The sequence below is a fragment of the Monodon monoceros genome, unplaced genomic scaffold, assembly GCF_005190385.1.
Source record: "Monodon monoceros isolate NGI ecotype Baffin Bay Population unplaced genomic scaffold, NGI_Narwhal_1 Super_Scaffold_11, whole genome shotgun sequence".
NCBI classification, from domain to species: Eukaryota; Metazoa; Chordata; class Mammalia; order Artiodactyla; family Monodontidae; genus Monodon; species Monodon monoceros.
In genome coordinates, this window is record NW_021703767.1 from 66,255,408 (window position 1) to 66,543,765 (window position 288,358).

A 288,358-nucleotide genomic window follows, 5' to 3' on the forward strand; every position below is an offset into this window, starting at 1 on the left:
CTTGACTGACAGACTATACTGACCACTGGAAATTCAGACCTCCACCAACAGCTCTCTGAAGTCCTTCATTCTAATTCAAGTGGAGTCGCCAGGGCTGTCTCCCAGCCTTTCTTTGCTCTGTAACTCATTTCTCTGCTCCCTTTGGCACCATCTGGGTGTGTCTCTGTTAGAGACCCCACTTTCCCAAACAAGTTTTGGCCAAGTTTCTGGCAGCTAACCACACCCCTGCCTCTCAGGGGAAAGTGCTTTTCCACACACTACTTTGTTTAGAAATCCTTGTCCCTGGAAGCTAACAAGCTGTGAGTTGCTTAAAATGTAATGGTTACCTATGAGCAGCACAGCTAAATATAGTCACAAAAAATGCAGTATTTTGAAAAAGAAGAGCATTGTTTAAACAGGATTTTTGAATAGTTTCTTCCATGTAGGGATACAGTTAGAGGGCTTAGTGAAGCCTGAATTATATACTTTGAAAGCAAATGGAATTTTTTTTTTTTTTTTTTTTTGCGGTACGCGGGCCTCTCACTGCTGTGGCCTCTCCCGTTGCGGAGCACAGGCTCCAGACGTGCAGGCCCAGCGGCCACGGCTCACGGGCCTAGCCGCTCTGCGGCACGTGGGATCTTCCTGGACCGGGGCATGAACCCGTGTCCCCTGCATCGGCAGGTGGACTCCCAACCACTGCACCACCAGGGAAGCCCTGGAATTTTTAAAGTGGTATGAAAGTTAATTCTGTCTATCAACTTGACTGGGCCATGGGTGCCCAAACATTTGGTCAAGCATTATTCTGGGTGTTTCTGTGAGGGTGTTTTTGGATGCGATTAGCATTTGAATCTGTAGATAGAGTAAAGAAGAGCACTCTCCCTAACGTGGGCTGGCCTCATCCAAATCAGTTGAAGGCTTGAATAGACCAAAAATGCTGACTTCCTCCTGAGTGAGAGAATTCCTCCTGCCTGACAGGCTTTGAACTGGGACATCAGCTTTTTCCTGCTTTTGGACTAGAACTAAAACATCGGTTCTTCCTGGGTCTTGGGCCTGCTAGCCTTCAGACTGGAACTACACCATCGGCTCTGCAGGTCTCCAGCTTGTGGACTCACCCCACAGATCTTGGGACTTGTCAGCCTCCATAATCATGTGAACCAATTCCTTATAATAAATCTCTTTCTATATATACATTGTACTTCCTATTGGTTCTGTTTTTCTGGAGAACATTGACAAATTCAGGCTGGAAGGAATTTTAGCAGTGCATCTTAAACTTTAATATGAATACGAATCACCTCGGATCTTGTTTAAATGCAGATTCTGATTCGAGAGGTCTGGGATGGGGCCTAAGATTCTGCAGTTCTGAGAAGTTCATCCGTGATGCTAATACTGTTTGTCTACCAGCCACACTTTGAATAACAAAGCTTTAGTGATCATAAAACAGAGGTTCTCAATCGTGGTTGCACATTACGATTATTTGGAGTGCTTTTAACAAACACTAGTTCCTGGTTCACCACCGCCCCCGCCCCACCCCCACCCAGAGTTTCTGATTTAACTGGTATGTGTTTGGACTCAGGCATCAGTGTCTTTTTTCAAAACATCCCAGGTGATGCTAATGTGCAGCTAGGGTTGAGAATCACTGCTCTAGTCAGGGCTGCTCAAAATAGGTACAGGAATCACCTGGGAATCTTGTTAAAATGCATTTTCTCAGCCTGGTGCCTGAGATTCTGCATTTCTAAAGAGCTTCTAGGTCACATCAAGGTTGCTGGTCCACTGAATACACTCTGAGTAGGAATGGCCTAGTTCAGTGTTCCTCAACTTTGGCACTACTGACATTTTGGGCAAAGATAATTCTTTGTTTTAGGAGACTATCCTGGGCATTGTAAGATGTTTAGCAGCATTCTTGGCCTCTGCCTACTAGATGCCAGTAGCACTCCCATACATACTTGTGACAACTAAAAATGTCTTCAGACATTGTCAAGTATCCCCTGGGGGGCAAAACCACCACTGCTACCACCACCGCCCACCGTGTTAGCGTAATCCAACCTTCTCATTTTATTGCAAACTGAAGTCCTGTTACAATGTCCACATCTTCTAGGCTCTCAGAGCCTCTAGATAATTGAAAGCTGACAGATTACAAAAAGATGACTGCCTCAAACATAGAATGGTAGGTAAATAATGGCCTTGCGAAGATGTTCAAGTTCTCATTCTTGAAACCTGTGAATATGTTACTTTACATGGTAGGAGAGGCTTTGCAGTTATAATTAAGGACCTTGAGATAAAGGATTATTCTGGGTTATCCAAGTTGGCTCAATGTAATCACTAGGGAATAGGAGATGTGATGATGAAAGCAAGGTCAGATAGAGAGAGAGATTAGAAGATGCTATGCTGTTGGCTTTGAAGATGAAGGAAGAGGCCACAAGCTAAGGAATGTGGGTAGCTTCTTGAAGCTGGAAAAGGCCAGGGAATGAATTCTCCCCTAGAGCCTCCAGAAGGCATGCACCCTTGCCTACACCTTGATGATAGCCCAGTGAAACCCATTTCAGATTCTGAACTTCAGAACTGTAAGAGAATAAATGTGTGTTGTTTTAGGCCAGTAAGTTTGTGGTAAATTGCTACAGCAGTCATAAACTAATACACAGGGGAACACGATAAGCAGATAAACAGTCCTTTGCTGTGGGGGAAGCAGAAGTAAGTTTGCACTTGGGTAGAATGGAGTGGATGGGAAGGCTGCTGAGGAAACTGAAGAGACCCTGTTTTGGGGGGGAATCAATAACACTGTTGCAAGTCGAGCATTATGAATGGACAATTCTGTGTTAGCCCAGGCAGGACTACTGGAAACAGATGGAAAAGGCACACACCTGGCAGATTTGGGCAGAGTGCAGGTGTGGGGTCATAGAAATCAGGTCACTGCTTCTGTGCTGTGGGCCCAGCAGGCGTGGATTGGCTTTGTGGTCCTCAGAATTTGCTGCATATTAGAATCACCCGGAAAGATTTAAAAAATCCTGCTGCTCAGGCTGTATCCTATACTAATTAAGTAAGAATCTCTGGGGACATTAGTAGTTAAAACTTCATGTTATTCAAATATGAAGGCACACTTGAGAACTACTTTAGAAGGGGAAACAGGTGAGAGACAGACCAATAAATGCAATGAACTCTAATCAACTTGTTTCTGGAACAACAGACCTTTGGTAATTTGAGGTGCTACATTCTTGAGGGGAATGATGCAGGTGAGAAACCTGGTACCACCTGATGTCCCACAGCTGGTAAGTTGGGGAGTAAAGATGTGGTCTCAGGACTTCCCTTGCGGCTCAGTGGCTAAGAATCCACCTGCCAATGCAGAGGAGCTGGGTTTCAGCCCTGGTCTGGGAAGATCCCACATGCCGCGGAGCAACTAAGCCCGTGCGCCACAACTACTGAGCCTGTGCTCTAGAGCTCGTGAGCCACAATTACTGAGCCTGCGTGCCACAACTACTGAAGCCTGCGTGCCTAGAGCCCATGCTCTGCAACAAGAGAAGCCACTGCATTGAGAAGCCTGTGTACTGCAATAAAAGATAGGCCCTGCTCACTGCAACTAGAGAAAGCCTGCACGCAGCAACAGACTCAATGCAGCCAAAAAAAAAGAAAAAAGAATATAGAGCCCAGAAATAAACCCACACACTTAAAAAAAAAAAAATGTGGTTTCAACCAGGTTGTATGTAGGCAGGTCCAACTGTAAGGCAGTGGGGACCTCAGCAGCAGGGCAGGGCGTTGGGGAAGAGAAGAAAGCTGGGACTACAGAGGGCCAGGGCCGAGAGTGAGGGTAGGTATCTAAATCATGGCATCCACAGAAATCGGGGGAATCCACACACTCACCTACACTGAGAAAAGTGAAAGTCTCCAGGAACACACAAACCACCATAACCTTCATCTGTATAACTTTTCCTGGTATTTCAGGTCATATCTTAGAGATACTTCTTCCAGGAGTCCTTCCCTAACCTCCAAGCATGAGTTAGATTCTCCCTTTTAAAGCACCATTTAATAGTCTGCCACATTGAATCCTTCTAAGCCTATGTTATAGTAGTTAAATGATCCTCCATGTCCTCAAGCTAAATGTGATTTATGTAAAAACAGTGCCATGTCCCATGTGTAGAGTCTATTTATTATTATATAGCCTCTGGATAAGGCAAAAACATGGCACTTGTGGCAGAGTAAGAAATTATATCTTGAACCTTGACGTGCAGAGGAAAAAATAAAACAGAAATTATAACCAATGCGGGTTATTAAGCACATTCAGGGTAACGTGCCCTGAGTTCATAGCTTTCTATTCCCTGACAGGACTCCATCTCCCAACACCCATCCCACATTGGCCACTGTTGGTCACCAACAGAAAGTGTGTGTCAGGAGGGTCCAGAGGAGATCCAAGAATTTGTACTTATCAAGCATCTCTAGTTGATATCTCTTATCCTTTTGCTGACAGCTGTATCCTTTAAACCTACAACAGTAGAGTGGAATTTGCATACCATCTATATATTTGAGTGTTAGTTCCCACCAATTCTAAAGCCTAGTCTTCTGTTGAATTAATGATCACTTTTCACTCAGTATTATAATTGCCTATTTGACTGCTTAGACATTCCACCAAACCAGATTTTTTAAGGTGGCAGAGAGCCTGTCTTCTTTACTGCTATATTTCCACCATGAGTATAGTGCCTATCATGTAGCAAGTGCTTCTTTATGTTTGTTGAACGAGAATAAAGATGAGTTTTCGGCCTGTTGCGTTTGAGGAGCCTTTGAGACCTCCAGGTAAAGATACCCGCCAAGCAGTCAGTTGTGTAAGGCAGAAGCTCGGGAGGCTGTTCTGGGCTGGAGTTCGGAAAAATGGTTGCTGCCGTGGACAGGAATAAGGTCACTAAGTCAAAGTGCCTAGAGCAGGGCATTATCGACATTTGGGGCTGGATAATTCTTTGTTGTAGGGGCTGTCCTGTGCACTATGGGATGTTTAGCAGCATCCCTAAACTCTACTCACTAGACTCCAGTAACACCTCCCAAGTTGTGACAAACAAAAATGTCCACTGACTTTGTCAGATGTTGCCTGGAGAGCAAAGTTGCTCCCAGCTGAGAACCACTGGTCTAGAGTGACAAGAAGCATTGGAAGGGCAGCATGTCAACGTGTGCACATCGGCAAAGGCCTGGCTCTGTAGAGTCAAGCGAGGGGTTCTTCCTCATTGCCTCACGACCTCGCCTACGCTTCCATCCTCTTCCTCCAACCCAGACACTCATTTTGGTATTGGAAGCAGCAGTGCAGCCTTGACAGAAGCAGTAGTTATGTCTATGCTGCTTAGTATTTAAAAAAAAAGGAAGTCATACTCCCAGTTGTGTAAAACGGAGTCTCTTTACTTCGCCTAATTTCATGGGAAAAGAATGCCTTCTTCCTGAGTGGGAGCCCCTCCCTGGGGTGCTTCATGGCTCCTTTAAACTCCTGAGGCTCTGGATAGGAACTGAGACCTCTGAGAGAAGGTAGGTTGCCTGGGGGTGGAGTGGTCCTGAGGAAGTAGTTGGAGCAGGTGCCAAGTAAAATATTTCTTCTGAGGCTCCACACATCAACCCTTTCCTTTCATGCTCAGAAAATATGTGCTAACCACACAACGATAACCTCAGTCAGGCAATGAGTGATGTTTCTCTAGATGGATTTAATCATTAGAATGTTGCACATTAAGCTGAAGTCTCAAAATGAATTCATTCTGCTTTCCAATCTATAGGAACGCGAGAAATAAAGCCACAAGGGGAACTCGGAGTGGGTCAGTGCATGTCATCCTGTAACAGTACTGGGAGGATGCTTAGAAGGCTTCCCTTCAGGGTCTAAGTTGAGAGCAGGAAGGGCTGGTTTTCCTCCCTATATCCCTTCCTATGTTTCCCTGAACATTTGCCATGTTAAAAAAAAAAACAACTTCATTTAGATATTTGTGGACAAAAAATCAGGCTAATCTAAGAAAACATCGACTTCTCCCTGTTTAGGGTAGTAAGCATCTCATTTTTCACTATATCTCATGATTAAATGTTCATTATAATATAAAAGGGGTCACAATTTGAAAGCAGGAAACATGGAAGGGGCCAGTGGTTTCTGTCAGAAGACCAACATAATTAAGGTGGGTAAATGGACACCTGACCTTCTCATCATTCAACATTTGTGGGGTCTCTACCATGTTCCATGCTCTGTGCTAGGCACAGGAGATGTACGTGGAAAAGGCACAGTTTGGAACCACAGGGTGGTGAAGTAAATAGCTGACTGCCAGCCAGGGTGATAAGCTTAATAACAAGTAAGGGGGGCTCTGGGTACATATAAGGGGTGCTCCTAATAAGACAGAGTCAGTGAAAGGGTCCCAGAGGAGGTGTCATGTGAGCAGGTGTGATTATCTAGGTGAAGGGCATGGGCAAAGATGTGTCTAGTTGTCACACTGTGGTTCCAAGGCCAGACTGAACTTTCCACCAAAGCCATAGGAAGTGCCCTGAGGGAACACACATATAGACTGGGGCAGTATGACCCATTTCTATTAAAAAATGAAAGTGTCCTCCTATAAAATGAGGGGAAGGAATTCATAAATAATCGATGCTAATTAGAGGTAAGCAACGACCTAGCTAGAGTTTCTGTCATCCATTATAGTGCCTGCTTAAAACTATGGTGTCAGAGTGAACACCCTCCTCAAGCCGCCTGTCAGAATCTCTCCTCCAGTTGCCCAAGCCCGTGAGCTCACTGGGCCCTAAGAGATTCCAACTCCGTACTCTAAGCCTCACCCTGTAGCTACCTTCTCTGTGGCACTTCTGCTCCCTCACACCCACCGTCGTTGACTTTCCATTCCTTCCATCACTTACCACACAGGACTCAATAGAATTCCATCAAATTTTAGAGCCAGAGGGAGCTTGCAGAGCATATTATCCGACTTTTTCATTTAACAGCTGAGAAAACAAAATTTACGGCTGAGAGCTTTTGGAGGAAGAAGCCATTACCTGCTATGCAGGCTGAGCAACAGAGAAAGCCTGACTGGTGCAAGAGAGACAGCGAAGCAGAGAGATGCTCAGAAAGGAGCAGAGATGAGAGGCTGTGAAAGAGAATTCCCAGGTTGCCTAGTTCTATCTGTTCTTGAGGTCCAGCTGCACTCCTGCCTCCAGGCTTCATGAGACTCCCCCAGACCCTTATTACAAATTGCCTTTTCTGCTTATGGTCACTAAGGTCAGTTTCTTTTACTTCACACACATAATGAATCAGAATTCAGTCATGTAAAGTCATCTGTAAGAGAAAGGGTGCCTCTCAAGCTGAAACCATTAATTATTGGTGTATTAGATTCTTGTGGCTACTGTAAAAAATTACCACAAACTTGGTGGCTTAAAAAAATAAGAAATTTATTTTCTTACAGTCCTAGAGACCAGAAGTCCAAAATCAGTATCACTGGGATAAAATCAAGGTGTCAGCAGGGCCATGCTGGGCCGTGCTCCTTCCAGAAACTCTAGGAGAGAATCTGCTTCTTACCTCTTCCAGCTCCTAGTGGCTGTCACAGTTTCTTGACTTGTGCCCACATCAGTCACTTCAATCTCTGCCTCTGGGGTCATGTTGCCGTCCCACCTTCTGTCTGTGCACCAAATCTCCCTACTCTTAAAAGGACACTGTGATTGCATTTAGGCCCACCTAGATAATCCAGATATTTAATGTAATCACATCTGCAAAGACCTCTTTTGCCATATAAGGTAATATTCACAGATTCGAGGGATTAGGATGTGGATATCTTTTCGGGAACTATTATATTATATAGCCTCCCACATTTGGCATATTTAAAAAACAAAATGCCAATTTAAAATGGTGTTAGCTGGCAATGGTATGACAAAGTATTTTCAGCATGGGGTGGAATAAAAGGCCCCCAGATACAAAGAACACAGGATGTGACCCCCCCCCCGCCGCAGGGTTGCATATCCCCCTGGAGGAGATGGGATGGATGCATCATGTTATTGTGGTCCAGACACCAGCCACTATGCTCACTGAGTTAGCATCCCTTGTTCTGATTTCAAAGAACTTTCCAATAACTTGGCTGCTTTTGTAGATTAAGCAGTGACAGGATATGCTGATCTGTATGCCAAAGTATCTAGTTTGTTGGATCATTATATTTCTCATTATAAATGTAAAAATCAGAGTTCTGGTTTTTTTCACTCATTAGTTTTCACGAGTTTGGGTAACACATATCATCAGGCTCTGAGATGAGGGCTGTCCATTTCACAAGTTCAGAAATACAATTTGCCAGCACACTAATGGTTAATCCATTCCTGCAGGATAGTTAAACTGAGTTGTAATCTGTTGGTCCTAATTCCAAATTCCTAAGGAAGGAGTATAATTAGCCAAACTCCAGTCAATTTCCTGCCCTGGAACAATCAACTGTGGCTAAGGACTGAGGTCCCTTTGAATGTACTGCTTTTATTTTATATGCATTTGGGGGGGACAGGGCAGTTTCCTCAAAAGTCAGAGAATATGGCAAACAAAGGACATAATCGTACCCTGCAGCCCGTGTTATACCTTAACTCTCAGAAGGCATTCTATACCCAAATGTTCCCTGTGCTATCTATTGTCTTCTTCATGATTGTGTATTTGTATTTTGGGGACTTATGGGATTTATGGGAAAAATCCCATTTTCTCCTTCCTCCAATGTATTCTTCTCACTTCTACTGAATTAATCTCTATAAAATACCTTAGATTTATAATCTATGATGACTATTACTGATATACTGTCTCTGTGTTTTAGCCTTATCTATGTTACCTCCTGTATTTTATCACTTAATAGTTAAAAATATCAACTCACGCTATAAATACATTAATTTAAAAAATAAACTCTATCATAAATGAAAACTGGTATCACTTTCCTTAAATAGAAAGTAATCATACAAATAAATATAGCAGGATGTTAGAATGTGGTTTCCAACCATGGTTTTTGACTGAGGCTCCAATGTAATATGCAGCATATATTGCCAAAGTTAGTGTAAGATGGACTCCTCATATGCAAGTTTACATAGGAAATTGTGGAGAACTGGTTCCATGATTTTTGTACCCCTTAGCCAGATCAATGATATTTAAAATGAGTCAAAGTGTGGAGGGAGAGAAGGATTTGCGGAGGATCTTTCAGGGCGGGTCTGGTGCTATAGCAGAGACCCAAGAAAGGGGGTACTGCCTCTTCTTCAGACTTAGAGTGACAAGTTTCCTTGGGACCACACAGAGAGCTACGGAATATGTTCCCCGCTGTTAGGGGAGATGGAGTAATTGCAACCAACTCCTGCCTAAGGAAGGGTAGAAGTGGCTGTGTTAGGAGTGGGCTGCATTCCCAGTGTTTTGGGGACAAGGAAGGTGTTACTGTTTCCCATGGACCAGAGGTGGGCCACTTGGGATAAAGAGAAGTTGCGTCAGATCATCTAGGGTCCTGGAGGAGCTCCAGCAAAAAGAAGCTAGAGGGGAATGCTGTCATTTTAGGGGCTGTGAAAGGACTAGCAATACTTAAGTGCCCCGCCACGGGGAGAGATAGAAATCTACATGAAAGTGCCCAGGCAAGAAGAACTCAGGTGTGACCTACTTGGCCAAGAGAGCCCTCAGCCACCAGCCAGAAAATACTGTCCTAGAGCCTTTACCTCTCTTCTCTCTGACCTCCCCTTTTCTAACCTGGGAAGAAGTAGAATAGCAGCTAACAAATGTAGGAGGAAGCGAGTGGAAAGAGCAGAAGCCAACCACACTGCCTTCCTGGAAGGCAGGCAACTGTCGAGTAGAGGCCTTGCCCAGGGGATGGGGAGGAGGTTGAAGAGTTGGCTAATATCTAGGACTTGACATGCAAGTCAGCAGATTAAAACTGAGTTAGAACAGAAAAGACTGTAAGACTGCCTTTTACCTAAGAGCGAGCTAGTAGAAAAAAAGACAGTGGGCCTGCTGGGATATTATCCAGTGGTAGTTAAAAAAAAAAAAGCTTTCCCACTGGATCAAGTTTAAAGGAGACCTGGGAAACAAAACGTTAAGTTGAATTTTGATTGTGTCTCAGTCATACTTGTTCAATATACTGCTGAGACACACACTGCAAAAACAAAAGTTATATTTTAAAAAATTAAAATAAAAAAATGACAATCAAGTAGTAAATATAATTTTGTTTTCAAATGCATACAAGAAAAGAGTTTATTTTAAACATGTGAAAAACTCCTTGGTCTAGGTTCAAGTTTGGCCAGTTGGTGACTGATGTTACCACTAAGCTTAGATGCTTCCTTGGTTAAGAGTGGGTGGTGCCCCTGCTTGGTGGTATGACACAGTTGGGACACCTTGACAGCCCATGCCAATTTGGATGCAATCTCAATGTGGGAATGATAACCTACCAAGACCACTATGGGAAAGACGATAGGAGCAGTTATTCTTACTATCCCTACTTCCAAAAAGTCATGGTGAAATGTTTAGTACATGAAGGTCTGAAAAATTCATGGCAAAGTGTTAATCTAGGTGGCCTGTGTAAACATGTTTCTACCTTCTGTGCCCAAGTATTTTTTTCCCTAATAACATTAAAATACTTAGGTATAAAGTAAAAAAAAACCTTCAGTGATATGCCTCCTGAAATCATCATGCATACCACACTCTACCAGAATCCTCAGGTGCCATCATATGTAGCTGACTCTGTCTCTCACGGGGCCCAGCCTGGCCCATCTGTACAAAGTCCATCTTTACTGATATCTTGTCCTGTCATGTTTTCTAGTTTCTAAATCTCTAGTGATTCAAATCTGCTCTTCCTTCAGAATTCCTCTATTTCTCCTTTCAGTTCTATTGGTTTTTGCAGCACTGTTGCTTGGTGCAAACATATTTAAAATTACTCTCTCTTCCTGATGGATTGATTCATTATACAGTGTCCCATTCTGTCTCTAGTAAGTTTCTTTGCTTGATGTCTACTTTATTTGTTACTAATATTTCTTCTTTCCTTTAATTAATGTTTGCATAGTATATCTTTTTCCATACTTTTACTTTCAACCTGCCAATATCATCATAATTGAAGTGAGTCTTTTACAGACAGCATATAAGCTGGGTCATGTTTTTAAATCTGGTCTGCCAATCTCTGTCTTCTAATTGGTGTATTTAGACCATTTGTGTTTAGTAATTATTAATATGTTAGGGGCCTTAATCTTCCATTTAATTTTATTTATTTTAATTTTTTGTTAATGAAAATAAGTTTTTTATGTCAAATAATAAATACACACGAAGATGAAAGCAGTTTTAGTCTTTTTTTCCAGATGTTTTGATCAGCTTACAGTAAAGACAGTACCGAAATCTACAGACAGTCTTGGTACAAAAATTGCTGTTGGGTTGATTGCTCTTTTTTCTGTATTTATAAATTGTGACTTTTTAAACTGACTTCAAAGCATTGATAGCCATGCAAGTGCTTAAGCAAAAAAGAAGTTCTATTATGTAGAATCTATACTGTACAGCTGTCAGTAAAATAAAAATTAAAAAAAATAAAGTGAGCTGTCAGTATTCATTAAAAACAAAATCCTTAGAGTGGTATTGGCTTATGAAAAGGAACAAGGAAGAATTTGGGCTACATAAATGAATTCAACAGAGAAGATTAAAGTGACATACTGGCATCTTGGAGGCAAGCTACAGTTTGCCAGAAGAGTAGATAACAACTTCTATGTGGATCTTTTTAATCGATGCTTTAAAAAAACCCGAATAGTTCCAAACTACTTAAAATGCAAATTCTAATTAACTGCAAAATCTCTTCTATGGGTTCAGAGCCTAATGAACCATGAGAGGGAAAAGGGGAGAAAAATTCAAACTGTTACTATTTTGAAAACATGTTTCTTCTGGACAGAAGAGACAACTGTAACCTCCCATCTTGTAAAAAAAAAAAAAAAAAAAAAAAAGGAAAACCTTTCAAAACTAACACGGTGACTAGGGTCTGGCATTGTATTCTGTTTCAACCAAGCACTCCCTAACCAGTCCTCGAGGGTGGATGATGCCTCAGTGTAGGTGGGTCTGATCACTTTGCCCAACCCTTTATGATGGTCAGCCGCTCTGCATATTTGCTCTGAGGTACTTGGCTGTTCCCAGTTCCCTGGGTGTAGCCTAGGGGTGGTGGCCTGTAGTCACTCAGCAGCTGATAGTACTGTAAGGCTATTACCACGAAGGTAAAAGGTGAGTGGGCGTTTCCAACCTTGTTGAGTGAGCCCATGGGCCTGTGCAGTCAAGTTTAGTTTGGAAAACATGCCTCCCCTCCCCACATCAGTGGTGGATGGCACTTGGTTGCAGCCAGGCGCAGGCCTGTGAGTGTGGTAGTGGTGAAGCTGGGCCTACTGGCAGGTAGTAGTGGTGGCTTAGCAAGCCCAGCATTTTGTGTGCTGGTTTGTACACTTGTGCGCCCACTGAGCTCCTGAACACTTTTTATTATTTCCATTTTATTTTTGTTTTCTCTCTGTTTTTGTTTCTCTGGTTTGTTTGTTTCTTGCCTTCCTGTAGGTTACTTAAACATTTCTTAGAATTCCATTTTGATTTATCTGTGGTGTTTTTGAGTGTATCTCTTTGCATAGCTTTTTAAATAGTTGCTCTAAGTATTGTATCTACCTAACTTACTGGTCTTTTGGTGTCATTGTTTTACCAGTTTGAGTAATGTTAGAGAAGTGTTACTTCCCTCTGTGTACTTTACCCTCCCCCATTTATAATTGTCTTAAATATCTTACATTTAGAACCAAATCAGACAGTGTTATAATTTTTTTGCTTTGATTGTCAAAGATAATTTTGAAAACTCAAGAGGAGAAGAAAATTCCATTGTATTTACCATAATTTCGCTTATTATGTTCTTCTTTGCTGATATTTCAAGTTTCCTTCTTTGTTTCCTTTCTGTTTAGGGAACCCCAGTTAGCCACTCTTTTAACATGGGTCTGGTGACAAATTCTCTTATTTTTCCTTCACTTGAGATGTCTTGACTTCCCCTTCACTCCTGAAGGATATTTTCACTGGGTGCAGGATTCTGGGTTGAAGGTTCTTTTCTTTCAGCACCTGAAAAACATTATGCCACTTCCCCTTGGCCTTCATAATTTCTAACGAGAAATCTGCTGTTATACAAGTCATTTTTCTACAATAGATAAGATGTCATTTTTCTCTGGCTTCTTTCAAGTTTTCCTTGTCTTTAGTTTTCAGAAGGTTAATTATAATGTGTTTTTGGCATGGGTTTCCTAGGTTTATCCTGTTTGGAGTTTGCTCAGCTTCTTGAACCTGGAAATATATGTCTCTTGTCAAATTTGGGAAGTTTTCAGTTATTATTTCTCTCAATAATTGTTCAGCCCCATCCTCTTTCTCCTCTTCTGTGACGTTGATGACACAAATGTTAGATCTTTTGTTATGATCCCACAGTCTGAGATGCTGTTCACTATTTTTTCAAGGGAAAGAAATAGTGAAATAAAAGAACCATAAAAATTACCCTATCTGAACAATAGAGAAAAAAATAGACTTAAAAAAAAAAAAGAACAGAACCTCAGACCGTGGGATCATAACAGTCTGTGCGAGGCAAAGAGAAAACCCAGGGAATTTGCCACCATGCCATTCCTCGGGTCCAGAAGTCTTGTCCTCTCTCCACCTTTTTGAGGTTTCTTATATTTGTTTTATATCTTATGTCCAGGGTTTTCAGTTGTGCTTAGTGGGAGCAATAGGGAAAATTACATTTCCTCCATCTTCTTGGAAGCAGAAGTCACTGGGTCTCTTTGAAGTCTTAATAAACACTTGGTGATTTGACTCAGGCACATCATTTCCCCCCTTCTCACTCCTACCCTTTACACAAATACAAAAGAGTAAAAGCACCAAGTTGGTAAAATATTTTAGATTAATTAATAATATAAATATAATTAATTAATCAAGAGGTGAGTTTATTTAAATAAAAAGTTAAGTAAATAAAATAAAGATATTATTTGATACATATGTTTATCTACCCATGTAGATATTTTTATAGACATAGGATCATGAAAGTTAACATATTCAAAAATATATATGTTTAGACTGATGCTGTGAATTGGAGAATGTTGGGTATCTTCCAGAGGCCCTGAATTTCAGACCTTGGGGACAGAAGATGATAGTTACCCTGGACACAGAACCCTGTGCAAAGTCGAGGGTGATATGTTCCCAGTTCTGCACACAAGCAGTGGATCAGGACCCTTTGGCTTGTGGCTTCCTAATACACATATTCTCATCTAGCTGTCCCCAGGACAGATAGAGCAGGATAGTCAACAGACAGACAGACAGACAGATACACATACACACTGTGAGACACTGAACTAGGCTGATAGAAAAGTGACTGAAATGACTTGAATATAGGAAAGAGAGTTTATGAATAATTAATTAGAAGACCTGTTGCTCATCCTCTATGTATCGGATACTCTATAAACATTACTCATTTAATTTCTAAAAGTTGGTATTACTACTCAATTTTAACCAATAAGTAAATAACTGAGGCCAGGAGAGGTTAAATAACTTGCCTAACATCACATCTATTAATTGCAGAGCCAAAATTCAAACCCCAGTTTGTCATATTTGGACATCGTCTGCTTTGCTGCCTATTTCTCATAGAGGAAGGTGGGGTCTGGGGAAAGCAGCATCAGGAGATAAGGTATTAGAGACCTCAGTAAACTCCGTGAGGTGGTCACAGAGGATTGATAGATGTGGTTGGACTTCACTGCCTTCCTCAGTCCCTTCTATTCTCACAGTCGTGATGTGCATTGTCCCAGAGTCTGCAGACTTCTTTTCCCAAGATGAACTTTCATTTCAAGGGAAAGTCTGTGCTGGGTTCTACTCTCCTCCCAGTACTGAAGGGAGTTGGCCAGGTCTCCTCTTCTGAGTGTACATGACTAAGAGAGATGGGAGGGGGCCCACAGCACAGAGACCCATTGCCAAGAACATCTCAGGGTGGAGAGACCTCTGGAACATTTTTTCCATTCTGCATCAGACAGGGTAAAATTGATTAGCATTTAATTGGTTTCAGCTGTTCTTAACATGTTGCGTAGAAAACTTCGATGTATTTTGCTAAATTCAATATTCCTTATGGTTAACAGATTGAAAGCCAAAAACACCCTTGAAGAAACACCAGAAATCAGTGCTTTGGATCACACTGAGTTCTTTGCTATGGTTCACCCATTTGGAATGCTCTGGGAATGCTAAATACTTGGGATTGGGTATAAAAAAAGAAACAAATCTGTGTCTGGTAAGACTCTTGGGTAGATAGCTTCCTAGAAATCAAGATATCTAAATTGCAGTTCCAGCTTTCCGTGTGCAGCCAGGTGATTCTGGTGAACCTCTTCACCTCTCTGGACTGCACTCAGGCTCCTAATCTAGAAAGTGAGGAGACTGAGCACAATGATCTCAAGAGTTGCTTCTGTCTCTCAGATTCTGTCATTTATTTTCATTATTCTGATGCTTTGGTACAATTCTGGAAAAACAATGCTACAATGCTCTCTAATTAAGAAGTGCACAGAACAGCTATGGCAGGTTATGTCTTGGAACCCACTGAAGGGAGAGGTTTCACAGGACATAAAGTGGTTAAGGGTAATCAATAGGCATTTTAGTCTCCAGAGGCCAGCGGACAAACGAGGAGCTGGGACAATCTCTTGACACTGTGTGTTCTTGAGGAAGGACACTCCAGTCCTCACCCTTCATGTCTCCATCTATGAAACACAAATAAGGACACCTACCTGTTAATGCAAAAATCTTTGTTAAGAGGTTTGGTCAAAATGTGGGATGTAGGGGCTTCCCTGGTGGTGCGGTGGTTGAGAGTCCGCCTGCCGATGCAGGGGACATGGGTTCGTGCCCCGGTCCGGGACGATCCCACATGCCGCGGAGCGGCTGGGCCCATGAGCCATGGCTGCTGGGCTTGCGCGTCCGGAGCCTGTGCTCCGCAACGGGAGAGGCCACAACAGTGAGAGGCCCACGTACCGCAAAATAAATAAATAAATAAAAAATGTGGGATGTAAATAGTATCAGATGCTGAGGGCCACAGAGGGGGTACAGCTACAGTAACTGCTCTTTCTCAGTCCTCCCTCCATTCTTTCCTGCATTCCCTTAAACTGCTCATTCTCCAACTTTCTCTTTGCCTTTTTTTCCTCTCTGTCATTGCTTCTCTCTTGCTGAAGCACCCTCACTGGGTCTTCTTTTTGCGAATGCTCACGGAAGACTGAGGTGGCAGCTAGAACAGTGAAAGGCCCAGAGAAATTCCATCCTGTAACCCAGCTGCTCAGGAGGACCTCAGAGGGAGCCTTCTGAGCGCTGCTTGCCACCCATTTGGCTTCATAGGGTCCCCAAGGGTTGTTGCTCCCTTACCACCAAACCTCAGGTTAACATTCTGCTGACTCACTGGCCTAACCCCAAGGCCTGGAGAACTCCAGAGCCACCTCCAGCAGTCCCAGGGGCTTCACCACTTACCTCCAGGGCTTCAGGGCTGAATGAGCTTGAGCAGGGAGAGATACAAGATACCTCCACTGAATGCTTCCCTCATTCTCTAAAACTAAGAACTCCTCTCCATGAATGAGTTAATGCTTGAAAGAGCTCAGACTGCTGGACCCACACTTGGTGCTGCTGCATGCCTGGTCCAGGGCCCTTTAGGGTCATAGGCTTTCACAATGGGGCAAGGCCAAACCTGGCTGTAAAATTCTAGAGCCTTGTCATGAATATAACATTGAAGAGCTGTTGGCTTCGGCTCAGATGGTTCTCCAGGATTTAATGCCCCCTATAGATGGTGTGGATTTGTGTTAGTAAAACACAGAGCTATGATATTGAAGGCAAAACTAGATATTGCTTGTAACCCTACTTCATGAGGGTTATTGTATCAATGCAGGACCCTCTTTCCCAGGGCTAAACCATGCACTGGGAATCTGAAGTATGGGAGAGAGTTCAGTCTTGGTCACTGACTTACCCACTTGACTGGAAAGTGGATGAATAGTGGAAATAGTGTCAGATGGAAATATCTGATATATTTCCTCTGGAAATATCATGTGGTCACCTAGGAGGAGAGTGAAGGCTTGTAGGCAGCAAGGTCTTCCCAGCCCTGCCTGGTATCTCTTTACCACAGTCTGGGTAGGACTGGCCCGTACAGGTTCTTCTTCACAAATAGTGGAACATTCTATCTCTCTGAATACCCTGGGAGAGCAGAATAAAACTGAGCCTGTTAAGTGAGCTCAAGAGTGCAGCAAGTCCAGAGTGCTACACTCTGTTGTGTGCTAACTACTCCCTCAGAACCTGGCTCTCTCATGAGTTTATTTGGAACCCTTTACTGAATCTTTCCCTGGTAACGTGGGAATTACACACTATTTCCGGTATCATTTCTCTTAAGAGTTTACCATTGTTGGAAATGTGAGGAGTCCATGGAGTAGATATGAGAAAAAGAAGTTGAAAGTGCTCTGTAAACTCTAGAGTGCTGGTGTTGTTTATTCTTATGGGTATGTAACACCCCTTGAAACCTTCCCCAGTGGTTCCTATTTTCTGCGTACTGAGTCAGGGAATGGGGCCCTGTCATCTGGTGACTTGTATGCTCATATTCCTCAGGGAGAAGTCCAATCCCATCCTTGTAGCCTGGCCAGCTTGGCAATAAGCCCAGACTCATCTTATTACATCCTGATTCTGCTCTTTCTCCCCAGAGTCGTAGCACATTGACCCTAGGCATTTTTGTTAATTTCCCAACTCTAATTCACCTTGAGTTACAAATGGATGATGGAAGATCACATGGTTTCCTTCATTTCGATTATAAAAAGAGAACATGAAGGAGCTTTTATTCTTGCACTCATTCTGTGCTCCCCACATGTTCCTCTGGCCCAGTTGTGTGGGTGGAGGGTATGGTTGAAATCATGCCCCACATGCCCCCAGGCTCTCAGCATAGGCTCTGTTTCTTCTCTGGGTTCCTCTCCCAACCCTTCTGAAGGCTTGTCTTTCTTTCTCTGGCATCCTTTTAGTCTGAACTCATATAAATTATTAATAAGCCAGGCAGCGTTATCTGATTTTTACAACTTGAAGGATAGAGGTTTATAAGAAAACAAGCCCTGATTATGGAAGGTGCCATGAACATCACGTTCTACACTGATGCTATTGAACTGGCCTTTATTAAAAACCAATTATAATTCTTCTGGGGTCAGGACTGCTAAAAATATTAGGAATTAACTTGGAAATTCTATGCTTTCATTATCCCCACTTTCCCTAGTTATTTGTTTTCAGTGAGAAAATCTGACATATCTTAAGATATGTTGCTTTTGCCATAGGCCATAAACTTAATTTTCAGCTGTTGCACCTTGGAAACCCAAGATATTCAGAATATTATTTATATTCAGAAAAAAAGATTTTATTTTAATCTATCAAGGTTACTTTATAGTAATTAGGTCAGCTTGAATAAACCTACATTTTCTTCCTCTTTTTTTTTATTGATGATGAAATTATGAGAACTATAGTATTCCATGATTATGTATTTAGATATTGTACTATCAAAAAGCACCAATAAAGGAGAAATAATCAAATGAAACAGATAAATAGGAGAAAATTCTATCCCCCTTCCTCCCTCCCCTACTTTTTTGGCTATTTGTAATAGTCCCCCTAACTAGAAGTAGAATTTAAACTCCCTGGACATTAGTGAAACTGTTTATGTTCAAACTCCTCCCTAGATGAAGATTTTGTGTTCTGAGTCATTGTGTTCTTAGGCTTTGGTCCAAAGTGACTTAGGCTTTGGTCCAAAGTGACTTCATTTTCTGCCTGCTGGGATTTGAGTGACTGCTAATGTAAGGGCGGCAGATTCGTGAGCCAAAGATGCCTTTTTTCTGACTCATGTTAAATAGGACTGAACTATGTGTTAAGATGCCCATCAAGCATCTCCAAAATTTCAATCACGTTTTGCAGATTTCTATTTGGCTCAACCACGGAGTTAATTAAAATGTACATTACAGATCTGATACACTTAACAATGAATTGGCATTGGGAAGGCATAGGAACAGCTACAAAAACCCTAAAAACAACAATTCTCAGAGAACAGTTCCCAACCTCATATTAAACACATCAAAATTAATTTCAGCTGCTTCAAAAATTTGGCCTGTGAGTTAGTTCAGGACTTGTTTTTGATTTTTTAAATTGGTTTGAATAGAATGGCAAAAACAAATCTAGGGTTTCAAGATGGAAATGAAGAGTTTACTAACCATGAGCCTGTCCATTAAGAATGATGCACCATCTTACTACTAACATCAAGCCTTCCGGTAATTGATACCACTGTGAACCAGAAGGTCAACATTCCTGGGAGAGCCTGAGCTTGAAGAAAATTGGCACTTGAAAGTTATCTCTCAAGTCATTTACTCCAGCCTTCAGGAAGGAAAAAAGATAATCCAAGATGTGCAAAATAAAAAAAAACTTTGTAGAAGGTTATTTGTTGCAACAGTATTTATCATTGTGAGAAATTGGAAACAGTCAAATAGCCAAAAAGAGAATCCTCCTTTAAACAAATTATGATATGGTCACACAGTGGAATATTATACAATTATAAAATAATGTTATGTTGTAGTAATATTGAATTTCATAAGAAAATTTTATGATATATTAAACTAATTATTATATGTATTGAGAAAAAAAGCAGGTTAAATAATAAGACTCCAAAAGTTAATCATGGCCATCTCTAAGGCAATGCCAGAAAAACCTGAATTTTTTTCCCTCTGCCTCTTTCTATAATCAAAGAAAAGAGAAATAAATGCCTCAAAAAGACATTTCATTTGCAAAATCTGCTGCGAAATGGTGCATATGTTAATCTCTTATTTTTAAATTAGAACTCTCAAATTACTTGGCTTTTTAGAGTGAATCTACTTCTTATATTTCTCATCAATAAAAAATGATACCTGTCAGTTCCTGTCATATTTGGAAGTTTTCTGCTCTTTACTTATGCAATGCTTTGGGGAAATTAAATTTCAGTGTGCCGAAGTCAACAGAAATGGTCTTAATTTTATTTCTGTGAAGCCTCTTTAAAAGCTGTTAGGTGGCTTTAATAGGCCATTAAATTGGTCAAGAGGCCTGAAATAAAACAGTCCTTTATTACTGCAAAAACCTCCATAGACAAACACCACCCTCAAAACAATATGCAAACCCTAGAAACTGAAAAGAAGGCATACATGCTAAGCCAGGGTGCTCCTGAATGCAGAGCACGGATCAAGCTGCCTGACTGTAGATGGAGAATTGAGGCCTTGACCAGTAAGACTGTGCACTGGGGAAAGATCAGGCCTTAGGTCAATGCACTCTTTTGTGGAAGGATCCCTGTCCGTGGCAATTTCACAGCACAAATGAGAATGACTCATGTTTAGATGGGAAATTCCATTAAACCCTATTATCCAAGATGGTCAGGAAACTAAAGTGTTATTGTACTAGCTACTCCCGAATTGAGACACATGTATTTAAAAACTGCAAAATCTCAATCTCATTTCTCTTTCTGTCTATCTGTCTCTCTCTCTCACACACACATATACATCCCCCAGTGGAAAGACAGACAGATTTTAGGAGCGTGACTTATAGCAATAGTTGGAATTCTCAGTGTTCCTTCCTGTTATATCTTTCTTCTTATGACCTGGCCCTCTTCCTTTTCTCCCTGGCACTCTTATTTCTACATATTTCATCTACCTCCTGCACTAACCCAATTGCATAAAGGATAATGGGGAAGCCTTTCTTATGCTTCCAGGCTTAGGTTGCCTGGGTTGCATGCTCTAGGGAAGAAGATAGCAGAAAATCCAGCAACAGATATGTGGCTGGTTGGCTTAGAGGGTGAGATGTAGGAGACGGCAGTTGCTTGGTACCATGGGGATAATGAGAACCAGGTCAAAGGAGGGGGACAGTAAAGTGAGGAAGAGTAGAGAGAGACCAGAGGGAAAGGGTTAATGGTGTGTACACTATCAGGGCACCAAGCATGGCAAAAGCAGGGAGGAAAGTGAGGTAGGAGTGGTCTGGGGTGGAGAACTGCTGAAGAAGAGATGGGCAGGAAGCCTGGTTGGCAAAGCAAAAGTTTTTTCAATGGAGGTCTGTGGATTATAAATAGTTTTAGTTTTGTGTGTCTGAAAATATCTTTTTCTTCATCACTCAAATTGTGGTTTGGCTGAATATAATAGTCCAAGTTGAAAATTTTGTTCATTCAGCATTTTGAAGACTGCTTTCTCTATTGTTTTGTAGTATTTAATGTTGCTGAGAAGTCTGATAATCTGTGGGTGTTTTTATTTATAATAATCTGTGGCATTTTAGGGGCACATTTAAGATTTCCTTTTATTCTTTATGTTCTAAGTCTCGTGACAACATTCTTAGGTGGGGATTTATTTTTATTTACCCTTTCGTTACTAAGAGTGAACTTTCAATCTGAGGATTTATGTCTTTCTTTTGCTCTGGAGAATTCTCAGCCATTACTTTTATGTGAAGCAACTTATGCTGTCGTTCTTTTCATTCTCTTTTTCTGAGACTCATGTTATATGCCTGTAACCACTCTTTTGTATATTTAAACTCTTTGTCTCTCCGTGTTAAATTTGGGGTGAATTCCTCAATGTGAGCTTTCCAGTAACCAGTACTTTCTTCACTGAGTCTAGAGCTCATTCTGTCTATTAAGTAATTTTAAAATTTCGAGGGGCTACTTGAAGAGTAGTTCTATTTGGTCATTTTGCATATCCAACTGTTTTTGATTCATTTATGCCTGTTTTTGTTCCATAATAGCTGCTTCTTTTTATAACTGTTATTCTCTTATTTATCTCTTTGAGCTTCCTTGTTTTAACCATTCTGTTATACTCATTATATATTCATTACAATTAATTTCCTTCTGGAGTGAATTCATGTTCTGATTTCGTATTTTATTGACTTTATTTTTTTAGGATTAGATTTCATGGCTATTGGAATTTTGATGTGCAAGCTAATTTTGGGTTGAAATGTTTTTATTATTGTTTGTTTTCAGTCTCTTCTTTTTTCTCTCCTCCTTTCCTGTGTCTACTTCTCCAAATTCATTGGTTTTGTGATTGTCTCTTCACTTGGCCCCCTGGAATTCTGTTTCAGAACCAGATTCTATAAAGGCCGTTCAGGGCTCTTGGCCATGGTGATGTCAGAGGTACCTCAGGTCCAGTCACCAGGCCAACATGTGGCTTGGTTGTTTTCCTGCTTTCAAGGTTGGATCTGTGTCCTCTCACCTTCCTAGCTACCTAGACTCTCCTAACTCATAGCTCAGGCAGTTTCTGGCTAAGGCGATGATCCTAATTGAGGTCCCTTGTCCCAAGTGGAGTAGACTTCCAGTCACACAGCCTTCACCACCTAATTCCGGACTTGGAGACTGGCAGGTCCATGGCTTTAGCCTTACTCACTCTTTGGTATTGTTGTTTTTTTTTCTCATCCTTGGAGACAGCAATCTTTTTTTTTCCCCCTTGAACTCTGCAATGTTATTTTTATTTTCTTTTTCATAGTTTATCTTTACCATGTATTTGAGGGAAGAATAGCAATGCCAAAGTGTGAACTCCCTGTCCCATCTTATTAGAAGTCCAGCAATTGTTTTTAAAAATCTCCCTTGCCAAGCTTTCAATTTTCTGTGAAAAAGTGACCATTAATTAAAACATAGGCCATGGGTTGTAATGTTTAAGGTATGAATGGGAATTTTTGTAATTAGCAAAGTTAGAATGACTTGCTGATTCTAAAAATAGAGTAAGATTTTCTTTGTCAAGGGTTAAACTATTCTTACAGAATCTAGAGCTCAGTACCTGAATTGATTTGAAAATTCTGTGGTCCCTCAGGACCTAAAATCCAGAAAAAGCTAAGCATATTCTCTTAAGATCTTGAGGAAGATATATAATCATGGGATTTTAGAGTTCAAAGGAACATCAAAGATCACATATGGTGGACCTCTCATTTCTGGACCTGGAAAAGGAGACGCATAGAGAAAGCTTTTGCTCGAGGTTACATGGTATTCTGGTAGCAAAGCTAGAGCCTGAGTAATTGGGTTCTCCTAGGTTTGTATTTCTCCAACAAAGTTGTCTGTAGCATATATCAGAAGTGATAGAACTAGGATACTTGATAAATGAGTTCTACTGCGATGCTTAATTATTTACAAAGTAGAGGCATTTCACAGAACAAATCACATCCAGGTTATAAGGTCTCAATTTCAATCTACTGTGCTTTTTTCAAATACAAATATGTGCATACCAGCATTTCTTGCTTCAGACAGAAAGCAGTTAGCCAGGATGCTCCTTATTCTATCGCTCACATGGTCATATTGTATCCAATTTAGATAAATACAGGAGAATAAAAACTAAGAATAGAAATGAAAATAGAAGTATTGTGGGGACTTCCCTGGTGGCGCAGTGGTTAAGAATCTGCCTGCCAATGCAGGGGACACGGGTTCGAGCCCTGGTCCAGGAAGATCCCACATGCCACGGAGCGACTAAGCCTGTGCGCCACAACTACTGAGCCTATGCTCTACAGCCTGCGAGCCACAACTACTGAGACCGTGTGCCACAACTACTGAAGCCTGTGCGCCAAGAGCCCGTGCTCCACAACAACTGAAGCCACCGCAGTGAGAAGCCCGCGTACTGCAAGGAAGAGTAGCCCCCGCTCACCGCAACTAGAGAAAGCCCGCGCACAGCAACAAAGACCCAACACAAAAATAAATAATAAATTTATATAAAAAAAAGAAGTATCGTGTATTTCAAGGTCCACAGTTACAAGCATCAGAACGTGACTCTAGCTGATTAAACAGAAAAATAACTTATTACTAGGGTTTTGTGTAGCTCACAAAATCGTTGGGAAGGCTAGAATCAGGCCTGAGAATAAGCTTCCAGAAACAGGGCCCCAAACTTTAGAAGTAGCCTGCTGAGAAAACCACTACTGTTTCAAGCACTGAGCAATGGATGCTATAGTGAACTAGTTGCTTAGAGGAACTTGGCTTTACTGAAACTACAACTGCCACTAGCATCAGTGCTATTTCTGTGTAGAATACACCATGCTTTAAATGACACCTGCTGGAATTGTGCAGTGTGCTGGTACTCCTCCAGTCATGGGAGATCAGTTGTAATCCTACCAATTCTGAAAGCCAGTCACCTCTCTTGCCATCCTGAGTAGCAAAATATGCAAAGCTTCTTTCTTCAAGCAGGAATCTGCTGTGCTTTGTTATGTCTACTTGATGTACTACAGCTCACACCTCAAGCTAGCTGCAAATGAGGGGCTGGGGAAGCTAGTTTTCTGTTTTCTATCTTGTAGAGCCAGGGCTCTGAACATGGAAGCTTCCCCAAATATCTCAACAATGATCAGGTACCAAGCAACTAGAAAGTTTGCCAATGTTTTCTACATTTAATAAATTAAAATTGGTAAACAAACAAAGAAGCGGAAGTGTTCATGGGGGTGCATGGGGACAATCCGTTGTGCTAGATATTCTCCATTTACTCCTCTAAATCCATTTTCCATCCTTCTCTACCCTGCACTGTGCCACAAGAGGCTGACTTATGTGTACTTCATCAACCAGCTTCCTTGCCTTCTGCCTCCAGTTAGGTTTGGCCAGTGGGAGGGGCTGGCGGAAGATGGGAAGGTAGCAGAAGGGCAAGGTTTGGGCGTTTATTACCCCAGTTCCCTTCTGGCTGAGTTGCAGGTTGTTTCTATCCTGAAGGCCCCTGTTGGGTGACCCTCTCCTACAGCTGGAGTTCTGGCCATCACTCCTTTCTCCTGCCCCTCCAGGTTCAGTGGTTCCCACCATTGCTAGCTGGGGCACTTACCCACCCCTTGTGACTTCCCTATCCTCTCCACACCTTGTAAAGAGCTTCTTTAAACTCTCCCCAATTATCCTATTTGCATGTTTTATCAGTTCCCTGCCATGATCCCAAATAACAAATACATCCATCCCCACTGTGGCACATGCCTGACCTTATTTTCTCATCTCACCAGTAAAATTCCAGAGTATATTTCCTTTTGTTTTCTTCTCAAACCCAAATCACTGATTAATTGAATTAGATGAAGACAATATTTAAAACAGGACAGTAGGAGAAACATATCATTAAGGTTTCAAAAATTTACTTTCTATAGCGATAGCCAAGTTCTTTTCATTCCTGGCCATGCATCATAAAAACACTTAAAAATTCATGAACTTGGGGCTCCATTTCAGACCAGAAGGAGGGAGACCAAGTCATATATATCTTTTTAAGAAGTATATCAGCTGATTCTGAGACAAATCACAGATAGATGCTAGGAAAGAAGGATTCACTGAAACAACACAAAGTGATAAAAACTGCTCCCACCTTTCCACATATCCCAATGGACATATTTCCTCCTTTGAGAGTATCACAACTCTGAGAAAGCTAAAATTAGTACCCTGAGTGGATTTTTTTAACAGAGAGAAAAATTGTACCTGTCTGAATTCTCATAAAACTCTATAAAGGGCTTCCTTGCTTAAATAGCTGTTTCCCCAGTTGTTTCTGATTGATGGATAACTTAGTCTCACATTCTTACAGGTGGCTTAGCTATTTCTGTCACCTGTAACATAAAATCCTCTGCACATAAAACCTTTAGTAATATGACACAGTAATGAATCCACTGAAATTTCCACTGTACTCTGCTTAAAAAAAAAGAACACCCAAGAAAACAAGGTCATATAAAAGTAACAAGAGAGTCAACTGGCAGTAGAGGTACAACCACTGCCTTACATCTACTCTCAGAATCATGTATGGGATCCCTGATCTCGGAATGACGGATGCGGGGCCTGCATTCTCTTCAGTCTTTAAAATCTGTTTTATTATGTTCAATATTTACTAAATGTCTTTTATATGCTCAGTTCTCCTCCAGGTTTTACAGGGAATGAAAAAGTATGATCTGTGGTGTGTGCCCTTAAGGAGCTTAGAATATAATGGGAACAACAGTGAAAATTATTGAAATATTAAATGCTAAATCGTATGGCATTCAATGAAGAGAAGTTCAGAGAAACCTGTTATGTTCCTGTATGATACATACTTCAGTGTTTCAAACTGGTCAACAAGCTTAGACCAGTCAATCTCAGTGGATGACCCAAGTGGCAACTGTGGCCACATCTCTCTTCCCAAGGCTTCTCCTAATATGGCTTGAAATTATGTTATATTTTTAGCATCTACACCGTAGAACTGCTTCTACAATGATGATTCTAACACTAGGTTTCTTATACCCTGCACTTATGCAATTCATGTTCTGAACCTTTAAATAAAAGTTTATATTCTTCCCTAGTCCATTATTCTGGTTGTGTGAGGCCAATTGTTCCAATTCATTAAGATAATTTCAACCCTATTTCGATCAATTTATTAGGTTACCCTCCTAACCCTGGTCCACTGAAACTTCAACTTGGATATACCTTAATTATAAGAAACTTCATTGCACTGTGAAGTTTGTGAAACCTTGTTGTTTTTATCTCGTTTTATCATCAATGTCTCAGGGAAGTGCTCATTCTCTTTCTCACAGGGGCCCTGAAGCTCAGAGCAGCAAGGTGACTTACTAGCAAGCGCAGAGGATACATGTCTTCAGAGTAGTGCCTTGGTGCCTTTTTTCTTTAAAATATTATATATTTTTAAAATTATCTAATTTTTTAATTTAAACTTTTAAATGTATTTTTAATTTTACGGTACCACGCTAAATAACATTAATGTTGCACAAAACCAAACACCATAGATTAAGTGAACATCCCCTTTGGCCCTTCTTCCTCTAACCCCATGTTCCTCTCCAGAGGCATTCACCCAATGTGGCTTGGAATGTATTCTTCAAGACTTTTCCCATGCACTTCTTTACTCCTAGAAATAGTTCATTTTGTGGGATATCATACTGTACTTGTTTTTCTGAAATTTGCCGTTTCACTTCATATTTTAGAGTCCTCTCCATCTCAGCATTTACATATACTAGTCATTTTTTTATCTGATGCACAGTGTTCCATTGTCGGGACGTGTATTACTTATTTAACTTTCCTCTTGTTGATAGACATTAAACTTGCCTTTCCGTTTTGCTGTTAAAAAAATACTGTAACAAATACCTTGTACCTGATTCTTTGGGTACACTTGTGGGAATTTCTCTAGGCTATGTACCTGGAAATGGAATTGAAAAGGTATATGCTTTTCAAATGTTGATAACAAATGCGAAAATTGTCCTGCAAAAAGGCCTTCCAATGTATCTTCCTGCCAATGTGTACAAGGGGAGCATTCTCCCACACTTTCAGTAACATTGATGAGTACAAATTCCTTTAATTTTTACTAACCTGAATTGCTCCAATTCCTAATGCAGCTGAGGAGCTATTTCCTTTTCTACGAATTTCTTATTCTTTTCACAATATTCTCTTTACTCCGTTTTATAGTGTCTTCATATGCACCTTCCCAAAAAAGTGTTGAATAGGAAAAGAACATGTACAGAGCTACACATTACAGCCTTAGAGGCCTTCCTCTATGATGGACATGGATCAATTAACAGACATTTGAATGCAATTGTCTGGTCAGCAGTGGATCCCTCTAACCAGTGTACAAACTGGGCAACATCCCTCCATCTTGTTCAAATGAATTATTATGAGCATCTTTGCAAAATATCGTGCTGAAAAAAGATTAATTATGCCTGGTATTCTTACATTCTATCTTTTAGCTCTATCAGAAAATAACATGAAGTTAATTCAGTGTCTTAACGCTTAGTTCACAAATGTTTATGTAATATGCATTCTAGAATACTGCAGAAAGTAATGCTAAGCTCACTCTATAGATTCCATAATCCATTTTTTCTTTTAGAAAATCTGTATTTTTGCCTGGCTTAGATTTCTGGCACCTGTCCTATTTTCTATTTCCCTGAGACCTGCAAAGCCTGCATACCAGTTCTCTCTGACTCTCTCCTCATTGAGATTGGGCTTCAATTTATTCTGTGATATCTATTATACCCTTCTCAGTTTGAAGATCATGTTCCGTATTGGAGAAGAAAGAAGCAATTGAGTAGCTTTGCCTTTTCTCCGTTATCGTTTAACAGAATCTTCTCTAAGCAGTCAGCTTATCCGTTCCTTCATCTTGCTTCAAACTGTGTGTGTGTTTTTAAAGCCTTTTCTGTGGTCCTTACCATTTAGCACTCCTCACCTCATTCTGGATTTTTGCCTTCTGTCACTTTCTTACAATGTTTTTATAATTTTTTTATTCATCTTGGTTTGTGACCTTTCTTTCATCTTTTGTATGTGTCATTTCAAAACATAGACTCATTGGAGAACTCCATGTTGGATCATATTGGCTTCTGCAGGTAATCAGTATAGTACAACGTTTAATTTTTCTCAGTTTCACAATTAAGAAAAACCAACGTCCTTTTTACTGCCTCTGGCCTTGGGGTTATATTTATATTTCTATGAACTTGTTGAAGTTTGTTTTCCTAAAGCCTCAGTTACATGTCTATTATGATGAAAGGTTCTTTTTTTTTTTTTTTTTCTATTACAGATTCTAGAATGACATGATTCCTTTCTTTCTTCTTCAGGAAGGCAAGGACTGCATTTTATTTCATGTTTGTTAAAAGATTTCTATCATATAAACATCACCAACAAATACTTCCTTGCTGGTCAGATTGAGTCTAGCATAGCAGTTCCCTTCATTCCTTCTTGTACTTTTTGAAAGATGAAATTATTAGGAAGGCAAGTCAAGGATGTATTAAATTCTAAGATTGTTGTAGAGATTTTGAACAGCCATCCAAGTAGTTGAAGTAAATAACAATATTACTTCCTGCCTCTGTGACATTTTTATCATTTGATTTAGGGAAGCATCCTTCTGTTGAGCCTGGCATTCTTAGCATGTCCCCACAAATGGCAGTACTCTATCACTCTCATTAAATCCTCTCCATATGCTGTATACTGTACTTGCGGATTCCATACATTTGCAGTTTTGACACTATATATATATGGTGGTACTATATATCCATTTTTATCAGATATGTTTACATTGAAAAACATACCATTTCATTGCTTAAACCAGTTTCATTTCCCCAAGTCTCAGTAAGATCTACGAAATTGTACTTATCTGTGAGGTGGATGCTATGATGTGCCACCCATTCCCCTTTAGGAATAAAGGAATTATTACTCAAGCTACTGGGAATGACACTGAAGCTGGTCTTCACCTGTTAGTCTCTTCGGGGACTGTCTCAGCTAGGGAGAGCTGCCTCATCTCCCAAGGCCATGCCCCTTCCAGGGTGGCCTGCATCCAATGACTGACTGATGTGGGGATAAAGGCCAGGCCTTCTTGCCTCAGTTCAGGATAGCTCTGAGGGTCATCCTCAACAAGGCTGGCTGAGACATTCCATTGAGACGGCACAGAAACTCCACTTCTCCCTCTGATCAGTTCTGCTTCTTTCCTTCCAGTTCACAGGTATTAATCCCAAAAGCACTCCTTAATAAACTTCCTGCAAGCTAATCTCTGTCTCAGTGCTTGCTTCCTGAGAAATCCAACCTGGGACAATTTGCTTATCTTAAACTGTCAGTTATATTGTATTACCTTATACATTGAAACATGAATAATTGAGCCTTAAATATTATTCCCAGTCTGGTTCTCTGTTATTTTCTTAGAATTACTGGGCTTCTCTTTCTCCCACTGTGAATCTTTTTTCTATGTCATTCATAATAACTTCCATTCATGTGATTTAGGAGTTTCTTCTGAGCCTTTTTCTCCCTTCCCTTCAAACTTCATGTAGAGCCCTTTGGCTAGTAAGCTTTGTCCCTAAAACATTTTTTTTTTTAATCTTCCTAATCTGCGTCCCTTGCTTTGCCAGGAATCTGTCATTTTGGTATTATAAATCAGAGTTGAGAAGAAAAATATTGACACCATCTTCTGAGATACCTATTCACTTCCAGTAATCTTCTTAATCCTCCAAAGGCACAACTTCCAAGTGGAAGAGCTAAGATAGTGCTGGTACATTCAGTCCTCTGCCTGTAACCCTCCCCATCCAGCAGCTCAGTGTCCACTATCTGAGGGTTCATTGCTGAGGATTCAGTGTGAGATACTGCCTCTCACGAGAGGGCCCAGGGGGCTCTGTCCTCGGAGGTGTTCTTGGGGGCCAATGAGCCCAGTGTGTCAGTTTGGGTCCTCCGGGAAGCATAATGGGACAGAGTCAAGAGTTCAAGAGTCAAGATAAAGGGGGTGGAAGCAGTCTGGGGCAGGGAAAGGTTTCAGACTGGGAGGTAGGTCTGACACCTGTGAAAGGAGAGTAGGGAAGAAGCATAACTGGGCAGGGAAAGCTGCAGCTATGCTGCAGACCTAACCACCTTGTTTATATACAACAAATATATGGTAGCAGTTCAGGCAAAAAGAGGAACAGCACCCATACTCCAAGTCCTACAACATCTGCCTCAGAATGTATGCTTTCTTGGTCTTAAATCCTTCCTCATAAATAAAGAATTTTATTATTAGTAGTGGCTAACATGTAAGTACTGATTACTATCCACGGACTATTCTGCATATCTTATAATTATACATGAACCCATTTGCTAATTACAATAAAAAACTCTATGAGGTAGGTACTATTGTTTCATCCATTGTGCAGATAGTAAAACTGAGGGAAAGAGAAGTGCAACGACTTTTCCAAGGTCATATAACCAACAAAAGGTGAAGCCAGGGTGTAGATGTAGGCATCCTGGTCCAAGCCCACGTAGGAACCCCTAGACTACACTGCCTGGTGAAAGATTCATCAAGCCTCCCTATGGTGCCTCAAGAAGACTTAAAGGAAGAGTCAAGAATAGGTGGTTACTTGATAAAATTAAGACCAAGAAGTGTCCTGTGCTGGGTGGTGGGATCTCCTATTTGCTTCTCCCAATGGGAACCAATATTGCCATATGCCAGACCTTTTCACAAGGGCTGCTGATTCTGGGGCTTCTGAGAAGGCTCTTTTAAGACTGAAGGTTGGTCTTCCTCTAAATTGTTACTTTCCCCTCCCCCTTTCTAAGCAGCTTTGGCCTATTAGCAAAGCAATTAATACCTGGAAAGGAGTTCACTTCCCCAGTGGCATTCTACAATAATGTATTTCTTCCCACCTTTGCCAGGACTATTCAGTGAGTCTCTCGGTCTAGGGACCTGTGAGAAGCCTCTTAAATTCACTTTGGTTTTTGTAAATTGTTATTTCCTACCCTTAGGAAATAAGCAAAGCAGTGAATGCTTAGTAATAAATTAACATGGAAAGTACACTAATTCATTTTAGAAAGATTTTTCTACTGGAAGGTTTTTTCAGTTAACCTTCCATCTCCCATTACCCAGAAAATTGAATTAACAAGGATGTCCAATTCCCTGAGCAAGTTGGTCTATTCGTATTTCAATGTACAACAAAGGTAATATTTACGGTCGTTAATCTAATTTTTCTCTAGAGAATCTATTCATTTGATTAATGCTTCTCCTTGCAACTCCCTCACTTACCTTGTGAATCCCTCCAATCCAGTTTTTCCTTGTCTGAGAATGGTTTAAGAATTCTGCCCTGAGTATAAGAAAATGTTCATGGAAGTGGTCCATGGAATACCTACCACAGAGGAGCTACTCACAGGATAAGGAAATCCACATCATTTTTCTCATCATCTAAAGCAGGGTAGTTAGACATCTGTGAGGTTCTGGCTTGTTTTCCAGCACTGGCTGGACAATACTCACTGGCCACAATATTGTATAACATATAGTAACAGCTGTTAGGTTTACCTGTGAACCCAATGCTGTGTCCTTTAACCAAGTTTGTGGATTATTTATAAGATTCCTCAAAGCTTGTGGAGCATTTCCTAGGTTCCAGGGAAGCTAGGACATAATCATAGTCCATGACCACCTACATTAGCTCACCTTAGGGACAGTGTTAAAAAAGGCAGAACTACTGAATGAGAATATTCAGAGTTGGGCCCAGGCATGTGCGTTTTATAATTATTAAGCACACTGGAGTTTGAGAACCATAGGCTAGCCACTGTAAATGGTATAAGTTAAGAATCAACTGAGGGTAGAATTTTTTGCGTATATTCACAACCTGATTCTAAAATTTATATGGAAAGGCAAAGAAATTAAAATAGTAAAAAGGTCACCAGCAAAGCCTGTTAACAATTCCTGGGAAATAAAAATAAAATCTGGGTAATAAAATAAAGTCTAACCTTTTCCTTTTCCTTTGTGGTTAGTCTAGTTTCACTTGCTCAGAGGGTGCCGCGTGCAGAGGCCTCGCACCTGGCACTCCAGACCAGAGTTCCTAGTGTGAAATGGTTGCGCCAACACCTCAGTTGGGGGTGTGCGTGTGCAAAGATGCTGAATCCGCACTGCAATCTGGAGCATGGGCAACACAGCTGTGCCTGGACCCTCGAGAACTCCACCCCATCCCTGCTGATGAGATCCCTATAAAGCAGCCCCTCCCACGGCCTTTCAGGGAGAGCAAGTGCTCTAGAGCATAAGCTCGTTACCTCTCCACTCTCTGATGAAAGAATAAAGCTTCCCTTTGCTCCTGGCCCGAACTCAGTCTCCTTCTATTGGCTCAAATGACACCATCCAGGAGGACCCTTGCTGGGATCCGACTCAAAAGGATCGGGAACAAATTTTGACACCACAGGTGGGATGGACTGTGGCCTTTTTGCCTGCACCTATCCACTAGGCTCCAGGCTTACCCTGGCTCCAGCGGGAGGATGGTGAAGGCTTTGGGAGGTTCGCAAAGGTGAGACTGGGAAGAGGCCCAGGTAATAAGGACCACCTGACAAAACGGAATGAGTTGTTCAGGGAAAGCCACGAGGGATGCCTGAGTGAGAAAGGGTCCCAGTGTAGGTGTGCGACTGGTGACTTGACCAATTCCAGCACTAGTTTCTCTGAAATGGGCTGGGGAGCCTGGGCTGGGGAGCCCTGTGAGCCACTCATAAGACCAGGAACTCCTTTATTGGGAAGCCCTGTGAGCTGCTGACAAGAACAGGAAACACCCACCACCTGACCTCTGCCCTCTTCTGCCTATGAGGCGAACCTTGGGTGATTCTTTATTGACCGAGGTTCCAGGGGCTCCCCTCCCCAGTGATCCAGTGAGTACCCTGTGGGAACCCCTCATGTTTTTAGCTCTCACCTGATGAGAAGTCAGAAAACTTTTTGGCCAAAAGGAGGAAAGAGAAGACCGCTGCCTCAGATAGCTGTGTCACTCCCTAATGGACCAGGTGGGTCAGGAACTAATGTGGCTAAGCTGCTCTGGCCCAGAGGTGGTCCTGTCTAACTTCCTCTGGGATGTTCTGACTGAGGGGGGACTAACTATCTCAAGCACAGGCCGTTACAAATTCAAGGGGGACCCCCAGTTATATCGAGGCCATGCCATTTGGACATCTCGTATTTTGGTCTTTCGAGGAATCCATTAACAGTTTGGTGCTGGTTCCAAATTTCCTGAACTGGAAATCTTATTTGGGTCAAATCATGTGCCAAATGTGTGCCAGTAAATCACTCCAACCGCCCCCTCAGTAGTGGGAGACAAATCCAAAACAGAGCATCTAAGGTATGGGGAACCAAACGTCCACTATACTGAAGGATAGCCTGTTAGGGTGCATCCTGCAGAAACATTCAGTCTTCTATGTAATACAGCCCGGCCCCAATACCAGCTGGGAGATGGGGAAAGTTGGCCCATCAATAGGTCACAAACTAGTGTGACCTACCTAGGTTTCATTCTCACAGAAGGTCAGAGAAGCCCACCCCAGGAAAGAAAATAAGCCATTTTCAGTTCTGCCTCTCCTAAAACTAGAAGACAGCTTAGAGGTTTCCTGGGGATGGTCAGTTTTTGCCCTATCTGGACCCCTAACTATGGTCTAATGGCTAGGCCTCTATATGAAATGTTCAAAGGAAAAGATGATGATCCTTTTGAATGTAATTCAGAGTGCCAAGGGGCCTTTCAAGAATTAAAAAAGCAATTATTTCAGGCCTCTGCCCTGGTCCTCCCAGATTTAGCTAAACCCTTTGACCTTTTCATTCCCGAGAGAAGAGGAATCACCCTTGGGATATTAGCTCAAAAACTGGGACCCCTTACTGGGGTGGTTGCTTATTTCTCTAAACAATTGGATCAGATTGCTAAGGGATGGCCTCCTTGCCTCTGGGCAGTAGCAGCTACTACGACCCTGCTAAAGGAGGCTGAAAGTTAACGTTTGGTCAGCCAGTCATTATATGGACTCCACACCAGGTTCACACTTTAGTAACTTCTAAGGGAACAGAACGGTTATTCCCCAGAAGGTCGATTCAAGTCCAGGCTATGCTTTTAGACAACCCACTTGTTACCACGAAAACCTGACACATGCTAAATCCTGCCACCTGCTACCCTGGAGGATGACTGTACAGAAGTGGGGCCCCTGGAGCATGACTGTGTAGAAACCATACACATTATCTATTTGCCCTGACCTAGGAAGTGATCCTTTCCCAAATAGCGAAGAGGAATGGTTCACAGAGCAGTTTTATGGGAGAGGGTAAAAGGCTAGCAGGATACGCATTAACCTCCCAGACCAAAGTCATAGAGGCACTACCCCCAGGGACTTCAGCCCAAAAGGCTGAGCTGACAGCCCTCACTTGAGCCTTGGAGCTCAGGTCAGGGAAGATCTTAAATGTTTACACAGATTCTCAGTATGCATAGGCCATCCTACAAACACACACACACAGGGCTATTTGGAAGGAAAGAGGTATGCTTACTGTGGAGAATAAACAGGTGAAACATGGCATAAGCATACTGACACTCTTGGAAGCAGTACAGCTTCCAAAAAGTGGCAGTGATTCATTGCAGGGGGTCACCAAAAGGGGAATGCAGAGGTTATAAAGGGAAACAAGGAAGACGCAACTGCCAAAAGGGTGGCCCTAGAAACAGTAACTTGGTAACTACCCCTCATATCTTGAAGGCCAGATCCATCCAATTATTCCCCAATCTACACAAAGGAAGAATTAGAGCCTGAACATGGAGCTTCAGTAGAGATCCAGGAGGCCATGTGTGCCTACCTGATGAACATGGGCAATACTTCTTTCCCTAAACTGCAGCTTGTCAAGCCGTCAGGGAGGCTCATCAAGGAACTCACTATGGGAGAGAAGCCCTATATAATTGGTCATTTGAGGTCATGGTAACTCCTGGCGTGAAAAGTATAATCAGTCGGATAGTTGAGACCTGCCCCATCTGCACAGTGAACAACCCCACCACCAGACCCCCCAGAGGTCCCCACATAAGGTCCATCAGACCAGAGAAACATATCCTGGGGAAGATGCAGGTTAATTTCACTGTCATGCTGAGAGCATCAGGCAACTTCAGGTACCTCTTGGTGCTAGCGCATAGTTTTCAGGGTGGGTAGAAGTGCTCTCTGCTGGCAGCCAAAGTGGCTAAATTATTATTAAAAGAGATAATCCCCAGGTTTGGGCTCCCAGGATCCCTACAAAGTGATAATGGTCCAGCATTTGTCTCTCAAGTGACAAAGGGGATAACGAATGCCCTGGGCATAAAATGGACCTTGCACTCAGCCTGGAGACCCCAATCACCAGGGGTAGTAGAGAGATCCAATCAGACCTTGAAACAGGCCTTAGCCAAGCTATGTCAGGAAACTCAAGAAAATTGGATTAAGTTGTTTCTAATTGCCCTGCTCGGTATTCGGTTAACTCCAAGAGATAGGTTAAAGTTTAGTGTATTTGAACTCATGTATGGTAGACCCATTCCCAAGCCTGAGACAAGGGACACTTTAACCCCCTTGAAATGGGACAACTCAAGTATACCCTCCAGATAGGAGAAACCATGAAAGCCCTCATGAAATATGGTAAAACCAGGTGCTGCCTGCACCCACTGACCTTGCCCTGCACCCCTTCTGGCCAGGAGCCTGGGTGAACCTAAAAACCTAGAAAGCTGGCAGTCTGCAAGACCAACTCACTCCTAAGGAGAACGGACTCCACTTGGTAATCTTAACCACCCTTTCCAACCTGAAGTTGCAGGGATCACTCCATGGGTACATCACACTCTAGCAAAGAGGCCCCTGAGCCCCAACCTCTGGAGAAACAACCTGGGGCAATGAATCCCCTTGACTACTCACGTGAACCTCTCTCTGACCCAAAGCTTCTCTTCCAAAAAACAACAAAAGTGTGACCAGGGATATTCAGGCCATGGCAGTGACCCTCAGCATCAGGGCACACTTTTGCCTACAGGCAAAAGACCTAGATACCTGCATTTTTAGGAAAGAAAATTGACATGTGACCATTATTCTCTTGCTAGTATTTGGGCCATGTATTATTTATTTATTTATTTTTATTGAAGTATAGTTGATATCCAGTATTATATGTCACAAGTGTACAATATAGTGATTCACAATTTTTAAAGGTTATACTCCATTTACAGTTATTATAAAATATTGGCTATATTCCCCGTATTGTACAATATATCCTTGTACCTTATTTTATACCTAATAGTTCGTACCTCTTACTCCTGTACCCCTATATTGCCCCTCCCCCTTCCCTCTCCCCACTGGTAACCACTACTTTTTCAAACTGTTTGGTGCCCTTTGTCTCCAAAAGGTTAGACAAAAGGTGGTCACTCAGGGATACCAACAGCCAGGGCTGACGTCTGGTGACCATCAAATGTATCTAAAAGCAGCTGAGAAGTTCCGCTCCTTGCCCTCAGCAGAAAGCAGTTACAGAAGATGGACCTGCACCCCTCAGTGCCCCTCAAGAATGAGGAACAGGACAAAAGACAGAGGAGAGATTTGCCACTGGCAAAGCCCATTAACAATTCCCAGGCAATAAAAATAGAATCTGGGTAGTAAGATAAAGTCTTACCTTTTTCTTTTCCTTTGCGCTTTGTCTAGTGTCACTTGCTCATGGTGGGTGGGGGGGGCAGCGTGCAGAGGCTTTGCACCCAGCACTTCAGACCAGAGTTCCTAGTGTGAAATGGCTGCGCCAATACCTCAGCTCAGCAGGCCGAGTGCAGGGACGCTGCACCTGACTCAATTCAAGATGGCGGCGGCGGCGGCAGCGGCGGCGGCAGCGCCGGTGGACCGTGTGCAGAGACGCTGTTCCCGCACTGTGGTCTGGGGTGATCTGGCGCGTAAGCAGCACAGCTGCATCTGCCAAGTAAGAGCCCCGCCCCTTTCCCCCACGGAGGCGATCCATATAAAGCAGCCCTGCCCACTGCTGGCCTTCTTTGGGGAGAGCATGTGCTCTAGAGCGTGAGCTCACATCTCCTATCTTTGATCGAAGAATAAAGATTTCCTTTGCTTCTGAACCGAACTGGGTCTCATTCTATTGGCATGAGTGACACCAGGCAGAAAGACCCTTGTTGGGGACCGACTAGGGAGGGTTGGTAATAAAAACAATTTTGGAAAAAATCAAGGTTGAAGCATTCTTAGTACCTGGTTACAAGACTTCCTAAAAAGTCTTTTTATGGTTTTTTTTTTTTTTTTTTTTTTTTTTTTGCGGTACACGGGCCTCTCACTGTTGTGGCCTCTCCCGCTGCGGAGCACAGGCTCCGGACGCGCAGGCTCAGCGGTCATGGCTCACGGGCCCAGCCGATCTGCGGCATGTGGGATCTTCCCCGACCGGGGCATGAACCCGTGTCCCCTGCATCGGCAGGCAGACTCTCAACCACTGCGCCACCAGGGAAGCCCTAAAAAGTCTTTTTAAATAAAAACTGTGTGGTATTGGTAAAAAGATACGTATACAGATCAGTAAAACAGAATAGAGAATCCAGAAATAGACCCACACAAATATGGTCTATTGGGTTTTGACAAAAGGGCAAATGCAATTCAATGGAAGGACAGTTGTTTCAACAAAAGGTGCAGGAACAATTGGATGCCCAAATGCATAAAGGTGAATCTCAAACCATGCTCCAAACTTATACAAAAATTAACTCAAAATGGATCATGGGCCTAAATAAGAAGGTACAACTATAAAACTTTGAGAAGAAAACATAGGAGAAAATCTTTGTTTTTAAGTTTAAGTTAGCCACAGAGTTCTTAGAGTAGCAAAAGCATGATTCCCAAAAGAAAAAAATTAATAAATGGAACTTGATCAAAATTTAACGCTTTGTAAAGTTATAGACTGGGGAAAATATTTCCATATCACATATCTGACAAAGGATTTTTATCCAAAATATATAAGGAACTCTCAAAACTCAACAGTAAGAAAGCAAACAACTCAATTAAAAAATAGGCAGAAGATTTGAACGGATATTTCATTAAAGAAGATAATTCATGGATGGCAAATAAGCACATGAAAAGGTGCTCAGTATCATTACTTGTCAGGGAAATGCAGATTAGTACCACAATGACAAAATACCGCACATCTATTAGAACGTCTAAAGCAAAACAAACGGACAAAGTTACAGGAACTCATATATTGCTGATAAGTGGTACAGCTACCTTATAAGAAACTCCGGCAGTTTCTTAAAAAGTTAAACATAGATTTATCATATTACCCCACAATCCCACTCTTAGTTATTTATCCAAGAGAAATGAAAACTTATGTTCACCCAAAACCTGTATGCAAATATTTACAACTGGAAACAACCCAAAGGTCCTTCAGCTAGTGAATGGATGAACAAACTGTGGAGCATCCATACAGTGGAACACTACTCAGCAACAAAGAATTAACTACTGATACAGTCACTGAAATGGATGACTCTCAAAAGCACTTTTCTAAGTGAACTAAGCCATATCCAAAGACTACACACTGCACCATTCCCTTTATATAACAATCAGGAAGGGCAAAACTACAGGGACAAAGAACGGACCAGTGGGCTCCAGGGACTAAGGGAAAGCGGGGTTTTTGACTACAAAGAGGCAGCATGTATGATGGAGTTTTTTAGGGTTATGGAACTGTTCTGTATTTTAATTGTGGTGGTGGTTACAGGGCTTTTTATGTTTGTCATGATGCAGAACTGTATGCCAAAAAGTGTGAATTTTACTTATATGAATTAAAAAAGAAGAATCAGCTAAGGCATATGTCATTAAGACCTGCCAACAAATTGAAACCAGTATTTATTAAGCACCTATTATGAGTAGGGCCTGGACTAGTGGTATGAGGAAAACAAAGCCTTCTAATAAGCTCCTTCTCTCCGTAGACACCAGTCCACTGGAAGACACAAACAGGTACACAAATAACTACTATTAGGATATGTGCCTAACAAAGGAACGGTGAAGGTGTAAATGGAGAACACTGGATTCTTACAAGGAGAATTGTAAGCTTGGAGAAGTGTAAGGCTGAATCACAGCAGAAATAAATCAGATTGTACACTCGTCAAAAATCAGATGGGAAAAGGTTATGAGGATGGAAAAATGTGATTACTGATCAGGGAGGGTAAGGTAATAAAAGCAAACTAAATGTAATGAGATTGAATCAATGCATGTAATGCTATTTTTTTAAAAGGCAAGTCAAATAATTCACTACTGATTCCCCACCAGGAAGGGAAATGAATAGATAAAGTTTGTGGTATGAAGGTGTGTTGAATTTAGATTTTATGAGCAATTTCTTTATCCCCTCCTCCCCCATAAAAATAGTTCCTCTGAAAACTATGGATGGAAGAAAAGGCAGGTCTTCTGTAAGTTGAACATGAAGGTTATTATCAGAAGAGACCTCCATCCCTCCTGGGTGCAAAGGAGTCATCTGGTAGTTAGATCCCAAAGAGGACGTTGATATCAAAGAGGTATAAAATGAAAACTCCCCCTTTATAGCATCATGTGTCTGGGATAGTAGTTCTCAAATCATGGACCCTGGACAGCCACAAAACTTCATTTGGGAACCTGTTAGAAATACAGGCTTTATGCCAAACCTACTGAATCAGAAACTCTGGGGTTAGGCCCAGCAATCTGTTTCAGCAAGCCCTCTGAGTAATTCCGATAAATATTTGAGAATTTTGAGAGTTTGAGAAGATGTCAAAACTGAATGCCGTCTTTAACTATTGTAACCAGCTGAAGCTGAAAAAGGAACATCAACTTCTAGTGAGCCCTCAACCAGACCCTCACTGGGCCTAACTAAAGACTCTCCATATCAATGGACAGTGGGGCTTGTTTTAATGGATCATGTTAAGACCTAGGGTCTGGCTCCATTCTATCCAAAGAATTAGTTTTCAACGCTTACTTAGCATAACCACCTTGAATCCCCTCTACCTTTCTAAAGCACTTACAAATTCTGACTTTTTCCCCTCAGCAAACTAGTCGCTGAATTTTTTTTTTTTTTAACTGATGAGTGTTTTCTTGTCAGGCAAAGAAATAAACTTTACTCTGCTTTCTTTTTTTACTGTTAAAGCTCTGGTGGCCTTTGTTTCATTCTTTTACAGAGACCAGGCAGTTAGCAAGTGACTCTGGGATGTAAGTTTGCTTTTTCATCCCTAGACAAGTTCTTTAGACCTATATTCTAATCCTTGTGTCAACCCAGATTGTTGGAAGGCCTTGGGCAAGCTACTTAACATCGCTGAAAGTCAGTTTTCTCATCTGAAAAGAGCAAGCAGGTAATTATCCTACCCACCTCAACTGGCATAATGGCTGTGAAATTGCTAAGTGGGAAGTGGATACACATGTAAGCATTATTATCATTTTGTGGGTCTTTCTCAACACTGCACTCAGTACCCTCAGTTTCCCGACCCACCTCATCAGAGCACCCCACAGGGAAAGCCTGTAGTCTGGGCATGCTCCAGACTCCTCTGGAGGCCCAGTCAGCAGGGCAACCATCATTGTTTTAGAATTACTCTGGGTGAATGGAATAGCAGAAAACATTCCAGCCTGAGGGATTATGGATAAAGACATTAGATGACTATAAGAATACATTATAGACTTTCCATCAGAACTTGGAAATGACCTGGCAAATCTGTGTGTAGTTTACAATAAGAAATGTTCTTCTAATCCTTGGAATGAGCAATTGGCTTATAGAAAATCTTCTGAGCTTCCCCCAAAGGCTATCCAATGAAGTGTTCTGCATGCAGAGTATCGCATTACCTGACACAAACAGATAGGGTACAGCTGATGTCAGTGTCTAGTGGTCTTAGGAAATAAACTGCTGCTTCTGGTAAATAGGTGGTAATTTATGTTGAATTATTTGCTAAGGGCCAAATTAGTCCCTTGTAGTGTGCACAGCATTTCTGAAGAATTAAAAATAAATGTTTTTCTGCTTAAATAATACCATGATCCAAAGCAATTATAACTGTAATGTATCTGACATAGGAATGATCCTAACTCTTCCCCAGGGCCTTTACGAATAAGAGGATCTTTCTAAAGCATGCTAATGTTAAAAAGAAAGTAGATCTCTAGGCTTGGCTTAAAAGAGGCAAGCAGAGTATAAGTTCAACGAAGAAGGGAAAGTAACTTATTTATCTAGCACTTACTGTGTGCCAGGCACTGCACTAAATGACACGCGTTAACCTTATCCTCACAATAATCTGTGAGGTAAGGATATTCCTCTCATTTTAACAGAATAGGACACTGCGGCTCAGAGCAGTTAAGCATCTTCCACAAATTCAAACAGCACAGTTTATGGCAGAGCTGAGGTTCAAATTCAGTAAGTGGTCTCATCTAGACAGTTGCGACAGCCCCCATGCCAGATAGTTTCCCTGTGCTCCTCCAGATCCTCTCTATACACTTCTCCATCTTACTCTGTTCCCACAAAGCCTGCACCAACTTGCTTGCTGGTTTCCCATTGTGTTTGGCCAGTAGAGATTATTGGCAGGAGGTGTGAAAAAGCAAGGAGAGTAAGGCAAAGGTTTTTCTGCTCCCCTCCCCAGCTCTCTCCTGCTCCACCAACCAAAAGTCTTAGCTCCTCTCTGCACAGGATGCTTCCTCTGCGTTTTGATAACCACTCCCTCCTCTGAGGGCCCTACACCGTGGCCACACCTTCTCAGATCTCCCGGTTTCAGTGTGCCTACAGTTACAGTAAATTTTAGCTCCACCAGCTTCTAAGACATCAAAGCTTGGAAATGACGGCCCCTCCATTTTGTTGTTGTTTTGTTACTGGTTCTGATTCAAATGAAGTTGTTGAACGATGGACACATTCTGTGTGTCCTCTACAGTGTTCTACCTGAACAGCTCCTGGTTCAATGTTTAGAGAGTGTCTCTTCCTCTGGCTACAACTCCCTGAGAGAAACTAAATGGTTTTTATGAGCAAAAGCACCTCACTGAATCATATGTGGTTTCTGAATGATGGCGTTCTGAGTTTGGTGAAAAATAATCACAGAACCTGACATTTATACAAAGTTCTATAGCTTTACATTTATTACCTTCTGTTTAAGGGTATATTAGAAGCTAGACACATGTCCAGAAAAAAATAGCTGAACGCGAAGCTACAGTAGTTATTTTTTTAAAGACAGGTAATGTCCGAACTCTCATCAAGACACATAATAGCTGATGAGTGCTAACCCACTCCTGTTTTCTGAGTGAATTCATTACCCGTGACTTCAGAAGAATAAAGAGGAAAGGGAAGCAGACTATTAAACAGGACAGATGCAATAAGTAGTTTTGCACATTAATGCTATATAGGAACAAATAAAATCTTTGGTGATCAGCAAATGTAATAGTCCTAACATTTTCAAAGGTGTCACTCTTAAAAGTCTAATGGCATGCATAGATGGGCAATAATTTTTAAAAAATTAGTTTCATCATATTTTTGTGCTTGAAATGACACAGCATTTTGGAGTCATCATCTTACCTGAATATAGTTATTCTATTATTAGAAAATTATAGCACTTAACAAAAGAAAGGAAGATAGAAACGGGTAATATTTTAAAATATGTTTAATTATGAAATGTCCCCTTTAACCTCTAGCAATACTGCCTACCTCAACATCTACTTTGTCTGATATTAATTTCACGACATCAGATTTACTTTGATTAGTATTTGGGTAGGACATCTTTTCTCATCCTTTTATTTTTCAATCTTCCTCATCTTTCTCTCTAATGTGTGGCTCTGGTTAATAGCATTCAGCTGGTTTCTGTGTTTTTATTTGCTCTGACAAACTCTGTCTTTTAATTGGATCATAGACCATTGACATTTAAAATAATTAATAGTTAATGATACAGTTTAAGTCTAACACTTGCTATTTCTCTCCTATCCTCTTGTGCTTTGTTCTTTTATTTCTCATTTCTTGCCTTTTTTTTTTAACATCTTTATTGGAGTATAATTGCTTTACAGTGTTGTGTTAGTTTCTGCTGTATAACAAAGTGAATCAGCTATATGCATATGTATACCCCATATCCCCTCCCTCTTGCATCTCCCTCCCACCCTCCTTATCCCACCCTTCTAGGTGGTTGCAAAGCACCGAGCTGATCTCCCTGTGCCATGCATCTGCTTCCCACTAGCTATCTATTTTACTTGGTAGTGTATATATGTCAGTGCTACTCTCTCACTTCGTCCCAGCTTACCCTTCTCCCTTCCCGTGTCCTCAAGCCTATTCTCTACATCTGTGTCTTTATTCCTGTCCTGCCCATAGGTTCTTCAGAACCAGTTTTTTTTAGGTTCCATATATATGTATTAGCATATGGTATTTGTTTTTCTCTTTCTGACTTACTTCACTCTGTACGAGAGACTCTAGGTCCATCCACCTCACTGCAAATAACTCAATTTCATTTCCTTTTATGGCCGAGTAATATTCCATTTTATATATTTGCCACATCTTCTTTATCCATTCATCTGTTGATGGACACTTAGGTTGCTTCCATGTCTGGCTATTGTAAATAGTGCTGCAATGAATATTATGGTGCATGTCTTTTTTTTAAAGTAAATTTATTATTTATTTATTTATTTATTTAATTTATTTTTGGCTGCGTTGGGTCTTCATTGCTGCCCGCGGGCTTTCTCTAGTTGCTGCAAGCGGGGGTTACTCTTCATTGTGGATGGGCTTCTCATTGTGGTGGCTTCTCTTGTTGTGGAACACGGGCTCTAGGCGCACGGGCTTCAGTAGTTGTGGCTCATGGACTCAGTAGTTGTGGCTCACGGGCTCTAGAGTGCAGGCTCAGTAGTTGTGGCGCACGGGCTTAGTTGCTCCGCGGCATGTGGGATCTTCCTGGGCCAGGGCTGGAACCCATGTCCCTTTGTATCTGTCTTTAAGGTGGAAGCCGATAGCACTCTGTGTAAACAGATGGGGCAAAGGTCGAGGGGACGCTGGTCAGCTTCTTCCAAGTGGTTGGAGCCTTGCGTCAGGCATGCGAGCCACTGGCAGTGCCGAAGTCCATAGATATGTCCAATCTCATGGGTTAAAGTCTTACAGGACCAAAGCAGCAAAACACTAGTCACTTCAGGAACGTAATAATTATCAAAAACTGAGTAGTCACTTGAAGATTTCTTCTGCAGCTTCTTCAGTTTGCCTTTGTAGTGTGAGCTGTAAAAATCACTGCCGCACCTGGCAAAGCTGAATATCTCCACACCATCTGTCAAAGAGGCCTGTCCAAAGACAAAATTCCAGGAGTCTCTTGGGTAAAGATCGATCATTGTTATTCCCACAACACAAAAAGCATCTTCAGGTTTCTTCTTTTTTAAGAACTTCAGGATCTGCCCTGCATGAATCTGTAGGTTCTGCGTGTTATCATTGATTCTAAAGGAACATCTCGTTGCAGAGACAGGAACTGGTTCTAGGAGTTTTACCGTCAAGCCATAGAAAAATGCTTCACAGTAGCCCTTGAGCCATTTCACATATTCTTCACTGATACTTCTGGTGTTTCCTAGCAATCCAATGCACTGTATATAAATACTGTGCTTCTGTGGAGAAGGTGTCTTTCTGTAAGGATCATTGAAAAACTCTTCAAAGTCTTGGGGAGCCTCAGGATGGGAGGTTATCCAGTCTGACTGCGAATGCAAAGTAATGGGTCCAAAGAGATCACTGTTTGGCCGGAAGGCTTCGTCCATGAGACACTTTTCCCCAGCATCTAACTTCTCATACTGTGACACAAGCGCTGGGTTCTTTGAGATGAGAGCTGTCTTTAGTCTGTGTTCAGAGTGCCGTACTGTTCTCATAGTGACAGGCCTCTTCCATTCACATCGTGTGCCTGTGAAGACATTTCATCCTTCCCTTTGAACGGGTCAGACAGCTGTTCCACCACGAGGCTTCAGGGAGAGGACGGCTCCTCTCAAGTTTCTGCCTCACCAGAACCGGCAGGTCTGGGTCCGGGCAGGAGCGCGTGGTGCGCGTGCCTTCACCCCCGTCACCCTCACGCCATCACCGTCTTCCCGCCGGGCGTCGACGTCACCCGCCCTGCGCCTTGCCCTGCGCTGTGCCCTGTGCCCGACGCCGTGTCCCGCTCCTTCGCGCTGCATGTCTCTTTGTGAATTACGGTTTTTTCAGGGTATATGCCCAGTAGTGGGATTGCTGGGTCGTATGGTAGTTCTATTTTTAGTTAAGGAGCCTCCATACTGTTCTCCATAGTGGCTGTATCAATTTAATTTAAATTAAAATTTAAATTAAAATTTAAATTCCCACCAACAGTGCAGGAGGGTTCCCTTTTCACTAAACCCTCTCCAGCATTTAATGTTTGTAGATTTTTTGATGATGGCCTTTCTGACCAGTGTGCGGGTGATACCTCATTGTGGTTTTGATTTGCATTTCTCTAATGATTAATGATGTTGAGCATCCTTTCATGTATTTGTTGGCAATGTGTATATCTTCTTTGGAGAAATGTCTGTTTAGGTCTTCCGCCCATATTTAGATTGGATTGTTTGTTTTTTTGATATTGAGCTTCAGAAGCTGCTTGTATATTTTGGAGATTAATCCTTTGTCAGTTGCTTCATTTGCAAATATTCTCTCTCATTCTGAAGGCTGTCTTTTCGTCTTCTTTATGGTTTCCTTTGCTGTGCAAAAGCTTTGAAGTTTCATTAGGTCCCATTTGTTTATTTTTGTTTTTATTTCCATTTCTCTAGGAGGTGGGTCAAAAAGGATCTTGCTGTGATTTATGTCATAGAGTGTTCTGCCTATGTTTCTCTCTAAGAGTTTTATAGTGTCTGGCCTTATATTTAGGTCTTTAATCCATTTTGAGTTTATTTTTGTGTATGGTGTTAGGAAGTGTTCTAATTTCATTCTTTTACATGTAGCTGTCCAGTTTTCCCAGCACCACTTATTGAAAAGGCTGTCTTTTCTTCACTGTATACTCTTGCCTCCCTTATCAAAGATAAGGTGACCATACGTGTGTGGGTTTATCGCTGGGCTTTCTATCCTGTTCCATTGAGCTATATTTCTGTTTTTGTGCCAGTACCATACTGTCTTGATTACTGTAGCTTTGTAGTATAGTCTGAAGTCCAGGAGTCTGATTCCTCCAGCTCCGTTTTTCTTTCTCAAGATTGTTTTGGCTATTTGGGGTCTTTTGTGTTTCCATACAAATTGTGAAATTTTTTGTTCTAGTTCTGTGAAAAATGCCATTGGTAGTTTGATAGGGATTGCGTTGAACCTGTAGATTGCTTAGGGTAGTATAGTCACTTTCACAATGTTGATTCTTCCAATCCAAGAGCATAGTATATCTCTCCATCTGTTTGTGTCATCTTTAATTTCTTTCATCAGTGTCTTATAGTTTTCTGCATACAGGTCTTTTGTCTCCTTAGGTAGGTTTATTCCTAGGTATTTTATTCTTTTTGTTGCAGTGGTAAATGGGAGTGTTTCCTTAATTTCTCTTTCAGATTTTTCATCATTAGTGTATAGGAATGCCAGAGATTTCTGTGCATTAATTTTGTATCCTACAACTTTACCAAATTCATTGATTAGCTCTAGTAGTTTTCTGGTAGCGTCTTTAGGATTCTCTATGTATAGCATCATGTCATCTGCAAACAGTGACAGCTTTACTTCTTCTTTCTGATTTGGATTCCTTTTATTTCTTTTTCTTCTCTGATTGCTGTGGCTAAAACTTGCAAAACTATGTTGAATAATAGTGGTGAGAGTGGGCAACCTTGTCTTGTTCCTGATCTTAGAGGAAATGGTTTCGGTTTTTCACCACTGAGAATTATGTTGGCTGTGGGTCTGTCATATATGGTGTTTATTATGTTGAGGTAGGTTCCCTCTATGACTACTTTCTGGAGAGTTTTTATATAAATTGGTGTTGAATTTTTTCAAAAGCTTTTTCTGCATCTATGGAGATTATCATATGGTTTTTATCCTTCAGTTTGTTAATATAGTGTATCACATTGATTGATTTGCATATATTGAAGAATCCTTGCATTCCTGGGATAAACCCCGCTTGATCATGGTGTATGATCCTTTTAATGTGATGTTGGATTCTGTTTGCTAGTATTTTGTTGAGGATTTTTGCATCTATGTTCATCAGAGATATTGGCCTGTAGGCTTATTTTTTGTGACATCTTTGTCTTGTTTTGGAATCAGGATGATGGTGGCCTTGTAGAATAAGTTTGGGAGTGTTCCTCCCTCTGCTATATTTTGGGAGAGTTTGAGAAGGATAGGTGTTAGCTCTTCTCTATATGTTTCATAGAATTTGCCTGTGAATCCATCTGGTCCTGGGCTTTTGTTTGCTGAAGATTTTAAATCACAGTTTCAATTTCAGTGCTTGTGATTGGTCTGTTTATATTTTCTATTTCTTCCTGGTTCAGTCTTGGAAGGTTGTGCTTTTCTAAGAATTTGTCCATTTCTTCCAGGTTGTCCATTTTATTGGCATATAGGTGCTTGTAGCAATCTCTCATGAAACTTTGTATTTCTGCAGGGTCAGTTGTTACTTCTTTTTCATTTCTAATTCTGTTGATCTGAGTCTTCTCCCCTTTTTTCTTGATGAGTCTGGCTAATGGTTTATCAATTTTGTTTATCTTCTCAAAGAACCAGCTTTTAGTTTTACTGATATTTGCCATTGTTTCCTTCATTTCTTTTTCATTTATTTCTGATCTGATACTTATGATTTCTTTCCTTCTGATAACTTTGGGGTTTTTATTTGTTTGTTTTTCTTTCTCTAATTGCTTTAGGTGTAGGGTTAGGCTGGTTGAGATTTTTCTTGTTTCTTGAGGTAGGACTGTATTGCTATTAACTTCCATCTTAAAACTGCTTTGCTGCATCCCATAGGTTTTGGGTCATCGTGTTTTCCTTGTCATTTGTTTCTAGGTATTTTTTGATTTCTTCAGTGATGTCTTGGTTATTTAGTAGTGTATTGTTTAGCCTCCATGTGTTTGTATTTTTTACAGATTTTTTTCCTGTAATTTATATCTAGTCTCATAGTGTTGTGGTCGGAAAAGATAATTGATATGATTTCAATTTTCTTAAATTTATCAAGGCTTGATTTGTGACCCAATATATGATCTATCCTGGAGAATGTTCCATGAGCACTTGAGAAGAAAGTGTATTCTGTTGTTTTTAGAGGGAATGTCCTATAAATATCAATTAAGTCCATCTTGTTTAATGTGTCATTTAAAGCTTGTGTTCCCTTATTTATTTTCATTTTGGATGATCTGTCCATTGGTGAAAGTGGGGTGTTAAAGTCCCCTATATTATTGTGTTACTGTCGATTTCCCCTTTTATGGTTGTTAGCATTTGCCTTACGTATTAAGGTGCTCCTATGTTGGGTGCATAAATATTTACAACTGTTATATCTTCTTAGATTGATCTCTTGATCATTATGTAATGTCCTTCCTTGTCTCTTGTAATAGGCTTTATTTTAAAGTCTGTTTTGTCTGATATGAGAATTGCTACACCAACTTTCTTTTGATTTCCATTTGTATGGACTATATTTTCCATCCCTTCACTTTCAGTCTGTATGTGTCCCTAGGTCTGAAGTGGGTCTCTTGTAGATAACATATGTACGGGTCTTGTTTTTGTATCCATTCAGCCAGTCTATGTCTTTTGGTGGGAGCATTTATTCCATTTACATTTAAGGTAATTATTGATATGTATGTTCCTATTACCATTTTCTTAATTGTTTTGGGTTTGTTTTTGTAGGTTTTTTCCTTCTCTTGTGTTTCCTGCCTAGAGAAGTTCCTGTAGCTTTTCTTGTAAAGCTGGTTTGGTGGTGCTGAATTCTCTTAACTTTTGCTTATCTGTAAAGGTTTTAATTTCTCCATCGAATCTGAATGAGATCCTTGCTGGGTAGAGTAATCTTGGTTGTAGGTTTTTCCCTTTCATCACTTTAAATATGTCCTGCACTCCCTTCTGGCTTGCAGAGTTTCTGCTGAAAAATCAGCTGTCAACCTTATGGGGATTCCCTTGCATGTTATTTATTGCTTTTTCCTTGCTGTTTTTAATATTTTTTCTTTGTATTTAATATTTGATAGTTTGATTAATATGTGTCTCGGCGTGTTTCTCTTTGGGTTTATCCTGTATGGTACTCTCTGTGCTCCCTGGACTTGATTGACTATTACCTTTCCCATGTTAGGGAAGTTTTCGACTATAATCTCTTCAAATATTTTGTCAGACCCTTTCTTTTGTCTTCTTCTTCTGGGACCACTATAATTCGAATGGTGGTGTGTTTAATGTTGTCCCAGAGGTCTCTGAGACTGTCCTCAATTCTTTTCATTCTTTTTTCTTTATTCTGCTCCCTGGCACCAGTTTATCTTCCAGCTCACTTATCTGTGCTTCTGCCTCAGTTATTCTGTTATTGAATCCTTCTAGAGTATTTTTAATTTCAGTAATTGTGTTGTTCATCACTGTTTGTTTGCTCTTTAGTTCTTCTAGATCCTTGTTAAATGTTTCTTGAATTTTCTCCATTCTGTTTCCGAGATTTTGGATCATCTTTACTATCATTACTCTGAATTCTTTTTCAGGTAGTTTGCCTATTTTGTCTTCATTTACTTGGTCTTGTAGGTTTTTACCTTGCTCCTTCATCTGTAACATATTTTTTTGTCATTTCATTTTTTTTTTTTTTTTTTTTTGATGGGTGATGCTGTATTCCTATCTTACTGGTTGTTTGGCCTGAGGTGTCCAGCACTGGAGTTTGCAGGCAGTTAGATAGAGCTGGGTCCTGGTGCTGATATGAGGACCTCAGGGAGGCCTCACTCCAACTGATATTCCGTGGGGTCTGAAGTTCTCTGTTAGTACAGCGGTTTGGACTTGGAGCTCCCACCACAGGAGCATGGGCCTGACCTCCGGCCTGGGAACCAAGATCCTGCAAGCTTCATGGCATGGTTAAAAAAAAAGGACAAAAGAAAGAAAAAAAGGAGCAGTACAATATCAAAGAATAAAAAATACAATAAAATTAGAAAGATAAAGAATATATTAGGAAAAATAAAACTATAATTGAAACAACTGCAACCAGGTAAAATAAAACCACAGCAGAAAAAAGGAAAAAAAAAAAGTGTGTGGGGGGCAACACACCAAAAGGAGAGATCACTAACAAAGTATAAAGAATAAAATAAAATTAGAAAAGTAAAAGAGTTATTAGGAAAAATAAAAATATAAAAGAATCAACAAGGTAAAACAGAACCCCAATCTAAAAGAGGAAAAAAAAAGCCTTGGGTGTGGAGGTGGAGTTTAGGTGGGGGGTGGAACTTAGGCAGAGGCGGGGTTTAGGGTGCGGTGGGACCTAGGCAGGTGGCGGGTTAAGTTTGAGCATGGCACGGGGCCTCTGCTTCGGACCTGCATGGAAGGGGAGAGGCAGCACATGGAAAGAAGGGCCTCTGGAGTGTGGGGTTCCAGAGTTTGGATGTAGGGCCCTGAGTGAGGGTGTGTGGGTAGGGTTTAAGCCCAGCTTGTGGGAGGGGGTCTCTGAGTGTAGAGGTGGGGCCCTGGGTGGGGGTGTAGGGGCGGGGCTTGTGCTCTGCGCAGCAGGAAGGAGGCTCCAAGGGCAGAGGATTAGGCCTGGGATCCCAACAGCCTTCCCGGTGCCTAAGTGGACAGGTGAAGCACTCACCTCGTTCCCTTCTGTTCCTTCACGCTCCCCCCCACCGTCTCCTCCAGGTGTACCCCCATCCCCGCTGGACCCCGAACCGTGGGTGGGTCCCACTGGGTGTAGGAACTCCTTCCCTTCCCCAGCCACCACTCAGGGGTGCCGTCCCGGAGGTCCGGCCTTTACTTTTGCTCCCCTTTCCCTCCCTCCCACTCCTCCAGGACCCGTGCAGCTGGCAGGGGCCTAGGTGGGCAGAGGATCAGGCCCGGGATCTCAACAGGTTCCTGGGGGTCCAACTGTCTTGCCTTCTTTTGGATTATGAAAACATTTTTAATTATTCCATTTTTCTTCTTTATTCACGTTTTAGTTACATTCTTACAATAGTTCTTTTAGTGGTTACCCTAGAGATTACAATATGCCTTCTTGATGTATTACAGTCTACCTTAAGTAAGTACTTTTGATTTTACCACTTCCTAAATAAGGCAAGAAACTTTGCAACAGTTAAACTGCATTTATCACCCTCCCACAGTTTGAGCTATTGTTACCATTGTATTGTATTTTAGTTCTACAAATGGGGTTATTATTGTTTTGATGTAAACAGTCAACATTCTTGTACATTTAACCACACATTTACCCTTTCCAGTGCTCTTCCACGCTAACATCTGATATCATTTTCCTTTAGCCTGAAGAACTTCATGGTGTTTCTTTTGGTTTACAGCTGCTGGCATTGAATTCTCTCATGTTTTGTTTGTCTGGAAACATCTTTACTTAACCTTCATTTTAATTTTTACATCTGTATTGTGGCATAATTTACATGTAATAAAATTCACCTACATTTTAGATGTATAGTTTGATGCATTTTGGTAAATTGCATGCATACATGTACAGTCATGCAGCCAGCCCCCCACAATCCAGTTTCAGTACACTTCTTTCACTCACCGAAAGCTCCTTTCTGCCCTTTTGCAGTACATCCTTTCCCCCAGGGAACCACTGATGTGCTTCAGGTTATTATAGTTTTGCCTTTTCTAGAATTTCATACAAATGGAATCATATAGTATGTTATGACTTTTGTGACTAGGTTCTTTCATTTAGCATGATGCTTTTGAGATTCATCCATGCTGTTATGTGTATCAGTAGTTCATTCCTCTTAGTTGCTGAGTAATATTCTATTGCATAGATATACTATAGTTTGATTACCCGTTCACTAGATGATGAACATTTGTATTATTACCATTTGTGGTTATTATGAATGCTTATGCTATATTCAAATACAAGTCTTGTGAGGACATATTTTTATTTTTCTTAGGTAAATATCTAGGAATGAAATCGCTGGACCACATGGTACGTATATGTTTAACTTTAAAAAAAACTGCCAAACTGATTTTCCAAGTGGCTGTACCACTTTGCATTCCTGCTTATAACGTATGAGGATTCCAGTTCCTCCATATTCACCAAGGCTTCACATTGTCAGTCTTTTTAATTTCAGCTATCCTACTGGGTAAACTGTAGTTTTAATCTGCATTTTTCTAATGACTACAATTTGGGGCATCTTTTCATGGGCTTGTGGGCCAACAATATAGCTTCTTTGGTAAAATGTTTGCTCAAATCTTTTGTCCAATTTGTTTTTGTTGAGTCTTCAGAGTTATTTATATATTCTGAATACAAGTCCTTTATCAGATATTTTGTTTTGCAAATATTTTCTTTCTACCTGTGGTTCACCTATTCATTTTCTTAATGCTGTGTTTTGATATTAGTATGGTGGATTATACTGAATAATTTTGAAATATTGAACTAACATTGCATTGCCAGGATAAACTTCCTTGATTGTGGTGTATTATTCTTTTTATATATTACTGGATTCAATTTGCTAATATCTTGTTGGAATATTTGTGTTTCTGTTTATATGGTATATTAGTCTCCAGTTTTCTTTCCTAGTACTATCTTTGTCTGGTTTTGGTATCGGGGTAAAGCTGCCTTTATAGAGTAAGTTGGGAACTGTTCCCTCATCTTATATTTTCTGGAAGAAACTGTAGAAATAATGTTAGTTATTCTTTAAACATTTGGCAAATTCACCAGTGGAACCATCTGGGTTTAGAGCTTTCTTTTTTGAAAGATTTTAAACCATGAATTCAATCTCTTTAATATCTATTTAATCTTTAGTACATCTCATAGTTTGTAATTTTCAAGAAATCAGTCAATTTAATTGAAGTTGTTGAATTTTTGCGTGTAGAGTTGTTCTTCATAGTATTCCCTTAATATTCTTTTGATGTCTATAGGGTCTGTAGTCATATTCCTCTTTCATTCCTGATATTGGCAATCCCTGCCTACTGCCACCCTCCCACATTCCCCTCATGCTCTCTCTCTCTCTTTCTCTCTGTCTGGCTAAAGATTTATCAAGTTTTATTGAGTTTTTTGTTTCACTGATATTTATCTATTGGTTTTCTGTTTTCAATTTCATTGATTTTTGCCCTTATCTTTATTTTTTCCATTCTTCTGCTGTTTGGGGTTGATTTAGCTCATCTTTTTAAAAGCTTCTCAAGGTGGAAGTTTAGATTGTTGATTTGAGAACTTTCTTCTTTGCCAATATAAGGATTTAATGCTATAAATCTCTCTCTAAGCAATGCTTTAATTGCATCCACAAATTTTGATGTGTTGTATTTTCATTTTCGTTCAGTTCTAGATATTTTCTAATTTTTGCTTTAGAAAAGTATTTTAAATAATTCAAGAGGAGAAGAATACTCTCATATTTACCTGTGTATTTGTTATTTTTGTTGCTCTCTCTTCATTTCTGATATCCCAAGTTTCCTTCCTCTGGTATAATTTTTCTTCAGTCTGAAGGACTTCCTTTAGCAATTATTTTTGGGCAGGTCTGCTGGCTCTTAGTTTTCCTTCATTGAGAATGTCTTTATTTCACCTTCCTTCCGGAAAGTATTTTTGCTGGATATAGAATTCTGGCTTGACAGTGTTTTTTTTCTTCACTTTAGGAATGTTGTTTCACTTCTTTCTGTCCTCCATAGTATCTAATAAGAATTCCAAGTTCTTATTAGAACAAGTTTAAGTTCAGTTCTTAAACTTGTATGCTGTTTGGAGTCAGCATGGGCATGGGCATATGCACTTGGAAGTGGGCCCAAGAATTCATAAGCAACTTTATGGGGTTGCTTTCCCAATCTCCTCCCTGTGGCAATCTCTTCAGTACTTTCTGGTTACCTGGAATTCTCCAACCAGAAAGTTGGAGCTTTTTATTGACTCTGTTGCACAGTTTTTGCAATTACACTGATGTCCAGGATCAACCAGCAGGAGGGCAGAGAGAAAACAAAAAGCAACAGGGGTCTGTCCCACACAGATGATCACAGCTCCTCTGATCAGAGACAAAGGTTCCCCTCCCTCAGCATTTTAGAATCCTGCAGGTCCATCACTACAGATGCTGCCACTGCCACTGCCACCATGGGATTTCTTAGGGGTGGCGTGTGAAAGAATGGAGAAAAGAAAAAAGGCGGGTTTCCCCCACTCTCTCAGAGCATTAGGAGACTCTTCTCTGTTCTTTGAGCCAGAGCTAGAGGGATTCTGCTGGAGCTCCCTCTGTGCAGATGCCCACATTCAGGTTTTATGCTGCTTATTGGAGCAAAAAGATGACAAACTCACTACCAGTTTGATGGTACTTCAAATTCTAGTCCTCTTCCCCAATCACCAACTACTATTTAATTTTCAGAGTCCTCAAAAATCTGCTCTATATATTATGTCCAGGTTTTTGTTTTGTTTTATTTTTAGCTGCATCCACTGTGGAATACTCCATTGTACCTGGAATTGGAAAATTCTATCTTGTTTGAACCACTGAATTACTGTTGGGTCCCTGGTTACAGCAGCTAGGCCTATCCTAACTTACTGAGCCAATTCCACCATTCCTTTGTCCTTGCAATGCATCTACTCTGCAATCCTTTAACCTTGGATCAATCCTAAAATCCATCTATCTGCCCCCTACACCCAGAATGATGAGCTGGGCTGGAGAAAATTCATCCAACCATGTGGGCTGGTGGCCTTTCACTTGTTAAATATCTCTGCCCAGCTCTCTCCTGTTCTTCACAGAAATTACTATTAACGTTTGTCTTGGACCTTTATGGCTATCCTTTCACTCTCTCAGCAGATGTCTTTACCTCCTCTGTCTCAGAGAAAACTAGGTGGCTTCTTACTGCTCACCTATAGATGTGTCTTCCCTTCTGTTTTAAATAGGCATCCCTCTTTCCTGCCTCCTGTTGAAGGAGCTAATGCTTCTTATGCTCTGGATCCTATCTCCTCCTGCCTTCTCAATATTATCCATAAATTATTATCCCTCTTTCTTCCATCTTCCACTTGTCTTCTCCAAGGGCTCCTATACTTCAGCATATAATATGGATAGTCTTTATCTTATCTCAAATATTGCAAACATCTCCTAATACTCCTTTTGCATTAGTCAGATTAGTTAGATTGAGGTAATCTAACAGTGTTAACAATATTTGGATCTCTGACGCTTAACACACACACAAATTACTTTTTTACTCATGCAAAGTTCAGTGTAGGTGTTCTTGGTTGGGTGGCTCTCCTGGGCACCTCTTCTCTGACTCAGGGATCCAGGTTCCTCCCATCTTGTGACACAACCATCTTCACAATGAGGCCTCCAGGGCTGCTGTGGAAGGGAAGACAGTATGAGGTAGATTCACTTAACCACCTTGGCTCAGAATGGCCTATACACTTTTACTCACATTCCTTTAGCCAGAGCTAGCCACAGGGTCCCACCTGGAAAGATCTAGGAAATGTTGACACTGGTGGAGCAAATGCTTCCCTGCATCATGAATATTCAGTAGTCAGCCAACTATTTCAGCTACACTCTTTACCTCTGATCTTACCATATATCCATCCACACAGAATCGTGGTCTTCTTACCACAGATCTGATCATGTCACTTCCACATTTAGCACCCAATTACTGCCGACTGCCAACTGAATGAAATCCAAACCTTTTATCAAGGTATTCAATACCATTTAGGATCTAGTCCTTCCAGCCCTGTCTCCTATAAGGTCTTGTCTTAGGCATTAGTGCCATCAAACTGCTTCTAATTCCCAGTTATTGGGAACAAAGTACAATTACTGTTACTTGCCTCTTTACATTAGCACACACTCTTCCATCTTTCTGAAATGTCCTTCTTTGTTGTATCTAGCAGGAAAATTTCTACCTCTCCTTCAAAACTTGTTATAAGCATCTTCCTCTGTGAACCTTTTGTAGCCTTCTTTTTTTTTTTTTTTAATCTTAGTTTGGCTTCACCGCGGGGCATGTGAGGTCTTAGCTCCCCCCACCCCCATCCCTGACCAGGGATCAGGCCTGCGCCCCTGCAGTGGAAGCGCAGAGTCTTAACCACTGGACCACCAGGGAAGTCCCTGTAGCCCTCTGTTTTAAGTAGAGTTGATCATTTAGTTTCTTTGTGCCACAACTGAGCATCAGCAAACCTCCATGTAGTACCCATTTCACTGAGTTGAACTCGTATTTTTATTTACCTGTCTCGCTTCTTTTAAACTATGAGCTCCTTGAGAACTGGGACCATGACTTACTATCTTAGTATCTCCAGCGCCTAATACAGTGTCTGCCACATGATGGATGTTTAACAAATGTTTCATGTAATGCATAATTAAATGAATGAATAAATGATGTACAATTTAAAATATTTCTTACACTTAAATTTCAGTTTAGTGTTCATTCAATATTTAAAAGTTCTTGGAGAAAGCTATGAACTTGTGCTATATTTACTGTATCTTCTTTTAATGAAGAAGAATGGCTGGCATTAAATTAAAGCCTTACAGATATACACTAACATAAATTCTTGATTTGGTGAGGGAAGCTTCTTCACACTCAATCAAAAAAGTTAATGAAAGTAATGTAAAAATGAGCTGAAGCTACAAGGAGGTTACAGTGACTGATTCTTACTGATGCAGAAATAATACTGAACGTTTCAATTCTGGGAAGTCAAAGAGCACGGAGAACACTGATAAGACTGAGAGGATTTGGGTGATTGAGATGAAAAGTGTGAGGAAACAATTACTTCAGTCTGTAATATAATCATGAGAGGTGGGTGGGGCGCAAGCATACTTTCCTGAACTTTTCCCTTCTGAACCATGAAAAAGCAACTCAATTATAGTTAATATACATTTTGAATTAACTGTATTTCATTAATAATTCTTCAAAAACCATTGTTCAGGGGCTTCCCTGGTGGCGCAGTGGTTGAGAGTCCGCCTGCCGATGCAGGGGACACGGGTTCGTGCCCCGGCCCGGGAAGATCCCACATGCTGCAGAGCGGCTAGGCCTGTGAGCCATGGCCGCTGAGCCTGCGCGTCCGGAGCCTGCGCGTCCGGGGCCTGTGCTCCACAACGGGAGAGGCCACAACAGTGAGAGGCCCGCATACCGCAAAAAAAACCAAAAAACAAACAAAAAAAAACATTGTTCATCTATGTTATATATACTATCTCTTAATTACCTAGACTGTTCAGTTAATTAGCTCATCATTCCATCTCTGACCAGTCTATGTGAGTGGAGTCACTGTACCTTCGAAAACAATAAATAACAAACAAAACCCCCCAAAACCAAATATCCTGATGCCCATGTTATCTATTCTGAACCATAATCAGTTATCGCCATAATTCAGGTGGTCTCCAGTTTGATCTGTGCTGCAACTTTGCCACCCGGGGGGGTGGAGGGGAGTCAGTGGGGAGCTGGAGTGAGGCAGGAATATTCTCTATCAAATTGAGTTGAGAATCAGGAGAACTGTCCTAGCTATAGGACTGGTGCAGGGCAGGAAAGGAGGCTGAGACAGTCTCCGTCCTCATTTCTGACATCAGTTTTGGCAGAATATGGAAGCAACAGTGGGAGGTCTCCCTCTCCATGAATTTGGAGATCAGGGACATAAGGTCACCTTCTGAGTTGAACTAGTAAAATTCACAATGGATGTGGTTAGTCACCTGTGGGAGTAAAGCAAGAGACTGTCTGAAATGTGTGGCTCTCAGGAAACTCCAATCAAGGGAGGCAATCCAGATGTAATCAGAGGAAGGCAGGTCCAGAATGTGAATGTCATTTCGTAGAAGATATTTAATCAATTGAATTGTACCATGCCTGGGGGAAGACTGTGTGAAGGTGGGTGAGGGTGTGGGCAGAGGGGAAGTGGTCACCTTGGACTACAGGAAATAAAAACCCAAGGCATCCTAACTCGGCAGTGCGCACCCAAGCCCTATGCCAAGGAGAGACCCTGCCTTTTGTGGTTGCTATGGGACAGGAGCGCCTCTTCTTATCTCTCTTCAGTATCCTGTGTTCATTCTGATCCTGGGACTGGCTGCCCTGGGCAGTGGACATAAGCTTTTCAGTCCCTGGGAAGAAATGTCTCCCACTGTAAACTTGTACTAGGGCTATGAGTAACCTCATGGATTTGAGTGATTCATGTGACCCTGGATTCTGAAAACTTCTGAAAACCTGATAAGAATAAACACTGGAATTTGGAAGGTGGTTAGTTCCTCAAGGGGATGCTACCCATGAGACCTCCTGGTAGGCAGCTACAGCCTTCTTCCAGGAATGCACCGACCTCCTCTTCAGTCCTTTTCTGCCTTCCATGGACAGTACCACAGTATACACTTAGGTCAAGGATTCTCAACCCCATCAGATCCAATGACCTATTTTTAAGTGAATGTTTTGTTAGGTCCCATTTATCATTCTGAAAGGAAATTACAAGTTGTAAGCCTTCTATACACATTTCTAAAAGTCAATACAATGTCCTAACTATAAAGGAAAATTACTGGTAGAAGAGGAATAAGTTATAATTAAATAATATGTACTGGAGTATATTAATATTTAGGGATGACTAACTAGCAGGTAGAATGAAGCAGTTGCTTTGAGATCTGAGTGAACGTGACAGAGACAAATGAAGACAGAGACACGTGTGCGGACAACTCAAATTACAAGAGCAAATTGCTGGCAGGGAAGTGCTTTTCTGAAATCGTGACTACTGTTGGTAAAGTCCTGAACAAATACAGTGCAATCTTCTCTTCCTTTAAAAATGCCTAGGAGGTGTTTGCAGAAAAGTCAGTGTATATTAAAACATGCAGAAGTAACTTGTATTTCCAAGTAAAATGGGATTGAGTTTCACAACCAGATAATTATAAACAGGTTTTTCCACACAAATGTCCAGTGTGACTTTTGAAGGTTGCACAGGACACACCACACTTGTTGGTGTAGTGCCCGTGCTGCACATGATCAAATAGCCAGCATCCTTCGTTCTTCTCCATAAACGTCACTAGTGCCTCTCCTAATAATTGTGACAATCAAAAATGCCCCCTGGAGTTTCCAATATATCTCCTAGGGGGTCGTAACACTCCTATTGAGAGACACTGACTTAAGTGAACAGGAATCAATATGAGGGTCCAATAAGGCAAATGTGTCTTCCTATGGCACAGTCATTCCATGAGCTGGCATCACAGATCACCCCATGGTGGAAAGAAGGGACAAGGGTGGATGAAAGTTGGGTAGAGTACCTGGTGCTAAAGGAAGAAGCAGAAATCCAGGCAGAACAATAAGTCAGAATTTACGAGGGGAAACCGGGATAACAGTTCACCTCTGGGACTTGGGCCAACATACAGAGAAAGGCCAACACAGAGAGAACTGTGGCTCTGGGGCCACAGGGGCACCCAGGCTTATTCTTGGTGCCAGATATCGCAGATCTGGCTGAAAGGGAAGAATTTAGGTCAACGTAGGAGCCCAAAAGTAGTGACTTGGTTCCTAAAATGTGGGTCTGGGAATGTGACATTTCCAAACTCCCTATGCATAGCCTCAGCCAGAAATGACTCAACGTCAGGCATGGGCTTAAGTCTTCTCAGATAGTAGCAGCTGAGAAGAAAGCAAAGGCAGGAGAGACCAACAGCCACAGTTTCTCAATGCCACGTGATTGAAGAGGTTATGTCTACACAACTTTTGATTTTCTTACATTAGAGTATTTTTTTGTCCTCTCTTAACACATATGAATCAACCCATTCTTCAAACAAAAATATATGTTCAAGAGAACAAGATTTGGGCATTCACAAACCATTTCTCATGCCGCCCCTACGTCATCTATCTGTTGCTTTGCTGTGGGTGGACATGAAACAGCTGCCTGGAACTCAGATTTGGAGTCATTTCCAAAAGTGGGGTCATAAAGGCATGGACATAAATCGCAGCAACGCTTATACCGAATACCACAGTTTACAAGGGTAAGTACATAACTTTGCCTGGAGCCCAGACCAAGGCCAGCCCTACAACCCATGCTTTGTGACTCAGGAGCAAAACAACACTCACACAAACCAGATATTCCCCAAAGACCATCTCAACAGGATGATGCCTCATCTCCCATGACTGTTCCCAAGGTCCCATCCAAGACCATTATCTAATCTCTGCTCAGGACTCAAATTACCTAATGTTTTTACTTCATTGGATTGAGCAGGCTCCTTTGTGCATATAGTTCCTGAAAAAAAAAAAAAAGATGTTCTCATTTCAGTTACCTCCCTTTCAGAGGTCTTATTACTTCATCTGTCCCACGTTCATTATAGTGGATGGTCATGAGAACAAGTTCAGCTGTATTGGAATGTATTAGCAAAATTGAGTCTTAAAAAGAAAGAGAGAGAGAAATAAAAGCATTCTGTGCATGAAAGGAATTTTCCATTTCGGCCTGTAAATCGAGGGAAGAGACTAAATAAATTATCTACTATTACAAAATATTCAATTATCTGCTATTATAAAATATTCAGCAATATATTATTTTCTTCCAGAAGCTTCAATCCAATCATGGTTAAGGTATTGCTGAATTACATTGCTGTAATTTGCTGAATTGAGGTCCCAATTCATTGTGCTGACCTCTCACTTGTTCTCTGATACCTTCCATCCCTCCACTCTTTTCCACTCTCTCCTGATGCCTCCTATTTCCGTATGTACACCACCCTCCAAGCCTATCTCTGTCCCTAGCTTTTGAGCACGTGCCTGGGTAGATTTGAGGGCCGATTACCTTTTGGTTGTTCCCTCGGTGCCACTGACCAAGGATTTGATTATCTGGTAGTTTAAGATCTGAGATGCCACCAGAAGTAACTCTGGACAAGGCACTCTATGAAAAGGAAGAACATCTGCATGTATGTGCTAATATATTTCTCTGTGCTTTTTCCTATATGAATGTGTCCTTAGGATTTTCTTCCTGTATGTATTTCAATTTAAAAACCTAAATCCAGCATGTATATGTATTGCGGATTCACTTTGCTGTACAGTAGAAACTAACACAATATTGTAAAGCAACTATATTCCAATAAAAATTTAAAAAAAAAACACCTAAATCCAGATCCACTTCCCTATTCAGAAAGCTTTAATGGTTCCCTGCTGCCCACAAAAATCAAGATCCTCTGTGATTTTCCCCCAACACACCTTTTCAACAAATCAATTCCTTTAGCCACAAAGAAAGAAGCTGTATAAAGCAGTGGCTGGATGTATAGCCTTTGGGCTCAAATCCCAGCTCAGTCACTTACAGTTTGTATCCTCAGGTGAGTTACTTAAACCTCTCTACACTTCAGTTTCCTCAACTGTAAAAGTGGCTTAATAATAGAAATAGTTTGAATTGCATGAGAATCAGGAGAATTAATAAATGTTAGTTGCTGAGAACAATGTCTGATACATGATAAGCATCATCTACTATTATGATTATTATTACTCACTACCCTCAATACATTTGTATTTTTCTATTTTTGTACCTTTTCTTACAGTTGCTAATTTCGGAAATGCTCATCCCTTCTCTCCACTTCCCATCCTTTAAAGTCCTGATCAGATTTTTCCTTTTCCACAGACTTCCCTGGCCTGTGCAGTTCATGGTGTTCTTTTGTGCACCAATACACAAATTATCTATTCCAATAGTGTTGCAAATGGTCATTTGTTGCTTCATGGCACTTCTTGTATTGCTGCCTTATAATATAATCCAAATATAATTTCACCTGGTCTCCCCGAGTTGGCCTGTGAGTCCTTTGAAGGCAAGGACTCAGACCAGTTTTTGTATAGAGCTCAGCACCTGGTAGATTGCCTTCCCAATTATAGCTGAATAAATATCTGTTTGTTTGACTTGATTGATCCGCAGATTGAATCCAAGTTTGCTGGATGCTTTCAGAAGTGGTGGGCTAAAGGGAGTGCAGAAGAGTTGGAACCTTAGTTATTCACTTGCAGAACATTTATGAAGTGTCTGTGCAAGGCTCTCCACTTCCACCTTGCACCTGACAGGGTTTCACACCTACCGCTAGGAGGCACCAGGACTGATTAGTGGATGAGATCAGGTGCTGTGTTTGGCCAGAGGGTGCAGGCTTGGTAACCAGAAAGGCTTTTAGAATAGCAATTTTGGGGGATGCAGGGAGACAGAGACAGAGTTCAGAGTCCTGGCTGTAACATCAAGTCTCCTGAAGAGCAGCTGCTTCCGCAAAGAAGTTTTGCACATTCAGATCTTCCTTGCTTGGTTGTTCAGAGTTGCCCCTGGCTGGAGACTTCTGGCATCTAAAAGGGCCAGGGTCAGGTAAGCTAGGAGAAGAACTAGCAAGGCATGGTACTCGGTCAAGACTTCCGGGTTCTATTCCAGGTTGTTTCACTAACTTCCTGGGTGGCCTTGGACACTTATATCATCACCATACTCTTAAGTTCCCTCATCCGTCAACGAGGGTGTCGGATGAACATGTTATCTCTAATATTCTATCACCTTAGGAGTCTTCTCATAGTGGAGTCATTGGTAGCTACCAGGGGAGAGACAGAGACCTCCTTCAGCTGGAATTAAGATTCTTCTGGCCAGTGGAGCTCAACTCTGTGAACCCCTAGGGTATGGGATGGTCTTATTTATTGGGAGTGGCCCTGCTTGCAACAGTCTTGGAATCCTTCTCCTTCTCCACCAAATCTGGGAAAGTAAGGACTTGGGATATAGGATAATGAAGAGATGTCAGGGTAATAATGGGGCAAAGGTCTTAAGTTGGGGCCATCCCTGTTTATCACGTCGATTGTCTTCACCTCTAGATTATCACTGAGTGTTCCCTCCTTGTGGTCCTGACAAAAGGACTGAAGTCACAGTCACTGATGAGGGTAGGGGTCTAGGGACATGAAGCAAGACTGCACTGAGGTTAGGTGCCAAGTGTGCACAGGTGGTCAGAGAACCCACACAGGCCCTGGGCTCAGCCCTATTGGTTCATTCCCCAGACCCGCCCATCCCTCCTGCTGGCAGAAGGCACTCTCTCCTTCCAGTCACCCAGATGCCAGTGGCACCTTTCCTCAGATGCTCTGGCTGCTCCTGCCTCAGCACTCCTTTTCCTCTCAGCTTTAGCTCAGAGCAGACCCTCCCAAAGTAATTCACCTCTACTCCTCAGCTAAGGGGGCCAGTAGGCCTTCTTTACTTACATCAGGCTCCTGAGGCATGAGATCACTGAGGCCATGTCTCTTTGTACCTACGAGCCCATCTTGTGCCTGGAAAATCATGCTGAGGGGAAGGATATTGCTGTTGCCATCAGGGGAAATTGTGCTGTATTCTAGGACTTGGGGAATAGTCTGGCAATCAGATTACTGTCTAGGGCAGAACTAGTACAAGGATAATAGTTCTTTTGGGACAAGTGGTCAAATGTGGAAACATACATCTGTCCCATTTATGTATTTCACATTCTTACTTTGTTTTTCCTCTCCTGGCAATGCAACAGCCCCTGCTAGGTGTTTGGCTCTGTGACACTTGCTGGAGGGGTATAGGAGGGAAGAGAAAACACATGGCCTGAACCTCCAAGGAGTTTGCAATCTAGTCAGAGAAACAAGGCGTTCACACATTTGCAAGAGTTCATAGGGTGGTTGAGAGTAAGGGGATTTTACCTGGGGTCCATGTTGAGCTTAAGCATCTAAGAATCCCAAGTTCATTTTTCTAGATAGATGATCCATAATTATCCAATTTCAAAAGCACACTAGACCCTCCCCCACAAAAGATGAAGAACTGAGCTCAGGTTAGCAGACCAGGGCTGGAGTCCTGGCTTTCCACTTTTTGTCTGTGTAATAACACATTATCTAACCTCCTTGATCCTCAGTTTCTTAATCTCTAAAATAGGGAGAATAATTTCTGTCCTACCTATCTCGTAGCATGGTTGTGAGGATCAAATGAGGCAAGCATGTGAAAGTGCTTTATAAATCATAAAGCACCATACAGGTAAAAGGTATCGTTAATATTTAAAACCAAAACACAAGGCCATACAGAATGAGAGAACATAGAGTTTATGGGAACCTAAGAGATGTTTGCACAAATATTTTCCTCTTGCAGATAATGAAATCAGACCCAGAGTGGATACGTAGCCCAGGGACAAAGAGCTAATCTGGGACACAGCCAAGACCAGAGGACAGCCTCCTCAGGGCTCTGCCCTGGAACCGCAGGGGGAGCCAGGCAGCCAGCGTTCAGCAGCGCTCTCTGCGTCTGTGTTCCTGGGGGCCCCGTTTGCTGCAGCCTGGGCTTCTGGCTCCCTCAGCCACGTGGACAACACTATGGGGCTAATCGTGGATTTATTCACCTCCTCACTCTACTCTGCTCTAACCCCTGTTTCCATCCCTTACCATGCAGCCAACCCCTATAAAAATGGTTTCCAAGAGGAATCTGTGTTTCCTCTTACATCACCACCAAATAACTTCTGCCTCTCCGGAAGAGACCCAGAGATAAGGTGAGGTCAGCTTATGTGCAAAAGTGAGAGGCCTGGTAGCCAATCCAAATATTGCAGACAGAAGTTTTGTGAGCAAGGACTCTCTGAACAACCATTTGCCAAGATGGCTCACATCTTTGCAGGCAAAGATTTAGGCACAAGTTTTGAAACAAATAACACAGGGGTGGCTTGATAGAAGGGGCCCTGGCATGTTGGTGAAAGGTGGGCCAGTGGGAACCGTGGGCCTCGTGTCTGTCTCTTTCCAGATGCTGCTAAAACCCTCTAATGTTACATGAGTTCTTTTCTCTCCCAATCTAGAAGAGAATCTGGGGAGCCAAGTTCTCCAGGTCATGTCCGTGTCTATGCCGGGTGTCACCTGCAGCCCTGCAGAACACAAGGCTGCTTCTTTCAACAAAGGCCTCTGGAGGAGGGTGCCCAGCCAAATTCTGTGACCCATTCTAGTGTTTAACTATTGTCACATCTTCAAAAGTGGGCCTTACAATGACCTTAAGGTACCACCTTGGCAGTTTATTTCCTCTGGTTCATACTGATTAGAGGTGGAGAACAGCCACTCACCAAGTTTTCCACTTAAAAGCATGCTTTTATGTCATAGAGTGTTCTGCCTATGTTTTCCTCTAAGAGTTTGATCGTTTCTGGCCTTACATTTAGGTCTTTAATGCATTTTGAGTTTATTTTTGTGTATGGTGTTAGGGAGTGCTCAGAATGGGAGAAAATATTTGCAAATGAAGCAACTGACAAAGGATTCATCTCCAAAATTTATAAGCAGCTCATGCAGCTCAATAACAAAAAAACAAACAACCCAATCCAAAAATGGGCAGAAGACCTAAATAGACATTTCTCCAAAGAAGATATACAGACTGCCAACAAACACATGAACGAATGCTCAACATCATTAATCATTAGAGAAATGCAAATCAAAACTACAATGAGATATCATCTCACACCAGTCAGAATGGCCATCATCAAAAAATCTAGAAACAATAAATGCTGGAGAGGGTGTGGAGAAAAGGGAACCCTCTTGCACTGTTGGCGGGAATGTATATTGATACAGCCACTGTGGAGAACAGTATGGAGGTTCCTTAAAAAAGTACAAATAGAACTACCATATGACCCAGCAATCCCACTACTGGGCATATACCCTGAGAAAACCATAATTCAAAAAGAGTCACGTACCACAATGTTCATTGCAGCTCTATTTACAATAGCCCGGAGATGGAAACAACCTAAGTGTCCATCATCAGATGAACGGATAAAGAAGATGTGGCACATATGTACAATGGAATATTACTCAACCATAAAAAGAAATGAAATTGAGCTATTTGTAATGAGGTGGGTAGACCTAGAGTCTGTCATACAGAGTGAAGTAAGTCAGAAAGAGAAAGACAAATACCGCATGCTAATACATATATATGGAATTTAAGAAAAAAAAATGTCATGAAGAACCTAGGGGTAAGACAGGAATAAAGACACAGACCTACTAGAGAATGGACTTGAGGATATGGGGAGGGGGAAGGGTAAACTGTGACAAAGCGAGAGAGAGGCATGGACATATATACACGACCAAACGTAAGGTAGATAGCTAGTGGGAAGCAGCCGCATAGCACAGGGAGATCAGCTCAGTGCTTTGTGACCGCCTGGAGGGGTGGGATAGGGAGGGTGGGAGGGAGGGAAGAGATATGGGAACATATGTATATGTATAACTGATTCACTTTGTTATACAGCAGAAACTAACACACCATTGTAAAGCAATTATACTCCAATAAAGATGTAAAAAAAAAAGAAAAAGCATGCTTTTAAATATTTGATCATAATGTGCCCCCCTTAACCTACAATTATCTAGACCTAATAATTTAAAAAACATTTTATGCGCTGACTAACTTGATTATAATCTTCTTCGACTGTTCTATAATCCCTGATATCTGACCCCCAGCTCTTCAATTCCACCCCCTGCAAAAACAAACAAAAAAAACTCCCCCGCAGGGCTCTCCTCTCCTTTCTAGGCACCCACCTCTCTTCCCTTCCTAAGAACCTTTCCATCTTCAATTCACTAACATTTGAACAGCTGCACAAGCACAAAGTGTTTAATTTGGGAACAGTGTCTGTGGGAAGGAATGCTTTGTAAGTTTCCAAAGTAATGCAAAAGCTTAATTTAGAAAGTCATATAACAACTCTTTTGGCTCTGGAAGTCACAGAGATTATGGATTGCACTGCAGAGGCAACCTGCCTGATGATGTTAGCACTTTGCAGCACTGGGTTTTTCTGCAGCAGTTTCATTTTTATTCCTATTCAGAGACATAGTGCGTCAGTCCAATTGAAGCATTCAGTTTCTAAGGACAGGGCCTATGTCTTGTTCAGCCTCTCTGTGGTCAGGGCCCAGCAAGGGCAAGCAAGTCGTCAGTGCCTTTAAATGTTGGATTGTATTGCCTGTCTGCCCCCCTACTCCCTACTTTGGTCTTCAACTTGGTCCAAACAGGTTCTGGAACTAGGAAATGATAATGGTTACCAAGTATTGAGCAGGGCAGGAAGAGGGGTGATCAGATCATACCACCACTACCTTCCTTGGCTACAGGAGGCTGAAAGAAAGTTAAAGTGCTAAGATTAAAGAGTCTCATGTCCTACCTGATCTCATGTTAGAATCTGCCTCTCAGGGATACACATAATTAGGGTCTGAAAAATAATGAGAACCTGGATAGGACAGGATAAATCTGGACATAGGATGGGTCCTGGGAGATGAGGGTGTAAGCACGAAATGTAGAAATGAGGAGGATACTTCACCACCACCACCACAGTAGTCACAGTACCTGGGGCTGGAACTGAGACAGTGCCTTCTGAGTGGCATTGCCCAGAGCCATCTGTATACAGTCCATGCTCAGGACCCTCATTTGGCCTCTGTGGGGTCCAGGCAAAGCATCCTTTTGTAAGATGCTAGGGGTGCTTCTTGACTGTCATGGGATATTCTGGAAACTTAAAACACACTCAGTTGCATTTCTTGAGTCCTCAGTGCCCAAAACGCCAGAAAAAGAATTTAAACTTTGTCCCCCAAAGCGGTCAGATATATACAGACTGTGTGATAAGCTAGAGGTCCCCTGGTGTCAGTCTGGAGAAAAAGACAATGAGTAAGATCCCCGAGAGAAAGTCACCATGAGCGAAGATACTCTGGCAGAGTAGACCAGGTCCAGCTGGAGCACCTGATATTGGAGGACAAGAGGTTTCAGGTAGAGTGCAAGGCTGAGCTCCTCACCAGTTTCTCACCTGGAGCCCCTCGACCCCAAATCCCAAGAGTTCCAGTGTGTTCTGGGCTGGGTCTTACTTAAGAAGCAAAAAACTGTGTCACTAGAGGTACAACTATTCTGGACCTGAAACACCTTGTTGGACTGGTCAGGGAGGGAGATGACCCCTGGAGGTCAATGGTTTGGGGGAGGTGGGCAGCAGCTTGGCAACAGCAAATGGACAACAGAGAATTATAGGATGGCAAGGGCAGCAGGCCTAGAGACAGACACAGGAGAATATACACAGAAGACATGACTGAACTGTAAGTGCTGGCAGGATTAGCCACTTTTGCTGTATAGCATATTTTAAATTTTATTCAAAGTGTTAGTTTTTGCCAGGTCTTAAAATCTTTCAGAGCTCAGTCTGCAGTAGTTTCATCTCCATTTATTTTTCATTAACATTTACTAGTGGGCCTAGAATGATAGAGAAAAAACAAGAAAGAAGCATAGGCAGAAACACATATTCAGAGGAAATGGGAATTACAGAAGGAGATACACACAAAGAGATACTGAGAGAGTTTGAGACAAGGGATTAGAAATAGAGGAGGACAGAGAGAAAGCAATTTGGGAGGGAGAAAAAAGAGGGAGAGATCTATTAAGATTCCAGGACCCAGCTAGTGTTCTGTGAGAAGCTAGCTGGGTCCCCTAGGATGAAAATCAGGCCGTCTTGGATTGAGCGTCCCAGGATTAAGAACCCAAGAGAAACCACAAAGGTTCACTGTTTTGTTTATCGGGAGGTTTTGGCTCCTGGCAACCTGGGCGCTGGCATTCTGACACACTGCCCGAGCTCCCCCTGCTGGCGGCTCTGCAAAATCTCACCATCCGGCTCCAAAGTGGAATAGCATTACGTAAGTCTTTTCGAGGTTTGCCCGCCATTTTGTCTTTTTTTTTTTACCTTTTTAACACATTTTTTTTTTTTTAATTTAAAAAATTTCTCAAGTTCTTGGTTCTCCAAAGTCTGCTGTCTAATGCTGGGGTTTGAATTCCCTAACTGACTGCTACCGTCCTAACACCCAGTGAGGGCAGTCCTGGGAGACCCTTACTAACAAGGGTGCAAGCGGGAGGCTGGCTGAGCAAACATTTATCGAACCCGTGCTACATACAAAGTGCTGTGGAAAGGCCTGAAGGGAGTTCATTTGGCCGTTAGCCTTCTCGCCTCAAAAGTGACTGCTAGAATTAAACTGGCCTTCTGGGCTTGGGGGTGAGGGCACTCCCCTGCTTTCCAACAGAACCAACGGGATCGGCCTTCCAAAGTCCTGAGAAGAGCCTACTAGGGCAATAGTGACGGTCTCCCTCTCTCTATTTTTTCTTCTTTTTCTCCCCGTTTGTCTTCCCTGCATGAAGAAGAGGAATTGCTATGTGCAAAGCCCCTGGGACAGGAAGGAGAGAAACACAACACTCCCCAAATACCAAACCTATTTACTGCTAAGATTAACCTTTATCTCTGGGAGGAAAGGCAGAAGATCTGGTTCTCTCTCCTCTCTCTCCCAGGTGGATTTTAAAGGGGCATCAGCACCTACTCATAGGAATACACTGAGCCCTGTCTTTCCTCAAGCGCTTAAGTTCTGAGTCACAAAGTCTGGAGAGGGGCAATGTGGGAGGAGAGAACTTGAGTCCAAAGGACCAGGGAAGGTGGTGAGGGAGGAGGCAAGAGGGAAACGGAGGGGAAGAGAAAGAACAGGACACGGGGATCTCTGTTACACCCCGAGTCCGGGGCTCTGCAGCTCCAAGCAGACTGACAGGGGTAATCAGACCCTTGGGGTGAGGGTGACCGTGGGGTGGGCAGTGGAGCCCCCACTCTGGCTGAACTTGAGGATCAAGTACTTGGGGAATGGGACAGATTTGCAGGCCTCTGGCTATGGTGTATGCTCATAATAAGGAGCCCTCATTCCTCCCCCTCCACCTACTCAGAGGTTAGAAACCCAAACCATCTCTCTAAAAATTAAGTTTTCTTTCATAAAAGTGCTGCGTTTCTCTCAAGGCAGAAAGTATAAATGTTCCTAAAACATTAGGTCAGAGGCATAGGGTTGTTTTCAAGGACTCTGGAATATCAGACAGGATTCCCTTCCTTTGTTAACTGAAAACTAAACAGATTTTTACAGTTAACTGCATTGCAGAAAGCAGATAATAGCCCTCAGAAAAATGGAGTCACTTCTTTAGTCCCCTGTTCTGTCCTTATCCACTGTTTCTTTCTCTTATCCACCTTCCCTCCCCTAGCTTCTTCCTTTCCTCTTATCACTGGTTCAGACTTTTGCTCACACTGTCTCATGGTCTCCCCGGGCTCTGGCTTCCTTCCCCACTCACCTTTCCCATCCTCCTGCACCTGCTTTCCTGGCCACAGTGCCCATGTGGAATGAATAGGAAGAAAGGATTGCCAGGTCTGCTTGGGATCCCCAAATGCCTGATGCCCTGCAGCCTTCTAATAGGGCAAATGGATACCCTACAGAATGTGAGGAGAATCAGTCTCTGGGTCTTTCTTTACTCACCACTCAGTCTACAAACCACCTCTGGAAAACTACTGGCCAGTTAACGGCCCATAAATTGCACCATCTCCTATCTCGAACAGCCCTTTTCCGCTTCTACCACAGGAAAGCATTTTAGTGATTCATGAGTCAATATAAGCAGACGGGCCTGGGCAGGCACTGCATAAATACAAATAATGGTTATTTATCACAAATGAAAGTGGCTCATAAATATAACCAAAACTGGTCCAATTCTGCTACTGTTGAATAAAAGGAAAAAACCTACAAACATCAAAAAATAAAAAATAAAAGAGGAATGCTCTGCAGAAGAGGTCATTTCGTCGTATTTCTATAGCTAAATAAATTGTAGCAATTTCCAAAATGCTCCTGGAGAAGACATGATTTTAGAAGAAACCTCAGCGGCTCTGTGGTGTTAGTCTGGGCTGCCCTCGACCAGCAGAGGGCAGACTTCAGTTATAAACAGGAGCCTTCAGAGTGGATGGTGGGGAAAGGGCAACTTAGGATTCCAAGGTTGTAAACTGCTTATTCCATGATATGCATACCATCAGAGATCATAGTCCAAGATTCTTGACAGGATATGAGGGACTAGATTTCAAGGAATCGGTCATAAGCACAGAATGACATAACTGTAAATGTTCCTTTGTTTATAAGTAAAGGCTGGTTCTGCATACCTCCTCTGGGTGCTGCAAGCTGCTATTAATGGTGAGCCACTGCAGTGACTTGTCCCCATTCTGGTCTGCCACAGTTCTTCAAAGCTGCATATTGTTTAGAGTGGAAACGTTTGGGCTTTGTATCTGACTTGGAAAAGCAGGTGCTGTGTCCAGGACTTGGTGAAGAAGTTCCTGCTATTGGTCATTCCCTTTTGTTTAATGAACATAGAGAAACGTGTTCCCTGGGAAACAGATAAGAATGACGACCATTAGAAATGTTTCTTTAAGATCTGAGCCAGCCTAGCAACCCCACTTCTAGATATATATCCAAGAGAATTGAGAACGTATGTCCACACAAAAACTTGGGCCGGAATGTTCACAGCAGCATTATTCATCATAGCCAAAAAGTAGAAACAACCCAAGTGTCCACTGACTGATGAATGAATAAGCAAAATGTAGTTTATCCGTACAAGTGATTATTCACTCAAAAAGGGGCGAAGGACTGATACATGTTACAACATGGATAAACCTGGAAAACTTCATGCTAATTGATAGAAGCCAATCACAAAGCACCACATATTGTGTGAGTCCATTTGTATGAAATGTCCAAAATAGGCAAATTCATGGAAACAGAAAATAGATTAGTGGTTGCCAGGGACTGGGGAAAGGGAGGACTGGAGAATGACTGTTAATGTGTATGTGATTTCTTTTGGGGGGGTGATAAAAATGTTCTGAAAATAGACAGTGGTGATGTACAACTCTGCAAATAAACTAAAAACCACTGAACTGTACACTTTAAAAGGGTGAATTATATCTCAATAAAACTGTTATTTAAAAAAAGATTTTGAGCAGGGTAGATGTTATAGAGGGAAACTCAGAGCAGGAAATAAGGAGAATATAAAGAGAATATTTGACTCTAGGAGAGCCAGTCCTAACCCCAAGCTAAAAGATATTTTGAATGAAAACAGTAGATTTAGTGCAGACTGGAAATAGAGGTAGCCCAACTCACTATAGGAAGCAAGGAGAATTATCCACAAAGCGGAACTGATCCTGCATCTTCTCCAACTGCCTAACTTGTAAAGGGTGGAACCTCTTTGATCATGCAGTCATGGTAACATGGGTGCTATTTCACTCAAGGCAAGAGGGCCACCTTTGTGTTGATGTCAGGGTGACACCCTGTGTAGAGGGAAATAAGGGAGAGTCACACACCTCAGGGCACAGTAACAGGAAAGACTTCCCAAGCTCTCAGGAGCTGGTGGGGAAGGAAGGTGATAATACTTAAGTCACCAGCTCAGTTGCCGGGGGCCTCACAGTCACACCTGAATTCCAGGTGTATAATCAATAATGCCCACAGAGTCTAGAGGCTCGTACTTCGTTCCTCCTGTAGCCGCCGCACAACATCTTGCAGAGCCTGAGCCTATGGGAACTCTTAGTAAGTACTTGAAAAAAGTGGAGGAATGAAGAAATAGATGAGCACACAAGTGAAAAGGCCCAGTGACGTGCCCTGGGATGCCTGGGGCCATGGCCAGGTATGGCCTTGGTCAACACATGAGTAAGAAAGACAAGAAGAAATGACTTTATTCACCCACTCTTTATCAGAAGATAAAGATGATTCACAGATCACTGGGCCTGCCTTGTTGAGTCCTGAAGCATTACGCAGGGCGAGGTCCCAGGCACATCTGAACACGTCCTTCTAGAACAGCATGCTTGACATGTCTTTCATTTCTCACCTTTATCCAATTCCTGGAGAGAAACTGTAATATGTTAATATCATTGTGTGCTAAGGAGTCAAAATTTGTTTCACTTCTAAGATGCACTGTGAAGAAACTCTATGAAAGTGTATGCCTTTTAAAATTTGTGTTTACTGATTTAAAACAAAAAAAGCACCTTCCAGTTCTGTAATTTCTTATGGTGACCAGGGAGAGCAATGATACTGGAGTATAGTAAATATTTTCCAGCCCTGTGTTTTTCTCCAAGTCTGGCCCTCTGGGTGAATGTTAATGCATTTTAGGGAACCAGGGACTATGTCTAAGTATGTCTTATGAAACCTGCTTAATTACAGATTCCACCAAGAGATGGGAACTCAGTAACTAATTATGTACCTAGAGCTTCAAATGGGCATTGGAACCAGAGCTCAAAACACTTCCAATTATGCAGTAAGTAAGAGGTTAAAAGCCACGGGCCAAACACCAATTGTTTTTAATAAATTATGAGTTCAGAAGTAGAAAGAATTAGATTTGGGAGTTGGGAAGATCTGGATTTAACACTTGGCTACCTCCTTCTGTTATTTCTTTAGGAAATGTGTATTGATCTCCTACTATGTACCAGGTACTGTTAAGCATTGAAAACAGAAGCACGAATGAGAGAGTCAAGTCTCTATCCTCGGAGAGCTTACAGTCCGATAGCTACATAAAATACTTATCTTTAAAAAGTTGCTAAACCTCTCTGCATCCAAATCCATAAGATGGAAAAAACAGATGATTCCTAAATTTGAAAGTTGTAGGAAGGATTGAGGTGAATAACAAACAAAATGCCTAGGATATTGCATTTTAAAAAACGTTGCTTCTTTTTCCCTTATATACACCCACTGGTAACACTTCATCATTTGCTACCACACTCTACTAACTGTCTTTAATTGAACATTCACCAAATGGGTCAGGGCTTTGAATAGAAACCCCAAACCAAGTCCATTAGGAAACAGTAAGCGTTGTAGTTGGGAATATGGGGGTTGGCGTCAGAGAGGTCTTCATTAGAAACCAACTCTGCCACTTGCTGATTTGGGGCAAGTTATTTAACCTCTCTAAGCTTCACTTTCCTCCTGTGTAAAGTGGGGCTAAGAACCCTATCCTCATGGAGTTGTTGGGAGGTTAAATGAGAAAGACCAGAGTACATCACAAGTAGTAATAATAAAGTGCTATTTGGTGAAATCTTTGTTACATGTCATATATGTGTGTTGATTTACGTATTGTGATGTTACAATTTAAAACACACTTTTAACTGTGGGCCATGGTCCAAAAGAATTTAAAGCCACTGCTACTGCTTTAAGACATGATCTGTGTTGCCTGCAATTTAAAAATTCACACTAATTTTCTTTTCTAATTGAGATAAAATTGGTATATAATATTATATAAATCTTAGGTGTACAACATTATAAATCAATATTTGTATACAGTATAAGGTGATCACTACCATAGGTCTAGTTACCATCCATTGCCATACAACTGATTCCCTCTACCCATTTCACCCTCCCCCTACAAACCCCTTCCCCTCTGTTAACCACCAGTCTATTTTCTGTACCTGTGAGTTTGTTTTTGTTTTGTTTTGCTTGTTTTGTTTTTTACATTCCACATATAAGTGAAATCATATGGTATTTGTCTTTCTTTGTCTGACTTACTTCACTTAGCATAATACCCTCTAGGTCCATCCATGTTGCTGCAAATGGCAAAATTTCCTTCTTTTTATGGCTGGATAGTATTCCATGGTGTGTGTATATGTGTGTGTGTATGTGTGGGTATACATACACACAATGATGAAGTTGGCTATGATTATACTCAAGGTTCTAAGACACAATGTCTTTCTGAAGAGAAGCTGTATGTATACACACACACACCACATATTCCTTATCCTTTCATGCATTGATAGACACAGGTTGTTTCCATATCTTGGCTACTGTAAATAATGCTGCAATAAACATAGGGGTGCATATATCTTTTCAAATTTGTGTTTTCATAGTCTTAAGATAAATACCCAGAAGTAGAAGCATAGCTGGATCATACGGTAGTTCTATTTTTAATTTGTTGAGGACTCTCCATACTGTTTTCCACAGTGGCTGCACCAATTTACATTCCCACCAACAGTGTTCAAGGGTTCCCTTTTCTCCACATCCTCTCTAACACTTATTATTTCTTGTCTTTTTAATAATAGCCATTCTAACAGTTGTAATATCTCATTGTGGTTTCGATTTACATTTCCCTGATGATTAGTGATGTTGAGCATCTTTTCATGTGTCTGGCGGCTATCTGTGTGTCTTCTGTGGCAAAATACCTATTCAGATCTTCTGCCCCTTTTTAAATTGGGTTAAATTTTTAATTGGGTTTAAATTTTAAATTGGGTTCTTTGTTTCTTGTTATTGAGTTATGTGAGTTCTTTACACATTTTGGATATTAATTCCTTATCAGATATATGATTTAATTTGCAAACATCTCCCATTCAGTAGGTTGCCTTTTCGTTTTGTTGATGCTTTCCTTGGCCATGCAGAAGCTTTTTAGTTTGATGTAGTACCGTTTGTTTATTTTTGCTTTTGTTTCCCTTGCCTTTTAAGTCAGATCTTAAAAGAAAACATTGCTAAGATCAATGTCAAGGAAATTACAACCTATTTTTTCTCCTAGGAATTTTATGGTTTCAGGTCTTACATTTAAGTCTTTAATCCATTTTGAGTTGATTTATGTGTATGGTATAAGATAGTTGTCTAGTTTCATTCTTTTGCTTGTGGCTGTCCAGTTTTTCTAACACCATTTATTGGAGATATTGTCCTTTCCCCATTGTATATTCTTGGCTCCTTTGTTGTAAATTAATTGTTCATATATGCATGTGTTTACTTCTCAGATCTCTATTTTGTTCCAATGATCTGTGTGTCTGTTTTTATATCATTTTTAATTACATACTCATTAATTCACTCAATAAATAGTTATTGAGCACCTACAAAATGCTAGGCACTGTTCCAGGCACTGGAAATACAGCAGTGAACAAAATAGACAAAAATTCCCACACTTATCTGGCTTACCTTCTGGTGGGGGAACACTAGTAATATATAGTTGAGGTACAAAATTTAGGAAACACATACGAGGAGAAAGGAAGAAAGGAAAAAAGAAAATGCAGGGCATTCATAATCATACAACCCAGAAAAAAACAGTATTTCAGCTTATGGTCTTACAGACTTTTCTTCGTCTACATATGCCATTTATCTTGCCATTTAGAGAAGTTCAGGGTAATAGGTGTCACAAAAATGTACAGGATGGATACTGACCAACATCCAGTCCTCTGAAGCATGTAAGGAGAGCCTTTGCTTTTCTCTCCATCCACTTCCCTCCTCCCTCTTTCCTTTTATCCCACAGTGATCTCCACGTTGCTTCGTTTCTCTCTTCTATAGTAATTATACTGCCAGGTCCTCAGCCTTGAAGACAGGGACCTCTATTGTACATGAAATAGGCACAGTGCTGGCTGACCCACAGCACTGGGAAGTTCTGTGTCAGGGTTCTGTCAAATATTAACTTTTAGTGACTTTAATGATTTAATCATTTTATAGATTAAAAAAAATTGAGGTCCAGAGAGGTTGTGACTTATCCAAGGTCTCACAACAGGAAGTAGATCAGAAGTCTGATGTGCCTTGTGCTCCCCTGTGTGACAGCCTTGGTTTGGCCATCTCCATCCACCATGCATTTCAGATTCCTTTCTTATTGTGCCTATATATATATATATTTTTTTAATTTAAAAATACTAAGCTGTTGTAGTTAAGTTGTTGTTTTCTAGAAGGCACAAACTGGTTAGACTTATCCTGGCTTAAGAGGCCATTAATTTAGCAATTCTCCTTGGATTCTGTGACTGCCATACTAAAAGTCGTAAATGTAATAAGAAATTGCACTTGGGTACAGCGATAAGAAGATAGAATGGGATCACTTCCAAAGGCAGTATTTATACTTGGATGCCTCTGGCCTTCTCATTTACTTTAACAAGCTATTTCATGAGGTAACTTTACCTTTAAAGACACTTTTTTTTTTTTTTAAAGGGGAGATGGTTTTTAGGAGAGCAAGGAACTTAAAATCAAGAGGTTTGGGCTCTAGTCCCAATTCTGCTAGGCCATCTTAGATTAACTTGAGCCTAAATTCCCCATTTGTACAATGTGAGGAGTAGACTAGACTAGAGATTTTCACACAGGGGTCAGTGGGGCCTCAGGATTTCCAAGACATCTTTCTGGGCCACACTGGGAGAACTATAGTGAGGGCTCACTCACAGGCTGGGGCTCCAGAGCCACACTGCCCTCTGTCCTCCTCCCCTGCCCTGCTGAGCAGTATCCCTTTTATTTGCCTTATATGGGGAGAGTCTGAATAAGATTTTATTTGAAGGAAAGGTTCTGTTATTTTTTTAGTATTTAAATATCACCAGAACAGCTCGATGATCTGAATCTTTCTTGTTCTAATGTTCTAGCGTTTCGACGTTCAAAGATTGGCTCCTGATTTTTCTTTTCAGAGGTTTCTTTGCTTTTATGGATACAGTACACTCATCAATCACCCTTCATTATGAATACTTTCTCTGCTTACCCTAGCTGACTGCTAACTATGGATTATGCTGGCTATAAAGATCCTGGAAATGAGCTTGTCTGGTAATCCTGCCCTAAGAGCGTTGTGACCAGCAGGGAAGAGCGTTTGTGGCAGTGCTCATTTGCTGACCAGGGATTTTATTTATTTATTTATTTTAACTTGTAGGCATTTGTTCCAGCCACTTTGGAAAAACAGTTCCAGAATCGTCCCCAGCCCTGGCCAGCACAGCAGCACCCACATTCGTTCGCTGCCACTTCTAGCAAAAGGCATCCTGCTAGGCTATTCCTAACTGCTCCCCGCCGCGGTGAGCAGCTATGCAGATGGGATGTCACGTTCTCTCCTGCACATTTTGTTTTTCTGGCTGTCTGTCTGACCGTGTGCTCACAAAGTCGCCTCTGAACGCCAGCAATCTTTGGCTGCCACTGCAGTCGGGACCGAGCCAGGCTGTGCCAGCCCAGTTCTTCCTAGAGCACCCCAGCCCTTTCTGGTATGGATTTATTTCACACACAATGTGGCTGCTTTGCCCACAGTGGAGCAAGAGCAATTTCCTTTACAAAGAACTGATTTGGACTTTCATCTAAAATCCACTGGTGCTAAAAGCAGACCAAGATAAATCAGCATTTTTCACTCACTGCAGGCTGGTAACGGTCAAGAACTTGCTGCCAGATGTGTAAAATCAGGATGTAGGATGGGGAAGGTCAACACTGATTCAGGGCCTGTTATGTATCACACTGAGTGCTCTCTACCTCATTTAATCCTTATAATAACCCTCCTAGGTAGGTACTCTGATCCCTATTTGTTAGAGGAAGAAACTGAGGCTTAGAGAGGTAGAAGAGCTTGTCTGACATACAGTTAGGAAGTGGCAGATGCAGGAACTGAACTTGTTCTGTCTGTTACCAAATGCTGTGTTTTTTCCATTTCACCATGCTGCCTTCTTGAGGAGCACGCTGACTCATTTGGGAAGTTATGTAAGCTTGTAAATCACACTGAGATTCCAGATAATGTGACTGCATAAAGAAGAACAAATTATTGCCACGATAGCTTTGGTGCAGCGGCAGTGGAGGGAGGCACTCCACTGCCTGGGAAGGATTATGCAAAACTGTTGAGGTGTAAAGGGCTGCACTAGCAGAATCCAAACCAGAAGCAATCACTTGTCCCTCCCCCTCCCAACCTGTTCTGTAAGTAAACAAGGTTTTAATGATACACATATGAATAAAGCTCTCTCTCCATTGAATTCACAATTGGACTCAATTAAGTCCAATCCAAACTTTGTTCATATGCAAAAGGTATGCCAAAGGTGCCCAGGATCATAAGGTCAAGTACCACTCAAGACAGTCACCTCCATCAGGGTAAATAAGCAAGGTTGTTCTTTAGCATCATCCATATACCCTTTTTATTAAATAGAGAAGTGCCAGAACCAGATTTGCACTTTGGAAAGTTATCTGTGGGCTTTGTGTGGGGAGAGAGCAAGAACAGAGGCGATGTAGTGAGTGCTGTTCGTGCCCTGCCATGTACCCTCCTTATTCACCACTATACACCGGAGGCCTGTGACCCTCTGCCTTCTTGACTGGCAGCATGCTCAGCCTGTACACAGTGCAGGACTTCTTGCCCCTGAGAGCAGCCATCAAGCGATGATGGGTGGAGAGGTGGTGGATAAATACCCCAGCTCCCTTGCCCATCAGTTGGGATGACTCTGAGGTATGTTCTATAATGTACCCCAGAGTTTTCCAGTAGAATGGAGCTCCAATGTCCTGCTGTGCTTGATAACACACCTTGTATTGGCTTCTTTCACTTCCCCTACTCAGTTCCCAGGTCTCCTGGGATCACCTGTAGAATAAATGATCTATACACAAATCCTTGTCTCAGGTCTCTGTTTCTAGGGGAACCCAAAGGAAGACGTTCCCATACCTCAGTGTAGAGACAGATAATGGGGGTCCAAAAGAAGCTGAAGTGGGAATGGAGAGGAGGGGATGGATATGAGCAATATTCACCCTGAGATTTAGGACTTTAGAGCTGGTCAAATGGAGCACCAGAGAGAGGGGAGGGAAAAAAGACTCTACAAGGACTCTGGGTCTTGACCTTGAGTTCCTGTATGGTGGCTAATGCCTTGAACTGAACAAGGGAATACATTTTGGGGTAAGAAAGTAAATCCAATTTCAAATATGTAGGAGAAAGTGGCATCTGGCTCTGTGATGTCATTTACAAGAGGGAAAGCACCAACTTTGCCAAAAGCATCTTTCCAACCTGCTTACCCTAGTGCTTGAAATTCTATATTACTCATTTCTTTGGCTTGCTTTTTCCAGAATCCAATTTTAAAATGCTCCTGAGATTATTGATATTTTTGTTATGTGTGATAATAGCATTGTGGTTATGTAGGAAAAAAACCTTCTTAACGGTTAGAAATATATGCTGAAGTATTTATGGGTAAAACAAAATACTGTCAGAGATTGCTTTAAAATAATCCAGCAAAAACAAAAGTGAAATGTATGTGTCGGGGGATAGATAAAATGACATTGACAAAATATTTAAAATTGTAAAAGCTGAGGGATGAGTACATGGGGTTGGTTCATTATACGATTTCCTGTCCTTTTGTGTATATTTGAAGATTTCAATAATTAAAAAAAAATAGAATTCACCCTGATATTTTAATGATGGTCCTGGGAGGATATCATATCCAACTGCCTTTACCACTTGTGAAAAAACTACCACAAAAGTGTATTTTAAAACTTTGGCCGGGGACTTCTATGGTGGTCCACTAGGTAAGACTCAGCACTCCCAATGCAGGGGGCCCAGGTTCGATCCCTGGTTGGGGAAGTAGATCCTGCATGCATGCTGCAACTAAGAGTCTGCATGCCACAACTAAAGATCCCACATGCCACAACTAAGACCCAGTGCAGCCAAAATGAAAATAAATAAATAATAAATATTTTTAAAAAACACTTTGGTTGGATTTTAGATTTTTTGAACATTTAGAAGAAAAGAGAGGCTGGTCTATTTAAGAAATAGACTTTTGATGGATGGAGAACCAAGATGGCGGAGTAGAAGGACGTACTCTCACTCCCTCTTGCAAGAACACCAGAATCACAACTAACTGCTGAACAATCATCGACAGGAGGACACTGGAACTCACCAAAGAAAGATACCCCACAACCAAAGACAAAGGAGAAGCCACAATGAGACGGTAGGAGGGGGGCAATCACAAGAAAATCAAATCCCATAACTGCTGGGTGGGTGACTCACAAACTGGAGAACACTTGTACCACAGAAGTCCACCAACAGGAGTGAAGGTTCTGAGCCCCACATCAGGCTTCCCAACCTGGGGGTCCAGCAATGGGAGGAGGAATTCCTAAAGAATCAGACTTTGAAGGCTAGCAGGATTTGATTGCAGGACTCTGACAGGACTGGGGGAAACAGAGACTCCACTCTTGGAGGGCACACACAATGTAGTGTGCGCATCAGGACCCAGGGGAAGGAGCAGTGACCCCAGGGGAGACTGAACCAGACCTACCGGCTAGTGTTGGAGGGCCTCCTGCAGAGGCAGGGGGTGGCTGTGGCTCACCGTGAGGACAAGGACACCAGCAACAGAAGTTCTGGGAAGTACTCCTTGGCGTGAGCCCTCCGAGAGTCTGCCATTAGCCCCACCAAAGAGCCAGGTAGGCTCCAGTGTTGAGCTGCCTCAGGCCAAACAACCAACAGGGAGGGAAACCAGCCCCACCCATCAGCAGACAAGCAGATTAAAGTTTTACTGAGCTCTGTCTACCAGAGCAACACCCAGCTCTACCCACCACCAGTCCCTCCCATCAGGAAGCTTGCTCAAGCCTCTTAGATAGCCTCATCCACCAGAGGGCAGACAGCAGAAGCAAGAAGAACAACAATCCTGCAGCCTGTGGAACAAAAACCACCTTCACAGAAAGATAGACAAGATGAAAAGGCAGAGGGCTATGTACCAGATGAAGGAACAAGATAAAACCCCAGAAAAACAACTAAATGATGTGGAGATAGGCAACCTTCCAGAAAAAGAATTCAGAACAATGATAGTGAAGAAGATCCAGGACCTTGGAAAAAGAATGGAAGCAAAGATCAAGAAGATGCAAGAAATGTTTAACAAAGACCTAGAAGAATTAAAGAACAAACAAACAGAGATGAAAAATACAATAACTGAAATGAAAACTACACTAGAGGGCTTCCCTGGTGGCGCAGTGGTTGAGAGTCCGCCTGCTGATGCAAGGGACACGGGTTTGTGCCCCGGTCCGGGAAGATCCCACATGCTGCGGAGCGGCTGGGCCCGTGAGCCATGGCCACTGAGCCTGCGCGTCTGGAGCCTGGGCTCCACAACGGGAGAGGCCACAACAGTGAGAGGGCTGCGTACAGCAAAAAAAACAAAAAACAAAAAAAAACAAAAAAAACTACACTAGAAGGAATCAGTAGCAGAATAACTGAGGCAGAAGAATGGATAAGTGACCTGGAAGACAGAATGGTAGAATTCACTGCTGCGGAACAGAATAAAGAAGAAAGAATGAAAAGAAATGAAGACAGCCTAAGAGACCTCTGGGACAACATTAAACGCAACAACATTCACATTAAAGGGGTCCCAGAAGAAGAAGAGAGACAGAAAGGACCAGAGAAAATATTTGAAGAGATTATAGTCGAAAACTGCCCTAACATGGGAAAGGAAATAGCCAACCAAGTCCAGGAAGCACAGAGAGTCCCATACAGGATAAATCCAAGGAGAAACACGCTGAGACACACAGTAATCAAATTGGTAAAAATTAAAGACAAAGAAAAATTATTGAAGGCAGCAAGGGAAAAACAACAAATAACATACAAGGGAATTCCTCTAAGGTTAACAGCTGATTTCCCAGCAGAAACTCTACAAACCAGAAGGGAGTGGCATGATATATTTAAAGTGATGAAAGGGAAGAACCTACAACCAAGATTACTCTACCCAGCAAGGATCTCATTCATATTTGATGGAGAAATCAAAAGCTTTACAGACAAGCAAAAGCTAAGAGAATTCAGCACCACCAAACCAGCTCTACAACAAATGCTGAAGGAACTTCTCTAAGTGGGAAACACAAGAGAAGAAAAGGACCTACAAAAACAAACCCATAACAATTAAGAAAATTGTCATAGGAACATACATATCGATAATTACCTTAAACGTGAATGGATTAAATGCTCCAACCAAAAGACACAGGCTTGCTGAATGGACACAAAAACAAGACCCATATATATGCTGTCTACAAGAGACCCACTTCAGACCTAGAGACACATACAGACTGAAAGTGAGGGGATCGAAAAAGATATTCCGTGCAAATGGAAATCAGAAGAAAGCTGGAGTAGCAATACTCTTATCAGATAAAATAGACTCCAAAGAATGCTACAAGAGACAAGGAAGGACACTACATAATGATCAAGGGATCAATCCAAGAAGAAGATATAACAATTATAAATATATATGCACCCAATATAGGAGCACCTCAATACATAAGGCAACTGCTAACAGCTATAAAAGAGGAAATCAACAGTAACACAGTAATAGTGGGGGACTTTAACACCTCACTTATGCCAATGGACAAATCATCCAAAATGAAAATAAGTAAGGAAGCAGGAGCTTTAAATGACACAATAGACGAGACACATTTAATTGATATTTATAGGACATTCCATCCCAAAACAGCAGATTACACTTTTTCTCAAGTGCACACGGAACATTCTCCAGGATAGATCACATCTTGGGTCACAAATCAAGCCTCAGTAAATTTAAGAAAATTGAAATCATATCAAGCATCTTTTCTGACCACAACACTATGAGATTAGAAATGAATTACAGGGAAAAAAACGTAAAAAACACAAACACATGAAGGCTAAACAGTATGTTACTAAACAACCAAGAGATCACTGAAGAAATCAAAGAGGAAATCAAAAAATACCTGGAGACAAATGACAATGAAAACACGACGATCCAAAACCTATGGTATGTAGCAAAAGCAGTTCTAAAGGGAAGTTTATAGCTATATAAGCCTACCTCAAGAAACAAGAAAAATCTCAAATAAACAATCTAACCTTACCTAAAGGAACTAGAGAAAGAACAAACAAAACCCAAAGTTAGCAGAAGGAAAGAAATCATAAAGATCAGAGCAGAAATAAATGAAAGAGAAACAAAGAAAACAATAGCAAAGATCAATAAAACTAAAAGCTGGTTCTTTGAGAAGATAAACAAAATTGATAAACCATTAGGCCAGACTCATCAAGAAAAAGAGGGAGAGGACTCAAATCAGTAAAATTAGAAATGAAAAAGGAGAAGTTACAACAGACACCACAGAAATACAAAGCATCCTAAGACATTTCTCCAAAGAAGACATACAGATGGCCAAGACGCACATGAAAAGCTGCTCAACATCACTAATTATTAGAGAAATGCAAATCAAAACTACAATGAGGTATCACCTCACACCAGTTAGAATGGGCATCATCAGAAAATCTACAAACAACAAATGCTGGAGAGGGTGTGGAGAAAAGGGAACCCTCTTGCATTGTTGGTGGGAATGTAAATTGATACAGCCACTATGGAGAACAGTATGGAGGGTCCTTAAAGAACTAAAAATAGAATTACCATATGACCCAGCAATCCCACTACTGGGCATATACCCAGAGAAAACCATAAATCAAAAAGACACATGCACCCCAATGTTCATTGCAGCACTGTTTACAATAGCCAGGTCATGGAAGCAACCTAAATGCCCATCGACAGAAGAATGGATAAAGAAGATGTGGTACATATATACAATGGACTATTACTCAGCCATAAAAAGGAATGAAATTGGGTCATTTGTTGAGACGTGGATGGATCAAGAGACTGTCATACAGAGTGAAGTAAGCCAGAAAGAGAAAAACAAATATCGTATATTAACGCATATATGTGGAACCTAGAAAAACAGTACAGATGAACCGGTTTGCAGGGCAGAAATAGAGACACAGATGTAGAGAACAAATGTATGGACACCAAGGGGGGAAAGAGGCTGGGAGGTGGGGGTGGTGGTGTGCTGAATTTGGAGATTGGGATTGACATGTATACACTGATGTGTATTAAATTGATGACTAATAAGAATCTGCTGTTTAAAAATATAAATAAAACAAAATTCCAAAAAAAGCAAATAACTCCATGAATAAATGTAAAATGTTTAGAAAATTAGGGTTTATTTAAGTACTTATTTATAGTTTCTTTTTTTTTTTAAACCAACTTTAAGTTGGAATACAGGAGATAAGTAAATTATAATTACTTCCTCTTGTTGGAATTTTATGTATCCATAATATTATGGATATTATTATCCATAATAAAGACTAAAGAAAAATGCTTACATAAAATCTTAAGTGAAAAAACAGCATACAGTATATCTATAGCATGATTACAATGTTTTAAAAACATCCCCTGCATGGAACAAAGTTTGAAAAAAATGACAAAAAATCTTGTGATTGTCCTGAGGTTGTAGAAATACAGATTCTTAAAAATATTTTGGGGCTTCCCTGGTGGTGCAGTGGTTGAGAGTCCACCTGCTGATGCGGGGGACATGGGTTCGTGCCCCGGTCCGGGAAGATCCTGCATGCCGGGTTGCAGTTGGGCCTGTGAGCCATGGTCGCTGAGCCTGCGCGTCCGGAGCCTTGCTCCGCAACGGGAGAGGCCACAACAGTGAGAGGCCCGCAAAAAAAAAAAAATTTTTTTTGATTTTTCTTTCTATCTTAAAATTTTCCTATAATGAAATGTATTTGGAATGGAAAAAATGTTAAAAAATAAACCAAAGAACTATATAAAAAACTATATATAAAACTATCCATGTTTAATCCAGGGTAATGAAGATGCTAATAGGAATAAAAGAAGCTAAAGATATTTAGTTTCGTGTTGAGAACATAAATATAATTTGGCAGGAAATTTGAGCAAGTGATGGTAAGTTATATCTTAGCTGCCCTCAGCCATTTACAAGTGAAGTAACCTCATCACTGGGCCTCCATACATTTTGCTTGATCAAGGTGACTATAAAACATTGAGAAGATCTGTTCACCTGAAGATCACACTAATGGTAACAGAATATATTGCTAGCAATAGGTCTCTCTCTAGACCTCAGGAGCTTAAATTTGTATGCCAACATTTTTCGTTAGCCATCTCGCTGGCATTTTTTTTTTTTTTGAAAATGATGGGGGTAGGAGTTTATTAATTAATTAATTAATTATTGCTGTGTTGGGTCTTCGTTTCTGTGTGAGGGCTTTCTCTAGTTGTGGCAAGTGGGGGCCACTCTTCGTCGCGGTGCATGGGCCTCTCACTATTGCGGCCTCTCTTGTTGCGCACAGGGCTCCAGACGTGCAAGCTCAGTAGTTGTGGCTCACGGGCCTAGTTGCTCCGCGGCATGTGGGATCTTCCCAGACCAGGGCTCAAACCCGTGTCCCCTGCATTATCAGGCAGATTCTCAACCACTGCGCCACCAGAGAAGCCCTTGCTGGAACTTTTAAGAAGTCATAAGAGTTAGACTCTGTTTCAGGGGCCCTGACAGTCTTTCAAGGGCCAGACTGATGCTGCATTTTAGAAAGCTAGAGTCTACCTGGGCAAAAATGTGGACTATATCTTTTAGCTGGAGAGAGAACTTCTCTCCAAGACTATTAAACCAAAGCTGTACTGCACCCACCCACAATATCTACAGAGCTCTTTCCCAGCAAGGAGTAGTTCCTGCTAGGTGACTCCAAAATTGAAACATTGGCTGTCATTTGGAAACATGAAATTTAGTCGCTTTCTTGAAGAGGCTTTTACTAAAGCCTAAGAAAAGATACATGAACAATTTCATTATAATCTAATCAGGACTAGAGCGGGCTGTGCACAGGTTCTGAGCCAGGCTCTTCAGGGGACGTGTAGAACAGGAAACCAAACTTGTTCTTAAAGAGAGGGAGAGAAAAACAACCATAACATTGCCTGTGATAACAAGTAGAATTAAAAAAGTAGTAAACATACTTAAGGAAGAGAAAAATCACTTCTACTTGGATGTTTTATGGAAAGGTTTCCAGAAAATTGGACATTTGATGTGGACTTTGATGGACATATTTCAGTCGGCCACAGACAGCAGGGAGGGCACAGAGTGGCACTGATGGAGGGAATAATATCATCAAGCAAAGGAAAAAGTGAAAAAGGGGCAACGTTTTCTGTTCCAAATTTTTTAAAAATGCAAGAGGCTCTATAAACCAAGGCCCCTAGGAGTTGTGGCTCAGTCTATGGCTGTGCTTTGTTTTGCTGAGCATAGACTCAGAGGCAGGTAGAGGATGAGGTAGCTTGGCTAGAGGGGCTCCCAGAGCAGACTTTGCAGGGGGAAAAAGAAGAGGGATGAGACACCTCCAAGCTGTTGTAGAAATAAGAACTAGGGGGGAAAGCAGAGATGTTAAAAGGGCATTGTTGGGCTTCCCTGGTGGCGCAGTGGTTGAGAGTCCGCCTGCCAATGCAGGGGACACGGGTTCGTGCCCCAGTCCGGGAAGATCCCACATGCCCGCGGAGCGGGTAGGCCCGTGAGCCATGGCCGCTGAGCCTGCGCGTCCAGAGCCTGTGCTCCGCAACGGGAGAGGCCACAACAGTGACAGGCCCGCGTACGGCAAAAAAAAAAAAAAAAAAAAAAAGGGCATTGTTAGGGTATTTTGCTTTGTGATGTACCCCCTCCTCTGTAACTACACAAAATCTTCAGTAAAAGTCTACATTACTGGACAATGGTTTTTTACTTGAATTTTTAATTTGGGGTTGGGGGCACAAGGGGGAGAGGTGATGAGTATGGCGTATGGGGTGGAAGTGAGGATGGGATGAAAGCAGAGGCAGCAAGAAGGGTGTAGGCATGTTCGGTTAATATATTCTCTTTGAAGTGAAGAAAGACAACTGGTCATTTATTCATTCATCACTGCTATGATGTGCCAGGCACTGTGCTAGTGTTGGAATGGAGGCTGAGACAAGCCTGATGTAGTCCTGATCTTCAAAGAGCCTACATTCTTATGTGGGGGGTGAGGAGAGACAGGGATTAACTAAATAGTACAAAATGTGAAGTTAGGATTGTAGTTAGTGCTGTAAAGGAGAGGTCTATAGTGCTATGAAAGCTGATAGGAGAATTTGACCTTGTTGGTTACTTACGGAAATATAGAATTGAGTGAGTTCTGAAGGATGAATAGGAGTGTAGAGTATAATGTTTAAGGCAGAGTGAAAAGTAGGTGCAAAGGCCCTGTGGAAGGAAAGAACTGAAGAGAGGCCAGTGTGGCTGGAGCACAGACAGTGATAGGGAAGCATGGAGCCAAGTGTAGCTGAAGAGGTAGGGAGCAGACCTCACTGGATCTTGAAGTTATGCAAGACTTTAATTAGGAGAGATAGGACAACAGATATTTTAAAAGGTCACTCTGGCTGCTGTGTGGGAAAAAAAAAAATGGAAGTGTGGCAAGTGTGCACATATAAGAAAACCAACTAGGAGGCTATTGCCTTTCCCAAGCAAAAGATGATGGTAGGGCAGAACTTTATCCCAAGAAGAAAGCATGACATAGCCTCAGCTAAGAGTATTAACCCTCTTTTATGTTAAATTGACAACTTGCAAGAAAATGTCACCTTACACTTTGTAGGAAACTTATTGTTCCTTTCAAGTACAAATATGTCCTTATGTAAGTGACTTTAGTAGTAAGAACAGATATATGACTAGGATGAAAAGACTGTCTCTGAAGAAGAAGAATGCAAAATGTAATATTCATAAGCTTTTGTTTAGGTCTACATGACAGATGTGTTTCTAAGTGTACTGTATATTTTAAGCAGAAATCTTTCTTTTTTCCTGGTTGGTTTGTATACAGCTCAATAAGTGGATGGAGTGAGCGAACCATTATGTGTGAACTGCTTTGTCTTTATGGTAAAAACAATTCACAGATGCATGCACATCAAAATGTTTTCATACCACCTTCAATTCACCCTGTGTATTCTAATTTCGCTCAAGGAGAAATGAACAAACCACAATGGCATTGGAAGATTATAACACAACTCTATGTTAGAAATAGACCAAGTAGACAAAGATGAATAAAGATATGAGAGATCCAAAGCACACAATTAACAAGCTTGATCTAACCTTGCACTCAATGAATACAGAATATACATTCTTTTAAAGCTCACATGGAACTATTATAAAAATGACTATGTATACACAGGAAATATAGCCAATATTTTATAATAACCTTTATAAATGGAATATAACCTTTAAAATAAATGGAATATAACCTTTAAAAATTGTGAATCACTATACTCTACACCTGTAACTTATATAATATTGTACAGCAACTATACTTCAATTAAAAAATGACTGTGTGGGACTTCCCTGGTGGTGCAGTGGTTAGGAATCCGCCTGCCAATGCAGGGGACGCAGGTTTGATCCCTAGTCCAGGAAGATCCCACATGCCGTGGAGCAACTAAGCCTGTGTGCCACAACTACTGAGCCTGTGCTCTAGAGCCCGCGAGCCACAACTACTGAAGCCCGCACACCTAGAGCCCGTGCGCTGCAACGAGAGATGCCACTGCAATGAGAAGCCCACGCACTGCTTCAAAGAGTAGCCCCCACTCGCCGCAACTAGAGAAAGCTTGTGTGCAGCAATGAAGATCCAACCCAGCCAAAAATAAAAAAATAATAATAATCATAAATTTTTAAAAATCACTAAAAAAAATGACTGTGTGATTACAAGGGTGTGTTCACTTTGTAATAACTCATTGAACAGCATATGTACGATTAATGCATTTTTCTATATGTCGGTTACATTTAAAAAAAAATGGTGTGTTAAAAACAAAACAAACTGAACAAAAAACTCATCACATATGAAGTCCCAAAGGGCTAATATACAAAGTTCTCTGACAATAATGCTGTTAAACTAGAAATTAACATTAAAAAGATAGACAAAACAAAACATCTTTTGCATTTCTAAATAACTAATGGGTTGAGGAAAAAAACATAATGGAAATTATGAAATACTCAGAGCTACATGACAATGAAAATACTAATAAAAGCTTGTGGAGATGTAGCTAAAATGAAAATGTACAGAATTACATGCATAAAAATTATAAAACACATATAAACAAAAATAAATGAGATAAGCATTCTGCTTAAGAAGCTGGAAGAAGAACATTGGAGTACTCTCAAGAAAAATAGAAGAAAAAAGTATAAGAGGAAAAATTACTGATTAGAGATAATTTTAAAAATTAAAAATAGGTTCTTGAAAAGATAAGGTAGACAGAACTCTAGCAGCATTGAGGAAGAAAAATAAGGAGCAATAAATAAACAGTAATAGAAGCAAAAAGAGGATCATAATTATAAAAGACAATGGAGACTGAAAAGATCATAAGATGAGAAACTCTATGGCAATAAGTTTAAAGAAAGATATTTGAGAAAATGTAAATTACAATAAATGATTCCAGAAGAAAACCTGAACAAACCAACAATCATTACAGAAATTGAATTGATAGCCAAAAGTCTCTCTTGAAAAAATATAGAAGACTCAGACAGTTTTATTAGATAATTTACTAAGCTTTCAAGAATTATAGTTCCTGTCTTGTACAAACCGTTTTGGAGAGTTAAAAAAAAAAAAAAGAAGGAAATCTATCCAACTCATTTCGTTTAAATATATTACCAAAAGTACATAAGAACAAAATAAGAGCCAATTCATTTGTAAACATAAATAGTAAAATTCTATAAAAAATGCTCATAAATTTAATTCATCAATATATTGAAAAATACATGACCATGAAGTAGAGTTACTTCCAGAATGCAAAATGACAATACATCAGAAAAACCTACCGAGGTTCTCTGTCTTTTTTAACAAATTAACAGAGAAAAAAACATATAGATCAAGAAATGTGGGCTTCCCTGGTGGCGCGGTGGTTGAGAGTCCGCCTGCTGATGCAGGGGGCATGGGTTCGTGCCCCGGTCCGGGGGGATCCCACATGCCGCGGAGCGGCTGGGCCCGTGAGCCATGGCCGCTGAGCCTGCGTGTCCGGAGCCTGTGCTCCGCAGCGGGAGAGGCCACAGCAGTGAGAGGCCCGCGTACCACAAAAAAAAAAAAAAAAAAAGAAATGTGGAAATAGCATTTGATCAATTAAACAATCATTCATTATTTTAAAAAACTTTTGGCAAGAAATAAAAGGGAACTTTATTAACCTGATAGAGCGCTTCTACCAACCCCACGGCAAACATATTTAATGGTGAACTAACAGAAGATTTCCTATTAGGACTGGGAACAAGATAGGATTTTACTATTATATTGTCCTGAGGTCCTAGCTAATGCAATAAGAGAGAAAAAAAGAAGTATAAAACTTGGAACAGAAAAGGCAAGACTGCTATTTTCACAAGATATGACTGACTACACAGAACAATTGAAAAGAATATATAGAAAAGCTAATAGGACTGGTAAAAAGTTCAATAAAGATACTGGTTCCAAGATTAGCATACCAACATCACATCAATAATATTACCATATACCAGCAATAACCATTTAGAAAATATAATAGGAAAAATAAACAATTAACAATAGCAATGAAATCTATAATGTAGCAGGAGTTAATCTAAAAGAAGAGGCCAGAATTCTTTATAGAGAAAGTTACAAAACATGATTGAAGGAAATAAAAGACCTAACTAATGAATGGGAAGATACAATATTATAAGGATGTTTGTTCTCAGGTCAAGCTATAACTTTAGTGCAATTCCAATAAAAATCCCAATGGATTATTTTTTTTCATGGAACTTGATAGCTTAATACTAAAATTCTTCTGAAAGAGAAAAGGAAAAAAAAGTTGCTAAGACAATTGTGAACTATAATAAAATGGAGAGATTTGCCTCATGAAATATCAAGACTTATTAAAAAGCTATGGTAGAAACAAGTAGAAAGTGATGTATGTTTGTAAGAGGCTGTGTAGTCTCAAAGTGTCTTCTGGATACAATCTGCTTCTGAAGATAGTAGTTCTATGTGAGTCTTTTCCAAATACCATAAGCTTCTTTGACCTAGGTGTATCTGTTAGGGATACAGAAAAACAGTTGTGTAATCTTGACTACATGACTAATTTGGACAGTGCCCAAGTCAAAGAGCCACAGATGAGTTGGATACAATGAAAGCCAACCTCCCATGTAATGCTTTGGGGCATTCTAAATTGAATAGTGTCAAACTGACTCAATAATATCCTTTTTTAAAGGAAGAGTTAACACTAGGTAATAAACAAAGGGAAAGTGGGATCCGTGAGCTTAGGTGAGACTCTGAAAACTCTGGAGTATTTTTCTTATTCTCCCTTGGAACTGCTGTTCGTTTCAGTTTTGGAAGACAAGTTCCCAGGGTAGCTATGCGAAACAAGAGATGACTTTCCTTGCTACCCCCATGTTCCTGGATCTCCTTGCAAATAAATTAATTCACGAGGCACTCTGAGTCTCTTCCTTGCAGCCTTAACAAGACTGACAAACAGGAAGATCCAGGTTTGATGGGAATTGAAGTTTATATAATTTGGGGGAGAAGGAGGGGAGAAAAAAATCTTTGAGAAAAAAAGATTCAATGATGACTAGAAGAACATTCTACAAATTAGCTTCTAGTTCTGTTTATTTCAAACCTTGTTCTCTTCCTCTACCCTCATTATTTCCAGGGCCAGGCTTCACAGGACAAGTTTATATCACAATACAAACTCTGATCCTGAACCTTCATGGCACACTAGGTGATGGCAGTGTCCCTGGAAGCCATCCTGTACCTGGATGGCTAGCAATAACTTAACTCCATCTGGCATAGATGTGAATCAAATAAATATATCTTACTAAACCCCAACTTTTGTTGGTAAGATCCCCCAAATATCTAAGGCCACCACAATACCACCCAACAGGAGAAAAATGTGATAGAAGGGGGAAGTCAGAGAGGAGAGACACAGCAGTCTTAGGCAATTGTGATTCAAATAGCTTACATTTTCTAATTTTACAAAAACAGAATGACCATGCGAACACATTTTTAGGGTCCTTACCAGGGTAGTGGAGAGGGCTCCTGTAAAGAGGGGACCTTTTGTTAGCTTGAGAGTATATCCTTTGCTAACATTCAATGTTAGGACAAGATTTTAAAAAATAATAGTAATAGAGAATACTCACTAAATGTCAAATGCTGTTAATCACTGATTAATTAAATCTCTGGGCATTGGGTTTATTTTCAACCCAAAGTGAAGAGTTTATTCCCAAATATACATATGATCCTACTCAATTAAGAGAAGGAATGTTCTTCATATTGTTGCAAGCTGGAACTTATCTGCTTCTTACAGTTTCTGTATTCACCTGTCCGTCTTCTGTTCCCTGAAACCCTGCCCCATTTATATAGCTTAACCACCCCTGCATATATGCACTTCTCTCCTTCTACACTTCACCACTTCATCCCCCCTCTTCCGACCAAGTACAGATACATGTATTTAGTCCCTGTAATCCAATAAATTCTCATAAATTCTATTAGGAGATTTCTTAGAGAAGTAAAAGTCTTCAAAACATGAAATATACATTGATGATATGACCACCTGTGAAACCGCTGCTCACTGAAATTATTCCATCTGCTAACCCTAGTGCCTACATTCACCCCATCAAAGTCTTGGTCATCCATTTGGAAATAACCAGTTCTCAAATGCAATAGAAATCTATTGCAAATCTTGCAAAAGATGTGGAATTTCATGAAATTGATGAAAGTGATGTTGGTGAACTGCTAGATCCACATGCAAAGTTACTAATACAGGAGGATCTTACAGCTGGACCAGGTAACAAATGAAAAAGAGAAAAATGAATAAGAATGATGATAACATCAGCGCTTCAGAAGGAAATAATCTGGTTTCAAAGGACAAAGCCCTCCAGCACTTTTGCAAATATAACCCTGCTGCAAAAAATCAAATGCAGTGAAGCATAATGAGCTACATAAAAATAATGTCCCCACAAATTAACACCTGATTTATCAGAATTAGCACACAGTTGTAATTGTGACCTAAGATGTATTAAATACAAGATAAATTCATTTTCATAATTTATCGGTTGCACCGTTTCAAGCTAAAGTCCCAATCAAGTCTTTTTCTTTCACTATAGAATCTAGGTCTCCATCTTAAATAGATTCATTCTAAGATAGCCTTTTCTGGGTAAAGGAAGACCTCTTATATTCATCTCTATGTTCCCCAAACATGCAATATTGTAAGAATCCCTTCAAGAAATTGTAAAAAATACTGACTCCTGGGTTTCCCTGAAGACCAGTTCTGAATCTACAAGAGCAGAACAAAACCTAGGACTTCATATTTTTAACAGTTATCTGAAGGGATCCTTATGATAATTAAGCAAATGTGCAGGAACTTCCCTGGTGGCGCAGTGGTTAAGAGTCCACATGCCAACGCAGGGGACACGGGTTCGAGCCGTGGTCAGGGAAGATCCCATGTGCTGTGGAGCAACTAAGCCCGCGAGCCACAACTACTGAGCCTGTGCTCTAGAGCCCATGAGCCACAACTACTGAGCCCACGTGCCACAACTACTGAGCCCACGTGCCACAACTACTGAGGCCCACGTGCCTAGAGCCCACGCTCTGCAACAAGAGAAGCCACCACAGTGAGAAGCCAATGCACCACAACAAAGAGTAGACCCCACTCGCCGCGAAACCAGACAAAAACCTTCGTGCACAGCAACAAAGACTCAACGCGGCCAAAAATAAATAAATAAATAAATAAATGACCTCATTAAAAAAAAAAAGCAAATGTGGAGATAATCCCCTTAACTCATCCAAAACGAAATGATGAAGTTTCTTCTCTCTGTCTCTCTCTCTCCCTCTCTTAAACTTAGTCCTTTTTTTTTTTAACTTTGTCGGTTGGCTTGTACTCAATGTACTCCTTTCTTTTTTCTTTTCTTTTCTTTTTTAACATGCCCTTCTTCCTTGATCAGTGTCTAATCTATTAACAAAAGGTTTTTGAAACTATCAAAGTAGTCTTTAGAATTTTCAACTTGCTCCTGCTTTTCATTTTATTTTCTTAATATGTTTAAACACCTCAGAAAAAAACAGAACTTTTCCCCCCCACTCCTTTAAAATGGAGTGTGAGTGATTTGTCTCAAGTTTCTTTTTTCTATATTCCCTCAGCCTGCATTCTCCTGAGCCCACTTTGCTACTATATTCATTTGATCATTAAACTGCTTTGCAAATATTATCATATTCTGTCTGTTCTTTCTGTACTGCCTGACTGTCAGCTTCTCAGAGACAAACATCTTGTCCTTCATTTCTTCTGTTGTTTCCCCCACTGAGCCTGGAAGATTGACTGACTAGTGTGCAGTGTGCTTCATGCGGCGAGTGCTTAATAAATATTTTAAAACAGTATTAAAATGTTGAGTAAATTTGACAGTAGGTAGTGCTGCTACTCATCACTTGAAGCGCCAACACTTTCTAGGTCCCTTCTCTGCCTAGTAACCATTTCCCAACATACCTACATGTCCCCAGACGCTTCACCCAAGCTGATCCAGCATTCCCTGAGTTATGGAAATACTGTTTACATGTTTTCCCCTAAGGAGTGTCTGACTGGTACCCAAAGACCCTGCCATACAATTTGAAGTTGCCCTTTTTCTGTGGTGATAGTGGGGAAAGGAGAAGGACAGTAGAGGTGGAGAAGGTTTCCTTTTAGGTTACACTCCTTGTTTCCCAAAATTATCTTTCACAGCAAGACACAGTGCCCTTATTTTCATATCTCTAAGGATGTTTTTTATTCTTAGCACCTGAAGAGTGCTAGGGATTTTACATAAGAGGTTTTAGTATTTTAACCAAGATATTGTTTCTTTGCGAGGTTTATACAATACCATTTTTTTCTGACCTATAGTCAGGCAGGGAACACTTCTAACATCATTCTCCTATTAAACATTATTTCATGCCAATGAAAAATACTCTTCTGCTTATGTTGTATGGATCTAATATGGTAACGCACAGAAAAGCTAATTTTCTTTTTCTTGGAAGAGAAATTGTGCCTTGCAAAGTATGTTGGCATCTATTAATTATTTATTTTAATCCTCACAACAGTTTTGCTACGTGGATAGAATAGGGGTCATAATCTCCAGGATAAGGAAGAGGAAACTCCGAGAAGTTAAGTGACATGTCGCAAGTCGCAGAGATGAACCCACACTGAATCAGAATTCCACAGTCAATCCCATTTTCAGTCTCTGCCAGCTCAACTTCACATAATAAGCTCTGTATTTCAGTAGGGATAAGGCTGCTAGGAAGAAACAACAAGCGTTAGATTTGGAGGGGGGTAGGGGAAGGAGGGGTGTGGGGGAAGGCGAGGAAAGTACCTTGAGCCTGCGCAGGTCGCCACTAGGGGGCCAGGACCGTGAGGAAGGTTGAGGAAAGAGGCTGAACTTCTTACTAAACTCCATCTTCAACCTCTGGCTAACGCGCAGGCGCACTGCCTCAGGACGAAGGTCAGACTGAAGAGGGCGGGCCTCGGACCGCGCAGGCGCAGTTGTGCGCCGGGGCGCCAAGATGTCGTTCCCCGAGCACAAGACGTCGCGCCTGGCGACCCTGCCCACTACCCTCAACCCAGCTGAATACGACATATCTCCGGAAACTCGGAAGGCACAAGCCGAGCGTTTGGCCATAAGATCCCGGCTTAAACGGGAGTACCTGCTTCAGTACAACGACCCCAGCCGTCATGGGGTCATCGTGAGTGAGGGGCCAGCGGGTGGGAATCGAGGGGCCAGAGTCGGGACGGTCCCGTCGGGCTGGGCAGCTCAGACCTGACAAGGGGAATCACGCCGCGGAGCGGTCACCGTTCCCGAAGAGTATTTTAGACACGGATCCTCTTCCAGGCCCAGAGAGCAGGCCAGTTCATTAGCCCTTTGACCTTGGGTAGAGAGCTCGGTGGTATAGAGGACGGGTTCTGGATTCACACCATGCTGGGTTTGAGTCTTGGCTTGATCACTTCCCGCCTGAGTGATTTTGAAAAAGTTGTTCAACTCTGTTGCTTAGCCTCGGTTTTTCCTGTCTGAAAAATGGGGATAATATAGTACTTGCTATCTTATGAGGCTGTTAGGAGGATTAAATGAGATAAGGCACGTGACCGGCCAGCACAGTGCCTGGCTTGTGATGAGTGTTCAGGAAATATGGGGGGGGGGTGTGTGTATTTTTTTTAAAGATGTTTTCCACTTTTCAGTTCACATTTATAGCAATACTGCTCTCGTCTGAAGGGAATATAGTGATTTTTCGGTTTATATCTTTTAAAGACCCAAACACCCTACAGCTTGCTGAAGCTTTGGGCTTTGGAGTCAAACGCCAAGGCGCTATGTACTAGCAAACTATATGACTTTGTGCAATATCCCTAAGCCTTCTGAACGTTAGTTTTCTAATTTTCATATATGGAAATGGTAGTACATTCTTTATAGAATCGTTGTGAGGTTAAATGAGATAGTCTGTGTAACATTCCCGGCACATAATACATGCACAGTAAACTGATAGCTATTATTATTTAAGAAGTGTGCTTTTAGATTAAAAAAGAAAAAAGACTTTTCTCAACAGTTGCATTGGTGTTCTGTAGGAATGTTAGGAAGTTGTGAGAATTGAAAGAAACTTACAGTGTGCCAGGCACTATTGAAACTCTTTCTGAATGATATTCAAATATCACAGCTATTCAAAGAGTTAAGCTCTATTACTATCCCCATTTTACAGATGAGAAAGACTACATGGGAAGGACAAGTATGTCATAGAGAGATATACGTTAGCAAGTGATAGAGCAGAATTTGAACCGTAGTCTGTATAACCCAAAGCATCTCTTAACCATTTGGCTATATTGTCTTCAGCCAGAACCTCATTTACTTGGGAGAAGGTGAGGACAGAGACATTGATTGTATACAGATTGGGTTTGATGTGCTAGATAGTAAGATGTAGTAAAAAAAAAAAAAAAAAAGAGAGAGAGAGACTTTGAGTCAGACAGAGCTGAGGTTTAAACTCCAGATTTTCTTTTTTCCAGTTCTGTGACCCAGGGCAGTTATAGTTTTGCTGTGTAAAACAGGTTTTACACCAGCCTCACTGGTTGTTCTGTTAAGTAAATGAGGGCCTGACAATTATATATTGAGCAATACGTGGAAATTCTTTGCCTAATGTCTAAGAATGATTGATTTAGTGAATAAGTAATTGCTCAGGGTCCTCTTTTAGATACTGCAGTAACAGTGGAGAACAAAACAGGCAAAGACTCCTGTCCTCATAAAGCTTTCTTTCCAGAGGGAAGACAAGTAATAAGTTAAAAAATTAAATCATTTAGTATGTTAAGTAATGGGAAGTGATAAGAAGAAAAATAAAGCAAGGAAGGGGAGTAGGAGTGTGTGTATGTAGTAGAGAGGGAAAGCAGCTGCAGTTTTAGAAAGGCACAGGGAAAGGCCTCACTTGGAAGGTGACATTGAAGATCTCAGAGAAGTGAGGGGAGGGAGCTAGCCATTCAGCTCTCTGGGAAAGTAGCATTTTAGTCAGAGGGGACAGCAAATACGAGGGTCCTTCGACAGGAGTGTGCCTGGTTAATTCCCAAAATACTGAAAAGACCATTGTGTCTAACATGGAGAAAGGTGAGGGCAGAGTAGGAAGAGATGAGATGGGAAAGTTACCTGGGACTAGATCACACCAAGCCTCATAGGCCATTGAAAGAACTTTTCTGAGTCGGGTGTCCCATAATTAGGACTTACATTTTTTTTTTTTTTGCGATACGCGGGCCTCTCACTGTTGTGGCCTCTCCCGTTGCGGAGCACAGGCTCCAGACGCGCAGGCTCAGCGGCCATGGCTCACGGGACACGCCGCTCCGCAGCATGTGGGATCTTCCCAGACCGGGGCATGAACCCGTGTCCCCTGCATCGGCAGGCAGACTCTCAACCACTGCACTGCGCCACCAGGGAAGCCCAGGACTTACATTTTAACAACAACTCTGGCTGCTTAGTAGAAAAGAGACTATGGGGGAGCAAAAGCAGGAGCAGGGAGACTAGTTAGGACCCTTTTGCAGTAATCTAATTTCTTAGTTGATGGTGGCTACAAGGTTGGTGACAGTGGAGTTGGTAAGAAGTGGTCCATTCTGGTTATGTATTGAAAGTAGAGCCAATCAGGTTAGCTGGCAGATTGGATATGTGGTGTAAGAGAAAGAGAGGACTCAAGGATAACTCCAAGGTTTTTGACTGAAGTGGAGAATGAAGTTGCCTTTTACCAAGATAGGGAAGAGTGTGAAAGGATCAGGGATGAAGGTGGAATGGCATATTGGCAAATCAGTTTGGGATACATCATGTTTGGCATCACATTTGCCAATTAGACAATATGTCAGCATTGAGCAGGGAGTGGGATATTATGTCTGCAGTTCAGGGTACAGGTCTAGGGCTGGAGGCATAGTTTTGGGGAGTCATCAGCCTATAGGTGGATATTTAAAACCATGTGACTAGAGATTATCAAGGGAGTGAATGTAGATAGGAAAGACCCACAAGGTCTGAGGTCCTATATTAAGAGACTGGGGAGATAAGGAGGAAGAGAGCGAAAGAGACTAAGAGGGAATGGCCAAAGAGTTAGGAGGAAAGCCAAGCTGGTGTGTGCCCTTGAAGCCAAGTGAAGAAATGATTTCAAGAAGTGGTGTTCATAAGCTTCGCTGGTGGCGCAGTGGTTGAGAACCTGCCTGCCAACGCAGGGGACACAGGTTTGAGCCCTGGTCTGGGAAGATCCCACATGCCGCGGAGCAACTAAGCCCGTGCACCAAAACTACTGAGCCCATGCGCCATAACTACTGAGGCCCACGCGCCTAGAGCCCATGCTCTGCAACAAGAGAAACCACCACAATGAGAAGCCCACACACTGCAACCAAGAGTGGCCCCTGCTCGCCACAACTAGAGAAAGCCCGTGCCGCGCGCAGCAACAAAGACCCAGCGCAGCCAAAAATAAAAAAATAAAATAAATAAATTAAAAAAAAAAAGTGGTGTTCACCATATCACATGCTGCTGATAGTCCTTTGGATGTGGAGTGGTGTCAAGGAAGGAGAACTGTCTCCCACGGCAGGTGTTTTGGAACCTCTTTCAACAACAGTACCTAGTTCAATGAACTATGGTCATGGAGCTGTTGGTATTTTTATGAAATGAAATATCTGTTTCTGGAAGACAGATCTGGCAGATATTAGGTGTAGAGAGGTGACTGGTAGAGAATTCTGGCATGAGAGAGTCATTCAAATGCATTAATAGCAGGAAGGGATAGATACAAGAATAGATAGATGTATTTATCCATTCAGGTATAGAGCTCAAATGTCCCCTTGAACCTGTATCTTGTGTCTTCACCTTCTTTACTGTCTCTGCAAAGAGTTTGACAAACAGTTTGATTTAAAATGTTACTGTGAAAGATCCAGTTTAATTATTTATGTCCTACCAATCATGACTTCCTGGCGTTGGTTAAAACCTTGAATGTTCTCCTCACAGCTTAGTATTAAAGTTTTAAAGCTGATTTCATTTGCTTATTTTTATCTATCAGTTAACTGGAGCAAATAATTTTGTAAAATCATTAGGGTATTTAGCTAATTAAATTTAATTACGTATTTGGGGTAGATTTGCTATTTTTACATAGTTATTGTAGTATAAATATATTAAAATTGACAGTTACTTTTTTCTTAACCAAGACAATCTGATTATTTTTCTTTAACAACTTTGTCCTTTCAAAAAACTATTTTAATAATGTGAAATGTAATAATTTTGCTCTTAAAATACCAGCCAAGTCAGCTTAAAAAATGTAAAGTTCGGAGTTAGCCTACTTCTGTCTTCCTCTTCCTGCAGTTTATTTGTAGCCTGGAAAGACCAGTGTGGGCATAGCATTAGAAAAGGTCCTGGAAACAAAGTTCACAGTATGATAGAGCATATGAAATCTGTTTATCCTCATTGGAAATACTGTGTGGTTCTGTTTGTCATACTTCAAGAAAGACGGTGACGCCAAAAACAATCCAGAAAAGAATAGAAAAAAATGATTTAAAAAAAAGTGCCTTCTCTGACAGCTTAAAATGATCAGGATTCTTAAATCTTAAATAAATAGGAAGCTGAAGGATGATATGAGTCTTTTAAATTCTGAACAGGATCATCGGAGAATTATTCAACAGATACTGGAAATGAAAGATCTTCTTTGAAGCTATTTAGGAATATTCGGGGTATACCCTTAACTGTAGAAGAGAACAAAGGGCATCTCTTGTGCTTCTCCACAAAAGTCCTGATGAGATTGTTTCTTAGTGTAGAACTTAATTTCCTGTATCTTTTGTTTTCATTCATTTTAGGAAGATCCTGCCTTGATTCGTTGGACCTATGCAAGATCAGCAAATATCTATCCCAATTTCAGACCCACTCCCAAGACCTCACTTTTAGGAGCTCTGTTTGGAATTGGGCCCCTCCTCTTCTGGTATTATGTTTTCAAAACCGACAGAGTAAGTATTAGGACCTTGTGTTTGGTATCTGTGTGATAGGTTCCCTCTGTGCTGGCTGCAGCTCTCTCTCTTGATGATTCCCATCTTGTCTTTCTACTCTTCCTTCAGTTCCTCTTTTATCTTTATTCCTTTCCAACTGAGTTAAAACAGGAAGTTTCAATTATATGTTTAGTTTTATTGCTTTATTGTTTCAACTCATATAGAAATATACTTTCTTATAAACTACGATTGTCTCTGGGTCATTCAAATTTAATTTAATGGCTACTCTAGAATTTAAAATAATGAATTGGTCACTTTAAATATCTAAGACTTGAACTTAGCTCATGAAAGAGTTTTCCTGATGTGTTTATTTATTTATTTATTTATTTTTGTTTTCCAGGTGTGTTTTAGATTAGGTAAGGAAATTATATTGTGTATATTAAGCAAGAGAATATAGAAACAACTTAAAAAGTTAATTTCTTTTTTCTCATTGGATGTACAGAAGTTAAACTTTTCTATTCTGATTAATCTTTAGATGTTATCTTTGCAAATTTTTATATTTATTTTGTTTGCTTTTAAAAGAGATGTTTATTGGGTTAAGTATTAGCAGAATACATATATCACTTAGTATGCTCCCTGTCTGCATGAATTCCAGTTATGTTGGTCACATTTTGTGAATTAATGTTAAAATATGTTAATACTCCAACAACAGAAAAGCCAAAGCAGCCTGTGGTGGGGCTTACTGCCATCAGAGGCCTGGGTATGTGACTGCACAGAAAGCCAAGCTAATCTTTGACACTAGACCACTCTGGTACTAGGTCCCCAACCCCAGCCCCCAGGCCTCATGTTCCCATCTACACTGGAGCCCATCCATGTAGCTCTGCTTTAAACTGGCCAGTCCACTCTCCTGGAGTGTATATATTTTGATTATCTGATAAATTATTGCTTAACAGAAAGGTAGGCCACACTTACCTAGAAGGTATTTACATTTTGCTTTCAGTGTATGCTATTTAGTGGGGTAATATAATTCTACTTACTAAAATATAGGTGTTTTTCAATAGGAGTGTTTTCTTATTGTCCCTTTATTTCTTCAGATTATTACTTCCTCACTCATACTCTGTAGGCTTTAGACAATAGGGGATTGTAATTAGGCTGGGAGTGTCTCATTTCTGTTTTTCAGAGCTATACCATGAATTGTGCCAGAATGCATTGTTTTTAATGTACTTTTTTCTTTTCTGTCTATACAGGATAGGAAAGAAAAACTTATCCGGGAAGGAAAATTGGATCGAACATTTAACATCTCATATTAAGTCTGGCAATGATGACTATATGTACTGCTGTTTAAATGAATCTATTAATCATTAAAAAGATTCAACAAACATTTGCTGGACATTGTAGAATCCCTACTTTGTAAGAGTTCACAGTTTAATGAAGAAACAGATTCATGTTCATTCATTCAGTCATTCAGCAAATGAGTGTCTACTATGAGCCAGGCATTGTGCTATTGTGCTGAGAATATAGCAATCAACAGGACAACTTAGGCCCTGTGCTTAATGAGTACACACTCTGACAACTGTTCATTCAACAGTTATTATTTAAGTGCTTATTATGTATCTGGTACTACTTAAAACCTAAGCTGTCATCTGGCTCCAGCCCCAGTGGTAAATTCAGCAGAACAGTTACAACCTTGTGGTTTAAAAAAAAAAGATAGCGATTCAGGAAAGTGATGTTGGCAAGCTGATGAAGAAGCAGTTCTGTCTAGGGAGATGGCATTTGATTTAGGCTCTGAAGATCACAGGGGCTGACAGAGCAAAATAGGAGCCCAGAAGGGCAAGGTGTGTTGGCTATGGCTAGATTGGGGGCCGCTGTTGGGTGAGAAGACAGGGAGGGTGGAGGCCATGCTGAAGAACAGGTAAAATGGTATAGAGCATGGGCTTTGCAGGTCAGATCTGGGCTAGAATCTTAGCTTGAGTTTAGCAGTTGGAATACCAGGCCCCCCTCTCATCATCTATGGCCTGGAGATAGTAATGCCTACTACCTCATAAGGTCATAAAGATGAAAATGAAGTAACAGAGTATTGCTCAATAAAAGCTACCCCATGCTTTGTAGTTTAGTCTTGAAACAGTAGGGTGACAATTTCATCTATGAAGACAAAGTAAAATCAAGTGCTATAGGAAGAACAGCATGCTCTGTGGGGCTGGCTTGCATGAGTATATTGCTTTTAACTTTCAGAGCATATTCACAACTATTGTCTTATTTGATCCTTGTATGAGCCTGGAGTACCCCAAAATGCAGAGCCTGAGAGGAAAGCTTGTCTGTAGATAGTTTATGTTAGGAAGTGATCTGAAAGAACAGGTGGGAGACTGCTCAGAGTGAAACAGGTTGAGGGAAAACCCAATGCTCTATACCATTTTACCTGTGTTCTTCAGCATGGGCTCCCCCGTCCCTGTCTTCTCACCCAACAGCGGCCCCCAATCTAGCCATAGCCAACACACCTTGCCCTTTTGGGCTCCTATTTTGCTCTGTCAGCCCCTGTGATCTTCAGAGCCCAAACGGTGCTCTTGGCCCATTGCCTCTGGGGGTAATGGGCTTAATTCTTATAGGGGCCTTCTGAGGAGCTCTGTGGAATGGACACAGAATTTTACCCCCAGACACGGAAAAAGTGAATATTTACGTACTAGCTTTTCTCCCTTTTGGTGCAGAGTTATCTCATGCAGTTAATTCCCTTGTACTCCCAGGTGTGGGCATGGCTCAGACTGGCTGACTGGGTTCTTACTGGCATCTCATGGAGGAGGAAGCATAGGGCAGAAAGCGGGTGGTGTGCTGTGCAGCTGAGGTGAAGGTTTGCAGGTCACACCTGCAGGCAAATGAGAGCTGCAGCAGCACCTGGAGTAAAAAGATGGGCCAAGGGGAAGCGAGGCACGCACAAGAGGTATACTATTTCCTCATCCACTCCATGTACTGCTTGGATCTGTGCACACATTGAATCTAATCTGCAATGTATCATTCAGGGTGGTAGTCAGGTACAGTCTTAACCGGAGGGTTAGTGGAACAAGCTACAGTCTACACAGTTGTGACTGGTCTGAGGCCCTAGCTGATAATCTTCATCTACCCCCACCATGCCTGTAGATTTCCCTTCTCTTGGCCATAACTTTTGCAGACCTAGGTTGCTTGCCTGAGTCACCAGGACCTTCATTTCCAAAGGCCAGAACCTTAGTTACTCTAGCATCATCAGGCCTTTGTTGCAGCAACTGCCTGTTTACAGTTATCACTGGACATGAAAGCTCCAAGATAAGCCAGTGAATCCCCTCGGTGCCAGGCATATCCCTTTCTGCCCCCGTTGTGTAGCAGCAACCCTAGCTCCTTTTAATCAAGGTCACTTAGTGCTGCCAGTGTGAAAACCTTTTTTTTTTTTTTCTTATTGCTGTTTCCCAGGTGCAAATGGCCAGGAGATATTTATAGCTTCAAATTAAAGTGAAATCCTGTTATACTATGATTTATAATAAATATATATTCAGTCTTTGTTTCTGGCACAAAGCTTCTAAAACCCTTGGGATTTCCTAAGTGATGAAACAGATAAAGGTATCTTTTGTTATATTAATGAGGTGAGTTTTGGGCCACACCTAAGGATGGGGGCTGGCTGCCTGGAGAACCAACCATGTGATTAGAAAGTTGGAACTTTCAGTCCCACCCCTCCTTACCTTTATATCCCTGCTCTGCTACTTACTGGTGAAGTGACCTGGAATGTATTTAAATTCTGTTTCCTTATCTTTAAAATGGATAAACTAGTAAAACTTACATTGTTATTAAACTCATTGTTTAATGAGTTATTATAAAATATTTAGCGGCATACATTCAGGCCTCAGTGAGTGTTTACTATTATTATTTTTTTTGGCTGCATCAGGTCTTCATTGCTGCACGTGGGCTTTAGGTGCGGTGAGTGGGGGCTACTCTTTGTTGCGGTGCACGGGCTTCTCATTGCATGGCTTCTGTTGTTGCAGAGATGGGCTCTAGGCGTGCAGGTTTCAGTAGTTGTGGCTCACGGGCTCTAGAGCGCAGCCTCAGTAGTTGTGGCGCACGGGCTTAGTTGCTCCACGGCATGTGGGATTTTCCTGGACCAGGGCTGGAACCTGCATCCCCTGCATTGTCAGGCAGATTCTTAACCACTGCGCCACCAGGGAAGCCCCTATTATTATTTTTAAACCTAATTAATGAAAATGTTTTAATTTGCATTTCATTTATTATTGAAGGATAACTTTTTTCATACATTTTTATCCATTTATGTTTATTTTGTTATTTACTTGCTCAAATCCACTGCCCAATTTTTCTGATGTAAAACGTCTTTTTTTCTTAATGATTTTAAGACTTAAGGTAAATTAAAGATATTAATCCTTGGGCTTCCCTGGTGGTGCAGTGGTTAATCTGCCTGCAATGCAGGGGACACGGGTTTAAGCCCTGGTCCGGGAAGATCCCACATGCCGCGGAGCAACTAAGCCCGTGTGCCACAACAACTGAGCCCACATGCTGCAAGTACTGCAGCCCACATGCATAGAGCCCACACTCCGCAACAAGAGAAGCCACCGCATTGAGAAGCCCGCGCACCGCAACGAAGAGTAGCCCCTGCTTGCTGCAACTGGAGAAAGCCCACGCAGCAACGGAGACCCAACACAGCCAAAAATAAAATAAATTAAAAAATATATATATTAATCCTTGATTATACCAGTCTTTCCTCAAGAGTTGTTTTAGTACACCTCAGTAACAGGAAAAACATTTACAATATATCTGTGTCTAAACTTTGAAAGAAGGCAATACCCAGAGAGGCATAGGCAGAATTTTTTAAACACACACTTTTTTAACATAGAGAATTATTGAGCAATGTGTCCTTAAGAGTTTAATCAATTTCAAAAGATTTTTCATCACCATGAACAGTGCCCCAGATCACACTCAGAAGTGATCTGGTGAGAACACCAATTACACCTCATCTGAGCACTCAGTGCTGCCATTTGTCTGACTGATTCTGCTAGGGGCACTGGGCACAGAAGCCCACAGTAATATGCTTCTGTTGGCCCAAGAACTCAAGTTTGTTACAAGTACAGCCGCTGGAAAGAGTTCCTCAAGGCCACTGTATCTTCCCATCACTTGCTCCTAAGTCCAGGGCATCTGATTGGCTGAACCCAGGGATTGGCTGAGCCCAGGTTATGTGCCTGAGTTCTGGCTGCAAGGGAGACTGAAAAAGCAAACATGTAGTATGTTCAGCTTTAAAGCAGGTAAGGAATTCCCAAACATAAAGTGGTTCAAATGTTGAGCATCCAAAAAATGATAGTTATATACTGAGGAAGGTAACCAGGAACCAGATCATAAAGCCTTTATCACAGGTAAGGAATTTAGACTTCAAACTGATGACAGTGGGAGCTTTGAAGGTGTTAAGCAGGAGTAACCTTATTGAATTTGCACTCCTGGAATATCCTTCTGGATCCTGGAGGAACATGTTGGGGTAGGAGAGGCTGGAGGATGACTAGTAACCAGGCTGTTGTAAGACTTCAGGCCAGAAATTATTTTCAATTTTTGAGACAGCTCTCAGTGCAGGACAAAGCAGCCCCTGCCGATCCCAGGATGACTCATTTAGATGTGAACTTGTCGAAAACTTCATGAAAGTCTAAATATATTATCTCTATTAGTTCCCCTTTAGGCACATGCATGAGGAGCCAGTCTTCTTAATAATTCCTTTTCCTTGTATGACATCCCTTCCTCTCTCTGGAACAATATTCCTTCTCTAACAGGCTGGTTTGTTTAAGTACTATGTCTTTTTATCCTTTATTATGGATCCTGCCTGGAGAAAAAGATTATTCATGCTCTGATCAAAATCCCCTGGGTCCAGTCCCTGATTTATTTTTCTTTCTCACTCCTGGCACAGTCTTCTCATAACTTTGGGGAAGATACAGGGTATTGATTATCTCTACAGTCTTCAGGATCGTTAATGGGGTATTTGAAGAGATTAGAGATCTGAACAAGAAACTGTCTTGATCAAATATGTGTGATTTAAAAATACAAACAGCACTTTAAAATTAGTAAAAACATAATCCTATGAAAACATTAAAAGATTCTGAATTTTCAAAGCTTCCAGTGCCACTTTCTACCTTTGTGTGAACAAACAGAATTTTATCATGTTTCTATTATAGGACCTATTTGTACCTATAACTATGACTGTAATACATCCGATAGTTCCCTCTCTGGCTGCCTTGTTTACTGCCATTTCTCTAGCTGAGCTAGAGATGACTCCTTCTGCTGATAACCACTGTGGCCTGAACAGTGTCATCTACCTGGAGACTCTTTATCATCCCAAGAAGGTGCAGTGAGCATCAATCTTATGGCCAAGTTTCAGGATTTATAGGATTAAAGTCAAGCTGAAAGTCTGACATCTGATCTCTCAATGTCCCTGGAGATGGGTGGCTGGTGAAACATCTGAGAATTCTGGAGCAAACCTGCACTAAAGTTCAAATTCATTTCCCCCATAATCACAAGGAGTATCATCTTATCAGATTAAAGTCAGTTCTTATCACCAATTGCATTTAAATCATTCATCTCATTTAATAATTAGGCTCTGGAAAAATCTTGGGGGTGGGGGAGAGAGGCAAGTTGGCTGAGGCTGCTCCAGAAATCATTACAGGAGGGATTCAAGGACTGCAATCGGATACAAAATTGTTGTGGGTAGGAGGAAAATGTGAGAGGGGACTTTTCTTGAAACTACATTTGCACAGTTAAGCACTTTTTTCTACTTACATTATATGTTTCACATCAATTAAAAACAAAGTTTTCTAAAGAGGGTTTTATTCTTTATGTGAGATAGAGACGGCATCAAAGAGTATTATTATTATTTTATATGGAGTGGCTTGGGTGAGGGTAGATGGAGGTGGACGGTTTCAATAACCCCGGTGCCATATACTAGAAGCTGGATGGGCAGCTTCTCCTCCAAAATCATGCTCTGCAGGAGTGGCACAGAAGCAATTTTTTCCCATCAGGGGGTTTGGGAGGAGAGACAAGTGCAGGCCACAAGGAAAATGAGCTGCTGTTGGTCTGCAGGTACTGGGGATGGTTAGTTTCCTGGAGCCACTGGGACAAAGGAGCCTGTGTCCTACTGAATTCTAGTAGGACACTGGCCATTAGGTGTCTTCTGTGTGTGTGGAGGGGGGGTTTTTGAGAAAGAGCCGCTTTATTGGGAAGACAGCACTGCACGTGACCAACATACAAAGAGAGCCAGATGGGAATCCTACACATCATGCTCAAAAGATACTCAGGATGCTGTGCTAATGAAGATCAACCGGAACATGGACTCCTAGGCAACTTCCCCAACCTCACACCTCCAAGGGGTCGGGACACTTCCAACCTTTTCCTGGAAGGCAACTGTGGTCCACTAGAGATAGAGCCCCTAAGGAGTGCCTTCTTGTTTTTCATAAAGAACATTTTCTTTAGACTTTCTGAAGTCTTCATTTGTTACTTTCATTCTACGTTCTCTCAAGGCCATGAGGCCAGCTTCTGTACAGATTGCCTTGATGTCGCCACCAGAGAGGTCATCTTTCGCCGTGATCAAGTCGTCCAGGGTTACATCATCGGCTAGTGTCATCCTGCTGGTTTTCTGTGTTGATCAAATACTTAACTGAGCCCCGGTCATTTACTAAGCACTAAGGATACTAATCTGAAGATACAGCTTCTTCTTGGAGGAACTCACAATGGAGAAAAACAATTACAGCAGTCAACGCTTATTAAGCTTTTACTCGTGTTCCAGGCACTAAGCTAAAGTAAGGGCTTTACACACCTCTCAACATATCTTAAAAATCATCATTAAAATCATCTTATATCTCATCATCATAAAATTTTGAGAGGTTAAATAATTTGCTCGAGTCCTCTAGCTAATAAGGGCTGAGATAGAAGTTAAATCTGGGCAGGCTGACTCCAGAGGGCATATCTTTGAAAGCGATAAAGACTGATGTTGTGTGGAGCCCAATACTGAGAAAGGACACCTAATCCAGCTTGGAGGGATTAAGAGATGTTGCCTTCAAGAACAGGGACCCCCATGTGCACATTTCTAGCACATTCACAGGTATATATTTAGAGCTGGAAGGATCTTTAAAGATCTGCTAGTCTCACAGCCTAACTCTATAGGAAAGGTTTGGATAGGAGAAACAACTTGTCCAATTCTTCAAGAACCCCGATAAAGAACTCTCATTCATTTCTGGTGGGAATGTAAAATGGTACAGTCAATTCGGCAGTTTGTCAGTATCAGTTTCCTGCAAAACTAAACATACTTTTACCACATGATACAGCAATCATACTCCTTGGTAGTTACCAAAAGGAGTTGAAAACTTATGCCTACACAGAAACCTGCATATGGATGTTTATAGCAGCTTAATTCATAATGGCCACAACCTGGAAGCAACCAAGGGAGGGATGAATAGACAGAGGACAGAGGATTTTTAGGACAGTGAAACTACTCTGTAGGACACTGTAAGCGTAGATACATGTTATTATATTTGTCCAAACCCACAGAATGTACAATGCCAAGAGTGAACCCTAATGTAAACTATGGGTTTTTGGTGACACTCGTGTGTCAATGTAGGTTCCTCTGTTGTAAAAAATATACCACTCTGGTGGGGGATATTGATAATGGGGGAGGCCATGCATGACTGAAGGCAGAGGGTATTTGGGAAATCTCTGTACCTTGCCCTCAATTTTGCCATGAACCTAAAACTGCTCTAAAAAAAAAGGTCTATTTAAAAAAAAAAAAAAGAAAAGAAAGGGACTTCTCTGGTGACGCAGTGGTTAAGAATCCACCTCCCAATGCAGGGAACTAGATCCCACAGGCATGCTGCAGCTAAGAATTCACGTGCCACAACTAAGGATCCCGCGAGCCACATCTGAGGAGCCTGCCGGCTGCAACTAAGGAGCCTGCCTGCCGCAACTAAGACCTGGCACAACCAAAATAAATAAATAAAATTTTAAAAAGCTAAAATTAAAAGAAAAAAAGAAAGAAACCCTGCTAATTTGAGGATCAGTATTCTAGGTTTTGATTAAGTCCTACTGCCCTGATTGTCCGTGTCACCTGTTTGTGATTAGAAATGAGACTGTCAGGACAATTGAGACAACTGCCAGCCAACCTCCTTACCCTGTATAAAAAGAAGACTTGAAAAGCCATTTTGTCACCAGCAAAGACCACTGGGATCCTGGGAAAAATAAGATGGAATCTAGGTGATAATTTAAGGTCTAAACCTCTTCTCTTGTGCTTAGTCTAGTTTCACTTGCCCATAGGGGCCTGTGTGCAGAGGCCTTGCACCTAACACATCGGATTAGAGTTCCTGGGGCAAAACAGCTGTGCCTGACACCTCAATTCAAGATGGCCACGTGCTGTGTGAAGAGATGCTGTGGCCTGAAGTGCCGTGAACAGCACAACTGCGCATGACCCTCAAGAACTCCGCTGCCCCTCCCTCTGCAGATGAGAACCCTATAAAGCAGCCCCTCCGGTTGCCTGTCCCAGAGAGAGCATGTGCTCTAGGGCTCAAGCTCACATCTCCATTCTTTGATCAAAGAATAAAGCTTTCCTTTGCTTCTGAACTGAACTTGGTCTTGTTCTATTAGCTCCAACGACACTGGCAGAAGGACCTTTGTTGGGGACCAACCCGGGAAGGTTGGTAACAATTTTAATAAGGATGTATTTGGAGAGAACCTAGGCAGACGTTTGGAGCATGTTCTGTGTAAAGCAAGTATTAGTAGATTTATCTCTTTTTGGGGCTGTGAGAGTGAAAATATTTGATTCAAAACCAACATTTCCCATGTTATTCTTGCCGAATTTCCAAGGATTTCCATGGATACAAGAATGTATCCATGGCAGGCAGTAGTTGTTGCCCACCAATACTCACTGTCCTTTTTCTTCTAATAGAACACTGATTTGTTCAGGAGGGTGGTGGAAGTCCCTTTATCTCAGGGAGGGTGGGCATGACCCCACACCTAGGGAATGAACCTGGGATTGGTCTAAGGGTGGACATGTGACCCAGTTCTGCACATGAGACATAAGAGAAATCTACTGGGGAGGGCTTCCTTCCCTCAATAAAAGACATTTCCCAAGGAGAAATCTTTCCGTTCCTTCACCCTTTTGCTTTCCTCCCTTCCCCTGACCTAGAACATGGAAGTGAGATGAAGACAAGACAATATCCAAGAATAGCAGAGCAGAAAACCAGAATGAACTTGGTTCCAGGAAAACTTCGTGTTATCATTGTCCTTGTCCTGACCTGCCAACCTCAGACTTCTTTTTTGAAATAAAGTCCTAGTTGTTTCAGTTACAGTTGACTGCACTCAATTGATACCATGTCCTTTTATTAAGAGAAGCGGTATTGTAAAATATACCTGTCCTTTAGATTTTAATTTTATTTATAAAATAAGGGCAGTAAATGCTCATTAATGAGTGAAACTGCCCCGTTTGTTAAATTTCTATTCCAGGAACTGTATAGAATTGCATACACTTGCTTTTTTATGAGGTATCACTGTTAATAGTACTGTAGTGAGTTGTGTCAAAGCTTGTGATATAATTTTAGATTTAAAAAACCTGGAGTAGGCTAATTAGAGTCCAAAGGCCCACTTGATTAGGCAAGATTCCTCAGAAAAGCTCTGTAGTTAGTCATAGGTGAACTACTTATATCAAAGCCATTTTAGATTCTGTCTTAACTTTCACTTTAATTGAGTTATTAATATGCACTGTTGAAATCTTCAATTGAACTTCAATATGGTTTTCTTGTTTTAAGACCTAAAAGATGACGAAAAGAAGGCAGTATGTACTTTAAATTTTCCACACTTTGGGCTTCTGTTACTTATCGCATTAGAAGAATACATGCCTTCCTCCTCAGCTAAAGGCTAGTTATTTAGGGACAAGGACCTTGGCTTACTCATTCCAGTGTATCCTACAGTAGGTCACACAATAGCTTCTCTGAGGCAGGAACTAATAAGTATTCACTGAGTCACCATAGCAACAATAAACTATAACAATAATAGCTAAATTTGCCTATGCTCACTATGTGCCAAAAGCAGTGTGGGTGCTTTCAATGCAGGCTCTCATTTAACCCCCACCAAATCCTTGTGAAATAAATCATTTCCTTCTTACAAATGAGGAAGGTGAGGTTCAGAGAGGTTAAGTCACTTGCTCAAACTCATTCAGCTATAAGCACAGTCTGGATTCCAGAGTCTGAATTCCTTATGAAGTAGGTACTATCATTATCCACATTTTACAGCTGAGGAAATAGAGGCTCAGAAAAATTAATAACTCACTCAGGGTCACACAGCTAATAAGTGGTAGAGCCTGGATTGGAACCCAGGCAGTCTGGCTTTAGCATCTGTCCTCTTAATTATGTACAACACTGACTCACAAAAGGATACATTTTGGACATACTTCAGATTTGTCATGCAATTATATAAAGTTGATTATATTAAATTGAAGGCTAGCTAATTACTAAATGTAACAAAGAAGTTTAAATGTCAGCTCTCAAGCCCCCCCACCTTTTTTTCATTTTAGTAGTAAAATATCTTTCCAGAAGGATAGAACTTCCTTCAAACCCAGAAGTGATAACTCTTTCATCACTCTGGGAAACTACAACACAGAAACTGCACATTAACTATTAACTTATAGTTTACATCCGGGCATTAGGTTTCTTACCTTCCCTCTCGTCCTCCCTGCACTCTCTCTGTGCCCCATCTGGGCAATAAAGCTTGTGCTTTCTGAAGGAAGAGAGTGGCCCACCTCACCACTGCCTTGTAGCCTGCTTCTCCTCCTGGGTAATTGCTCACTACACACCCCATCCCATCCCATCCCATCTCATTCCATGAAACATTGGGAACCTTTTCCACCTCATTTCTGTAGACCCCAGGAAGCCCAGATTTGGACCAGGATCTAAGGTTGGAAACAGAGAATGTTTTGGATACTGATTTTAAGGTAGTTTCCAAAACAGTGGTCCTCACCCTTGCCTGTGCATTGGAATTACCAGAGGAGTTTCAAAAAAATTCTCACTTGGGGGCTTCCCTGGTGGCGCAGTGGTTGAGAGTCCGCCTGCCGATGCAGGGGACACGGGTTCATGCCTCGGTCCGGGAAGATCCCACATGCTGCAGAGTGGCTAGGCCCGTGAGCCATGGCCGCTGAGCCTGCGCGTCCGGAGCCTGTGCTCTGCAACGGGAGAGGCCACAACAGTGAGAGGCCCGCGTACCGCAAAAAAAAAAAAAAAAAAAATTCTCACTTGGATTCCATTCCCAGTATTTCTACTTTAGTTGAGCTGAGATACACCCTGGGCACTTGGAGTTTCAGAAGCTGCCAGGAGCTCCAATGTATAGCTGAAGTTGAAAACCACTGCAGGGTTTTCAACCTCAGCACTCTTGACATTCAGTACTGGATAATTCTTTGTCCTGTGCATTGTAGAATGTTTGCCAACTTCCCTAACCTTTACCTAATAGATGCCAGTAGCACCCTCCCCAGTTGTGACAACCAAAAAATGTCTCTAGACTTTGCCAGATGTCTTGGGCGAGGGGTACAGAATCACCCTTACTGAGAACCATTGGTCTAGAGCGATTGCCAGTAGCCCAGGCTGTGAGAGAACTCTGTCTCCCAAAAAGAAAAAAGGGAAGGGTGGCTTCTATGGCATTCTCTTGAAAATATATAAAGATGCCAAGGGTACCTGGCAGAAAACCCTCCTGTCATTGGAGGAACCTTAATCAGGGTGGCTTTTTTTTAAAAAGAGTTTTTAATTTCTAAGCCAAGAGATGGTGTATTTCTTGGGAAGCATAGTAGAGGAAGGTATCTTCGAGAATAGGGAATTAAGGAAATGATACAGAACTTTCTAGCTGATCTGAAGCACAACAGAAGGAAACTAAATCTTTTTTAAATTAGTGTGAAGAGCCTGGTCTGGGTGAAATATTTTCTCCTGCTGATGAGCTGCTGCCAGCACTGGGGAGATAAAGTACACAGGCTTGGATGCTAAATGGATGTAAACCCAGAACGTTTCCTTAGCTCTAGGGAGGCTTTGTCACCACACTGATGATAGAGTGAACCAAAATGGGTGAGAGTCTAGGTTTGTGTATAAGAGGAGGGTTAGAATGAGCTCATTACGGATGTGCTGGAGTTTGGGAATATTCAGTGGTTGTCTTAGTTTGGGGTTATTTGAGATAAGAACCCAGGAAGCACCGTAGGACAGTGGGGAGGTGAGAGGGAAGGAAGCTACTAATGGATACATTTCCAGAAGTTGCCACCATGAGCAGTGGAGCTTAATCCTTCTGGAAGTTGAGGGGAATCACAGCTGAACACAAGCCTCAGAAGTATGGAGCAAGAGAGCTGGCGTATTTATTCACTAATTTCTGTTCCGTTGGTTGAGGGCTGTGTCCAGGGCCATCCAATCCTCAGCACTAGCTGATTCACTTTTTTATACAGCAGAATCTAACACAACATTGTAAAGCAATTATACTCCAATAAAGATGTTAAAAAAGAAATCCTCAGCACTTTGTTCTGGTTTGGGCCTCAGTCAATGTTGTGAGTGCCCTGCTGGCATCTGGAAGGAGCTGGTCAACACAGGATGGTGATTATTAATGGGATATAGGTGAGCCACTGGCAACCTGCTATGGGGTCAATTTAAAAATTTTAAAGGATTAACTGCTTTACTAGTTTACACTGGTTTATTTTTAATAAAGATTTCTTAATATATTAAGGAACATTGGGAAGGCACACCAACTACTGTCACCCTCAAAGATACCTTATTGTTTGAGATCATGAAATGCCACTGCCAGAAACCCAGCAGTTGTCCCAGCCCTGTCTGCAACTCCTCTTTCCCACAGACCTTACATCCAGTCCACTAACAAGTTCTTTCAGGTCTACCCCAAAGCTTTCAGGGATTTATCCACTCTCTCCCTGCTGCCACCTCATTAGTCCAGGACAATGGTGTCTTTTGCCTGGGCTATTGCAATGGCCTGCCCCTGGGCTCCCCACATCCACTCTTCTTTGAGTTCCTTGAACCCACGAGGCTTTTTCTTAGAATGCTCCTTTTCCCCAGCCCAGCCCAGCCCTACTCTTCCAATGACTTGCTCCTTCCTATCCTTTAGGTCTGGCTAAATGTCACTTTTTCAATGAAGACCTTCCTCTCTAAAGAAAGATCCCCCCATCCCACCTGTCATTCCCATCTCAGTTCCTATTTGTTTTCTTCTTTGCTTGTTTCACAATTTGTAATTATACTGTTTGTGTATTTTGTCTCCCTGTCTAGAATGTAAACTCTGTAAGGGCCAGGACCATGTCTATCTCCTTGACAACCTTGTAGGACTGACAGATTTAGCAAATAAAAATACAAGCATATCAGTTAAATTTGAATTTCAGATAAACTATGAATAATTTTTTAGTATAAGTATATCCAAATAATGCACAGGACATACTTATACTAAAAATTATTTGTGATTTATCTGAAATTCAAATGTAACTGGGCATATTGTATTTTATCTGGCAACCCTAGTTCCTAGGCCCTGACACATAGCTGACTCTCATTACACATTGTTAAATAAAAATTTGGTAGCAGCAAAATTTGGCAACAAAGTGGGGGAAATGTGTTAAAACTACAGAACTAAAGTAGTGAGAAAGGGCTTCCCTGGTGGCGCAGTGGTTGAGAGTCCACCTGCCAATGCAGGGGACACGGGTTCGTGCCCCGGTCCGGGGAGATCCCACATGCCGCGGAGCGGCTGGGCCCGTGAGCCATGGCCGCTGAGCCTGCGCGTCCGGAGCCTGTGCTCCGCAACGGGAGAGGCCACAACAGTGAGAGGCCCGCGTACCGCAAAATAAATAAATAAAATAAAGTAGTGAGAAATACTGCTTCCCATTCCTTTCTGTTCTGTTGCCTGTCTTCTTACTCCAGGAGAACCTAATCTCCTGGTCCAATCTAATGGACTTCCATTCCTGGGCACCACAGGTCTGCCTCATCAAGGCCTGATTATGACCAACTGCCACTCTCACAGAACAGCAGCAAGTATTTATTGAGTAATTAAGCTGACAGCACTTTCCAAATACATCTCTATAAATGTTTGAGTTCCTTGACTGTGAAAAAGTTCTCATTTTAACCAACCTCCTCCCCCAGTACTGCCAAAGAGCATGAGATTCTAAAGGAAATCACACAAATCCATCCTCCATTATGGTAGCAATGCTCCAGTCTCAATTAGTTCCTGCAGGGTTTCTGGAATTGGGGGTGAAGTGGCTCTTGAGAGGTTCCCAGCACTTGTAGTAGTTCTCATCCAAACAATTAGAGGTCTTCAGGCCCCACTTGGTGCCGGCCATACTTAGAGAAGACTCAAACATAAATGCCTGTAGGGAATGAGGATGGGGACAAGAAAGAAGAAAGGTGGATAATAAAACACATTTGATTAGATGTCAAGAGAGATGATATGAGTAGGTAGAATCTTTGAATAATAAATCATGTGTGCTAGCACGGTGAGGAGAAAAACTCAAGCCTTGGGCTCTGGCTCTGGCCCTACTACTTATAAGTGGGTAGTAGCTTGTGCAAGATCCTTAACTTCTCTGACACTCAAGTTTCATTCTGTCAAATGGAACTGGACACGTAAGCATCACATTGTCCTTGTAGCATCATGGAGCTAAATTTGCTAGATCCAAGGGCAGAGGTGGGAGAGTCCTAGGAATATTCTTCTCAGGGGCCTTTACTGCGGCTATGTCCATGTGAGGGAGAACATACTTCCCATTTTGCAGATGAGGAAACTAAGGTTCAGAGCTGGGAAATGACTGTCTAAGGTGATAGTAGTAAGAAATCATAGAGCTGGGATTTGAGCCTTTCTTTTGCAGGACTCTGACCAAGAGATAGGCTGGGAAAAGGAAAAGAAGGAAAAGAGAGAGTGAGGAGGAGGAGATGGGAAGAAGGGAGCAGGAACGTCTGTAGCACTTTTAAAAGCCCTGTCCCAGAAGGTTCTGAATGGTGGATGTCCTGCTATGTTCAGGCAGGTTTCATCTGCAACAGAAAGAATATGCAAGTGCCCTGTGCATCCTAAACATTCCAGCTTCAACTGTTGCTGATTTTCTGACTCACTATGGCTTAAAAAAAAAAGAAAACCCTACAATTCTTATGTGCTCATGTCACTGGAAATTTAAAAAATATACATGGACAAAAGGAAGATAAAAATTCTCTTTGTGCCACAACTCAGAGAACCCATGTTAATGTCTGGTGTCTAATATACATTAACTTCTTTTTGCCTAAACAATGGAGAGGGACTTCCCTGATGGTCCAGTGGGTAAGGCTCTGCACTCCCAATGCAGGGGGCCTGGGTTTGATCCCTGGTTGGGGAACTAGATCCCGCATGTGTGCCACAGCTAAGAGTCTGCATGCTGCTACTAAAGAAGTGCACATGCCGCAACTAACATGCCGCAACTAAAGATCCCACATGCTGCTACAAAGATCCCATGTGCCGCAATTAAGAACAGGAGCAGCCAAAATAAATAACTAAATAAATAAACAAACAAATACATAAAATAATAAATAAATACATATTAAAAAAATAAAACAATGGAGTTGATTGTCTCTGGCTGACTTCCCGTGACAAGCTTGATATGAGGACCAAGTAAGATCATATGGAGGTGTTGTGCACGTTATAAAGCACTATTCAGATATAAAAGTTATTATTAAGGCCATAATTATTGTTGTCTCTTTGCTGACTACTTCTTAGGAGCCTTGCTGTCTGACTGGAGTAACAAAACTCCATCCCAGCTGAGCTTTGAAGACAGTATTATAAAGTTAATTTAATGCAAAGTGGTATAAAGATAAGGCATATGGATGAGCCTGGATCCAAATTATGTAATGGGAAATGGTGAGGGAGACCCAGTTAGGTCTAGTAACGTGTTGGACCCTCCTTTGCCAGGTAGTCTGGGCTCCCCTCCATAGGAGAGCTCCTTCTCACTAGAGCTCCAAGCCCTAGACATTCCCCAAAGTCTTGCTCCTCATAGAAACAGCCCTGTCCTGTGCCTCACTGTTGCAAAAGCACTGCTCCCTGGTAACACTATCCAAAGCCAAGTTGGGTACTGAAGGTTACTAAGTGGTAACTCTGGGGTAACCTGTGAACTTCCAGGAACTTTCAGAGGTAATAGCTTAAGATTATCAATATTTCATAGAGCTCTCGCACAGAGATGAAGGGGTTCTACAGAAACTCTGCAGAGGCCCTTGCAAGGGGAAATGGAGCCGAGGTCCAGCAGATGGGACTTGCACCCTGCCCCTGCAGATCAGCTCCATCAACTATGGTCCTCAAGTTGGAACTGCAAGTAAACTGCGTTGGGCAGAGGGACAGATAAGCTCTCTGATTAGGTAGTTTGCAAGCTGGGCATGGAGTCAGGCAGGTCTGTGCTATCAATTTTAAAGTCAGGTGGCACTGAAGGCATTTGTTTAAAACTTTAAGGCAAATTTACATATGATTTAGCATAAAATTACTCCTTGTGGTACATAAACTAGAATGCAAAATAAAATGAAATCAAGTACCACAGCTAACTGCAATTGTGTTCAGCCTCAGTGTTTACAGCATGACACAGGAGGAATACAAAACAGGTTTTAAATCCCATCAGCTTCATCCCATGCCAAAGGAGAGCAAAAGAAAATGAGAAAACAGCTGAGAACTGCTGCTCACAATCTCTGACTGTAGTCAGGCAAAGGTTTCCTTGACCCTCCTGGGCTTGAGAAACTAGCTAAAGGTGACATCCTGTATCCCCTGTTCCTGTGGCCCTAGAAGATTACTTCAAAATGCAGGAGATGACTCTGAGACAGAGCATATATACAGAGGGCTGCATACAAATAAGGGAAGACTCCTCACATAGTATTAAAAATATCTCCCCTTATATTTGAACAGTGCTGTACAGTCAGCAGGGTTAAATCACAGCCACTGGCTGGATTGGATGCCCTACCTATTCTACAGATGGAGAAAATGAAGCACAGAGAGGTTAAGTGACTTACTCAAGGTCACACGGAACCAAGAGCTAGAATTTGAACCCAGGTCTGACTCCAAGTACAATACAAACTCTTTTTACCCTACCACATCAGGAGTCTAGTGTATACACTGGGGTGTGTGCATACACACATGGGAACATACACATAGACACACACTCTCCTCTCCTGACTCCTTCTTTGTGACTTTGGAAAAATAAAAAATAGCCTCTCAACAAGGTTGGGGACCCCAGAAGCCACCAGAGCCTCACATCTAACTTGCTTACCATGGTGCCATCAGCAATCCTCTCAGGTGCCAGCTTGGCTTTACTGGCCTTCTCAAAGCAGTCGGCATCAGGCCCATGGGGCGTCATTGGGCTGTGCAGGCTGCCTCCCCCTGGCAGGAACCCACCTTGCTTTGCCTCATAGTGACCTTTGATGAGTCCCATGAATTCACTCATGCAGTTCCCTGGGAAGGTTGAAACAGTATTATTTTTATTATCTCAGGCAAGGCCCGAAAACACCAAGACCTCTCAAACATTATTTCCACAGAATGTCAAGAAGATAGGAGAATCTGATAAATTTCATAGAAATAATAAAGAATATAGATAGACAGGAAAACAACTGCAAAACATTCATTAGGGTGGAATTCTTGGTAGGCAAAGCTCTACTCCATGGCCCTGTGGATTATCAGAGGTCTTAAGTTCCACTGCCTGGATGAAATTATGCTAGATCTAAAGAAAATCAGGGCCCAGACAAGAATTTTAATAATAATTAACATGCAAATCATAATAAAGAAGGGATGTACTCCATCATCTAGGCTTACAAGCCCCATATAAAAATTATCCTCTTTCTCAGATCTGAATCCCTTCCCAAATAGCCTCACAGTCATACAGGGTATCACCATATTTCTGGTTACCAAATTAGAAAATTGAAGTGGTGTGTGTGTGTGTGTGTGTGTGTGTGTGTGTGTGTGTTGTTGGAAATGTGATGTAATGGAAAGAACCCTGGACTTGGAGGCCGTTAACAAATAATAATCTGTGTGAAAAAATCTTATTATCTATAAAAACTAATCCATAAATACTATATATTCTAACAAATACCTTCTATATCTGAATCTAATATCATCTTATTCTTTCATTCTCTAAAATGTTTCTTAGATTCATTCTTTTTCCATTGACATTCTCTTCATAGAATCTGAAAATCTTAATATTGGAAGGTACCCCTACTTATACTCAAAACAGAAATATTCTGTACATCATTCCTGACAGATTACCTTCTGGGCTCTGCCTGCATGCCTCCTGTGAATGGAAGCACTCTACTCAGCAAAGGAACCTATCATATTACTGAAGACTCTGGGTGTTAGAAAGTTCTCCCAAGTTAAATGGAAATTTGCTTTCATATAAGTTAAGTATACTGGTCCCAGTTGTGCCTCCAGAATCAACAAAATTTGACAAAAATCACCATGTTTCCACTTTTTCTATCTTATGTTTCTGTTGAAACAAAGCTCTTTATCTAGAGCAAGAATTAAAGAAATATAACACCTGGGTGAATATCTACCCATCTAACCATCCATCCATTCATCTGTCCATTTCCTACCCTATCCATCTGCCTCTCCATCCATCCAGCATATATGGACACTGTGCTAAGTACTGTGATAGAAATGAGTAAGAAACAGCCTCTTTAAAGTTCTTCATAGTCATAGTCATAGTCATAGTCTGTCCCATGAGAGTGCTGACAGTGCAAATCTTAGACGGAGAGGAGAGATGTGGCATTGGCAACCCTTGCAAAGCCAAACATTTGACATGATAAATGCTCCACCCCCTTCCTTACTTGTGAATATAGCCAAGTGCCAAAATACTTGTGGAACTGACTGAGCAGCCATAGCCATTTTGCCCAGAAAACAAAATGCTGCTGCAGGCCCCTGCAGAAAAGGTAAGACCCAGGTCATAGCTCTACTTGTTTCTCCATGAAGCAGAAATAGAGGAAAAGAAGCAACTGTAAGCATAAAGTGTCTATATTTTAAAAGCAGTTCTGTTCATGACTTAAATATGCTGTCACACTCCTTGATCTAGTATGTATCCTCAGGGTCACCTTCATGGCTTAATTTTGGGAAGAGAGCAAGACAGAATTCAGCTTTGATCTGAATATGAATTTAGGTAGCAATGATTTGGTGATGACATTTCTACATCATTTTCTGTATTTCAAAGGACACTGGGAAGGTAGACCTTGCCTTTTTGATTAATGCTGAATCCAGTTGACTAAGGTGCATTAAGATGACTGGAGGCGGGCTTCCCTGGTGGCACAGTGGTTAAGAATCCACCTGCCAACACAGAGCACACTGGTTCGAGACCTGGTCCAGGAAGATCTCACATGCCATGGAGCAACTAGCCCGTGTGCCACAACTATTGAGCCTGCTCTCTAGAGCCCGCGAGCCACAACTGCTGAGCCTGCATGCCGCAATTACTGAAGCCCGTGCACCTAGAGCCCATGGTCCGCAACAAGAGAAGCCACCACAATGAGAAGCCCACACACCACAAGGAAAAGTAGCCCCCGCTCACCGCAACTAGAGAAAGCCTGCGTACCGCAACTAGAGAAAGCCTGCATGCAGCAACGAAGACCCAATGCAGCCAAAAATAAATAAATAAATAAATTTATTAAAAAAAACAAGATGACTGGAGGCAATATTTCTACAGAAATCATTCTCCACTTCTGTAAAGTCACATCAAAGTGGCAGAGATTTTGATTACTGCTAAAGCATTATTTTTATTTATTTATTTTTTTTGCGGTACACAGGCCTCTCACTGTTGTGGCCTCTCCCGTTGCAGAGCACAGGCTCTGGACACACAGGCTCAGTGGCCATGGCTCACGGGTCTAGCCGCTCCGCGGCATGTGGGATCTTCCTGGACCAGGGCACGAACCCGTGTCCCCTGCATCAGCAGGCGGACTCTCAACCACTGTGCCACCAGGGAAGCCCTAAAGCATTATTTTTAATATCTCTGGTAAAAATAATTTCTAACTCAGGGTTCTGGGGTTTTTCCAACTAACTCAGGGCAACCATACCTCTCTGAGATTTATCTATCCTGGGCCAAATTTATTTGAGAGTCTTTAAAAAAAAAAAATTAGAAGAGGCATTTCACGAGGCCATTTGTTTCAGGCAGTCTGAATTACAAACTAAAATCAAGCAGTGGATTGACAACTGTAGCACAGGAGCGAACCTGGGTGGGGAGACAAGCCCCAGGCCAGCATTTCTCAACATGTGGTCTGTAGACCTCCTGCATCAGAATCCCCTGACTTGCTAGTTCAAAACGCAGATTCTGAGGTTCCACCTCAATACCAACTAACTAAACTCTCTGAGAGTGGACCCAGGGAAGAATTGTTTTAAAAAGAAGTCATTCTAAGTGGTTTTCATATCCCCTAATGCTCTTAAAGTGTGGTTCCTGGAACAGTTGCATCAGCATCATGAGGGAACTTGGTACAAATGCAAATTCTCAGATCCTACCCTGGACGTTCTGAAGCAGAAATTCTGAGGGTGGGACCCAGGAATCTGCGTTTTAACAAGCCCTCCAGGTGACACTGACACATGCTAAAATTTGAAAACCACTACCTCAGGCACGAAGAGCAGCCTCCATATAAGAACTATGTGAAATAGTGAAGTATCAAGGATTAGTATGTGACGTACAGGCTATAATCCAGAGCAGTTCTCTTGCCTTGACAACAGGCTCTCTAGGGGACTAATTTCCAGGAGGAGAACAGTTGGGACCTGTGATGGGCTTGATATTCTTCAGAAAGGACATAGTTTGTTACATCTCTATTCACAAAGTATCTGGTGTCCTTGAAGTGTTAACCAGTTGTGTCCTTTTCAGGTGATTTCATCTGAGAAAGGTGATGCTGACATTTGACCATGAAGTGACCTTCTTCCATTCTGAGGGCCTTTGTTCTCCACCCTCTACAAATGCTTAAATTGCTCATTTAGTCACTGTTGTATCCTGTTAAAGTACTGGCACCTGGGTACATATCGAGAGGCGCCTCAGAGACAGAAAGCCCTGAGGTTAACTAAAGAAAGGGGTTTGTTTTTTAGAATGTTCCAGCTGACATGCACTTCAGAGTCTTTCCAGAACTCTATGTACAAAAATGCACTCTCCAGGAAGTAGAATTGTGCGTTGACATTTAGGTTGGGTTTATAGCTAGCTACTGCACAATTAAAAATGCCAGCTTCATTAAGTACAGCCATGAGGTACCTTATTCATTCTTGGCGATGCATTCACCTGTTAAATAAATATTTATTAGATGCATATCATGCACTGGGCACTGTGCTAGGCATATCCGTTAGTGCCCATGACTGGTCCGGCATCGGACTGCCTTCATTGAATCCTGACTCCACCACTTAACTAGCTGTGAGGCCTTGAGCAAGTTACTTAATCCTTCACAGCTCAGTTTCATCTCTGAAAAAAAAAAAAAAAAAGTGGCAGGGGTGGAGGCAGATAATAATGATACTACCTACCTTTCACAGCTGTTATGAGGATTGACTGGGTTAATACTTTTAAAGAACCTTAGAGCCATAGGAAATTGTCAGTAAGTGTTCGCAGTAAGTAAAAACAGTATTAATAAAATGAAAAAAATCATAGATTTGGTAAGTTCTGTTCTAGACAACAACTGCTTTGCAGAAACTGCTTCCAGAATAGGATCCATCCCCTAGTGTGGACTGCAATCTGCTTTACCCCTCCAATTATTATTGGAGAAGGCACATTTTATTGGCTCTTGAACCAGACTTAGATAATGAACTTTCCAAAAACAGCAAACTAACCAACAACATCCCGTGGTTCTTCCTCCCTTTATACCTAAAACGTAGAGAAACATCTTGCTTCATCCTTTACCAGCCTTTGTGCCATTCTTCAGGGCCAGAGGAACTGAGCTCTAGGCATTACACAGTTGTTTCCTTCTCAGAGTCAACACGCCACTGCCATCCCCAAACAAGTTGTGGCGTTTAAGTAGCTAAAATTCTGGGGGAGCGGCACTGGGCCTGGGGAGGCAGGCTTTGAACTCCAGCCAGGACAGGGCGTCCAAAAACACCTTTGGCAGCATTCCCTGTGGGTAATGCTGACCACTCTGCTGTCTCCTTGGTTTTCAAATGTAACTTGGCAAAAGACTTACTGTGGTAATAAGGAGGCCTGAAGGTCTTATCAGCAACTCCCCATCGCGGTGGGAAGATGACAAAATCAGCGATGGCCACTCCGGGGCGGACAGACTTGGCAGTCAATACCGTGAAAATGGATGGGTCCTGTGAAAGAAAGGACAAGGAAAGCCTGAAGACACGAGGAAAGGGAGGTGACTGAACAATGACACACGTTACCCATGCATGAAGGGTTTTTGAGTGAAACTGTAATGTCTGATCAAACCACAGGCCAGGCTAAGAAGTCTGGGCTTGTCATCGAGGTGTAGTAATCACTCATCTGACTTTCCCCTCTTGCTGTGCTTGAAGCAAAATGAATTAACACCAGCTAAGGAGATTCTAAGCAGCCTTTTCACCCTGCTGAGCCCTCATTTCATGTAAGTACTATCCTGTGGGTCTGACAACAAGCAGTGCATGCCTCGCAACCTCAGGTCAGAGTGACCAGAGCTGGGATGTGCTGCAGGGAGCTCTTGGCAGAAGGGGTGCTCAGAGTAAGGTGGAAATAGAAATAAAATAATATCCAAGGGTTGGTATAGATGTAGGATGTGCATCTCTTTAGAGGAATCATGGAGATTCCAGATGGTATCCTCATTGCTTTCTTACCCTTGTTTGACTCTCAGGTCTAAAATGCATCACTCGTCTGGGTGGTGGTAGTGTAGGGGAAAAGGGAATAGGTGGGGAGACAATATTATGATTTATCAAGAACTTTAGACTCCTTCGGTGGAAAGACTGAGATTCAACTTAATGGCAATCAATGATCATGTTTGCTTTCAGATGCCACATGAAGGTCTGGGATTCAAAGATGATTGAGCACTACTCCTTGCCCTTTAGCATCATTAGTGGTGGTGGTGGGTGTGTGTGAGGGGGACTGAAGGAGTAATGAAACAAGTGCATGAATAATGAATCACAGCAAGGTGCCAAGGGAAATATAGCTTTACAAATAGAGAGCCAAGGGGGTACAGAGTGCCTATCTACTGAGAGGATCAGGGAAGGCTTCAAAGAGGAGGTGACATTTGAGGTAGGACCTGAAGAATGAAAGGAGAAAGAAAGAAAAAGAGAGGGAAGAAGGGAGGGAAGGAGGAAGGAAGGAAGGGAAGGAAAGGAAGGAAAAGGCAGAAAGGCATTTTAAGCACAGAAAACAGGAAAGATCAAAATGCACAGAGATTTTGTTGAGGCAAGAGAGCTAAAGCCCAGAGTGCACTGGCAAAAGGGAGAGGGGCAAGAGGTGGTACTGGAAAATGAGCCCAGGGCCAGATGGCGAAGACAATCAGATACCATGCTTCAGAGCTCAGACTTAATCCTAAACCACAGGGAACCTGCAAAGGTTTTCTAATGCTGTGATAGAATGATCAGGTCTGAATTTTGGGAAAACAGCTATAGCAGCAGTACAGAGGAGATTGGGCATGTGTAAATGCAAGTCAAAAAACGCTTTATGCTGTGAAAATGAACACTTCTTCATCTGTCATGAGAAATGATCTGAAACTGTTAAAGAAAAGGTAGCGAAGCTCAAATAAAGCTCTATCAGTGTCTCAGGATCCTTTTTCTTGCTGCTTTGGGCATGATGCCTCATTTTCTTTTCCCTTTTGATTTTATTAAGTGTTGCTGCTCTTCAGAAGGGTAGTTTTGGGCCCCTAGAGGTAAGCTGAACTGGCTCAGAGTAATCCTTCTGTCTCTGGTTTCTTGCTTCTGCTCTAATTACCCCTCCAGCTTGTGGGTTAAGTTAATCTATTATGCAAAGTGAACTTTCCCCCAGGATCTCAGGAGTAGCACTTTATCAAGAATGTGGGGCCTTGGGGGCCTGCACTGTAGGTTGGGGACCTATTTGTAGTCCCCTGATTGACTGAAAAATATGATCGAGTTCATAATCTAGAATTTCTTTGGTTTAAATTCAAGCACTGAACATTATGAGTAACTTTAGAAGAGGGCTGTCTGTTCCATCATGGCTAAAAAGAGCCGGGAGTGGAGGCACTGGAGTGGGCAGCCAGAGCTAGCAGACTCTTGGTATTTATGAGCAGGACAGAGAACTTTCCAAATCCAGAAATGTTTCTTCCTCACCACTCCATCACTAACATTAGCACCGGTTTTCTTTTGGGGATATATTTTCCAGGAAGAAACCAAGTTTTTAGCCATGTAGGAGAGTTCCTGTGAATACTCTGTAGGGTGAGTGCTGAGCGTTTAGCCTGGGTCGCCCTCTAGCTATGTTATTTACTCCTTCACTGAAGCCTTGCAGCAGATGATTCAAATTCCTGTCAGCACAGCGACAAATGACTCGGGCTTCCAAGGGTGACACTGGTAGTGTTAAATCTGTGAATGTCAGGGGTCTACTGTGGACCCCTCCCACCTATGGGTGTCCTCTCCCCAGGGCCCCTCCGTGGGCCAGACTTACTGCGTGGTCAAAGGTCACTGAGTTGATGACCATGAAGTTCTCCAAGTTGTACTTGTAGGGCGTATAATTCCCATGCCAGGCCACAACATTGAACGGGGAGACATCCTGATTAACAACAACAACAACAAAAAGGCAGGAAAGGGTGATTTTAGCATGTAATGCTTTTGTAGCTATGATTCCTCGGTTTGTACTTGGCATTATTGTCTCTTTTTTGATGTGATTCTGTTCTCATCATTTAATAATACCATCTTTGGGAAAAGTATCACCCTGCATCATCTTGTGGTTGCTTCACATTCTCTCAAACTGTCCTCACTCTGCCGCTAACCCTAGTCTTCCAGTTCATAAGCTGCAGCTGCTTCTGATCACATGTGCAGCACAAGCACAGCGCATGCTCCAAGCAGTGCCTTTTCAAGAATTTTAACACAATTGTGAGAATCTGTGGATGCCAGCAATTCTTTGACAATCTGGGCCACCGTCTGGGTTTCCCAGTGCTGAGGGTAGGCACTTGGCTGTGACTGCTCCCCAGCTAACTGCTGCCCAGAGGAGATTCTAGTATATTCAGTGCCTGGGTTGGTGAGTGCAGAAAGGCTAGAAGGTCTCTAAGAGTTCCAGCCCCAGCGACTTGAGATTTCAGAGCAATCCTAAGGTGATGCTTCTTGGGTCTGCCCTGGGGTAAGAGAGGATCAGTGTTCTGTTATAGGAAGGTAGTTAGGCTAGGGAGTCCAGGTGATGCAGTCCGTGTAGGTCAGCCTCCCAGGGCACAGATCATGGCAGAGATGGGAGAATGGCAGTGGGGGCTCACACAGAGAATAACCCACACAGAGTCCATTTGGAAAGTGGAAACCCATGGAGCTGCTGGCTACCTCTAGAATGGTGATCTGCTATCAAATATATGTCAAATATAATACAGGGAATAGTCATTTAAAAATGAACGTGAATGGCACAATTTCGTTCCTTTTTATGGCTGAGTAGTATTCCATTGTATATATGTACCACATCTTCTTTATCACCATTTGCAGAGACGTGGATGGACCTAGAGACTATCATACAGAGTGAAGTAAGTCGGAAAGAGGAAAAAAAGTCATATATTAACACATATATGTGGAATTTAGAACAATGGTACAGATGAACCTATTTGCAAAGCAGAAATAGAGACACAGAGGTAGAGAACAAACATATGGACACCAAGGGGTGGGGGGTGGGACGGACTGGGAGATTGGGATTGACGTATGTACACTACTATGTACAAAGTAGATGGCTGGTGAGTGCCTACTGTATAGCACAGGAAAAAAAAAATGAATGTGATTTCCACACTGCATCCCCAGAGGTCATCATTTTTGCCAGGCTGGAGTAGTAGCTCAGCACCTGCATTTTAAACAAGCTTTCCTGAGAATTTCTGATGCAAGTGGTCTCTGAACCACATTTTAGGAAATCCTGATCCAGAGAATATGAGGGTGACTATGTGTCAATGAGTGTGACAATGAACCCTCAAGAGTTAATTTTAAATGCCAAACTATTTGGTCTCTGCTGGTTAGCATACCTTCTAGATGCTGTCCAAAGAAAATAACGTGCCTTAGCAAAATATAAGCAATAAGTTAAATGGGCAAAAATAAAGCAAATGAATAATGGTAAACAGAAGAGATCTTTGGATTATTTTTACTGTATGGTTACTTTATTCTACTATATTATATATCCAGTATATGAAGTAATAATGTATTATATTACAGATTATATATTGTTATTATTATCTATGCCTTTGCTTATCTCCTGAGTTTACCAGGCTGGTGCTATAAACGAAGTCAAACTAACTGAGTTCTGCTTGTTTTCTGTCAATTGTTGCTTGTATTTGAAAATATGGTGACCATTGTTGAATATAAGTCTTAGATGAACTGCTATTAACTCATTTCCCTTTTCAGAACATATTGCCCTGCCTGTATATTATGCTTCCTCCACCATTTATAGAGACCTAGATATTGCGGGGGTTTTATTGCTTGATAAATAGAAAGAGCATGCCCTTTGGAGTCAGAAAGATATGGGTTTGAATGCTGATTCTGTCATTTACTGTGACATTTGGTAAGTTATCACCACCTGGCCTGTTTTCATGACTACAAGTAAGGCAAGTAGCACCTTATTTGTAGTATCTTAGTGATGTGGTAAAGATGAAATAATATATGTAAATACTTAATACTAGCCTTGGCAATCAGAAGGTGCTTAATAACTATTCATTCCTTCCCCTGCCTACAAACCCGCTTACTTTACCTGTTTGGCAGCAAACATCTTGCCCTGGTATTTATTAATCACAGTGTAACCACCTGGCACTTGGTGATCTTCGTACCAGGCAACAGGTATCAAGAAATCACGAGGATTGGCCAGGCCATTGGCTCCTAGAACATAATGACCCAAAAGTCTTTTAGACACTTCTGAAATCACATAGGAAAGATGCCCATTGTTGCACAAAGAGAAAGGGCTTTCTTCCACGTCAAAAGCTACTCCACAATTTGCTTTCATTGTTCAAAGGCTCATTGGAATCCCAGTCTGGTGCCTTTTAAGGAGGACCTAAGGAATTTGGTCAGAAAAAAATCATGAAAATATCGTCATCATCATCACCAGCATTATGTCCTAAAGTTGTAGAGTGAATATGGTTTATAAACATTTTACATACATTATCTCATCACTACAGGGGAGGGAAGGGGAGGAGAGGGAGAGACTAGAAAAGAGGAAAGGTAAGATATGATAGAATACTAGATTTTTTTTTCCAAGAAAACTCTGATGACTCTAGAAGTCATCTACAGTCCTTGAGAAAGGTTACATATTGTAGCCCCAGGCGTGCCTCTGCTCCTCAGACAGAACTCAGAATCAACCCAAGCCTGAAAAACTGCTCTGCAGCCTGACAATCTGTCTGCCACTGAGGGAGACAGTATTTGGGACTTGCCTGCTTACCTTTGCTTTGTGAGTGTTCCCTCCAGAGAGAAAAAAATAAATCAAAAGACCAAAAATGAAAAACGTAAGTGCAAAAACATAATTTAACTCTGAGTGGAGAGACCTGGGGAGTGTTTTATCATTTCCAGCTCCTGGGGTTTAAAAGAAAAAATGTCCCCAGCTGGTTAGTAAATTATATATATTTTCCAGAGGGTACGTGTTCCATGGAACCCGGAGGCTCTGCTGGCTCTGGAGCAGCAGGAAGCCAGAGCAAAGTGGGAAGAGCGGGTGGAGAGCAGGATAACAGATGGCCCACCATGGCTCCACTGCGTCTCTGCTGCCTCTCACCTTCCTCTATTTGGATCCCCCAGGGGAGTGACCAGAAGGCACATGCTGGCCTGTCCCTGGTTTGCTTTAAAAAAAAATCTGTTGACAAGGAAAGGGAAGAGCTGGGGGCTGTGGCCACCACCTTCAGCAAACATGCCAAAGATGGAACCAAGGGCCAATTTTCCCAACCACTCCTTTCACTCCCAGGGACGTTTTGCGAACAACCCCTCCTACCGCCTTCACTTCTCTCGCTCTCCCGTCTCCAGCTTGCCAGAAGAATTGGGGGTGGGGGACCTTGTTTCACTTTTGAAAGTTTTAATCTGCCTCGTGGAGGCTGTGGTTTCTAGCTCCTTCACAGTACTGAGGGAGGTACGCTTTTTGACTCTCAGGTGTGTAGATGTTTTGGAGGATGCTCAGTAGGAATGTGAGGTTCATAGACTGTATGTCTTTCAGTCTGTTTCCCCTTTCCATAGCCACATAGCCCCTACCATTGTTATGGCTTTTCCCATTTTATTGTCTACATACAAGCCACTCATTTAAGAACATGATCTTCCTTCTATCCACAAAACCCATTCCCACTTGTACACTTTTTCTTAAGCTCATCTCTTTCATTTTCCCTCAACTTTCCATCAAGGATTAGTCAAATCTTATCTTTTCTATGAAGCTGTTACTGGAGACTTGGCCTACAGTAACCCAGACTTCTACATCCTCTACGGTATACTCTGTATAACCTGAAATCTATTACATATTGTTTTGCTCTCCAATGGTCTGTATACTATTCTAGAGAGAGATTTACCATGGGTTGGCTTGGATCGTTTTCTGTTATGCGTGTATGTGATGGGAAGAAGCTTGTTCTATCCTTAATGTGGTTCCTGTCATTACGCTCAGCACAACATGGGAGCCAAGACAAGCTGATGGACTGGTGCACTGACCAGCTAATTAATGAAGCTGTCATCTCATCAGATGGGTCAGCTATGCCACCTGGAGCCCCTGAACTTAGAAGTCTGAAATAAGAAGTCTACGATTGCTCAGGGAGCTCTAGCATGTTCTGAAATTCCCAACTACACTTGGTCTAGGGAAGAAGTTGTCTAGAGAGGAAAGTTGAAGTTTGAGTGAGATAAAGAGGGGAGATGGATGTTTAACTTTCATGCAATTATCTGTGTCCTATATTTCAAGTCAGGCTTAGAAGCTTGCATTGAAGATTTACCAATCGGTCCCAGGTCAGGCAACTCAAAGTGGACGCCGTAGACCTCCAGGATGTAGCCCCTGGTCTCCTCGAAGACATCTATGCTGAACCGCATTCCTCTCTGGAACAAAAGTAAACATTGGTGTGCTCTCCCAAATTATACCTGTAGTTATAAAGAAGCTGCCCAAGAGCCATAGCCAGCCTCACTTGCACAAGTAATTCTGTAGCCTGTTGAACTATGTTGGAGAGGTGACCAGCTCAAAGAGGAGGTAGAAAGAAAAATTTAACTTCTAATCACATCTGTGACTCAAACCAATTCTAGTCTACTCTCTCACTGGGTCCATAGATAACAGTGCCCTGATTTAGCCAACTTTTAAAGAAATCCATCTTCACTGCTTTCCACCCGCACCAGGGCCTTATCCAGAGTGTGTATAAATATTTAGGAAAGTGAATTGACAATGTTCTTTGCTTTGTGGTTGTGTACTATTTTAAAACAAAGTAGGGGGCTCCCCTAGTGGCGCAGTGGTTAAGAATCCGCCTGCCAATGCAGGAGACACGGGTTCGAGCCCTGGTCTGGGAAGATCCCACAGGCTGCAGAGCAACTAAGCCTATGCGCCACAACTACTGAGCCTACGCTCCAGAGCCTGTGAGCCACAACTACTGAGCCCGCATGCCACAGCTACTGAAGCCCATGTGCTTAGAGCCTGTCCTCCACAACAAGAGAAGCCACTGCAATGAGAAGCCCACGCACTGCAACGAAGAGTAGCTCCCGCTCGCCACAACTAGAGAAAGCCTGCGTGCAGTAATGAAGACCCAACACAGCCAAACTAACTAACTAACTAACTAACTAAACTAACTAACTAACTAAATAAAATAAATTTGAAAAATAATAAAACAAAGTAGGCACACAAGTCTAGTTACCCTTCTGCACAGGGAGCCTTCTGTATAACTCAAACTTCCTCCCCATTGCCCAGACATGACAGAGAAATTTTAGAGTTGGAAATAGCAGCAGTTGCAACATCAGATTGCTCCCAAATTAGGGAGAAGCAGGGAGAGGGGGACACATCACCAACCTGAATGACGCATATCTCGTTGGGCTGAACAAGCATCTTGCCAAACTCGGTGTAAATGAGAAGTTTCCCTTTCTGGGGAACTAACAAAAAAGACAGGGTGGCAGTGGGTAGCTCTTTTCAGGCGAGAATGACTTCATGAAGAGTAAAAGGCTTAAGGGCTGCATTTGCTTTTTCATTCCAAATGAAAAGTACTTTATTGAGTTTTATGGGGGAATATGACAGAATTGACAACTTATGTTAGCTATTTTACTATCTAGAAAAACATGAATGGAAAAATTGACTCTGCTTTTTTCTTCTTTTCTTTGGTTGCCAGGTAAGGAGCTTGTATTTGCACAATTCTGTGGCTTGACCAGAAAGAGCAGAAGAAATAGGATGGAAAAAGACCCATTTCTGATAGTTCCAGCAGAATGCTGACATTTGCATATCTACTGTCTACATCAAAATGTTCACTCCATAATATCGTACTAAAACCATCGAAAAAGAATGGGTAGACCAGAGAAATCCCTACTAGACTTTCCATCCTTCCTGATGGTCTCATGAAAATTTGTATTTATATTGCAGATATCAATGGCAGATGGTCTTTTCTTGGGTGAGTGTGAAGGCAAATAGAGTTATCTTAACAAGTTAATCACATGTTGGTATTACTCTTCATTTCTTTTCAGCTGCCCAGATCTCCCAGATCAGAAAGGCCCAGAAGAAACGAGCAAAGACAGGGAGACCAGGAAATAGAGTAGGGCCTTGGGGGTACACAAAGAATCTTTTCCAGACCTCCAATCGCCTTTACACCTCAGTCTGTAGACTGCACTAAATAAGACAGATTGAAAGGAAAGTCATATGTATACAATTAAAAAGTAGCTTATGACTAGGGATCAATTACCAATGAAAGGGTCTGAAATCTTCAAAACTTACCAATCAAGAAGTCTCCATCCGAATTGTAAAAGCATCTGAAACATATAGAATAATTCCTATGATTTTCAGTTTTAACACTGTCCAGGCAAATTAATTCACTGCACAAATTATTGCACAGTACCTGGTATGTGCCAGGCTTAGTGCTGGGTGTAAAATGATGAGCAAGATGACCCCATCTCTGCCCTCATGGAGCTTTAGAGTCTAGTAGGAAGTCAGACAGCAATCCAACAATTACAGAACCATATCATCATAAACTGTAATGGCACTGTGAATGTCACGTTCAGGGGACTGAAAGAATAATGAACCTGATCTAGTCTGAGGAGGCAGCCAAGGCTTTCCTGAAGGGGGAATGTCTGACCTGAGATCTGAAGAAATCATCTAGGCAAGGGCTTGGAGATGGGATGGGGGTGGGGTGGGGAGAACATTCCAGGCAGAAGGAACAGCACAGGCACCTGCTCTGAGGCAGGAAGGCACATGGCAGGTAGAAAGAACTGAATGAAGGCTAATGTAGCTCAGGTAGACAGACAGGAGGAGCCTGATATGACACTGGACTCCAAGGGACATCTCCAGTGCCTTGTCATAGGGCCGTGATTTTGGCCCTGATTCATGGCTCAGAGAAGTTAAATGACTTGTCCTAGGTTGCTCAGCCAGGAAGAATGGATTGGGCTTTGGACACAGCAGTCTGGTTCCAAAGGTAGTGTGCAAAACTGCTATGATATTCTGCTTCCCAAAGAAAAGGCAAAAATGACTTTTATGTAAGTGTTTCTGATTGAAAAAAAAATCTAATATGTAAGTTCTTTTATTTAGGATCTTTAAGCTTACGCAAAGTTATTAGCTGAAGTCAAAGTCTGCCACCAACAGGTAGCCCTAATGGCTGCTCATATAGTATGACTTTGGACTCAAGAACAGCCCTGGGGAACCTTAGAAGTTAAGGATATTCTGACTCAAACCTGATTAAAGTCAAGGTTTGAGTCAGAATACTTAGACTACTCCTGCTTTCAGTGCTCCATTGTCCCTTTTGTATTTGCATTGTTATGTGACATTCTTATTTATGCCACAGAAGTCAGTCAACATAGAAATGCTCATTTATTGTCATTATTTTAAAATGTATATCAAGATTGCTCTGGGGTAAAAAAAAAAAAAAAAAAGTAACAGAAACAACAAACCAGCCTTCACCCTCTTGCCAGTAGCTCTTGGGGAAGGGGGCTCTCGTGCCATAGCTCTGAGCCACTTACCTGTTCCCCATGGAGGTGTTGCAGAGGAAAATGTGGACAGCAAGCCCATTGTTAGACCTGATGTCTCCAGCTCCACATAAGGTGTGCAGGCCCTGGGAGAGACCCGCATGAGAGGGAAAGGTGAATGAGGCCAGCCCTCCCGCTGGTCCCTAAGAGTCATGAGGCAAATTCTACTAGGGTCTTCCCTTTGGGACCAGGGAACCCGGAATTTACTGACTTATGTTTTGTAGATGGTGGCTCACCCTCATTGCCAGGCATGGCCCTAGGTCTGGATTGTCTTAATGGCTCCATCAGAGTTGACCTTACAGAGCATCAATTCATTACTTGGCATTTTATCAGTTTGGTGCTTAAGATCAACCTGAAGGAGAGTTTCCTTTGGAGGTAAAATTAGGCATCTAGGAGGCTTGGGGAGGAAAGTTGCAGCATTAAGGACCAATTAATGCCCCTCAAATATACATTACCATGTGGGTAGCCCTCTGCTTATGAATAGGGTCAGCCCTAATCTTTCCAGAGCAGGGTAGAGGAAAGTATTCTGACCAACTGTAATCCTCTCTGCTAATAACCCACAGTCCCAAAGACTTTTAACACATGGGCCTTCCCGAAAGGTGGGAGCTCTGTTCCTCCAGATATCTATAATTCACCCAGAGTGAGGGATTTCTTTTTATATTTTAACTCAATTTGCAAGTTTGGGGTCTATTTAGATGAGCCCACACAGGGCTTGGAGCACTTAATATGATAAAGAATTCAACACAGAACAAACAATTTGGCCTAAGGCTGGGCACCTGGACTCTCCTTAAGTAAGCTATGAGCTGAGCTTGGTGTACAGAACCCTCCCCTGGCTTCTTTGAGCCCCACCTCCTTGTAGCTCCCAGCCTCTCTGCTATATATGCTTTGTTCTGAGCACAGTTGTTCCAATACTCCCAGCACCTATAACTACCAAGCAGAACTTCTAATCAGCATTGTGCTAACTAGAGTTGCCACCCTGAGTCGATGCTATTCTAGCCCAGGGATCCATTTTGGGGAGTTCATGAAATTGGATGGGGAAAAAAATTATATATATATTTCACTAATCTCTGACTGAAATTTATCATTTCCTTCAATTAACGTGAATGTAAGCAACAAACCACAGCAGTTTTAGAAGTGCCTGTAACCTTGTACTGATAGAAACCATAGATGCTTTTATATCACATTATAGTTGTTACAGATATCCCAAAATATCATTTATGCTCATACTTCTAATAACCATAGTTGTTAGATCTTTTCATAGATCTTGTGATTTAGTACATTAAGAAGGTAGCATATATATTACTATAAACCAAACCAAATTTGCTATTTTAATATTTTTATCACTGTATTTCAATATAATTGGCTTCTTTGTAATTTTATGTAATTTATTTTATGCATTTAAAAACAAACACAGGCTTAAAAATAAATAAATAAAATAAAAACACAGGCTTCCAGACTTTCAAAGGAGTCCATGGAACAAAAAGGCTCAGAACCCGTGTTCTAGCCAGGAACAAAGAAACGTGAAGTAGGTAAATACCCAATTTCCATTGGCTGTTTGGAGATGTTGTAAATAGCTCACAAGTGCCCTTTGGTGTCAGTGGCCATATAGTGCCTGTACGTAAGACATCCCTCTGCCAGCCCCAAAAGCAGAGGCAGGTGGTGCTATGTCTGCTGCTTGCCTCCAAGGCTGCTTCTGCTCGGCATCCAGCCTGCAAATGGCTGGATCACTCACCGCAGAAGAGAATGGTGGGCAGGTGTGGATAGTATTGACTTACTTACTCTCACGAAGTCCACTTTCTTCTGAGAGGCTTTTGGAATCTCAAATGGTTTCCATCTCAGCTGGAAAAGAAATACGCATACAGAAAAATTATTTCACAAGGGGAAACCACAGACTTTCTCAATAAATAGCATGAAAAAGGACAGCTGCTCACTCTGTGAGGCTCTGACTACTTGTGATTTTGTTATTTTCAATTTAATAATTATCCATCATTTCCTTAAAGGGGCTCAGTTGGGTTCTGTGTGTGTATGCAGGGTGTATGTTTGTGTTGTGTGTGAATGTTTAACCTATATGTATATATATTGTCTTCATTCCTTAGCATTTTAAATTACAAAAATAAAAAATCATTGCTTCCTATTTCTTTTAACATTTTGCTCTGGCACATCAGTGAGTTTTGACTGATGCTGCTTTTTATGCTATTTATAATCAGCTCCCTTTCCTGGTGTGCCAGCCTCTCTGTGTGGGCTCCTGACACTGCAGGGGAAGGCTCTACTTCTTACTTCCAGCCCTTGGAGTTTTCAATTATTTCTTTAAGAGAAAGAAAAAGCACCCAGCTGAGATTGGATTTGGTAAATGCAGTACCAGGTTCAGCTTCCTTCACCAAACCCCGTGATTGTCCCCAGGCTGCCTGCCAGTTCAGTTTAAATCACAACAATCTTTAATTTAATAATGAAATGATCTAAGCAAGTAGAAAGTAAAATCAGCAGGTCTGATCCCTACTAGAAGTGTCAGCCCAGCACTTATTAATCAACTTGGCCGCGGGCCTGACCCAGGCAGTCTGGCAGCTGATAAACCCAGCAGCCTCAGGACATCTCATGGAGTGACCTGCACCCCGAGGGCTGGCTCCACTGGTTGCAGTGCCTGGTCAAGGCAGGCCCTCCAGTGGGTCATGGGGCTCAGCTCATTCTGTAGTCCAGAGAGGCAGCTGGGTGGGAAAGGAAGCAGCACGTGGAAAAGGCAGTGCTGGGATGGTCCTGCTTCTCTGATGTACACAGTCAGGCAGCAGCCTTTATTTCTTAAAAGCAAAGCAGGATTATCACATTCTGGGACTACTTTAAAAGAATGTAAGATGTTGACTTGAAAAACATTGTTGAAATCATGCTTCAGAGAGAAGGAAAAGGTTTAGGACTAATTCCACTGGGGATGATATTTCCTGGGGGAGTGGGGGGAACCCGAGACCAAGGATCTAGGAAAGGGTTTCTCAACTCTGGCACTATTGACGTTTTGTGTCAGACAATTCTTTGCTGCAGGGGCTGTCCTGTGCATTGCAGGATGTTTAGCAGCGTCCCTGACCTCTACTCACTGGATGCTGATAGCACTCCCCCAAGTTATAACAGCCAAAAACGTCTCCAGACATTGTCAGATGTCACCTGGGGGACAAATATTCCCTGGTCGAGCACCATTGACCTAGGAGGATATTTCCCTGACATCAGCCAGGGCCACAGCTAAGCACTGCTGGCTTTTTTTTTTTTTTTTTACCATGAACCATTACCTGCTGCTTCCCTGTTTAGTAGCAGCACAGAGTTTGTACACCCAGGAAGATTGTCTGGAAGATAATATTACTTAGAATCTTGGTTCTAAGAGGAGTCATCATTCTAAATTTCCCAATGGAAGGGATTTAAGTATCTGATCAATGGTTACCTGGGCAACCTTTTAGATCTATCCAGAGATTCTAAACCCTGGCAAGCCATGAGAATCACCCAGAGAGTCTTTGAGATCCCAAAACAAATTAAATCAGAATCTTAATTCTGATTGAGAAGGTAGGGCCCAGGCATCAGTATTTTATAAAAGCTCTGTCTTATAAAAAAAACTTTAATGTGCAGCTATGGTTTAAGAATCAGTACACCCAACCCAGAGAGCCTGTGATTTTTGTATTGCTATTCATGTTCATGTTCAGAAAAGTCCACTTAGTCAACCAACCAGTCAATCAACTAAATTGCTGTATCTAGGGCCAGTTACCAAATAGCAAGGATGTTTAAATAATACAAGTCTAAGGCTTTCCAAACCTAAGGGAAAAAGAAGAGCAAGAAAAGAGAGAGAAGAAAGAAAAAAAGAAATAAACAAAAGGAGCAAGTAAGCAAGAGAGAATCCCAGTAATAGGAAAGCACTACCTGGTTTGTTGCACTGACACTGAAACTGAGCAGGACCCTGCAGGGCCCTCCCAGGTGTCCCCTGTTTCTTGTCTGTAGAAAAAAAAAAAGGCTTTAATTTGCTAGGCCTTCTCTGAGTTCCAAAGAGCAGGCTCAAGCATTTAATAGGAAGAGAGAGTCACAGGACTCCTGGATCCTCCTCAAGGGATATACATATCTGTATCTGATGCATATCTTTGAGTTGTTCTGCAGAAATTAAGACCCCTACCCAGTAGAAGATGGTGACTATATGCTGACAACAAGCACTTAGACCCCAGACTGGTTGGAACCAGAAGGCTGAGATTCCAGAGACATCACTGTGTTACCTCACCACCAACCAATCAGAAGAAAGTCACACACCCTGCAGTCCTCACCCCAAATTTTGCCTTTAAAAACTCTTCCCCAGAAATCATCATGGAGTTTGGCCCTTTTGAGCATGAGCCACCTTTTCTCCTTGTTTGGCCCTTGCAATAAATCTTTCTCTGCTCCAAACTCTGACATCTCATTTTGTTTAGCCTCACTGTGCATCAGGTACATGAACTTGGGTTTGACAGCATGACAGCACCTTTGTAGATCTTCCTGAAATTAAAAATACCTGTTATGGGTAGAAATAAAGTCCTGGCCCCTAGAGAAGAGGTTGGTACATTTTGAGTAGGAAAGACTGAACCGGAGAGGCCAATGGGTTGGTTTGGTTAGGTTTTTGCTGGTCAGTTTTTCAAAGTCTTCTATAGCACATCAGTCATGAGGAGAGAGAGCCTGGAGTGGAAGGTGGAAGGGCACCTACATGACGATGTAGGTAACATGCCTTCAATAGGGCCTACATCCTGGATGAGGCGGTGGTCTTGAAGAACCTTCTCTAATGCAAAAGGTGATGCCCTTCAGATGATGGAGATGTTATAGGGAAAGGAGTAATTTATCTGCTGAGTCTGATGGCAGAGGATTGTGCAGGACCTATACTCAGCATATCATGAACAATAATAAAGACCCCAAGGTGGTTCTGATAAACCCAGTACCCACAAGAAGAAGCCAGCTTTGAGTCTTCAGGTAAGAGATTTGGGTCAAGAGTTTTGGTGCAATATCATGTTGAATGCAGGGAGGGAAATTTGAGGAGAGGATAAACAGGAAGAGGCTATGGAGTGGACAGTGGAAACATCTCCTGCTAAAGCCAGATATTCAGACTAACTGCATGCTATGGAGCAGTAACCCTCTGATCCAAGGCCAGCCCAAGGGGACTGTGCACTGGGCTGAGCCAGGAGACCTGGGTTCTGCAGCTGCCTCTGTTCCTATTTACTCTGTGACTTCTGGCAAGTCACTGGATGCTTATTAACTGATTTAATTCTATAACTTTTTAACAGTTAATTTTGTTTATATTATATATTATTGCTAAAGAAACCCCCACACAGAATTCAATTATTAACATTTCAAAAACAATGAAATCAGTTGAAGTACCCAATACAATGTCTTGACTATAGTGGATATTAATATATTTGTATTGAATGATTGAATGAATGAACAAATATAAGACACTGAGAACATTGCTAATATCTCAAAAAACAAGACTAAAGCAAATTTGTGAGACTTTTGGAAGTCAAAATGACATTCAGGCGATAGCTAGTAAATTGACAAATGTTTCTAAAAGTCCTGAGATTGTTTCTAAAATATAAGTCAGTTCTTTACACATGTGAAAACCCCTCAGTTCTTCCATATCCTTTCTGATTTTCTGTCCAGTTGTTCTATCAGCTGTTGAGAGAGAAGTGTTGATGTTTCCAACTATAATTGTGGATTAACTCTGTTTCTCCTTTCAGTTCTATCATTGCTTCACATATTTTGCAGCTGTGGTCTGCAAATTCTATTGGAAAATAAACTCTTACTAGAAGTGAGATGGTCAAAAATAATTTGGAAAGCATCTTCAACAGAGACTAAAGTTAGAATTAAAAATTCTTTAAGGTTACCAAAGGAGTAGGAGAATCATGGCAATATTTAATGATCAGGATTTGAAATTCATGCTCAGGGATGTAAATGAAACCAAAGAATCGGACTCAGTATTTCCAAAGTCAGAAGATTGCGAGGTGTACTGGATGATCTGAGTATCACCTTCAACACTACATAAGATTCCCTCCAAAGCTGCCTTGGACTCAACTAGATTGGATGAGTTGGATACTCTCAACAACACTGGTGGGATAGAGGTAGACATATCATTAGAAATTGATAACATCTATCCCAGATTTTGGAAGTAACTTGTAGATGCTTTTGTGATCATAATATGCAAACAGTTGTTAGCAGCAGCTATGGCTAGGAGAGGTCCAGGGTAATGTACTACAGTGAGTTTCAGCCCAGACTAGAGAAGATGGGACAGGGGGATAAAATAAAACAGTGGCTCATTAAATTCTTCAGCAAATCTAGAATTTGAGGAAAAAGGCAACATAATTTATGTGGAGAGAAATCAGGCTTTGGGCGACTCTTTGGTGGTATTAGAGGTAATAGGTAAGAGCACAGTTAAGGAAGATTCAAATCATTGTACTTTGTTTAGACTTTTAAAAGTCTTTCACGAGAAGACAAAAAAAGATGAGCCAGCATAGTATTTAGATGACATTTTTTCATGGATAGAAACCTGGATTCCTATTTGACCTTGCCCTTGAGGGTAAAGCTAAGGGCTTTATATCCATTATTCAGCACCCAGAGCATGAAACATAGTAGTCACTCAATAAATATTTGTTGGATGACATTTAATTCTCACAACAACCCTCTAAGGCTCCCATAATTATTATCTCTATTTTAAAGTGGCAAGACTAATGGTTTAGAGCAGATAAGTTTTCTTTACTAAGAACTGATACCAACAATTTCTCAGCCTCCCTTAGCAACCTAAACCCTGAGCCCTTTAATCTCAGCCTGTCTTGATCTGCTTTCCAAACCATTTATGATCTCCATGGCTCCCAGGCTTTGCCTCCTTTTAATGGTCTTGTACTTGGTCCTATAATCTGGGCCCTTATATACTGCTCCTCAGGTGCTGAGTTGCCTTGGCCCAGTCTGACTCCTGGGACCCAAATCCTGCTAAGGTCCTTCAAAGTCAGCATTCTTGTCCAATCCCTATATATTAACTCATTCAAACGATTTATTGTACCACTCCTTGTGCCAGGTTTTGTGCTAGGTACCAGAGGTGAACATGACAGTCTCTGCCCTCAGGGAACAAGAAGACCCTGCAAGTATGGGCAATTCATGATTGAAAAACAAGGAAATGGATAACTGGAAGTGACTTTGGAAGAGAAATATAAGCAGGAATTTTCCCTCAGGAATAATTCCTGGTACAGGGCATATTTAACATTCTTACACACGAGCAATAAGAGACACACACAATAAAATAATCTGGTTTGCATACAGCTTCAACATCTTTCCAAGCAGTGAAGTGCAAGTTGATGGAGATGTACTTCAAAAGAGCCAGCAAACTGTCCAAAAGGGCTGAACAGGGCAATGTGCACTGCGGTGTTGGCAAGCGCCAGTGAATGCATTTAGAGAAATGTAATCTAGTCTATTTATAGGATGATGGGATCTGAGCTATCAGGGAGTTACTTCAACAAATACTTGTGATTCTACCGTTTGGAAGAAGGCATGTGCTGGACACTGCAGGTTATATGAAAATGATGGAGACATAGATCCTACTCTCAAATGCTCTGAGAAATATTGAAAGAGTTCAGTGAAGAAGGTGGTATTTAAGATGAGTCTTAAATTATGGGTGGCATTTGGGTGGGTGGATACTTGTGAGGGAAGAAGAGAAAATTCTAAGTAGATGAAAGAGCATAAAGCACCCAGGCAAGAAAATTTAGAGTATTGTCCTGCAATGGTGAAAGTTCCAGTGTGGCTGATGGGTAGAGGACATGGAAGAGAGGGAAGGGCTTGAAAGATACAATAAGAATCACCTGTCGTGGGAGCCTGCACTTGATTGGCTGGGCAGTGGGAGGGAGAGTTAATGGCAGGATTTAAATATTTTTGAATGATAATTTAGTAAGTTGAGTCTGGCAGCAATGTGTGGGATAGGGTGGGAAGACACAGAGATCAGTTAGGAGGCCATTTTAACAGTCCTGGTAAGAGGAAAAGAGGTCCAAACCAGGGGTGTGAAGAAAAGGAAGGAGAATACAGATACCAGAGACATCTTGGGAGCAAATGCTACAGCAGTGTTTCTTAAAGTGTGGTCCAGAGCCAATCTGAATGGAAATCATCTAGAGAGACTCCTGTGCATCATCCTAGACCTACTGAATTAGAATCTCTGGGTGGGGAGTCTGGGGAATCTACATTTTCAACAAGTCACCCCGGTAACTTTTATGTAGGTGGGAATCACCATTCTATAGACATGGCACCTAATTCAATATAAAGAGAGAAAGAAGTTCTCAAAGATGACTCTAAGGATTGGCTGGGCAGTGGAGGGGAGGGGTAATAGCAGGTTGAGTGTGAAAGAATGGTTGTGTCATTAACAGACCTAGAGAAGCCAGAGAGAGACGAAAGTTTGGATGGGACTATGATGTCTTCAGTATGGATCCTGTTGAGTTGGGACATACACATGGCAATGTCCCCTGTGGGGTTTGAAGTTGGTGGGGAGATTTGTAAAACATATTGCAGAGAGGTAATAGTTAATGTCATGGGAACGAATGATGTTCGTTAGATTTTAAAAAGTAAAACATGTGGAAGATGGCAAGAGGGAGAAGAAGTGGTTGCTAGACTATAAATGAGGTTCTGCAATGAAGGCAGCCCCAGAATAGCTTCCAAACCCGAGTGGTGGGACTGACTTCCTGCAACATGGCCTACCAGGTTATACCAAGCTTTGGGCTGAAATTATGTTGGGTGAAGTTAGATATCTATAATTCTACCTGCAGAGATATATACATGTGGGGATAGGTGGGAAGTGAAGTGGGCTAGAAACCCCCCCTGCTGCTCAAGGAATTCCTCCTCTTAGTTCACCAAAGCTGGGTATTTCTTATAAGCAGCAATTAACCCTTCATCTCTAAAACAGAGTCCAATGAAAGTGGGACTCACTAACTGATAATTGGAAAGAAAGGGGAGGAAGCAAAGGGAGAATTGGGCTGAACTGTCTTCTCCCCAAAATTCGTATGTTGGAGTCCAAACCCCTAGTACCTCAGAATATAACTGTATTTGGAGATAGGGTCTTTACAGAAGTGATTAAGTTAAAATGAGGTCATTTGGGTGGGCTCTGATCAGCATGATGTGTCCTTATAAGATGAGGAAATTTGAACACAGAGACGTAGAGAGGGAAGACTATGTGAAGACACAGGGGAAGATAGCCAACTGCAAGCCAGTCGAGAGGCCTCAGAAGAAACCCAGCTGCTGAAACCTTGATCTCAGACATCTTGCCTCCACAGCTGTGAGAAAATAAATCTTTATTGTTTAAGCCACCCAGTCTGTGGTACTTTGTAAAGGCAGCCCTAGCAAACTAATACAGAGGGGAAGGGCCAATGGGGGTGAAAAGAAAGAGAAGAAAAAAAGAAGGTAAGAAAGACAAGAAGGAAGAGGAAGTGAGCAGCAGGAGTGAGTAAGTACTTCCCTCTCTCCCAGGAGGATGATGGAGACAGGGCAGGGGCAAGAGAGTCTAGTTCAGGACCTTGGAGATGGCCTGTTTTGCAGGTTTACACAATGTCACAGAACACAGGAAACGACAGAGATCCAGGAAGAAAAGAGGGTAATCTAAAAAAAAAAAAGTTCTGATGAACCTAAGGGCAGGACAGGAATAAAGACACAGACAAAGAGAATGGACTTGAGGACACGGGGAGGGGGAAGGGTAAGCTGGGACGAAGTGAGAGACTGGCATGGACATATATATACTACCAAATGTAAAATAGATAGCATGGACATATATACACTACCAAATGTAAAATAGCTAGTGGGAAGTAGTTGCATAGCACAAGGAGATCAGCTCGGTGCTTTGTGTCCACCTAGAGGGGTGGGATAGGGAGGGTGGGAGGGAAGTGCAAGAGGAAAGAGATATGGGATGTATGTATATGTATAGCTGATTCACTTTGTTACACTGCAGAAACTAACACACCATTGTAAAGCAATTATACTCCAATAAAGATGTTAAAAAAATAAAAGAAAAGAGGGAAGTCAACTGTTCCAGGCTTTGGGACGTTGAGGAGAAAAGGATTGTATTTAGCCATGGATGATTTATAATAGTAAAAATGGAAACAATCTAAATATCTGACAACAGAGGAATTATAAACGTGTATTGGGTAATTATGCAACATGAAAAATCATCTACACTCAAAGAGTTTAAAAAGACATGGAGGGCTTCCCTGGTGGCACAGTGGTTGAGAGTCTGCCTGCCAATGCAGGGGACACGGGTTCGTGCCCCGGTCTGGGAGGATCCCACATGCCGCGGAGCGGCTAGGCCCGTGAGCCATGGCCACTGAGCCTGCGCGTCTGGAGCCTGTGCTCCACAACAGGAAAGGCCACAAGAGTGAGAGGCCCGCGAACCGCAAAAAAACAAAAAACCCCACAAAGACCTGGAAAAAGGCACAAAATATGATGTTTAAATAAATTTTAAAAAGCAGAATGTAAAACTGTATTAGAGAATGACTGTACTTATAGTAAATATATATGTAACTACCTATTTAAAAATTAAAGTATAGTTGATTTACAATGTTGTGTTAGTTTCTGGTGTACAGCAAAGTGATTCAGTTATACACATATATGTATATATATTCTTTTTCATATTCTTTTCCATTATGGTTTATTACAGGATATTAAGTATAGTTCCCTGTGCTATACAGTAAGACCTTATTGATTATGTATTTTATATATAGTAGTTTGTATCTGCTAATCCCAAACTCCCAATTTATCCCTCCTCCCCCTTTCCCCTTTGGTAACCACAAATTTGTTTTCTGTCTGTGAGTTTGTTTCTGTTTTGTAAATAAATTCATTTTTATCATATATTAGATTCCACATATAAGTAGTATGATAATCTCTACTTAGTGAAGTCAGATAGAGAAAGACAGACATAAACAGCATTAATATAAGAGTATGCACAGCCTCTTCCCCTTCCCTTCCCTGCTCCCTATGGAAAATTCTGCTTTGCTCATTCCCACTCCCTCAGTCCTTTGAACTCCAGTCTCACCATGTAGATCAATGTTGTGTGTGTGTGTGTGTGTGTGTGTGTGTGTGTCCTGGGAAAATGGGATGAGGACCTACACTGTGTCATTTTCTAGAGGCAGAAGGTAGGGGCAGGCAGAGGCAAGCCATGAACAAGTGGTCCAGGCCTGAGGAGCTTGGGGAAGACTAGGTGTGAGAGGGTTGGAGTCTAGGAAAAATTGGGGGATGGGGATTTTGAAAAGTGTTGCTGTGGGTCATAGCCTGGATGCTTCTTAACGTTTTCAGGAGAAGCAAATGAAGATTGGGATTATTTTCAATTACTTTTGGTCTCTGGCTACATGCGACCCCAGACCTTATTTATTTACATATATGTGCAAAGAAAAGGACTGGAAAGAAAGAAACAAAAACACTAGAAGTGGTTAACTCTGCATTGGTGGGATTATTAGGCATTGACACTTTTATGTAAGTTTTGAATAAAAACATGTATTAATGGTAAGGGGTGCATTATTGTTGTTTAAAGAAGGTATACATACTTTCAGTAGAGTGATCTGGGCAGGTTGAATTGCAAAGGGTTAGGAGTGAATAGGGGTGATAAAGTGGGCTTAGATTACTTTCTCAAGAAGTTGCTATGGATAGGAGAGACTTGGGCAAAAGCTTAAAGAGGTGGGAAATCCAAACCATTTTTGGAGGGAGGGGGCTTTTAGGATAGTGAGATCTAAAGAGTTTGACAAATAAGGCATCAAACACCCACTAAGGATGTATTGTTTTGAAACATTTTTGATAATTTGTATGTCCTGGAGGCAGAGGGAATTTTATGATATAATCTTTAATTAGCTTTGAGGTGTTTCTCACTTGGTCCAAATGATATTGATTGAGAACTAAAAGGTAATTTCCTCAGCTGAGGCTTAACTGAGTCAAGAGTATGACTTTCCAACAATTAAGACATTAGGGCTGTAGTGATAACAAAGATAAACTTTAAAGGACTCTGACGTTTAAAAGAGGAATGCTGATTCAGGAATGCTAACTGAAATCTGTAAACTCACAGTTAAATTAGATGCAGATTTGTTTGTTAAATTTTGGGATTGCAGAAGTTAGAGGAAGGTGCATGATGAACAAAATTAGGTGTATTTCTTATGTGAGATATTAATGGATTGAACTTGTTATGTCCACAGCTGAATATAAATACACTCAAAAACAGTTTGCATTAATTCTTAGATGATTAATTAAATATACCCTAAAAGAAAATGAAGGTTTGGGGGCATAGTTTCCCCTGGGAGGGTATCAAAGAACATGGTGATGGTAGCATATCCCATAATGCTCCCTTGGAGGTAATATTAAGTAATTCTCATGTTCTCAAATTCCCAGAGATGACTAATGTGGGAGTTGGTGAAGCTGATGAAGCATTGGATTTGGTCTGTGATAGGTGAAAACATACCTACTATACAGGTTTCAGCTGAGAAGAACTGTCAGATGTGTATCTAAATATAATTTTCTCAGACTTTTTCTTTGAGTATGGAGTACATATTTGGAAGCGGTTACAAGGAGATGGGGGGGGAAGTGATGAATGCAGATTGCTATGGTTAATTAATGAAGCATAAAATTGGAAAGAGATATTAACTTGTCAAGAAGGTGTAAATGAAAAGACAAAAGGATAGGATTTGCAAGAACAGCCAGGATGTGTATCAGGACAAGGGAAGCAGGATGGCAGGTGTAGGTTACAGAGTGGGAGGAGGATAAACCTCTACCTTGATGGAGCTGGTGTCCAAAGAGGCATGATCGAGTTCTGGGGCACATCTGTCCCAACATGTGTGAGCACAACATTGAAAATGAGCAGGGGAAATACTGGAGAAGAAATATATTTGGTGGCCACTATGTAGAAAGCATCTGAAAGATTCAAAACAGGAGGAAGGTAACAAGTTCAAGGGAAAATGCAAAGCAAGGAAATGGGGAAGGGGAGAAGGAAACAAATGTGTATCAAGGTTCTGCTAGAAAGCAAGCAGAAACTTCTGATGCAGCTATTTTGTTGCCTCTATATTAACTCAGGCTTTTAAATGCAGTTTCCGCAAACTTCTCTCTCAAAATGTATGTTAACTACTTATGAAATAATGAATTAACATGCACAACTGATGTACTTGACTCTCACATATGGGCGAGATTTCATTTTCTACTTTGTTAATTTCTATAACATTTAAGTTTTTATAAGTATACATTACTTTTATAATAAGACAAAACCAGAAAAATTCTATCAGAATGAGGTTAGCTTCCATGGATAAGCCACTTGTACCCCCAAATAATCATTGTGAAGTGTTGTATTCATGTTTTAAAAAATGTATTGATAGTAGTCATAGCAATAATAATATTATATAATAAAAGGATATTACTGAGCATATTACATATTACACATCACACTCACATTTTCCTTAAAGGTTAGGTTTAAAACCTCACCTCCCCACCCCAAACAAAATGATATAGGTGTGGCTCCACTGTTGTCAACACAACCACGCACAAATCTATGACGATGTATAAAGAGACTTAGATAACTGTGTGGGTGATATGAGCAGGCAGAGGCATTGGAACTCCCCTCTCCACCCTATACACCACTGGTCGATAGCTACCTTAAGGGCTCCACGACTTGAATTCCCAAACATCTGCCTACAGATTTTGCCTATAATCTCTCTTTTAGTCAATGCTCAATTGTTCTCAAATTTAGTTCAATGGTTCTCAAATTTAGTGTGCGTAAGAATTACCATACAAAGTAGCACACACAAAGCCATGTATCCTATAATTTATGGGTGATTTAAGGAATTTTTCAGAGATAATTTTGTTTGTACTTAATTTTTGTCTTACTTGCTGACTTTACAGCCACGCTGTTCCTTTGTATGAGATTTGGCTCTACTTGAGAGAACTGTCAGAAACTTAACTGGGGATTCTCTTTGCCTCCTGAAGAAAAGAATTAGAAAACTTACTGTGGTTCAAATACCTTCTCAACCTTCCAAAGCTAGTATATAATAAATGTTTAATTTTTAGCCTGACCAAGAATCCTACAGAGGTATAGGCAACCATCCTTTATTTTTTCTAATGAAAGATGGAGTCCTATTATTAAGCAGTCAGGTCTATTTATTAATCTAAAACAAACAAGTATGACCATTGTAACTCTAAGAGAGAAATTGGAGAATTTGAGATGTAACCCACTGAGGAGTCAAGCAGATTCTCAAAGAATGAACAGTGACTTTGGATAGAATGATTTATGGCCCTTTGTGAGATGAGTGGGGAAGTAAATGGTTAAATGAGTGTGTCTGCCAGATGGGTTCCTACCCCAGAGTGTGGGAGAGAAGGATGTATGGGATTGGATTAGGATCCCAGGTGAGACTCAGACAGGTAAAGATGGGGTCCACAGGTTGGCTGTGCAAACTGTGTCCAGCACAGGGCCCTGATCTGCTGAAGGGGAAAGGGGCAGTGTCTCAGCAGGGGACTGTACCTGCAGGGTTGGGGGTTTGGCTGCCTTTTCCCATAGGCTCAAAGGCAATATATAGGCCAGTGGTAGACCAGGGAGGATGTCTGCTTCATGCACTAAACTTCACACAAGTTTAAGGGTCAGTTATTTAAACAGGATGTCTTGGCTTCAAAATGACTGTGAGATGGGTGATACTGTATGTTGCTAACTCACATATTTTTCCACTCTTAAGGCATCTCCTTCTGTCCCTGTTGGAGAGGGGTGAGTAGCACTCAAGCAGATACTTGGCTCTCTGAGATTTCCATAATTAGGGAAAAGATGGAGCAGGGCAGGAAAACAAAAGTGACTCTAAATTATTCTGTCTTGTTCTACAAAAAGTCTAAGCATTTGAGGGAAGGGGATTAGCAGGTATACAGACCAAACATCTTGGCAAACCAAGAGGAAACAGAAGATTTCCTTGGGCTGTGGGAAGGAGCTGTGGAAGGGGAGGAGAGTGGAGGGAAGGGGAGGGAGAGAGACTGATCAATTTGTGTGAACTTTGAATACAGAGGGGACCCTTGAGCCAATGTCTTAGCAACTCCCAGAAGGAAGAAATGGTTGTGTGGCATGTCTGGGACAACAGAACTAGAAATATCTTGTAGATGATTCCATGCCCAGGCCTGACACGATAGCAGCAGAACAATGGGCATCTCAACACTACCAAGTGAAAGAAGACCAACCAGCACGGCCCAACCCCCAGTCCTACTTTGGCATTGTTTAAAACAAGATATTCTCAGGGAAGACTGAGACGAAGTTGTTTTCTGCCAATTTGGCAGATGGAGACCTCAGAATTTTAAAAAATATAAAATGAAAAAAAAATTACCTGAATATAAATTCTGAGATTTACATGTACTATCACTGCCCTTAAGTGAATATATCAAAATGGCTGTATCAGAGTCATGGTTCTTGCCTACTGTGTTCCAGGCACTGGGCGAAGCATGGTCACCACCTGTTCTGTCAAGTAAACTTCACAAAACAGCACTGTATGGCAGATGTCATGATTATCCCAGTTTACAGGTGAAACACTGTAGCTCAAAGACACAGTGACAAGTAGAGGGCCAGGGATGCAAACCCAGGTCTATTTTCCTTCCTGCATTATGCTCTAGTTATCAGTGACATGTACCTAAACTCAGGGACAAAGGGAATACACTGGGGTGCTCAAAAGGTAAAGAAAAAAAAAAAAGGAGCTCAGTCCATTATAGCAATGGGTCTGTCTTGTTACTGAAAGTAGAGTACATAAATAATACTGATATGCAGACGGAAAGCCTGTCACTAGATCAAAAGAAGGAAACACTTAGGCAAGGAATGGAAGTTCCTAGGTGACACTAGACTTACAGAAACCAGGTTAGACAACAAGCCTCTCTTCTCCATATCAGAGGCCTCTTTTCAGAGGCATAAGTATTGAATGTGTTTTCAATATGCTGTGGTGAGTTTAGATTAAAACAAACCAACCAACCTACGGATGTGTAGATGTATTTTCACCAGCCTATATAATTTCCATTCATTCAACTCACTGGAGCACTCCTAAAGCCATTAGGCTAGAAAAACGAAAGCTTATACACACACACACACACACACACACACACACACAAACACGTGCACAGGCACGGTCAATCAATTCCAAAATTCCTACCCAAGTTTAAGCAAAAGAACAGATACACTTTAGCATTTATTTTAAAAATCTAATTCCTCAAAGACCCAGGTTAGACTTAAATGTTTATATTTAAGGCTTTGGATACATTCTATTCTCCAATTCACAGGACCAGGTTACCTGGTTAGGGTCAGGATCAACTTCATCCCAGTTGTGAGTGACATGGCCTTGGTCAATGGATTCAAAAGGCTTGTGAGAAACCGAAGGTAGAATCCTATATAGCCAGCTGGGGGGAAACAAGGACACATAAGCCTTAGGGTGATGTTATGAGTGATGCACAGACTGGCTCAGGAAATACCATTAGGAAGACGCTCAAGTCAACAATGATCTGTGGGCTTTAATGTGAGAAGCAATGACACAGCATCATTTCTTAATAGCCACTGCTGCCCATAGCCCTGGCCTCTTCTCACCTTTCCACACGATCCATCACTCTTCAAATTGAGCCTCTAGCCCTTGGTTATTTCCATACTGACAAAAAAAGAATTGCCTTTCCCAATGACAACTATAAAGGAAAGGAAAGTACCTTGAGGGATATCTGTGCAGGCAAATCCACAGAAAAACATTAGCTTATGTACATATTGGATACTAATCCTTGCTCTGGCTCTGGAAAGTGAGGACAAGGAATCCTACACAGATTGAGACAATATGGGTGGTTTCTTTGTCATTTTTGAAATATAAATCAATTTTCTTCTTTAAAATTATAGAAGTAATTCATGCCAGTGACAAAAATAATTCAAGTAATTTAAAAAGTCTCAAAAGGTAGACTTAGATGGCTTTCTCCTCCAGTTTCTTCAGAGCCAATCCTCAGAGGCATCAGAACTTAACAATTTTCTTGTACATTCTCTATTTCCAATGCATAATAAGAAAAATTGCCAAATTGTTGTACCACTTTATTCTCACAACACTAATGTGTGATAGTGCCTGATCACCCACATCTTTACAAATAGGGGGTATTATTACTAATTTTGGCCCTGTAGGTAAAAAATACTATCTCATTTTTATTTTGTATTACCATTATTATGAGTAAGGTTGAGAATCTGTATGTTTATTGGCCCCTTGGAATTTTTCTATAAATTACTTGCCCAAGTCCTTTACCATTTTTCTATTGGGTTGTCTTTTTTTTTTTTTTTTTTTTTTTTTGCAGTACGCGGGCCTCTCACTGTTGCGGTCTCCCCCGTTGTGGAGCACAGGCTCCAGACGTGCAGGCTCAGCGGCCATGGCTCACGGGTCCAGCTGCTCTGCGGCATGTGGGATCTTCCTGGACCGGGGCACGAACCCCATGTCCCCTGCATTGGCAGGCGGACTCTCAACCACTGCACCACCAGGGAAGCCCTGGGTTGTCTTTTTGATGTTAATTTGTAAGATGTTTAGGAAATTAACATATCTAAAATTATAAGAGCATCCATCTTTACTTTCTTATAGTACATTTCTGGCTTTGTTTCAGGAAGAGAAGACTCTGATGAAGGAACCCTGAAGGACACCAGGAGGAGAACCATCCAGAAGTTGAGAGGGACACTGAACCTCACTAAGAGGGACCCAAGTCCTTTCAGAGGCTGTTACCTTGACAGGGTACAGCAGGAAGAGGAACACCACTTGGGGCAATGGAAGACCAGACCTGCTTGAACAAGCTCTGGCCCTTTAAGCCCCAGGACAGTCTACTTCAGGGGGTGGAACTGACCTGGCCCTACACTGAGCCATTTGGGAGATTACAGGGCTAGCTAGATTTGTTCAGTTTTCTTTTGATTCCTCTAGCTCTAGGTGAAGTAATCTCAGACATTGGACTTCAGGCCATGAATTAACTAGGCCTCTCTAAGTTCTATACGGAATTGAGAACATGTGTGTGTGTATTTTAGAAACGGCTGTGTGATCCTGGGCAAGTTACAAGACTTTCTTGTTTTTTTTTTTTTTTTGGTCACCCTGCCTGGCTTGTGAGATCTTAGTTCCCTGACCAGGGACCAAACCCAGGCTCTCAGTAGTGAAAGCTCAGAGTCCTAACCACTGGACCGCCAGGGAATTCCCAAAACTTTCTTGATCCTATGTTCCTCATCCTTATCTCCTAGGATTGTTGTGAGGATTCAGAGTTTATGTACCTAGAATGCCTGGCACACAGTAGGTGCTCAATTACTAGATGTGTGTTGAATTGTCTATCTGTCTACCCCTAATCATCTAGGTTTTTATGATGGTCCAGATTTCCTACATTCTCTGTGCTGGCTCTCACCTTCTCAGGACCTAAGGGATCAGCTAACTAATCAGATAAAAATCAACCCCTGATAGATATACTCTCTGATAGTTTGTGGGTGGGGGGCGGGGAGTTCCTGAACTCTGTGGCTTAAATGAGTAGTGACTAAATGTAGGAATTTCAGGCTTTCTCATCTATGGATGGGGCTGGTTCCATCTTCCCACTGGGGATTTTGAGCATTTTCACAAAATTCTTGTGGATACCTTTGAAGAGTTCTAAACAGATGGGTGAACCATGCCTAGTGTCCCTTGTTTTTTGGCTGAGTTTATAAAACTCCCCAGGCAGCGCTACACTGCCCTGGACAGAGATTTAATTCTGATTCAGGGAATGGTGCCAGCATCTTAATGAAATGCCAACAGCTCCTTTTCAGCCTCCTGGAACAGAGCTCTGCTCCTGCTGGCTGAAGATATTGCTGAATAATGGGGGCAGGCAGCAGAATCCAGAGTCCAGGTGTCCAGTTAGTGAATGGGTCATAAAGTCAAGAACATAGTCATGGAGGCCAGGCTGTCATAAATTAGAATTGACAGGAATTGTCTGTGTGCTTACCTTACCTTGGCTATCTGGGCTTGCAGAGAGAGAGAGATGATTAAATAGTGATACAATTAATCTTGATTTGACAAGTATGGGAAACTATCTTTTCCCCCTCCATGTACAGATCTATCGAGAGGGAAGCAATATTGATATTGACATGGTAGCATAGCACCTGCCACTCAGTTTTCCGACAGCCTTCTAGGGATACACTGTATTGGAGGGAGACACTCTGCTACTGTGGCAATAATGATGATGATAATAATTAATGTTAATTGGGCACTCACCATGTACCCGGCAATGTGCTAAGCACCTTACATATGTTCTTTCCCTTAATCCTCATCACAACTATGAGATAAGTACTATTATTATCTCTTATACAAATGAGAAACCAGAAGGCTCTTGGAGGGTACATGACCTGCCCAAGTTCACACAGCTGGAAAGAGAAGGAACCAGGATTTAAACCCAGGAGGCCTGCCTCCAGAGTGGGTACGATTAACCCCTAAGGGAAACAACCTATCATTTGTGTGGTCCATGGTGCTTTTGTTCTCACTATCTCATTTACTTCTCAGGACTCGCTGGAGACAAACCCAATCACCTTCCACTAAGCAGTACAAGACTGCCTGCCCTCTTCCCCCTAACTCCAATATAAGCAGCAGCCCTCTACACAGGTGTCCTATTCTGAAATTCCCATAATTAGACACTGCTTGTTTAAGTCACAACACTCAACTGCTTCCCTAAACCACAACAGGTACTGCAACCAACCTGCCCCATAGGAGTTAACCAAGAGACTGAGTTCATTGACCTGGCTTGTAGGATTAGAGCAAACATGGATCATGACATGTTGTGCTAATGAATGTGCTGGTTTCCAGCAAAGACAAATTCCGAGGAGAAAAATCCTTACTAATTCAAACCACCAGGGGCCATAATACATGACCTTTCATCTAACCAAAGCGTGGATTATCCAACGTTTTCATCCAAAGAACATAATACTTCTAGTCACCTGAGGAAGATATTGCACTGAATCTTCTATAATTTTGAGTTAATCATTATAAAAAAAACTCCCAAGTAAATCAAAATTCGGAACTCAACTGCACAATCCCAGGGGAAGGCCAGACTATGAGGAAGACTTTCTTCTGAGTACGAGCAACAAATTGTAAATGGAACTAGACATGTCTGTTTTCTAGGCTCTGTGCAGCTGCTCTCTCCCCTTCTTCTATCAGTCACTTGATTCTAACTGGAGATGAGGTTCATCCTCCCCTCACTATGACCCAGAGCACAGCCTGTAAGAAGCAGGATCTTGGGCAACCCTGGGAGGCTGTGGCCCAGGTATAGGAGGCAGCACTAAATACTAGTCATAGCTCCCATAGACCGCAGGTCAGAATTAACCTAATCCTTTTACCTTCTTTTATTGCTGCTCCGTGGACAAGTGAAAGCTGATCCTGAGAGCTGCTCAGCATACAGATTGTAAGGGCAAACTTGAGGATTATTCTAAAACAAAGGAGGCAATAAATGACATCACTCCATCAGAAAAGCATTCCACCTTCCCATCAAACAACTCAGTGGGGGAATTCTGTCTTGGATGGCGATGCTCTGAGCCACTCACTGCACATGACTATCTCCAACCCATACGTCCTTCTTGTAATAATGTTTTAGGTGACTTTCCTCCTTGATTAGAAAAGTAGTACATGCTTATTGTAGAAAATTTATAAACTATAACCCATTATCTCACCATCCAGAAATAACCCAATGTTGACATATGTGTATATTTCCTTCCATTCTTATCCTCCAAAATGGGAACGCTATGATATGTGTAGTCCTGTTAATAATTAGCACTTAAAAAAAAGAGGAAACACTATATCATGAGCATTTTTTCATGCCATGAAATATTCCTAAAAATTTTTGACAAAATTTTTGTTTGCCATATTTTTGCTATTTTAACCAACACTAGTATGAACATCTTTGTGCACACAATTTTTTTTTTTTTTTAACAAGGACTGATTATTTTCTCATCATTGCCATATCTTATGCTGTTCAAGGGAAGTTTAAGGAAGTCCCTTAACCCCGGACCTAGGGGATCTTCTTGAAAGCCTTAAATTTAGTGTTACTTTTTTGGGACTACGTGCTTTGCCATAGGTAACCATTATCCAACTTTAACTTTGTATTGTCATTGTTCTGCATCCCAATTGTCTTAATGATTTGTGAAACTCCTAGACAGTTCACAGGCTAATTTTCAAGATGGTGGGTAGAAGCACTTGGCCTGAAAGCTGGTCATTCATTCCTATAATTCAGAGTTCTCCAAGGTGATGTTCTATTCACTCATACCTGTCCTTCTGGCAGGGCACCTGGGCAGCGAGGATCCTCTGAGGCACACTCATTACCGAATCCAGAAATGTACTGCATGTGACAAAGACACAAAGGCCACCATTAATGGGATTTAAAGAGTATTTTGCTATTTTGACTGTCTATGAAGGTAAGAATTTCTTTATGACATATGTTTGTGTATCACATTCTATACATAACATCTTTGCTATGTCTTGGCACGTGAACCATTTAGGAAAGATAATTTCTCTGTGTGAATTTTAAAGACCACCAATTAACTGGGAGAAGAGTGCTGGATATTACATGGACTTTCCATCCTTAGCTGTACTTAGTTGATTTATGGGCTTATTCTTAATTATCCCACTCCAAGGACAGGTTCTTTAATTCTGGACCCATCAGGGAGTTCCTGAGAGGGGAGATGGCTCAGGCATCACCTCAACTCCAGGTTAGTAAGATCTGGCTGGCCTGGCTTGCAACCTCCCTGAGGTTGGAGCTCCACTTCCCCTTCATATGATGAAACAAGTAGCTGTAAAGAGTGTGTGGATCCAATCTGACAGCAAAACCCTTGAGAAAAAGCCCTCCAACCAGCCTCGCTGCAGGCAAAAACCTATATCATCTGGCTCATCTATGGAGCACTTGTAAATATATTTGCATCTATGTGGATATAGGAAAACAAGTTTTGAAGATATGCGTGGCTTTCAGGAGAATAGCCAGATCTGTCCTCAGTGGCACAATGGAGTTCATTCTGATTGTCATCAATTTACTTTTCATCCAGAGGAAAAAAAGGGAGTTTCTCAATAAAGTAAAACTAAACTAAAACTTATTTTGACAACACTTAAACACACCTGTGAGTTCTTGTTCACTGTCTGGCTTCTCTGCTAGTTTATAAGCTCCATGAAGGCTGGAACTATGGCATCTTGTTTACCTCTATATGCCTTGTGCCTGGTTTATAGAAGGTACTCAGTAGATACCTACTGTTTGATTTAGTTTTTCCCTTACAGCCTGTTCTATTCTATTTATTTATTTATGGCTGGGTTGGGTCTTCATTGCTGTGCATGGGCTTTCTCTAGTTGTGGAGAGTTGGGGCTACCCTTAGTTGTGGTGTGCGGGCTTCTCGTTGCAGTGGCCTCTCGCTGTGGAGCACGGGCTCTAGAGCTCAAGCTCAGTAGCTGTGGCGCACGGGCTTAGTTGCTCCACAGCATATGGGATCTTCCCTGACCAGGGCTCGAACCCCTGTCCCATGCATTGGCAGGCAGATTCTTAACCACTGCGCCACCAGGGAAGTCCCCCTTAGAGCCTATTCTAACACGAGTGTATGTATCCTGATCTAAGTAGGGTTAGAACCCCCTTTTCTCTAACTTAAACATCCAAAAAAAGGCAATTTTCTTCCCATAGTTGTTCCTCATAAATCAATACTTAATTTTAGCCCACGATAATGAAAGTGCAGCGTCACTCAGTGAGTGAAATGCCACCATCTGAGTACATGTCTTTAAGAGATATAAGAAGGAAGTAAGTGGGTGGAGGATAAACCCTCCAGAATTCTCAGCAGCTTGGAGCAGGATGAGATTGATGTAACACACCTGGATGTGTGAGCAATGATCAGGGCAACAGCTGCCCATATTTGGAAGGAATATCAAATGTGAAATGTTATGACCTAGAAAGCAATGGAAGTGAAATTATTCTTTTTTGCCTCCAGACACAATATTTTTTTATATTTGAAAATCTATCAGCACTAAAAACAGTGTGTTATATTACACAGAGATTGGTTAACAGCAGCATGCAATTTGGAATGATTTCCTTGGGGAAAGGGCAGAGACCATCCAGCATTCTGACTCTCCACTGAATACAATTTTCTTCTCTCTAATGAACCTCATGCTCACCATCAAGAGGATTGAATCTGAGCTGCTGAGAAATGGTATTGACCCGAAATTATCTTCAGTTCTGTGGAATGGAATTGCAGACCAATCTTGCCTGAAGCCACTGAGATACTCAGTGGCTTCACTTTGTTCAACTGCAGCATTGTTTCCCTCTGCAAAGGGAGGCAAGAAGGTCTGAGGCTGAGCTTTCTGGCAGGAGTGGGTGGGTTTACTCATTAACCTTCTCCATTCTTTGCAACTGCGGGCCTCAGAACAGAGTCCAGGGTTATTTGTACGTTGGGAACAAAGGAAAAGAGACTTACTATATGTAATTTTAAAGCATATGCTTCAGACTGCTTTAAAAAGTAGAAAAGAAAGTAGAAAGAACAGCTGGTGCTTTGGAAGGGAGCCATCCAGCTCAGAGAGAGGTGTGAGTTCTGAATCGGTTTCTCAATCTTAGCTGAGGTGCATTGGCTGAAGAGGGGGATGAAAACTGCTGAGTCATTCTCAAACCAGTTGGTTTTTCTAATCCCCTGAGAGAAAAATTACAGATGAGTTTGTTAGAGTTTTAAAATATCATGTGCCTTACTGCTGAAGGTATCAGAATCAAGGAAGCAGTATTCTGCAGCTGCTTTCCCAAGGCTTTGAGATCAAGGACAGAATCTGAACTCTGCTTATATCAGCTGTGAAAATCCAAGCTTTCAACTCCAGCTGGTTCAGTGACTATACAAATATACCTTATGCTGAAAAATTAAAAATAAAAACGTCTGACATTAAGCAAGTGTGTTTGTATGCTTTCTTCAATCCAGATTTCTGAATAATTTGCTCCCACAAACAATTTTGTTTCCTTCCAAGAGAATTATACACATCCTTTCTAAATGAAAGAACAAATTACTGAGGTCCATGTAACTTCAGTACCATCAGTTCTTTGGCAGCTCCCTAGTGTACAGCTTTCTAATTTCCACCTGGTCCCCAGGATATGATTTATTTGTCAGAGTAGTTTTATGAGGTCCTTTCTCCTGACTCTGATTCTGGGTAACACCCTGATGGGACGAGCAGATACTATACCTCACTTCCTTTTCCTGGGCATGAGGGAAAGAGAGAGAAGTCAGGGTAGAGATGGAACTATAGCTACCTTTTTCTCCTGTGCAAAGAGTCCAGTATTTCTAGTTAACCTTGATGGGAACATAGGATATAGATTGTTAGGGGAACTTGAAGATTATTGCAAGTAGGCTAAACTGCGGTAGGCTGAATAATAATACCCCAAAGATATCTATGTCTTAATCCCTGGAACTTGTGAGTGTTCCCTTATATAGCAAAAGAGACTTTGCAGATGTGATTAAGTTAAGGATCTTGAGATGGGGAGATGTCCTGGATTCTTTGGGTGCGCCCTAAATGTAATCATAAGTATTCGTAAGAGAGGGAGGTAGAGGAAGATTTGATTATAGAAGAGGAAAAGGTGATGTGATGATGGAAGCAGAGATGAGTGATGCACTTTGAAGATGGTGAAAGGGACCATAAGTCAAGAAATGCAGGCAACTTCTAGAAGGTGGAAATGCAGGGAAATGGATTCTCCCCTTGAGTCTTCTAAAGGAACCAGCCAACACCTTGACTTTAAGCCCAGTGAAACTGATTTCAGACTTCTGACCTCCAGAACTGTAAGAAAATAAATTTGGTCATTTTAAGCCACTAAATTTGTGGTAATTTGTTACAACAGAAACAGGAAATGAATACAATAATTATGTAGACCAGGGGGGTCCCATCTCTGGCTAATTAGAATCACCCCCAAAGCTTGTAAAGCTTGTTAAAAACAGACCCATACCCAGTGAATCAAAATATTTGGTGCTGGGGCCCGAAGTCTGCATGTTAAACAGCTCTGTTTTTTAGAAATGAAGAAATCAAGACTTGTAGAAGTGGACTTGTAGAAGACTTAAGAACATTGGGTGGTTCATTTAAAATTTAATTTTACTATTTTACCTTTTGAACTTTCTTCCCCCAGTTGTGCTGCTTTTATGTAAATATGATTTCATTTGAGGCTTTGTGTTGACATATCCATTAAAAGGAAGAAATAAAAGCAGAGAAATATTTTTTTTAACTTATAATGTGTATTGATTAGAGTGATGCAATCTGGCTTTCTGTGTTTGGATTTGTGATCTGTAGAGCTAACCTTTCCTTGCAGAGATTAGACAGCAGGCTGGGGAAAATGCCTTTGAAATTGAGAACAAAGAGCAGCATGCAATTTACGTTGGTGTGCTGGTGCTGTGCATAATAAGTTGCTCAAAAATTTCAGCAGGATAGGATTTTAGATATAATTTATTTATAAATGGTAAGGATGTTTCCACCCCTGCTGAACTTCCCCATAGCCTTTTCATCAGGAAATGAAGTTTTTACGCACTCCCCCTCTTCTAAGACTTCAACTACCACCATTGATATGATATTCTCCTAGCTCTACCCCCTCCCCTGAGATCCAGATCCATACATCTGACCACATCCTGGGTATCTCATCTTGGCTGTCCCTGCAGCAACCCAAATTTAACTCTTGGATCCCAGAACGTGCAGGGCTTTGTGTGTGTGCTGTGCCTTTGCACTTGTTTCCTCTAGCCCCTTTTCAGTTAAGTCAATTTCTACATCTCTCCTAAGACTCAGCTTAGGAACTGCCTCCTTCAAGGAGTTTCTCTTGGCTCCACCTAGTCCAGATTCAGTTCCTTTCCTATGTTAATTCGTGGCATCATGTATTAACATATAATATTTGCCGAATGAAAGAATGAGAATTCTTTCTCAGTCTTTCTAACTCTTGATCAGGCATAAAGAAGCAAACTCTTTTACTTCGGTGTTGAGTGGTTTTAGGACCCCTGTTAATTAGGGAGATGTTTGATTTTCAAACTCAGCATCAGTTGAAGGGCATTCAGAAAGTGCTCAAACCCTGGAAAGAAGCCTGGAGTCTGGCACACTTGGCTTGAGTCAAGATTCTGGGCAGTTCTACTCAGGTCCACATGCATGTGTTGGGCACTGATGCCAGCCTGGGGTGGACACTAGGCATAGTTTTAGACATTGGCCTTAAGGCACTCAGTCTAGCAGATGCTACTAAGGCTCTTTTTGGAGCCTGGGCATGGATTCAGACAAACCCAATTTCTAATCCAGTCTCTATCACCTATCAGCAGTGACCTTGGGCAAGTCACTTAATCTCTCTAAACTTTATCTTCCTTAATGGTAAAGTGGCTACCTCCAGATTTACTTTGATGATTATGAGTTAATTCATTAGTACCACATAACCCACACATATTTTTCAAATGAAGATTAAATAATAAAAAGGAATTATTTCCTAGAGGAAGTGCTAGGGTTTCTACTGGCCAAGCGCTGATTGTGAGCCTCAAAATAACTGAATAGATTAAACATGCCTAATTGGTTGGCTGGAGGCTGTCCAGGAAGCTGCAGCATCAGGAAGGTGTGGGAGAGTAGGGGCTGGCAAACAGACACAGTGAGAAACATGTCTGTTCATGGTGGAGGAGAGCCCTTATGACGTCTACAGATTCCCAAGACAATATATGAAAAAAGCTAGGCAAGAGATAGACAGTTAAGCCGTCATCTCTTCTCTTTATCATCCCCCAGCCCCAGCCATGCTTACGGACACCACGGCGAAGCCTCTGAACACAACAGCTCGGACGAGGGCCTCTCTAAGTTCTTTCTGACTCTGAAGCTCTGGAATTCTCAGACACTTCCATGAGTTGTGGCTGAAGAAGCCACAGCGAAGTGGCCAGATAGTTTCTTACCTTCAACTCTGCCATTTTCCTTCTGCTGCAGGTGTGGCGATTTCAGGAAACCCAGGCTCAGAGAGGGTATGAAGTCAAAATGCTTCTGTTTCTCCTTCAAATCACCTCTGGATGTTGTTATTCTACTGCTTCACTGTGCTCGCTGGTCAGCTGGTCGCTCAAACTAGCCACAAGCGTTTCCTAACTGCTACACTAGGGAGAAAGTCCAGCATGCTTGTTTCCAAACTGCTTACACAACTGTCTTTGGTTTTGAAACCCGGGCTGTTTCTGAAGAGTTTGCAGAGGCCTGTCTCTTCACCCGAGGTAAATGTTGACCAATGATTTGTTCCAGTTAAAAGAAAGAGGCTTATGACTAAAGGCAGAGAATTTAAAGCTCTCTGCGGAAGGAACTGTGGCAGTTAGGGCCTGCTGTGTGAGGTAGAGGCTTCTCCACTCAGTCCCGACTGAGGCTGGGAAGGAACAGGGTGGAGTGTTCACTCTCTGGAGAGCAGTGAGAAAATGATCCGTGCTGTGACACAGGCGTTTTCACGCAGCTACCTGAAGCAGGGACAGGGTCTAGACAGCTCTCCATACCTGCTCCCAGGGATGAGCTGGGTGAACAGTTCAGAGCCTGAAGCACTTCGCTTAAAGCAAACTGAGATATTTACTATTGCTCCTCTTAATTTCTTAAATGTATTTAGCGTTCTTATAAATTCTTTAAGAATCTTATTTCCTAATGCCTGTACCTCTCTAGAAAGAGACCAAGGGATTACTTTCCAGCCACCTTTTCCATGACTCCCTTGTCCTTCATCTTGGCTACTCTCCTTAGCCATGGTCAGGTATCAACTTCATGGCTAATGGCATTCAGGAAGGAAGAAACCATATATCGAGACCTTGTTCATGCCAGATTTTCCCACAGACATTACCTCATTTAATTTCACAAAAACAATCTTTTAAACTAGGCTTTATTATCATAAACTCAGGTGCAGCAGAACAGGCAGGAAGTGTAAATGGGTAAAGTAGGCTAGGTGATTTTTTAAGATATGACTTTTATACACGAAGCTCCAATTTTTAAACATTGGCAACTTAAACAAGTGAATGGATGAATGAATGAATGAATCAAGCCATTGTAATAGACTGCAAAAAATGCCCACAGATTCCTTTCATCCTTGTATGTATGCCCCTTTGCAATGTGACTTTGCTGCTCCTCCCAAAATGAGACGGAGTCTTTTACTTACCTCCTTGAATCTTACTTTGGCTAATAGCAAACACAACACAAGCAGAGGTTTGAAAAATGCTGTGCCTTACGATTTGCCCATTTCTTGCTACTTGAGACCACCATTCAGAGAAGTCAGGCTAGCCTCCTTGAGAATGAGACCAAGAGGTCCAGGCACTCAACAGCCCAGCACTAGCTGCCAGATGTGTCAATGAGGCAATGCGGCTGCCAGATGACTGCAGACACGTACGTGATCCCAGGTGAGATCAGCAGGAGAACCACCAGCTAAACCTAGCCCAAACTGCTGACTCACAAAATTGTGAGCAAATAGAATGACATATTTTATGCCATTAAATACTGGGGTGTTTTGTTAAGCGGTGATAGATAACTGATATAATTATGTCAAGAAACATGCATGTAGGTGTGAATGACTATGGGCTGCCAGTTTGACACATTCTGCTTTAGATAAAGGGGTCTAAGCAACCTCCAGAGGTCCCCAGGCTCCAGCATACTGCAGTAGCAGCAGAATGATTTGCCTGTGTCTGAGGTGTTAGCACAGAAAGGACCAGGCCAAAGGAGCCATGTTGATATAAACAAGTGACAGGTTGGTAGCAAACTGTGTGGATTGATGCCTGCAGACCAGGGAGTTTATAGCACATCTCAGCATATGTCAGCACAGACAACTGACATTGTGCTATTATATAAGCTTCCCTGGAATTTATATGCAAACCTGGAAGAAAGGGGGGTGTAAACCCTAGCTTTACTGAGGCTGTTTTTATTATTCCTGCAGTATGCAGACTCAAAATCAAAAGTGAATTCAAGAAAAATATTTCTTGCATATCTGAGTTTATGAGTACATTGGGTCTTGAATCTCTATTGATCATAGAAGTTAGGCTTTGGTGATTAGGGGGAAAAATGGATGGGAACCAATAAACGACAAAGGAAAAGCTTTACTGCTTTGTTTTTCCATAAACTTTATATGTTCTTTCCAAATCAGCTTTGAAGGCAGATTTAAGAGGTGTTTCAGTTCCTTCCTAAGGTGTGAGAGATTTCTGAAAGAGTAAGAAACTGGTAACAGATCCTTGACTGGATGAAAATTATTTTGAGGGGCCTGAAAATATTTAAAATTGAATAAACCTATCAATTTCCTATTTAGAGATTTCTCCCAAGTGGGTTCACTTTATTTCCTGTCTTTTTCTGTTTTTGTAACAATAATTCAAGAAAACGAGTATTTGCTTTGTAACCACTATGTGCCAGGTACTGTGCCATACACACACAGGAGAAATGAGAATAAATAAAATACAGAACACATAGCTCTGAGTCTATGTCTGATGACTTTCTATTTTAATCTAATCACACACTTATTTATTTATCTTACAATTATTGGGGACCTGCTATGTGCCAGGCCCTGTGAGGTGTGGGGGGATACAGAAATGATTGAGAGTCTGGTCCTGTAGGAGGGCGCATGCTGGAGAAGATTGACCAATAAACAGGCCATTACAACGGAGTGCCATGTGTGCTGTGACAAGAAAGAGTCAGGGTGCTATGGGAGGGACTAGGGACCACAGAGCTCTGACTAGCTCCCTGAGGAGATGATAGCTGAGCCAAGTCACACAGAGTAAGAGTCGGATAGGGCACTGAGGAGAGGGAGGATTGTACACAAAGACAGAGAAGTGCAGTGCATTCAAAGACCTGTTTTTAGGGCACTGATGGAAATAGAGTGGAGGAGTCTAGTGAGGGAAGGCTTCCAGAAAGGGGAGTTTTGGCAGACATTTAAAGCAGGGGAAAGAGGGGAACTTCTAGGCAGGGTGATTAGCATTCAAAAAGACACCTAGGGCTTCCCTGGTGGCGCAGTGGTTGAGAGTCCGCCTGCCGATGCAGGGGACACGGGTTTGTGCCCGGTCCGGGAAGATCCCACATGCTGCAGAGCGGCTGGGCCCGTGAGCCACGGCTGCTGAGCCTGCGCGTCCGGAGCCTGTGCTCTGCAACAGGAGAGGCCACAACAGTGAGAGGCCCATGTACCGCAAAAAAAAAAAAAGACACCCAGTGGAAGAAGCAGGTTGTGTGCAGGGACAAGGCAAACATATACTGGACCAGAGCAGAGTCACAGTATCAAAGTGGTGAGCAATAAGAACAAAGATGCCAAAAGCCAGGCAGAGGGAGAGGGATTCAGTGAATGATATGGGGAACAGGTGAAGAGAACTTGAAAAGGACCAGAAATTGGAGACACCAGATACCTGCCACCTCTGGATTCTAGCACAAGATAGGTTTACTCTCTGCAGAAGCTCTGGACTCACAAACATCAGGAGTGGGGAGTAGGACCAAAACCAAGTGTAGTGATGATGAAATCTCCAGCTTCCTTCTCCAATTGCATTTCCAGAATGCTATCAGCAAGTGTTTTACCCTCCAGACAGGACACTGGAGGATTCTTCTCTAGGACAGTGTCCCATAAATACTATACATTTTGATAAATAATTATTAAATATAAAAGGCAAAGTCTTTCTGGAAATGCTTCTTTTAATGAGGTAGATGGCTCCCTCCCACATTAATTCAAATATCCATGAATAATTCTTATTTCTAGAATGACACAGGATCCAGCATCATTTAATCCTATTTTTTACTTTTATAGACATAAATGTTGAGAAAATTTGTTCACATAAATAAGCAGTTATGAATGGAAGGGATTTTGTTATGGTAGCACTCAAATTCCTTCTGAATTAAATACCAAAAATCACATACTGACCTATCATTAAACATTATTTTAATGACCTATCAGTCAATAACTCAGGTTGGTTCTTCTTCAATTTTGTTGCAAGCAAATAATTGGAAACCTGATTGGAAAAGGCTTTGTTACTCAGCTATTGGAATCAGTGACTTTAACTGTTACCCTTTCACTTGGAGGTGCTTTGTCTAACTCATTTACTCAGAAAGGGTTAGGAAAATAAAAATGTTAATTTTATATACCTTTGCCTGTATAATTATTTTTGATGTAAATGTTATTTTGATATTTTTATAGACCAGGCAAGAAGACTTGACATGAAAGAATGTGCCACAGCCTTGGATGTTTCCTACCAAAGCTCTTTGCTTTGTTCTCAGGAGCTCTTCCTTAAGAGCTCTGCATTTTTTTTTTTTTTTTTTGTAATTGTGAGGAGTGGAACAGACAAAATCCTTAAATAAAACTAATATTTAGAATTGTCCCTTTGTTGGCATCCAGAAGACATTTACACCCCCGGGCAATATGCCGTATTTCTATTGCACTAGTAGTGAGATGCTCTTTTTCTGTAGTGGGAAACGGGCAATTGGGAAAGTAGAGGTGGTAAATAAGAGCCAGCACGAGCTGCTTCACAAGCAGATCAATCTTAACAAAGATACATTCATATGAGAATTAGTGATCTGGAAAATGATTCCCTTAAAACTATCCGTGCCCATGTACCTCTTGGAAGAGATTCTTCCACACATCCCAGTTGGAAGACCACTGATCCACACCAAGAAAATGGAAAATATTACATCTAGGAAACTGGGGATTATTACAGAGTGATGTGAAGGACAAGTGGCAAGGCCTAGAGAGCAATCACTCCAGAGTGCAGTTAGAGGACGGAGGACTTCAGGACTGATGTCTCCAAGAAAAAAATGAAACTGATAGATTACCTGATATATTTGATGGTACTGAGCAAGATTTTACATCTTTGTTGAAGTTTAGGGGTTTCATTCTTCACCTTTACTTATTGATGATCTTGGTAAAGCTTAGTGGCTGGCCAGCTGAGAAAACAAATGTGGTATAAGAGAGGGGCTATGTATAAGATGGCAAGGCATTTCATTAGAAATAGATATACCCAGAGGGTAGAAAGTGCTAGTATTAAAAATGGGTAGCAGTACATCGAAGACAAATATTTCCTGTTTTGCCAATAGAGGATGTGACAATCACGCTACGATTGCTGTGGCATGTGTAGCCTTGGGAGGGAGAAGTGGATTTATTTTTTTCAAAGGGTGGATCCTGAGCTACCTGCATCAAAATCACCTGGTTTGCCTGTTAAAAATACAAAATCCTGGCTCTATCCCATATACATAGAATTGGGCGAGGGGGGGCAGAAGAAATCCTGGAATCTGCATTTTAAACAAGCACTTCAGAGGACTTTCATACACTTTTGAGTTTGAAAGCCATTGCTTTGAGTCCTTAAATGTAGGTGCTTATTAATTGTTACTCAAAGTTGGATCCTTTTCCTACTCTATGGAGCAGCGCTGGCAGGCTCCAACTCCAATTCTGCATTAGGCAAACATACTGGGGAATATGTGAGGCTCAGGGTTCTCCCAGTGCTAGATCTCCCGAAACCCTTCCTCTTCTACCACAGTAATTTAACTCAGTTTTGGGACTATAGAGAAATGAATTTTTTAACTTCCTACTCCTCCTTCCCCCAGAGTATCCTCCTTTGAATTTTAACAGATGTTAAATCAATGCAGACATCCTGTTAGACTTCAAACTTCTTAAAATAGATGCTACCTGTGCTTTAAAAATTTCAATTAAACCAACATTTAGATACCCATATAAGGCCCTACCTAGGTTGGGTGCTAAAGCATACCCTGTTGAAATGAAGACTCAGAAGCTCTGATTATGGCAGTGGTTAGGAGCTCTTCACCTCAGTCGGATGGCCCAGCACATCAGTTCTATGCAGTCCACTTCCAGAATGGAGAAAAACAGCAGTGTCACGGCACCTGGATTATATCATAGATGTCCCAAGTTCAGGGACTTTTGAGAACCTGAGTAAAGCTGATATGGATCAACCCCTTTGGGAGTGGCTCTCTCTCTAGAGCACTAAGGTAGAGAGACCAACCCAAATCCTTAGTTGGATTCCAACTAAGCCGCCTGGGGGACAGATGAGTGGCTACAGATCTTCATATCTGGTTGCCTCCACAGTGAGTAAGAACGTTGGTTAGACATCTGAATCACAACAGGGGAAAAAAAAAAGTTCTCTTATAGGTAGCAATTTGTTCCATCAAGAAAGTAAGAAAATTAAAGCTTTAATTAACACTTTTTAGGAAGTATTTGGTATTTAAACTTGTTATTACCTAAAAGCAATTTTTATGAGCAGGTCTCAGGAAGTCTTAGCAAAAATTATGCTTCAAAAGATTCTTTTTGAAGAACTCTGGCTAATAACATTCACTTTGGCCAACAACCTTATTTTGCTGCTACTAATGCTGCAACAAACTTACCTTAGATGATTAAAATCATTTTTTCTTAGAAAACTGTAATTCAGGAGTCAAGCCTGACAGCAAGAACAAATGAAGTTGAGTATTGTTAATTTTTCAAGGTTGACCCTGAAGCCATCAGTGATAGGTTATTTTCATCTTATTTTTTAATAAGGGAGAAAATAGAGAAATTGGAATAGATCTTCTTTCTAATTAAGGGTTATTGATTTATTTTTTAAAAGAGGAATACAAAGAGTTTCAGTTGGTTTAGGTCTTCTGCATATGCATTTGGTTTCTACTTCTTAACTGCACAGCCACTGTCACAAAATACTTGTGCCAAATTCCACACACAGATCCTGATTTGCATAGCTCTCCTTTATGTCAAAAAAGAAATCAGGGCTAACTCTTGTGGGGGAGGATGTGAAGAAAGACTGGAGAAAATTCTAGCTGATGAAAAGTGCTTTAAAATCCCTTGCCAAATTCCCAAGACAGACTTTCTAAAAGCACTCTCTAACATCGTCATTTTAATATCCTCTTTCAGCACACCTTGATTTCCAAAGTATGGAATAGAAAGAGATTTTAGTGGTTTTTTTCCCCTAGTTTTAAAATGAGAAGCTGAAACTGTGTATTTATTATTATTATACTTTAATATGGAGCAAAATCAGGAGTGCAGAGACCTCCTAGAGAGAAGAATACATGTGAAAAGGAGCTGTTGAATAAGGCAGCAAATTACAGTTTTCGTAAAACAGGTTTATATATTAACAAAGACTGGGGCAAAGGCAAGTACACGAGCAAAAAAGAGGGGTAAAAAAAGTAGTGATGAACAATTATGCATATACACCACCCCCCAAATTTTGGATTATGAAATCCAAGAATCCTAGTCCATAATTCATGTAAATGTGTTGCTGTGGAAGTTATTTTTACTTCTCTCCATAAATACATTGTTGACACAAAGAATAATATTCTTAGTTTACGGACTATAGTTAAGGGACATTTTAGGAGTTGATCTTTCCTTCAAAAATAAAAATAAAAACTGAAGAGGCTGTAAATCTCTCTTACTGCCCTTGTGCAGGTCTTAGATTTCACCCTACCTATTTCCAAACAGAAAACAGTAAGAGGGTGCAGACAGCTGTAACCTAAAGAGTGAAGGATTTAGTGAGCTGTCAATTTCTCGCATAATTCTTCTTTTCTGGTACTGCTGTTCTCTATGTATTATTAATCTATTTATATTTAACTCCAGCTATTAGTCCGCCTCTTCCAGCCACTGAGCCATTTGCAAAGGAGAGGAGAGAGAGACAAGGGTTGCTATTATTAGGCATCCTTTTGTGTGATGAAGGTGGAGGCAGTTAAATAACACCATTTTGCTTCTTTGAAAATGACAGAGAGTGTTTGGGGTGGACAACTCAGGGCTGGTTAACATAACCTTTCCCCTCAGAAGGTAAGACAATAGAGATACATTTTTGAAGGAGATACATTTTTGAAGTACTTAATTAAGCCTTCAGCAAGGAATGTGGGAAAATTACAGACCCATAAAAACCCTCCAGTTCTGGGCAAGAGTAAATTTTCTCTGCAGCATTCTGTCGCTGCTCATTTACTGCATCATTTTGACATCTCGTATTTCCACAAGGCTTTTATATAATCTATAAACAGGGACAGAAAGGTGAGGAACAGAGAGAATGGGGACAAAGTTTGGACTTCCCACGCTGTTACTTCCTTTCAGTTTTCCATTAAAGGGTGAGGCTGAAGGGTGGCATTTTAAGATGATTTCGTTAAAAGCCTGAGACATTAATAACTGACACAGCAAGAAGAAAGCTGTGAAAAACTGCCACTGCTTGCTTACTCTTCAAAGGATGAGTGTAATTCAGTCATAATGTAAGCTCTTTAATGTTCCTCCCCCAAACCTTTTTCGATCAGGAAAGCCTGGAATCTGTAGGCAAGAAAGATAATCATATTAGGACTCAAGCAGGCAGAGTTCAAATGCGAATAGCCTTTAAAATGTTCTCCTTATTTTCTGTTTCTGTATGTTGGGCTGTCGTTCTTTAAAGAACTATCTTTCTGCGGTTTTACTCAGAAAACCACAGCAGATTAAATAATAAAAATAAATTCTACCAAAATGAAAAACATTTGCCAAGCAATTGGTGATAGTGCCATCTAAATCAGACAGGATGGTGGTGAATCTCATAATATTCACCTATTGGACTTTTATATGAATTATTTGCATTGTGATAGACTCTGGATATATGCCTTTGGAGTCTCAAGCAATTCTATTATTTTATAATGTAAACTTATCTCTGGATTCTTTTTGTTTCTTAGACCTTTATTTTCCCTTGATCTGATTTTTTCTTTTGTATTTAACAGGACAGAAGAAAGTCAGTTGCTTGGGCCTGCAAAGGACTCCCCCCGACCCCACTTTGTAAAAAAAATTTCAAAAGTAAATTTGGAAATTAATTTCAAATAAGTCAAACCTCTCTCCAATTTCAAGAAATCATTTTATCAAGAAAAGATAGATACAGACCTGATTACCATCTCTTAAAAAGTATCTCTTCTCTATGACCTGTGAAAAACAAATAAAGATTTTAAGGGCTTAGCACATATACCTTGAAAAGGTGGTAACTGCAATGGCCACTAACGGCACTAAAAGGTATATACCCAAATTAAGAGTCTTTTCAACAGCACAGACATCTAGTACAATGAGTTAAATCTGGTGCTAATGAGATCAGGATTGTGGAAGTATTTTTATAAAAGCCTGCCTCTTGTTCCAAAAAGCATTAATGATAGGTCAAAAAATACATGAACAACAAAAAAAGACTAAATAACCAGAGAGTGACATGACATCCCATGCAATTCCTAGTGTACGGCTGCAAATTTGGCTCAAAGTTTCCTAGTAGTCAGCCCCAAAAGGTACCAAACAGAATCCATAAGATAAAAGCAAAGCACTTTTGCTACTACAATAGCATACCTATTCTTTAAAGAGGAGTCTGTCTGTATAATGTAGTAAACTGCCACATTCCTCTAGTAAACACAGTTGTAAATTCTGTCGGTCCTTAATGGAGACAGATGACACAACATCAAAAGCAGTCAATTAACTTCTTTTCCGACTTAATCTGCACCCTTAATTCAGCAGTTTCGGAATTGTCTGTATTTAGTCAGTAGAAGAAATAAGGTAAAGCAGTGGATGTACCTGTACAAATCCATCACTACTACTGAAAAGAAGCCCTTAAAATATATGCCCTAACATAATGAGTTTAAGAGCACCATATTTTCACATGATGAGAAACGTTTTTTTTGAATTTTATTTTATTTATTTTTTATACAGCAGGTTATTAGCTATCTATTTTATACATATTAGTGTATACATGTCAATCAAAATCTCCCAATTCATCCCCCCACCCCCTGCCACTTTCCCCCCTTGGTGTCCATACATTTGTTCTCTACATTCACATGATGAAAAACATTAAAAAAAAAAAAAAAAGAACTCTGTTCTAACACTTGAGAAACTGCAATGGTGACAGAGGCAGTATTATTTTCTTTACACAGAGCTTTACATGTGATTAAGAAAAGTTCAGCAGATTAGAATACAGATTAGCTGGAGATTAAGACATTAGAATCTAGAATTATGAAGCTAGGAACTTCCTCAAAATAAAGCAGAGCATCTTCTTCCAGGCCTGCAGCAGCTTGCACTCATTGGCCTGACAGCCATATCATCTGGATTCTTTTTATCTTCAAGACTATGGATGGGTTACTTTTAGCCACAAGAGACTCAGGGTAAAGTTGCACTCACTGGCCTCAAAGGTAGAAAAGCTGGTTCATGATTAGTACCCATCTAAAATACCTGACACCACAAAAACTATGACAGGACTGATTTTCCTTCCTCTCTCCAGGGTAGGACAGGAAAATTCTATTACTCTAGAGTGGTTAGGAATTACTATTAGCGAAGGGAGTGTGGAAGAGGATTAGATTCCCCTTTGGAAAAGAAATCTTTTATTTATTTAATTTTTGAGTCTTTGTTGCTGCACGTGGGCTTTCTCTAGTTGCAGCGAGCGGGGTCTATTCTTCGTTGCGCTGCATGGACTTCTCATTGTAGTGGCTTCTCTTGTTCCAGAGCATGGGCTCTAGGCACACGGGCTTCAGTAGTTGCAGCACGTGGGCTCAGTAGTTGCGGCTGGTGGGCTTAGTTGTTCTGCAGCCTGTGGGATCTTCCCAGACCAGGGCTCAAACCCGTGTCCCCTACATTGGCAGGTGGATTCTTAACCACTGCGCCATCAGGGAAGTCCCTTGGAAAAGAAATCTTTACACTAAATTCTGGAAGATATGATGTAAAGTCATATCTTAGCTGCCAAGTCCCTTGCTTTCAGGCAACCACCTCAGTCTGGAGGTCTGGCCCACCTTTTTTTTTTTTTTTTTAATTAATTAATTATTTTTTGGCTGCATTGGGCCTTCGTTGCTGCGTGCAGGCTTTCTCTAGTTGCGGCGCGCGGTCTTCTCATTGCGGTGGCTTCTCTTGTTGCAGAGCACAGGCTCTAGGCGTGCTGGCTACAATAGCTGTGGCGCGTGGGCTCAGGAGTTGTGGCTCGGGGCACTAGAGTGCAGGCTCAGTAGTTGTGGCGCACAGGCTTAGTTGCTCCGTGGCATGTGGGATCCTCCAGGAACAGGGAACCCATGTCCCCTGCCTTGGCAGGTGGATTCTTAACCACTGTGCCACCAGGGAAGTCCTGGCCAACCTCTTAATCCACCTGACTTCGTTTGTGATTTAGGAAACCAAGAGAGAAGTTGCTTTTCAATTTTGCTCATAATTCCCTGCCCTCAACTTGCGATGTCCTTCTCTTATCAAACCATTTTTTAAAAAATTATTTATTTATTTATTTGGCTGTGCCAGCTCTTAGTTGCTGGCATGAGGGATCTTTGCTGTGGCATGTGGGATCTAGTTCCCTGACCAGGGATTGAACCCAGGCCCCCTGCATTGGGAGCGCGGAGTCTTAACCACTGGACCACCAGGGAAGTCTCCTCTTATCAAAACTTGCTCTCTTCTTAAAACCAACTAAGTTCCCTCTAATTTTTTTTTTTTTAAGTAGTCTTGCCTGACAACTTGGGTCACACTGATCTATAACCCACTGTTTCTGTAGGATATAACTTATTACATTACATTTAATTAATTAATTTATTTTTTTTTTGCGGTACGCGGGCCTCTCACTGTTGTGGCTTCTCCCGTTGCGGAGTACAGGCTCCGGATGCGCAGGCTCAGCGGCCGTGGCTCATGGGCCTAGCCGCTCCACGGCATGTGGGATCTTCCCAGACCGGAGCACGAACCCATTTCCCCTGCATCGGCAGGCGGACTCTCAACCGCTGCGCCACCAAGGAAGCCCACATTTTACTTTTTTAATTTTAAAATTAATAAATTATTTAAAATTTAAATAATATATTGTGGGATCTTTCCATGTCAGACACAGATCTATATGATGCTGCTCCTAGGGGACATAGATAGCGGCCACGGATCTAAACAAATGGAAGTTCTTACGTTTTAAGTTTGAAAACAATGTGGAGAGAAAATTTGGTTCCTTGCAGTGCTTCCAACCATTTTTTCATGTCATGACACATTTAGAAAATGCTAATATTTGTACATTAGCAAATGTACAAATGGAGTAAATGGAAGAGCCAGGCCAGGGGCTCTGGCTGCTCTGAGAACTGAGGGGATCACTATCTCAGTGCACCTGTACCCTTTTGGCCACACACCAGTTGGGAAGTTCTGCAATAAAGCAAAAATTTCCCAGTGGCCTAATATTAAACAGGGACGAAGTGTGGGGCTCATCTTATGCTGACCTATTGGACAAAAGAGCCAAATATTAGATTTCTAAATAGTTAAAAGAAAAACGATTCATAAAGAAGAGCTATGAGGAGGGAAATTTTTTTCTTGGGAGATTACTTGTAAAAGGAAATATAAGACAGAAATTAATCTTTTTTCAATAATAATACAGAAATACATCCTATTTTACTTTACTACACAATGTCAACATTGGGTAAACAATTTAACTTGGTCAATATTATATGCAATGCAGCTGTATGGCCTTGTGAAGGAAAGACAAACAGTGCTCTAATTTACCAGTATGTTGAAAATGCTGCATTTTCATTCCAGTTCTGGACAATAAGATGATGCTGGTAACAGTGAATAATTGGAATGCAAAGGTTTCTGATAGGGAAAATTAGGGAATCAAGAAGATGACCTAGCCTTAAAAGTAACAGTAACATTTATATGGAGAATATTAGTAGCTGGGAGAGCAAAAATAACTCAGGGCTTTAAGCAGAATGTCCTCAGTTTAAGTGCCTTTTGTGGGGACTTGGGGGTGGTGAATAAGCACAAAAATGCTAGAAAATATGGAAACATAAATTGTTTTAAGGAGGGAATTAGGTATCTTAAAAAACCCCATTTGAATACAGTAGCTTTCATCCTTTGCTTAGAGAACACTGGTGATAGAATAAACATGTCAGCAGGCCTTGAGCAATTACACCAACAGATAAGAGATCAAAAGAAGTAGTATTCAGGCTGTGAAGTTTAGGATGAAGGAATAAAAGGACAAAGCATTCTACAAAGAATTGAAACTCTCATAATACATAAATTAAGTTTAAAAATAACTTAATTGAAGCCATTACCTTATCAAAAAACCTACTGAGCTTGACAGCATTGGAAGAACCTGCAGCTAAGTACCGTGGATTTGTGCAATCCTAGAAGATAAAACATAAGATCCACAATTAAACGTTAGGAAACATAAGCTCTTTGTGAGTCATTACTGTTTCTCTTGCACATTTCTATAGTAAAATATTAGGCATAATACTCTCATAAAATATTCAAGTAATTTTCAAATTATTATGCACACAGCAAAGAGGAAAGTGCTAAAGGAAGGTGAGGCCACTTACTCTTTGTTATTTAGGCAATTTTAGAGGACACTGAACCACTGTATTCATCATCAAATAATTCATAAAGGCAGACAGGATTGTTAATGTCTTACTAACAACAAAACCAACATACTAATTAGGTGACCTGCCTACATTTACCTTCAAAAGCAGAAATAGAGCTATTAAAAACACTTTTTTTTAAAACATCTTTATTGTAGTATAATTGCTTTACAATGGTGTGTTAGTTTCTGCTATATAACAAAGTGAATCAGCTATATGTATACATATATCCCCATATCCCCTCCCTCATGCACCTCCCTCTCACCCTCCCTGTCCCACCCCTCTCGGTGGTCACCTAGCTGATCTCCCTGTGCTATGCAGCTGCTTCCCACTAGCCATCTATTTTACATTTGGTAGTGTATACATGTCAATGCTCCTACTCTCTCACTTCCCCCTCCCCGTGTCCTCAAGTCCATTCTCTACATCTGCTTCTTTATTCCTGTCCTGCCCCTAGGTTCATCAGAGCTATTTTTAATTTTTTTTTTAGATTCCATATATATGTGTTAGCATATGGTATTTATTTTTCTCTTTCTGACTTACTTCACTCTGTATGACAGACTCTAGGTCCATCCACCTCACTACAAATAACTCAATTTCGTTTCTTTTTATGGCTAAGTAATATTCCATCGTATATATGTGCCACATCTTCTTTATCCATTCGTCTGTCGATGGACACTTAGGTTGCTTCCATGTCCTGGCTATTTTAAATAGTCCTGCAATGAACATTGTAGTACATGCCTGTTTCTGAATTATGGTTTTCTCAGGGTATATGCCCAGTAGTGGGATTGCTGGGTCATATGGTAGTTCTCTTTTTAGTTTTTTAAGGAACCTCCATGCTGTTCTCCATAGTGGCTGTATCAATTTACATTCCCACCAACTGTGCAAGAGGGTTCCCTTTTCTCCACACCCTCTCCAGCATTTATTGTTTCTAGATTTTTTGAGGATGGCCATTCTCACCGTTGTGAGGTGATACCTCATTGTGGTCTTGATTTGCATTTCTCTAATGATTAGTGATGTTGTAGCATCCTTTCATGTGTTTGTTGGCAATCTGTATATCTTCTTTGGAGAAATGTCTATTTAGGTCTTCTGCCCATTTTTGGATTGGGTTGTTTGTTTTTCTGATATTGAGCTGCATGAGCTGCTTGTATATTTTGGAGATTAATCCTTTGTCAGTTGCTTCGTTTGCAAATATTTTCTCCCATTCTGAGGACAACACTTCACTTTTTAGTACTAGTCACTCACCAGTGCTCAACTAACTTAAGTACTATGAAGTTCTTAGGAATAGTAGGAAGCATGAAAACAGAGAGCAGGAGGAGCAAAAAACAAACAGAACGGTGGCCAGGGATTTCTCACTCACTGAATGCAAGGCACTACATCTCTTGGTAGGCCATAAAGATAATAATAAACAATAGATATATTTTTTGGTTAAAATAAACAATAGAAAAGTTTATTTTAAAATATCATTAAATATTATTTTTAATAATAAACAACAGATATTTACTATTAGGATACAAATAGGAAAAAATGGGGCTCTGAAGAGACAAAAGAATCTGAAACATTATAATGAAGTGACTAGTGCATTGCAATGATTAGTAAAGACCTTAAAAGGTTTACTATCCCTTTCCTGGAATTCCAGTGTTGAATTGCCTTAGCTTGTCATCATTGACTTGCCAACTTAAGCGACTGAGTACTTTGATTTGTACCTCAAATGCCACCTAAGACCCAACCATGGGGATATCATATAGGCTCCTTTGCAAGGATAGTATTTATTTTTTCAGTTATAGGTCACCTGTGTCCCTTGGGAAATCACTGAAGTTATTATTGTTGCATTTATTCTGATTGTAATCTCTAAGCCCACAATGCATTTTGTAACAATCCCTATTTTACCAATATACAACATTCAAGGCTCACATTTTAAATTCTGACCAGAAGCTATACATTTTCCAAAACCACAAAAGAAAAGAGAGACTACAACTTTTCAAAGATCATAGAGTAAAAGAAAAATCAGAGGTCTTTGAAGCCAGCAGGCTCTGAATCTGAGTATCTATCCCAACATCTCTAGATTGTGTGACATTGGTTAGGTTACTAAACCTTTAAAGTTGAGCTTATTCATTTGTGAAATGGAGATAGCGATACTTAACCCATAGGATTTTTGTGAAAATTAAATGAGATAATGCATGTCTGACACATAGTAGGTACTGAAATATTAGTTTCCTTCTTTCTTCATCCCAAGAAAATGCCATCAGATTGAATTTTCAGACACAAAAGCACCTAACATAATAAAAGATAATTCTATATATGGATTAAGCAGACTGAAATGTCATCGTGTAAACTGTTGTATTTGAAATCATGTTTGAACACATTTATACAGCAACTGAGGCATATAAAAGACAAACCTTAACTAGATCTGTGTTAGATATGTTTTACAAAACAGATATTGATCACATAATCATCAGATTGTCAAAAGACTTCAGAGTTGACTCCAAATAGAGCTAAAGTACTAAATACAAAAATTAAATCAAACATCAAACAAACAGACAAAATCTCCCCAAAACTTATTTCTAAGCCTCCACAATTTCAGGTTGACCAGGCTAGAGAAACCCTATGATTTTAGGAAGAGAATTTTAGATCTGAAAGAACTATAAGTATCTGCTATTGATCATGGTGTAGGGCAAAGCCTGAAAACTGATAGCTCTAAATGCTTGCCTAAGCTTGAGAAAGACACATTAACTAGGGAAGATGCTTCAGAATGATCACTTTGAAGTAAACACAACAGAGGAAAATTTGTGCTAGACACAAAAAAACCTAATAGGATTTAAAAAAATAAGTAATCTCCTCCCTGTTTATAATTTAAACAACTTGTCTTCTTTTTTTCCAGGCACAAGAAAGCTTTGATTCTATCTTTGATGTATACAGTTATGTTAATTCTTACTTTTTAATAATTTTAAGTAAATTCATACAGTAACCAAAGATGCTAGCACTAACAGTGTTAAATTAGTTTTTACTTGAGACTTTATATTTACTTGCTGAGTCTTTTTGACTGTTACCTCTTTTTGAAACTCTTATCCAATTTTCCTCCTCATTTTTTCTTCCCTGCATCCTCAAGACCCTCTTGTTTCTGCTGTGTTCTTGAAGGTGTACACTGATAAAAGGCCATAAGTATGTTGTATGTGAATTCTGTGAAGACCATGTTTGCCACTTGAGTACCTTTACATTTTGTTAACAATTAAAGATTGCCCTGACTTTGCAAGTAAAATACGAAAAGCACATATCTAGATGATTGTCACAGAAACCCACAGGCACTGGAAACAGATACATTCTAAAATACATTAAAAGTAAAATAGTATGTGTCTAGCATGTGTAAGCACTTAATAAATGCCAGCTACTTTTATTATTAAAAAAAAAAGTAATTGCTGGAACAAATTAAGCTATTCAGTGGTAAATTTCCCTTTGGAAACAATGTTCAAACAAAGTAGTACTTCTTTGACAAGGATATTATATATTCTATGTAACAGGAATTCTCTGGAATATGATGGTCCAGTGTTGACTACCTGGGCATTTATGCTGAATATTCCATGGTGGCAGCTGAGAAAAATAAAGCATCTCCACTGCAAAGCAGAATGTAAAAAACAATGGAATGGCAGGCAGAAGCTGACTCAATTATGGGGGTACAGGTGGAGTTGAACCAAGCCGCGTTCACCAATGTTGATTCACAGAGAAAGGGCATCAGAATCAGCTGAGTTATTAGTTAAAATTACTGAGTCTGGGGCTTCCCTAGTGGCGCAGTGGTTGAGAGTCCGCCTGCCCATGCAGGGGACAAGGGTTCGTGCCCCAGTCCGGGAAGATCCCACATGACGCAGAGTGGCTGGGCCCGTGAGCCATGGCCGCTGAGCCTGCGCGTCCGGAGCCTGTGCTCCGCAACGGGAGAGACCACAACAGTGAGAGGCCTGCGTACCGCAAAAAAAAAAAAAAAAAAAAAAAAATTACTGAGTCCTTCTGTCAAACCTTATGAATAAAAAGCTCCAGCTGTGGGGCATTTATTCAAAAATTTTCACATAATATTGAATACACAGTCAGGTTTGAGTAATTGGTGATCTAGATGATTTCTAACAATTCTTTCAGCTCTGAGATTCTAAATGTTAGGTGAAGGATAATTAAGTGGAAAACAGGCTTAGTTGTAGAGCATGGGCTCTGGAGTCAGAGTGCCTGGTTTGACCTGTGTAACCTTGGCCTAATTACCCCTCTTTGCTTCTAGTCTTCATTTTTAAAATGGAGGTATTTATAGTACCTACCTTATAGGATTGATGTGAAGACGATGCATGTGAGATAATGTACATAAAGCACTAGAACAGTGCTTGGCACTAATAAGTCCTTAATGAATGTTAGCCATTAGTGGTATTAAACTACCACCACCACGTCTGGAATGCCAGTGCGTTGATATGCTGCAGAAATCCCACTTGCGAACAATGACATATAAACCATGACTGAAGCTGCTGGCCAGGATCATTCTCTAGGCAACACTAACTAGCTTATATGAGAACTTTTCTAGCCTTCTTAATGTCCAGTTCTAATTGAGCTAAATGTCTCAGGAAGGGACTCAATCCATTGTATAAACTAATGCTTATACATTACTAACTATACATTAGTTTATATAAACTAATGCTTATGAAGCACTCCTAGTTTACAGTTTGTAATTTTCTCATTTATATACTTGTTTACCCTTTAAGGTAAATTCTGTAGTTTAAGAAGCTAAGAGGCTTTTCTAAAGCAAGAATAAAACAAAGTTTGAACATTCCAACAGGTCAGCATATAAGGAGGCTTTGCCCATCTCATAATCTATGTTGGCTCCAATCTTCATTACCTTTTGGACTAGAACCCAAATGCCTGATTTCAAATATAAAGCTTCCTCTGTGAGAATACAGAACTTTCGAAGTCTTTGGTTTTGCCTTTACCTGATAATAATACAAACATGCATTAGTAAAAAATACACACCAAATTAATCTCTTCTGCATTGAAATCCTCAGCCAGGAAAGCAGTCCTAGTTAAAACTTCATGGCGCTTGGTTTCATGAATCTGATCCAGTTTAGTCCCTATTACCAACAGTGGGATTTGGTTATCAGCAAACTGTTCCCGGTCATAATCCCTGTGATAAATAATAATGAAGAGGTGAATAGAATTTACCTTTCTGATGTAGATGTGTAATATTTAAATGCAACTACTCGCACTATTTTACAGATACTTCACTGACTGTTGCTCACCCATTACCTATAAACTTACTTTTCTCCCACCTAGTTGTTCATTTTTCTCAATCAATCCTCGCCATCTTTCAAGTTCCAACTATTAATTCAACTACTCAAAATTTGTCCCATGAGTCTTTATAGACTACTTGAATAAACTGAGTGCCCACCAGGTATATGAAAGTAGGTTGACTTGACTTCTCCCAAAGCTCTGTCTTCTAAGGCTAACAGCTCAGGAATTTTTCTGGGTAGATGCAGAGAGTGGATTCAAACCTCTGTGGAGAGAAAACCCAGTACCCTACCATGGCAGTCACGCCTTTTGCCAGAGGGGAAAATGTCAAGCTTCTGGGTACCTCCTGGGGTATGCATAAGCTTTACACCTACCATACTCATTTCTGTCTATGAATAGAAAAGAAAAATAGATCATTTTAGGAAAATCAGAAATAGGAATGCTGAAGGCCAGTATAAATCAACCATAGGTGATGCTACAGCCTGGGGAAAGATGGATTCAACAAATGGAAAGGGAAAGAAACAACTGAAATGCAAAATGAATAGTAAAAGGAAAGAATTAAGTACCAAATAGTTGTTTGTCCTGACACGAGAGCTGTGGGAGACACAGAACAGGTAGTAAGAATCACTTAGGGTTAGTGGCCTTGGGTCACTGTCTTTCTATTACTGAAAGGAACATAGAGCCCAATGTTGTTCAATTAATATAAATTCTACTCACATGTGAGAAATGAAACAGATTTGGAGTTCTGCCATATTATAAGCTCAGTTTATAACAGTCAGCAAAATCTGGTTGCAACACCTTATGACAGTAAATCAATATTGCATAACCCAATCAATACAAACCAGGTGAGCATAATTTTTTTCCTTCCTTTGACATCACTCTTCTTTCTCTTTGAATAATCTAAATTGTGTTTGTGTGTGCGCCCGCACACAAGAACTTACCAAATCTTTTTGCCCTTCACAATAACCTTACAGAGCCTCAGTTACTGTTCAGACTTGGAACAAAATTGTTTTGAATTATGTTACCTCCTATTTCATAAAAACACTATCATCCTAATTACTGCATCAAAGCCAACAACAGTTTGAGTTCAAGGCCTTTGATTCTTCTTACTAACATCAATGTTGACTTAGGAGATATGGTCCAAAACTGAAATTTGCTTTATTAGAGAATAAAGTTTTGAAAGTGCCCTCCTTTAGGACTTTTTTCCCCTTATACTCTAACTCTGGCTTACATACAACTTTTTGTATATATTTTATCAAACATCATCTTTGATACACATATTTGTCACTTGCAGTCTTTCATAATCTCTTGTACATTGACATATATATTTATTGTATATATGTAACGTAACATATATGTTGCACATAATATATGTATATTTACAATCTGTTCTCTTATTTCTCTTTTTAATTTTCCTTTTTCCCACTTTCTTTCATTAAATCTTATATCCAATTTGAAATTTGATCTCAAAATCCTTTTTTTCTTTTTAAATCATTAGGTAAAAAGCAAATGGGGAATTTTATCATGAATGGATAAGTCTGATAACACCTTAACATCACAAAGAGACAGATAACCAGGTATTGTATTATATGCTCGTACCACTTAGGCAAAAACAAAAAACCTTGCATCTTTCAGGCCACTATATTTAACTACCATTATGAAGAAGATTAGGATTCAGAGAAACAAATAATGTTGGAACAATTGGACATTCATATACAAAAATCGACCTCAACCAAACCCTCACACATTATAACTAACTCAAAACAGATCATAGATCTAAAAGTAAACCAAAACCTGTAAAACTTCTAGAAGAAACAAAGGAGAAAACCTGCATGATCTGGGATTAGGCAAAGAGTTGTTATACATGATTCTAAAAACATAATACATAAAAGAGAAATTAGACTTCATCAAAATGAAAAACTATTGCTTTGTGAAAGATACTGTTAAGAGAATGAAAAGACAATCTACAGAGTGGGAGAAAATATTTGCAAATCAAACATTTTACAGAATGTTATTTTGGAGGGTACATTCCTGGTATTGCTATAGCATTTCAAACCAACTGTGAAGTAATCTGGGCTTACCCATTTGTTACCAAGACTCCAGTTGGCACCAAATCCCTGTTGAGAGCTTCCAATGACCAACGATACAAGTTTTGGGATGACTTCTTATTTGTTAAGTCATGGACTAAAATAATACCTAAAATAACCAAAGAAAATAATGTCAATACTGTAACAACTCCTCTTCATTTCACAATTGGCAAAACATTAGGTTGCTTACTGAATGCATTTTGGTACGACTAACAAACTCAGACACAATTATTTTAAAATTTCCTCTGTAAGTTCTTGCAAATAATTATTTAAAAATAATTATCTAAAAGCTTTTCTTTGTCAGTTATATAACTTTTAAAAAATTCTACAAGGGCTGACAGATGTCATTAAACTTTTAGAATGTCTTTTCTTTTTTCCTTCATTCAACACTTAATGAGTGCCTATTCTGCCTGGTCCTGATTACAGAACTACTTCATCAATAAAAAGAATCAAAACTACTTCAAGGATATAGGAGATTATATTCATTCAAAAAGGTTATTTTTTTCCACACTATGCATCTGTCATAGACATCATACATACACGTATTACTTACACTCATTAAAATATTTAATAATAAAAATTTATTAAAATGGTATTGATTTAATTTGATACAATTCCTATTCTTTAGCTGACAAGATGTTTTCTTGTAGATCACCTGAACCTAATCAACTCAAAAGTCTAATCATTTAGTTCTTCGGATTAACGGCTAGCTATGTAAGCTTGCTCTACCTATAAGAGATCTAGTTAACAAAGCTAAAGAAATATGCCACTAGAAGGAGGTAGGAAAAGATAGTCAAGAAGTATGAAGAGTAGAAAACAGATGGACTTTTAAAAGATTGAAAAATAGCAAAATGTAATAAGGTTTAGAAATACAATTAAACAGAATCAGTTAAGATCCTAGACAGAAAGGTAAAGCAGGTTATTACAATATGATATTGACAAAAAAGGAAAAGCTTTAATGCCTAGTGAAATTTAGGGTACCGTCTTGTGATCAAGAGACAATAGGCTTTTAAACCCCCAACCCTTGCCTATATTACCCAGATTCTACTGTGAAGAGAGAATGTGAAACTGATGATTCTTCCATCTTCAAGATGTAAGATATGTAAATTTGAAAAAGAAGGGCATAAGAGTTAGAATTATTTGGCTCCTCTAGTTTTTACAGACATTGTGTAACTAAGGTGCTTGTGCAAATTATAGTTGACTAGTTCCAGTTAGCTCAGATAAATCTGTATCTCTCCTGGGATCTGGAAAAAATAGAGGTCTGACACTTGCCCCCGTGTCCAACTGCATTCACTCTACTTTCCTCAATGAGGGGCTCTATTAGGCATTAAGGAAACATGAACAAGGATAGATTTTAAAAAAGGAATAAATAGCTACCGTTAAAGAATATAGCTAACATTTGTTCAGTATTTATGTGGTAAATATTGTGCTTTACGACTGGCAACTAATTTGATTTTCAGAACAGTCCTATGAGGTAAGAATTATTATCTTCATTTTACACATGTGGAAACTGAGGCTCAGAGAGGTTGAGTAACTTACCCTAGATCACATGGTAAGTGGGGTAGCGGAATTTGAAATCAAGTATTCTGACAGTAAAAGACTAGAGGAAGGCAGAATAAAGTCACTTCAGGGCAAAGGGAGTGGAAGATACTTTCTCCTCTCCTTATCTCCTAGGTATAAATACCACAAAACTATGGGTGGGTTTGGTTGGGAGAGTGAAAAGATCACAAAGGCCTAAATGAGCTATTAGATGCACAGGGAGGAGTTTATTTTTTGAGGATCTCTATTTAAGGCTTTTGAGCTTTTAAGGGCATTGAGCACCTTTTTCCTTATTTTCCTTCTTTCATTTGGGCTGAGAGTTCCTGCTTTGTAGATTATGAGCTAGAAGGGATGGGACACAGTGAGGCCCAAAGGAAAGAAGTCAGGGTGATAGCTGATCAGAATATGTTCTAAATCTTTAAAAATAGAGAGGTAGAGACATTTTACAGGTTTCCTTTGGGGATTACCAGCCTCATTCATCACAGTGGGAAGAGGTAGGGTATTGAGGGAAGGAAGTTATTGCTAAGAATAGACTGTATTTGAATGGAGTGATCCTTATGCTCTGTTTCTTAGAAAACTAAGGATGGTAGATGGAGTAAAGAACCTTGAACGCTTCTACCAAGAGAAATGTTCCAGAGGTAGGCTCGAAGAACACAGAAACTGATTTTTCTTTCTTTTTCATTGAAGTATAGTTGATTTACAATATTGTGTTAGTTTCAGGTGTACAGCAAAGTGATTCAGATATATATATATGTATATTCAGATCCTGCTCCATTATAGGTTATTACAAGATATTGAATATAGTTCCCTGTGCTATACAGTAGGACCTTATTGTTTATCTATCTTATATATAGTAGTTTGTATCTGCTAATCCCAAACTCCTAATTTATCCCTCCCTCCCTTTCCCCTTTGGTAACCATAATTTTGTTTTCTATGTCTGTGAGTCCCTATTAAGATTGCTCTTAATAGGGAGTTTTGTTTTTTTTTTAAGAAACAGGAATATCTCTCAGTCTTGTTTGTAAAACTAACATAGGATATATGAAATTACTTCAATAATATTTAAGGAAGACACAAATCACTAATGGAGAGAAGGTATAGAAAAAATAACCAAATAAATATGGATTTAGATGGATTTCTTCAGTACTTACTAAGCTTACAACTCAGAATTCCATAAAGTTGCTAGGATCTGAATGGTCTTTAACTTTATTATTTATTTATAATTTTTATCCTAACTCTTTGAAAAAGATCTAAACAGGAAAAGTGTTATTTATCCAAACTTTTCTTTGCCAAATCGGATTGATATCAACTTTGACAAGTCATTTGACTGATATAATCCAAGTTTATCACTTGATCCTAGATCTAAACCAGGCTTCATTTCTTTCTCTCCTGCTCTTTAGCAAGTCCCCTAATACTATACCAGTCTTATCTTACTGTTTTTTCATTTATATACATTCTATTAATATATGCCATTATCATGTACTTTATCATGTATCATTATGATGTCATATATTAATGTCACCATCTTAAACTGTGTTTTGTTTCATTTATGAATATTTTGTTTCTTCAATTAGATTGTGACACTTTCAGATAGAATTCCGAGCTAAATGTGACATAGGTCTGAACTAACATGACTCATCCTGTATTCTACAGTATGCATCCAATGGCAAGAGCCTTCTCTACTTTTTTGAAGTATCTACAACACCTTATGATATGGGATAAGATATTGAAAGAGAAATATAAGTAATGAAGATGGTACTGAATAATTACAATGCTTACTTAATATAGAATGAGATCTAAGCATAGTATAAATGAAGGCCAATTAATAGCTAAGCATCTACCAGAAAGGAAGGGGTAAGATACTAAATCTTTTGGTACATCAATCAAAGAGAAGTTGAAATTATATTTCACAGTAAAAAAAAAAGGTAAAAAATGAATTAAAGAGAAGATAAAAAAATTCTATAGGTAAATCACAGGTGTCAGTAGTTTAGTTCCTGGACACAGAGTAGGCACTCTACGAACTGCAATTATGTCCTATTACACACCTCTACCTGGAAGTCTGCTCCAGGTGTTTGTATATCTATAACTGGATGAAATTTCTGCACCCCTAAAAACATCCTTAGGCAGCTTTTATAATTACACAGGACTCTAAGGAGCAGATGAAAAAAAATCTCAGTATCTCTGGGACATCTGGCTTAGACCATGGGACTCCTAATGGTATATACTCAGTTGACTGAAGAAACAGCACTCCCAGGGGACAGTGTTTTGGAAGGTTCCATGTTTTATGTTGAGTACCCAAACTATCTCTCAATATTTAGTTTATGACAATAATATAAATAGAAACACTTAGACAAAGCAAATATCTAATGTTCTGAAATACATAGTTAGAATCTAAAAAACATGAACTGGAATGTGATATGCAGATTTAAATTAAGAGTTGGGGGCATCTTAGATCTTTCTTAAATTAAGATGAGTCCAGCATTCCTCATCAGATGATCTGAGACCATTAATATATGGTAAAAATAAAAAATGTTTTACCATTTACAGAGTTGTAGAATACTGCTCTTGTGCTTTTCACACTGCTGGCACTGCCCACAGAGCCTCCAACATCCCAAAATTCTATATAGTAGGTCTTCTCTTCTGGGGTTCCTTCTTTGTAGTCATGAACCTAACAAATCAATCCATCAAAATAATTATTATAGCCACTAAGAAAACTCATAAACACCCTCATTCCACTTTAAAGCACTGAACATTCCATATCAGCAGCTTACCCTCTAACTCTCTAATCACCACCTCCTATCTTTGCAGCTTCCTCTCTCTAACACTCCAACTCTAATAATAATCTTTGACCCCAAAGGTCCCTATAGTTCATGGATCCTAACACCTTCCAAAGTCCCCCCTTCCACTTCCAAACCTTCACTTCCTTCCTAACTAAGCATAAATTCTGCTATTCGTCATTTTAATCTCTCCTTTACCCTTCCCTCACATAGTATTCATTAGACAAAACTCCAGCCCTGATTATATCCACCTTTTCCTGTATTCCATGTCTGCAACCCAGCTAGCAAGTGTAATGTTCAGAAAAATATACATTCAAGCTAACTGGATTCATTTTAAATTCAAGTCTACCTTTGGAGCTTTCCTTCAATCAGTTCCATAGTCTATTTCCTCTTTTCCTCCCCTAGGTAACTATTTCACACTTACTCCTATTTTTCAAACTTCCAATCTCTCTTCCTTGTCCTCAGGCACAGCTAATAATCTTGCTTCCAGAGACAGAAGCAATCAGAAGAGAACTCTACAACCTGCTCTTCGCTTATCTATCCACCCCCTGCATCTGTACCCATATAATCTGCTTTCCTTGCAGCTATTATAGATAAACTGTCTGTGTCTCTAAGGTCAAATCCCCTTCTTATGCATAAAATCCCATCCCTTCTTTCTTATCAAAGAGGTAGCTCTATCAATTCTCCCTTTCATCATCAAATTTTCCCTCTCTGTTGGATAATTCCCACCAGCGAACAACCATGCCATAATTTTTCCCACCTTAAAATAACCTTCTCTTGGGCTTCCCTAGTGGCACAGTGGTTGAGAGTCCGCCTGCCGATGCAGGGGACACGGGTTCATGCCCCGGTCCTGGAAGATCCCACATGCCGCGGAGCGGCTGGGCCCGTGAGCCATGGCTGCTGAGCCTGCGCGTCCGGAGCCTGTGCTCCGCAACGGGAGAGGCCACAACAGTGAGAGGCCAGCGTACCGCAAAAAAAAAAATTAAAAAATAACCTTCTCTTGACCTCATGTCTTCCTCTAGCTGCCAAACCACTTCTCTATTCCTTTTTACGGCAAAAGCCCTCCAAAGAGTCGTCTCTTCTCAACTGTCTCTAATTCTTTTCCTTATATTCTCTTTTGAACTCATTCCTGTCACACCTTTTGTCCCAGTCACCCCACTGAAATATTCCTTATCAAGGTCATTAATGGCTTCCACACTGCTAAATCCAACAATCAATGAATAGTTTCCATCTTACTCTATCATCTGATAAAACTAATCACTCCTCTTTCAATACTTTCTTCACTTAACTTACAGGATATCATACTGTTCTGCTTTTCTTCCCACCTCACTGGCTAAGCCTTTTCAGTCTCCATTTGGGTTGTCCTCATCTCTCTACCCTCTTAATTGTTAGAGTGTTCCAAGGTTTAGTTCTTGGATATCTCGCAACACTTGCTCTTTTGACAATTTCATCTACTCTTATGATTTAAAATGTCATAAATACGTTGATGACTTCCAAATTTATATACATCCTGGAGCAGTCCCTTGAACCTCAGACTACCATATCACCTAACTACAATTTGGATGTCTAACAGGCACCTCAAATTTAACATATTTAAAAATAATATCCCAATCTTCCTCCCAAACCCATTCTTCTCCCAGTTTTCTCTGATCCAGTAAAAGGCAATTCTAGCCTTCTAGTTAGTTGAAGGGCCAAAAACTTAAGCGTTAACTTAACTCTTAACTTAAAACTTAACTCCTCTCATACTGCATATCTGATTTGTCAGCAAATTGTTGCTTTTGCCTTAAAAAAATATCCAAAACCCGTTCATTTCAAACCATCTCAACTATTACCACCCTCAAAGCCTCTATCTCTTTGCCTGAATTAATGTAATCATCCCCTAACTGATTTCCCCACTAGAGCCTCACCGACTCACTTTCCCACCACCCTCCATTTGTTCTCCATATAGTAGCTAGAGTGATCATTTTAAAATGAAAGTTAGATCGTATCCCCCTTCAATTCAAAACTCTCCAATGACTTTCTTACTCAGAGTAAACTCCAAAATCTCTCTCTTTCTCATGGTCTAGACTCTATAAGAATTTACTGCTTATATTTCAGAAACGAAATCTGATATATGGCAACCTTATCTATTAGAATATAGACAAGAGCCAGATTATAATACGGTGGTTCAGGGGTGTACATCAGAATCTTTCAAGGTTTTTTTTTAGAAATATACATGCCAACAAAAGCAAAAAATAAACAAGTGGGACTACATCAAATAAAACAGCTTCTACACAGCAAAGGAAACGAGCAACAAAGTGAAAAGGCATCCTATGGAATGGGATAAAATATTTGCAAATCATACATCTGATAAAGGGTTAATATCCAAAATATATAAAGAAATAATACAATTCAATAGCAAAAAACCCAATTTAAAAATTGGGCAGAGGAACTGAATAGACATTTTTTCAAAGAAGACAAATGGTCAACAAATACCTGAAACGGTGCTCAATATCACTAATCAGAAGGGAAATGAATATCAGAAGTGTGAGATAGCACCTCACACCTCTTAATATGGCTGTTATCAAAAAGACAAGAGATAACAAGTGTTGGTAAGCATGTGGAGAAAAGGGAACCCTTGTACACTACTGGTGGGAATGTAAATTGGTTCAGCCACCATGGAAACAGAATGAAGGTTCCTCAAAAAGTTAAAAATAGAACTACCATATGATCCAGCAAGCCCACTTCTGGGTATATATCCAAAGGAAATGAAAACAGGATACTGAAGAGGTATCTGCACTCCCATGTTCTGTGCACAACAGCCAAGATATGAAGACAATTCAAGTGTCTGTCAATGGATGAAGGAATAGAGAAGATGTGATATACAGCCATGAGATGGTATATTATCCCATTATTCAGCCACGGGGCGGGGGTGGGGGGGTGGGGGGGTGGGGCGGTGGGGAAATCCTGCCATTTGAGACAACATGATTGGATCTTGAGGGAATTATGCTATGTGAAACAAGCCACTCAGAGAAAAAAAAACAAAACAACTGCATGCTATCACCTATATGTAGAATCTAAATAAAAAGTTAAACTCATAGAAACAGAAAATAGAAAAGTGGTTGCCAGGGGTTGCAGGGGTGGGGGAAATAGGGAGAAATTGGTATAAAGGTACAAATTTTCAGCTCTAAAATGAATAAGGTCTGAGGACCTAATGTATGATATGGTGACTGTAGTTGATAACACTCTATAGTATAACCGAAACATGCTAAGAGAATAGAACTTAAATGTTCTCACCAAATAAATAATAAATAAACATGTGAGGTGATGGATGTGCTAATTAACTGGATGGGAGGAATCCTTTCACAATGTGTAAGAATATAGTAAATCATCACAATATACACTTTAAATATCTTACAACTTTTTTTGTCAATTATATCTCAATAAAGCTGAAAAAAAAAGTCCTTAAAAAAAAGAAATATACATGTCAGACTTACTGAATCAGTAACTTTGGGTCCAGTCCTTGGCATGCATAATTTGAACAATTCTCCAAATGATTTTGCTGTAACCTCTAGTTAAGAATTACTCATTTTATACAATGGAACTCTTTTGGTATAGGAAGCCTAGACTATATTCATTGATTGCTACTAATTATCCCTGATATCTTTGAGTCTCAGTTTCTTTGATTAGAAAACGAAGAAGTTATATTCTGTATATCAAATGGCTCTGAAATAACAGAAAGCAAGATAGCTGAATAGTTAAAATAGATGTCATAAAATGCATATATCAATATATGTTTAACAGAATGCTTCATACTTTTTACTTATTCACATTTTTTTTTGGTCCAAATCCTTTTGTCCAAGGAAAACTTTAAGTAAATAAGATATTCTACAGATAGCCACATTGACATTAAGATAAGACAATTAGCAGACTGGCAACAAAGAGGATAGGACACAAAAATGACAACAGCAAAATCACAGCAGTTGGGGACCATTGTGGATAATAGAAAGTAATCTTGTATACTGTGATAAAAGGTATCACTATTTTGCTATAAGGCATAAATAACTGATAATATGTGAAAATGTTAAGTCATCAATAAAAAGGTTAAACTACATGAATTCTGTTTATGAAAGCAAGGAAATTTATAATTTATATTATCAAGATTTCTAAGCAAAACCACTGAAACGAACAATACAAGGTATTATAAGGAGTCAGTTACCTGGTATCAAAAAGCTCAACTACTTTAGTGAAGCTTTGTTGATCCTGCCACCCTCCCTGGCTCCAAAACCAATCAGGGCCAGTTAGGTACTCTTCTTATTTGCTCCCATAACATCCTGCACAGTTCTATCATTTCACTAACCACACTGTCTTATTCATCTGCTGATATCTCTTCTATTAGACTCTGAGCTTAAGAGCATGGACCATATTATTCATCTTGGTAGGCCTACAACATAGCATAATACCTGGCACATATTAGATGCTTTGATATGTTTAGTTAAATCAAGGAATAAATTCAGGATATGTCATCCTCTAAGGTTTTATTATACTCAGTTTATTATTTTACTGAATTCCAGTGCTTCTCAAGTACAGTTCTAAGAACAAATTAAATCAGAACCAATAGGAAGGCTTATTTTAAGAAATACAGATTCTTGGACAACTCTTGAAGCTTCTGGGGTGGGGCTCAAGGATCTGTATTTTAAAGAAAGCTCTCTAGGAGATTCTCATACATAATTAAGCTGGGCAAAAATTTAAGTACATCATTTTTTTTCTCTAAAGTTATTTCAAATGTCTAATGTTTACAGACTGTAAACAGACTGTAACTCCTTCCAGAATAGCCACTATGTAATACAACTTCCAGGTGGCATGCCCTCTTAGCCACAGCTAGATAAAAACCTCGCACGGCAATCCAACACAGCCAAAAATAAATAAAATAAAATAATTTATAAAAATAATAAAAATAAAAAAATAAATTAAAAACCCCTTCACTTTCCCCTTCTATTCTGTACCCATCTGCTCCTTTATTTAACCTCTAAACGACTGATTTAAACCCCTGTTTCTATTTCCTCTCTGCCTGCTCACATCATTTGGTTTCTGCCACTAACATTCCATTGCATTTTCAAAGGTCAGCACTACCTTCATCGTCACCAAATCCAATTTTTTTTCTCTTAGTCCTTATATCTCTGTATTATTTCATACTAAAAATCAATCCCTCCTTCATGAAATTCTCATCTCTTTTTTGCTCTTGCGGTATTTCATCATCTTGGCTATCCCTCCTATCTCTTTGATCAATCTTTCTCTGACCCCCTTTTCAACATCAACTCTCTAAATATACCCCAAGGTTCTCCCTCAGCTCTTCTCTTTCTAAATTTTCCTTTCTGAAAACCTCATCAGCTCTCATGGTTCAGGATTATCCCTATACAGATAATTCCAATTCAGAATTGTCTCTTGAGCTTCAACACGTCAAATGCCTTCTAGACATTGGATAGCTCACAGATCCCTCCCTTCATCATGTCCAGAGCTAAATTTATCATTTCTTTCTCTTCCACCTGTAATATATATCCCTCTTCTTAAGGAATAGTACATTTGTCCATTGCCCAGGCTGCCCATTCAATCATTAACACTCAGTATAATTTTCTGTTTTTCACAAGCGACTCACTTTCTCGCTTGAACACTTATATTCTGTATCAGAGCTATCCCACAGAACTTTCTGTGATGATGGAAATGTCAAATATGGTAACCACAAGCAACATGTGACTACTGGGCACTCGAAATGTGGTTAGTTCAACCAAGCAACTAAATTTTTAATTTTAGTTCATTTAAATTAAATTTAAATCTCCATATGAGTCTAGTCATTACTGTATTTAACAGCATTAGAGCACCTTTTTCTTAATACCATTCTGGAACAAAAGGCAGTACAGAGTAGTGATCAAAAGCACAGGTTTCTGAACCAGACTGTCTGGGTTTGAATTCCACCTCCATCACTTATTAGCATTGTGACCGTGAACAAGTCAGTTAATACTTCTGTGCCTCAACTACTTCATGTGTCAGATAGGGAAGCTAATAGTACCTACCTCAAAGGGTTGTGGGCATTAAGGCTTGTGGATTAGTATGCAAAATAGGTGCCTAGCCAAAGTAAGCACTAAAAAATGTTAGCCATCATTATTACCATTATTTTAAAGATCATTTATATAAAGACCTTGTCCCACCTACCAGTTCCCACCTCATATTTTTAGTGGTAGGAAGACTGCCCTTAAAAAATTTTTTTTTCTCCCCAGTGCTTGTATATTGTTATGCTGCCCAAGAGGAATTCAATAGATATTGATTGTGTGCAATGTGTAAATTAGAGTTAAAAATCCCATTAAAGTGAACTAGAAATGACAAATCAATTTCCTTATTTATAATTTGTGAAAAGATTAAATTCTGTAAGTTTTGTTTTCATAATTAAGCACAGCCATGCATTTATATTGGTCCCATTAGACTTGGGGCAACAAAATTAGAACACAGCAATGAACGAAGAATACCACAAAATAAAACGTTTCTCTCTCTTCCCTTCAGTTCAGTTATGAACACCTCTGCACTGCATACTAAATCCAAAATGTTAATAATTACTGAGTACATACTTTAAGCTTATTAGCTTCACCCAGTACTTGAAATTAAACAATTACATTATCATCTTTACCATCTCTATTTTTAGTTGGCTGTTAACAGATGTGAAATGAGCTAAATGGGGCAACTGTTTTTAAGAGTTCTGAAGAGTGTGTATTTATGGATCTATACTGATTCTGGAGATCCCCTTTCAGGTTTCAGTAACACAGAAGCTGTAATTGCAATATAAAAGCTGCTACAGCAGAAAGTGTTCTTTCAAGTTATTTAGGTAAAGGCTTTATCAGATTTAATCATCCTTGCTAGAGGGAAGAACTGTTCACTTTATTACAACAACAGTCAATATAATCTACATGTCTATCAGAACTTACCTTAAGATTATCGTTTAAAAATGCCTTTTACTTATGTTGTCACTCAAGAAATGCATTTTTCTCAAAGAAGACAGATCAACAAGCCCAATTCAATGAAGAGTAATAAAAGCAAGATCACTTTCAGCCCCACATGCCCAACTCTTACACGGTAATGCAATTCAGGCCAGTCTGGCTTTAAAGAAGTCAGTAACACACTCATTCCAGTAAAATCCGTCACATTATTACATGACACTTGTCTTCGACTACTGTAGCCTTTATTCCAGTCTCCCTTTGGGCAGTTTTACATCCTCCCCACTGTTCCCTGGAACTACAGAGGGAGTTCAAAAGTCGGCAGTCTTTCATAAGATAACTCAAGGGAACTTCAATTTCACTTTCTCCAAAAGCAGGGGTTTCCAAAGGAAATCGCTACTGTTACTTCTAAAACTTGGTCAGGGTTCTTGGGAACTAACTAAACTCATATTGATCTGCAATCTGGGACATACGTAGAAGCACTCCTTACAGATACACCCCGAGTCTCCACCTTCATATACAGGAGGCTGCTAAGGCAAAGTTTCTTTTGGAAATTTTGCTACCGGCTACACTCAAGACCTGTTATCCTCAGTTACCATATACTTTGGGTCCTTAATTGGTTTATCATATTCTGATTCCCAAACTGCTTTCTGCTTCCTCTACCCATTATTCAATCCCAATTGTTTCCTTCTTCCAAATCTTTCCACTTCTCTCCTAGAAACTTACTCCATGATTATATAAAATTCCATTATATTCTTATCCTCAACCTCATTGTATTAACTGATGTCAGCCTCTACCCTGAAGACAAAACTTCTCCTGCTGCCCTCTCAGATGGATGCTGTTCACTCTTCCACATTCGAATTACCCTGGAGTTAAAAAATAGGAAATACCTTGCATGAGGCTTTGGACCATCTAGCTATACTCCCTTCCCTTCCTCTTCCCTTACTGTTAATGTTAATACCTTTTAACTCCCTGTCAGCATCTGATTCATAGTCTTGCCTCTCTAAGTCCTGTCATTAACCACTTCCATATCCACTTGGAAAATTGATTCCACATCCTACCCAGTGTTCCTCAAAACACTGTTCACCTGCACCAGAATTGTCTCAGGTGCTTCTTAAAATGGATTCCTGGGCATCATGTATAACTCTGAATCAGAATATCTGGGGGCCTTTGTTATAAAGCAGAAACTAACACACCATTGTAAAGCAATTATACACCAATAAAGATGTTAAAAAAAAAAAAGAATATCTGGGGGCAAGGTCCAAGAATCAAATTAAAAAACTAAGACATCAGGGCTTCCCTGGTGGCGCAGTGGTTGAGAGTCCTCCTGCCGATGCAGGGGACACAGGTTCGTGCCCCGGTCTGGGAGGATCCCACATGCCGCGGAGCGGCTGGGCCCGTGAGCCATGGCCACTGAGCCTGTGCGTCCAGAGTCTGTGCGTCCAGAGCCTGTGCTCCGCAATGGGAGAGGCCACAACAGTGAGAGGCCCGCGTACCGCAAAACAAACAAACAAACAAACAAACAAAAAAAACAAAAAAACCCTAAGACATCAGACTGCTTATCAAAGCAAAATTTAACTATATCTTATTTACAAGAAATACACTGTAAATACAAGAGTACAGGAAACACAAAAGTTAAGAGATGGAAGTAAGATACACCACAAAACATTAACTAAAAATAAGTTGGTTTATACAATATAATACTATTAACTATAGTCACCATGTTGTACATTATATCCCCAGAACTTATTTACCTTATAACTGGAAGTTTGTACCTTTGACCATCTTCACCCATATTACCCCTCTCCCCCTTTCACCCCCACTTCTGGCAACCACAAATTTCTTCTCTGTTCCCATGAGTTTGGTTATTTCAGATTCCACATCTAAGCGTGCTAATACAGTAATTGTCTTTCTCTCTCTGACTTATTTCACTTAGCATAATGCCCTCAAGGTCCATCCATGTTGTTTCAAATGGCAGAATTTCCTTCTTTTTTTATGGCTGAATAATATTCCACTGTATATATAACACAATTTCTTTATCCATTCATTCATTAGTGAACACAATCTTAAAAATTCTCATGACAAGAAAAAAATTGTAACTATGTGAGGTCATGCATGTTACCTAAACTTATTGTGGTAATCATTTCTCAGTATATACATATATCAAATCATTTTGTTGTACACCTTAAACTAATACAAAGTTATATGTCAATTATATCTCAATAAAACTGGGGAAAAAAGTGGGATTTAGCTGTTTTATTACCAGACAAAATAGACTTCAAAGTACAATGTATTACTGGATATACAGAGGATATATCATGATGATAAAATGTTAAACCCTTCTGGAAGTTTAAACAATCTTAAATTAGAACACACCTAATAAAACAACCTCAATATATATAAACAAAAATGGGAAGAATTAAAATGAGAAATAGACAAATCCACACTTCTAGTTGGAGATTATAATACTCATTCCTTAGCAACTGATGAAACAAGCAACAAAGAAAATCAGTCGAGATAGAGAAGATTTGAACAAAAAGACTAACAAACTTGACCTAATTGATATATTTAGAACAATGCACTCAACAGTTACAAAATATGCATTCTTTTCAAGTGCACAGAAATATTTACCAAAATTGGCATTAAGCAAATCTCATCAAATTTCAAAGAATGAAATCATACAGCACATGTTCTATGCACAATGAAAGTACTTAAGCTAGAAATCAATAATTAAAAGATAATAAACACTCTCAAAGTTTGGAAATTAAGTGGCACATTTCTAAACCACCCATGAGTCAAAGAAGAAATCATAATGGAAATCAGACAGTATTTTGAACTGAATGATAATGAACAAAATTTCAGAGAGGCAGCTAAAGCTGTGCCTAGATAGAAATTTAGAGCCTTAGAGCTTTCTAAAGGGAAGCCTGAAAAAAACCAATGAAACAACTACCCAGTGCAAGAAGTTAGAAAAAAAAACAGCTAATTAAACCCAAAGAAAGTATAGACATAATAGAGAAAAACCCAGAAATTAATAAAATAGAAAACAGACATATAATAGATAAAATCAACAAAGCCCCAAACTGGTCCTAGATAGACCTCTAGCAAGACTGACCAAGAAAATAAGAGAAAGGCCACAAATTACCCATATCAGAAATGAAAAAAGGAATACTACTGCAGATCCTACAGATATTGAAAGACAATAGAAGATATAAAAACAAATTTTTTGACAATTTACATGAAACAGACAAATTATTTCAAAAACATAAGTTATCAAAATTGATATAGAAGAAATAGTCATTTTCATATTTTCTTTAATGTTATTTAAAAACTCCCACAAAGAAAACTTAGGTCCAGAGGTTTTTAACTGTGAATTCTTCCAAATACCTAAGGAAGAAATAAAACCAATCTTACATAAACTCTTCCGGAGAATAGATACAGAGGTAAAACTTCCCAACTCATTTTACGAGGCTAGCATAATCCTGATACTAAAATCCCACAAGGAGATTATAAGAAAGGAAAATGATAGGCCAATATTCCTCATGAATTTAGATGCAAATATTTGAAAAAAAAAAGTATTAGTAAATTGAATCTAGTGATATATGAAAAGAATACATCAAGACCAAGTTGGATTTACTCCAAGAATGCAAAGTTGGTTTAACATTTAAAAATCAATCAAAATAATTTACCATAGTTACAAAATAAAGCAGGGAAATTATGATTATCATGCAAAAGCACCTGATAAAATCCAATACCAGTTCGTGGTTCAAACTCTCATTGAAATAGAAAGAGAAGGTAACTTTAATCTGAAACTATATCTACAAAAAGTCCTATAGCAAAACCCATATTTAATGGTATTACATTAAAAATTTCCTAAGATTGGGAATGAGACATGGATGCCTGTTAGCACCACTTCTACTTAACACTGTACTGGGGATTTAGCCAATTCAATAAGAAAAGGGGAAAAATCCCCAAATAAGACAAAAGGTAAATTACATGAGCAGACTGGGCTCTGAGTAGATAAGAGGGGCAGATGGGTGGGGCAGGAAAATGAATTTAAGTTCAATTTCAACTTCAAATTGTAAAGCACTAGACCTTAACTTCACACCTTTTAAGCTTCTCTCATCCTCCCTACAAACCTGTAGGCTAGATAAAGCAGGTATTATTTACCTCTAATTTGCAGATGACATACTAAGGCTCAGAGAAGTAAACTGATTAGTCTAAGTCTCTCTTTAAGAAGCAAAAAAAATATGCGACTGACCCAGGAAGTGGGAGTTCAAATCTAAGTTTCTTTTCAATATGCTAAGCTTTCTCACAGAAAGGGAGCTAGAAAAGTCCAAAGGGAAATTTTGTCCAGAGCTTATTATTGGGTCTCCCAAACTTAAATAAAGTTGCCACTGAATTCATCATCTAGTTTCTTTTTCTTCCATAGCTAAGAATTTGGGAACATAGTAGGCTGAAATGATATAGACAGGTCCCCTCTGACTTCAAACTCATAGAAATGTCATAAAAATATTTGTTAAAAATAAAAAGGACACACTTAAGAAAAAAAAAAAAAAGGAAATTCCCCAGATGCTAGAAATGAAGGAAAAACTTAAAGAGTATGAAATGCGAGCTGACCCAGATTCAGATATAACTTCAGGGGTTGGTCCCCAAAGTTTTAGTGCCCAGCCAAGAACAGGGGTCTGTTTTCCAGCTTTTAAGGCAAGAGTATATGTGGGTGAGTGACAAGGAACAGATTCCCTTCTTGAAATGTGGACCCTTGATGAGCATCCCAGTCAGTGAAAGAGAGTAGGAAAAACTCTGTCCACTGGCTCAGGAAAGCAGGAAAAACTTTCTGTCAGGGACCTTGTAGAAAGTAGATGAAAGATCCACAAAAAATGGAAACCACAATCAGATGCTGGGGGGAATTTACATTATCAAGATTGCATGGAAATTCCAAGCTGAGAAATTACAAGGATCACTGAAATCGCTAGGGCTCTGGCAGCAACAGAAATGAAAGGCACTGTACTCTCACAACACAGCATACAAGACTTCAAAAGGGAAGAGGAGAAAAAAAATTCTGTTGAAGATGTGGTCATCTTCAAGAATTACAAACCATACAAGAGGTACATTTCCATGAGGTAGAGTCTGCATATATAGCAAGTAGGACATCTGTCACCCACCCAGAAAAAAAATAGAACAAGCCAAAAGAAACCATAAAATATTATGTTGAATATGATTAAAATAAAAAGTAAAATATAATGAAAGATCAGAATATTTTGAAAAATTTTGACATTTGAAAAAGAACCGAAAGGAACATCTGGAAATTAGAAGTTACAGTTACTGAAATAAAAAACTGAGTGGATTTATTAAAAAACAGATTAGACATAGTTGAAGAGATTCTTAGTTAACTGGAAGGCAGATATGAGTACATCATCCAGAATGCACCACGGAGAAACAAACAATAGAAAACATGAAAGTGCAATTAAAAGATGTGGAGGACAAAAATCCAATAGAAGTTCAAAAGAAGAAGATAGAAGGAAAGAGGTAAGGCAAACAGATAATGGCTAAAAGTTTTGAAAAATGAAGATATATACGAGGCGTACAACTTCTGAGTAGGATGACTAAAAACTAATCCACCCCTAGATGTAGGTTAGCAAAACTACAGAACATCAAAGATTATAAAAAATTTTTTTTTTCTAAAGCAACTAGAGAGAAGAAATTACCTTAAAAAGGAATACCACTTAGGCTGACAGAGGATTTCTAATCAGTGGCAATATACATCGCAGACTGTGGAACAACAGGTTCAAGGAACTGAAGGAAAATAACTGTCAATCTAGCTAACTGCTATTTCCTCCTTATTTATTTCTTAACTCAATGGAGAGAGGTATGCTAGTACAAGGGAGGCCTGGACAGGAATAGCTGGAATTAGCAAGACCAAAATATCTGGGAAGATAGTTAATTCAGTGGAAACTGCACTTGGGTTTCCTAAATGTGATGTGGAACAGATGACCTAGATATAAGGCTCCAGAAGCTTTTGCCTTTACACTATATTTCTAGCCAAAAGTTGGCTGTCTTAGTGGGAAAGGCTCGAGCAGAATGATTTATGGAGCATGTTAAGTGAACTCTAGATATACAGTATAGTAATTAAAAGTGAAGTCTCTGGAATCAGACTAATTAGGATGAAATCTTGACTCTGCTTCTTATGAACTGAATGAATTTGATCAAATTACTTTACTTCTCTATGCCTTAATTTTTGTAGCTATATCTTACAGTTTAAAAAAGACTAAGTAAGCAAAGACATGTAAAACATTGGGCATAGTATCTAGCACAAAGTAGGTGTTTAATAAAACCCAGCTATTATTATTACTTAGTCTTGACTACAGGGCTGTAATTGGATCATGAATTTGAAGGAGTGACCTTTAATATGGCACTGAAAAACTAAAATATAAGAAACACATACCCTGACATCTACTGAGCAGCCCACAGTCCATGACGGATTTCCCAGCACTTGATTTTGGCACAGGAGATGAACTAGGGAAGATTTCCCAACACCTGTAAAAGATACAAGAACTCTAGTCATTTAAAAGACATGCTGAAATATATTATGGCAAAAGTAAGACTGAGAATAAGCAGTAATAATGATATATAAAGCATGGTTGTTTAAAGGGTGTTCATACCATACCAATGATTTAATAAGCTTCATTGATAAAGAGAAGATGGTTAAGGACACTGGTTCTCTCAAATTTAGCATCAGAATCCTCTGGAGGGTTTGTTAAAACACAGAATGCTGGGTCCTGTCCCCAGAGTTTCCAATTTGACAGGTCTGTCATGGAACCCAAAGATTTTGCACTTCTAACATATTCCCAGGTGATGTTGATGCTATGGATCCAGGGAACTCACTTTGAGAACTACTGGTCCAGGGCAATTCAAATAAACTAATCCCTTTCCTTTGGAAGGATTTCATCTATTCAGCCTATTTTAGAATTGTAGAATCTTAACATATCTTAGAGGTAATCTCCTCTATCCTGACCACCAATGCAGAGGCCCCTTCCACAGACCCTGTTAGATCGTCTTTCAGATTATGCTTAAACACTATCAGTGACAGGGATTCACCATTTCACAATTCCATATTTAGATATTCCAGTTCTCCCATACAGTGATTTTTAGAAAGCAGTCAACCACTTGGCCCAGACTTATCTTTTCGAAAAGGAGAACAACTCTTCTTCTTCTTCTTCTACATCATGGCCCTTTAACTTCATAGACAGCACTTGTCTTTTCTTTTTATTGAAGTGTAGTTGACATACAATATTACGTTAGTTTCAGGTGTTCAACCCTTAAATACATTACAAAATGATCGCCACAATAAGTCTGGTAACCATCTGTCCCCATGCAAAGCTATTACAGTACCACTGGTGATATTCCCTATGCTGTACAATACATCCCTGTGACTTATGTATAATTGGAAGTTTGTACCTCAATTCCCTGCACCTATTTCACCCCTCTCCCCACCTCTCCTTTCTAGCAACCACCAGTTTGTTCTCTGTATGAGTCTGTTTCATTTTGTTTGTTCATTTTTTTTTTAGATTCTACATATAAGTGAGATCATACAGTATTTGTCTTTCTGACTTATTTCATTTAGCATAACACCTTCTAAATCCATTCATGTTGTCGCAAATGGCAAGATTTCATTCTTTCTATGGCTAATAGTCCACCTGTATGTGTATATATACACATATTTTCTTTATCCATTCATCTACTGTGGACACTGAGGTTGCTTTCATATCTTGGCTACTATAAATAATGCTGCAATAAACATAGGGGTGCATACATCTTTTCGAATTAGTCTTTTTGTTTTCTTCAGGTAAATACCCAGAAGTGGAACTGCTGGATCATACAGTAATTCTATTTTTAATTTTTTGAGAAGCTTCCATATTGTTATCCACAGTGGCTGCACCAATTTACAATTCCACTGACAGTACATGAGGGTTCCCTTTTCTCCACATCTTCGACGACACTTGTTATTTGTTGTCTTTTTGATGAGTTATTCTGACAGGTGTGAGATGATATCTCATTGTGGTTTTGACGTGCATTTCCCTGATGATTAGAGATGCTGACCATCTTTTCATGTGTATGTCTTCTTTGGAAAAATGTCTATTAAGGTACTCTGCCTATTTTTTAATTGGATTGTTTTTTGATATTGAGTTGTATGGGTTCTTTATATATTCTGGATAGCCCCTTATCAGATATGTTGCTTGCAAATATCTTCTCCCATTCAGTAGGACAGCACTTTCTTTTCTTATAGATCTCCTGGGTTTAGGATAATCTAATTACTAATGCTAGGGCTAGTATTCTGAGATCTGTAGGAAGAGGAAAGGGAATGAGCTATCACTGTACATTTATGTGTAGAGTTACTCATTCAATTAACATATCTGGGATGCCATTATAACAAGCATTGTTGGTGAATCTTTATGCGTCACTAGTTGTTATCAAAAATTTAGCCGACCTCTTTGTGTGCATTACTGTGCATGGATCTATCACTTTTTATTATAAAGTTTTATTTACAGTCTATCTAGAAAGTACAGAAAAAAATAAGAAAATAAATCACCCAAAGAGCACTACTGTCAATAATGTAGATTTAAATTCATAAGCAGAGTTTTTCTATAAGCAGGTTGTTATTGTGAATATATTACACAGTGTACTTAAAAACAATGAAACATAGCCTTTGCTTACACAGCTGGTTTTGTCTGAAATATCCTACACATCCTCTCCTTCCATTTTCCCTCTCATTGGCCTGGTGAATTAATCTTTCAAGACTCAGCATCATTCTAGATATAAAGTCTTCTCTTACTCCATACAGGTAGAACTAAGCACATCACCCACCATCCTCTGCATCTCCGCTGTACACTGTACATTTTTCTATAGAGCACTTAAAATACACTATTACACTTGCTTGTTTATAGAGTTTACTCACTCTGCTTGATTTTAAGTTCTTTGAGGCCTGGGACTGGGTTTTACTCATTTTTTATTTCCAGTACTCAGAGAGGGCCTTAATTAGTACTTATTTAGTGGCTAAAAATTTCCATGTTATTACAGAATCTTCATAAATATTTTTAATGTCTCCATAGTAGTTCAGAGAGGAGACATAATGATTTATGTAACCATTTTCTCATTATTAGATATTAGGGTGCTTTGAACTTTTCATTATGCTAAGAAAAGATTTCTGTTTACACTTTTGTTTAAAATTAAAATTATTTTATTAGTATACCTTCCCAGAAGTGAAATTAATATGTAAACCGAAATCAACATTGAAAGTTCTTGATATACATTGACAACGTTTATCTGGTTACTATGCCACCCGCCATACACATAAGCCTGCAGGTCTTGTTGCACCTCAACAGTATGTAGTTGCCTTTTCATCTTTGTTAGCTTATAAGAGAAAAAAAAGTGACATGTTGCTTTAGTCTGCATTTCTTTACCTTCTGGCAAAGATACACATTATGTTCATCTTTGCTAACCAGTTGTTTTTCCTCTCTTATGAATTATCTATTGATGTGCTCCGCCCATTTATCTACTAGGTTTTACTGTTGTCAATTTACATGACCTCTTCATATACTAGCTGCTCATGTAATTGAACCAAACATTTCCCCAGATTTCCCTTTCATTCCTTTTATTTTTTTACATACAGGCATGTAAGGTTTTTGACTACTCAAAGTGAGCTTTGTATTTTATTTACTGCATTGCATCTGATATCTATGGCCTTTAGGGCATATTGTTGATTTTTGTGTTTGCATGTAGGTTTGTTTATGTTGGAGGAATATAACTAGGCATTTAGTTATCAGCTTGATACAAGTCTTGAAATTCTAGTTAAGCTTAACTGTGTCAGAGTAAACAGCTCTATGTAATAATATTGTATAGCTCTCCAAGAATTAACTGCATTGGGTGATAAGAGTTAGCTAACATGGGATGAACGTTAAACAGTAAGAACAACAGAAGTGCCAAGAATAGTGGTTAACTTTAAGAATTTTGGAAAATTCTGATTCTATGTTTTCATCATTAGAACTAACTTAGATCAAAAGAATGCACTTGATTTGCTGGGGAAAAAAAGTTCAATATAATCAAATAAATGCCAGCTCCAAACAGAGCTGGTAATGTATTAAGCCCATCCCTTACATATGAAGGAACAAAGAGAAAAGAGTATGTGCATGTTAGAGAGACTTTCAGGATTCCTTACTAAATTATCAAATATCTCTATGGGATACAAACAAATTTCTAAATCCCTAGTCATTCCTTTATATATTTGCAAAATCCTCAAAATTTCACAGGGGAAATGAGCCTTTATTCAAAAGTAAACTTTGAAGTTTAAATACAAAGGCAGATGAAATGTAAAAAGTATATTCTAACTTGTAAGACAGCAAATCATTGTTAAAAGGGAACTGATAAAAAGACAATAACTGACTTTGCACATATAGCCTAACATCAGTGAATGTGTGACAAGATCAATCACTTTCCTGGTGGGCATAGCTCTGTCTTCTGTTTTACAACTAAACTATAATAATAATTTTAAAAGGCTTACTAACTGCCTGATCACTTTTTCGCATTTAATACAGCAGCCAATTCAATGCTGTTGTGTAATGCATTGATTCCACAGTTATATCCCCAGCACCTAATTCAGCATTTGCCATGTATTATAATAGGGAAATAATTTTTTTGGGAAAAAAATAAATCGATTAGTTTGAACAAGATGTAACATGAAGCGATTGTTAGATACAACAGAAAGGTAATTATAAATGAGAGAAAGCACCCACTTCACATATCATGAAGAACTGTGTTAGCTCTGGATTCTTCTAAATCCTACTTGGTGATACTCTTACGAAGCCCATTTAGACCACTGTTGCTTTCTTTATCTGTAAAACTGAGTGCTTTTATTAAATTAACTTCAGCACCACTTCATGCTAAAGTTGACATAAATTGGATTATTTTCATAGAATTTCATAATGCAACTTTCTGAAGGGAATATTAAATAATGCTCTCTGTAAAATACTTTGCAATGCAAATAATCTTCAGGCAATGTGAAAATGTTCTCAACCTCCTCCCCCCACCAATTTTATTCAGTTTGGTAAGGCTAGTTTTCAAGCTCTTTGGGGTATGTCCTCTCCACCTCCAAGCATCTGACACAACGTCTTTGCTCAAGCAGACATCCAAAGGTCAACTCCAGAAAAGCACATCTATGAAATGCAAGGTTAAGTTCTTAAGTTCCAAGTTCTTAAGAAGCTTAGGAGTGGAGGGTATGAGAAACAGGATAGTGAAGGGGAGATAGAAACACAGACTTCAACTCCTGTTCTCAAGCGTCCAAGGTAAGAATTTTAACACTAGGATTAAACTGGGCTCAGCATTAAGTCCTAGCTGCTTCATAAAATGGCCCTTATCTTATTTTTTCTATTTCTTCCAGCCTAGCACATAACAGTTTTTCAATTAAGATTAAAGAGAACAAAGAAAAAAGAAGCGCAGTTGAGACTAAAACAGGTCTACCACCTGATACTTCACGAAATAATATGGGTTAGTGTTCTAAGTATGTGGACTCCCGGCTCAAACTAGTTCTGTCATTTACATCTCTTTAAAAGAGATTTGTCATTTGTGAAATGGGATAATAGGACTGATCTCAGGATTAAATGAGTTAACATATGCAAAGCACTTGGAACAGTGTCATTCTTATTAGTGCACATTTGATTAATTAACAAAATCTATTAAAGGCAAGGTCCGAACTTTTGTCTCAGCACGGCGCCCAGTACAACACTCAACCTCCGCAGATCTTTTAAAACAAAGGATCACTAGGCTTCGGTCGCCCTGGAAACCGACGTAGAAACCAGCGAAAACAGAGAAAGGCCCCGGCTCCGCGCCCCCCACCCGTGCGATGCCGCCGCTCCGTTAAATTGAGCAAAGTCCTCTGGGAAGTGTAGTCTTTAGGCCTTGAGAAGGAATTCAGCCACGGGCCGGAGTCAGTTAGTCGGTGTGTGTGTAAAGGGAGAGTGAAAGGGGAGGATTTTCGGATAACTCAAAAGTGTCGGGAGCCCCAGAGGTGGGTTAAGCGGCTCACCTGAGTCTCCCAACACCAGTACCTTCACCCGATCCAGGGACGCCATCTTGCCACTGCCTTCCTGAGGTTAACGCCTATTCCGGGATTATAGGCCAATCAGAGCTGGGATTGGAAGGTGGAGTCTTCAATGTCATTGGCCAATAGGAGCGTGACTGTCTTGATTGAAGGCCTCACTGTGCTGATTGGCCCGCCTAGTTAAAAGTAGCGGGTGGTTTCTAAAGCTGGTCGCAGGAATAGGGCGTTCTCCTTGTCGCACAAGTGGCGTGGCTCGTTTAAACCAGTAGTTGAGGCGCTGAGGGAAGCTGTAGTGGGAGTGTTCGAGGATTCGCTTTGGTAAACCTTGTTCCCTGTTCCTTGTTCTCGGTTCCCTGGCCCGGCGCCGCCTTTCAGGGTGTCCTCTCCTTTTCGCTCCTTTCTCCATAGCTAGCCTCCTCCCCCTTAGCTGCTCTCTTGACCCGCTTCTCTTCTTGGTTTCCAAAGAACTATTGACCCGGAGCGGCCCATGTGCGACCTCGGGTAGGACGGGCTTGGCTGCGCCGAGTGTGGCCTCTGGACTCAGCTGGTAGAGTCCGAGCGGATCTCGGGGTGTCACAGTTGGGAGGAGGTAAACATTACCGGGCTCGTGGAGGCCAGCTTGTCCGGAGGTTTCGCGGTGATATGCCACTGTGTGTATGAAGGCGTGGAGAGTACCGTGAAATATGGTAGCCGAGAAAGCCAGTTGGTTGTGTAGAATCCAAGTTCTTCTGGAACTGGAATAGAAGTATACTGAAATAATCTGACAGGACTCCCCACATCCACTCCTTCCTTCTTTTACACGCTGCAGTCAGCATAATCCTTTACAATCACGAATTTGATGCTTTTACCTCCTTAAAACCATTTGAAGTTTAAGAAGAGGGTTTCCAATACCCTATCTTTGTACTCTGGAAGCTGCAGTGGAGGAAGTGAATTGGGGGGAAGCTGGCAGGGTGGGCATGTTTGAAGAAAAGGTGCTTTACGAGACCTATTGAAAATTTTATGGAAGTACTAGACCAGCTGTGCTGCACGTTGGAAAGTCAGTGGTGAACAAGATTAGTCTCCTGGTCTCCGAGGTAGACATGGAGAAAGTATAAGTCTATTCACTGCAGCGAAGAAGGGGAAAGAACCATGGGAACATGTGAAGGGGGGGGGGGATCATTCTGAGCCACTAAGGGAAGTCTGAGAAGGTGTCTCTGAGGAAATGTCATTTGAGATGTGAAGGATGATTAGGAGAAGGGACTTTGGGCTTAGCTGTGGGAGCAGAGAAAACAGCATGTGCAAAGGCCTGGAAGTAGGGAACGCATGTGTGGCTCACAGAATTGAGAGAATGCCAGTGTGGCCGGAGATGAAGCTGAGGAGGGTAGACCAAGCACAGAGAATGCATTCATTTCAACTTTGTTTCTCCAACTCTGTTGCCCGGTGTTTGTATGATTAGAATACATAGGGTTCAAAAGCAAAACCAACTTGCCTTTGGGGGTCTGGGCTGTAGGGTGGTAGGTGAGGCTGGGAGGTGACTGATAGATTCTGAGGCTAAGAAGAAGCAACAAGGCCTGGCCCCCAGAGGTCACACACTGAAAAGTCTCCAGAGGCCAGCCAAGCTCCTTCCCTGTTTAAAAATGTCAGCTGCTCTTTAGCGAATTGTTTTCATGTGGGAACATGGTCTCATTTTTTTTTTTTTTTTTTTCCGCAGATATTTGCAGTTCTCAAGAGGGCCTGAAAAAATTGAAATTGATGTGAAATCTCATGATTTTTAATGTTAACCGCAAATTCAGAAAATTTTCAAAACATTCTTTGAGTTAAACGATGTGGCACAGGCTACCAGTTTGAGACCTCTCATCTCAGTATTATGAAATCCAGAGATTGAGGAGATTCGGCATAATTGGGGGAGTAGAGGCAGTGAAGGAGAGAACACAATGTTCAGGAAGGAGGATTTTAGAGTGTAGAGATTTTGAACAAGGTGGCACAGCATGACTTCTTTGCTGAGTTCCAGTTTCATTTGTTCAGTCACCTGCAGGACATCTTCACAGTAATATTCTGTGTTATTTCCTCAAAGACAAGCAACTAAAACTGAATGAATGCCTCGTTTCTTCCAAACCTGTTCCTCTTCAGGTGTTAACCTGTTTCTCATAGTAGTACTTTTCTAGTTACACTGATTTAAAACAAATAGCTATATGTTATTGTTTAATAGGTATAATGTTTCAGTTTTACAAGGTGAAAAGAGTTGTGGAAGTGGTTGGTGGTGATAGTTGGTTAGCATTATGAATGTATTTAACATTACTGAACTGTCTGCTTAATAATACTTAATCGGTAAATTTTATGTTATGTATATTTTATCCCAATAAAAATTTGGGAAAAAAACCCCAAATAGCTATTTAAAATTTTTCTACTCTGTAACTCCATTTCCAATATATTATTGGGTCCTTTTGATTTTGTTTCTCTAATAAGTTTCATTCATCCTGTCCTCTTGTAATTTTTTCTTGTCTTTCGTAGTTTAGGTTTGATTACTATCACTCTTAATGTTTCCACAGTGCCTCCATTTTCACTTACTTCAGCCCATTTCTCAAATTGTTGTAAGAGTCACTTTTCTAAGTAGGGAGTCTTGTTATGTATGCCAGTACTTAATGGAACTCTTACGATGCCAGCCTTGAAAGTCAAACACTTTACATGAATTATCTCATTTAATCTCATACATCAACTCTATGAGGAAGGCACTGTTAATCTGATGAAACTGAAGCTGAGAACTTTCCAGGTTCACAGGCTAAGAAATGGTGGAACTGGGATTCAAAACCTAAAACTATTGGACTGCAGAGTCCTCATGTCACTCCCTTTCTCAAATCTTTAGGGCCCCCTAGGGTGTTTCAGGCAAAGGTAACAAGCTGATTGATGTGGCACAGGGCCCTCCCCATGCAGGATGTGCTTTGGCCAGGTATGTAATAGTCAGGTACCCAGTTTGTTGGTAACAGTGGTCAGGGACTTATTCTGTATATTAGAGTCACTTAAGGAGCTTTAAAAATTAGTGTGATGCCTAATCTGACCTGCCCAGACCAGCTGAAACAGAATCTCTGGGAATGGGGCCCAGGGTGGGTATTTTTAAATGCTCCCCAGATGATTCTGCTTTACAGCCAGGGTTGAGAACCATTGGCCTGGAAAATGGAGTATATGGGGTGGAAGGTCAGGGAGGGGAGTACGATAGTAGGAAATAATACTGGAAAAGTAGGTTATTTTGACATTTGTCTACCATCCTTTGGTCTGTTTCCAAAGCCACATATTGTGTTCTGCCAACTGTTGACCATGTAAAACAAAACAAAACAAAAACCCAAAAACTAGGTCCAAGTTCAATGTATAGGCCAAATTGGAAAGAATAAAATGCACATGGCAGTGTGTTATACTACTACTTTGGTGTTGAACCCAGGCACTTGCTTGGCATCCTTAAGCCTTGGGATGACAGGAAGGCTCTAGGACCACAGGTTTGGACCTAGGTGCTCCTTTGTTATCTCTTATATATAGTCATGCCTGAGTATTCACAATCCAAAATATAACTGACTTTCCTTTTATTTTTCCTTTATTAAAGGTAGGGTATTATAACCACCCTCCCCCCACCATATGTGTATTCATTGGTTATTTAGGAATATCTTTTTAGAATAGTACTGTGGATATAACACTGTTTCTTATAAAATAGGGTGATAGGGTTGATAACTACTGATTTTAAATAAAAGATTCAGTAGAAACTAGTACTAATAACACTATGATTCCCTATGGAAATAATTCAGTAGGCTGTTAAAAATTTCCTTATAGTGTAGGGAAATTTCATTTGATGTAGTCTGTATGATATAGTCTGTGTGCCTGGCCGTTTTTAATTTGAGATGTATTAAATTGATATAGATGGTGTCTTTATTAACAGGTGCTTCCTAAGCACATTACATTCTCATTTATTCATCACAACAACCTCATTGAAGTAGTTGACATTATCCTTATTTCTCAGAGAGTGAAGTGTGGCTTGAAGTTGTTAAGGGATTTGCTCAGGATCACACAGCCAGTAAAACAAGGCTATCTGACTCTAATTCCAAATCCGAGGCTTTTTAACAACCACATGAAAGTCTAGCCCATGCCAGTTTGGGCTTCTAGAAGACAGCTTTCTGGGTACAGTTAGCTTCTACTTGTCCTGCAGGGGATCCAGTATTTAAGGATATCTTGGTGTTTGTTGTTACTGTTTTTTAGAACCGTATAGCATTTGCTTACTTGGTCATTTATCTTTTCAAGGTTGGTAAAGCTGTCTGGATATAATTGTTAATTTCTTTCAGATTTATAACAGTAATTTTGCCAAACATCCCAGCTGGTGATTACTTAGGCATTTATTGGTTTGTTGTGATTTTATTGTGAGAGCATGACTATGTAAAACATCCTAGAATCTATCTTGGTAGAAAATTTTTACTCAAGAAAAGAAATAAAGGCACTTAAAAAAATAAGCTAACTGCTAAGTTTCTCAGGGTTTTTTTTTTTTTTTTCCCAGCATTCCCAAAGATCTGTAGCATTAAGAATAATGAGACTTCGTTTAGATTTTTGAGTTTCTCTTTCTGAAATAAAGTGAGCTTGATATAGTATATCATTGCTATAAGTAATGTTAATTTTTGGAATTAAACACACAGTAGGTCATGAAAGTAACCATTTAAGAAATATGTCAAGCTTTTAAGGTGTAATCTTTTGTGTACTCTAGAGGAAAGTTTTGTTCTCTGTTAAATGCTTAGCATTATAAGTCTTTTAAAAACAATGTTGTAAGTACCTTTGTGGCACTCCAAGAATAGCGATTACCAACTACCTAATGGGTTGATTATTCTAGATTTAAAATGATTACTTTGTCCTTATGCCTAGCTAATTTTCTCTTTTTTTTCCTGAATTCAGTACATTTAAAGTTGAAGTTTGCTGCTAAAGATGGCAGATCCAGATGTCCTCACCGAGGTTCCTGCAGCATTGAAGAGGTTAGCCAAGTATGTGATCCGGGGGTTTTATGGCATTGAGCATGCTTTGGCCTTGGACATCTTGATCCGAAACCCCTGTGTGAAAGAGGAGGACATGCTGGAGCTGCTCAAGTTTGATCGGAAGCAACTTCGATCAGTCTTGAATAATTTAAAGGGAGACAAATTCATCAAGTGCAGAATGAGGGTAGAGACTGCTGCAGATGGGAAAACCACTCGCCACAACTACTACTTTATCAATTATCGTACTCTTGTTAATGTGGTAAAATATAAATTGGACCACATGAGAAGGAGGATTGAAACTGATGAGAGAGATTCCACCAACCGGGCTTCCTTCAAATGTCCTGTCTGTAGTAGTACTTTTACAGATTTAGAAGCTAATCAGCTCTTTGATCCCATGACAGGTGAGATTGTTCCAGTTTATGAATCTTTCAAGTAACTTTTTAAAGTATGTAACCTTTTTCTTAAGTTGATTCACCTAGTTTTTAAACTGATCATATATATCATTATAAAATGGATATATTGGTGCAAGTAAGCATACAGTCATTCTTAGTCTTAATGTCCTGTTTGACTATCATACTACTTTTAGAAGCTGTTGCAAAGCCTTTCTCCTTTACAAGGGAGTACTCATCCATGGACTGTTCTTTTACCCATAGTCCTCTACCTCTGTTTCTACCCCCATCCCTTATTTACAACTGCAGCCTAATCTAAAGGGTTGACTTTCTCTACCACTTTGAGGCTATTCTGACTTTACTAAGTTTACTTTTGAACTCTTCATTCAACAAATACTTGAGTACCTACTTGTGCCAGTCACTGCCAGACAGTTATAATAAATACGTATTATTAGAACTTAAATGCTTTGTTAGTGGAAGTGCAAAGTGCTATCAGGAGGGCATAACTAGGGCATCTAATGTGGATTTGGGGGGGCCTCTCAAAGAAGTTTAAACAGCGGGGACCTAAAAAATAAGTAAAAGTTAGCCAGATGAAATAAGAGGGGCACTTTTTCCAAGTTAACAATAGATATTTAGTTTCTTAGCCATTCATTAATGGAAGCGAATCATCAACAGGAGTTATAAATTGCTTCATTTAATTAAATACTTTAGTTTTAAGGATTTTTCTAATCAACACAGAATCTACAAAGCATGTTTTTTCTAAAAATACATGTCTAACATTAACATGGGACACTTTAAAGTGCTAGGTTGTATAGTTACGTTGTTATTTGTAAACTGGAAAAGAGACTATAGTTTTACTAATTACTCAAGTGGATCAATTTTGTGTTAAAAATTTGTAAAAATCTATAGAAAGAATCACAGCTGTTAAGTTAGATTGTCCCTTTGTTATGGCTGAATTCAGGAGTATAGGTTACTTTTTAGTTCATAGATCTGACTTTAAAATAACTATCTGAAAAATATAATTTAAGCTTTTACACATGAAATGTTTTATTATAAAAAAATTACAGGTTTGTGTACATGTTTAATTTTGTATATGTTATATATTGTACATTTTAAAGAATTAAAAAAAATTTTAATGGGAAATAATGCTGATATCAATTAAGATTATTCACAAAAAGAGCAGTGATGGCCTATGACTTTTTTTTCTTCCCTTATTTATTTACTGTGAAGCAGTCATCTTGGATGAAAATTCATTTAAAGAATTCACATTTGTCTTAAATGTTTAATTTGTCTGAACCTATGAAAGGGCTTAACTAGGAGAGGTCTTGGTTATGACAAAATCTTAGCCATCCTGAGTATAAGAATTGCTTGAGTGTACTATAGAGGAGGGTTGTAGACTATATCTGGAGCTCTTTCAAAATAGACTAGAAAAGTCTCATGATTTTTGCTATTCACTCTAACAGATTTCTTTAAGGAGCTCTGGGTTTTGGTTTTTGATTTTCTGCAGATGTTGGTGTTACAGTGGTCGTCCTCGTTACTCTTGACTGCAGTGAAGGTGTTATCCAGTCCCTCAGAGAGGGTAATCTAAAGGAATATGCTTCTACTACATTTACGTATCACTTGATTCTTATTTAATTTCCAGTCCCTCAGAGAGGGTAATCGAAAGTAATATGCTTCTACTACATTTACGCATCACTTAATTCTTATTTAATTTCATGAAAGTTTCTAAAAGGAAGTTATCCCATTACTTATATATCAGTATCTAGGAGTTCGATTCATGATGCTCTTCGAATTTTACCTAGGGTTTGTGTCTGAATGAAATTAGTTGTAATCAACAGGTGGCTTGTGGAAGAGATGGCCTGACCAAATATAGTCAAGATTATTTGTGTGAGGGAATTGAGGTAGGGTAGGGAGCATGAAAACATATTATGAAAGAGAGCTAAAACTGAAACAGTTGTTTTGTGGCCAGTCTGAACAGAGACTGTTTTCTTAATATGAGGGTTACGGTCAACATGATGGTGGAAAGAAGGGGTCCAGGAGAGCAAGAATAAGTCACTTTACATTGGTATCGCTCATCGGAGGATGCCCTGATCAGCCAGCACTAATAGTCAACTTAATTGGCAGTTACGTCTCAGTGAAGCCTGAGATACCATGATTGAAAATTCTTAATTATTGGGAACACTCTTTATGAGAATATACTTGCCTTTTGATTATAATTTGGTTTTTCATTTGGACTTTCCTTTACAGAGAGAATATGATAATTGGGTGATATTAGACCCCCCAACCTCCTTGTCAGTCTGTTTTGTTTTTCCACTATTAGTACCTTGACAACCCTCCCTTGTTCTTCTATACATTCCCTTTAGAAATCTTGGTCTTTTTCCCTCTGTTCCCTTCCTGTTTTGCTCAGTATTCATTGCTCTCCCCGTCATTTTGAAGAAGACGAGAAATAAACATTTGGTATATGTATCAGAAGAGGAGGAGGGAAGTTTTTCTGCTGTAATATTTATTCTCTCTTTAAATTAATAGTTACAGTTTTCATTTGAAGCCAGTGCTATACAAAGCTGTTCTATTTCTTGGTTGCTATTGGAGATTGATGGTGTTTCTGACCAGTGATGGAGGTATCTAATGGGCTTCTATCTCCATTCCAATGTCAACAGTTGTTAGGTTTCTAAACTATGGTTTATATTAGCAATTGGGGGTATTTAGGAATTAGATTTGAAGCCTTCTAGGCTTTACTTCTTCCCTGATAAAAAGTTCTTAACTCAAGTATATGGGCAATTCTGCCACTGGACAGAGAGTAGTGACTCCTAGATGAGTATCCAGGAATTCTGGGCTCAGGAAATTGGGTCCAGCAAGAATTGTTTTACCGGCATTAATTCACACATAAACCAGCAATTTTCTTACTTCAGTTTATAGCTTTTCCCTCCCCCGCCTCTCTTTTTCCTGAAAATTGTAGATTCTTTCCATACTTTCCATTTAGATTTTGCCTTTGGTGTTCTGGGGTTGAACTCTCCCAATGTTTGATGCTTAATATGTATAGCTAATTTTATTTTATTTTTAACATCTTTATTGTAATTGCTTTACAATTGTGTGTTAGTTTCTGCTTTATAACAAAGTGAATCAGCTTTACATATACATATATCCCCAAATCTCCTCCCTCTTGCGTCTCCCTCCCACCCTCCCTATCCCACCCCTCTAGGTGGACACAAAGCACCGAGCTGATCCCCTGTGCTATGCTGATCCCCTGTGCTATGCGGCTGCTTTCCACTAGCTGTTTTACATTTGGTAGTGTATATATGTCCATGCCACTCTTTCACTTCGTCCCAGCTTACCCTTCCCCCTCCCCATGTCCTCAAGTCCATTCTCTACGTCTGTGTCTTTATACCTGTCCTGCCCCTAGGTTCTTCAGAACCTTTTTTTTTTTTTTTTTTGATTCCATATATATGTGTTAGCATACGGTATTTGTTTTTCTCTTTCTAACTTACTTCACTCTTTATGACAGTCTCTAGGTCCATCTACCTGCTAATTTTATTAAAATGGAAGAGCCTAGCTTTTGCCCACTAGTCCCTGGTTTCAGAAACTTAATCAGGCAAAATCAGCTGTTTTATTTTCTGAAATATGGGGGTCTTATGTAATCAGAACAAAGGTAGCATGGCATGAAATCTATCAATCAGCAAAATAGCATCTTGTGGTTCATAAATGCATGTTTTAGATTTAGCAAGGCTCTGACCGTGTGAAGAGACTTAGCATTTCTACTTTAGCAATCTCAACCACAGTGATTTCATTAATGACACTTCTGAGTTAAATTCAGCAACATGCTTCCCCAAAAGGGAGGGGGAGATTGTATTTTCTTTTTTTTTTTTTTTTTGTGGTACGCAGGCCTCTCACTGCTGCGGGCCCAGCCGCTCCGCGGCATGCGGGATCCTCCCGGACTGGGGCACGAACCCGCGTCTCCTGCATCGGCAGGTGGACTCTCAACCACTGCGCCACCAGGGAAGCCCTGTATTTTCTTTTTAGGTGTTAAAGTTAGATGATATGGAAATAGCTTTATATTTTCCATTTTTAATTTAAAAATTATGTAACCATGGTGCCAGAAAAAATTTTGAAAAGAAAAAATTACGACAAAACCACTACCCTTTTACGTGTTATTTATAATTACAGTCATAGTCAAGAATAGTTTGTGATCTCTTGGTCCCTTAATGTACCAACTCTCCTGTTTCTATCTAGTGTTCTAAATGTTTTTAGGTGTGATTTTCTCTCCTGTTTTCCTTTCCACTCCTTTGGGGCACTTTGTATTTTTTTTTTGCTGGTATAGATATGACACTTTGAATATTTTTGTATATATAGCATTTTATTCTTGTTTTTAAAGTTTTTCCTTAAGGATTCTCAGCAGTGGGAATATTAGGTGAAAAAATATAGTTTTATAGCTTCTGTAAAGGCACATAAGGCAATGTAGTTTTATTGTGGGTTGGGTAAAATTGTTAGGTGTTTGAATTAGAAATAGTTTGGGAGCCCCTATTACTGAATTCACCTAGAGACCAGGGGGTCCCATTTTAAATAAACTTTGAAGTAAGTTAAATTTTAAAAAAAGGAATCTTATAAATGTTTGTTTAATACAATCTTATAAATAGGAACTAAGAGATTATCTAGTTCAACTCATCAAATGTGTGTGGATACACACACACATGTCTGTTATACTCTAGATTTTGGAGGATCTTACAAAGTAATAAATAAACGTAGGGCCATATAGATTTCCAGAATGTTTTAAATGAGTACTGGGGAAGATAAGATAGCTTTCATGGAGATTCAGCTTTTGTGTGGCTCCAGGGAAAAGACTTTGAGTCAGGTAGATTTTAGGATTAGTGTAAAAGAAGTCTTTAAAAACTGACTCTAAAATGTGTCCAATAAATAACTCTTAAAAATAGCCAACAGGGCTTCCCCGGTGGCGCAGTGGTTGAGAGTCCGCCTGCCGATGCAGGGGACACGGGTTCGTGCCCCGGTCCGGGAAGATCCCACATGCCGCGGAGCAGCTAGGCCCGTGAGCCATGGCCGCTGAGCCTGCGTGTCTGGAGCCTGTGCTCCGCAACGGGAGGGGCCACAACAGTGAGAGGCCCGCGTACCGCAAAAAAAAAAAAAAAAAAAAAAAAAGCCAACAATGGAAACAGACCTCTTCTAGTGGTTAGTTCTGGGTCCCTCAATAGTCAAGTAAAGTCCTTATCTACTTGGGATATTCATTTCTAAGTTTGGTGTTAAATCACGAGTCCCTCTTTTGCTTGTGACTGCAGGAATGCTTTTTGATTTAGACACATCAGTCTCCTGATCCCCACATCATTGAAATTCCTCTTCAGTTCCTTTAACCTAACATTTTAAAACTGTCAGGGTCCTGTATTCATGAGCCTCTGAAAGACTTGTTTCCTTCATGCTCACCTTCATAGAGCAGGCTTTTTCCTGTTTTCATCTCTCTCTACTTAAGGCAAGAAGATGTCTTATAAGCGGTGTTTCCAATTCCTGAAATGCTAAAAACACAGACAAACAAACATTAAAAGAAATCTTTCTAGGAGTACTTTGCTCAGTTGCTGGTTTGGAATCTTTGCCCAGGATGGGTTCATTAGAAACTTATACTGGAAAGCTCAGTGGTGTGGATTTTGAGGAGGCTGATGATGGGACAGAAGGAAGGTGATTACTAGAATGAGTTAAAAAAACCCAAAAAACTAGTTATGGAAAAATAGTAAGAAACAGGTGTCTTCTCTCTGCTACCCTTCACTTTCCACCAAAAGCTTTAGGGCTGATTTTTTAAAACTTTTGTTGCTCTTGGTTTTAAGAGTTTGAAAACTTAAAAAAAAAATCATCTGTGTTTTATCTTTTTTGTATTTTGAAGCTGATTACATAGGAACAAACTTATTTGTGAAAAGTTGCTTTTTAGTTTTGATGCTGGCATATAACATTCTGTTGATTATTGTCTTTCAAATAGTCATATCAAAACCACATACTTTTTGCCTGCTCACTGCATGTTGAGATGAATTTGATTTGGGCCTAATTCAGAGAATTTATTATTGATATAAGCTTCAGTATTCACCCAAGTACCACACTTCAGTTTATTGTTTTCCCTCCCAGGCATAACACTTTTTTTCCCCTTTATAATGAGTTCCAGAATCTAGGAATAATGCATGATTAGACCAAACCTAGATGTGTTCAGTTAAGGAAGGATGGAAGCCAGTTTCATTGATTAAATTGAGTTTTGGGGGTAGAGTTGTATTGGGTACATTATGAATACATTTGAGATCTTCTGAAATTAAAAATACATTAAACGTACTTCTATTTTTTTTCCTTTTGCATGCAAATGAGTATTTTACAGTGTTATATGTTCTGCAGTGAATCGCTAAAGGATGATTTTTCAAATTCCATTTTATTGTAGGTAAAATAATTATATAAAATATATAACTATGCTCCTCTCATGTCTGTTATTATTTTATAATAGCAATTCCTTTTTTCACACACTTCCCCTTGCCCAATTAAACTGAAGAAATTTGCTTTATAAAATAAGTTTGGAAATTAGAATAAAGGGTGACTTTTTGAGACTTCAGTATTTGGCTTAACATTTTAATATATATACCCCTGAACATTTTGAGTTATAAAAGGTTTAACAGAGGACTTGATAGTGCTTTCAAAGAATATCCTAAGAATGACTGTGTAACTTTTGTGTATTAAAGGGAGTTGAGTGCTTTTGGAGAATTCAAAATAACATTTGTTTTCTTTCTTCTAAAAATACGTAAGTAATATATGAATGTAAACTTGTTGAAGACTCAACTGACAGAAAAATAGATAGACTAAAATGGCAAACCTAGTTTTTCTTCTCTATGGTCTCCCGCGCAACCCAGTCCCTACTCTCTCCACCTTTCTCTGTGTTGACAACTGGTAAGTTTTATGATTATATAACGTTTCACTTTATGTCTCCAACCCCACCTCACCCTCCCTCCTCCATAAGCCTTTTTGAAATCTGAGAAAGCAAGGTGATTTTTTTTTTTTGGACAGGAAAGTAGGATTTATTGGTGGGCATGAGTAAGGAGGGGACAGTGCCAAAGCTCTCATGAGTGAGAGCCGTTTGTCCAGGAGACCACAACTAGGGATGTATTTGACCCCACAGCCATCTGGGATGAGCCGCTTTTCTGCCGCCATGTTTTCATATTCATCTGCATTAAACTTAGTAAGTCCCCAGTTTTTGGAGATGTGGATCTCCTGGTGGCCAGGGAACATGAACTTGGCCGTGAGTTGGGCCTCAGTCACGTGCTCCTTGTTCAGCTTGGTGTGGATGGATTTATGACTTGGCCAATGTGGACCCTAGCCACTGAGCCCTGGGGCTTTCCAAAGGCACTGTACATACTTGTCTGGAGTCCAGACTGGGGACAGCATCCAGACATGAATGTCCACCGGAAAGGGCTGTCTCCAAGGTCCCTTAGGGCAACCTGTATAAGCAACAGGCTGTACACTGCCCAGGAGGCTGTGTTTGTAGCCATTGCACACCAGGCCTCCACAGGGAAGGTGATTCTTTTTTTTTTTTTTTTTTTTTTGCAATACACGAGCCTCTCACTGTTGTGGCCTGTCCCGCTGCGGAGCACAGGCTCCAGACGCGCAGGCTCAGTGGCCATGGCTCATGGGCCTAGCCGCTCTGCGGCATGTGGGATCTTCTCGGACTAGGACACGAACCCGTGTCCCCTGCATCGGCAGGCGGACTCTCAACCACTGCGCCACCAGAGAAGCCCAGGGAAGGTGATTCTTAATTAAATATTTTGTTGTTATAACAGCTCTGGTTATTAATGCTTGACCAACTTATGTTAGTATTGTAAGGGTTTTTCAGAGCACTTATTACATTGGGTCTTTTTGTGTAATCAGTGTTTTCAGTGGGTATGCCATTTTCAGAGGGTTTTTTTAATCTTGTTTTTTAAGCAGTGGCTATAAGACAGCAAAGTGACAGTGTATTAGGATTCCAGAGCCATGGCTGGCTTCCAGCCTTGGGCTATGTTAGTAACTATTCCCTGGGCAAATCCTATAATCATTGTAGGCCTTTTTTAAGGATATGTAAAATGATAAGTTCAGTCTATTCTATACCATATATGGTTTCTTTCAACTCTAATTTCAAAGCACCCTTTGATTTGGAGAATAGTTGGCATTTTAAAAGTATAGAGAAGCTTGGGGATGTTTTATCACTGCTTTTAGAAGATAATGTTAGTCACTTTGGTTAATTTGAAATCCTAGGTTAGGAACTGAAACACCTTGTTATAGTAGTGTTCGTATAGAAAATATGCTATGTTGAATTAGGCCGTATTCAGAAACACGTTGTGGCATAATGGGGAATAATATTTAGGATTCTTGGCAGTCTTATTTTCCCAAGCTCTCCAGTTTACTCCCTTTCCTCATATATACATAATCTATAAAATATTCAGTGAGAGGGGAACCAACGTCCAAATTTGACTCCTAAGATATATACAGTGGTTGGATTTTTACAGAGTGGTAAAATTAATACCATATATTAGTGATGTGTCTTGAAGTTTGTTTCCTCTTTATTTCACTAAAATCCTAGTGATTCTAGTCCCAGTAACTTGGTTTTAACATGGAACTGTGAATTGTCTTCTGTTTTGTTTTGTTTTTCCTGGAAGCTTCTTGAGTGAGGGGAAGTAAAAAACATTTACTCAGATTTTTTTCATAGAATTGTCTAGAAACATTAAGCCATTATCTCTTTTTTTTTAAACATCTTTATTGGAGTATAATTGCTTTACAATGGTATGTTAGTTTCTGCTTTATAACAAAGTGAACCAGCTATACTTTTACATATATCCCCATATCTCCTCCCTCTTGCGTCTCCCTCCCACCCTCCCTGTCCCACCCCCTAGGTGGTCACAAAGCACTGAGCTGATCTCCCTGTGCTATGCGGCTGCTTCCCACTAGCTATCTATTTTACATTTGGTATTATATATAAGTCCATGCCACTCTCTCACTTCATAACAGCTTCCCCTGCCCCTTCCCGTGTCCTCAAATCCATTCTCTATGTCTGCGTCTTTATTTCTGTCCTGCCCCTAGGTTCTTCAAAACCGTTTTTTTTTTTTTAAGATTCCATATATATGTGTTAGCGTACGGTATTTATTTTTCTCTTTCTGACTTAACTTCACTCTGTATGAAAGACTCTAGGTCCATCCACCTCACTACAAATAACTCAATTTCGTTTCTTTTTATGGCTAGGTAATATTCCATTGTATATATGTGCCACATCTTTATCCATTCATCTGTCGATGGACAGTTAGGTTGCTTCCATGTCCTGGCTATTGTAAATACAGCTGCAATGAACGTTGTGGTACATAACTCTTTTTGAATTATAGTTTTCTCAGGGTATATGTCAAGTAGTGGGATTGCTGGGTCGTATGGTAGTTGTATTTTTAGTTTTTTAAGGACCCTCCATACTGTTCTCCATAGTGGCTGTATCAATTTACATTCCCATCAACAGTGTATTAGGGTTCCCTTTTCTCCACACCCTCTCCAGCATTTATTGTTTGTAGATTTTTAATGATGGCCATTCTGACCAGTGTGAGATGATACCCCATTGTAGTTTTGCTTTGCATTTCTCTAATGATTAATGATGTTGAGCATTCTTTCAAGTGTTTGTTGGCAATCTGTATATCTTCCTTGGAGAAATGTTTATTTAGGTCTTCTGCCCATTTTTGGATTGGGTTGTTTGTTTTTTTGTTATTGAGCTGCATGAGCTGCTTGTAAATTTTGGAGATTAATCCTTTGTCAGTTGCTTTATTTGTAAATATTTTCTCCCATTCTGAGGGTTGTCCTTTTGTCTTGTTTATGGTTTCCTTTGCTGTGCAAAAGCTTTGAAGTTTCATTAGGTCCCATTTGTTTATTTTTGTTTTTATCTCCATTTCTCTAGGAGGTGGGTCAGAAAGGATCTTGCTGTGATTTATGTCATAGAGTGTTCTGACTATGTTTTCCTCTAAGAGTTTGATAGTGTATGGCCTTACATTTAGGTCTTTAATCCATTTTGAGCTTATTTTTGTGTATGGTGTTAGAGAGTGCTCTAATTTCATTCTTTTACATGTATCCGTCCAGTTTTCCCAGCACCACTTATTGAAGAGGCTGTCTTTTCTCCATTGTATATTCTTCCCTCCTTTATCAAATATAAGGTGACCATATGTTCGTGGGTTAATCTCTGGGCTTTCTGTCCTGTTCCATTGATCTATATTTCTGTTTTTGTGCCAGTACCATACTGTCTTGATTAATGTAGCTTTGTACTATAGTGTGAAGTCAGGGAGCCTGATTCCTCCAGATCCGTTTTTCTTTCTCAAGATTGCTTTGGCTATTTGGGGTCTTTTGGGTTTCCATACAAATTGTGAAAGTTTTTGTTCTAGTTCTGTGAAAAATGCCAGTGGTAGTTTGATAGGGATTGCATTGAATCTGTAGATTGCTTTGGGTAGTAGAGTCATTTTCACAATGTTGATTCTTCCAATCCAAGAACATAGTATATCTCTCCATCTGTTTGTATCATCTTTAATTTCTTTCATCAGTGTCTTATAATTTTCTGCATACAGGTCTTTTGTCTCCTTAGGTAGGTTTATTCCTAGGTATTTTATTCTTTTTGTTACAATGGTAAATGGGAGTGTTTCCTTAATTTCTCTTTCAGATTTTTCATCATTAGTGTATAGGAATTCAGAGGATTTCTGTGCATTAATTTTGTATCCTGCTACTTTACCAAATTCATTGATTAGCTCTAGTAGTTTTCTCGTAGCATCTTTAGGATTCTCTAGCAAATAGTGACGGCTTTACTTCTTCTTTTCTGACTTGGATTCCTTTTATTTCTTTTTCTTCTCTGATTGCTGTGGCTAAAACTTCCCAAACTATATTGAATAATAGGGGTGAGAGTGGGCAACCTTGACTTGTTCCTGATCTTAGTGGAAATAGTTTCAGTTTTTCACCATTGAGGACGATGTTGGCTGTGGGTTTGTCATATATGGCCTTTATTATGTTGACGTAAGTTCCCTCTATGCCTACTTTCTGGAGGGTTTTTATCATAAATGGGTGTTGAATTTTGTCATAAGCTTTCTCTGCATCTATTGAGATGATCATATGGTTTTTCTCCTTCAATTTGTTAACATGGTGTATCACATTGATTGATTTGGGTATATTGAAGAATCCTTGTATTCCTGGGATAAACCCCACTTGGTCATGGTGTATGATCCTTTTAATGTGCTGTTGCATTCTGTTTGCTAGTATTTTGTTGAGGATTTTTGCATCTATGTTCATCAGTGATACCGATCTCTAATTTTCTTTTTTTGTGACATCTTTGTCTGGTTTTGGTATCAGGGTGATGGTGGCCTCGATAATTACCTTAAATGTAAATGGATTAAATGATCCAACCAAAAGACATAGACTGGCTGAATGGGTACAAAAACAAGGCCCATGTATATGTTGTCTACAAGAACCCCACTTCAGACCTAGGGATACATACAGACTGTAAGTGAGGGGATGGAAAAAGATATTCCATGCAAGTGGAAATCAGAAGAAAGCTGGAGTAGCAGTTCTCATATCAGACCAAATAGACTTTAAAACAAAGACTATTACAAGAGACAAAGAAGGACACTACATAATGATCAAGGGATCAATCCAAGAAGAAAATATAACAACTGTAAATATTTATGCACCCAACATAGGAGCACCTCAATACATAAGGCAAATGCTAACAGCCATAAAAGGAGAAATTGACAGTAACACAATCATAGTAGGGGAATTTAATACCCCACTTTTACCAATGGACACATCTTCCCAAATGAAAATAAATAAGGAAGCACAAGCTTTAAATGATACATTAAACAAGATGGACTTGATACTTATACGACGTTTCACCCCAAAACAACAGAATACACATTCTTCTCAAGTGCTCATGGAACATTCTCCAGGATAGATCACATTTTGGGTCACAAGTCAAGCTTTGGTAAATTTAAGAAAATTGAAATCGTATCACGTATCTTTTCTGACCACAACACTATGAGACTAGATATCAATTACAGGAAAAAAATCTGTAAAATATACAAACACATGGAGGCTAAACAATACCCTACTTAATAGCCAAGAGATCACTGAAGAAATCAAAGAGGAAATCAAAAAATACCTAGAAACTAATGACAATGAAAACACGACAACCCAAAACCTATGGGATGCAGCAAAAGCAGTTCTAAGAGGGAAGTTTATAGCAATACAATCCTACCTTAAGAAACAAGAAACATCTCAAATAAACAACCTAACCTTACACCTAAAGCAATTAGAGAAAAAAGAACAAAAAACCCCCAAAGTTAGCAGAAGGAAAGAAATCATAAAGATCAGATCAGAAATAAATGAAAAAGAAATGAAGGAAACGATAGCAAAGATCAATAAAACTAAAAGCTGGTTCTTTGAGAAGATAAACAAAATTGATAAACCATTAGCCAGACTCATCAAGAAGAAAAGGGAGAAGCCAAATCAATCGAATTAGAAATGAAAAAGGGGAAGTAACAACTGACACTGCAGAAATACAAAGGATCATGAGAGATTACTGCAAGCAACTATATGCCAATAAAATGGACAACCTGGAAGAAGTGGACAAAGTCTTCGAAATGCACAACCTTCTGAGAGTGAACCAGGAAGAAATAGAAAATATGAACAGACCAATCACAAACAGTGAAATTGAAACTGTGATTACAAATCTTGCAACTAAGAAAAGCCCAGGACCAGATGGCTTCACAGGCAAATTCTATTAAACATTTAGAGAAGAACCAACAGCTATCCTTCTCAAACTCTTCCAAAATATAGCAGGGGGAGGAACACTCCCAAACTCATTCTAGGAGGCCACCTGCTTTGTTTTTCTTTATTATACTTATCAACCCCTGATGTTATTTTTTGTCTTGACTACTCCCCAGTAGAATGTGAGCTCCAAAAAAGCAACTCAGAAGATGATTAGCAAGATTTAGGGAGGCAGAATGCGGGAAATCCTTGGTACGTTAATTGTGCCATGTTGGATTGAGAACTCTGCAGCAGGGAAAGTTTGACCCTGCCTGTTTCTTTGGCCAGCCTTGAGGACTTGGGCTGCAGCATGACTCCTGCTTCAGCACTGCAGCACCTGTAGCATATCAAAACAATTGGGCTTCTTTTATTTTGATTGATTGATTGATTTTTTTTTGGTAGGAAAATGGCTGAGTAATATTCCAGTTGCAATTAATATGTTTGACAAATCTTTGACAGTGAACTCTAGGCATTAGCTGATGACCTATTCATTGTGTATTTTGGAGCGAAGAAGGAAGAACCACAATCCAAGTAATATCTAATTATTTGGGGATTTGACCCATAATGTCCTCTTACCTTTTCCTCAGTTATGATAAATTTCCAAAGCATTTTCTTCTTGTTAAACTAAGGAGGAGAAACATTTTTTTCCAGTTTGGTTTTACCTGTATTTATTCATTGTTCCCTTGACTGAATACTCACATAATTAAAATGATGAGTAAACAGTTAAGTAGAAGACCTTGGCCAGCGTAATAGACACTACCTGAATTTTCTTTTTCTGTGTTTAGCAAAGGAAAGTGTTAAGTTTGAATTTTGTTGAACATTACTGTTCTGTTTTTTTTTCCTTTTGTTCCCAGTCCCTTCTCTCCCCTCCCCCATGTCTCTTGATTCCTTTCTATTTTTACATTTATTTTTATTTTTACATTTCTTATTTTGGGAGAAACTTAAAATTGTATGGCCCTCTTTCCCCTCACTGTCCCTCTTCTTTCCCTCTCATCCCAACAAGTAGGTCTCTATTTCTTTTCTCATTTTGGAGTAATAACTTCACTAAAAGAGTCCTGAGTCATAGAATTGGGACATTCATATACTACTGCATGGACAACCCTAAAATATAGTTTTGAAATATCTATTTTTAAAAGATCTTTTTTTCTCCCTATTTTCAATGCCTGGTAATTATCTACATCTGGATATATTTTAATCCTTCTTGCAAACCTGATACATTAAGACTCAGCTGAGTCAATGCCAGGCATGTGATGCACATTTAATGTTAAATAAATTTTTTGTTACAAATCCTCTCCTGTTCCATATTTTAAAAAATTAGAACCTATGCATATACATGGGAAAAGTTTGCTAAATTGTAGCTGGCAGGGATGATAGGAGGTTAGGAAAGGGATGTGTAATTCAGGATGGTATGGTGAATTTACTCTTGAATCAGAAAGATTTGTATTTGAATCCAGGCTTAATGATTTTTGCTTTTATGCTATGACCTGGTGAACTTAACTTCTCTGAGTCTTTATTCCCTCATATGTTAGATTTGAATAATACTGTTGCACAGACTTGGCTATGATGAATACGTGGGAATATTTGTAAAGTAGCTTTTTAAGTTTTTTTTGTGTGTGTTTGGTTTATGGGTGTGTATGATCAGACATATATGTTATCATTGAACTCTTCTTTTTCTCCTTATCTCATCATCTGTCAAGCTTTGCCTGAAGAATCTTTGTAGCCTTCATTTTCTCTCTGCTGCCACATTCTTTGATCTAGCTTGCATGTTCTCCCTTATGTGGCTTTTTGGTCTTATGTGTGGCAAGGGAAAAATGGTAAAGAGCTCTGAGTTTCAATTCCAGTTTCTTCTCTTATTGAATAGTGTATTCTGTGCAGTATAGTATAGTCCAGTTTCAAAAAGAGTTGGGATATTTATGATATTGATTACTTAACAGCAGCTCTCTACCAGGGGTATGCATTAGATTCCTTGTCTCCACATACCTTTCATCTCTATTAAACTTTAAGCGTCTGGATGACAGATTCTGTGTCTATATGTGTTACACTACTGCCCCCTCAGTAGAATGGTACTTCGTACAGTGTGTACTGAGCCCCATCTCCCTTTCAGATTTTGGGGAAATGGATTTGCATTTTTATAATGTTTAGTAAAATTTATAAAAAATGCTCCTGGTATGTTAAGCTAGTCTTAAGTCATTTTCCATAAAATGTAGAATTTCTTATTTTTCTCGGACTCCAGGTCTTTTGACAGGCTGCTTTCTTGTCTACAACTTGTGTTTTTATGATAAACATAAGACTCAGATGTCAGGCTAGCTTTTCTTCTTGTAATGTTTGCCAGACATGGTTGTTGTTGGAAGACAGTTCTCCATGGGTCTCTCACATGTCTTGTATGTTTTACAAGCAGAGATGCTACTGACTGCCTTTTTTCTAGACTGTATTTTTCAAGGAGGTTTATATAGTGAGCAGCCTTGGAAGAGAGTTATTGTTTCTCTCCAGAGCAAAAGGCAGGTTTGCTTACTATTCAGTATAATAAAAAAGTCTCCCTTCAGAGTGTGTTTACTTAGTGTCCAGCATGGTAAAGGTAGTATCACCCTACAGAGCAAAAGATAAGCATGTTTATGCCCATTATAAAAGGTTTGGGTTCCTAAGCTCAGGGTTTTTTTCATGGAACATGATCCACTGCATGTACAGTTGTCACCTGGCCATCTTTGTGTTACCCTATGGGAAATGGGACTCAGGGAACTGGCGCAAAACCTGATACTAGTACTGCTATTGCCATGAGTAATAAAGTTCTTTTCTCTAACCTGTAAGTCTTGTGTCTGTCTTCAGCATCTATAAAGCCGTGGTAGGATAATTTGTTAGTTTACGAGTAGGGTAAAATTTCAGACCCGTCACAGTTTTTGACAGTAATATGAAAGCCACTCTTTTCAGAACTGCAAAATGGGCCCTCTACAAGTAATTCTTGTTAAGCCTTAATCTACATTAAGCCTGGGTCTCTGGAAAGGTACCTAGATGAGGCTAGAACTCAGGTTCCTTATGACTATACTGTGTTTTCTCTTTTCTCCCTATTTTTTTCAATGAAACTAAATTTATTCAAGTTCAAGGACTATCATTCTGAAATCATCTTTCTATGAAATGATGTTAACAGTGATCTCTTTTTCTCTCTCTTTTCCCAAAATAAAAGCATTGCTATTTTATACAGTTGAGCTACACTGGCAAGTGTGTTGATTTGTTTACTTAACACTGAAGTTTGGAATGTATGTTATCTTCAAGAGAAAAATGGGGTAGTTGGGAGGACATTTCTTTTTAATTGGGTAACATGACAATCTCAATGATAAATAACCTAATAAACTAGGTAATAAAACATAATATGTTGATGGTGACAAATGTTAAGGAGAAAGAAAGGGAGGACAGGACAGTGTTGAAATTTTAGGTAATGTTGGCTACGGAAGCTCTCACGGAGGTGACTTGAGTAAAGGTCTGAAGTTAAGAGACGAGCCATTTAACTCTCTGGAGGAAAAGCATTCTGGGCAGAGGGAACAGCAAGTACAAAGGCTCTGCAGCAAAGTGTTCCTGGTACAAGACATTGAGGAGGCTGATTTGTAATGCTTTGAAGACATATAATGAGAGGATTATAGCGTTGCCCTTTGCTTAGCTATCTTTTTATTCTTCAACCAGAGCACTTACTTTTATGTTCAGGCACTTTTTCACTTGAGGAATGGGATTTCTTCCTTTAAAAATAATTTGAAAACTACTAAACTAGATAATTTTTCTTCTGCAGTATTCTGTAATTCTCCTTGATGGTCTCTGTAAGGGCTCATTTTTCAGCAGTCAACATAAGTCCCACATCTGTGTTTTTCAATTCAGCAGGTATTTGAGAGCTGTGTTAGACCTTACTTTACAGGCATACCTCGTTTTATTGTGCTTTGCTTTATTGCATTTCACAGATCATTGCATTTTTTACAAATTGAAATTTTTTGCAACCCTGCATTGAGCAAGTCTGTTGGTGCCATTTTTCCAGTAGCATTTGCTCATTTTATGTTTCTCTATCACATTTTGGTAATTCTCGCAATCTTTCAAGCTTTTTTGTTATCTTTGTTATGGTGATCTGTGGTTAGTGGTCAGTAACATCTTTGACGTTACTACCACAACTTGCTGAAGGCCCAGATGATGGTTAGCATTTTTTAGCAATAAAGTATTTTCTAATTAAGGTATGTACATTATTTTCTTAGACCTAATACTATTGCACACTTAATAGACCACAGTATAGTGTAAACATAACTTTTTCATGTACTGAAAACCCAAAAATTTTTGACTCGCTCTCACTTTATTGCGATATTTGCTTTATTGTGGTGATCTGGATCTGGACCTGCAATATATTTGAGGTATGCCTCTGTATGACTTATGTTTTAACTCCCACATGGATTATTTTCTTTATATTTCTGTTGAAGAGAAGAGACTGAGGCAGTCTGGAATAGTTAGAGAATACCCTAAGATAGCATACAGACTAACACCTCTCTAGCCAAGGTCTCTATTTACCCTTTGTTACTAAATATAAAGGCTGGCTTTCAATTCTTGTTGACCTTGAAAATTAGTGCCATACCATTTCCTCCTTGAAACGCCATCCTATCCCTCTGGCTGTACCATTTCTCTCTCTCAAGGATTCTTCTTTCCTTGGGTTTATACCTTGACTGTCCATGCTTCTTACTCCTTAATCTCTGGATACTCTGATCTACTTTATGGCTTCAGTTACTATCTATATGTTGTTGATTCTCATATCAAAATTTCTAGTCTTAAATTCCACTCTTGAGCTCTAAGCAGTTGTAATAAGTTGGCTTCTGACATATCCATTTTGATGGCCAGTGGGCAACATAGATTCAGATATCTAAAGCAAGGTATCTTTATTTATCTTTCTTCAAGAAAGGTATCTTTCTCCCACAAAGAAAAACAAACTTGTTCTTCCTCTTTCTTTATTTTGGTAAATAGTATTCTTGATCAGTTAAGCCAGAATATTTATGTTGATGCCCATTAGTCAAAGACCATCATGCCCACAGTGTACAAAATTGGGTTTGTTGATGCTTTCTGCAGCAAGAAAACCACACACCATAAGAAACCATGTATCTCAGCAAGGCTATGCTGAACAAACTTAGAGAATATGGGCTTTTGTTAGGTAATATTGGGGAGGATTCAGGGAATTGGTGGGAATTTGCTGTGGATTAGGTACTATCAAGAAGTGAGGGTAGGGCTTCCCTGGTGGCGCAGTGGTTGAGAGTCCGCCTGCCGATGCAGGGGACACAGGTTCGTGCCCCGGTCTGGGAAGATCCCACATGCCGTGGAGCGGCTTGGCCTGTGAGCCATGGCCGCTGAGCCTGCGCGTCCGGAGCCTGTGCTCCGCAACGGGAGAGGCCACAACAGTGAGGGGCCCGCGTGCCACAAAATAACAAAACAAAACAAAACAAAAGAAGAAGTGAGGGTAATTCTATGATTGGATATCTTAATAAATCTTATCCCAGAGGTGAGAAGACCAGGGTGAGGCTAAAACTGTAATTGGTAAAGAAGTAGCAGTCATTCGTGTTAGCTGGGTTTTTTTTGTGTGTGTGTGTGTGTGGTTGTGCAGAGATCTTGCTTTTGTCTATATTCAGACATTCAGATTGGCTTGGTTTTGCCTCACTTGCATCATGGTCTCAGAGGACCTTTTATCTGATGTTGGTGATCTGTGAGATTCCGTTTGGCAGAAAAGCATCACAGCCTAGCTATGAGTGCTAGGTTCCTTCTTAGCTATGAGGGGCTGCTTTTCTCTCTCTCACTTATTTGAAATAGATGTAAAAGATGAGGTAGTATATGGATAGCAGGAAGATGGATTAAGAGTGTTTAGACAGGGTATATGAACAAAGAATTTACTTGTGATTGGTTGTTTATGTGTGAGAGGCAGTAAAGAAACTTATTCTGTTTGAAATACATCAGTAGAATCTAGTGTTAATGTTGAAGCAGAGATGTCTAGTTTGTTTATTCCTTACTAGGGGAAGAGGGGTTGAGGGTGGGGTTATGTGTCAGTCATATATTGGGCTATTTAAAGCTAAATGTTTGCATACTTACTATGTGCCAGACATTAAGTGCTTGTGTGATCTCTTTTAATCTCTTGGGTTAATTGGGTTAGAAAGGAAGGATGCATATCCCTGGCATTGGGAATAAGAACCAAACTGGAGATCCAAGTGGGGCTAGTGGTGTTAAGTAATATTTAAGAGTGTGAGTTTCATCATAATAGATTGGGTTTGAATCCTGCCACCACCTCCCAATTAGTAATGATAAGATCTTGAGCAAGTTACTCAACCCCTTAGAACCTCTGTATTTTACAGATTTAAGTGGGCAATAATAATAATACTGTCTTCAGATGACTGGCGATAGTTGGTACTTAGTAAGCACTCGGTATACAATAGCTGCTTTTATTACTTTTCTCTTATTGGCTATGTGCCTTTGGACAAATCACAAAACTCAGATCCTCAGTTCTGACATCATTTTACAGGATTGGCATAGGGATCAAAAAGTGTAAATTGAAGTGCTTTAGAAAGAAAGCACTTATACAAATAAAATAAATGTTAATGTCTAGTATATTGTTTCTCAAGTGTTTGAATTTACTTGACAAGTAAAGGACTGTGGTAGGGTTATGGTGTTTTTGGATCAAGTTATACAGGTTCTTGAATGTTAGGATGAGAAATTTAGATTTGATGCTGTGGACTTTAGAAGTTCAGCCATCAGATAGACTTTAGAGCAGGGGGATGAGATGATTCAAATAGTGGTCTAGGAAACTTGGAATTGGAGAGGGAGAGCCTAAAGGTTCAAAGACCAGATTTAGGAAGCTAAATTTCAGGCTAAGTAATGGTAGCCCAGATTAGTGAAATAATAGTAGAAGTGAACAATCTGTGATGTTTCTAAGGAATTACTACAATATAATTATAAGTTGAATGTGAAGGCTGTAGAAATAACAATAAAGGCTTCTTGAACTTTAATTTTGGAAATGGATTGGTTAAAGTTATTTAGATGTAAATAGTTAATAAATTTGAAGAAATAACCTTGTTACAATGTACAGAATGACCAGAGACTTTTGGTTTTAGGTATTTATTTGGCTTTCCCCATGACATAGACTCAAATGTGTACTGTGCAAAAAGAAAACTGTTGGAAAAGGATACAGGTTTCAGTGGTAAGCTGTAAAGAATTTTATTTTAAGTTAAAGTAAGTATATGTATGTTAGAAATGTTGTGATTAAAATCTGTTTGCTGTGCTGCAGTGAGGGGTGAAATTACTTTGAAATGCTTCAAAAAATGATAGATGGATAGATATGTGATAAATCAAATATAGAAAAATGTTAATTGTAGAATCTCAGTGGTGGGCACATGGATGTTCACTGTAAACTTCTTTAATCTTTTCCATGTTTTTGAAAGTTTTAATAATAAAATGTTGGAGGAAGAGTGGAGATATAAACTGTTTGCTAAAGGCTAGTCTTGAGAATTTCTCTTCCCTGACCTGAGACTTTTGTTTTCTCTATAGGAACTTTCCGCTGTACTTTTTGCCATACAGAGGTAGAAGAAGATGAATCAGCAATGCCCAAAAAAGATGCACGCACACTTTTGGCAAGGTTTAATGAACAAATTGAGCCCATTTATGCTTTGCTTCGAGAGACAGAGGATGTGAACTTGGCCTATGAAATACTTGAGCCAGAACCCACAGAAATACCAGCCCTGAAACAGAGGTGAGTGTAGGCCCTGTGCTCTTACCAAGAACACTTTTAAGCTTGCCCTTGTTTTAACTACCTGTACTTTGGAGAGCAGGATTGGGTAAGTAATTTACCAGGAGACTAAAAACTATAAGATTATGTGGATTCTAAGCTCTGCCACACATGTCGTATTAACTTCTGCCTGTGATGAAATTTGTTTGTACTGAATGCAGAACAGTATGAGCCCTAGGCAAAAATCTTTAAATAGTCAGGTTTGACTTTTAAGTACTCAATCTGCTTGGGCCTACTGCAACTCATCCAATTGTTAGTTAGTCCTAAATTGGTTGTGCCTTTTGGGGATATCTGAATTTTCCTAGTCAAGTTCTGAAGCCTGAAGTTCTTTAAGGAATACAGCTTTCACTTTTTTTGTATGTTTGTTTTTGAAGTTTTTAACCACACATTTCTTGCCTTCCTTAGTTTTCAATGCAACTTTCTTGAAAGCGAAGTATAGTGGGTGTTACCTATGGGTTAATACTTCTTACTGTGGCTCCCTATTTCTGTCAGTGTACCCTAATTTTTGAATTGCAGAGGCAGCCTTAATTTTGCCATGCCATAAAAAGTGGTTTTTCTTCTTTGAAAAGTATAACTGAGAATTGAGGTCAGGGAGTACTCTCCTATTCTTCGCTTTTTCTTTCTTCTTCCCAGTTTCAAGCTGAGGGCTTTTAGAGTTTATACCCGTCTACTCCCTTCCATAGAACACAATAGTCCAAGTTGTAACTGTATAGATTTTGGGAGCACTCTTAGTATTTTGTGCCCTCTGGTACTGATGCTGCAGAAAAGCCAGTTCTGGGCAGTCCTGAGCAAACTGAGTTTCTTTTTGGTGGTTAAAAACAATCCAGTTATACAGAAGGTTTTGTATCTGTACAAGTTATTGTGAATTTTCTTTTCTAGCATCTGTGTCAGTTAGGATACCTTTATCTGTGATAACAGAAAACCAACTAGAAGTAGCTTCAACAGTAAGAAAAACTTTCTAGCATGACCAGAAGTCCTTAGGTAGCACAATTCAGAATTAATTCCACAGCTCAGTTACATCTTCAAGGATCTAGATTTGTTCCATACTTACTCTGCCGAACTTGGCCTGTTGGTTTTCCTCTTGGCACCACCAGGGGAGCTAGCCTAAGGTGGTCATGTCTTTCTAGGTATCACATTTAGATGAAAATGTTCAAGCACAGAAAATTGGACCATCCCTTCCTTGTGTCCTGTTTTAAGATGGAAAAAAGCTGTAACATAAGACTTTAAAATATAGTAAGACAAATAGATAGATTGGGTACAGAGAAGTGGCCTCGTAGGCCTAGACTTAGAGTGGGCCAGCAAATAACTGAGGAAAAAGCTATAAGCAAGAGTGATTTACAAAGCAGCCCTGGTACAGCTAAAGGCAGTAGTTACAAGGCATGGATTAAGTGACCAGATCAGCATGGTTTGTACAACTAGAGAGGGTGCATTTTTTTGATAGAAAATGTGGCAGTGGGTCTGTAGATATCCAGAGGCAGAACGGGAGGGAGGGATGGGATGAACCCACGATTACCTCCAGAGGTTGGTCAGAAACACAGTATTCTCAGGGAGAGATGTAATGGGCCAGTCAGATACATGGATACGTCAGAGAAATCTCAACTAAACATGAGACAAAACTCAAGTAGATGTGAGTGGGCCCAGGAAGAAATGAGGAGCAATGGAGTAAGCAGATATGACATAGGACCAAAGAGAAGGAAAAACAGTGAATGGCTTCTGAGAGAGAGAACTGATACAGAACTTAAAGATAAATGAAGAAGTATTGCTTAGGCTCAGAATGAGACAGCCCACTACACAGGAGACAATCCAGGATTCATGGAAAAGATTTAGGAAAAATGGCAGAGAGTAAAGGAGAAACATAGGGCCAAGAGAAGCAGACACAGAAAGGAACACAGCAAAAGGTATGGAGAAAGATACAGAACAGGTACTAAATAAGCAGGTAGTTCATGAAATATGAAGATAGTTTGTGCAATAAAAGAGCTGTCTAAACAGAAAGGGAGGGACAGTCATACCTAGAACTTGATGCAGAAAAGCATCAGTAGCAGGCAAAGAAAGACAAGGTGTGAGCTTAGACACACAGAAAATCAGGTATATTCAAAAGAATGTGGAGCACATTGAAAGTGAAATGATCAGATAAAACGGGGAGCAGCAGAAAGGCTGAAAACTCATAGAGATGAGGAAACGTTAAGTGACTAGAGAAAGATAAGGAATGATCCAACCTGGAACAGACTAAGAAGATCATGGATAGTAGAAGTAAGAGGCAAAAAAAAATAGACTCAGAAACAGATCATGGTTGCTGTGGGGTAGAAATAATGGTTGGGCCTGGATTTGGAGAGTCAGCATAGGTGCAGAGATGGACAGATACAACTTGAAAAGAAGCTGATCTCTGCATAAAGATTTGCCTTTATTTGGTGAGTCGCAGAATATTAATTCTGAGTTGAAGTCTGGCTTTGTAGAATACTATTCTAGCTTCTCAGCACACAAGAGAAAGGGAAAAGCCCACAGAACTACTTTGAATTCTTCTGGGTTGAGCTGAGAGCATGCTTTTTAAAATATAACATGTGTTTTGTTTTGTTTGGGGTTTTTGTTTTGTTTTTAAACAAAATACTCATCAAAGATGTTACTGGGAGAGATTTTTACCAGACTAGTGTCTTTAAGTGGATTATGTCACTATTTCATTCTCCCCTCTCTCTAAGTAGACTTATTTAAACATCTTAATCTGTACAACCTCAATCATTTATATACACCTAATGCATTTATATACACCAGAGGATTCAGTGTTTGAGAAACTTAAATATAAATATGATGGGTTGTTCTAACCAATGTAACTTTCACCCTGTGGTGTAAGAGCGGATTTTCCAGAATTATGAAAGCATGTGTGCATGATTGCTAGATAGAATTTATATGTAATTCTTCGGTAACTACTTCCCCAGCTGCCCTTCTTTTCTAGCACCAAGACTTCAAGTTTTCTTCTTCCCTTCCTCCTCTAATCTTGTTATATAGCAAGGACCGTGCAGCAACTGCTGCTGCAGCTGCTGGCCTGGCAGGTGGGCACCACCGGGAAGCATGGGCCACCAAGGGTCCCTCTTATGAGGACTTATACACTCAGAATGTTGTCATTAACATGGATGACCAAGAAGATCTTCATCGAGCCTCACTGGAGGGGAAATCTGCCAAAGAGAGACCTATTTGGTTAAGAGAGAGCACTGTCCAAGGAGCATATAGTTCTGAAGAGATGAAGGAAGGTAAGAGTAGAAGAAGTAAGATGAATATGTCTTGGGTATGGTAGAAAATGAACTTGACCTAGGAAATCACCTGGGCAATTCTTAGTTTTATTGGAAACCCACTGTGTCTGTTTTGTAAAACAATTGCATTATAGCAGGAAGTAAATTGAGCAATAAGCATTAAAACCAACCAGTATACTTGTATTAAACTTCAACTTAGTTGAAAAAACAGACAGCTTTTTAAATTTCCATTTTAGATTTAAGAAATTGGCATTTTTTTATGTTAATTTCTTGAAAAAGTACTCTTGTGTTCAAAGTGGCCAAATTCATTTCTTCTTTAATCTTCTGTTGCCCTAACTTGCATGCATTTTTGTTTCTTTGAATTAGGAGCCATAACTATATACTAGTTATGTTGTCTCCTCATAAATACCAAGGAGATGCGCTACTTGAAATATATAAAAAGATACCAAATGAGTAAAGACAAGGATTCTCACCATCCAAGAAGATTGGCAAAACTTTATACTAGAAGATTTTGGAAATCTCTGTGAGCCCTGAAGGGTTAAGAATTATATAATAATCAGAAGCTTGAGAACTGCACGATTTTACTTTTTAAATGTTAGTCTCAAATTACTGGATTCAGAGACTTTGGGTGATGATGGTTTAGGTAGATGGTTTAGGACTAGGTTTAGGGAGACTAAAACTGGATAAGTATTGCTCAGAAACTGGGAAACAGAGGTGAAAGAGGGAGTCTGTCCCTCTGGTTAGATTTCATCAGCATTAGAACCTACCCGTCCCTATTCCTAGGTTATGTATCATTACTAACATATCACTTGAGTCTGTTTCTTTAATACTAAAGAATCATCAGTAATTAAAAACCACTTGTTTTTTGACTTTTTTTTCTAAACTCTTTTCCTTTCATAATTAGCATTTCTTTACTGTGTATGCTAAGAATTGTAAAAGTAGTGTGGAGTTGGGTAGTCATGGTAAAAGCAGATGTGTGATTCTCTAGTGTGATTCTCTTTGGTGTTTTAATTCCAACCAGAAAAAAGTTTTCCTTGGCAATCATACTTTACTCTCCCTCCTTCCCACTGATTACCTTGGCTATGAGGTTTAGTTATTTTGGTGCATATTGGTTTAGATTACATAGTAGTTAGGCTGTCAACTATTTAATAGGTTCGTTTTCCCCAGCTTGGCTTCTTGCCTGTTCTTGAAGCAACCAAGCCTTTTTTTCTGTGAACTTAGGAACAAAATTGAATGAAATAAAACTATTGTTAGCAAGTTTTTTGTATACAGCAAGTTTTTTTGTATATTGTATACAGTTAGGCTCATATATTTAACAGTCAATGTTTATAATTCCTAGAATGGTACAACTTGAATCATAAGGGCTTTAAATAAGTCATCTAGTCTACCCTGTTCCCTTTTGTGACTATTTCCTTCTATGTATAAAATAGGATATGCTTTTATGTCTAAATTTGTCTTCGTTAGGTTTTATTATAGTTGAATAGGCTCTATCCAGTGAATGTGTGAAGTGAGTCTTATTTGTCCTACACTTAATTTTCCTCAGAGTTCAAGTTATTTTAACATCTTTCAGAATTTTATAGACTTCAATCATGTCCTTATTACTCTACTGAAAGTTCTAATTCCTTTTGATTCTACTTTCCTTACAAAGGATTCTCTTCCCCCAAGCCATCTCCACCTACAGTTTTTGTCTTATTTTAATTATCTTTTTCTGGACCATCTCCAATTGTAATATACTTTACTTGAGACCTAGTGACTAGAGCAATACATGTTATTTATGCATGAATTTATCATTAATTATTTGAGTTTTATCTCAAATATCCTTCTAGTTTTTACATGACAGTTTATTGCTTTGCTTCTGGAAGCATATTAAGACCAATAACTTTAGAATTATGTGCAGAGATTTTTTTCAGACCCTCTCCTGCCCTTTATTTGATAACTTGGATAAGGTTTTTTAGTATATTTTAGATTATTTTTCTATAGGCAGATTTTCTTACACTTGCCAATATTGAAATAGATCTGCCACTTTTCTGCCCACTTATACAACCTTCAGCTCTTCCTATATTTTTTTGCTATCAGTTTGGCCTTTAAGAACCCAGAATTGCTTAGCATCATCAGTGAACTTGACAGTTTCCCAGGATACATCTTCGTAATTTGTAACTCTATTAAATAAGACTGCTCCTAGAACTAGTGTTTCTACCTTACCATCTAGAGATTTGTTCATTTATCCTTATTTTTTGTTTTCTGTCTTCATCTGTAACAGAATAATTCCGTTTTTGGCTAAATCTCTCAAGAAACTTGTCAGAAATCTTTCAGATATGACTTCATTTAATTTACAAAACTAAATTGCTTTTCCTCTAATTTTATATTTACTTTAAGCATTATTCAAAATACTATGTTGGTAATATTAAGGTATTTGGAAAATTAGAAGTGTATAAGTCTTAGAGACTTGCATACATTCCTTGTCTTTTTTTCCTTTTGAAATACTGCATTAGTAACAAGGGCTCTAAGGAGGAGGTTCAGCCTTTGGCACTATTTTAAAATGGTTAAGTTTGATTTTAACCCTCACTTTTACATCCATGTTATCAAAAGCCTGTTTTCTCTGATCTAAACTTTTAACTTCTCAATTCCTGTTTCCCTTTCTCTCTCTTATGTGCCCAATATCTTATCTCAGGAGTTCTATACTTTCTAAAATGTCCAGGGTTACAACTAATTTATTCTAATATGTTAATGAGAAGATGCTTTCACTTCATCCATGGCCAGAATTGGTCATTTCTGGGTCTTCTCTTGATAATAAGTAACACTAATCTAAGTGCCAGGCCTTCACAAATATTCACTTAATACCCACAATAATCCAGTGAGGTAGATACTGTTTTTCCCCCTTTTTGTACTTGAGAAAATTGAAGCAGAAAAAGATGAAGTAACTTGGCCAAAATCATACAGCTAAAAGTGTTAAGAGTCAGGATTTGAATCAAGGAGTCAGGTTTCAATCAACATTTTAAATTCTTTTATGTATTTAAATGGCATTATATTTTGTATTATTTTCAGAATATAAATGTTTTTCTTAAATTCTTCACCTGTAATATGTACACAAAATGATAGGAGGTGTGTGGTGGGAGAAGTTTCATTTCTGATACTAGATTCCTAGATAAACAGTTCAAAGTACACTTAATTTGCTTCAGGAAAATAAAACTGCCATTTATTTACTCATTCATCAAATATTTATTCAGTGCCTAACAAGCAATAGGCACTATTCTGGATGCATGGGATATATCACTGAATAAAAAAGGTAAATATCTGCTGTGGAGAACCTACAGCTGTGGAAAGTAGGTGACAAAGACAATAGACATAAATTATTATGTTAGAAAATAAATGCTATGGGGAAGAAAATAGAGCATTGGGAATATAGAGGTAGGGATGAATTGAAAGAAGGTGAAATCTGAGTGAAGACATGAAAGATGCAAGGGGGTATGGATACCGAGAGGAGAAATATCCCAGGCAAAGGAAACTGTCAGTGCAAAGGCCCTGAGGTAGGAGTGTGTGTGTGGTGTGTACAGGGAATACCATGGAGGCCACTGTGACAGGAGCAGAATGATGAAGGGATAAGTAGGTGGGCAGGAGGAGTTCAGATGACGTAGGACTTTATATGCCATTGTAAGGCCTTTGGCTTTTACTCTGAGCAAGATGAGCCATATTTTGATGTCCTATTATGCCAACTACAAAATTGGTCCTTCATAGACATTATTTCATTTTCTTATCCAGAGCCCTAGAAGACAAATGCTTTTATTATCCCATCTTACAGAAAAAGGTACCAAAGTTTAGAGACTTAAATAACTTGTCTAAAGTGTTACAGCTTACATGTGGAAGAACCAGGATTCAGATCCAAGCCATATATTTCTTAAAACCCATGTACAGTTGACCCTTCAACAGTGCAGGGATTAATCTGAGTATAACTTAAATTCATGGTTTCTCCACCTCCATGGATTCAACCAACCATGGATCATGTAGTACTGTAGTATTTACTATTGGAAAAAAAAAAAATCCATGTATACGTGGACCTGCACAGTTCAAACCCACGTTGTTCAAGGGTCAACTGTACTTAACCATTATGCTACTTAAGTTCCAGTTTGTGAGAAACATTTTGAATATCTTGTGGACAGTAGCTCAAAAAATGGAACCAGTGAAGTCTGTGTTATTTTATAATATTATCCTATATTTAAATATAATATATTAAAATATTATGTATTTTGTTACTTATAAAGGAATGCCTTTTATGTTTAAGGGTATTGACTTTCTGGTTTTTTTCCTTCCAGGTGGCTTAGATATAGACTCGTTTCAGGAGCGTGAGGAAGGCCGTGCGGGGCCAGATGATAACGAGGAGGTCATGCGAGCACTGCTCATTCATGAGAAGAAGACCCCCTCTGCCACAGCAGGCTCAGTGGGGGCGGCTGCTCCCGTGACCACTGCCAATGGCAGTGACTCTGAGAGTGAGACCAGTGAGTCAGACGATGACTCTCCACCCTGTGCGGCAGCTGTGGCTGCACATCATGGGGAAGAGGATGAGGAAGATGATGAATTTGAGGAAGTAGCAGATGACCCCATTGTCATGGTGGCTGGCCGTCCGTTCTCCTACAGCGAAGTGAGCCAGAAGCCAGAGCTGGTGGCCCAAATGACACCAGATGAAAAGGAAGCGTACATAGCAATGGGACAACGCATGTTTGAGGACCTCTTTGAGTGAGCTTTCCCTACCTTTTCCTCCTTTCTCTAATGTGCATTTCAAAAAGAAATTCCCTACCTTTGAAGAAAAGTGTTCAGTGGCCTTCTGCCTCTCTTGATGTAAATCAACTGTTAATCTTGTGCAAAGAGTAATGGGAGAGAGAGAAAGTTTGATTTTTATGCCAGAAACTTCTCCACGAGGTAGGCTGGCTATAAGCATACCCTTTCCTATTACTACAGTATTAATATTTTGCTGTATTTCCTTATCTCACCTTTTTTCTTTCCCTTTTAAGACACATTTTTCTCCTTTCTGAAATGAGTGAGAGAAGTCTAAAGGTAAATTCTTCATGTCTGCCTGTAGAAGCCCACTTTGATAGGTTACAGTAATTCATTGATCACATCCTTTTTATTTATTCTGACCAAGCATTCCAAAAAGCTCCTGATATTGCTGCCAACCAAGCAGCTTGGCAACAGGCAAATCATTGATGAAGGAAATAAAAACATCTTAAAGCTTCATATTGCTTCACAGTTTAGGATGGAGTCAATATGTAAGGGGAGGTGGGAGTGTGTGTGGAAGAAGGATGGTTATGCGTAAATCTCATGATTAATATCTAAACCAAAATTGGTGTCTTTAGAACTGAATTGACTGACAGATATTATTGTTGTGCATAATGCCTTTTGGTTTGTATGTTAGATAATAGAAAACAGAAAGTGTGTTTGGTAAGCCCTTAGGAAGAAATTAGAGAAAAAACACAGACTTAGGATAAGGAGTCCATGTAAGGGGTTGAAGAGTGGAGAGCATTGGGAACAGTACCCTTTAACATTGTCTGAGTTTGTGCTGATTTGGAAATCCTTTATATAAAGCTGAGACTGGTCCCCTTCTTTTTCAGTTCTTCCACAGTGCTATAAATTGTTTAAAGAGGCCATTCCAGCAGAAATCAGCATATAACAATTGATTACTCCTCTCTCTTTTTTTTTTCTCTCAACATTATTGATGACCTTGTCTCTTTTGATTCTTGTCAGGAATGGTATTTTAGAGTGCATCCAGTATATCATTGAGCATTGTAACCTCAAGGAAAATACTTTATTTTTGGTTCTGATATGTAGTATGGTATTATTCCTTAAGGCAGAACTTTAAAGAACTTTCATACAAAGGTCTACAACAATTGTATTTTTTATAATATTTTCCCTTGCATTGTCATTTTAAGTATTTATCATTTTATAGTACATGTGTAAAGTTGAGATAGATTTTAAACATCTGAGCCTTGTATAAAGTAATGGTTCATTTACCTGGGTTGTATTATGACTGAATATTGACAATAAATCTATTTTATACTGACTGAAATTTGTTAATCTAGCTCTGTAACATCTTTACATAATTAAAATGAATACTCTTCCCATTTAAAAAAAAAGTGTTTCAGAATATTTTCTCTTATTGGTCATGTTTCAAATAATAGATGCAATTTTATGTAGCCTAAACTTCTTCTGGCAATAAGTTGCCTCAAGAATGACTTTATGGGAGGAGCTTCAAGATGGCAGAAGAGTAAGACGTGGAGATCACCTTCCTCCCCACAAATACATCAGAAATACATCTACATGTGGAACAACTCCTACAGAACACCTACTAAATGCTGGCGGAAGACCTCAGACCTCCTGAAAGGCAAGAAACTCCCCATGTACCTGGGAAGGGTAAAAGAAAAAAGAGAAAACAGAGACAAAGAATAGGGACAGGACCTGCACCAGTGGGAGGGAGCTGTGAAGGAGGAAAGGTTTCCACACACTAGGAAGCCCCTTCATGGGCGGAGACTACAGGTGGTGGAGGGGGGAGCTTCAGAGCCATGGAGGAGAGCACAGCCACAGGGGTGCAGAGGGCAAAGTGGAGAGATTCCCGCACAGAGGATCGGTGCCGGCTAGCAGTCACCAGCCCGAGAGGCTTGTCTGCGCCCCCGCCAGGGCGGGCGGGGACTGGGAGCTGAGGCTTGGGCTTCAGTCGGATCCCAGGGACAGGACTGGGGCTGGCGGCGTGAACACAGCCTGAAGCGGGCTAGTGCACCACAGCTAGCCGGGAGGGAGTCTGGGAAAAAGTCTGGACCTGCCGAAGAGATGAGACTTTTTCTTGCCTTTTTGTTTCCTGGTGCACGAGGAGTGGGGATTAAGAGTGCCACTTAAAGGAACTCCAGAGATGGGCGTGAGCCACGGCTATCAGTGCAAACCCGAGACGGGCATGGGACGCTAAGGCTGCTGCTGTAGCTACCAAGAAGCCTGTGTGCAAGCACACGTCACTATCCACACCTCCCCTCCCAGGAGCCTGCGCAGCCCACCACTGCCAGGGTCCCGTGATCCAGGGACAACTTCCCCGGGAGGACACATGGCGCGCCTCAGGCTGGTGCAATGTCACGCTGGCCTCTGCCACTGCAGGCTCGCCCCACATCCGAAACCCTCCCTCCCACCCCCACCCCCCGGCCTGACTGAGCCAGAGCCCCCGAATCAGCTGCTCCTTTAACCCCGTCCTGTCTGAGCAAAGAACAGATGCCCTCAGGTGACCTACCTGCAGAGGCGGGTCCAAATCCAAAGCTGAACCCCAGGAGCTGAGCGAACAAAGAAGAGAAAGGGAAATTTCTCCCAGCAGCTCAGGAGCAGTGGATTAAATCTCCACAATCAACTTGACGTACCCTGCACCTGTGGAAAACATGAATAGACAACGAATCATCCCAAATTGAGGAGGCTTTGGGAGCAACGATATATATATATTTTTTCCCTTTTTCTCTTTTTGTGAGTGTGTATGTGTATGCTTCTGTGTGTGATTTTGTCTGTATAGCTTTGCTTTTACCATTTGTCCTAGGGTTCTGTCCATCCATTTTTTTTTTAATTAAAAAATTTTTTTCTTAATTTTTTTTAATAACTTTATTTTATCTTCTTTTTTCTTTCTTTCTTTTTTTTCTCCCTTTTATTTTGAGCTTTGTGGAGGACAGCCTCTTGGTGCTCCAGCCAGGCATCAGGGCTGTGCCACTGAGGTGGGAGAGCCAAGTTCAGGACACTGGTGCACAAGAGGCCTCCCAGCTCCACTAATATCAAATGGCGATAATCTCCCAGAGACCTCATCTCAAAGCCAAGACCCACCTCCACTCAACGACCAGCAAGCTACAGTGCTGGACACCCTATGTGAAACAACTAGCAAGGAAGGAACACAACCCCATCCATTAGCAGAGAGGCTACCTAAAATCATACTAAGGCCACAGACACCCCAAAATACACCACCAGACGTGGACCTACCCACCAGAAAGACAAAATCCAGCCTCATCCACCAGAACCCAGGCACTAGTCCCCTCCACCAGGAAGCCTACACAACCCACTGAACCAAACTTAGCCACTGGGGACAGACACCAGAAACAATGGAAACTACAAACCTGCAAGACTGCGAAAAGGAGACCCCAAACACAGTAAGTTAAGCAAAACGAGAAAACAGAGAAACAGATGAAGGAGCAAGGCAAACACCCACCAGACCTAACAAATGAAGAGGTAATAGGCACTCTACCTGAAAAAGAATTCAGAATAATGATAGTAAAGATGATCCAAAATCTTGGAAATAGAATGGAAAAAATACAAGAAATGTTTAACAAGGACCTAGGAGAACTAAAGAGCAAACAAACAGTGATGAACAACACAATAAATGAAACTTAAAATTCTCTAGAAGGAATCAATAGCAGAATAACTGAGGCAGAAGAATGGATAAGTGACGTGGAAGATAAAATAGTGGAAATAACTACTGCAGAGCAGAATAAAGAAAAAAGAATGAAAAGAACTGAGGACAGTCTCAGAGACCTCTGGGACAACATTAAACGCATCAACATTCGAATTATAGGGGTCCCAGAAGAAGAAGAGAAAAAGAAAGGGACTGAGAAAATATTTGAAGAGATTATAGTAGAAAACTTCCCTAATATGGGAAAGGAAATAGTTAATCAAGTCCAGGAGGCACAGACAGTCCCATAGAGGATAAGTCCAAGGAAAAACACGCCAAGACACATAGTAATCAAACTATTAAAAATTAAATAAAAAGAACAAATATTAAAAGCAGCAAGGGAAAGACAACAAATAACACATAAGGGAATCCCCATGAGGTTAACAGCTGATCTTTCAGCAGAAACTCTGCAGGCCAGAAGGGAGCGGCAGGACATATTTAGAGTGATGAAGGAGAAAAACCTACAACCAAGATTACTCTACCCAGCAAGGATCCCATTCAGATTTGACGGAGAAATTAAAACCTTTACAGACAAGCAAAAGCTAAGAGAATTCAGCACCACCAAACCAGCTTTACAACAAATGCTAAAGGAACTTCTCTAGACAGGAAACACAAGCGGAGGAAAAGACCTACAAAAATAAACCCCAAACAATTAAGAAAATGGTAATAGGAACATACATATCGATAATTACCTTAAATGTAAATGGATTAAATGCTCCCACCAAAAGACATAGATTGGCTGAATGGACACAAAAACAAGACCTGTGTATATGCTATCTACAAGAGAACCACTTCAGACCTAGGGACACATACAGACTGAAAGTGAGGGGATGGAAAAAGATATTCCATGCAAATGGAAATCAAAAGAAAGCTGGAGTAGCAATTCTCATATCAGACAAAATAGACTTTAAAACAAAGACTATTACAAGAGATAAAAAAGGACACTACATAATGATCAAGGGATCAATCCAAGAAGAAGATATAACAATTGTAAATATTTACGCACCCAACATAGGAGCACCTCAGCACATAAGGCAAAAAGTAACAGCCATAAAAGGGGAAATTGACAGTGACACAATTATAGTAGGGGACTTTAACACACCACTTTCACCAATGGACAGATCATCCAAAATGAAAATAAATAAACACAAGCTTTAAATGATACATTTAACAAGATGGACTTAATTGATATTTATAGAACATTCCATCCAAAAACAACAGAATACACATTCTCGAGTGCTCATGGAACATTCTCCAGGATAGATCATATCTTGGGTCACAAATCAAGCTTTGGTAAATTTAAGAAAATTGAAATCGTATCAAGTATCTTTTCCGACCACAATGCTATGAATCTAGATATCAATTACAGGAAAAAATCTGTATGAAATACAAACACATGGAGGCTAAACAACACACTACTTAATAACCAAGAGATCACTGAAGAAATCAAAGAGGAAATCAAACAATACCTAGAAACAAATGACAATGAAAACACTATGACCCAAAACCTATGGGATGCAGCAAAAGCAGTTCTAAGAGGGAAGTTTATAGCAATATAATCCTACCTTAAGAAACAAGAAACATCTCAAATAAACAACCTAACCTTACACCTAAAGCAATTAGAGAAAGAAGAACAAAAATACCCCAAAGTTAGCAGAAGGAAAGAAATCATAAAGATCAGATCAGAAATAAATGAAAAAGAAATGAAGGAAATGATAGCGAAGATCAATAAAACTAAAAGCTGGTTCCTTGAGAAGATAAAAAAAATTGATAAACCATTAGCCAGACTTACCAAGAAAAAAGGGAGAAGACTCAAATCAATAGAATTAGAAATGAAAAAGGAGAAGTAACAACTGACACTGCAGAAATACAAAGGATCATGAGAGATTACTGCAAGCAACTATATGCCAATAAAATGGACAACCTGGAAGAAATGGACAAATTCTTAGAAAGACACAACCTTCCAAGGCTGAACCAGGAAGAAATAGAAAATATGAACAGACCACTCACAAGCACTGAAATTGAGACTGTAATTAAAAATCGTCCAACAAACAAAAGCCCAGGACCAGATGCCTTCACAGGCAAATTCTATCAAACATTTAGAGAAGAGCTAACAGCTATCCTTGTCAAACTCTTCCAAAATAGAGCAGAGGGAGAAACACTCCCAGACTCATTCTACGAGGCCACCATTACTCTGATACCAAAACCAGACAAAGATGTCACAAAAAAATAAAACTACAGGCCAATGTCACTGATGAACATAGATGCGAAAATTCTCAACAAAATACTAGCAAACAGAATCCAACAGCACATTAAAAGGACCATACACCATGAACAAGTGGGGTTTATCCCAGGAATGCAAGGATTCTTCAATATACAAAAATCAATCAATGTGATACACCATATTAACAAATTGAAGGAGAAGAACCATATGATCACCTCAATAGATGCAGAGAAAGCTTTTGACTAAATTCAACACCCATTTATGATAAAATCCCTCCAGCAAGTAGGCTTAGAGGGAACTTTCCTCAACATAATAAAGGCCATATACGACAAACCCACAGCCAACATCTTCCTCATTGGTGAAAAATGAAACCACTTCCACTAAGATTAGGAACAAGACTAAGTTGTCCACTCTCACCACTATTATTCAACATACTTTTGGAAGTTTTAGCCACAGCAATCAGAGAAGAAAAAGAAATAAAAGGAATCCAAATTGGAAAAGAAGGTATAAAGCTGTCACTGTTTGCAAATGACATGATTCTATACGTAGAGAATCCTAAAGATGCCACCAGAAAACTACTAGAGCTCATTAATGAATTTGGTAAAGTAGCAGGATACAAAATTAATGCACAGAAATCTCTGGCATTCCTATACACTAATGATGAAAAATCTGAAATTGAAATCAAGAAAACACTCCCATTTACCGTTGCAAGAAAAAGAATACAATATCTAGGAATAAACCTACCTGAGGAGACAAAAGACCTGTATGCAGAAAATTATAAGACACTGATGAAAGAAATTAAAGATGATACAAACAGATGCAGAGATATACCATGTTCTTGGATTGGAAGAATCAACATTGTGAAAATGACTATACTACCCAAAGCAATCTACAGATTCAGTGCAATCCCTATCAAACTACCAATGGCATTTTTCACAGAACTAGAACAAAAAATTTCACAATTTGTATGGAAACACAAAAGACCCCGAATAGCCAAAGTGATCTTGAGAACGAAAAACAGAGCTGGAGGAATCAGGCTCCCTGAATTCAGACTATACTGCAAAGCTATGGTAATCAAGACAGTATGGTACTGGCACAGAAACATAAATATAGATCAATGGAACAGGATAGAAAGCCCAGAGATAAACCCATGCACATATGGTCACCTTATTTTTGATCAAGGAAGCAAGAGTATACAATGGAGAAAAGTCTCTCTTCAATAAGTGGGGCTGGGAAAACTGGACAGCTACACATAAAAGAATGAAATTAGAACATTCCCTAACACCATACACAAAAATAAACTCAAAATGGATTGAAGACCTAAGTGTAAGGCCAGACACCATCAAACTTTTAGAGGAAAACATAGGCAGAACACTCTATGACATAAATCACAGCAAGATCCTTTCTGACCCACCTCCTAGAGAAATGGAAATAAAAGATAACCCACAGAATGGGAGAAAATATTTGCAAATGAAGCAACTGACAAAGGATTAATCTCCTAAATTTACAAGCAACTCATGTAGCTCAATATCAAAAAAACAACCCAGTCCAAAAATGAGCAGAAGACATAAATAGACATTTTTCCAAGGAAGATATACAGATTGCCAACAAACACATGAAAGAATGCTCAACATAATCATTAGAGAAATGTGAATCAAAACTACATTGAGGTATCATCTCACACCAGTCAGAATGGCCATTCTCAAAAAATCTACAAACAATAAATGCTGGAGAGTGTGTGGAGAAAAGGGAACCCTCTTGCACTGTTGGTGGGAATGTAAACTGTTACAGCCACTATGGAGAACAGCATGGAGGTTCCTTACGAAACTAAAAATAAAACTACCATATGACCCAGCAATCCCACTACTGGGCATATACCCTGAGAAAACCATAATTCAAAAATTGTCAAGTACCAAAATGTTCATTGCAGTTCTATTTACAATAGCCAGGACATGGAAGCAACCTAAGTGTCCATTGACAGATGAATGGATAAAGAAGATGTGGCACATATATACAATGGAATATTACTCAGCCATAAAAAGGAACGAAACTGAGTTATTTGTAATGAGGTGGATGCACCTAGAGACTGTCATTCAGAGTGAAGTAAGTCAGAAAGAGAAACAAAGACCGTATGCTAACACATATATATGGAATCTAAAAAAATAAAAAAATGGTCATGAAGAACCTAGGGGCATGATGGGAATAAAGATGCAGACCTACTAGAGTATGGACTTGAGGATACGGGAACGGGGAAGGGTAAACTAGGACAAAGTGAGGGAGTGGCATGGACATATGTACACTACCAAACATAAAATAGATAGCTAGTGGGAAGCAGCCACATAACACTGGGAGATCAGCTCAGTGCTTTGTGACCACCTAGAGGGGTGGGATAGGGAGGGTGGGATGGAGGGAGATGCAAGAGATACGGGGACATATCTATATGTGTAACTGATTCACTTCGTTATAAAGCAGAAACTAACACACCATTGTAAAGCAATTAAACTCCAATAAAGATGTGAAAAAAATGTATATATATTTTATGTTTGGTAGAATTCAACAGTGAATCCATATGGTACATGGCTGTCTTTGTTGGAGTTTCTAGATTCGTGATTCAATTTTCTTAATTTTTTAAATCTAATCAGGTTTTCTATTTTTTCATGGTTCAGTTTTGGTGGGAGAATTTCCAGGAATTCATCCATTTCACCTGGATTATCTAAAATCTTGAGGTGCAATTGTGCATAATATACCTTTAGCATCCTTTTTATGTTTGTAAATTCAGTAGTAATGTCCACACACTTATTTCTTATTTTAATAATTTAAATCTTCTCTCTTTTTTCTTAGTCAACTTATTTGAAAATTTGTCAATTTTCTGGATCTGTGCTAAGAACCTACTTTTGCTGATTTTCTTTGTTGTTTTTTCTCTCCTCTGTCTCCATTTTAATCTATAGTATCTCATTCTATTTGATATATTCAAATTTAATTTTCCCTGTTTTTCCTAGTTCTTTAAGGCGTATAGTTAGGTTGTTGATAAATATATTGGAAATAAATTTTTATTTGAGGTAAAAGAAAAAAAAAAGAATGACTTTATGTATGTACCTCGTGCATATGGGGCTATTCAACTTTTAAACATTGTTTTGTAAACATTCATAATTTAGAAAGAAGTTCATTTAAATAAAATAGTAATCAGATGTTAAGTTTTAAAATTAGTTGTAGGTGAACTCTCAGCTCTTCATTTCAGTGAATACATGTTTCTTGTTATTGTTTTTTCTTGAATCCAACTTACACGTTCTGCTTCCTAAAGCTACTGTTCTATTTTTCTTATCCATTATCTACCAACTACTTAAAGACTCATCTAGACTTGTTGCGTATTTCTTTCATCTCCCTCTTGCAGTCTGTGTTATGCCCTATTACTACACTGAAACAGCTTTCTCCAGTCCTAATTGTCCAACTTAACAGCCCTTTATTTCTCAATCTCTTTGGCTGCTCTTTAGGATTTGATGCTATAAACCCACTTTTTCCTTGAAACATTTTCGTTTGGTATCCTAGCCATTACACTGGCCAGGTTTCTCCTTACTTCAGGAAGCCTCCCTGCTTCCCTGGCTTCTTCACCTCTCCTCTGCACTACGTATACCGACTCTCACAGTACTATGGACACAAGTCTGTGTAGCAGAGCTTTACTGAAGTTTTTGTAGTAATGGGCAGGGGACGGGCAGTGAGAGGGGTTTTTCTCTCAGCACTGAAGAGTCAAGGTATGAGTGGATTGTATACATCCTTGTTCTTAAAGAGTGTCTTTGCCATTCTCACATATTTCATCCCAAGTAGAGTGCTGCCTTCCTTGCTAAAATTTCAGCTTCCTTTTTCCTTCTTATTATCACCCTTTTCTTTCCAAAGACCTTGGAAAGTTATAAATGTATTAGAGAATATAATTTAGTTCTTTGTTTTATTCCTACTCCAAGCAGGGCCTTGAAAGGTCCTATCACATCCAAAGTGGCCTATCAAGATGTTTCCCTAACCAAGGAACCATTTTCCCACCTACTTTTTTCCCACACCCCCTACTTTCCAACTTTTTTCTCCTCTCATGACACCAAAAAAATATTACTCATATATTTGGCCAAAAGTAAGATGATGAATAAATAACTGGCCCTAGATGATCCATAGCTTTGTATGTGCTGGAAAACTGCTTTCATTCTATCTGCCCTTGAAGTTGAAGCCTTTTTCTTATTTAGATACCACTTTTTCCAAAACACCTTAAGGAGTGTTAACTTTAAATGATTAAAAGAAAATATCCAATTTAGCATAGCCTGGAAGTCAGGAGACTAGGTTCTAGTCCCAGCTCCAGTTAACTAGACACTTGCAGTGTGACACCGTTATCTGATGTGATATTTCTGGGCTAGTTTCTCATCTGTCAGTAATGAGAGGATTATGCTAGAATCACCAATGATTCCTTTCTGCTCTGATAGTTTATGGAGGTAAGTGGTAGCTAATACATTTTATAATGAGGCTGAATAATAATAACAAAACAACAACAACAAAAACCTTCTGATGTTCTACAGCAATTCAAACCAGTTGAAGGATATTTTAATTGAGGGACTAGTGTAGGTGGCAGGTTTAGGATTTAGAATGTAGCAAACCAGAACATAAACAATTGCTAATTAGGTTTCTCTCTTCCTGTCTTGCCAAGGTACTTCATTTCTAATCTCACAGACTAAGGCGGAAATAATCGAATATTTCATAACTCTTTTTGGTATCATTTTGAGAGAATTAGACGCTGAATGGGAACAAGATTGGGAAGAACAGTTCATTTTCTTTCTACCGGTTGGCTCTATGACTAGATTCCCAGCCAGGACCACAATAGAAAGACTTACATATGTACTTTCTCGTTCTCTTTATTCCTGAGTTTAAAAAACGTTAACTAGGAAATGACAATCCAAAAACAAATATGAAAATCTTTAGAATTTAGAAATTGGTATAATTCTACCTTCTGTTTGTGCAGCATTTTGTTTCTACCAAAGCTATTTCACATGTGTTATCTCTATCAGAGCTGGGCTACTATCACTTTTTTTTTTTTAATATCTAAACATCTCTTGGGAAATGAAGAAGATATTCCAGAAAGGAATTGGAACTATGGCACTAAATTTGCTGTCTTTTCTATTGGATTTTCATATTATAAAAGTAAAATAAACTGTGAACAAGATAAGTACAGGTATTCTTAAAACATGTAAAGCCAAATGGGTTGAGAAGGGGCAAGAGTCTTGAAATTTTACTTCTTCCTTTGAAGAGCTAAAGGAATGAACTAATTCTGGTGTGCCCTCAAGGGAAGGAACAAGTACCTTAGCTTCTCTTCAGAAAGAGCTTCCTGTCCTCCTGAATACTAGGCGCTGCCTTTCCTATTCCAGTTGCAAAGCAGATAGGTGTAGTACACGACCCAGCTTCAAGAATCAACCCACATTTCCTATCACACGAAAGTACATTATCGCCTACCTAATGTAAATAAGTCTGAGAAATTAGTCTGGAAATGAAGGCTGGTGCCAGGTGCTAAAGTGCCTTGAATCATGTCAAAGCATACAGGATAGTTGTACAGTTTGTTGTTGTTTTTGTTGTTATATAAATGTATTAATTATTTAAAAATTCATCCAATAAGAAATATATATATATATATATATATATATATATGTGGTAAAAAATGAGAACTCCCCACCCAGCCCATCCCTATTTCATTTACCCCAAGGTAACCATTGTTGATAGTTTAATGTGATATTTTCTAGGCCTTTAGAAACAACATACTCATACATCCCCACAGATATACTGCAATGCTTTTTAAATAAATACAATCATATACACATTGCCATTTGTTTTTGAAATATCTTGGAGATCTTTCTATATCAATATATTTAAACCTTCATTTTTAAAGATAAGGACTAGATTGAATTTTATAATATAATTATATGATGGTTTATGTAACAATTCCCTTCTTGAATGGCGTTTAGGTAGTGTCCAGTTTTTCACTATTAAAGTGCTGTAATGAATTACCCTCACATCCGCATTCTCTGAGTACTTCTATAGGATAGAACCATAAGAGAGACATAGCCAATCACAGGACATGTCCATTTTAAACTGATAGCTATTGCCAAGTTGCTCTTCAAAAAGATTGTTGGAGAATTTTAAGCAGGGGAACAAGTTGTAGCATTGACGTTGGGTTGGAATTTAAATGTGGAGATTATTAAGGTGATTTCAATAGTCTTAGTGAGTAATAGGTCTAAAGACCTGTCCAAGTCAGTAGGGATGGAAAGGAGGGGACAGCTTTAAGTTTGGGGAAGTGGCATTAACGGATTTGGTGACTCTTTGGATATGGCACCGCCTTGGATGAAGCTCTGGCTTCTGACTGAATGGTTGTTCCATTTATCAAGATTGGAAATAGAGGAGCGGGAGCAGTGTTTGTTCCTGTTTTATCTCCCCATCTCAGTAAATGACACCACCATTCCACCTGCATGCTCACACCAAAAGTCTAGTAGTTGGCCATCCTTCCTTATTTTCATCCCATGTCCCATTCATCAGCAAGTCCTGTCAGATTTGAAATAGAGCTGATAGGACTTGCTAATAAATTGAAGATATATTCTAAATCTGACCCCACCACTACCAGCCTACTCCAAGCCATATTAACAAACCACCCCCCCTTCACCCCTGGCGCTTAAAACCCTTCATTGACTTTTTCTTAGAATAACATCTAGACTCTATAAACTCCTGACCCTTTTCTATGGCTCCTGGCTACTTTTATGACTACATCTACTATTCTTCTCCCTGTTAACTACTCTCTAACCACATTGACATTCTTCGTTTTGCAAATATGCCAAGGTTTTTCCTGCCTGAGGTCTTTGCCCTAGTTGTATTCTCTGCACAGAACATTCTTCTCCATTTTTGTCCCTATTATTTCATTCTCGGCTTAAATGGCACATTCTCAGAAAAGCCTTCTTTGCCGTATCTAAAGTAATCTCTTCTCCCATTCATGATGATATTTTCCTGTTTTATTTTCTTCATAGCAAAATTGCTATGGACAGTGAACTTATTTATTTTTTTATTTAATTATTTATATCTATCAACTTCTCCCCCCAAAGATGGTAAGTTCCCTGAGGGCAGGATACTAGCATATGCAGTTAATTCTGGTGCATGATAGGCTCTCAACAAATGTTGAATGGATGAATGAACAGATGAATTGGCGCTAGGAAAACATAGTCTTTTCTCTACCACGTCATTATCATTTTGTTCCTGCCTGAATATGTATGTATATATATACACATACATACATTTATATATATATATATATTTTCTTAGTGAATTATGTTTACTTGTGGTTTGTGGTACCTAGGGCTGTGTCCCCAGGACTAACAGTAGAGGGTAGCAGAATATAGCTTCTTTGGTGCAGCCAATGAGACGTCTAGAAGCTTTAGTTCTGGGGAGCCATTAGCTTTAATGTTCATGGAAAAGGGAACTTAGTGAGTACTTTGTCTAGGGCTGCCCTGTCCAATATGGTAGCCACTAGCCACTTGTGTCTATTGAGTACTTGAACTATATCTAGTCCAAATTGAGATGTGCTGTAAACATGAAATACATACCAAATTTTGAAGACTCAGAATGGGATTAAAGAATGTAAAATATCTTATTAATAATTTTTTATATTGATTATTTGTTGAAAAGATAGTACTGTAGCTATCTTGGGTTAGAGGAAATATGCTATTAAAGATAATTTCACCTGTTTCTTTTATAAGGCTATTAGAAAATTTTAAATTGCATATTTTACTCACATTTGTAGCTTGCATTATATTTCTCTTGAACAGCACTGGTCTAGGGCATTCTCTTCAGGTGCTAGAGTTATGTATTGCGCTTAGTGATTATTTGTGTTTTTCCTCATGTACAAGTTTTTGACCTGAATGCTGTGCCCACCCTCCTCTCCTCCCTCATCCTCTACCAGAAAGGCAGGCTTTCTTTTGTTGGTAGGCTCTTTCTCTTGGGAACAGTAATGGATTTTGCTTCTGGTTTAATTTTTCCCCTTTTAGGGGCGGGAATGGTTGGGATGAGGTGTCTTCTTGGTTTGTGTGTTTCCTGAAGTAAGATGAAATGTAGGGATGACATCAGCAGCGGAGATAAGGAACTGAGAAATTGTTGACTACTGAGACCAATGTTGTGATGTTGAAAGTGCTGCTGACTCCTAGGTAACTGAGGAACCTGAGCACCCTGTGAAACCAGACCAGAGATGGAGGAGCTGACAGCCAGTCCTAAATCAAAGGAGTTGGGAGCCCAGTGTGTTGCTCTGTATGCATGATATTAACAGGCAGTGTATGTGAGACTGCTCATGTGTTTATTGTCTGTCTCTCCCCTCACTAGAATGTAAGCTCCATGAGGGCAGAGGCTTATCTTTCTTGCTCACTGCAGTGTTCTGGCTCATATCCCTGGCTCAATGCCTGACACTTAGTAAGTAGTCATCAATACATATTGAATGAATAAACATTTATGTTTATTCAGGCCAGGAGTAAACCATGGCCTTTATATAAAAGACTGTTATTTTCCATTTCTGTCATTACTTGAATACCTAATGTTTGTGATGCTATTTTGTATTAATTATCTTCCTGTTTGGAATACTTACAGATGGTGAGTGCTGATCTACGCAGCAAAGTGCATTTTCCCAGCAACTGGTGAAACCATCTAACCAAAAGTACATAACAAATGCATCTAACTGAAAGCTTACATGTGAATTCTATGTTAAGGTCAATCTTTAAAGAAGAAATTGTAAAGAAGAAAGATTGTCCTATTTCTTCAACTAGGGATTTTATTTGTCTCTTAATAAATTAAAATTGATGATACCATGGTTTCCTTCATGATATCAAAGGCGTAGCTTCCTTTTATGTTTATGCTCAGCCATTCTTGGCAAATATTTGTTGCTTCGTGGTCACATAATGGCCGATACTTCACCTTTCTACATACACCTTCAGGTAGAAGTGAGGCAGTTAGGGGATAAAGGTATATGCTAGCTGAGTGAGTATCCCCCTCCCTTTTTTTTATTGTGGTGAAATTCATATGACATAGAATTAATCATTTTAAATTGAACAATTCAGTGGCATTTGGTGCATTCACGATATTGTGCAAGCACCATCTCCATCCAGTTCCAAAACATTTTCATCACCCCAAAACAAAACCCATACCCATTAAGCAGTTGCTCCCCATTCTCCTTTCCCCCCAGCCCTTGGCAACTACCAGTCTTCTTTCTGTCTATGCATTTACCTATTCTGGATATTTCATATAAATGGAATCACTCAATATGTGACCCTTTGTATCTGGCCTCTTTCACTTATCATAATATTTTAGAGGTTCACCCGTGTTGTAGCATGTGTCAGTACTTCATTCCTTTTTATGACTGAATAGTATTCTGTTTTGTGTATTTCTACAATTTGTTTATCCATTCATTGTTGATGGACATTTGGGTTGTTTCTACATTCTAGCTATTGTGAATAATAATGCTGCTATGAACATTCATGTACAAGTATTTGAGTACCTATTTTCAGTTTGGGGGGTTATATAACTAAGAGTGGAATTGCTGGGTTTGTGATAATTTATATCTATGTGCTGTTTCTTTTTAAAGTAATACCTCTCCCAGCACTGTGTGCAGTAATTACTATCAATCACTGGGGAGAAGACAGGGCCTTGTAACCAAGATGTGAAAGTCAACAGAAAATGTCAGAACTCTAGGGTTTGTGACCAGAGAGCCTTTCCTGGCAACAGCTACAGAGGACAGAGTAATAGGAGATATGCATATGAGGTAAGATTCAAGCATCCTGGATTTTTTTTTAACACCTTTATTGGAGTATAATTGCTTTACAATGGTGTGTTAGTTTCTGCTCTATAACAAAGTGAATCAGCTATACATATACATATATACCCATATCTCCTTCCTCTAGCGTCTCCTCTTACTCTCCCTATCCCACCACTCTAGGTAGTCACAGAGCAGCTAGCTGATCTCGCTATGCTATGCGGCTGCTTTCCACTAGCTATCTGTATTACATTTGGTAGTGTATATATGTCCATGCCACTGTCTCACTTCATCCCAGCTTACCCTTCCCCCTCCCCATGTCCTCAAGTCCATTCTCTACGTCTGCATCTTTATTCCTGTCTTGCCCCTAGTTTCTTCAGTACCATTTTTTTTTCTTTAGATTCCATATATATGTGTTAGCATATGGTATTTGTTTTTCTCTTTCTGACTTATTTAACTCTGTATGACAGACTCTAGGTCCATCCACCTCACTACAAATAACTCAATTTCGTTTCTTTTTATGGCTGAGTAATATTCCATTGTATATATGTGCCACATCTTCTTTATCTATTCATCTGTCAGTGGACACTTAGGTTACTTCCATGTCCAGGCTATTGTAAATAGAGCTGCAATGAACATTGTGGTACATGACTCTTTTTGAATTATGGTTTTCTCAAGGTATATGCCCAGCAGTGAGATTGCTGGAAAATATGGTCGTATTTTATAAGGAACCTCCATACTGTTCTCCATAGTGGCTGTATCAGTTTACATTGTCACCAACAGTGCAAGAGTTTTCCCTTTTCTCCATACCATCTCCAGCATTTATTGTTTCTAGATTTTTCAATTATGGCCATTCTGACTGGTGTGAGGTGATACCTCATCATAGTTTTGATTTACATTTCTCTAATGATTAGTGATGTTGAGCAGCTTTTCATGTGTTTGTTGGCAATCTGCATATCTTCTTTGGAGAAATGTCTGTTTAGGTCTTCTGCCCATTTTTGGATTGGGTTGTTTGTTTCTTTGGTATTGAGCTGCTTGTAAATTTTGGAGATTAATCCTTTGTCAGTTGCTTCATTTGCAAATATTTTCTCCCATTATGAGGATTATCTTATTCATGGTTTCCTCTGCTGTGCAAAAGCTTTGAAGTTTCATTAGGTCCCATTTGTTTATTTTTATTTCCATTTCTCTAGGAGGTGGGTCAGAAAGGATCTTGCTGTGATTTATGTCATAGAGTGTTCTGCCTATGTTATCCTCTAAGAGTTTGATGGTGTCTGGCTTTACATTTATGACTTTAATCCATTTTGAGTTTATTTTTGTGTATGGTGTTAGGGAGTGTTCTAATTTCATTCTTTTACATGTAGCTGTCCAGTTTTCCCAGCATCACTTATTGAAGAGACTCTCTTTTGTCCATTGTATACTCTTGCTTCCTTGATCAAAAATAAGGTGACCATATGTGCATGGGTTTATCTCTGGGCTTTCTATCCTGTTCCATTGATCTATATTTGTGTTTCTGTGCCAGTACCATACTGTCTTGATTACCGTAGCTTTGTAGTATAGTCTGAATTCAGGGAGCCTGATTCCTCCAGCTCCGTTTTTCTTTCTCAAGATCACTTTGGCTATTCGGGGTCTTTTGTGTTTCCATACAAATTGTGAAATTTTTTGTTCTAGTTCTGTGAAAAATGCCATTGGTAGTTTGATAGGGATTGCATTGAATCTGTAGATTGCTTTGGATAGTATAGTCATTTTCACAATGTTGATTCTTCCAATCCAAGAACATGGTATATCTCTCCATCTGTTTGTATCATCTTTGATTTCTTACATCAGTGTCTTATAATTTTCTGTATACAGGTCTTTTGTCTCCTTAGGTAGGTTTATTCCTAGGTATTTTATTCTTTTTGTTACAGTGGTAAATGGGAGTGTTTCCTTAATTTCTCTTTCAGATTTTTCATCATTAGTGTATAGGAATGCAAGAGATTTCTGTGCATTAATTTTGTATCCTGCTACTTTACCAAATTCATTGATTAGCTCTAGTAGTTTTCTGGTAGCATCTTTAGGATTCTCTATGTATAGTATCATGTCATCTGCAAACAGTGACAGTTTTACATCTTCTTTTCCAATTTGGATTCCTTTTATTTCTTTTTCTTCTCTGATTGCTGTGACTAAAACTTCCAAAACTATGTTGAATAATAGTGGTGAGAGTGGGCAACCTTGTCTTGTTCCTGATCTTAGTGGAAATGGTTTCAGTTTTTCACCACTGAGGACAATGTTGGCTGTGGGTTTGTCATATATGGCCTTTATTATGTTGAGGAAAGTTCCCTCTATGACTACTTTCTGGAGGGTTTTTATCATAAATGGGTGTTGAATTTTGTTGAAAGCTTTTTCTGCATGTATTGAGATTATCATATGGTTTTTCACCTTCAATTTGATAATATGGTGTATCACATTGATTGATTTTTGTATATTGAAGAATCCGTGCATTTCTGGGATAAACTGTCTTGATCATGGTGTATGGTCCTTTTAATGTGATGTTGGATTCTGTTTGCTAGTATTTTGTTGAAGATTTTTGCATCTATGTTCATCAGTGATATTGGCCTGTAGTTTTTTTTCTTTGTCTGGTTTTGATGTCAGGGTGTTGGTGGCCTCATAGAATGAGTTTTGGAGTGTTCCTCCGTCTGCTCTATTTTGGAAGAGTTTGAGAAGGATAGCTGTTAGCTCTTCTCTAAATGTTTGATAGAATTCGCCTGTGAAGCCATCTGGTCCTGGGCTTTTGGTTGTTGGAAGATTTTTAATTACAGTCTCAATTTCAGTGCTTGTGATTGGTCTTTTTATATTTTCTGGTTCAGTCTCGGAAGGTTGTGCCTTTCTAATAATTTGTCCCTTTCTTCCAGGTTGTCCATTTTATTGGCATAGAGTTGCTTGTAGTAATCTCTCATGATCCTTTGTATTTCTGCAGTGTCAGTTGTTACTTCTCCTTTTTCATTTCTAATTCTATTGATTTGAGTCTTCTCCCTTTTTTTCTTGATGAGTCTGGCTAATGGTTTGTCAATTTTGTTTATCTTCTCAAAGAACCAGCTTTTAGTTTTATTGATCTTCGCTATCATTTCCTTCATTTCTTTTTCATTTATTTCTGATTTGATCTTTATGATTTCTTTCCTTCTGCTAACTTTGGGCTTTCTTGTTCTTCTTTCTCTAATTGTTTTAGGTGTAAGGTTAGGTTGTTTATTTGAGATGTTTCTTGTTTCTTGAGGTAGGATTGTATTGCTATAAACTTCCCTCTTAGAACTGCTTTTGCTGCATCCCATAGGTTTTGGGTCATCGTGTTTTCATTGTCATTTGTTTCTAGGTATTTTTTGATTTCCTCTTTGATTTCTTCAGTGATCTCTTGGTTATTTAGTAGTGTATTGTTTCACTTCAGTGTGTTTGTATTTTTTACAGATTTTTTTCCTGTAATTTATATCTAGTCTCACAGCGTTATGGTCGTAAAAGATACTTGATACAATTTCAATTTTCTTAAATTTACCAAAGCTTGATTTGTGACCCAAGATATGATCTATCCTGGAGAATGTTCCATGAGCACTTGAGAAGAAAGTGTATTCTGTTGTTTTGGGGTGGAATGTCGTATAAATATCAATTAAGTCCATCTTGTTTAATGTATCATTTAAAGCTTGTATTTCCTTATTTATTTTCATTTTGGGTGATCTGTCCATTGGTGAAAGTGGGGTGTTAAATTCCCTCACTATGATTGTATTACTGTTGATTTCCCCTTTTATGGCAGTTAGCATTTTCCTTATGTATTGAAGTGCTCTTATGTTGGGTGCATAAATATTTACAATTGTTATATCTTCTTCTTGGATTGATCCCTTGAACATTATGTAGTGTCCTTCTTTATCTCTTGTAATAGTCTTTATTTTAAAGTCTATTTTGTGTGATATGAGAATTGCTACCCCAGCTTTCTTTTGATTTCCATTTGCATGGAATATCTTGTTCCATCCCCTCACTTTCAGTCTGTATGTGTCCCTAGTTCTGAAGTAGGTCTCTTGTAGACAGCATATATACGGGTTTTGTTTTTGTATCCATTTACCCAGTCTGTGTCTTTGGTTGGATCATTTAATCCATTTACTTTTAAGTTAGTTATCAATATGTATGTTTCTATTACCATTTTCTTAATTGTTTGGGGTTTATTTTTGTAGGTCTTTTCCTTGTGTTTCCTGCCTAGAGAAGTTCCTTTAGCATTTGTTGTAAAGTTTGTTTGGTGGTGCTGAATTCTCTTAGCTTTTGCTTCTCTGTAAAGCTTTTAATTTCTCCATCGAATCTGAATGAGATCCTTGCTGGTAGAGTAATCTTGGTTGTAGGTTTTTCCCTTTCATCACTTTAAATATGTCCTGCCCTTTCCTTCTGGCTTGCAGAGTTTCTGCTGAAAGATCAGCTGTTAACCTTATGGGCATTCCCTTGTATGTTTTTTGTTGTTTTCCCTTGCTGCTTTTAATATTTTTTCTTTGTATTTAATTTTTGATAGTTTGATTAATATGTGTCTTGGCATGTTTCTCCTTGGATTTATCCTGTATGGGCCTCTTTGTGCTTCCTGAACTTGATTGACTATTTCCTTTCCCAAATTAGGGAAGTTTTCAACTATAATCTTTTCAAATATTTTCTCAGTCCCTTTCTTTTTCTCTTCTTCTTCTGGGACCCCTAAAATTCGAATGTTGGTGCATTTAATGTTGTCCCAGAGTTCTCTGAGACTGTCCTCAGTTCTTTTCCTTCTTTTCTCTTTGTTCTGCTCTGTGGTAGTTATTTTCACCATTTTATTTTCCAATTCACTTATCTGTTCTTCTGCCTCAGTTATTCTGCTATTGATTCGTTCTAGAGAATTTAAATTTCATTTATTGTGTTGTTCATCACTGTTTGCTCTTTATTTCTCCTAGGTCCTTGTTAAAAGTTTCTTGTTTTTTCTCCATTCTATTTCCAAGATTTGGATCATCTTTACTATCATTACTCTGAATTCTTTTTCTGGTAGACTGCCTATTTCCTCTTCATTTGTTAGGTCAGGTGGGTTTTTGCCTTGCTCCTTCATCTGCTGTGTGTTTCTCTGTCTTCTCATTTTGCTTAACTTACTGTGTTTGGGGTCTCTTTTTCACAGGCTGCGGGTTCATAGTTCCCGTTGTTTTTGGTGTCTGCCCACAGTGGCTAAGGTTGGTTCAGTGGGTTGTGTAGGATTCCTGGTGGAGGGGACTGGTGCCTGTTTTCTGGTGGATGAGGCTGGATCTTGTCTTTCTGGTGGGCAGGACTGCATCAGGTGGTGTGTTTTGGGGTGTCTGTGCTCTTATGATTTTAGGCAGCCTCTCTGCTAATGGGTGGGATTGTGTTCCTGTCTTGCTATTTGTTTCACATAGGGTATCCAGCACTGTAGCTTGCTAGTCGTTGAGTGGAGCTGGGTCTTAGTGTTGAGATGGAGATCTCTGGGAGGTCTTTCGCCATTTGATATTATGTGGAGCTGGGAGGTCTCTAGTAGACCAATGTGCTGAACTTGGCTCTCCCACCTCAGAAGCACAGGCCTGCCACCCGGCTGGAGCACCAAGACCCTGTCAGCCACACGGCTCAGAAGAAAAGGGAGAAAAAAAGAATAAAATAAAGTTATTAAAAAAATTTTTTTAATTATTAAAAATAAAAAATGTAAAAAGTAATAAAGAAGGAAAGGAAGAAAGAAGAGGGCAACCAAACCAAAAAACAAATCCACCAATGATAATAATCACTAAAAACTATACTAAAAAAACAAAACCAAAAACAGACAGACAGAACCCTAGGACAAATGGTAAAAGCAAAGCTACGCAGACAAAATCACACAAAGAAGCTTACACATCCACACTCAAAAAAGAGAAAAAGGAAAAAAATATATCTCTATATATATTTTTTTAAAAAAAGGATGAGAGCAACGAAATCAATCAACAAATCTACCAATGATAATAAACTCTAAATACTAAACTAAGATAAACATAAAACAGAAACAGAAACAATTTAGATGCAGAACACAAACCCCAAGTCTACATTTGCTCCCAAAGTCCACTGCCTCAATTTTGGGATGATTTGTTGTCTATTCAGGTATTCCAGAGATTCAGGGTACATCAAGTTGACTGTGGAGATTTAATCCACTGCTCCTGAGGCTGCTGGGAGAGATTTCCCTTTCTCTTCTTTGTTCGCACAGCTCCTGGGGTTCAGGTTTGGATTTGGCTCCGCCTCTGCATGTAGGTCACCTGAGGGCATCTGTTCTTTGCTCAGATAGGACGGGGTTAAAGTAGCAGCTGTTTAGGGGGCTCTGGCTCACTCGGGCGGGGGGAGGGGAGGGGTACAGAATGTGGGGTGAGCCTGCGGCAGCAGAGGCCAGCATGACGTTGCACCAGCCTGAGGCGCCCCGTGTGTTCTCCTGGGGAAGTTGTCCCTGGATCATGAGACCTTGGCCGTGATGGGCTGCACAGGCTTCCAGGAGGGGAGGTATGGATAGTGACCTGTGCTCGCACACAGGCTTCTTGGTGGCGGCAGCAACAGCCTTAGGGTCTCATGCCAGTCTCTGGGTCCGCACTGATAACCGCGGCTCCTGCCTGTCTCTGGAGCTCGTTTAGGTGGTGCTCTGTGTCCCCTCTCCTTGTGAACCCTGAAACAATGGTCTCTTGCCACTTTGGCAGGTCAGACTTCTTCCCGGACTCCCTCCCGGCTAGCTGTGGTGCACTAGCCCCCTTCAGGCTGTGTTCACGCAGCCAACCCCAGTCCTCTCCCTGGGATCCGACTGAAGCCCGAGCCTCAGCTCCCAGCCCCCGCCCGCCCTGGCGGGTGAGCAGACAAGCCTCTCAGGCTGGTGAGTGCTGGTCGGCACTGATCCTCTGTGCGGGAATCTCTCCGCTTTGCCCTCTGCACCCCTGTGGCTGTGCTCTCCTCCTTGGCTCTGAAGTTTCCCCCCCACCGACCCTCTCCCCGTCTCCACCAGTGAAGGGCTTCCTAGTGTGTGGAAACTTTTCCTCCTTTCCCCTACCCAGGTATGTGGGGAGTTTCTTGCCTTTTGGGAAGTCTGAGGTCTTCTGCCAGCATTCAGTAGGTGTTCTGTAGGAGTTGTTCTACATGTAAATGTATTTCTGATATATTTGTGGGGAGGAAGGTGATCTCCACGTCTTACTCTTCCACCATCTTGAAGGTCTCTCTGGATTTTCTTTTCTGAAGGAATTAGCTTCTCTGCATTGCCCTTTATATCCATTCCTGGGATTTAGACTCTAAGTCCTAACATAGATTCATTCTGGCCCTCTGAGTACTAACCTGTGACTGTGATATCTGTGCTCCAGTTCTCTGTCACAGAGTCAAGCCTTTAAGTCCAGGGTCATAGTGGGCTAATGTCTTCTTTTGGTTAAGTATGAGGTGAAGCCCTTCTGTTTGAACATGCTTGGAAGTGTACCAATATCAGGGGTGGAGGTGATGGTAATTGTTAAGATCCAGAGGATGTATCCAGAACTAAGCATTTTCTCAGTATGAAGTCAACTTTGATCAGCCCTTTTCTACCAGATTCAAAAACGGGAGGCTGGCAGCTTTTCCTTTCAGGGTAGTGACCTACCTGGGAGGTCTAATGAATGATTCTGAGAATGTTCCAAGAGAATCCTTCCCTGCTTTTATGTGCCTGTGTGCAGGTATAATGTGTATGTAGGAGGATGGAAAAAAGGCAAGACAGGGTGGGCCTTTATGTTTAGTTGGTGGGTGGAGAGGACCTAGCATGCTGTTTATGTCACATTTCACATCTCTTTGACAGGCTATAACTGTAGTAAATTTATGGATAATTTCTTTGCTGCTTTTTCCACTGAGACTCATTAAGCTATAAAATTATGGCAGTGATATGGAGACCTCTCTCCATGTCTCCTGCATTAGTCTAGTTCCTTCAAGACTGACACAGTCTTTTTCCTCCTTCCCCCACCCCAGCAGTTAAGAACAAAAACACCTAACAAGCAAAAAACTAATTGAAAGTCTGTGACAGTGGCTGCTTTTGCCTCCTAAACTACTATTTCTCAAAGAGTGCATTGAGCTACTTTGGGGATTCTTAAACATATCCTCACAGTGTTTTGAGCAACAGATATCTGCATTTCAGCATCTGTCGCATTATACCACCTCCCTGTCTCCCAAAGTGCACTTGGTAAATCCCTTTTTTAAACTTGCTTTTCTCCAATAAGTGCTGCTTTCCCTCTGCTGCAAATCCTCCCTTGATGTTCTTCCCTCCTGTGTCCTGTGTCCTCTTCTCCACAATCATCACTTCAGGAACAAGCCTCTTAAGCCTACTTCCTATGGTGGACGTGGGTGGTTTTCATTTGTTCTCCCACAGTTTGCATTTCTCCCCCATTCTCCATCCATATGATTCAGCTGGGATTGATGCCAGTCATAGTGATTGATTCAGAGAGGAGCATATGATCCAGGCCAGATAATGAGAGTTACTTCAGGACTTTTGTTGAAATGAGAAGAAGGTACTGCCTTTTTCTACTAGGGTTACTAAACTGGTAGAGCATAACTGGTAGCTGCTGGGGCAATCTTTGTCACCATTTGAGGACACCTGCCTGAAAATGAAACCAACACAGAGGAAGGCAGACACTGGAGATGGAGAGAGCGATTTCCAACCACAGCACTTGAGCACCTGAATCCTGCCATACTTGAAGCCATTTTTACCCTTGTAATTATTTCTATTATGTGGGTCAATACATTTAATTTTATTCTTATACCAGTTTGAGTTGGGTTTCTGTCTCTTGCAATTGAAAAAGTCTTGACTTATTAGACAATGCCTATCAGCCCACTGATATCTCCACTTCATCTTCACTCTGTCTTTCACTTTGGGCTCTATTCAGTTGGAGATAGTCTCACCTATATCCTAACCACCCTCAGCTCTTCCCACTGATCCACATCTCTGTTATAATCCCACACATACATTTATCTAAGGCTTTGTAGTCTACCAAGGGGCTTTCCTATCTGATTTGATTCACATAAATCACTGAGGAAGGTAGAGGAGGCATGATTATCCCCTTTCTTCAGCTGAGGAAACAAGTTGAAAGAAGTTTATGATGATTTGCCTGTATCATATTTATAGTCATTGCTGGCACTCAAATACCAGTTCCCTGACTGCTGATCTAGAAGAGTTCTTTCTTCTATATTGTGTTTCCTCCCCTGAGTAGAAACATGGCTCTAATGTAAACTCACACTCTCCTCTCCCATGGAGACCTCCTTTTTCTAACATCTATAGACTCGGTGGACAGAAGGCCTTATCTTTGTATCAGTATCTCATATTGGCTGTCCTCTGTTTTCCATCATTTGGATTCCATTTTATCTGTCTGCACCAGCTGTCACAAGTCTTTGTTGTAGGTTATTTCTCAAGGACTTAACCTAGTTTAAGAATATGACTGGTTCTGGGTTATATTATGACTTTGGCCCCACTGCCCATTTGAGGACCCCTTGACTTCTTCAACTCTTCAACTTCTTTAACAACCCAAGACCTCACACAAATCCCCTCAAATCATCCACCATCCCTACATACCTTCCTGATATACTTTTTATGTTCCCATGCCTGGGCTGGGAAGTGCAGCAGCAAAGATGCTAACTCATGCCCTGGCCCTGCTGCCTGTTTTCATCTGGGCCCTTCCTGCTGTGCAGATCTCTAGATGGCTACAGTCCTACAGTGGTTCTTTCTCCCTCAACCTTTGCCAATCTGTTCATGATCTTCCTTTCTCCATTTCTTTGATGTCTGAGATCATTTTGCCTTCATATAACTTCTATAATAAACATTATTGATTGCTCATTTAGCATCCATTGCTCCCTTCCTAGTAGCACCTAATTTTTGCTAAGGGATCCCTTTCCCAAGGAAGTACATGTGCTTCAGGAGAAGTCATCTATACAGCTGGTCCTGATTGGGCCAAGAGCAATTGCAATAGTGATTGTAGCTATTCTCAGATATTCTCGTTCTCCTAGATACATAATAGAATTGCATTTCATAACTTGTTGAATGTAGGTGTGGCCATGTGACTTGCTTTGGCTAATAAAATGTGAATAGAAGTGATATATGTCATTTCCAGGTAGAAGCCTTTAAGGGCTAGTGTATGATTCACCGGGTCCCCTTCCCCTTGATACAGTGATTGCTAAAGCATGTGTCAAGATGAAGCCTCCATCAGCCTGGGTCCCAGAGTGACTATAATGGTAGAGCTCCCCCTGCCGACCTACACCAGCATATAGTAAGAGCAAGACATAAATTTTTGCAGTATTAAGCCACTGAGATTTGGGAGTTGGCTGTTACCGCAGTATAAGCAGGCCATTCTAACTGATATAGTAATCTCATCCTCTTAACAGTGCCTGGGTCAGAAACCTAGTCCAAGCCAAGTAGTCATGGCATTTCTTGGTTAAGGAGTTGGTTGAGAAAAATGTTGTGACTCACTTGGTACACTGAAATGAGAAGGGAGATTTGCTGGGGCCTTGAGGAAAGATTTTTCCTCACTTTTAAGAGAGCCACCAGAAGAGGTGAATTCTCTCTTTCTCTGGATGCTATGTATAAATGTGAAGCCTACAGTTACTACAATCATCTTGCTACCAGCCTGAGGATAAAGCCAAAACAGGGGAGTGGCACCAAAAGAATCACAAAGAAATGGAGACAAAACCCTGACTGGATCATAACCAATCATTACCCTTCCTCTGGAATTTCTCAGATAAGCCAGTAAGTCCCCTTTATTGCTTAAGTCATTTGAGTTGGGTTTCCTGTTACATACCTCCAAAAGTAACCTAATAGTTATAACTTCCCTTCTTAGTTCTTATCTCTACTTCTCACTCTTTTATCCACTATCACAGAAATAATAGCTAATGATAGTTCACTTATAGAAGACTTACTATGTGTCTGGCACTATGCTAAGTGTTTTCCAGACGGATTCTGATTCCATTTTAGAATAGAAAGTGTATGTGTAAGAGCTCCTTGAGAGTTCTTATTTATATGTTTCCCTCACAGTGGTGATTTGGTGCGAAGTAGATGCTTACCAGATACTGAATAACTGAACAAATATAAATTGAGTTTTACTCTTAAAGAGCTTATAGTATTATTGACTATCCAAGTCTCACAAACCTAAAAGATTGAGACTAATACAAAACATTATGAATGCCTTTAGGTACTAAACTGAAGTTCCAAAAGGCAAGTTAAAGGCTATGAAGAAAAGATATCATTATTGGGTGAAGGCTGGGAGTGAAAAGCTTTTGGAGAATGTCAAATCTGTTCTTTAAAAAAAAAAAAAGGATCAGATATGGATAAGCATAGCAGAGTGGGAGAGTGATATTACTTAAAGTTAGGGCAATAACAAGCAACAGCATGGTATCAAGAAGGAACATGGTATACTGAAGACCATTCAATACATTCAATTTAGGTGCTCAATAAATGTTAGATCTTTTTTTTTTTCATTTTTCTCACCATGAGACAATAGAGAGCCACTTTCCCTTGCAATGTTTGATGTAGACTTGATATAAAAGGGATTTTATGGCCACTACTCTGATTACTTAGCTCCTTACCTGCTCAAACCCCTTGCACATAGTAGGCAGTCATAGATGTTTGTAAAATTACAAAGACATCCATCAATGCACTATTTCTCCCTAGAGAAAAAAGTTTTTGAGGGCTTGTCTGCCAAGCATTCTACTTTTCTGGCTCTTAACTCAATGCTGGGCACACACCGTTGCACAGTAGGCCCTTAGTGAAGTACTTGATTGAATGGATTCAAATTATCTGGCTTGGGAAGAAGTTCTTTACCTAGTGAGCCTGGTTTTTCAGTACATCAACGCTTCACCAAACCTCTGTCAGATCAGATTCTCAATAGGGTATCTTAAATACATGCTATTAAAATACCTAAATAGAAGTCCCATCTGTTTGAATAGACTAAGCCTGATGAATCAGCCAGAGAGGTGGGAGGTTTATCCAGCCAGACATGAACTGATCGGGCTGGGAACAGGCAGCTCTCTCTCCCTTTGCCACCCCAGAGTGCTCACATCAGAATGTACAGATTTATAAAGAGAAACCAGTTTGCAAAATATGAGGACTGAAGCATGCCACTGGGCAGTGTCTGTGGGCTAATCAACAGAGAGGTCTGGCTGGAGCCCTTTGTCCCAGCTGCAGATCATGCTGAAGAGCATGTCAGAGCAGGAGAAAGAGGAGCACAGGGACTTGCCCCTTTCATAATTCCTGCTCCTCTGGAATCTAGATTTTGTTTTCATGCAATTGCAAAAAACAGGTTTATTTTGGGAACTGTCACTGGTGAAGTCAGCAAAGACTTAAAGACCTAAGGTAAAATACAATGATGGAAAAATGTTGAGGAAGCTGCAGTCTCTTTTATTCCCCAAGAAGCATTTTGCACAAACATCCATCCCTGATGAGATGTCATCAAGACCTCATTTCCAAATGGTCTTGGCTGCCAGAGTCCTAATCAAAGTCAGCTTCTCAACTACCACAGTCTCCCTTTTTCACCTCCCCGAAAATACACTGGGTGTGGATTATACTCTTTGGTGCTGCATTAAAGAAGGAAGAAGATTTGGGGGTGGGGTGTCACTCTTTGCCACACCAAAATACATGTTTAAAAATATTCTTTCTGAAGCTCTACTCCTCTTGATAACACTTAGCACATGAGGGCTTGTGCACAATAGGTACTCAGTTCAACTGAATCATTCCTCAGTTGTCTCGGCTAAGAAGAAAGAAAATGTGATGTGCTTTCTTATTATCCCCACTGATCTGATTTCTCTTCTGCTCTGCTGTCTACCCCTCCATACACATGTCCTTAACCTAATCTCCCATACACATGTGCAAACACAGTCCCACTCTATCTCATTCAGGTGATTCTATTGCTTCTTTAGGGTTTTGTTTAGAGTATTTTTAAAATTAAATTAGAGGAGAAGTGAAAGGAATAACGTATAAGAGCCAAAAGATCTGGATTCTGGTCCTAACTGGGCCATTTACTTTGGATCTAAGGTAAGTGACTACGTGCTCAGATTCCTCATCTCAGGAATAATAATAATAATAATATATGCCTGACTCACCTCACAGGTTGGTTCAAATGTCAAATGAGCTAATACATTTGAAAGCCCTTTGAGAAGAGAAAAAGCAATTTAAATGACTCTTCTTATTAGGTTAGGTTCTTACAACATAACCCCTTCTGAGCTAATGTACCCAATAAAACACATGTAGTATCTAGAAAATCTAGGGAATTCCCTGGTGGCCCAGTTGTTGGGACTCCATGCTTCCACTGCAGGGGGCCCAGGTTCGATTCCTGGTCGGGGAACTAAGATCCCACAAGCCACGTGGTGTGGCCAAAAAAAAAAAAAAAAAAAAGGATAAAAAAATCGTCCATAGTGTGTCTCCCTGGGAAATGGGCTCCTTCTCATTTTCCTTCTCCAAGAGAGGTTAACTGGCTGGTTTCCTGGGGCCTGCATGGCATGCTTTTACTCTGATGAATTCACTGGGACCTAGGGTCAGGCCCTCAGCTTTGCAGCATCAGAATTCAATTTCTGCAGAACCTCTGAGTTGATCAGACTCAAGGATGCTGACTCATACTAACTCACAAGAGACAGATATATAACCAGAATGCCAGTTTATTAATTTACAATAGGAAACATTTGGCCTGATCTGCACCTTTGCTCCCTATAGACTAGTTGCAAGGGAAGAGAAATCATCAGAAAGTTGCTCAGTGAGCAAGGAACTTTGATAAGGGGAGTTAGTCGATTCAAATGCTTAATAACATCAGGCTCTGCTCATGTGGCTTTGCTATCTTCTCAAAAGGAATCCACCCTCCAAATAGTCTGGATGTTTCTGGAACATCTGGATGTTCTGCCCCTGGCAGGGCACCCAATTCTAGAATTTTGCTTACTTGAGCCAGAATGTGCCAGTTGTGCCCTTTTCTCCACATTCCCTTTGCTGACCAGCCCTCTTCAGACCTCCACATTGTTCTTTATATATGTTAATCCTTTTCAGACCTCTTGCAGTGGTTCCCAAAGCCAGTCTGCTGGCTAGGCTGGGGTTTATTGCCACAAAATCACCTGGAGGGTTTACCAAGAAAGATATTTTTTGGCTCAACTAAAAATTCTAATTTATTGGGTCTGTGGAAAGGCTTAGGAATCTGAATGTTTACAGGGATCCCAAGTGACTCTGATTATTAGCCAGGTTGGGGAACCACTTATTTGGCTAAGAATCTGTACTGTCCCTTTAAGATGACTTTGCATATTCTGATTTGATCCGTTATGAATTGGTTGTATAGATTAACTCTCAGAACAAAATTTTATTTCCTAGTTCTCAAGGACCAATCACAGTTGCATCCTTGAACCAATCTTCCTGCCTCCTGCCTTCCTGCCTTCTTGCCTTCTTTCTTTCCATAAATATTTATAAATATCCAACGCATAAGGAAGCTTACTAAGAGAAGATTGTGGCAATCAACCCTTCAAGTGCCAAAAGCAAAAGCTGCTTTTAGGTGATAACAGACTTTGAGGATTGGGATATATAATCCCAGTGCATAGACAGCTCTAAGGCCAGCCAATAAAACCAAGGCCTGACATTAAACAATCTAGAGACAATTTCCCTGTGGTAAGTAATCCTGGGTCTTGGTATACTTCCTGAGCTGATGTCCTCTAGGAAACAACCTTGTACCCACAAGTAGCCTTGATGGAAACTCCAAGTACCATGTCGCCATCCCACCCATGACAAAGAAAACAGGTCAATGTCTTTCCTCTCAAACGTGGTTCTCATCTCACTAGCACCTGGCAGTGGCTTGCTCCTAGCAAAGCACCAAAATCAGGGGAATCAAGTGAGCATCATCTAAGGAGGGGTGCCAACATGTGATGGGTATCTCAGTATTCCAGGCATTGTGTCTCCATACTTGGATGAGCCTTATGCATCCCAAAAGCCACTGATAGGGGGTAATATTCCTGTCTTAGTTAAATGACTTGCTAAAGGTCATACAAGCAATAAGTGGTGGAATTGGGATTTGGATCCAGGCCCACTCAGTTTTCAAGTTCTATGCCCTTTCCCCATGACCCCATGCTGCTTAGTAAAGAGGTGGTTTTAAAGTAGGAGTTTAGAGCATAAGATTCATTGTGCTATAGGTAATATTTAAAATTTCTCTCTACATAATAATATATATGTATACCAATTACATGTAGATATATATATTAGCATCTAAATCTGCATTTGGTTATATAGCTGATTCTGATTCCTTTCTGCTATAACTGGGGACAGGATTGAGAATCAGGATACTTGGTTTGTAGTCCTGGCTCAGCCATGCACTCACTGTGTGCCTTAAGAAGCTCCTTTTTCCTACCTGGGCCTCAATTTCTGCATCTGCAAAAGGACGGGTCAGACTAGATCTCTAATATTGCTAGGATTCTAAGAATCTGGTGACAACAGTTACCAACTTTCTTAATTGTTTTAGATCAAAGCATAGCAATCAAATACCAGAAAAAATGAAAGCTGAATATATATATTAGAAAACTATTTTAAAATAACATATTTATTAAGAACTATATAGATGCCAGGGACCATAATAACTAATTTAAGACTTGATTAATTCTTATCACATCAACTCTACTTTTATGTACCCATCTCTGAGGAGCAGAAAGATAAGTAATTTGCTCAGGACCACATGGCTGATAGGTAAAGAATCCAATACTGAAATCTAGGACTGATTTTAGAGCCAGGTCCCAAGTACGGTCCTACTCTCTATTCTCTTGTTTTATGGCTCCCACTCTGATGACTGTGTAGGACATTTCTTAAAGTTCCATTTGAGATTACCTGACCTTGAAATATGAGGAAAAAGCAGCCCATATAATCCTATGTAAGGGAATCTCCTGGAGACTTTTGTTACGATTATCTCCCTTTGGGAGGGGAGATATAAAAGATTGAATATGTTTGGGTTCAGAGAAAACATTATACTGGTGAGCAGACCCTGGCCATAAAATTGTTTCTATTTGTTAGTTTTATTAGTAAACTTTGTTTTCCTACTATTAAGCTCATAAAAGTTAGCCCCAGTTCCTCTGACTGGCTCTAAATAGTAGGAACTGAATCAACGAGGGAAAAACTCCTTTTCTGTCTGGTACTGATCCTGTGGAGGTGAAGGGAAGAGGGAGGAAGAGCTGGTTGCTGGTGGGAAGATAGAGAATTATCAACAGGCTGGGTCTTGTACAGCCTGGGACTGCTGCATCTGACTTCCATCCTCTTCAAATGTTTCCTCGATACCAACCTGTTGCCTCTGATCTTCCTGGACAGGGAAGTTGGGTGCCTAGGCTGAGCACTGGTCTAGAAAGAGCTATAAACACATTGTCAGCCTCATTTACCCCAAGGGATGATGCCTGAATCAGAGCACAAGAGTGTACAATCCTGGGACTAGGGATAGGAGAATAGGGAAGATGGAGGTAGTGTCACTACTTTCCTTTTTCTTTCTTGCTCACTACCCACGGGAAAGAGGCCTCTTTTTCTTCTTTGTGTGCCTTGCATTACATGTCATGCGGGTGGGTTGGAGAGAATTGAAAAATGCTGTCTATAAATTGCTCAAGCTAATTTAGAAGTCATTCTGCAACATGTACCCAAGCCTACACTTCCAATAATGTCAGAAAAGTTTGCTTTACTTTTGCAATGCATTAATAGGTTATGGCATTTTTACTAAACCTACGAGTGACACAAAGCTAGAAAGTATAGCCACAGAACTAAATCAGAATGCAAAATTGTCTAGACAGTCTGGAGTGTCTTGTCTAACTCAATAAGATAAAATGTATCAGAAATAATTGCAGAATTCTACATTTAGGGTAAAAAAGAAACACAGCTAGTAAGGATGGAGGAGATTACCTAGACAATGTTTATTCATATGAAAGAACTGGGAATTTTAATTAACCACAAGTTGAATATTTGCCAAGACTATGATGTGTCTGCTGAAAAAAACCAACCCAACCTTTGACTGCATGAAGGGAAGTGAGGTGGAGATCACAGGCAACCCTGGTCCTATTGCAGTGGGCTGTGGTCAGACCACACTGAAGTACTGGGTTCCGTGGTAGGTACCACAATTCTTGGGGGATATTGACCAACTAGAGCAAGGCAAATTGAATGGTGAGAGTCAGGAAGTCAGAGATAGTTTATAGAAATGGTCACATTTAGCCTGGAGAAGAAAAAAAAGTCAACCAAAGGAACAGCAGATTATTGTCTGCAAATGTTTCAAAGTCTCTTATGTGACAGGCAGAATAAATTTGTTCTTCCCTACCAAGATGTAGAACTAGATCAAGGAGTAGAAATTAAAAGGCAGATTTCAGTTCAGCATGAAAGCTGTTCAACAGCTGAGCCATTGCCCTAGAGAGAGGGAGCTCCCAGATTCCAGAAGTACTATGGCTAAGGCTATCTTGGAGGAGAATTTGACACTGGGCAGTGGTGAGGTGAGGAGTGAGGAAGCATTATTTGTTTGACTTACGTTCCCTACACCAAAGAGACCACCATTTTCTCTGTTTTCCTCCAGTTGGATTTACTTTTCTGATTTCACCTGATACGTATTTTATAGTTTTTCTTCGGCCTTAATTTGGGAGCCACTGACATCTGCTGGAGGTCCAGGGTTCAAGGCCCGTGACTTCCTGAGCAGGGACCGCCATTCTGGAAAACCTGAGTGCCTTAGGAATTCTCCCCACAGAGAAACTTAAGTTCTTGTACTCATCCATTAGCTTAATAAGAGAAAGACTCACTTTACTTTTTGAGCATATATTAGGCAATTATTTTTTCTGCTGGAGAAATATTTTTATTATTTCATATATTGTACTTTTATTTATTTGAGTTTCATTAGGTAATTCTTAGACACTTTTTCCCCTGCTTTTAAAAATGATGAACAGACCTTTGATAATATAATAATTTTAATTGATTACACGAAGGAAAAAAAAGATGAACAGGAAATTTCTGCTCTGAGTGTTGACTGTGTAGTTAAAATGATACCAGGAGACTTCTCTCTGCAAAGTGCATCCATTCAGCCCCAAAAAAGATTGACCACCATGCCCCCTTCATCCCTTACCTCACAGCTATCCCGCTAGGAAAGGTCAGGCAGTCTCATTCTTAAAATCCTTGATCCAGGAGCTTAGGAGAATTATAGCCCAGATTTCTTTTCAGGAGGATACAAGCCTGGCTTCAAAATATCTTGGAATAAAATAATAATAATAATAATAATAACAATAAGGACAGCAATACTTTCATAGTACTTACTATGTGCCAGGCACTACTTAAGCATTTTATGTAATATAACAGATTTAATCTTCACAATAACCCCATAGTAGGTGCTATTATCTCCATTATGTGGATGGAGAAAATATGGCATGGAGAAGTTATGTAACTTGCCCAGGGTCATGGAGGTAGCAAGACTGTACACTGAGAGTTGAACTCGTGAGTTCTGGCTCCAAAATCCAGGCTCTTAACCACCATGCTATATATACTACCATGCCATGTACCCTCTCGTTTTTAGAACAGTACAATTCCTTGAGATAAATCCATGACTAAATTTCTAGTTTCAACATCTTATAATCTTTTTTTAAAGTGTACTTTTTCCGTTATAAAAATAATATTGTGGTAGCTAAGAGTCCTGACTTTAATGTCAGCTAGACCTGGACTTAGATGCAGGCTACTCACTGATAAGTTACTTAATTTCTTTAGTTTCCTTATATGTAAATCCATAGATTTTTAAAGAGGATTAAGTGAGATAAAATATGTAATGTGCTTAGCAGAGTGCCTGGCCCAGAGTCAGTACTCAGGAAATGTTAATGTTTATTAATATGTATTATAATCAAAGAAAGTATGGGTAGACTGAAAGTAGAAAGAAGAAAAAAATAAACCACCCAGAATTCTACCACCTGAACTGAGCTATTTTCATTTTGTCTTTTATCTATGTGTAAAAGAAATTAATGTTTTGTTGTTTATAATTCTGAGAGGAGGTCCTGGTAGCTAGAATACTCTCTGTTTGCCAAGTCATCATGGGTGGTGGGGAGAAAATTTGGAGGTAGAAGTTGGGCTGTATGTGTGTGTAGAATTGCTCTGCATAACACAGAAGGTAAATGAGATTTCCTAGGGAAGAAATAATTTAATCTCTGGATTAGATCTTATAAGCAGCCTCTATTAAGATAGAGAAGGAAGCTATTGAGGGCCCCAAGTTTTAGAACTGCCCCTGTCAGAATGGACTTCCTTTGTAATGTCTTTATAGCAGTTCTTTTTTTTTTTTAATTTTTAAATTTTATTTCTTTTTTATACAGCAGATTCTTATTAGTTATCCATTTTATACATATTAGTGTATATATATAGCAGTTCTTAATTCATTGAGAGTAATGATGACTCTCTGAAAACCAAGCCTCAGATACTCATGCCCAGAGATGTTTATCTAGCCTTCCACCTCTGCCAAGTCATTCTTCTCTGACCCATTCCTCCCAGGGCCAGCCAAGCAGGTCTCTTCTGTGTTTTCCTATCTCAAACCAGGCTCTTATGCAAGTGGGAGCACACATGAGCCAAGTTAAATCACATTGGTCAATAGTCCTGTGAATGCTTTATTAGTAGGGAATCTGGACCAGGAAGATTGCTTCCCTGAGGGTTTGGGTTAAGGAGAGCCACGAGAATCCAAGGAGGAAATACTTGACCAGACTAATTTATAGTCACAAGCTAATGTTGCTGAGTGATAGTTTAGGATAGAATTGTACTTACCACTAAAATCCAGGCACCAAGTTACTATTTAATAATTTACTTTGCTTATTTTTATCCACAGGTTGGATATTTTAGATTGGCTTAAAAGTTATCACTTATCCATTAAGTAAATCTGCATCTTAAAAATTTCAGATCCTGTGTGTTGCTAGAATAATAACTCAAGGAGAAAATAAGGGGTAAAAATAATATAATGGAACAAGGGCCTCTCTAGTTCTATGGCTAAACTTTGGGGGAAAATTTTCCCCCAAAAGCTTCTTCATTAGCCACCTATGGATAGATTTTTTTTCAGCTGGGTCTAATCAGCAATGATCACCCCTTGCTGGAACTATGGGGACTAGTCACTCGATTTGATAGAGACTGTTAGGAAGGGAAAATATATATCTGGAAATAGTAGATAAAATTTAAGCACATCTTAGGTGATGTTCTACAAAGAAATATTACATGTAAATCTTCTGTTAAGCATTTAGTATAAAATTGTCTAGGCTGACCCCCAGCAGGTGCAGACACTAAATTGAGGAGGGGGTGGAATGAGGAGGGGCGGGTTTAGAAGGAGCAGCAGCTTCCCAGGCAAAGCCAGGCCTTTTCAGCAAATGCAACGGGAAATGGGCAAAGGTAAGAGGAAAAGAACCTAGCCCTGGGTGTCAAGAGAGTCAAGTCTAAAGAGTCCAAAGGGTGAGGTTGTGGCCTTGCCAAGGCACCAGTGTGGGAGGTGGAGGTGTGTAGAGAGGACTGAGAAATCCCAAGTAAGCAAAGGATCCAGACTTAGAGGAACCATTAGGGCATTCAAAGAGAGCTTTCAAGGGAAGCTCTCTGAAAGCATTTCAGAGTTGTTTGGCTCTTGTGTCAGTAATTTTTGGCTTAAAGTAAAAAAAAAAAATTCTGATAAAAACATAGCTTAAACAAGATGGACATATACTTTTCTGTCAAACAACATAAAGTTGGAAAGTTGGTAGTCCAGAGCTGGTATAGCAGCACCACAATGCCAAGGTTGGCCTTATTCCTTAGGCTGTAGTTTTCATCTTCAGGATTGCCTTATGGTCACAGTTGGTTTCTGCAGCTCCAGCCATCACATCTACCATACAAGTAGGAAGAGGGAGGAATCGGGGAGAACAAAACATATGTTTGTCAACTGAGTCAGCCAGCCCCCTTTAAAGAGCATTCCCTGCACTACCCCCCGTGACTGCTGATCACATCTTTTCACCAGGCCTGTTTCATTTGACCAATCCTAACGAAAAGAGAGGCTGCAGAAATACAGTTTTTTAAGCTTGGTATTAAGTTGCTTTAAATAAAATTGGGGTTCTCTTAATAAGATAAAAGGGGATTATGGATATTAAATAAAAAATTAGCAGGCTATACCACAAACCCCAACCATATAATGACAGAAAAATGATAACTCCCAGTTATGTGCTGGGTGAAGCTCTAAGATTTATTTGTGCTCTGTGGATGTCCTTTCACTGATTCTGAGGAAGAACAAGACAGTCTGTAGACAGCTTATTCCAGCACCAAGTTAGAGCTAAGTCAGATTAAGGACATATAACAATGATATGAAAAAGAGATGCCTATGAGAACAGCCCGGAGGGAGTACATCATAGTGATTACAATGGTGGGTAAAGTGATAGGATCACGACTTTCCCAGTTTTCTGTTATGCATTTGTTGTATTTTCCATTTTCTTTAAAAAGAAAAAGAGAGGATTTTCTGTTGAGTTTTTTTTTCCTGTTTTAAGACTCCTTTTAGAAAGAAGGAATTTGGGCCAGCCTACTTAAAGTGAAACATATGTCCAATGTGCAAAGTAAGCCAAAAGGCCACAAAATGTGTTTAGGAAACAAACCAGGGCATTTGAGATCGCCCTTGCATAAACATATTGTGTGTGTGTCATACTGAGCTCCCTGTCATCTATAAAGATGCTATAAAGAGCTGTCAAAGGCCCCCAGAAGGGAAAATTAGAAGATAGAGAGCTGCCCAAGGAAAGCTACTGAAGACCAGGCATGACAGTAGGAGGCCTGTGGGAGGGGGACCTGGGTTCTATGTCTTTCCCCACCCCTGCCTTTAACTGGCTATATGATCCTGGGAAAATTAACCTATCTTGTCCTGGTTTCCTTATCTAAAAAATGAGAGAAGGGGCTTCCCTGGTGGTGCAGTGGTTAAGAATCCACCTGCCATTGCAGGGGACATGGGTTCGAGCCCTGGTCCGGGAAGATCCCACATGCCACGGAGCAACCAAGCCTGTGTGCCACAACTACTGAGCCTGTGCTCTAGAGCCCACGTGCCACAACTACTGAGCCTGCGTGCCACAACTACTGAAGGCTGAATGCCTAGAGCCCGTGCTCTACAACAAAAGAAGCCACTGCAATGAGAAGCCCGCACACTGCAATGAAGAGTAGCCCCTGCTTGATGCAACTACAGAAGGCCTGCATGCAGCAACGAAGACCCAACACAGCCAAATTAATTAATTAATTTAAAAAAGAAAAGAAAATGAGAGAATAGGACAAGATGATCATTAAGGATCCTTGCAGTCCTAAATAGTTTTCTGTAATTGTACAACCAAGAGAGAAAACAAATATTTTGTAAGGTAAGTGTAAGGGGGAATGAAAGTAAACAAGTAGCCTAACATGTGAGCAGGTTTAGCCAAAAGTAAAGACTTGGAAGTGGAACATGAAAGCAAGGAAACCATTTGGGGGTGGTTTTAGGTACGTGGTAGCTATATGGAGCCCCTTTGAACTGGGGGATTTACCATCCCCCATTGATGAATTGAGCATGCTGACTGCAATTCTAGCACTAGGAGGGGTTCCCCATGTGTATACGGTTGTAGCCACCCAATTAAAATTCCTGAAAAAAGGGATTACTTTTGTAATCACCTAAGTCCGTGAAATGGACTAATTCCCTGAGAAAGATTTTTAACACAATTATTTTTAAACAGCATTAATTCCACAGTTCTCTTAACCTTGCCATATAGCTTTCCTTAATGTCTGTTCATCCAAACTCCCAGTCCTTTTCTCTCTAAACTTCCACGGGTCTTTCCGCCTTAAATTTAGGAACATCTAGTGATCAGTTTATATTACTTTCTGGTTGCTTTTTAATTTAAAAAGTATGTATGTACTTTTAATTGGAAAATTAAGGGTATATGTCTGTGTCTGTGTGTGTACATGCAAGGCATCGCTATGGTTCTTCTGAAATGTTTTCCTGGAAAATATAATCTAATACACTGTTCTAATGAGATTGCTTTTCAAATGCAAATAAGGCCCTGAATTCAGCAGAAGAAATGGAGCTTCTCTCCCTGCACTACCACGCTAATTATAGTTATTTTGTTATAATAGCTCTTCCTTGAGCAAAGCTTTGCTCGTTCTTCTTGCCACCAGCAACTTGGGGATCAGGACATAAAGTCTGTTCTTGGGTGGGTGGGTAAGTCAATGAGCTGAATGTTAAGGAAGAGGAAGCAGAACAGTGCCGATTTAGCTACAATTTGGTGGAAATTAAGGCTTTTCACCTTCACTGTGGCCTCAGCGTAGACTCCACTCCTTGGCTCTCCTGAGCCTTCGGGACTACTTTGATCAACATGGGAATTCTAAAGCTTCTGCACAAAGTCCCTGCTTTCATTTCCTTGGCACCGACATTCCATGAGACTACTCTTTCAAAATTGCCCTTCACTGTGACAGAGAAAACCCTTCCCAACTGTGTTCCCTCATCCTACCCTCCAGATCCAGAGAAAGAGGTGCCTCTCCATTTAATGTCTGTAATGTACACTTCTCCAGAGTTCCTAGAGACCATAACTTTAGGGAAATCTGAAGGAGCTGGGCTATCTAGCTTTCATCAAGGCCAGACTTGGCACATTATTGAAGACTAAAAAAAGCTGAGGTAGAAAATTCTAAAGGGCAATGTAGATCTTCATTAAAAATTCTTGAGGACATTGAGAAGGGATATGCAAAACTTCCTTAAAGTATCTTGTAAACTTTTCACCTTTCCAAATCACACTTCCTTCTTCCTTGCCTCTCCTCCCTCTACTTCCCACTACCCAATCTTTCCCTCTGGGGGTCAACTTCATCTTCTAAGCCATTTGGCTTCTATCAGCTTTTCCAGTGACCCTCTCCTCTCCGACCACATGGCATAACTAAGGCTCAAAAATTAGCTGCCCAGGAAAATGTTCTTTCTCTTTAGAGCTCAGGGGACTGGGTGATGCTCATCATTCAACATTACAAAATAGGGATAAGAATCATACTTCATACAGTTGTTGTGAAAATTAAATGAGATAATATATATTAAGTTCTTTGGACAGTAACTGATACAATGTAAGTGCTAAATACATTTTAGTTCCTATTACTACTAGCTGTCTTTTCCTAGCACATCACATTTTTTTTTCCTTTTCTAGCAGTTTTCCCATTTGCTCCTGTTCGTAAACAATCTATATTGACCATTTCTGACTATTTTTTTAAATGATAAGTTTTTGGGAAATATAAGCTATTCCTCTACATTTTCATTTTCTAAGTGCCTGTTACTCCTCAAGCCCTTGATTTCTACAAGGTCAAAAGAGGGGAAAATACCATGAAAAGAACACATTGCAATACATACCTCTGCCTTACAAAGTTTTTAGTGCCAGAAGGAGGATGGGATGGAGGGCATATTAGGCTAAGTGGAGTGGTCTGGGACAACTTTAGCAGGGTTTGAGAAGAGGGGAAGATAATTTTTGCAGAGGGTGGGGAAGGGCATCCAGATGGGCATGAACTGTGGTTTGGAGCAGAAATGTATAAAGTGTTCAGGGAATAGTAAGGTTGTTATGATGAAGTAAAATGTCTGAAACAGAGCAATGGGATGTGAGGTTATTGAACAGTATAATTTGTGATGAATGAAGACTAGGCTGGAGGTAATTGGTAGAAAGCTTAAAGCAAATGCAGAAGTGTCTAGATTTAATACAAAGAGCAAGAGTAAGAGTACATAATTCAGGCTTGTAAGTATTAATAATAACGATGATTGGTCTTATTTTTGGAGGGCTTACTATGTCCAAGTCATTGTGCAAGAACCTCCTAAATGGTCTCCGTGCACTTTTTCTTGTTCTTCTGCTAATTCTTGCCTCAACAGAGCAGCCACAGTAATTTAAAAAAACTGCAAATCTGATCGTGTTGTTGACTTCTCCCTCACCCTTCTTAAAATTCTTCACCAGCTTCTCTTTACTCTTCTGAAAAAGACCAAAATCCTTTTTCATGGCCTACTAGGTCCTGCCAGATCTGGCTCCAGCCTCTTCAGCTTCAAATCTTGTTCTCTTTTGGTTCCTTAACCCAAATCCTGCCCTCTCCTGGCAGAGTGCTTTCACAGATGCTCTTTCTTACCCTGGACAGCTCCTGCTGGTACCTCTTGGTCTGGTTAACACTACTTTATCTTCTACATCTCCATGTAAATGACACATTGTCAGGGAAGCCTAGGTTAGGTTCTGCATTAACCTCTCTTAGAGTTTTCCTTCATAGCATGGACAGCCATGGAGGTACACCAAGTGGATCTTCCTTCAAGAATTTGCTATGCAGCTGCAAAGAGTACAGATGACTGAATGCCTTCTTTTAGTGACTTCAGGACCTGCCCCAGCTTTCTAGCCATGGCCACACTCTTCCAGGAAGCCCCAGTCTAATGAGTGGACACAGCAGATAGTCCTACTGCCTGGTCATTTCTATCCAATGTGGGATTCCTCTAATGGACAATCTTTTTTCCTAACTCCCTCTTGACCTGGCCGAGCCTTTGGCAGGTCTGCATTTCAGTCTGAGACTCTTCTGCCCTATTCTGCTTTCTCTGCCCTTAATGTTTCTCAGGTATTAACCTCCCCCCAAAATCTCTTTTGCTTATAATTCTGTCTTTGCATCTGTTCCCTGGAGGGTCCAAATGACACATAGCACTTATCGCTTTTTAAACTATATATTTACTTGTATGACATCTAATTAATGTTTGCACCACTGAAAAATTCATGAGGGGCAGGGCCACTTCTGCACTCAAAACTGTATCCTTAGTTATCTTCCAAAATATATAAAAACCCTCAAAAACTATTTATGACAAGAAAGTAAAGAACTTTTACATGCATTATTATCTCACTAATCCTTAGAGAGAGGTTCTATTTTTGTGATATTTTGAAGATGAGGAAACTAAATGGGAGAGATTAATTTGCCCAAATTTGAATCCAGGTGTGTCTGATGTCAAAGATCTTCTGAACCACTACTTAATTCCCTTCCTGAGCAGGTGAAAAAGAGGATCAGAATGATTCTTCAAGTAGGATCCTTGGGTTTTTGCCTTGCTGGGTCCTTGCGCTCCTACCAAATATTGTAAGCTTGATTTGAAAGGAATCTTGCCAAATTAATTTTTATATTTCTAATAGTGCCTGACATAGAAAAGTACTCGCTCCATGTGTAGTAAGCTGGATGGGCAGTGGAGGGCAGGGATGATGCTTAAAGAAGATGATTCTTGCTGCCTCTGTAGATGCCAGTAGAGGAATGTGTGTCAACTCTCTGAATTCTCAAGAGGAATCGATGCCCAGGACTCTGGAGCACAATTTTCTTTGCTCACAACTCTCCTCCCCCCATGTCTAAGGCAATATGGCAGTGTCCTCAGTAAATTTTCCATTCATGCTGCAAAGAGAAATCAGTGCATCTGAGAGCCAGTCATTTCTCTCTTGCCTTCAGAGTTGTGATGCACTTGACGCAGTTAAGAATGAATTATTGCAGCACAGCCTGGAAGGAATCTTAGAGAAAGACTTAGCCTACTTATTTTGTATGGAGAAGAAATCGAGGGCTAGAGAGGAGAGGTGAAGAAACTTGCTCAAGTAGCTGAGGTAGAACTGAAACCAAATCACATGTTTCTCCATTCCTGACTTCCAGCTTGCAGAAGAATCTACGGATCTTCATTTTGCTTCCTAGCAAGAAGGCTAAACTTTGCTTCAGAGAGAGTCACACAACTCCCTTTTGCTAGGATGTGGTCCAGGGGGAGAGGAATGGGTGTAAATAAAGGATTCTAGAACAGCAATACTGTGCAAGAATCAGTATTTCCAAGTCTGACTTCTGAAAATAAGATATATTTGCTGGAAAGAGAAGTGTAATTGCTTGACTACAGAGCTAATCTAGTTTGGATCTTATTGTTGGAAAGTCTGAGCAAATTTGAGTTCTCCTGTACTGCTTTCTCAAATCTTTAATAGTTCTAGCCTAAAGCAATCACTGCTTTCTTTCAAGGAGCTCTTGCCACTGCTCTGACATTGAGTGTCTCTGTGTGAAGATTTGTGACTTCTGGTGTTGTTTTCATCTTATAAATAAAAAAGGAGGCAAGAATAGATCCTGCCGAAGGTCACACCACCTCAATATTAGGACCAGTCTCTCTTCATTTACAAAGGGATTCTCAGACTAGGAGGGATGGACCAGGTAGCCTTGGTTCTTTTCCAGCTGCTGGTCCTCTCTGGTGCCTGTCAGCCTGCCAAGAACCAGTGCTGCAAGGCTCTTACTGCCCATGACTATCCTGGTTGGTGAGGAGGCCCTGCTAGGTTTGGAGAGGGTCAGGGCACAGGGCCAGCCAAGATGAGAGGCCAGAGAGAAGAAATGAGGGGAAAAATCCTGGAGAAATGCATTAAAACAATGCTGAGAGCACAACTCTGGCTATGGACTGAGGACTGGCAAGAAACTGAAATGGCCTTGTTCAAGGTCGGAGCAGTGAGGACATTCTCTAGCTGGAAACTGAAATCAATTCTTCTTTCCTTTCAGCCTGGCAGCTGAATCTGGTGGGTGCCTAGGAAGCTGGAACACTAAGAGGCAGCACTGGCAGCAGCCCAAATAAAAGGTAAAAGGGCTCACAAATACAAGGCTGGGCCAGAAAGGAGCCCTTCTTTGACCATTTACATGGGTCCCTTGCTAATGAAGGCAGAGCTACTCCATGGCCTGTGAAGGGCATCGTGGGAGTATCTATTCTTGTGGGCTCCCATTTTCATCACAATTAGTTTTTCATAAGTTTGTTTTTAAAATACAGGAATCATATGTCCTTGTAGCTAAGGCCATGTTTTGATAAGAGTGGGGGTGGGAAGAGGCTGTTCCTTTCTCATGAGTTTTAAAATTCAGGGCAGGCTAGAACAAAAAATTTCACAATCTGTATGGAAACACAAAAGACCCCAAATAGCCAAAACAATCTTGAGAAAGAAAAACAGAGCTGGAGGAATCAGGCCCCCTGACTTCAGACTATACTGCAAAGCTACAGTAATCAAGATAGTATGGTATTGGCACAAAAACAGAAATATGGATCAATGGAACAGGATAGAAAGCCCAGAGATTAACCCACGCACATATGGTCACCTTATCTTTGATAAAGGAGGCAAGAATATACAGTGGAGAGAAGACAGCCTCTTCAATAAGTGGTGCTGGGAAAACTGGACAGGTACATGTAAAAGAATGAAACTAGAACACTCTCTAACACCATACACAAAAGTAAACTCAAAATGGGTTAAAGACCTAAATGTAAGGCCATACACTATCAAACTCTTAAAGGAAAACATAGGCAAAACACTCTATGACATAAATCACAGCAAGATCCTTTTTGACCCACCTCCTAGAGAAATGGAAATAAAAACAAAAATAAACAAATGGGACCTAATGAAACTTAAAAGCTTTTGCACAGCAAAGGAAACCATAAATAAGACAAGAAGACAACCCGCAGAATGGGAGAAAATATTTGCAAATGAAGCAACTGACAAAGGATTAATCTCCAAAATTTACAAGCAGCTCATGCAGCTCAATATCAAAAAAACAAACAACCCAATCCAAAAATGGGCAGAAGACCTAAATAGACACTTCTCCAAAGAAGATATACAGATTGCCAACAAACACATGAAAGAATGCTCAACATCATTAATCATTAGAGAAATGCAAATCAAAACTGCAATGTGATATCATCTCACACTGGTCAGAATGGTCATCATCAAAAAATCTACAAACAATAAATGCTGGAAAGGGTGTGGAGAAAAGGGAGCCCTCTTGCACTGTTGGTGGGAATGTAAATTGATAGAGCCACTATGGAGAACAGTATGGAGGTTCCTTAAAAAACTAAAAAAAGGAATTACCGTATGACCCAGCAATCCCACTCCTGGGCATATACCCAGAGAAAACCATAATTCAGAAAGGCACATGCATCCCAATGTTCATTGCAGCACTATTTACAATAGCCAGGTTATGGAAGCAACCTAAATGCCCATTGACAGACGAATGGATAAAGAAGATGTGGCACATATATACAATGGAATATTACTCAGCCATAAAAAGAAACGAAATTGAGTTATTTGTAGTGAGGTGGATGGTCCTAGAGTCTGTCATACAGAGTGAAGTAAGTCAGAAAGAGAAAAACAAATACCATATCTAATACATATATATGGAATCTAAAAAAAAAAATGAGGAACATAGGGGCAAGATGGGAATAAATCTGCAGACCTAGTAGAGAATGGACTTGAGGATACGGGGAGGGGGAAGGGTAAGCTGCAACGAAGTGAGGGAGTGGCATGGACATATATACACTACCAAACGTAAAATAAATAGCTAGTGAGAAGCAGCCTCATAGCACAGGGAGATCAGCTCGGTGCTTTGTGTCCACCTAGAGGGGTGGGATAGGGAGGGTGGGAGGGAGGGAGAAGCAAGAGGGAAGAGATATGGGGACATATGTATATGTATAACTGATTCACTTTGTTATAAAACAAACTAACACACCATTTTAAAGCAATTATACTCCCATAAGGATGTTAAAAAAATAAAATAAAATTCAGGGCAGGAAAGCTGCTGCACTTCTTACCAGAGTCAATTCTTGCCAAGACAGGTTCAAGTGTTTTGGGTTGATGGAGCAAGAGTAAGGGAGGTGGCGGAATATAGAAAAATCAAGCCCCTTTTCTCTCTCTTCTGCTTCACTGCTTAGTGGGTGCATAAAGGAGGATATAATTTAGGAGTGGAGAAGGGGTTGAGGGAAAATAATGTCCAGAGGAAAAAAGTATCACAGAACGAGAATTTTTAGAGATAGAAGAAAATCCATATTTGGAGAATTTCAGCATGAAAGACACATTTTCCACACACAAACAGTTTATGTAGATCTGTAATTGAGCAAATAAACTAAGAAGGGAAAGGGAAAGACAATACAGTGGCCAGAACAAGGTGGGCTGGTGGCAGGTCTGCCAGCCTCTGTAATGGAGAAGAAAGAGAAAAGATATGGTGGTGAGAGCACATTTTCACATTTCAATTCAACATTTACTGAGCACATATTAGGCTCCAGGCAATGTGCTGGACGCTGGGTGTTCACAAGCTAACAAGATAAAAGTTATACCCCTAAGGATTTCACATTCTAGAAGAGGAGAGAGATCTGTTCACAGACAATCTCAAAACAAGTCATAATGTGACAGATTCAATAGAGCTACACACTGCTTGCTACAGAAGACAGATGAGGCTGACAATAAATAATTCCATCTAGCAGAGCACGGATACCATCACAGAGGAAGTAACATTTGATCTGGAATGTGAAAGATGATTTTATTTTTCCTTTTCACTGTGCTTTGATGCTTTCCTTATATGTAAAGGTAAAGTTATTACCTTAAGAAAATTATATCTCTCCATTTTGCATATAACAACAGCAGGGACAATATGTGAGATGACTCCTTGGGGATGTTATCATTATCTATCAGAGGGAAGGTCCACATTCAGTTGCTCCAGTAGCCAGGCAAAGGGTCTTATGGAAACAAAAGAATGCAGAATCCAGAGAGAACTCAACTAGCTACAATAAGAAATAGGAATTTCTCCAGGCCAAAGACAACTCATTATTTAAGACAAGCAATATTGCCCCTCCCTCAATAATATCCAGCTATTACATTCTTGTAATTACATCTCAGATCATATTTACAATCCACTATTATTTTTACATGTGAAATTGCTTTAAGAACATAGCCAAGTATTAAAGTCAGGGACTGGACTGCCTTACACAGGTGTTTTAACCAGAGGTCAGCAAATTTTTTCTGTAAAGGCCCAGATAGCAATATTTTCAGCTTTGCAGGCCACATGGTCTCTGTTGCAACTACAGGGCTCTACCCTTATAAGCATGAAGACAGCCATAGGCAGTATGTAAATGAATGAACATGATTGGTTTCTAATAAAACTTTATTTACAAAAACAGTGAGCTGCATTTAGTCCTAAGGCCATAGTTTGTCAACTTCAGCTTTTAACCCTCAGTTTAACACGACTCTCCACAAACCCTCCCACTTCTGTAGCATGAAGGGCAGAGGAGGTATCCATTAAAAGCATAGCCACCTTTCCAGCCCCTCATCAGTATTTTCTAATCAATAATTTCTTTTTATATTTTAAAATCAAGGCATTCTATTCCTACCTTTTAACCTAAATTTCCACCTCCATTTTTTTCTACCTCTAGCCAGGCATATCTTAATAGCTACATGGATTAATCTTCTCATCCCTAGCAACAACTGTGGCTAAGCTGCTCTAGAATCAGAATTTCCAGAGCTCTATCCTGAAATGTGGCATAGATTGCCAGTTGTTAGCCTCAATATTTATTCTTCTCTTTCCTTAGTAATATAAACCCCAATATTTACCTAGGCATATAGCCTCCCAGAATATAGACATTTTCCAGTTTCCTTGTAGCTGACCCCCAGGACAAGGTAATTATGATCTTGCTAATGTGAGGTAAACAGAAATATTGTTCAGCACCTTTCAGGAAACCATTTTAAAAAGCAGCTGATGGGTGTCTTCTGCCCTTCTTTTTCATCCCTTTCGCTATTATTCTGCCTGGAAATATGATGTGATGACCGAATTCTAGCTACCCTCTTGGACCATGAGGACAAAGACTTTGTCATAGAATGTCAAAGCAGTGATCTGGAAAAAGCATTAATACTTGAAGACTGTGGATTCTCATACAAGCCCTGGGCCACCTTACTTTTACCTGATAGAGAAATAAACTTCTACCTTGTTTAAGTCACTGTTACTTGCAGCCATACCTAATTATAATGAATACGTTCAGTTGCTTTAAATTTTTAAATAAGGAAAAATTTTTTTGAAACGACTGAGATGAGCTTCACTGTAGTTCTTAAAATGACTATTTTTAAAAAAAAAAAATGATAATTTTAAGTCTTAAATCACCGAATATTTATGATTGTTAATTGTGGCAGAAGAGAGCACAGATGACTATTTGAATTTATTGCAAGTTTGTACAATAGCCTGTAAACTTTTTGCTTCTTACGAATTCAGATAACAAATAGAGGCAATGGAGAAACATTTACTAATACATTAAGTAATCCTGGGATCTGGAGCCTGCCTGGATCTCTCAGCAACAGGGCAAAGGTTATGCTATGTAACCAGGTTAAATTGACACCATCAGAGTGCTGAATAGAGCTGAGGGTGTACATCTACAGTTCCCTGTTGCCTACTTGCACTCCACACTTGCAATCTGCAGCAAAGCCTGTCCCCTCCAAACCCAAGCTTGTATTCTAAGGGCAGTTTGTTGGAGGAGGTAATCAAAAGGACATGCCCTAGCACAAGGAGATCAGCTGGGTGCTTTGTGACCACATAGAGGGGTGGGATAGGGAGGGTGGGAGGGAGACACAAGAGGGAGGGGATATGGGGATATATGTATACGTATAGCTGATTCACTTTGCTATATAGCAGAAACTAACACACCAATGTAAAGCAATTATACTCCAATAAAGATGTTTAAAAGAGAAGAAAAGAATGTGCTTGGCCAGCGAGAGGATCAACATGGAAATTAGCTGTGGCTGGAGTGAGGGGAGCAGAGGAAGAATTCACAGAAAAAAGGGTTGAAACTACAAATCTACAGTAATCAAGACAGTATGGCACTGGCACAAAAACAGAAATATATATCAATGGAACAGGATAGAAAGCCCAGAGATAAACCCACGCACATATGGTCACCTTATCTTTGATAAAGGAGGCAAGAATATACAGTGGAGAGAAGACAGCCTCTTCAATAAGTGGTGCTGGGAAAACTGGACAGCTACATATAAAAGTATGAAATTAGAACACTCCCTAACACCATATACAAAAATAAGCTCAAAATGGATTAAAGATCTAAATGTAAGGCCAGACACTATCAAACTCCTAGAGGAAAACATAGTCAGAACACTCTATGACATAAATCACAGCAAGATCCTTTTTGACCCACCTCCTAGAGAAATGGAAATAAAAACAAAAATAAACAAATGGGACCTAATGAAACTTAAAAGCTTTTACACAGCAAAGGAAACCATAAAAAAGACCAAAAGACAACCCTCAGAATGGGAGAAAATATTTGCAAATGAAGCAACTGACAAAGGATTAATCTCCAAAATGTACAAGCAGCTCATGCAGCTCAATATCAAAAAAACAAACAACCCAATCCAAAAATGAGCAGAAGACCTAAATAGACATTTCTCCAAGGAAGATATACAGACTGCCAACAAACACATGAAAGAATGCTCAACATCATTAATCATTAGAGAAACGCAAATCAAAACTACAATGAGGTATCATCTCATACCAGTCAGAATGGCCATCATCAAAAAATCTACAAACAATAAATGCTGGAGAGGGTGTGGAGAAAAGGGAACCCTCTTGCACTGTTGGTGGGAATGTAAACTGATACAGCCACTATGGAGAATAATATGGAGGTTCCTAAAAAACTAAAAATAAAACTACCATACGACCCAGCAATCCCACTACTGGGCATATACCCTGAGAAAACCATAATTCAAAAATTGTCATGTACCAAAATGTTCATTGCAGTTCTATTTACAATAGCCAGGACATGGAAGCAACCTAAGTGTCCATTGACAGATGAATGGATAAAGAAGATGTGGCACATATATACAATGGAATATTACTCAGCCATAAAAAGGAACGAAACTGAGTTATTTGTAATGAGGTGGATGCACCTAGAGACTGTCATTCAGAGTGAAGTAAGTCAGAAAGAGTGAAACAAATACTATATGCTAACACATATATATGGAATCTAAGAAAAAAAAAAGTTCATGAAGAACCTAGGGGTAAGACAGGAATAAAGACACAGACCTACTAGAGAATGGACTTGAGGATATGGGGAGGGGGAAGGGTAAGCTGTGATAAAGTGAGAGAGTGACATGGACATATATACACTACCAAACGTAAAATAGATAGCTAGTAGGCAGTAGCTGCATAGCACAGGGAGATCAGCTCGGTGCTTTGTGACCACCTAGAGGGGTGGGACAGGGAAGGTGGGAGGGAGGGAGACGCAAGAGGGAAGAGATATGGGAACATATGTGTATGTATAACTGATTCACTTTGTTATAAAGCAGAAACTAACACACCATTGTAAAGCAATTATACTGCAAAAAAGATGTTAAAAAAAAAATGGGGGTGTCCTGGGGCCAGATTATGTAGGGCCCTGTAGGGCATGGAATAAAC

General features: G+C 40.1%; 5 protein-coding genes, 1 non-coding gene and 1 pseudogene across 8 annotated transcripts; 2 read left to right on the top strand and 5 right to left on the bottom strand.

Annotated features, from left to right (window-relative positions):
* Positions 1-11,896: 11,896 nt before the first annotated feature.
* On the bottom strand, positions 11,897-12,176 carry LOC114890285 (annotated as a pseudogene).
* A 24,687-nt stretch (positions 12,177-36,863) lies between these two features.
* LOC114890286 (archaemetzincin-2-like) lies at positions 36,864-44,849 on the bottom strand. Its single transcript, XM_029213718.1, is given in 3 exon segments — positions 36,864-37,058; positions 43,921-43,970; positions 43,973-44,849. Coding segments are annotated over 3 exon segments (1,122 nt in total).
* Positions 44,850-95,576: 50,727 nt separating this feature from the next.
* NDUFB4 (NADH:ubiquinone oxidoreductase subunit B4) lies at positions 95,577-101,881 on the top strand. Its single transcript, XM_029215138.1, has 3 exons — positions 95,577-95,776; positions 100,377-100,523; positions 101,750-101,881. Exons 1-3 carry the CDS (start codon positions 95,597-95,599, stop codon positions 101,810-101,812), a joined length of 390 nt encoding a protein of 129 aa, XP_029070971.1. The 5' UTR covers positions 95,577-95,596; the 3' UTR covers positions 101,813-101,881.
* A 13,631-nt stretch (positions 101,882-115,512) lies between these two features.
* Positions 115,513-161,004, bottom strand: HGD (homogentisate 1,2-dioxygenase). Of its 2 annotated transcripts, XM_029214257.1 has the most exons (15): positions 160,540-160,731; positions 154,917-154,988; positions 153,994-154,082; positions 149,945-150,050; positions 137,571-137,642; positions 135,462-135,521; positions 133,677-133,768; positions 132,442-132,476; positions 131,533-131,612; positions 130,481-130,580; positions 128,287-128,411; positions 126,028-126,132; positions 123,623-123,749; positions 118,756-118,937; positions 115,517-115,860 (listed from the first exon to the last, which is right to left on the bottom strand). In XM_029214257.1, the coding sequence occupies exons 1-15, from the start codon at positions 160,552-160,554 to the stop codon at positions 115,711-115,713; spliced, it is 1,410 nt and encodes a 469-aa protein (XP_029070090.1). In that variant the 5' UTR covers positions 160,555-160,731; the 3' UTR covers positions 115,517-115,710. The 2 variants fall into 2 exon arrangements, with proteins under 2 accessions (XP_029070091.1, XP_029070090.1); XM_029214258.1 differs by lacking the exon at positions 137,571-137,642 and having other exon boundaries at positions 115,513-115,860; positions 160,540-161,004.
* A 6,521-nt stretch (positions 161,005-167,525) lies between these two features.
* Positions 167,526-204,605, bottom strand: RABL3 (RAB, member of RAS oncogene family like 3). The gene is made up of 8 exons (XM_029215465.1): positions 204,552-204,605; positions 198,918-199,009; positions 185,275-185,404; positions 181,195-181,309; positions 178,859-179,009; positions 173,564-173,635; positions 169,434-169,472; positions 167,526-168,845 (listed from the first exon to the last, which is right to left on the bottom strand). The coding sequence occupies exons 1-8, from the start codon at positions 204,595-204,597 to the stop codon at positions 168,780-168,782; spliced, it is 711 nt and encodes a 236-aa protein (XP_029071298.1). The 5' UTR covers positions 204,598-204,605; the 3' UTR covers positions 167,526-168,779.
* Positions 204,606-204,834: 229 nt separating this feature from the next.
* On the top strand, positions 204,835-239,859 carry GTF2E1 (general transcription factor IIE subunit 1). 2 transcript variants are annotated; one of them, XM_029215499.1, is made up of 5 exons: positions 204,835-204,884; positions 209,466-209,943; positions 230,278-230,479; positions 233,516-233,757; positions 238,068-239,809. In XM_029215499.1, the coding sequence occupies exons 2-5, from the start codon at positions 209,496-209,498 to the stop codon at positions 238,490-238,492; spliced, it is 1,317 nt and encodes a 438-aa protein (XP_029071332.1). In that variant the 5' UTR covers positions 204,835-204,884; positions 209,466-209,495; the 3' UTR covers positions 238,493-239,809. The 2 variants fall into 2 exon arrangements, with proteins under 2 accessions (XP_029071332.1, XP_029071333.1); XM_029215500.1 differs by lacking the exon at positions 204,835-204,884 and adding an exon at positions 204,908-205,067 and having other exon boundaries at positions 238,068-239,859.
* Positions 217,367-217,503, bottom strand: LOC114891352. Its single transcript, XR_003792464.1, has one exon. It is a non-coding gene; the product is annotated as a small nucleolar RNA SNORA70 (small nucleolar RNA).
* Positions 239,860-288,358: the final 48,499 nt, after the last annotated feature.

Excerpts from the sequence above, each read along its gene's own strand:
- NDUFB4 (XM_029215138.1), top strand. The coding sequence starts at position 95,597 with ATGTCGTTCCCCGAGCACAAGACGTCGCGCCTGGCGACCCTGCCCACT. Across the intron at positions 95,777-100,376 it reads CCAGCCGTCATGGGGTCATC|GAAGATCCTGCCTTGATTCG; the intron begins GTGAGTGAGGGG and ends CATTCATTTTAG. Across the intron at positions 100,524-101,749 it reads ATGTTTTCAAAACCGACAGA|GATAGGAAAGAAAAACTTAT; the intron begins GTAAGTATTAGG and ends CTGTCTATACAG.
- HGD (XM_029214257.1), bottom strand. Across the intron at positions 150,051-153,993 it reads CGGAGCAGCAATAAAAGAAG|CTGGCTATATAGGATTCTAC; the intron begins GTAAAAGGATTA and ends GTTTCCCCCCAG. Across the intron at positions 132,477-133,676 it reads AACACCTCCATGGGGAACAG|ATGCTTTTACAATTCGGATG; the intron begins GTAAGTGGCTCA and ends TATATGTTTCAG.
- RABL3 (XM_029215465.1), bottom strand. The coding sequence starts at position 204,597 with ATGGCGTCCCTGGATCGGGTGAAGGTACTGGTGTTGGGAGACTCAG. Across the intron at positions 179,010-181,194 it reads GGAGTCTTGGTAACAAATGG|GGATTATGACCGGGAACAGT; the intron begins GTAAGCCCAGAT and ends TATTTATCACAG. Across the intron at positions 168,846-169,433 it reads TTTTAAGAGATGGTAATCAG|ATTCCAGGCTTTCCTGATCG; the intron begins GTCTGTATCTAT and ends TCTTGCCTACAG.
- GTF2E1 (XM_029215499.1), top strand. The coding sequence starts at position 209,496 with ATGGCAGATCCAGATGTCCTCACCGAGGTTCCTGCAGCATTGAAGAGG. Across the intron at positions 230,480-233,515 it reads ATACCAGCCCTGAAACAGAG|CAAGGACCGTGCAGCAACTG; the intron begins GTGAGTGTAGGC and ends CTTGTTATATAG. Across the intron at positions 233,758-238,067 it reads TTCTGAAGAGATGAAGGAAG|GTGGCTTAGATATAGACTCG; the intron begins GTAAGAGTAGAA and ends TTTTCCTTCCAG.